General features: G+C 49.2%; 5 protein-coding genes and 2 long non-coding RNA genes across 16 annotated transcripts; 6 read left to right on the top strand and 1 right to left on the bottom strand.

Annotated features, from left to right (window-relative positions):
- Positions 1-7922: 7922 nt before the first annotated feature.
- Positions 7923-79136, top strand: KIAA1671 (KIAA1671 ortholog). Of its 7 annotated transcripts, XM_051785538.1 has the most exons (14): positions 7923-8277; positions 9133-9206; positions 29700-29822; positions 30521-32168; positions 32970-33063; positions 34120-37320; positions 37950-38072; positions 69213-69331; positions 73285-73540; positions 75100-75274; positions 75461-75588; positions 75779-75912; positions 76057-76139; positions 76638-79136. In XM_051785538.1, the coding sequence occupies exons 4-13, from the start codon at positions 30574-30576 to the stop codon at positions 76133-76135; spliced, it is 5904 nt and encodes a 1967-aa protein (XP_051641498.1). In that variant the 5' UTR covers positions 7923-8277; positions 9133-9206; positions 29700-29822; positions 30521-30573; the 3' UTR covers positions 76136-76139; positions 76638-79136. The 7 variants fall into 7 exon arrangements, with proteins under 7 accessions (XP_051641498.1, XP_051641496.1, XP_051641497.1 ...); XM_051785536.1 differs by lacking the exon at positions 9133-9206; XM_051785537.1 differs by lacking the exons at positions 7923-8277; positions 9133-9206 and adding an exon at positions 9255-9434.
- Positions 79137-79287: 151 nt separating this feature from the next.
- On the top strand, positions 79288-84609 carry CRYBB3 (crystallin beta B3). 2 transcript variants are annotated; one of them, XM_051785582.1, is made up of 6 exons: positions 79288-81047; positions 81782-81861; positions 83202-83320; positions 83405-83537; positions 83657-83799; positions 84344-84524. In XM_051785582.1, the coding sequence occupies exons 1-6, from the start codon at positions 80927-80929 to the stop codon at positions 84507-84509; spliced, it is 762 nt and encodes a 253-aa protein (XP_051641542.1). In that variant the 5' UTR covers positions 79288-80926; the 3' UTR covers positions 84510-84524. The 2 variants fall into 2 exon arrangements, with proteins under 2 accessions (XP_051641542.1, XP_051641541.1); XM_051785581.1 differs by having other exon boundaries at positions 79288-81861; positions 84344-84609.
- Positions 84610-87698: 3089 nt separating this feature from the next.
- On the top strand, positions 87699-90643 carry CRYBB2 (crystallin beta B2). 2 transcript variants are annotated; one of them, XM_051785585.1, is made up of 5 exons: positions 87699-87941; positions 88645-88763; positions 89586-89718; positions 90140-90282; positions 90399-90643. In XM_051785585.1, the coding sequence occupies exons 1-5, from the start codon at positions 87885-87887 to the stop codon at positions 90565-90567; spliced, it is 621 nt and encodes a 206-aa protein (XP_051641545.1). In that variant the 5' UTR covers positions 87699-87884; the 3' UTR covers positions 90568-90643. The 2 variants fall into 2 exon arrangements, with proteins under 2 accessions (XP_051641545.1, XP_051641544.1); XM_051785584.1 differs by having other exon boundaries at positions 89586-89760.
- A 5421-nt stretch (positions 90644-96064) lies between these two features.
- Positions 96065-99718, top strand: LOC127470279 (uncharacterized). Its single transcript, XR_007904254.1, has 4 exons — positions 96065-96166; positions 96277-96443; positions 97154-97285; positions 98495-99718. It is a non-coding gene; the product is annotated as an uncharacterized LOC127470279 (long non-coding RNA).
- Positions 99719-104342: 4624 nt separating this feature from the next.
- Positions 104343-105409, bottom strand: LOC127470281 (uncharacterized). The gene is made up of 2 exons (XR_007904256.1): positions 105304-105409; positions 104343-104494 (listed from the first exon to the last, which is right to left on the bottom strand). It is a non-coding gene; the product is annotated as an uncharacterized LOC127470281 (long non-coding RNA).
- GRK3 (G protein-coupled receptor kinase 3) lies at positions 105052-170848 on the top strand. The gene is made up of 21 exons (XM_051785564.1): positions 105052-105377; positions 122313-122389; positions 136254-136327; positions 139569-139670; positions 140540-140614; positions 141585-141646; positions 142745-142796; positions 143411-143502; positions 146325-146424; positions 151791-151869; positions 152299-152429; positions 153198-153292; positions 154137-154244; positions 156917-156983; positions 157172-157272; positions 158450-158516; positions 158966-159061; positions 161124-161286; positions 162060-162196; positions 163120-163233; positions 163757-170848. The coding sequence occupies exons 1-21, from the start codon at positions 105265-105267 to the stop codon at positions 163916-163918; spliced, it is 2067 nt and encodes a 688-aa protein (XP_051641524.1). The 5' UTR covers positions 105052-105264; the 3' UTR covers positions 163919-170848.
- Positions 170849-172069: 1221 nt separating this feature from the next.
- Positions 172070-228092, top strand: MYO18B (myosin XVIIIB). 2 transcript variants are annotated; one of them, XM_051785531.1, is made up of 44 exons: positions 172070-172175; positions 173300-173361; positions 174100-174255; positions 174929-175969; positions 176209-176275; positions 176495-176607; positions 176800-176976; positions 177556-177754; positions 178428-178570; positions 179472-179572; positions 180112-180175; positions 181412-181556; positions 185198-185368; positions 185781-185871; positions 186179-186371; positions 187724-187804; positions 188225-188372; positions 188490-188649; positions 189417-189600; positions 190379-190571; positions 190985-191094; positions 193668-193733; positions 195085-195213; positions 195468-195611; positions 196243-196332; positions 197641-197760; positions 197876-197984; positions 198612-198736; positions 199827-199981; positions 200318-200441; positions 201123-201323; positions 201448-201558; positions 202267-202371; positions 204684-204830; positions 207903-208016; positions 208454-208570; positions 209234-209317; positions 210396-210533; positions 210791-210976; positions 218910-219043; positions 220100-220141; positions 220435-220596; positions 225406-226706; positions 227500-228092. In XM_051785531.1, exons 2-43 carry the CDS (start codon positions 173323-173325, stop codon positions 226703-226705), a joined length of 7479 nt encoding a protein of 2492 aa, XP_051641491.1. In that variant the 5' UTR covers positions 172070-172175; positions 173300-173322; the 3' UTR covers position 226706; positions 227500-228092. The 2 variants fall into 2 exon arrangements, with proteins under 2 accessions (XP_051641491.1, XP_051641490.1); XM_051785530.1 differs by having other exon boundaries at positions 188222-188372.
- The last annotated feature ends 5201 nt before the right edge of the window (positions 228093-233293 follow it).

Raw genomic sequence — 233293 nt, 5'->3', positions numbered from 1 at the left:
CAGAGGTATGACCAATGCTGGAAAAACAGCCCTCCACATCCCTTCATATCCCAGCATATCCCCCACTGCCCTGATCTCACTGGGAGTGGCCCTTTCCTGTGACTGCCCTTTCTCAAGTTCAGACCCTGAAGCAGCTCTACACATCCTGAGCCCATTCCAGAGCCAGCTCTCTGCTCTACAGAAGGTGAAGAACAGCTCCACTGTGTCCCAGAATCCCAGAGGGCCCTGGCACAAGGACAGCCTGGAGCTGGGACACAGTGGTGATGGTTTACAGCTGTGTGTGATCCTCCACTGCCAGTGGGGGATGTGGAAGGCAAGGAAGTGCTCTCTGAACAGGACCTAAAAATGACCTTGGACCTGATCTCATTCACTTGCCTTGGTATTTCCTGGATCGATCTCCAGACCTTTAAACTGGCACTGATAGGACTGTCTGTGGAGCCTGTGGAGCAGACAACAGGAGGGATAAGCTTTTCATTAAAAAACATGATGATGAGAGGAGAGAAGGAGGATGAGCCATCCCCGGGTCCCTGCCACTGCTCAGGGCTGGCACTTGTCACCCCTGTGGACTCCAGAAAGTCTTTGGGTGCTTGCAGGGCTTCCAGCTCTCCCCAGGGTGGGTGTCATATGTGGGAACAGGGAACATTCTTAACCCTGGGAATGCCCTCAGCCACCTTTCATCAGCGCTGTGCTGTCTGTTCCTGCACTGGGGAGTCAGGAGGGATGTACAGCACCCCAATGTCAGGTTTAAACAGCACCAAGTTTAACTGCATTTCTAAAAATGGATGCTCATTCCAGATTCCTGCCTCTACATACTTATGAGAAGAGGCTTAGTTAAATAAAGCCTGGTATTTAATTAATCCTTAATATGTTTGCTTCTTGGGGCATGTTTGCTCTAATGGCCCAGCCCCAGTTTCCAGTGCAGGCTGAGGGTTTGCAGGGAGCTCACAGCTCAGAACTTCAAAAGCTGATGAAGACACTCCCCAAACATGCAGCATTTGCAAAATGTCAGAGTGGGATTCAGCCATCCATTGTGAACGTGTTAATCACTGATATTAACTGGCAATCTAATCACCAGAGGCCAGGTCCCCAAGGTGCCAAAGCAGGAATGCTCTGCATTCCCTGTGGGGAGAGGCTGGCAAAAATCCTGCTGTTCAGATGGAGGAAAGTAAATGATCCTAAAAGTGAATTTCATTAATTTTTAACTGGGGATACTTTCTCACAAAAGCAGATATCCTGAGGTAGTGCTTTGAAGTGCACGGAAATTTCCACTGGAGTTGCCACCTCCATGCAGCAGAGGAGACAGCAGCCGGAGCAGCTCTGGAGAGGCTGCAGCTCTTTGTGCGGTGCAGGAAGGAAAACAATTCCAATCCCTTGCAAACGAGGGCTCTTCAGGAGATGTCCACCATCAACGGAGTCAGAGGATGGGAGCTCCTCCAAGGGGTGGTGGCAGCCCCAAGACTTTCCATAGACAATTTTGATCCTCTCCACTGTGAGCCGGAGCCTTCGGTTGCCCACGCGACCGTCGTGGATGAACCAGTTCACTGTGACATGTGCCAGGGCAGCCCAGCGGTGGCTGGGTGGGATGGGGGGCACTGGGAGCTGCGCTGATGACCCCAGCTGTGAGTGCTCGTCCTCACACACCCTCCTGCCAGGCTCGGGCGCCGGCAGCTGGGGAGGACTCGGAGTATTTATAGCCTGTTGTTAACATGCATGAATGGACATGCTGAATCCTGGCACACACTGAGGACTTGGAGGCTGAACATCTGCTCAGGTGTCCTGGCAACACCCCTCGTACCTCTGCCTTCTTAAGGTGTTCCAGTATTTCAGAGAGGCCTTTTCCAAAGGAAAATAAAACCAAAAATACAAAGGTCAACCTGTAGCTGGGGGTACCAATACCTGGGTTGATCCTGAAGAGAGTCCCAGTTTGCACAGACACCACTACCTGACCCTGCCACAGCCTTGGGTCCCTACCCAGCCCAGCAGCATTGGGAGCTGGAGGACTGTACAACTGGAATGGGCTTTGCCAGCCTGGGCTTGGGAGTCTCATGGTATCAGAGTGGTTTGGGCTTGGGAGTCTCGTGGTATCAGAGTGGTTTGGGCTTTAAGGAAGGGACTGTAAAGCTCATCTCTATGCCCTGCCATGGGCAGGGACACCTTCCACTAGCCCAGGTTGCTCCAAGCCCCTTCCAGCCTGGCCTTGGACGCTTCCAGGGATGGGGCAGCCACAGCTTCTCTGGACAACCTATGCCAGGGCCTCACCTCACAGGGAAGAATTTCTTCCTGAAATCAAATCTAAACCTCCTCTTTATCAGCTTAAGTTCTCCTTTTGCTCAATTTGAGTGCTGTGCCTGAGGTGGAGCACTCTGTGCTCCAGCATTTTCAATGAGCTTTTGGTGTACCTCACAGCCATGAAAAACAAGCTCAGATCCAAGAGACAACAGAGCTGGGATGTGTTAAGCCAGTCCTTAAGCACAAGGAAGTAGCGTGCTTTTTCCTGGAACGTTTCTCGGGAAGAGAAAACATTTCTGCAAGGCCTTTAGCAGCTGTGCTGGAATGACATGTGAGCACTCTGAAGTTATCAGAGAGCTCTTAGATGTGATAGTTCATGCACTGAGATCATCCGTGCTGGTTCCATGGATTTGCTGAGCAGATTCCAGAAGTTCAGCAAGGCTGTTCCTCGGAAGATGCTGCTGTCACTGCGTGGGGCTCAGGGTTCAGGGCACGGTCTCTGCTTTAGTGACTGACCTGGCCCTTGGGTGGATGAGTTTGAGCTTTTTTTAGTTCAGCAAATGGAACACGGATCCTCGGCTTTATCACTGTGACTAAGGACGTGTTGTTGTTGGCGGAGTTACAGGAGTGCGCTGAAATCTGAGTCACTCTTCTGCTTGGGAAAACAAAAGCAGACTCCCAGGGAATCTGCATCCCTTTGTTCTCCCCACAGGCCCCCACGCCTGACCGTGTCCCTGATAGTGCTGGGACCGGGATGGGGCCGTGTCCTCACCCAAACCAGCACAGGCAAAACCACCAGAGACTGTATAATTGGCCAAAATCCCACACCCACTGGTTTTTATCTCTGATGCAATAAAACCTCTGCGACAGTGCAATCTAACAACCCCTTCCTACTGGAGAACATTATACATACAAATTTGATGCTCAATTATCCTTGTTTTTTTGTCAAGGATTTCTTGGCTCTGGCTGCTTTCAGCAGCTGACGTTTGACAGGCTCTGCCTTCCCAAATTTCTCCTGTCTAGAGGAAGAAGTATTTTGTGGACACTGTGGAATAATCCTACAGGCTCTGTCGGAGCAATGATGCTCCTTCTAGGGCCTAGCAGAGCTCAGCCTTCACAAGGGCACAACAGATGCTCCAAGACATTGGATTGTGTGTTTTACAGACTCTTCCCTTTAAACCAGGACGCTCTCTCCTGTGTTCCTTCTCCCAGTCCTGCTCCTGAGTTAAACTTGGGGGTGGGAGAGTCAGCAATGGGAGCCCTGTGGCCAGTGAGGTTTTATTGGGAAGGCAGTGCCAGGGCTGTACCCTCCCTGTGCTCTGAGCCAGGATGCTCTCTGTAGCTCTGCACTGATTTCCATGGTGGATGAAGAGGAAGAGGTGGGAAAGAAGCTTTTAAGGTCTGCTGCCGTGGTGGTGATGGGGAGTGGGAGGATTTCCTGCTTTCCTTTTTGTGGATTATCTATAGTGGGCATGAAGCACCTTCCTACAGTGCTCAGTGCCTGAAGAGTGTGGAGAGCTCCTGGCTGGTTCCTCCTGTGGCTTATCCTGAGTTGTCATGGATAGTTTTGGCTCTGGTGGGAGCAGTTCTCTGGTGCAGCATTGCAAGGCAGGACACTGAGGTGCTTCCTACTGAGAGCCAGAGCATTTCAACCCCACGTAGGCCTGGGAAGAGCAGTTCCCCTGATCCAAACAGAGTGTTTTTGAATACACCTCCACCTCTTCAATAACAGGAGCAACTGGCTCAGCAGGAAGAGATGGTTTGTGGCTGGAACAAAGGAGGGAATCCTGTCATTGCAGCCACTGTGGTCGGGCAGAGGTGGGACAGGAACAGCTGTTCACCCCCATGGCAGCAGAGCAGGGGTTGTGGGGTTTGCCTGTGACGTCCCCACCCGTGTTTGCACCTGCCCTCAGGTTTGCAGGTGTGTGACGGATGTTTGGCAGTGGCTCCATGTGCCATATGCAATTAACCCATTTCTCCACTGCAGGGCACTGACAGACTGTGCAAGAGGAACCGGATCATGGAGCAGCCCTGCTGGTGCACGGAATGTTCACTGTCATTCACTGTTTTATGTTTTATGCAATTCTTAGCTTGGTTCTGAAGAGATCCCCGCCCGAGAGTTAATTGTATGGTGGAGAGGAGAAACAGGGGCATTACTCATCTGAGAAGTGGAGCCTTTTGTTTGAAAACTTCTCATAGATAAGGGGCCTGTCATTTTTTCCAAGTGTGTATTGCTGCATATCATCACACCAGCGGCTCTGGTGGAGTCATAAATCGAAGGGTCAAAGCTCAAATGTCTGTGAGGTGGGTCTGGCAGTGTCAGTTCACTATTGCCATCCACACTGCAGAGTGCAATTACAGCCCTAATTTGCATATGTGGGGTAGGGTCTGGAGCACCAGGAGCAGCTGAGGGAGCTGTGGGGGCTCAGCCTGGAGAAAAGGAGGCTCAGGGGGGACCTTCTTGCTCTCTTCAACTTGCTGACAGGAGGGTGGAGCCAGGTGGGGGTCGGACTCTGCTCCCAGGGACAAGGGACAGGATAAGAGGGAACAGTCTCAAACTGTGCCAGGGGAGGTTTAGATTGGATATTAGGGAAAATTGCTTCCCCAAGATGGTTGTCCAGCCATGGAATAATGGGCTGCCCAAGGCAGTGATGGAGTCACCATCCCTGGAGGGATTTAACAGACGTGTTGATGTGGCACCTGGGGACATGGGTTAGTGGTGGCCTTGGTAGTGCTGGGGGAACAGTTGGATTTGATGGTCTTAGAGGGCTTTTCCAACCCATAATTCCATGATTCTAAAAGAGCCAAAGTGGTGGATGGCAGTGGGGTGGCAGTTCTGCCCTGTTCTGGAGCTTGGGTACAAGGGATGATTGTGACAGCCAGGGGGGTTCCTGTCATTGCAGCACTGCAGGTCCCACGGTTCCCGCTCTGTGCTGGCCCCTTTCCCGCGTGTTTGGGATGTCCCCGGGTCAATAAGAGCTGGGTGAGGGTGAGGATACGGCCCCTCTGGCTCTGAACTGGAGGCTGGTGGAGCCCAGGCCTGCTTGGAGCTGCTGCCTCTGCCCCTGAGCCCTGCCATCCCGCCGGAGCAGCTCCTGCCCCAGGCCTGCCAGGGCTTGAACCATCCACAGTTTCTGTGGCCACTTGGAAGCTCCCAGGTCTCATCTCCCCAGGCATTTGCAAAGGCACAGCAGAGGCTCCTCCTCAGACAGTGGGAAATGAGGCAGCGGCTTCTTGGGAACACGGCTGCTCTTCTTGAAGTCTCCATTTGAATGGAGCTTCCTAGGGGCTGTGGAGCCTCTGGAGCCTGGCTTGGCCAGTTCTTTGCCTCTGTTGCTGCGTGTAGGTGTTTTTGTTTGCCATTAAGTGGCTCCTGAATAACTGATCAGATGGTTTCATTGCTCTCCAATACTTGCTGAAAGCCCTGTTTGCTGGAGCAGGGGTTCCCAGCCATGGGTGGAACAAGAACCACTTCAAAGAGGTGTAAGAGGCAGTAACACCCTCTTTGCAGAAGCACTGATCCGAGCCACGGATCGCTCTCATCCGTAAAGGAGGTGCCAACTGCCAGCCACAGCCTGAGCTGCAGGGAGGGTGCCGAGGGGGAAAGGTGCATGGTGGGTTGGGTTATGGCTTGGCTTCTAGAAAAGAGAAAGGCAAATGAGTCATGGAATTGGGATCCTTTTGTGTGGTGAAGATAAAAGGATTGTTAAGGTGGGGAAAACACCTATATTATCCTGATTTTGGAGCAAGGGGGGTCTGTGGGAAAGGGATCTTAATTTAAATGGGATGTGGGTGTATACAACAAGGGAGGGGACAGAGGAGATGAGGCGAGCTCTGTATTTCTGAAGCTGTTGTAGGACTGGGTGCTTTTGCTGCTGAAACCTTTCCGCTGGCTCCCATCCATGCACCTGCTCAGAGGCAGGTCCCATGCACCCGTACGGCTCTCTTGGAATGGGGCACAGAGAGATCCATCAGCTTCATCGGCTCAGGACCCCAGTGCCCACAACTGACGGGAGATTTGGGCTGATGGGGGAGTTCCCCATGGAGGGCAGGGATGTAGAACCTGCTGCCTGATCTTTCCAGGTCCTGCCAAGAGCTGGGATGAGGTCATGGAGCTGCTTCTCCCTGTGCCATGGCATGATCCCAACCCGCCGCCGCCATGCTCACCGTCAGCCGGGCTCTCCTGCCTCCTGACATGAGTCACGGCCTCACCGCCCTCGGAGACGACCTTGGACTCCTCTGTCAGGGAACCACACCTTTGGTAACGACAAAAAGCAGCATTTGGAGCGTTTGAATTGCCACAGCCATGGCACAGAGGAGGTGCCCGCGGGCAGATCCAGTGGCTTGGGTGCCGTTTTCAGGGGGGGACTGGCTGAGGAGAAACGTTTCCTGTTCTAAGAAACATTCCCTGATCTGAGTCGCAATTGTTCACTGGTCTGAGTAGCAAATGTTCCCTGTCTGAGGAGGTTCTCCGTGGTCTGAGGAGTTATGCTCTCTGCACTGGGCTCCTACAGCTCCCAGGCTACAATGGCTGTGCTGCCCTGAGGGGTGACAGAAGAACAGTGGTGGGCTGAGGGGATTATTGTCCACAAAACCAGATTTGTTACCCTGTGTGCAACAAGCCAACAATGACACACTTGAGAGAGACACTGATTATTTATTTCAGAGTTGTGCAGCCTGTGTGCTCGATGGTATTCCACAAATCCAGCACACCCCACTGGACTCTCCCTGCTGTTATTTATACACAGAAATTCAGTAACTTTCCAAGTACAGGCCCTCTATTAGGATTGGTCAGTAATTTCCATACAAGTTATGAAACCCCAGTTAAATTCTATGTATGATCAGGGAAAGGGTCTTCACTTGGGCAAGGTCTTTTTGACCTGGAGGTGTGAATTTTGTATTATAACGAACATAGTCCAACTATAGGATATATGGACCTTGAGTATTTTGCCAAAGTAGCAATGTATGCACAGACATACATCCACATTTTGATTTACATACTTAAAGCTTGTTAGTTCCAGGATGCCATTGACTAAGAGATGCAGCTGCTGCCTATTTCACTGATTAGAATCACAGAATTGTTAGGGCTGGAAACACATGGGTTGGAAACAGATGGGTATCTGGAGATTATCCAATCCAACCCCCTACCAAGGCAGAGTCACCTGGAGCAGGTGACACAGGAACCTGTCCAGGTGGTTTTGGAATATCTCCAGAGAAGGAGACTCCACATCCTCCTTGGGCAGCTGTTCCAGGGCTCTGCCACCCTCCATGGAAAGAAGTTCTTCCTCTTGTTGCGTTTTAGTTTGTGGCCGTTTTCTTGTTCTGTTGCTGGCACCACTGAACAGGGTCTGGTACCATTCTCTGACAGCCCGTGGAGATATTTGTATAGATTGATGGGATCCCCTCTCAGTCTCCTCCAGAGTAATCAAGCCCAGCTCCCCCAGCCTCTCCTCGTGAGGGAGATGCTCCAGACCCTTCATCATTTTTGTGGCCTCTGCTGGACCCTCTCCAGTAGTGTTTCTTGTAGTGAGGAGCCCAGAACCGGACACAGTAAAATAATCTTGTCGCATCCCATTTTACACCACCTTCCCTCCTCCAGCCGCTCGCCCTCAGGACGCGGGACCGGGACTCGAACCCGCGTCCCCCGCACGGAGCAGGTGGAGCGGGGCGGGGCCAATCGGGCCGCGCTGTGCGGGGGGGGCCCCGCCCCGCGCCCGGACCGCGCGGTCGCCATGGCAACAGCGGCGCTTCCCGCGGGGCCCCGCGGCCGCCGGGGCGAAGGGGCCGGACCGGCACCGGGGCGGGACATTCCCGCCTCCCTCCACCGCCTCCCGCCGCCTCGCAGCCCCTCACCCGGGGGAACGCGGAGGGCCGGACCCCGCCCCGCCTCGCTCCGCCCCCGGCCGTGCCCGGCCGCCGCTCGCCGCCGCCGCCGCCGCGGGGGAAAGGCCGCTGCGCTCCCAACTTCACGCAACTTCCCCGGTGCGGCGGAGCCGGCGCAGCCCCGCGCCCGGTTCTTCCTGCGGGAGCTGCCGGTGGCTTGGCTGGGTAAGTGGCGGTGGGGAGCCCGCGGTGAGAGGGGTAGGACAAAGGCGGCCGGTGCTCGCTCGCCCTTGGGGCCGACGCGGGACCACCGTCCGTGTGCCCGGGGCTGGCGGGCGGCGCGGGGCGGGCCCCCGGGGCGCTCCCGGGCCGGCGGGTGCCCGCGCTGCTCCCGCATGGCCCCGCGCCCAGGTGTCGGACCCCTCGCTGCTGCTTTCTCACTGCGTCAGAGCCAGGGCTCGTGTCCCTGTGTGCTAAAAAGAGGTAAAAAGCCTTCCCCCTTCGGTGCTTTTAATTCAGTGGCTGGAGGTGAGGATGGGGTTGTAGGTGGTTTTGGTGGCTGGCGGGGATGATGCGCTGGTGGTTCTGGGGATTTAGAGCGTTATTTTGTAATCCAGGAGGGCTGCAATTATCTGTTCCTCGCTGGATTAGGGATGATAATGTGCTTGGAGGTCTTAAATGGACAAATAAAGATGTTATCCCCCCTTCTCCCTCCCTGGTTTACAGCCGTGTGGCTGCTCCTTGGGCAGAACAGGAGGGATTCAGGCATTCCCGAGAATGGTATGTGACTCCTTTATGCCTTGGGTTTCAGGAAATATGTTACCTGCTCTTTAAAACTACTTCTAAGTGCCGGTTTGAGGTCATCACACTGGTTCTTTTTAATTGGGGATGCGCATAGCTTTTATTGTTGGCATTGTATGTATAGAATCGTAGAATCCTAGCATGGTTTGGTCTGGAAAGGATCCTAAATCTCATCTCATTCCACACCCCCTGCCATGGGCATGTAGGGTGGACAGATTTGTGTTGTTCTCATGTTACTCAGCTCATTTGTCCGTTTTTCCTCCTAACTCCAAATCCAAGTGATTTACCTGTGCACAGAGGGATGTGGAGTTCTGCTTCTGGGTGGAATTACTGATCCAAAAGATCACGTGGAGGTCAGTTCCGAATTCCCTGAATTTACACGGAGTTCTGCTCTCGGATTTGGGAGGGAACAGCGCCGGGATTCTGAATGGGAGAAGCTAATCTGTGAAATCCCAGAATTTCCTGTGTGGTGCTGCGTGGAGTCGGGTGGAAAGCTTTGCCTTCCTGAGCCTGCCTGCAGCATTGTTGCTGTTCTTGCCTTTCTCCCGTCTTGAGGTGGGAGATTAATCCCGTGGATTCAGGTATTGACTTGACTTCTATTTCTGTGGCGTAATCCGTGTGACTCTGATTTGTGGGGGGGGAATGGGATTAAGGGAAATCACAGTTGGCAGATGGCGGAGCTCCTCTGTGCCATTAGGAGAAATCGTAACCTTTGATTATACCTACAGATCTGATTCTCTGGAGTTTGGCAGTAGAATTGCATTCCAGATCAAATATTGCTCGTGATAAAATACCGGGATCGCGTTAAAGGAGCTGCAGCAGTTGGTGTTTTGTCCAAACTGGTGCTTTACTCCAGGGTGGTAATTGCAGGCAATTTTCCCGGTCGGCTGAGAGGTAAACTCTGTTTCCAGGGTAACTGGGAAGTTGTTCAGCTGCTTCTGAGGTACTTTTAGCCAGAACTGAAGGTTGTTGGTATTTTCTTTTCCTTGTCTCTCCTCCGCAAACCAGAAGGATTTGCATCTTTCTAACAACCAAATGAAAACGGGAGTTTTCTTTGTTTCCCTGTGACGTTGGCAGGGTGTGGTAGGGAAGCAGACAGTGTGTGGCAGAAATGCTAATAAAGTTGCCTGGCAGCTTAATCCAGGTAAAGATTTTCTCAAAAAAAAAAAAAAATCTTTCAAGAATTTATAAACTTTTTTCCCCCTTCTTTTGGGTTTTTTGTTAGGCTTTTCTTCACTGCATGCTATGCCCTTTCCTGTAAAAAATGTCAAGGATTTTTATTAGCAAGTAAAGCTATAAAGCCTTTATACTTTAGAATAGTTAAAGAGGTAGTAATCCTATTTAACCAGAAGTTGTAGCGTGTAATTTCGTTTTGATAGGTGTTTAGTTTATTGAAAATAGATATGTAAACTTTAGTCTGTTTCAGACGATGCCCTGAGCTAATTCCAATGTAAATGTTTTCTTTCCAATATATAGAAGACTTAGAATAGAGTGGCTCTGGAGTGTCACAGTATGAAAAGTCCCTAAAAGAAGGCAAATTCTAGGACTGTGTCCAATTCAAAGACGCTCGTTTGTCATTTTTTGCTGTCTCATTTTATATGTGGCAGTAAAGGACATGCACGGCCCCAGCCCCAGGGTTGTGCTCACGCTGCAGTTCTGGAGCTGCTGGTCTTGTGGCAGGAGAAAGGGCAGAGTACCCATCTGTGCTCCTCCTCACCTGGATCTGGACTGATGAGATACCCATGGATTCGGAAAATTTCCGTGTCTGATGACGAAGCAGTTTTTCCCTCTGCCGTGCTGGGGCTTTGTGTAGCTGCAGTTTGTTTTTTGGGCTTTTTAAATTCTGTTTTCAGCCACGTGCAGCTCTGTCACCTTGGAGGCTGATTGAGCCCTTGTGTGTGCAGACTCCCCCAACAGTGGCAATATGGTTCCTGAATGCCTCATTTCTCCCAAAAGGAAAAAAAAAAAGCCAGTTACGACTTGGAAATAGGTTTTATTGAAAGAAGGAATTCCTGACTTTGTGTTTGAGGGGTTTACCGGTCCTTCCTGCCCAGTGGGCTCGAGGTGACGTTCAGACCACACGTAAAAGAAGCAAGTCCTGACCAGCAGGTCCCAGGTGGAAGGTGGACGGAGAGCTCTGGTATTCCTACACCTGGGATTCTTTGCACAGCTCTGTGATTTTGCTTGGGTGTTGTCCTGGACTCTGCTCCATTCAGCAGTTCTGTTTCTCTGGCTACTAGATAATTTTGAAACCAGTCCTGTCACCTCCCTTCTCTTTCACACGTGCTTGGTTACTGCAGAGTGCAAAAGGAGCTCTCTCCTTGGTGAGGAATGTGTTGCTGTTCATTGCCTGGTCCCTTCTTGGGATTAGTCTGTGTTTGATTGTTGGTCATGGAGCTTCCTCCTTTCTGGTAGGTTTTCCAAGTATCATCAGAATGAAACTGATAAAGCTCCTAGTGATTTTTCTGTCACTGAGTTTGTAAACAGAGGTCAGAAAACTTCCCATAGTCTTGAAAATTCAGTGTAGTGGTCCTTTTGGGGAGTGCTGTGCAGATCAGGGGCACAGGGCTGGGGATCACGTTGGAGAGGATTACTCCGAGTGTGTCAGTTAGGGACACGGTACTGTTTTGACTCTCTCCCATACCTTTGCCTGCTCATGTGTTCAAAACCTGCACTGCTTTCTTATCGAGATGTCTCATGGATCAAGGTATTTCTCTAAGACTTGGCATGTTTTCTCAAATTGATATTCCACAGATGCTGATAACTCGGCATTGCTCACTATCCAGTGTGCTGGGTAGTCAGTGAAAAATTTGACTAGTAAAAGGGTGTGTCTAAATGCAGATTTGGAATGTCTGCATCAAGTTATGTCTAATGTCACTGTTCTTTTCTTATTTTCAAGCTGTTTCTTATAGGATATTTTCCTACATGAGGTTGGAAGTAATTCCCTTTCCTAGCTGGGTGAATGTACATGATGCTGTTGGTTGTAGGGAGGTGTGCAGTGTCTTAGGAAAGAAATTATTAACATAAATGAGCAGAAAGACCAAGGTGGGTGCAGCTTTTGGGGCTCCTTGTTCAATTCTCAAGTAGCAGCATTTGGGAGGAAAGGACCATTTCAGTGAATCCTTTCCAGAGCCATTCACGGAGCAGGAGATCCTGCTGTGAGCCGTGAGCTGCTTGGAAAAGCGAGACTGAAATGCTTAATCCTGCAAGCCCAGGCATGAGGCTTGTGGTGATGCTGTGAGCCCAGTCTGTATCACTGGTTTGTGTCTGATGCACAGGGGTGACTGGAACCTGGGAATGTTGCAATATTTTAGGTGTGTTTTTGGTTTGTATGTAGGGATCGCCCGAAGACATCATAAGGCAAAAGCCACAGACTTTCTGCTTTTGCTTCAGAAATCTGTTTAAATGAAGAGTCCCTGGTTGTGGCAGTAGCCTTTGCAGTGTAAACCACTGCGTGTTTGCCTTGAGCTTGCAGCCAAAGGGACTGGAATAATAGTGTTGGGAGAGCTGTGGAATTCCCTGTGCAGCAGAGTAGTCTTGAATCCTAATCACGGCCCTCTGAGTGACCACAGGCCTGGTAGTTTTAACAGCTTAACTGGAAGACATTATGCTTGACATGCTCTAGATGCACCTGCCCCACACAGCTGAATATACAGACTGTTCCTAGCCACGTTCAGGAATTGGCTGTGGATGTGCTGCCAGTGAGATGGGACTGTTAGGCTCTGATTCCGAGGAGATGCTCCACTTGCTAGATTGGAAGAGGTGGAGGAACCTGACTGCTCTCGTCCTTCATTGCCTCTCAGTGACCTTGAAGGACATACATGAACTTCTTTCTGAACTCTCAGGCCTTTCTTTTTCAAGCTGTGTTCTAGGAATAATTAAGAAAATAACGAGCAACAAATGAAAACCAGAGCAAGTCAATTACTGTTTGCCTCAAGTGGGCTTCAGTGGGTGAAGAGGACTTTCCATGTCTTGGCTTCTGTTAACTGGCAGGAAAAGAAAAACCTAGATATTAAATGTTATCAAAACACATTAAATGTAGTGTGGTGACTGTTCTATCTTTTTGCACCTTTTGGTTAAAAAATATTACTAATGCTTCCCTTGTTTGTCTCCTGACTGGTATGACCTGAATGTCTGATCACAAAGGGATATTTAAGTCTACGGGGTGATAATTTTCCTTAGGCCTAGGCTTAAATAATCCAGACTCTTAAAATTAAACTGTTGATGGAAGCATACTTAATCTTTAGATTTTCTCAAATCAAGGAGGCTTATTTTCTTGCTTCTCCCTGTCTTTGGTTTGCCCTGGGAATATGTAATGCTGGAACTTCTGCAGACAAGGAAGCTTTCAGGTAGTTTGGGGGTATTTTCCAGTGCATCTATATAAATAGATCATTAATACATATTTTCACAGTTCCTGAATGCCTTACAATTACGTTGAAACAATGAGAGTTGAATTTTCTGTTTATGCTCTTCGTCTCTACAAAACACACTTGAGGAGAGGAAATGAATTTTTTCTGAGGGTTGTGTGATTGCAGTGATGCAATTTGAGCAGTCCAGGACACAGAGGGTTATTATCCCAAACATTGCTTGTTTGTGGTTGAGTCACCTCCTATGAGCACACACTTAAACGCTGGGGGTTGGGGGGATCTGGGCTCCTCTAAAGCCACTTACAGGGCTGTTCATTACAAGTTCTTATCAGAATTAAGTGCCAAAACTTCCAGTTTTGGGCTAGAGTAAAGCTGCCGCTTGCCTGAAAGGAGATAGTGCTGGTCTTGCAGCAGTGTGAGAACTGAAAGCTTCTTACTCTTGTAGTAATTACGAGTCAGGATGGTCATTAGCCTGCTGTAATGAGCAGGAAAAGATAACAATCCAATTGCTGGAGGTTTGGTGTCTCCACAGCGTTCACTTGGAGGGAAGAAGTGTGTTCCTCCAAAGGGCGATGCCGCAGTGTGGGCATGGCTCGGGCTTTGTAAGTCTTGTCTTATTGCACAGAATTAGTGTGATCTCTAATGTGGGGTGGGAGGAGGTCTGAGCCTTGTTTCCAGGTCAAAACAGCCCTTTCATTTGGCTGGGGGCTGGGAATCACCATGAGCCGAGTGGGCTGTTAACTCCAACTCTGGGCTTGACCCAGTTACGGCGCGGCCGGCGGAGCTCCGGCGCGTTGGGAAGCGCCAGCCCAGGAATGGGGACTCCAGCTTTGCTGCAGGAGCAGCACTCGGATGTGCAGAGAAGATGGATGGCAAAAACAGAAGAAAAAGGAGTTAACTGCGTGGTGTTGTTCAAATCTAAACTACAGGGGTTTGGTGCACTGGGAAGAGGTGAAGAAGTGAACGTGTGAATGCTTTTTATTTCATTGTTTTTTTTTTTTTAATTCTGGTAGCTACAAACAGTTTTACCCTTTGTAGTTTCTAAGGGTAAAAAGCTGCCAGTGTTCTAGTGAAGTGCGTGAAAATAGGAGGCTTTGTGTTTGCTTTTACTGATGCAAACAACATTGTTGCCATACAAATCAGCCTCTTCTGTTTATATTTTCATAGTAACTGTTTTTTGTAGTCTCAGTATTGGTTAAATATGAGCTTTCTGTGCCTTTCAACAAGTGATGTTACTAAGCGTTAAGTTCTAAAACTGGTTATTCCTGCTGTCCTAAAACGAGGCTGATCTTTATTTTACAGAATTGATGAGACTTTGAAAGACACAAACAGGAATAGAATTTTTGTCTTTATTCTGCTCTTTTAATGAGCTCAGCTTTCAGTCTGTGTTAGGCCTGGCTGCTGTCTCAGTGAAGCCGTAGTACCGACGACTCCTCCAGGGAGGGAATTGTGCCAACATTTAAGAGGGATGTTTATCTGCTGCGAGGATGTTCAACCATACAAGGCTTTCAGTGGACAAAACTGCCTCATCCGTAACGAAAGCGCTCAGCCCGGCAAAGTCGGGATGTGTTTTAAACAGAGTTGGAATTTCTGGCCACTGGAATTGTTTGATATTTCATGAGAACAGTGGGAATTCTTCACTGAACCAAACGAGCACAGATGCCTTTTACAACGGGCCTTTCTGCTTGAGCTGAGCAGCTCGTCTGGCTTGCTCCTTTACTGAGGGACCTTGCAGAAATGTCCCTTTTATTATTGTTGTCAAACACTGTCTTACTGTATTGGCACTATTAAATGTCAAATATTAGCGTAGTCTGCCCTTAGAATGTTTTTAGCTACATGATGGTTGCAGAGTTGTCTAAATATCACCTATTTTTGCTGTACACTTGTACAAATGATGCAGGCTGGGCGTTTTGCATGTTCGAGCCTGCAGTAACAGTTATGTCCGAGAGAAGCTGTGGCTGCCTCATCTCTGGAAGTGTCCAGGGCCAGGTTGGACAGGGCTTGGAGCAACCTGGTCTAGTGGAAGGTGTCCCTGCCCATGGCTGGGGAGTTGAACTGGATGAGATTTAAGGTCCCTTCCATCCCAAACCAATCTGTGATTCCATAATAGATATATCGATTTATCCAAGTAATATTAAGCATTTCTAAAGCATGTTTGAATTTATGTATCATAATTCTTACAAGTCATTATAATGTTCAGTTTACGTTCTTCGCAGAATGAATATTGAAAAAAATAATGAAATCACTGCAGCTCTGTGGTTGCTGCCTGCAAAGGAGAGATTAAATGAATTGATCTGATTACAGCAATTTCCAGTAGGACTTCAGGTCTTTGTTACTCTCCTGAGTACATTTTAACTCGTAGGAAAGAGATGCTTGCTGTTGCTGCACCACTGTGTGGCTGCCAGAGAGGTTTCCACGTGTGTGACCTGCTCTCCTGAAACTTGACAGGGCAGGGGATGTTTCCTTGACTTCTTCCTCAATAGGGTCGAGTCTCAGAGCACATCGGAAACGCTCATCAATAGTTAGAGGTCAGCATTTCAAGAAGGTCAGGGAGGCTGTTTCTGCCTGGTGAGCATTATGCTAATTCAGTTGTTAAACATATTGGAATTGCGCTTCCTTTTGCTTCTGCAGTGCTTGCAGATTCCATCGGAGCCTTTGCTCTGCGCTCAGAGTACAGAGGGTTGGTTTTGGATGGGGAGAGGCTTTTCTTGTGTGCTGTTGTTACTCACGTGCAAGAAACTGGTGTGCAGATCTCAGTTTGAATCAAGTTCTTTGCATGAAATATTTGCTCAAATGACATCACTGTCATGTTGGTGCATATGCACAAGGAGCAAATTTAAGGAGATGATACCACAATGGAGAGGCTGAAGCCTTGTTGAAGCCTTGTTTAAGATGAAATATACATTTTCCTCTTCCAAAGACACTTTATTGAAGCACATGTGTAACTCAGGCCCTGGTACTGACACCTCTTACAAACAATATTGAGTGTTTTCTCTCATACTTGGTCTTGAATACTGGGAATGTCTGTTAGTATTGTTTCCTAACCAGTATGTGTAGTATCTTCAGAGATTATTTGTGATGTGTAAAGTAACGATCACACAGAGTGTTGTTTTTGTTGATATGGACTGTTGCATGCAATGTAGAAAGTAGTTAATTTGGAATCCAGTTTTTTTGCACTGTAGATTTATGACTGGCTAAGGTGGTGTTTGCACAAGCTTGGCTCTGTAAGGAGCTGCTTAGTATATTTTTTAGATTGTCTCCAAAATTCTTGTTTCAGTTCCAATGGGTTATTTTATTTATTTTTTTTTTAAATATAACAGCTTTAATTCCAGATTTGTACCCTTTGAAAATGCAGGAAATGGTTACTTAGAAGTTAAAGCTCTTGCCATCTTCTCTATTCAGCTTGGCTCCAGGAATGATTGTGCTCTCGTGTCTGTCACATCCTGTCTAATAACCATGGGAAGCTGGACTGGAACTGGGAGCATCATTACACCTCGAGACAGGTGGAGCCTTCCCACGAGTTCTTGGGGCAGGATGACTCCTGCTTCCCTGCCCACCTCCTGCCCAGGGCTAGTCTGGGTTTTTCTTAATGCTTTAAAACCCTTATAAACCGTGGCCTGCTCCATGCTCTGCTTGTGTCGGCTCAGTTGGACGCTGCGAGGCAGCTCTGCCCTGGAGATCTTGTGTCCCATTAGTGACACTGCTTCCACCAGGACTCAGTTGCTGATGGGAGCACGGAAAAAGCCTGTGAATATGGGAGAGGCCCCCAAACCCAGTACTTTGAGAACGTCTTGAGGAGCGTGGAGAAGGAGGTAATGAGGCAGGTGAGCATGTGGGAGCTTCAGAACTGCTCAGAGCACGTGGAAGGTGAAGGATACCATTTGGAGACTGGGCTCTCTGGGGGTTTCCTGCTCTGCTGCTCCTGCCAAGGGGCTGTTCCAAGTCCCTGGCATTGCTTTGAGTGCAGGTGCCATGGCCAGCATGGGATGGGCTCTGGTGTGGGGCTGTCTGAGCTCCTGAAGGCTGGGTTGTAGCTGCTAATTGCTTCAGAGAGAGAGAGTCAGCACCAGAACTTGTCTGCAAACAGTGACCAGAGTGTGCTGTTGGCTGATCCAACGGCCCTGCTCCTGCTTACATCTGGGGAGGAGGCTGGAGTGGAAAACTTGTTAAGGCATGAGTGTATATCTTAAACTATATAATTAACAGGAGGTTGTTTGTAACTGTTTAACCAATATTGGCTTTAAACCAACGTGCAGGACAGTATTTGGAATAGGTTGGTCTGGCTTTTATTAGGCATCGAAGTCTGTGGCTTTTATCATTTTGCTGCAGAGCAAACAGGCCACACACTCTGCCTGAGCACTGGGCAGGTTTGGTCAGGCAGAGCTCTCCCATCCTGTCTGTCTGCTTTTGTTTCACCCTGATTTTTGAACACTTTGGCTCTTGAACCTGATGAGTCCAGGAAGGGGAACTCAGGCTGATCGGGGCAATTCCTGGGCAGAGTTTGTGCCCGGTGTTTCACATGGACGTTTGTCCATAGTTTGCTGGTTGGCTCATACGGGATGAAACAAAATGAAAAAAGACCCAATTTTCTTCACTAAATGGGTATCTCCTGTTGGCTTATCAAGTCTCAAAGCTGCACATTACTGGAAAATCAAAAGAAATTATATTTTGTGCCTAAATCCTTTCTGAAGTGTTCTCCACTGGCTGCTGTCTCATGAAAGGTGTTGGGACGTGTGGATCTTTGATTTCCCTTGCCAACTTTGCAGCACTTTCCCAGCACACTTCATATTCAACTCCTTGGATTGGATTGGCTCTTGTTCTGTAAATGATTTGACTCAGGTGGGATTCCTCCTGCAGAAATCTTGGATGCAGTGCCAGTTGTTTTCATGACTGCTTTGTGCCACTGTTTGAATTTGCAGATTTGTAACAAAAAGGCCAGCAAGGGAGTTGGCTCAGCAGATTTCTCAGTAGCTGCCAGACTTACTGTGCCTCTTGAGGTCGGTGGACATGTTTTGTGCCTTCCAGAGGTATCCAAGAGTGTTACTGGTGAAGCTAAACCCGGGATCAGTTGGTCGTGCTTTGCTGAGTGGCTTTGTGGGGGTAACGCGGACAGAGGTGGGGAGCTGGGAGAAGTCAGTGTATCCTGGTTTTGTTTAGGGTCAGATTTCAGTCAAAGGAACCTTCTTTGTAGTAACTTCAGAAAGGTGTTTCTAAATTCACTGTGAGTTCATTCTCAGGTTACTAAATCCCTTCCTTGGATATGCCCTGAGAAATTCAGATCAGGTGCCAGGGCAGCTGTAATTGTGGTGTGAGTGTGGCTGGGTGGGGGTGATTTGAGGGAAGCTTCTTGGTCTGGGTGCTCATGGACAAGTGAGTACTTTTGCCAAGGTGTTCAGGTCTGGATGAATTGGTGAGAACATTCCTGTGATCTTTCATTCCTCCTAATTTTTGTTGAGCTCCAAAATATGCCTGTGTCACCTATTCATTATTATCTTGCCTTAAAATATAGGTAATCTCTGCACTTTACCATGCATTTGAAGTGCATTTATGCATATTATCTTCTATCCTCATTTTGATGTGTTAGAGTGCTTCTGTGGCCTCTGTGCTTAAGAAAGTTAAAAAATCCCTACTGATCACTTGTGGTTAAAAATGCCCTTCTGTGCCAAAGCTGTGATTGTGGTTTGAGCAGCCCTTGGGGTTCCCTGGGCCTCCCTGTCCATGTGCTGGACATGGGGATGTTCCACACGAGTTCTTGTGCACATCCAGACACTCCCAGGTTCCCAGTGCCACCGTTTGGATTTCAGAGCTGGTTTTTTATACTTCAGATATTCTTTTTTTCTTTCACCCCCCTCAATAAATATGTTAATGTTTGTAGTGCCTGAACTGTTGTCTTTCAATTAATAGGCAATTTTTCTCTTTCTGTGCTTTCTCAAGCATGTAGGGAGATGGAGGGGATTGTTTAGTAGTCATAAAGCTTCTAGATAATGTGTTATCAATAATTCATTACAGGCCTTGATTTTGCTGAGTAATGTTGTGTTTCTTAAGAACAAGCTAGTGTATGATGCATGTGCAGGCTTGTTGCTGTCAGAGTTCTTGGCTTAAAACATCCTTTTGTTCAGAAAGGGGAGAAATGCAGTGTCACTGCTCTGATTCCTCATAGTCACACACAACCCTCTGAGCTTTGTTCCATTCATGTCACTTTGGGGGGAGGGGAAGCTCCTTTGTGGATTGCTGATAACGAGAACCGGCTCCCAGGTAACAAAAGGAACACATTTACAAGTTGGTAAGACCAGTCAGTGGTTCTGAGGTGGGCATTTGCATTAATGGGGGAAACAACTATTTCCTGCATAAGTGAAAAGCCAGATGTGCCCACCGAAGGAAAAAGAGCCTTATCATCAAGGCGGCAGCAGCAGCTCCTCTGGCACGTTGTTGACAGAGCAGGATTTTTATGGTGTGCAGCTCAGGACCGTTTATTGATGCCTGACAGGAGGTAGCACCCTGCTGCAGCACCGGATCCTCCCCGTGCTGAGTACACACAGAAGAGATTAAAGAGCTGTCGGAACATTGGCAACAACCTGAGAGGCAAAAAAATTCATGTCTCAGTATGTCATTTGTTGTAGAGCAGAGGGTGACATAAGGGATTTTGTCCCAGGAGCGATAAATGCCGTGAAGTATTTGGCTTTTATACCAACATTTTATTTGACTCAGAATAGATCAACCCCCCTTGCTAGTCCAATTGTTTTTCAATATTTATGGGACGTGAGTGGAAATTGTAAATCTGAGGGTCATGTGCATTTGAATCCGAATAAGTTTTAATGGCCCCATCTGTATCCTGAAAGGCATGACTGGAGTAAAATTATTCCAGTTTAAGATTGTTAATAATGGGCTTGTTCAAAGTTGGGTCATCTTTTATGTAAAGCTTTTGAATTGCTGCTGTAGGAGCAGGAGCTGGGGCAGAGGAAGGTTTTTATCAGATAACTCACCTGCACTGTGCCTGGTGCTGGGTAAACCAGCGTTGTCCGTGCTGTGAGGTCTTGGCCAACTGGACCTGGGACTGAGGTTGGATTTTCAGTGTGGTCCGGCTGTTGATGAGGGCACTGGGAAGTTTCCCCCGGAGTTGATGCCAGTGACATGTAAGCCCTAGTCCAATTTCAGTTCTACTATTCCTCTCATTTTGCCTCAAATATTTTTGGATTATGGGGATGACATGTTAAAAATAGCCCATCATAAAATCTTGTCTGTGTTCACACATCCGAGAGAGCAATGTTGGGATCCACTTCTGCTGGCACACAAAGGAAGCCTGTGGGGAGCTGGGTTTGCCTTGACAGTGCCCGTCAGCCCTGTGCCTGCAGACCCGGGCTCAGGATGAAGGTCCTGCGTGGGGGATGCAGTTGTGTTGTTTACTAATGCCAGGTCTGCCAGTCTGTTGTCACAGTGCTTCTCTTCTCCACCAGCAACAGTGAGATATCATTATCTCCTCAGTCGTACTGCTGGGGTGCAGCTTCAAGCAGGCTTCATCTTTAGCACAGAGTTTGCTATGCCTTAGAGGAGTAGGCTTTGAAATTGTTGATTTGTTCATGGAACAGAATAATCTGTTCCTGGGAATCACCTCATCCAACCCTCTGTTTATCAGTGTCTTTCTCCCATGATGCTGCAGTTCATTTCTAGAGTAGTGCCTGGTACAAGTATTTTGGGCTTGAGTGTAGTTGCTTGTTGACCGAGCTTGTCTACATGTTTCTGCTATGACTAATCAATTATCTGAAAGGTAGACATGGGTGGACTGAATGGAGAAAATATTGTGAGACAATATTGTCTGTATTGACAGAAAACGTGTCATTAGCAGCCAAATCCAAAGCTGTTGAACACAGAGCTTTCTGCATATGATTTTTTTAAAATAGCAAGTGGAAAATCAGCCATCAGAGAAGACATATGATGGTAGATCTGTGAGAGCTGATGCAGAACATAAATGTTCGTATTGAGAATATGCAATGACAGTTTTCCCAGAGAGGCTGTGGAGTCTCCCTCACTGGAGTTATTCCAAAACCGTGCCATGTGCTGTGGGATGACCCTGCTGGAGCAGGGAGGTGGGACCAGATGACCCACTGTGGTCCCTTCCAACCTGAGCCAGTCAGTGATCTGTGATTTCTTTCTATCCAGGTGAAAGCCCAGGAGCACTGTAATCTATGGCAGCATCTCTGCTCGGAGTGTTTTATCTGTAGGTGGCACGTGCTCTTTGTGAATGAGTCTTTCACTGGCAACTGTGCAGCTTCCAAATCTGTCTGTCAAGACAAGTCAGGTATAAAACTAATGCACTGCAAATCTGCTTTCTTTTTTGCAGAAGCAAATGAATCTTAAAGCTTAGACCTCACATACAGATGTCAGTTGCTAGTTATATATACACACATCATTTTTAATCTGTTATGATTCTGGTCTTCTGTCACTCTGTTTCCTTTGTCCTCCACTTTTATGAGTTTGGTTTTTCTCCAGATGGTTAAACTGTTGAAGTGATCTCTCACTGTGTTCAGGGTAGTGCTGCAAGGCCAGTAGCCTCAGGTTTTCTTAAAATCTGGATGAAACTGCTTTGTTTTTCTCTCTGTATGTCAATACCTTAATTCCTTTTTTATCATTCAGATGAATGTATAAAGGCTCAGCATTTATAAATTAGTCTTGGCAACTCCACATCAATCACAGACCAGCTTGAGCTCGTACTTTCTGAAGCTGGTTTACTGTACCAAGCCACAAATGTGTTTTCCAGTGCTGGAAATCCTGTTAGAATTTGAGGAGGCAGATCAGAGGATTACGGGCTTTGTCCTTCTGACACAAAAGCACCTGCTGGGCATGAAGGCAAGCAGGAAATGCCATCTCACCTCATGCTATTTCTGTGGTACAGTGACCTTCAGAGGCTTGGTTTATATGAGACGATTCCTTCCCCCGATTCCTGCCCGGGGGCAGAGGGCCATGGCTAAGGTTTATTTCTGAAGCTTCACAGTGCTGTGAAGGCACTTGCCTATTTTTGTAATGAGTAGGTGGATTTTTTTTTTAATAAACCGAAGCCCACGGATCTGCTTCACTCGATCCTTTGACTTGCATTCCATGTCGGGTCAGCCAAGCCCCATCTCCCGTGGGAGTGCTGCACCTCCTCCTGTTCTCGTGGGCTTTGCCTGGTTCCACACTGGCTGCCAGGCTCAGCAAGGGCTTTCACTGCAGGGTGTTCTGATGGGCATTTTAGCTTCACCTTTGCTCCATGAAGTAGTTCTGATGTCAGTGTCCATGTAGTTTTCACCAGTGTTTGAGGAGGAAGCTGTCCCAGTCGTATCATTGCTGCTTTTAAAGCATTTGCAGCAGCTGGTAGCTCTGAAGGCAACGAGTACAGTGGGTGAAACAGAAAATCCAGTGGTGATATCTATGTTCTGTCAGCCCCAAGATTGGAGACAGTTTTCCTTAGTCTTCCCTTGCTGCCAAGAGGACGGGAAATATGCACAGTTACAGTCAATATTTCCAGGTGTGGGTGGTCTCTAAGCTCCCTTTACTGCTGAAACATGGTACCAAGCATGGTATTGTGTAGGGGAGTATCAAAGAGAAGAATACCAGAGTTGTTTTTCAATCCCATATTTCTGTCTGTGCTGCAGCTGGCTCATCTATCTCCTTGCTCTCCTTCAGCTGTGTCCATGGTGTCCTGCCAAATGAGAGTATTCCCACCCAAAGGTGGAGCCTCTGGAGAAACACAGCCCTGCCTCAACTCTGGGGGCTTTGGGAAAGCACCACTTTCCCAAGGTCAGAGGGATCAGTAGCTCCTGATGTATTTCTCAAACAATAATGAGCCAAACTTCACCTTTCTAAAGCAAGGTCATGGAGACCGTACACTCAAAGGAGATATAAATAAAATAGTGTGTGATTAATGCCATTGTATTCAGGATATGCAGCATAAGAATATGAAAAAGACACAGCCAGGGATTTAACCCAGTTCCTTCAGAATCTGTGCAGAAAAACTTACTCTAATCAAAATTTATTTTACATACAGTTAAAAGTGAAGTTCAGCTTCCTGCAACAAGAAGACCACGTTAAAATTAACCAGGAGAAGGTTTTATGATGATTCTGAAAAGGTTTTAGGAGAAATTTGTCAGGTTGCAAATTGAAGTCTCCACCCTGCGATGTGTCCAGGACATGACCCTGTTGACCTTTGGGAGCTGCAGATAGAATAAAGTTCTCCTTGAAACGACCAAACATCTTCCTGGAAGAGCCTTAATTTGACTTCTTTATCTTTTTTCAGTTTTTCTTGCTTGTAGCCAAACCTGGTCATTAATATTTCATCTGGCACGCAATGCAGTTGTTTCTGGAATGTCTTTTTTTCCTCTTGAACTGCATGGGGAGGTTATTTGCAGGTCTTGTTTGTGGGTGAAATGCATTTACAAGGATAAAACGTAAAAGAACATTAGCAGGACTTGCAGCTGACCACAAAAGCAAAGGTTTGATGACTGGAGCAAACAAAACAGCACTCAGAGGCCTGCTGGGAATACCGACCTTCCGCACAAACCCACTTTTAGCCTCACTTTAGCCTTATCCCATAATTCATCTTGTCCTGCAGAATGTCATCCTCTGCTGGCAGAAATCAAGATTTTGCTTTTATTCCCTATTTCAACTGCCAGAAGAATTGGACTTTCTGAAAATACCCACCCACTAATGAGCCGGGTGGAATCCCTCATGTGGAATGCTGGCTGGAAGTAAGAGATGATTCACGTGGGAGGGTGAGGATATGCAGCTTCTGGTACCAAAAAATGGTGATTCACCAACATTTCAAAGCATTTTTCCTTTGGTTGGGGTTTGTTCTAGCTCGGACTCAGGAGATTTTCAAACAAATTAAACCCTCTGTAAAACTGGGAAAGCAAAAGAGTTTCCTGTGAAACTGTCAATGAGAGGGTTGTAGAGAAGGAGATTATGGAGGAATGGGATGTAATGAGGCAGTTGTGCAGGTTGAAGGAAATGCCAAGTGTGCTGTTATTCCCTGTGCTCTTGGGGGAGTCTCTATTGAGGAGAACATGGTGTACAAAGAGGAAATCTTCAGCCAAGAGTCAGGCTTGCGTGAAGTGGATCTCAGCAGAGAATTAGTTGCCCTGAGTTTTCTATAGAATGGTGGTCATTGCCCCCAAAACTTAGAGTGCAGAAATTTTTGGATCTTAAAACCCAAAAAAGGGTAATCAATAATAAATCTGTGGTCGCGAAGTGGACCTTTTTAAAGGCTGACATTCTGAAACTGTTTTCCAGACACAACTGGAGCGATCGGCCCCTTTTGTTGCATTGATCCTGTTTGGTTACGTTTCGTAAGTGACACAGACATTGTTATGAAAATAGCAGTGGCTGACACTGTGGAAGCAGACTATTACATATAATTTTTTTTCCGAAGTCATTCCTTCCAGACTCATCTCTGCCTCACAAATTCAAGGAAATATGGAGGATGACTCCCTGTGCCCCGCAGCCGTCATGGTGTGTTTTGTCTCGATTACACACAGTTGCATTTTGCTGTTGAGTTGTGTTTTATCTTAAATTAATCATAGAATCTCAGACAGGTTTGGGTTGAGAGGGACCTTAAAGGCTATCCCATTCCACCCCCTGCCATGGGCAGGGACGCCTTCCGCTAGACCAGGTTGCTCCAAGCCCCATCCAGTCTGGCCTTGGACACTTCCAGGGATGGGGCAGCCGCAGCTTCTCTGGGCAACCTGTGGTGGTGCCTCATCACCCTCACGGTGTTTTTCCATCTCAGCTCATTGTCCTCCTGCATCAGGAATGTGCTTAGATTCATGTTGACCATTACATGGACAAGCCAGTGTTTTTAATACTGAATTTTTGCTTTAATAAGCAAATGTTGTGGCCCCTGTGGGGCCAGTTTGAATTACTGAAGCTGCAGCTCTATAATTTGTTACCCTTTTTAACTGCTTGACCTTTGCAGCGTGCAGATTAAAATACAAGGTGTAAAGTTCTCACCCTGGTACTGAGATGGCAGCACTTAATGGAAAGCCTTGTTGAAAATATTTTGGTTCTTCAGTGCGGCTGGATCTGGGTGAAGCTCTGGCAGGTGATGATGATTGTTATGCAATTGTACTGGCAGGAGCAATTAGAGGTTTACAAGTGCTTGTAAATGCTGCTATTTATAGGATGGGCACTTCATTTAACCAAACTAATCTTTTCTCAGTGGGAGGAAATGTCAGAGTGGAGAATTTCATCCCTGGGCTGGGATTGGACTGTAATGTCCAAAAGAACAGTGTCTTTTTTTTTTAAAACAAAAGCACTAGAGGCTTCCAAGAGACCTGCACATGGGGAATGGAGAAAGGAGGTTTTAAATTTTGCAGTGCTTTGGAATTTTAATATTAATGGTCTATGGGGCTTTGCAGGTTATATCTGGCTTGCAAGATTTGGGATAGGTAGTTTTAGTTCTCAACCTTCAGGCTTTGATTATTTAGAAGTGAAACTGAGTTTCTTACTGTGAATCTGGGAAAAGATAACTTGAATGCATTTTGGTTTTACTTTGTGAATGAATTTTTCTGGGGATATTTTTAAGAATTAGAGCCAGTATGACAGTATTCTTGTTAATCTTTCTCTTTGAGAGACCTTGAATGTCCTCTTAAATACAACTGATGGATCCCATTGCAGTGAATAATAATGTGAATCAGGCTTAAGCCCAAGAATAGAAAAGGCCTGTTTTTTACTGAATTACTTACATGATCTACTTGGTTATAAAAGTTTCAGAAAAGGCTTTCCCCCCCGTGTTTTATTTTGACTGTGCTGTAGTAAGTCATGCTCTTGTCAGTGCTCACACTCGTGGTCAAGTTATTCTGTTCTTCCTACGTGCCCAGTAAGTGATTGGATTAAATAAGAATTAGCAGAGCAGATCCCATCAGCATCTCTCCAAGTGTAGGAACCAGCAGCAGGAGGATTGCTTTGGAGAACTGACAGGGACTGCTGTGGACTGATCCGAGGGTATGGGCAGTGAGGACAGGAAGGAGAAAAGAGAGAAGGAAACAGCTTTTAAAGACTGAATCATTTACAACAGCGGGGCATCCCTTTTGTAGGAGGGATGAAATAAACCTTGGTTTATGGTCATCTGTTCCCAGTAGCTCCTGTGGCTCATGCCAGGGAAAACCTGTAGGGCAGGGGAATATGGAAGAATCCTGGAATTGCAGAGTAGTTTGAGTTGGAAGGAACATGACAGACCACCCAGTTTCAACCTCCCAACCATAGTCATGGGCAAAACTCTTTTTTCAGGAGCTGTTAATAGCTGTAGTTATACAAATCTCTTCCTGTATTTACACAATAAAGGGAGCAAGTTTTGTACAGTGGAAGCAGATTTGCTGATAAAGTTGTGTCTAAAGAAGAAAAACTTTGTGTTTGCTAATTTTCTATGGAGTAGTCTTAGTGCAAACAACCATGGATATTCACTGCTGGAGCCAGGCTTTCTGCATGGTTTCCATGTAATAAACTGGATTTTTGATGGGGTTTTTTTTTGGTTTTTGTGTGTTTCGGTTTTTTTAATAGCAGAGAGATTTTCTCTGTGCAATTTTTATGCTTTCCATCCTTAGAGAAGACAGATGGACTTGTTTATCTGCTGTGAGGTTCAGGGGCAGATTATAGATGATTTTGCTTTGTGTCATTTAAAATGTTCTTATTTATGAGCAAGGAAGTTGCCAATAATCACGTGATTCACGGTGGAAAAATTATCTGCAGGCTTCTGCTGTTGCCTTAATAGGCTTAAAGGAATTAGAAGTGATGTAAATAATAGTTGTGTGTGGAGGGTGGGCAAGTGCCAGCAACAAGGGTGTGTTTTGAGTAAAGCCCTTCCCGTGTGATTTTTTACAAAAATAACCCTGTGAAGTGAATAATCCATTTTGATTTCTAATTAAGAATGTTAATATCCTTTGTAATGATAGATCTTTTAATTAAAAATACAAACAACACCTCAGGGCATTAAGGTTTGAAGGCTTGGAGGAGCCTGGAGCAGTATTTGACTATGCTTCTCTATAAAACCCTGTGGAGGCTCAGCTTGGCCCAGGAAAAATCCCAGTTGCAGGTGTTTGGAAGCTGAGGAAGAGGAGCAGCAGAGAAGAGCCGTGCCTTGATGTACCAGAGTTTCTTTTAAAACAGGAAGTATTTCAGAAAGAATTTCAGTGCCATTTATAATTTGATTTGTGTACACAGAACATGCCCCAGCACAGCTGAGGGGAGCGAGGGCACAGCTTGGGCAGCACAAAGAGAAACAGTGCCCAGAGCCTGGGACAAGGGGGTTTGGGGGCTCTGGCACACGGGATGGGGACAAGCAGGGGACAGAGGGGCAGCAGGACATGGCAGCAGGGGCAGCTTGGCCCACTGTCCCTGGGCAGAGGAGGTCAGGGAAGGGAACAACAGGTTGTAGCTGACGATGAGGGATTTACAACTGTAGTAGTACGATTGCAGTAGTATTACTAAATATTAATAGCATCTGAAATCCTCCTGCAATTAAGTTTACGGTTGATCTTTTTAAATTGCCCAAAATTTTGTACATTGCCAGCTTAACTAGAGATATTTTGTTAGAGAGAAGTAGGTTTGTCTAAACTGAGATGCTTCAAAAGCACGACACGATGTCCAGTGTATATTATATGTGGCATTGATAATATGATTCCTCTTTATCAAATGTACTTTTTGAATCACAGGAGCCTTTTAGTTTTCAAAGTTGAGTGATTATTTTTTTTTCCCCAAAATATTTTGTTCTTTTTCAAATACTTGTCAGCTTTGGGCCCTGTATCTGTTACAGGGTATCTGAATTTAAAACCTGGCAACTGACTTCGGTAGATTATGTCGGGGAAAAATGAGGTCCTGTAAAGTTGGAGTGTGATGAAACTTAGGAAGGGGTAAATTGTGGGTTAGGAATGTTGGCTGGAGAAGTGTTGCACACTGTTAGCCAGGATTAGTTCTCTCATTGTATATTCACTGCCCCGCGTTCCGTTGAGGATCAAGTTTTAGTCCATTTAAGAAGCTCTGTGCTCCCTTCTTCTGTTCCAAAGAAAAGGAACTACAGAATGATAGGAGGGAACTTATTCTCAGGTACTGCAAGACAGATGCTGTTTCTACAGCTGGATTTTTCCCTTTGCAGTATTGCCTGTGAGCACTGCCCTCTTCCCAGCAACGATTCTGTTCCCTTCAGAGCACCTCCCAAACCTTTGCATCCTTGGAATGCGAGAGCATTTTAATCGGATTTTGGTGGCATTTCTTAGAATAAGGAGTGGGAGAGGGAGGAAGATTCCATGAAGATCTGTGAGACTGTGGAAGGGACAGATTGATGTGGATAAGCTGCTTGGGTTAGTGGCTATTTCAGAATGGCGAGGTCAGGGATGGCATCGGGGATAAGTGGTTGAGACAGAACTCCAAGTGGATTGGAAGATGAAAGGGAACGGGCAAGGTGAGCGGAGTTCATTTGCCTGCCTGAGAGAGGGAGCACAAACAGGGACAAAAATAAATCCCTGCATTTCAGTGCCAGTGTGGGCTAAGTCTGGTCAAGGGAAGCTGAAGGTGAAACAACCATTTCTGCAGACTGCAGACCCAGGAAGGCAAGATCCTGGTTGGGGTCTTTAATAATCACACAGAGGGAGCTCCATGCAGAATCTACAAATAAGTATATTTATATACTTATTCACACCAAAATAGGGCTGGTGAGAAGTGTCCTAAAGTGCCCTTGCAAAGGCTGCCCAAAAGAGACAAAAGGGTAGCAACCTAAAATTGAGCCCCTGCCTACAAAATACTGCATAAATTTCCTAAAAATAAAGAGTATGACATCCTTTAAAGGAAAAAAATCATCTAACCTTACCTAGCCACCTGCATCTGCTACAAATTTAAATATATTTTTCATTAGGAAAATTCAGGTTACTTCTTGTAGCTGAAATTCTAATTACTTCGGGTTTTCCCTCAACTCTGCAGTAAGAATTTAATTAGAGCCAAAGCTCTTCTCCTGTGTTTGCTGGCAGATGTTGGAGAAAATTGCTTTGTCATGGTAAAAGTCCCATTTTGATGGAAAATCAGCCGTTTGCAGGTCAGCTGCTCAGGTAGCACCTCACAGACTGCTGTCCCAGAAAGGAGCTTTGCAATAGAAAGTAAATTACAGTAATTGAGATTATAGTAATGCAGAGCTCTGTTTTAACCAGTGATTGACAGCACTTGGATTTGCAAGCAGTCTCTCTGAAATGTGGTTTTAACTGTGTTCAGATTTAGCATGTCTGCTGTGCAGCCTGAGTTATTGTCCCTTCACCTTTCTGTTACACATTTTAGTGGTATTTTCTTGTTGGTTCTTTAATAACTGTTTGAAAAATAAACATTTTTCTGCTTTATACAGTTCCATCAGGTGACTTTATGCTTGGGAACCAGCTTTTTTTTCTTTAAAATGCTCTGGATTTTTGTCTTCATGGCATTACCTGTATAGGTCTGGGTATGTGCCACACCCTGAACTCTGTTTATTTGCAGGTGAGGTCTGGGCAGTGTCTCTGCAGTGATTGCCTTTCCTGTCCTTAATGTGACAGAGCTCTTGTCACTATGAGAAGGGATTCGGGCTCCATGGGTTGGTTGCAGCAGCAAATGCAAATTATGGTAAGTGGGAGAGTGGGGATTTGTAGGATTATGTTTATTTGCATTGTTTAGTTCTGGGCCTTGGCTATTAGATAACAAATAACACCTGCAGTCACACTAATCCTGATATTTTTGGCAGTTTGAAAGTATACACTCAGTGCACCTGGCCAGCTGTTTCTGTTGTAAAGAAGAGTTGACATTTGTACATCAGTGTGGAATCTTGGAATGATTTGGGCTGGAAGGAACCTTAAAGCTCATACTGTTCAAATCCTGCCATGAGCAGGGACACCTTCCACCTTCCAGGTTGCTCAAAGCTCCATCCAACATGTCCTTAAACACTTTCAGGGATGGGGAAGTCCACAAGTTCTTTTGAGACCTCTGCTTCAAAAAAATAAATTAATTCATTCATTTCGAAGTGTCTCGGCATTTAAAATGTACTCCACCAATGGGACTCAGTGCTGTGCAGAGGCTCTTGCAGAATTTGTGATGCATTTGGTTGTTGGGCCAAATCAGTGAATAATGGTGTTTCTTGCTGTTTTTTAAAGGAAAAGGAACACTATGTCTTTCAGCGTGATACACTCTAGAAACAGCATCTCTGAAAGGCACCTTGATATGAGGTTGCTTCCTCTTGAATTTAAATGAGAATGATGATATTTGATCTTCATGCTGACTCTGCATCAATACTTGCATTTTTCTTTTTTTTTTTTTTTTTTTTTTAGATTCTTTTTCCTTGTTGGAGTTTTACAGTTCTGTTGGATGTGTAATCCCAGCTATGGCAACGAGAGTAGAAATAAGTTCTCCTTTGGCGTCTTTGACGGCGGTCCCTGACCTGACTGAGCTCCGGAGCGAGGACAAGGCGCAGCGTGTGTATGTCAGCGTGCTTTCGGACGCGAGCAACAAGGCCAAGGAGGCTTCTGCATCCCTGACTCTCGAAGAGAACAAGAAGTTTGGGAGTTCCTTGAGATCCGCAACGATGCCGTCGCTGGGATCGAGGCCGAGACTTTTCCCAAAGCCCTTTTCTAAAGAGAAACCTCCAGAGGCTTTTGGAAATGTTAAACCCCCTGTCCCAGCTTTCAGATCCAGCACTCGGATCAGAAAGGCCACTGAGGAGACGTCGTCTGTGAAGGTGTTGAGTGGAAATGTTCCTCCGTTAGTAGATCAGAAGGTGATTGAAACTGAAAATCAGGCTGACAGTGACGTGGTCACAAACATGACTTTCTACACTGGGCCCAGTGCCAACACGGTCATTCTGTTTGAGCCAGCGGGGCCAGAGCAGGCCAAGGTCAGCCTGGCCCAGGAGAAGAGGGCTCAGGACCGCAGAGGATTTGCTGCTCTGCAGACAAAGGACCTTCAGTGCAGTGTGAAGCTGGAGAAACCATCCGAGACATCCAGGAACCCTGAAGGATCTATCCATAGGCAGATGTCGTTTTCCTCCAGTCTCAGACCTGTCTCTTGGAACTCCCTCAAAACTGGGGAAAAAAAAGATGCCCGTGAAGTTCACCCAGGGGAGAAAAACAGTGATGATGCAAATAATCTCAACAATAAAGTTGATTTCTCTATTGATGTCCAGCAAAGGGCAAAACATAGACCAGTGTCTGCTATTTTTCTGGAATCCTTACGAGATCAAAAGCATCACACTGCGGAAGCTTCTGAGGAAAAATCTCCCCCGGAGAAATCTGGGGTTAGAAAACCAAGGCCTTTGTCCATGGACCTGACAGCCAAGTTTGAACATAAAGATCTTTCTTCTTGCAAGAAGACTTGTTCATCCCATGAAAGCAAGGAAAACGTATCCATAATTACTTTTACTGATGTGGGTTGTCATGATCAGTCTGAAATGGGGCCAAAATCGGAAGAAACTGAATTTAATAAAAGCAGTTCTTCTAAAACAAATTTGAAATGCAGTAGTCAGGACGTTGGCATTCTAAACAATGGGAAATACATGTGGGAAACAAAACTTAAATCTAAAAGTGAACAAATTGAGACAAACCCAGAAACAACTACTAACTTGCACAGTTCTGAAAGGAGCCCTGAAACAACCAGCGAAAGCAAAACTAATAAGGGGGTGAAAAGGGCAGATCAGAAGGAAACGTACACGTTTCTAGGCTGTGAAAGCCCTGCAGCTTCCTCGGAAAAAGAGAATAATATCTTAAGAGGAAGTGTCAAAAAACACATCAGTTTGTTTACTTCAGAAAATCCCAGTCCCGCAGTGGATACGGAGCTTCTCCCAGCGAGTGCCGAGAAGGAGAACAGGTGTGTGACCATCCAGCAGAGAATCAAGGAGCTGACAGCAGAAAACACTGACGTTAAGGCGGGGAACCCACGCAGGTCACCGCAGTCACGGCCGCTCTCCGCGGACCTCACAAAGCTGTAAGTTGCAGAGAAGTTCTGTTTAATCCTCTTAACTTCGTGTCGTTCGGTAAAACTTGCTCTCTCAAGTCCAGTAAAATAACTGATCATTTGGCTTCCACTGAATGTAGTTCTTTCTGCTGTTGTTCTTGAGCCCCTTTCCTGGCTTTTCGTACCCGAAAAGAGAGAAAAATTAATGAAGTGTGCTCTGACAACCAAAAGAAATAAATGAATCTGCTGATATTGTGGCCTTTGCATGCAGCTGTAACTGTAGATCCATGATTAACATTTCCTGTATTTTACAATCTTGAGGTGAGCCTGTGGAATGCCAGCTCATGGACTGGGAAGAAAGCAAAAGAATGGTCCTCCTGACAGTGGTATGGGGAGTCAGGATTTCAGGCAGGCAGGAGCCTGATTTCACTGCTGGGATCAAAATAAATAAATTTAACTGAGGCATGAGATTAACATCTCTTTTCACAGAATCATTGAGGTTGGAAAAGACCTCCCAAGATCATCAAGTCCAACCGTTGACTGATCACCACCTTGTCAACAAGAGGTTCATATAGTTCATATAGTTCATTATGTATCTCTGAATTTTCTACTATAACATAGGCTGCATAACTAACAGCTTTTTGGGAAGCAACAATCCTTTGGTCTAGATACAATTAAACCAGCAAATACAGTAACTTTTTATGAAACAGTGATGTTTCTCCTTTAAGAAATTAAATTTGTTGGAGAATTTCTACCAGTCTGCTTTGGTGAGCAGTGAACCTGCTCACTGAGTAACTGGACTAAAGAAGTAATACCTGTTTTTTGCTTTAGGTTTTCAAGTCCAACATCAAGCAGTGAAGCAAAGCCTGAGAAACCTGCTGAAGCCAGAACTGACCCTATCCATGAAATGCAGGAAAATCCAAAAGTAAGGAAGTGGCACAGCGACTGGGCTCCAGCTGGGATTGCACTGGGAGGGCAGTGAGTGCTGTCCTGTTCTGTGTGACTTTTAAATGGGTATTGAGAGTTTTATTGCTGACACAATCCCAGTGGGTTTACTGATGTGAGGCTGTCTTTAGGACACACCAATAAAGTACAGGAGCATCATGTTTGCTGAGCTGGTAAAGTTCATTGTGCACACTGCTAAATGTATGATTGGTATGGAGAGAGAAGGATTTTATGTACTATTCTTAAAGAATTCTAACACGTGAAACCACGCAGTGAATCACCTGTGGCTGTGGTGGGTTTGTGCTGTGATTTTTCTTTATTTTCTCCAAGCAGAGCATTAGGATTGGGCATTCCTACATCCGAGTCACAGCTCCTGATTAATCACGGCCTGGACCTTGCGTGTCAGTCTCCTCAACAACAACAACTTGAGCAGTTTAGACAATAGAGTGTTCCAGGGAAAGTGATGATTTGCTGTGGAAGCTTTAGGCTCTCTTTGTTTCTAAGCAACACCTCGGTGTTTCAAAACAGAACTTCTCTGCTGACACTTCTTAGCAGAGGAGATTTAAAGTAGTTTAAGATTGTTTTGTTGTGAGTTCTCGTGACTGTGCTTTTTTCCTGTCTAAGATAGAATATATGGTAAGGAAACTATGAGCTACAGGTGCAAAGTTTCTGTAGCTTAGTGTTATTTTCAAGAAGAGCAATTTTTTTTTAAAAGGAAATCTTTCATTAATGGAAGACAAGAAAGTAGGACTAAAAAAATTCCCCTGAATTCCTAGAATAATATAGGTCAGACTTAGAAATCTTTATAAATGTCTTCAGTGTTAATTTTCTGACATTCTTCAGCTTTTTTTAAGAGAATCTGGAGTCAACTCCAAGTTTTAAATTTAAAACTTGAAAAGGACATTGAACTCTTTTAAGACCTCCAGTATTCTTTGATTCCCTGTGTTGCACAGACTAGGTGCAAGTAAGTTTTACAATAAACTTTATTGCACATCTTTGAACAAACTCTCTTAACTGTTGGATTTTCTCATTCCAGAGTAAGGAGCTGAAGGTTGCACAAGGCACAGATTTCACAGAAGCACATGTTCCTGGGAGGCCTTGGAAATCCCGGCACATTTCAAAGATAACCAATACACCTGATCAGCTAGAGAGGAAAGGAAGCTTCCTTGGGGATGCTCAGCATTTCTCTCAGCAAAGTGAAAGTTCTGTCTTGTTCACAAGCAGTTTTGAAAAAAAATTAAACCCAGCACTTCTGGAAAAGCCCTTCATTAAAACTGTCCGAGCCACCATGTTTGAGCACAATGTGCAGAGACACAGCGTTGCTGTTGAGCACTCTGGGGCTGATGCTGCTCTGAAAAGGAACCAGGAGCCTGAGGCAAAGCAAGACGTGGTGGTTTTGGGGCCCAGCAGACGATCGTGGATGGGGGAAGGGGAGGAAACTACCACTGCAAAGAAGGAGCATTACAAGCCATCTGATTCATCCAAACACACAGCAGATGTAGAGAAAAGTGGCAAACCAGCTTGTTCAAGTGAAGACAAGAAAATGATTCTCTTAGAAAAATCTTCGGTTGAGAAAAGTGAAAAACCCACTGCTAAAAATGCAGAAGAGTCTCTAATTTACCAACGAATAGAGCCCAGGTATGAAGTCTTTCAGACGTGTGGGGAAAGGGCTCTTAGTGAAGCCATCACAATGGCTCCTGAGAAAAAGGCCATGACACTCAGAGCTAGAAAATCATCTGTGAAAGAGAATAAAACTGATGAGGATGTTGGACACACAGGGCAGTCAGTGAGGGCAAGTAGTCACACTCTCTACTTGAAAGAAGATACTGTTATTTCAGAAGCTAGAGAGGTAAAAGTTCTTACAAGCAAGGCCGTGTTGAGAGAACCTAATGATTTTCTCTCCAGTGAATGCACTTTACCTGAACAGAAAAAGGACTCTGATAAAACAGAACCCGATTCACTGTTAATAGTAACTGAGAAAATACCTTATTCCACAAACAAAAGTAAAGTTTTGGGAATTAATGAGAAAGTAAACAAGCTGCATTCTGAAATTAGAAGTGATAAGAGTGAAGTCTCTTCCATAGATAAACCAGAGAAGTCTAATGTGGTGAAATGCTCTTCTGAGAAAAGGAGTTTTCGGGCAGGTGGGACAGACATTTATGAATTCAGAACTAACCTGGATCGTGAAGTTGTTTCAACAAGTGTGAGTAAACACGGGGCCCATTCTTCCTCAGGGCTTTCAGGTGGACAATTTTTTAAACCTTCCACTAGCCACCATCCTAATGCACAAGTACAAACCATAAATAAAGAGGAATCTGGGGCCTTTGGGTTAAGGAAAAGTCTGGACTTTAATTTCAAAGAGCGAGACTTTAGCTTGGCTAGTGCAGCTCCTGAAAACAGTGAAAAACTCAGAGTAACAGATCCAGAAGAGAAAGTCAGGAGAAGCAGAAGTAGTGTTTCTGACTTGAAGATTTCTGAAAGGTGGAGGAGGAGGACCTTGCCTCAGGAGTCGACCAAGGCAGAAGAAGTTGTGCGGCTCACTCCTGAAAATATCAAGAGGCTGAGTCGGACAGATTTATTGCAGTTGGATGAGGATTCACTTAAAAAGAGAAACAAAAATATCAAAGAAGGGCTGGAAGGGAGTGAGGCAAACCAGGCTGTTCTTGGCAGTTCTGATGATTACTTGAAACATCAGAGTTCTGTCTTCGAGCCAAAGGCAACTTTTTTTGCAGTGACTTATCAGATTCCTGGTATCAAAAAAGAGAAAAGCTTTGTTGGTGCTCCCAGTGCAAGTGAAATTAATACAGTTTCCAGTTCAAGTGGGGGAGCAGCAATTAATCTGGACCCTGTTTTTCCAGGAAGGTCCAAACCTGTATTGCAGCAACCAAATAAAAATGTGATGAGTACAACTTGTAGAGAGGACACCCGGGAAGTACATATTAGCAAGGATTGGGTCAAGGAAGACAATAAAGATACTGTTTTATCAAAAAACGTTGCATTTGGCAATTTTCATATGTCTCGGAAGGATAACCAACAGCATCATGAAAAAGGTCTGGATCATTCTAAAGAGAAAATTATAGATGTTGATGCTTTCCTGTTAAAACAGAACCTGGAAAACACAGTTCAAATTGATCTCAAAAGTAGCAGAAGGAAAGTCTCCTCTTCCCATGAACCCCCATGTTCAGCACAGGTACGTAAAGACACTGAACCAGGCCCCCAGAAAAGGAGTGAAAATAATCCTGATTTACCTGTCAGGAGGGCTGAGGATAGTTACAGATCCCAAATTCTCGATATTGATGCACTTATGGCAGAATATAAAGAAGAGTCAGCCAAGGCCAGTAAAGTTCAAGATAAGCTCTCTGAAGATCTCAGCTCATTGAGTAGGGAGAAATCAAAGAACAAAAGAAATGTGTCTGATAGGACGAGTCTTTCCTACAGCTGGAACGAGTGGAAGAGTAGATCAGATCACTCTTCTGTTAATAACAAACCAGGTGAGTGTGTAGAAGAGCAGCACAGGCCAGAGAAACTAATTCTAAATGAAAAGAGCAAAGAGAAACTGGAATTACGTAGCCCTGACTTTGATAAGCCGAAGTCCAAAGACAAAAAGTTCAGCCCTCCTTACTGGGGAAACCCCAGCATCTTCTTCTCAGAGAAGTTTGTAAATTCACCTCTGGAATTCAGTAGGAAGAAAACTTTCATCGTTGATGAGGACGAGGAAGTGAATTTAACCTCCAGGAATCAGAGTCCAAAATTCGTAATTGAGAAGGTACAGCCTGTAAACGTAGTGGGGACAGACCAGAGGCTGGAAGCCAGTTTTGCTTCCAAGTTGTCCATAAAAGCAGATGATGGGCTTTTACAGAAGAGGTTGGTGACAAAAGAACAGTTCCTGGAGGTGTCTCCAGAGGGTGACTGGAGCAAAAACGTAGTGAGGAGCTCCACAGTGAGGAGCAAAGACAATGCAAATAAGGTGACGTGTGAGGGCGACTCTTCCAGCGTGAAGATTAGAACTGATTGGAGGAGCTACACGTCTGGTTTTGGAACGGCACCCCCGGATTTGAGACGATCCTACTCGGAAAAATGCCGCCAAGGAAGAGACAGTCTGCCACTGATGCAGGAAGTGAGGGGAAGGAAGGATCTACATCAGTCCAGGCAGAGCTTCCCCCTGGAAAGTGTGGATCATGGGTGGAAACACAAGGTGTCAGCTCCGTCAGAACTGTTCTTCCATGAAGACAAAAAGGTATTTCCAAATGGTATCAAAGTGTTTCCTGTAACTGAAACTGAACTTTATTTATTAAAGCCTTTCTTGTGTCTCGTACCACTTTTCAGCACCAGCTGTGACTCTGCAGCAAGGGAGCAGGTTCATACTTTTCACTAGAGTTCATTTCCTTTTGGGTTCTGTTTTCTTGAGCAATGTGTGTTGTATTAAATGACCAGATTTTTGGTGTAAGTCTATAAATATTTATTGATGTTTCCATGGAAAGCTTAAAAAAGCTTTAAAACATGTGTTTATTATATTATTAATGCTATGAACCTGGGATGTTAAATTGTTAACTCTCCAATTTTATATTTACTTGAAAAGAAGTTATTTCATTTATTTTATAAGTTATCAGCAGTGATCTTTTTGGACCTCCCTTTGTTTTTGTTTTTTTTGTCTTTTTCTGAATGAAGCAAATATTATTTTGTCTGTGGAACTCCACTGCTGATAGTGACTTTGGTGAGAGGCAAGAGATTCCCTTATCACAGTGACATGTGAATGCAATCCGAAGGTTGGACATGATGAGCTTTTCCAACCTTAATGATTCTATGGTTAAAGCATAGGATGTTCATGGCTATATATCTAACAGCATTCACAACTGCATTTTACAGGCTTCTAGGAAAGAGTGGACCAAGCAGAGTTCAGACAAAACAGAGGGAACAGACTTTTCCTCAGTGTCTGCTCAGAGGAGCCGCCACAGTTTCTATAAGGAGAGAAGAGTGGATTTCGGGACGGTAGGTGATCTTGGAGGAGGTTTTTGGGAGGGATGAGGGAGGTGCAGCTGTTTTCCTTATTGCAAAGGCCTGTGACAGAAAGTGTGTGTGCCTGGCAGAGATGGACTTGCTGGGGAGTTGAAGTGGCAAGAGGATGCTCCTCCCTGGGATCCCACTGCTCCCTGCCAACCCTTCACACACAAAACATCAGCCATGTAGCTTGTTCATTTTGCTTCCTAAGTGAGGAATTTTCACCCTGAACTCTTAAGAACTCTCTAGAGCATTATGCTTTTTTGTTGGTTTCTCAGATATTGAAAATTACTTGATTTCAGATTTTTATTTCTGGAAAATTGTGCAGACAAACAGAACCGTGTCAGAGCCTGAGAAATGGAGGAGTTTAATTTTCTTTCTGCAGGCAACACACAGAGAAGTGTTTCTGTGAAAGATCGCAGCTGACATTTTGGGTAGTCTGATGTGTCTCTAATACACATACTTTTGGGGTGAATTCCCACTTACGTTGTTGGGTGATACTCTCAGTTTCAGAAGGATGTCCTGACTTTAGCCCAAAGATAAATCTGTGTTGGAAGATAGCACCCTCCATCCAGCTGTTGTCCTGAAATAACAAAACAAAGGTCTGGATGTTCCAAAAGCTACATAAAAAATGAAATACCAACATTTTATGAGGGAAATAAAGGACTTGAAAAGGGGAGACTGAAGGATGTTGCCACTCTGACTGTACCAAGGTCAACCCTCCCCTGTCCTCTCTCTCTGGCAGCATATTGTGTGGTGAGGAGCTGCACTGCCCTCTGCAGAGGCCCTATTCTGTCATTACTCACTCTGTTTGCAGCCCTTTACCAGAGAGCACATGAAAAGATAAAAAAGGAGAGGGATTGAGTTCTCTTTTCTAGTAGAGAAAAAGCAAGGACCCAAACCTATCAGGATTTTATAAAAAACTCTCCTAATAGGGGTTTTGGAAACAGGCTCATTTTGTTCTTCAGTTCTAGTCTTAAAACTTCATGGAAGGTATGCAAAGGCTGATGACCCCTTCTCTTTTCCATTCTTAGCGTGGGCTTCATCTCAGGAGGAGTTTGGGTTATTTACAGAATTGGCAGTTATCATTTAATCCCTAGAAGTTGTTACATGCCATCAGCTTATGGTGCAAATGTGTAAAGGTGTCGTTGGCAAGGTAGGATATGTGGGAGAGAAGTGCTGTCAGAAGGAGTGCTGGGATAACTGAACTGTTCAGGTGCTGTACTGGAATAAATATGACTTATTCTCCAACTTGGTTGTTAATTGGGAGGTTACTCAGAATAATCCTTTAACTTCACCAAATGTAGCCTGAGACAGGAAAGGAAGGTGGGAAAGGAAGACTCAGCCCCAGGAAAATAGAAAATTCTTCCCTGTGTGGCATCCCCTGGAATTCAGTAGGATCTGAGTGCTTTACTCCTCTGTGTTGCTTTGGAAAGCCCCACAGGGTGTGTTTGGTGTGCAGTGCCCTGGGAGCCAAAGGTGAGCTTGGTCCTCCTGTGTGTGAAGTGTAGCGAGAAGGTGCATGGAAGGGGCTTTTACCGGCGTTTGGGAGGTGGAAAACTCACCACACTCGTGTCTTCCTAAGCCCCACACAGATATCACAGCAGATTATGTAAAACCAAACCATTTCTTGTGCACAAAGGTTATGCCTTCGTTGCGTTTGGAGAAAATACAGACTTTGGGCGTGGAGTCGCTGTTTCAGCAGCACGTTCCAACACTCCCCTCTGGTGGAGAGACACATCGCAGTGCATGGGAAGTGAGAGAACACGAGGGGTCAGGAATGAGCCACGGCAGAGTCACAGTTAAATCACGTATTTCCTTGGAATTTGAACACGATCTCTGTTTCCTCTGGTGCACTTGTAAAGGAGGATTAGATGGAAACGTGACATAGTGCTGCTGTTTGGTTTGAGTGGTGTCTGGTCCATGCAGCTGGGAAGTTATTTTTCTTGTGGCATAGTAACGAAAAGTATTCTGCACTGCATATTCTTGGTCACTCAGGATATTGATATTTGTTCGAGTAAGACTGAGAGCTCAAAGTGACAAGTGTTATTGTAGAATGAATGATTCACTTTGATTCACATTCGCCATTGAAGCAGTGTGATGAGCTGATAATGATATTCTTTGGTATTTGACAAATCCAGTTTACATGGATATCCATTTGTTGCATTATTCCCCATTATGCCCCATAATTGCTGTATTTATGATAACAAACAACTGCTTGAATGACATTTGCCAGGACAGCTAATGAACAAGGTTCTTATGGACGAACATGGTTTCGTATGGAAGCAAGGAGCAGTAGTATCATTTTACCTCTGGAGAAGTAATTTCTTTATGATGATATTCCAGGGATTCTACTGTAATTAGGTTGTTTTTCAAAACATTACAAAGGACAGCTTTGAAATCAAACCATTGCAATATATTTGACAATATGGGATTGGTGTTTCAAATTGCAAAGGATGATACTCTTGAGATTTAACACTCATCTAAATTGCGTTTCTTAGCTGCTTTGAGTTAAAAAACAGAGTAATGCTTTTATAAAAATTCCTGTATCGCTGCTAGGCTTACATCATGTCATCATCTGTGGTTTCACTATGGGTGGTACTTGTCTCTCTGCGTTTTAGCCCTTCTGCAGCACAGTGTAGATATAAAAATGAAGTTGTTTTCATGTTTGCTCTAAACAGAGTGGGAGTTTTATCTCACTGAATCAACTCCACATCTCAGACCCTGTAGCAGGCAGAGCTCACCTGCACAGCTTGAAGCCCCAGGCTGTTGTGGAGGTCTTTTCTTTTAGAGCTGGAATGCAGGTGGAGGGATAGATGTGACCACCTGCAGCGTCCAAACCCTCTCTGGTTTTTAGCTGTGGTTGGACATGGGGCTGTTCCTCACTCAGAGGTGCCCAGGAAGGCTCTGTCCCTGCAGAGTGTCAGGGACAAGCCCTGGGATTTCAGGAGGTGTTAACAAGTATTGAATATCCTGAACTGCAGTGATCCCATCACAGCTGACACAGGGCTTTAACCTTCTGACGTTCAGTCACAAACCTCAGTTCCTGATTGAGTCATCAAGGCTGATAGAAGTCTTGGGAACTAAAACCTGAGGAATGTGTGCTGGGACTCATCCTCCAAATACAGTAGCTGTGGTTGTGCTGGGAGGACACCTTCAGCTGGAAACAGAGCAGCTTTAGAGCAGCTGTGGGTTATAACCAAAATTGCTGCTTTGGGGAGCTAGAAAAGAGCACTCTGCTACTAGAACTGTTGTGGGCATGAATTATTTGGAAGTCTCTCCTCATATTATTTATTTATTTTACATTAAACTTTGAGGGGTTTTGTCCTTTGGGGAGGAAAATCTCTCTACTGGTCTCCATAGAAAGAGGCATTTATTTAAGACTGTGATGTGTGGGTGGTGGAGGGTTTGTTGAAGAAAGTCATGAGCTGACTCTTAAAATATTTTGGAAATTAACTCCAAGCGAGAGAAGATAAATATTTTATAAACATATGCAGATGAATTTATAGTTTGGCTGTCACAGTTCACCAGTTGTTTCCAGTTCTGCCCATGACAAGTCTGTCTCCTGCCCACTGAAAACAAACCACCTCTTTTTTGCATTCTGTATAGCCTCTAATATTGCAGCTTTGCCCCTTCCCAGGTGGAAATGGGATGTACTGAAACCCATCATGTGTGAGTTGCTACCCAAAAACCAACTGAGCCTGGAAGAAAATCAACATAATTTGTCAGCTCTGCAGGATCTTATAGGTGGTGATTAGAAAATGAGAAGTATTTTTCTCAAAGTACCAAAATTTCAAGGAAAGCAGGCTGCAGCATCCTGGAATCTGTTTTGTGTCACCTCTACCTTGTCCCTCCCAGGGAAAGGTGAGAGCTGGAGGAGTGCTGTGAGGGGACAGGCAGCTGGGACATGAGTGCTGGGAGGGGACAGGCAGTGGGGCCCTCTGTGATGGGCTCCTGGCACTTACCTTTCTTTTTCCCATCAAAAAAAGGACATAGGTAAAAAAAGCAGTGTTACAGTTCCCATTTCTGCTCTTCACAAACCACCCACAGCTGATGTCCATCAACTCCACCATTTCCTTTTTGTAAACCCAGCCTGAGGAGGTGGTTAAAACTCGCCCGCCTGGGTTTTCTTCCTTTTTTGGCAGTTTTCATTTGCTGGGAACATTCCAGGGGTGTATAAAAAGCCACTTTGTTGTGTCTGTTTCTTCTTGTTCACAAATGACATTTTTATGTTAAAGGAACATAAAAACAGGAGCTTTTCTTGCACGTGTGGGTTTTTCTTGTACATCACCGAAAAACAAGGTCAGCGAGCGGCCCCGATGGCATTAAGAGCGTTTCATAACCAACCCTGCAAACCAAGGGGGTTTAGAGCTTCTCTTTCCTTCTGAAGGGCTTTTTACTGCAAAACCCAAAGTCCTGTCACTAATTCTAGCCTAACCCATTCCGGATTATGGGGATGGGAGCACTGGGAGCGCTCAGATGCTCGATAATAAGTGGGTGAGTCACGTGCTGCCGGTGGCTCAGCGGCTGCTTCTGAGTAGCCCCAGAGTGTGTTAAAGGCGCCGAGCCCGCGGTGACGTGGGGCCCACAGACACACACGGTACATTATTCATGTTGCTTTTAATTGCTCCAGTCTGCTTTTAAGTTGTGCTGGAGGCGGGGAGAGCAGGGAGGCTGCCTGGAGCGGGGATGGCTTCGCGTTAACTCGGCGCTCTGAAAATGGAGTATTATTACTGTCCCCGGCTGCTGAAGTTCCTGCAGTACCTGTGGGTAAGTGTGCTCTTAATGTCACTCTGTTTCCTGAGCTGGGTGTTCCCAGAAATCCTGGGAGTGTTCATATGTAGGGAAGGCTTTACTTGGCAGTTCCTTTCTGAGTAGTAACATGAAACTTGGTATTTATTTGAGTAAGAAGGGCTGTTTTATCTTTAATACTCATTTCAAAATTCAGACTACTCGAATGTGCCTCAGATAACCCTCTTGGGAGTCAGAATTTCTTCCTTGTTAATCCCTATCCATGGGAATTGTAGTTTAGCTTGCTGTGTATTAGGAATGTTCTTCCCTCATTGTGTCAGAGGTCTCTCTGGCCTCCAGGACTGCTACCCTAGGACTGTCCTGCCCTGCTGCTGTCTCCAGCCACTGCCTGCTATTCCAGTAAAAGGACCTGTGCTGTTGGCTTTAGGAGGGTGTGATTGTACAATTCCTTCCTCCTTTTTAATTTGACTGTTCATAGGTTTTGATGTCTCGGTGATCACTTCCTCTTCAAACACTCCTCAGGGCTCTCTGTCATGAAAAGCTCTTTTTAACAGGCTGCTCTGACAGTGCTGCCCTGCCAGCTCTGCACAGTGACTGCTGTGTGTCTGAAATTTTCACATTTATAAAACATAAATTGGATTTGTAAACCCTTTCTGAATAGGTACTATATTGCTTTGAACTAATTACTTAATATTTTAATTTCTCCTCTACTAATCAAAGATCAGTTTTCATTTGTTTGTTGTAGCTTGCGATTAATCTCAACTTTTTCAGCTGTAAATTCGGTGTGTAATCAGGACTGACACTGAACCTTTTCATGTCAGCTGTTTGCTGTTGCATTTTGAAAATCTAGTAAGAGATTCCTTCCCTCACATCGAGTTTTACAGTCCTTGTCTGTATGTGCTTTGATCAGGTGTGAGGTGAGATTGCCTACTGCAAATTTCTTGCTGCTGGGAGAGGATAGTGAAGAACCTCCTGTTGGAGACTGTAGTAGTGTAAAGCATAGAAGTGTTTTTGGACGTTAAGGTTTTTTTTGAGCAGCTAGATTTTAGGAGATGAGCTTTCTTTAAATTGCATACTAAACAATTAGTCATTAGTGTGATGAGGGGGTGGATGTTCATTGTGCTTTGCCAGTGTGAGAAGTCTGAAAGGACTCTCTCCCTGCTCTTGCTTTTACATGTGATTTTCCGTAAGGCCAGGGAAAAAACCCAAATCAACCCAAACTTTGGATCAGTCCAGAAGGTCCCTGGGATGGTGGGATCTAATATTGTGCATTTCTAGTCTGTAACAGAACAGGTATGTTGTATTTTCTGGGTGTATATTCCATTTTAGAGGCCTTGAAGCATTCCTTAGGTGCTTTCATTTGTGCACACTCTCCTGATGCGTTGCAAAAAAATACTGGAAGGGAAGTTGTGGTATTCATGGTATTAAAAAAGAAATTTAAGGGACAAACACAGTTGTGCCTTCTGTCACTTTCTGTGCTGCTGTTGCAGCTGAAGGAGATATTTATCAGTTCTCTCTACTTACAACCGAGAGTAACCAGAGATGCTGGGGTTGGTTGTCAAGTGTTATTTAATCTGTCTTGGGGAGCTAAGATGCTTTATTCATTAGGCAGACGTACCTGGAGAAGCTGTAACTCTTAATTAAAAAATATTTTAATGATAATAATAAATGTTTTTAAAGCTGCTTGAGTTACTGATAGGTTGCATCTTCTCTGCTGTGTATTTGTTTTACTCCTGCAGTGCTGGGGTTGTTGGACATCACTGGATCCACTCAGTGCCAACTCTCTGCTCATTCTTTGCTGATTCCTCTTCTAATCTTGAAACAGGATGTGTCTTATTGTGACAAATAGTATTTCCTGAGCACAGCAGAGTTTGTGGTCTGCCCAAGTCTGTGTGAAATGGTGACTGGCCACCAAGAAGTCTGTGCCCTGGGTCCTCTGGGTGAGTGACAGCTCTTGAGTTTCTGGAAGTGTCTTTGTGTCCAGCAAAATGTTTTGTTCCACGGGTTGTATTAGATGTCCAGTAACTGAACCTTGAGCTCCCTTTTCAGTTTGAGTGTAATAATGAGAAGAGGAGCAAGTTTATCAAACCTGGATCATTTGCATTCCTAACAAGGTGTCCTGCAAAGCCTGGAAATACACTTCCTTCTTGGCTGGTGTTTTCTGTAGCCCAGTGCATCACACTGAAACAGGAATTACTGAGGGTCAGGTTCCTTGGGAAGTCTGAAGACTGGACTTCTGATGGCAGAAGATGGACTGAGGAGAGCTAGTGTTGCTGCAGCTGTGCCAAGTAGCAAAAAGCCAGAACAGTAAGAGATGAAAGCCAGGAGTGCAGGTGGACCTTGGGGATTGCAGCATAAGCTTTTAGGAGCCTCTTAGGAGGGCTCTTTGAGAATCATAGAATCATAATCATAGAATGGTTTGGGTTAGAAGGGACCTTAAAGCCCATCCCATTCCACCTCCGGCCTTGGACAGGGACACCTTCCACTATCCCAGGTTGCTCCAAGCCCCATCCCACCTGGCCTTGAACACTTCCAGGGATGGGACAGCCACAGCTTCTCTGGGCAACCTGTGCCAGGGCCTCCCCACCCTCACAGGGAAGAATTTCTTTCTGCTCCAGGGCCACTCCAGGCCCTTGTCTCTCTCCATCTTCCTTGCAGTCTCCCTTCAGGTACTGGAAGCTCTGTGTTCCACATCATCACTTCCTTCTTTGCTCTACCATGTCCTTCCTGCTACTATCTTTTCATCATTTCTAATTGATTAATTATTGTAATTATATTTCAGCACCAGTCTTGCAGTGACCACGTGTTGTTGTTTATTATATTCAAGTATTTTCCAGGGAGCATGGGGTATCCATCATCTCTTTTTCAGCTGGTGAGGAGCTTTGCTGCAGCTGATACAAGAGATCTTTAGGTCTGGCTTGCACAATAAGTCCTTTAAGTGCAGCTCAATGGTCTTGTCCAGCTGCTTGCATCAGTCACACCATCAGACTGGTTGTGCCAGGTGTGCAGCCACAGCACTGGGGTTTCCTGTTCCGCTGCCCTTTGACCAATAACCAACTCTTTTGGCTTCCTTGTGGACACAGCCACTAGTGGAGTGCTCTTGGTTGATTCTGTTCCTGCCCTTGGCCATCTCAGTTGCCACCAGTTCTTGCTCTGCCCCAGGGCATTTTGTGGGATGGAGACTCCACCCCCTCCCTGGGCAGCCCCTTCTAATGCCTGGCAAATGGACAGTTTCATTAATTCAGCCGAGTGTGACAGGAAAAGCACTTAGGGGAGGTAAGTGGCTGAAGATGCCTTGAGAACACGAAACTGTTATGGTCCAAGAGTGACCTTGGCTCCATTTTAACAAAGTGAAGGTGTGAAAAGCCTGTGGGAGACCAGTTAGGAGCAGAAAAACTGTCCTCAGTCCTGTAAGTCTGTGTTACATGTACATGATCTGTGACACACAGTTGATGTGACAGTGGGCTCTGGATTCATTGCTCAGTTTTGGTCTTCTGGTATGGGCGTGGTGCTGGGTCTCCTCACCGTGCTGGTACCATTCTCGACGAGTTATTTTTTCTCAGTCTGACACTTGTCTTTGTTCAAACAGAAAGAAATGCTGCATCCTGAAAGCACTCAAAGAAAATGGCATGTTTTAAATAAAATGTTACCCTGCAGCACTGCGAGGGTTTAAAAAGACCTTATTCTTTATTGGCAGTCATTAAAGAAAAATTACAAAATCAAAAGAAAATGGTAGTATTTAAGAAAGAGGCAAGATTTCAAATTTGTTTTGACAGGATATTAGTTGCTACCTTTAAAGAGTGGTTTTGATACCTTTCATCAGGTGACTGTGAAGGAAGTGGCAGCTGGTTAATAAACCACTGTTGTGACATGTCACTGTGACAGTTTGGGCGAGCGATGGAAGGAAACCGTAACCATCAGCTTGCAGCCACGGGGAGGGGGTCATCCCTACTCTGAGGAGGGTCATTCCTGCTCTGGGAGGGGACATCCTGCTCTGAGGGGCGTTATCCCACTCTGAAGAAGGGTTATCCCACTCCAAGAGGTGGAAGGTGCTCTGTGCAGGTGTAGCGTGTCTTCCCTCTGTGTGCACTGCCAGGGATTCCTGTGGACAATGCTGTTATTCCCTTGTCGGATTTGCTTTTGCTGGAGGGGCAGTAGTGTTTCAGGGATATGTTTCTTCCAAGGGGTTAAAAATCCCTCACACCCAGGTAGAGTCTGGATGTATCTGCTGTCAGCGGCCAAATCTCCCTTTCAGATAACCTGAGTACCATGTGCCCTGTTGTGGTGAAAAATCTGGAAGGGTATTTCCCCAGTTCCTGGATGCAGCTGTGGAAGAGGAATTGTGACTCCTGTGTCGTTGCTGAGAGCAAGCAGAGGGCCAACCCTGTCTGAGGAGGCCGGTTCCATGCAGGAACACAAGGGAGTGCTGCTGTTCTGCCGTGCAGCACTGCTGGCCAGCGGCCCCGAGCCTGCCCGGGGACACGTGCTCAGTCCGAGGCAGTTTGTTATAATTACGGGGGGTATTAAGTTTAATTTAGCATAAAATGCTTTCATGAAATAGCACATTCTAGGTTAACTTGTCGCATTAAGGTTTTCATTCAGTGAGATGTAACTGTTTTTAGACCTGGTAATTTTTTTGTAATGACTGTGTCGTTCCGGGCTCAGAGCAGCTGGAAGTGGGGCTGTCTGCCCCTGCCCCTCTGCCCTTATTTTAACTATGGAGTAGTGAATATGCTTCTGGAAACACCCTTCCCTGTGAGGGTAGTGAGGCCCTGGCACAGGGTGCCCAGAGCAGCTGTGGCTGCCCCATCCCTGGAAGTGTCCAAGGCCAGGATGGAACAACCTGGTCTAGTGGAAGGTGTCCCTGCCCACGGCAGGGCTGGAAGTAGATGATCTTTAGGGCCCCTTCCAACCCAAATCATTCTGGGATTCTATGACACGAGGCTAAAGTGGATTGTTAAACCTCATTTATACGCACAAAGCAGAGGTAACTTCACTGCCTCCCTGCTAATATTTTGACATAAAGTTGTTTTGACTCAGTTCCTGCCCTTCCCAAGCTGTTGTCCATGTCGCTGATGCTGGGAGACAGCCAAGTTCCCACTATTGTTCCTGTCCTTTCAGCAGTTGTGAGTTGTTCATGCAGCCAGTGCCTGTTTACTGTACTGAAAGGAAACAGCGTTTTAGGGAGCAACTTGATTATGGGGAAAGTAACCCTGTGTGGAGGACTTTCCTCAGGATACAACAGAACTTTGTACTGCAGGGCAAAGCTGCTCTTAAAATGTAACTTCGGGTAAATCTGGAGTCTGAGTGAAGCTTGGAAAAAATGTAATTTTTGGTTTAGTGATTCGTGGTGGAGGCTGATAAACCCCTGGCACCTGAGGGGAGGTGGCATTGTGTGCTCACCACAGGGTGTGTTTGGGAAGGTCTGATTACCAGGATTGGGGACTGCAGGTGTTGGATGAGGCTGGATTTACTTTTGGCTTCATCCCGTAGTTCAGCAGCATGGCACAGTTCAGGGCAGGAAACACATCAAATCTGGTTGAGAGCACAGAAGGAATTTCAGCAAATCAACCCTTTAGCTCCACAAAGCTACGGATAGAGCAGGAAATAATGCACTTAATCTAAAAAATGTGGATAAGGCCACACCTGTGACCATGGCTCTGAGGAGCAGGTTCAGATGTGGCCTCATGCTGAGCACTGTCTGGGCACAGAAGAGTGAAGTGGGTGGGCACAGCTTGGGGCAAATGGGGGTCCCCCAGCTTGGGGTCCCCTCCAGTGCACTAACCATGTCCTGGAGGATGTGGGAGCATGGGGCTGTTGTGGGGCTGTTGTGCTGTGCCTGGGAGGAAGAAGAGGAGGAGAAGGAGGAGGCAGTAAGAGCAGAGAGATGTGGAAGTAAAGGAACCATGTGTGCACTCAGTGTTACACAGCAATGGCAAATAAATATACTACTCTTGTCAAAATGGCACATGGCAAGTTAAAATGGACAAAGGAATTATTGTGTTAACTTACACCTGCTATTTATTCTGCCTCCTGCCATCAAGAAGTGATGATATAAATGAAAGATTCAGGGAACAGTGTTTTGTAGGGAGAAGATGGAAGAGTAGTGTTTTGGACAGGCATTAGGCAGCATGTGATCGTGCTGAGAACAGCTGAAATGGGTTAAGATGAAGTTTTACCCTCCAGCTCCATGTTGCTGCTCTTTGAGGAAGGAAATCCCTTGCACAAAGGAAAAAAGCTCTTCCTTCAGAGTGTTCTGTGAATTTTGTAAGTCAGATCTGAGCCTTCAGTAGCTGGGAGTTTCCCTGAGCACCCTCTGTGAGGAGGAGAAATGCTATGGGATCGCTCCAGGCAGGTGGTGTGGAACAGGAGCAGCGCCTTCTCCTGCTTTTCTTGCACTCCACTCACCCTCTTTGCCCTGTGAGAACAGCGTGGATTTTTATTTGTATCAATTAATAACAGTCTGCAACTGTTCGTCTTTTCCTTGGCTTGATCCTTTAGACATAAACAAATGTAAAGAAAATGGGTTTAGTCCTTTCCAGCCTATTCGTGCTGTAGGAATTTCCTGTTTCTGTTTTTTCAGTTTTTCCTCCTCTGTTGAGCTGGAAGGGAAGTGCTGCTGGTTTATGGACGTGGGCTTGCAAACGACATTGTATATTTTTAGCTGGTTTCCTCAGCTTTAAGGTTGATAGCTTTGTTTTACACTGAAACAATTCAAGGTACAAAAACTGTGCATGTTCAGGATGTTTAACTGGGTCTGGCTAAGGTTCAGGAGAAACATACTTTGAGGGACACAAGAATTAACATTTTCTGAAATACTGTCGGGCTTTAGTTGTTCCAGTTATTACTGGTAATTGTATTTGAATTGTTTTAAAACCTGAAAAGAATATAATTATATATAATATATAAATATATGTAATATATATTTTTAATATGTAATGTATAAAATATATAACATTATATTTCACAGTTACCTTTATTTGGAGATTTTTATTAATTTTGGAATAGTTACATGCTACTGCAAAAGTGCACAGAATCCTGTGCAGAGAAAGGATGGCTGATTTTTTTTTTATTACAAATAAAATGGGAAAGTACAGTTTTTCACTGATCCCGTCAAGGATCACCATGGTAGTAGAATGGCAAAATTATTTTGGCAGGTATAAACAAGTATGTGGAGCATTCAGTCATGAGAACTATTAATGTCTTTTCTTTTGCACTAGAGTAGTTGTGTAAGGCAAACAAGGAATTCAGATTTAATTTTTTTCCTTCATCTTGTCTGGTTTCTCTAATACTGGTTAATTTGGAGGAAAGTGCAGCTTTAAAGTGCATTTGGAACTTAAGACGACTCACTCTGTGCCTCTGCTTTCTCCTGTTCTTGCCCCCTCTGTTATAATTTTTTTGCTTTAAATCCTTAAGAAGTGTAAGTATTGTATTTAAATGTGACTTGTCTTAAAGGAGAACACAAGGTACAGATTTTTTTTCTTCCTGAGTGCTGGTGCTGTGGTTTATTTTTGTTTTGTTGTTACAGCGTGCAGGAGTGTTACATGTCTGTGACACAAACAGTGAGACAGTCTACCCCCACAGAGTGATTAGCTAAAGCACAAATCCCAGAATCCCAGAATAGCTGGGGCTGGAAAGGACCTCTGGAGATCACCCAGTCCAACCTCCGGCCAAAGGGAAGAGGAAAACATGTAGAAGTGGCTCTTTGTGTTTAGAAGTGCTCTGGGTCCGTGCAGAGGGAAGTTAAATCAGCTGTACACACAACCCTGCAACAGCCTTTTGCTTTTTTCCCACTGTTCTGTTGGACCATTCCCATTCTATGCCACAGGGAATGTTTTATCCACTGGAAGGAGACAGGAATCCATGTGCAGGTTGAAGCTTCAGCTTAATAATTACCCACAGGTGGGTATGAGGTGTTCCTGCCACCTTCCTGGAGTTATGGAATGCCAAGGCCCTCTCTCAGCCCCTCTAGTTCCCCCCAGAGCAGGTGATGGAACTGTTACTTCCTGAGCACCACCGGGGCTTTGCTGCTTGTTTTCATGCTCCAAACTCCAAGTCATTGTCACTGCAGTTGGATATGTGGAGGAGAGGGTTGGAATGCCCACAGTCAGGAAAAATGGAGCAAAATAAGATGAAAAAAAATTGCAAATTGCAGCGACAGTTTTATTCCATGGACCTTTTTCAAGTTACGGTGTGTAAGCACCAGGAAATTTCATTTTGCTCTTCAATCTGCAGGAAGAAATGAAAAGTATTGGTCTGCAAAGCACTGGCACTGAATTCCAAATTGTTTCCTACCTTAGGAAATATATAATTTCAAATTTTATATATACGTAAAATTTTAAAATATGTAAAATAGATATAAAATTACATATAATACATAAATAAAAATTAAAAATATAGATATGTAATGATAAAATATAAATGATAATAGAGTTTATAATGCATTAAAATAGAATATATATAATTTATAGATAATTAAATACATATGAAAAACTGTAAGAAATCAGTGTTACTCTGAGGTTATTATCACCTAGGTTTAAAGTAAAGATTTTTAAAACAGCCATGGTACATTGATATTTTATGAAGTGCTTTAGCACCTTTCTTTAAAAGCCTCTCATATCAATGTGTGCTTGTGTAAACTTCACCAGTATTGATCCAGAGCCTGTTGCCTGATTTAAAAGGCCCCTGGGGCTTTTAAAATAATCTAATATAAGTGAAAAGTCTAGAAATGGAATTTCAGCCTCTTGTAGTTGGCTGGGGGGGGGGAGCACCTTTCATGTCAAGTTATCTATGCAAGTTGTCTAAGATTTTGAACAAGCATAAATTAGAGCTATGAATGTGAGCTTAACTTGCTTATTTTCAGTAGGAAACGAAAGTAGGACTCAAAACCAAACATTTAGTGTAAATATTGAGATACCCCCTGGGGTTTCAGGTTACAAAAGATGTTTTGCTGTATGGACACTGTACAAAGTCCCTGTGTTAAAACACTCCATCCATTCCACTCTTTTTTTTTTTTTCTATCTTTTGGGTTTTTTTCCCTTTTTCATTTGACCGTAGACTGCCTGTGGTTACTGGGGAAGGTGAAAACATCTGGGCATCTGAATGAATTGTATTACCATATCACCATGAAAAATTAAACCCAAACCAAAACAGATAAAACCACCAAGGCATTTTATCTTTGGCTGTATTAAGTTTCATGGGAATTCTTGGATTGAAGGGGTGGGCAATCTAGGGATCTGCCATAGAATGATGGAATCATGGGATGGTTTGGGTTGGGAGGGACCTTAAAGCTCATCTTGTTCCACCCCTTGCCACTGGCAAGGACACCTTCCACTAGTCCAGAGAATTTGAAGGTGACATGGCAAAAACCTTCATGATGGGATGTTGCATGTAAGAAATTCAGCCCGTGGTTAGGAATGCTTGTAATCTCTCTTCAGCTGTGACAGTTGAGTTGGCAAAATAGAGAATACAGAAGCAAAAATAATGAGCCTGTAAAACCCTGAGTTGTTTGTAGTGTCTGAGGAACCCAAGAGTAATTGAGTTTGGAGCCATGCAACTAAGCCCAGCCCAGTACTGGGTCTTTAAATAGTCCATAATGTCAAACACAAGAGGTTAAATTAAGTTCTCTTACTAATGAAACGAAAAGAGAGTTGGTGTGGAATGCAGGGCCAGGACAGCCTTACAAGGGCAGGCTCTGCTCCTGGAGGGGCTGAGCACTGGGTGTCACGAGAGGGACAAACTCAGAGCCCCGAGGGGGGACTGGAGCTGCCGTGGTCCTCACGAGGACTCAGTCATGCTGTTTGCACGTGGGGTGATGCCTCCCAGAAAACCATTCAGAAATGCATGAATTATTGCTAATTGCCAGCTGAAGCGGGATGAGATGGAAGAAACTCATCATGAGAGTGAATTTCTGACTCAGGGTCCCACAAGGGAAGAACAGAGATGTTGTTTTCACTGTTAGTCCAAATTAAGATTGCTTATCCTTCTATTCCAGCTCCTTTGCTGATAAAGCGTCATTTAGGGACCCAGATGAGGTGAAAATTAATCCCACGTGTTCTCTTGGTGGGTCTTCAGCTGGATTTCCTTCCCTATTCATGCACGTTGGTGCTGCTGGAAGGGAGGTGGTGATGGGGGGCCTGGTGGGCTGGAAGGACTCACCCCTGTCGTGAGGCTGTGAGTCCCACCTGCCCCTCCTGGGGTGTCTGTTCCATGTGTGCTACGTGCAGTCCTGCCTTAAAATGACCTTCCAATCCTATCTAGTCATTAACATAATTATACCTATTTGAGAGCAGGTACAGCTCAAAAGGAGCTGAAAGAAGCTTTTGGAAAATATTATGTAACCATGGAATTTTGTTTTCTACTGAATGAGGGGGGGGAAATAAGGATTGTTACTTCTTTGTGTTTTTGAGCTGTAGGTGGAATGGCTGTTCATAATGGAAGCATCCAGCGATGTTTGAATAACGAGGTCCCATTTGTACCGAGGTAATTAGTCATGCAGTTTGGGTAGCAGTGTGTGCACTCTGTTTTCTGGAGCTGCAGATCCCTGACAGACCCAGGGTGGCTGCAGGGTGAGATAATCACTAGGATTTGTCAAGGGCAGAAGATTGGTTTGTGCTGTTCTTGTTCAGGAACAAACCCTCACTCAGCCAGGACTGCTGGGCTGAAGGGCTGGGGGACAGTCAGAGAACATCTGTGTGGGGTGAGCGATGTTCCGTAGGCTGATGGGTATGAAAAGATGTGGAATCATCAGAGAAGAACTAAATAGAAACCGTGTGCAACTCACATGCTGTTGTTGAATTAAAATACAGTTTTGAGCTTTTGCCAGCTGGGAAGTTTGCATGGAGCGTTATGGAGTAACAGGACAAGGGAGAATGGTTTTAAACTGAAAGAGAGCAGGTTTAGATGAGATGTTGGGAAGAAATTCCTCCCTGTGAGGGTGGTGAGGTCCTGGCACAGGTTGTCCAGAGAAGCTGTGGCTGCCCCACCCCTGGAAGTGTCCAAGGCCAGGTTGGATGGGGCTTGGAGCAACCTGGGATAGTGGAAGGTGTCCCTGCCCATGGCCCTCACAAGGAAAGGGACCATAAAGCTCATCTTGTTGCACTTCCCTGACATTTCAGCTGAAGTGATGGAAAAATCTCCAACCATTTGAATTTGATGGTGAAGGCACATCTGATATTTTTGCCACGATGTTAATTGAGGTGTAAATCTAAGCAGTAATTTAAGTACTGAGGATACTTCAATACCCAGCAGTGTGTTCACGTGGTGCCAGAAGATCCTAAATTTAGTATTGCAGATAGATTCAAATCAGCAGTATTACAATCTTCTAAGGACAAAAATGGTAAATTTGGTATAACTTCTCTTTTCAGGGGAGATGTAATGAAAAAGTGGAATATATTCTGTAGTGGCTTTTCAGATCCTTCAAGTCACGTGCTGTGTGAGAAGTTCTTGCAGTGAGCTATAGGAACGCTGTGTTCTGTGCATCCTGGGTGGAATCTGACCATGCCTCTCCCTCTGTTTGCCCCAGGCAATATTCCAGAAGGGGCTTAAATTTCGGTTCTGCTCTGCCCATCCTGGTGAGCTGAAGGAGCTGCTGACTAACTCAGATGGCAGCTACAGTCAGAGCCCTCTGGCTGCTGTTTCAGGGGGCTCCCAGATCAGACAGAGCCTGAAATCCTCTGAAATGGCAAAGCCCCCTTCCCTGCACTGCAGCAGGCATGGAGCTGCACTTGCAAAACTCAGATGTTTAAAATATCAGGCTTAAATTAAACAGCATAAAAATGTGCACTAAGTCCTAAATTTCAGCCTTGGCTGCAGGATCCCCATCGTTCATGAAGCGTTATCTGTGACACTGGGAGATAAATTTAATTTTTTTTCTATTTCTTTACAAATCTAAGAAACACCCAGCTCTTGGGGCATCTGATCAAAAGGATCTCTTTTCATTTCCTTACAAAAATAACCCTGCAGCTCTTTAAGGGAAGAGCTGTGTGTGAGGGGACAAAGGTTTTCTCTGTTGGTTGGATTCTCTTTTATCATTAATGAGTTTTATTAGGCTGCAAATTTGAGAATGTTCAAAACAGTTATATTCAGAAATGAGAAGTAAGTTAGAAAATGCTACATTTTGTTACTGAAGTTTTTCTTGGAGGCAAGTTGCAGGTTGGTGAAGTTGAGCTCTTAAAACCAGGGCTCAAAAGGCAGGGCACCCCATTTCCTCAGAGCATCTTGGGCTTGTTCCTGTCTGCAGGGCACATTTCTGATATAACAAAACATTGTGAAAGAACCATTGCATCAAATAATCTCTAGAAATTATCTGTTCCATTAAATCTACCCCTGGACAGTTCAGAGGAGCAGAGGATGATGTAAGACCATGGTACTTTGTATGGCAAATGAAGCAACAGCCACAAAAACCCCTTGAATAAACAAGAGAGGAGCAGCTTCCAACATGCCTGTCTTGCCTCTCTCCTCTCAGCCCTGAACTAGTCACAGCTTGACTTTAGACTTTTAAATCTAAACATATGTCATTGACTGGAATCCATAGCTTTTATTTCTCCAGTCCTCCCAAGTGGGCTGTTCCCAGGAATTCCATGGCTGGTGACACCTGACTGCTTGCTGTTACCTGCTTTTATCCATGGGGTACTCTTATTACCCCCAATCATTTTGGGCTTTGTGGTACTGACCTGGTGGTCTCCCAGCAGCTGAGGAGGGAGCAGAGTTGGGGGATGACATGGAGCCCTTCTTCACAACAGAGAACAGTGTAGGAAAGTGGAAAGAACCTGCTTCCAATGGTCAGACCTGTTCAGCTTTGGTGTGAACCTCTGGCTTAATCATTATCCTGTGCTGATCCTGTGCTGTGTCCTGTTTGAGCCCATGAATGGCACAATAAACCAGGTACAGGTGCTGGCACAGCCCAGGTGCCCATTGAGCAGCAGGAGTGGGGTGTAGGTTTGACCACATCCCAGTGGGAACCTGCTGGTGTTGGTGTGGGACATTCCCTGTCAAAGCTGTGCTCCCCGGGAAGGGTTAAAATCAGGGAGTACACGTGACATATGCAAACTATGAATCATTCCAATAGATCTGTGCAACTCCTGCCTGCTCCGGAGCCAGCAGATGCTGTTCCCTGCGTTGCCATGGTAACCCTGCCTGTACTATAATAAAGCCCAGCCCAGATCCTTTCCTTGGGCAGACCTCTGCGGCTGGTCACCTCCTCATTGTTTCCTCTCCGGAGCAGAGGCGAGGCAGGGACGGAGAGGAGGGGTCGGGCTACCAGAGGCAGCGTCTCCTGCTTGTAACCTCGTGTGCCTTAGTCAGGAGCGCCCGGAGCATGGCAAAACCCTGGGAGGGAGACAGGCTCCAAACAGCTGTGCATCCAGCAGCTCCTTCCCAGAGCCTCTCCAGGGTGTGTAAGGAGAGGAGCCGGCTCTGAGGTGTGGGGACAGTTTGTGCCGGCTGCTGGTCCATCGCTGGCCCTCGGCTGGGATCCCCTGGGAGCAGAGGAGCTGATGTCATCCAGAAGCTCTTTTGGCAGGCTCTGAGCACCAGCGAGTCCCGAGTCCCGTCAGGAAGGCACCAGGCTGGACACGGCTCCCCTTCAGCCTCCTGGGCTTTGCTCTGCATTTCTGGGAGGGAACATCTTGAGAATGGTTCCTGAGACAGGAAGGCTGGTGAGGAGGGGATTCTGCTGCTGCTAACACCTTCCCGCAGAGTTTTTTGGGGAGAAAAGGATTTGGATTTACTGTTCAGAAGATCTAATCGTTTTGCTGCTAAATGGATTGTATAGGAGCACCAGAACTTTGGTCAATATACTGTCACCTGCCGAGCTGCCGAGCCGGGAGAATCAGATTCTTTTTATCCTTCTGATATTTACAGCAAAACAAAAACTTGGCTTAAAAAGGGAGTTGCTTTTCCTGCTCTGAAATGAGACATTAGGAGCCTAATTCTGTGCTTGCAGATGGACTCATTTCAAGTGACTGTGTCAGGATTTAAACCTTGATTTCACTCTTTAACACGGCTGAATTAAACATATTTTGATGGAACTCTGGAAATCTGATTGTAAGTAGGAAAAGTCTTTTTATTTTTTCCTACTTGACAAATACCAATCTCCAACCTCACATATTTAGTTATTTAATTTCAGGAATATGCTGAGGGTGATAGTGCAGTGCTGTTTACCTTAGCCGAAAATATTTTATACGTGGAATCACTCTTTTGCAAAATAAATCAGGGTTGTTAAGGAGAATATATTTTAATTGCTACTGAATATTGATTTCTCATCTCTGCTGGAGAAAAAATGGATTACCTTGGAGACAAACTGACAGTGGCACAAACTCACATGACCCAGTGGATGGGTACAGTGCGGAGATCCTTGCAGGAAGCACTAAATTTAGTCACTACTGCGGTGGCTCATGAGCGGAGTAGCGGGGAAGGTGGCAGCAGGACTCCCTTCAAGAGAACCTCTTCCTTCAGGCACTTTGCGTCCCGGAGCAGAGAGTCCTTCCGAAGGTTTTCAGTGCGGAGTCAGCAGAGGTTTTCCTCTTTGAGGAAGAGGCAGCCCAGTTCAGAGCCACCTGAGCTTGTAAGCGATGCACCTTTTTGAGACCCTCAAGGGAGAGAATACAATGCAAAACCTTGGGTTTGTTGCAGCATTTTATCTCGTAACAAAACCTACCTCTTGTCTGCTTTTCCATCTAAAAATAGCCCCCAAAACACTTCCAGGTAGTGCTGTCTGTCTGTTCCCAGCTGATTTCTTCCTGCAGCGCAGGTAGATATTTTCATTTACCAGGGAATCAAGGTTTGGGGAATGGGGAAAATGTGGTTTATCTTTGAAGCAACACAATAAGGTAGGACAAGTACCAGTGTAAAACTGGGAAGTTAGACTGGTGTCTGGCAGCTCCCCAGCATGGCTTTGGGTGTGCTTTAGTGTTTGTGATTTTCTAGTAAAAACGCCTGAAGCTAAATCAGTTAAAGAGTTAAGTGCTGCCACTCTGCAGTCAAGGTAAATGATCATTTTTCTCTTCTTTTATTGAAAAAGAGGTGTTTTTCTCAGTGTACTTGCTACTTTGTCATGAAATTGAAGTGGTACGATCAGTGGGACTTGTGAAGGCTGTGGTGGGGCAGAGACAGGGTGTAATTCCTGGGAGCAAAGCAAGGATGAAGAGTTCTTGGTTCCCTATGGCCATGTGCCACACTGAGCCCTCTTTAAATTCCTTTCCTAGTCTCCAGGTTATTTTCAGGAAGGATAGTCTGTATTACATAGCATGGCAAGTTGGTGGAGGAGAGGCCACTTGGGAGAGGGAAACCCTTTTCTGGGGCCTGGGCTGGGACTGCCATTACTGACACCCCCAATTGTAGTTCTGGCACATTCTGCAAAGCTGCAGTGGTTTGGGGTTATAGTGGGTAAAAGGGAAATAAATCTGTTTATTCTGTTTTATTTCATGGAGAGGAGCTGAAACTGGTGATTTCAGTTGTACCTGAAACTGGTGATTTAAGCCCAACTCTTGAACTATGGAAACTGGGTGACTATAGCTGAGTTGTGTGGAATGGGGCCCCAAGCCTTGGTGCCAGGGTGTGGTAAATCCTGAACTTTCTGAAGTGACTAAAATGGTTTTGTTTCCTTTTTTTATTATTAAATAAAACAGTTACTCATTGTAAAGTGTAAATATACTGAGTTCTGCTGTGGCCTCCCAGGGTTTGCTCACGGACCGAGTGCAGGTGATGCCGCATTCCTGGGGCAGGTGTGGCGTTTGCATACGGGCTGTTTCCAGTCCTTGTATCAGCTCTGGTTAGAGCATTTCTGTCCCAGCTTGCTATCCATGTCCTGTCTGGCTGGACTGGGTAAGAAAATACTGTCAAGTAAGCACAAAAGAATGAAGAGGAAAATATTTGGTAACCAGTGTAACAGTGTTAACGTGGTGTAGTTCTCTGGACTTTTTTTTTTAAGCTGGTGTTTTAGATTTATTGGATTCATCAGAATGAAAAACTCATTTAAAAGAAGGCTGAAAAATGGGAATGTGAAACCTGCAGAGGACAAACGTCCTGCTGTCTTACACGGGACTGCTTATGGAGCAGAAATCAGGAGGCACGGGGTGACCTTTTCTCTTAAGTCACTGGTGACAGTGCTGGAGCTGCTGTTCCTCTGTTTCAGCAGGAATTTTGCTTATGCTTGGCTTTATGTGTGAATTTGGTTTCACTTGGGCTCAAACTTGAGGTCTCAGATCTCGTGAGTTTGTCTTTGGTGCCGTTGCGTCTGCGGTGAAGGACTGTTGAATATGGACCTTGAGCTCTGTTATCTGATTGGAATGGGGTCCTGGTTGTAGCCCTTGGAACTGCTGACATTTTACTACAACTATGGAGTTAGTATGAAGTGTGTAATTCATCATATCCTGACTTATTTACTGCCCTAGGGTGCACTGTAGAGTAGTTACTCGGTGCTGGTGCTTCAGTGATGGAGTTTTGAAACAAGGAGCTTGTGAGGGCCAGTGGCCTCCAGCTCCTGTCTCTGCTGGCACTGGTGGCTGCTGGTGGAGAACTTGGCATCGTACAAGGCTGAGAAACCTGTCCAAACTCAAGTCAGGGTTTAGATAGTGTGAGTAAACTTCAACTTCAGATCTGGGAACCTGTAGCTGAACTTGCAGAATTTTTTACTTTTCAGTGAGACCTCTCAAATGGAAGTTGATTTTTCTCTCAGACATCTTTATTGAGGCTGTTTTCCATTTTTCATCTCATGTCCTCAGCTCAGTGTCTTCGTTGTAAGAGGAGCAGAGGTACAACCATTAAACATGATCTCTGATTTAATCAGGGTGGCATCAGTCTCAGTTCTATTATAGGTGTGAGATCTGGTTTCACAGCCAGAACTGTTTTAGATCTCAGGGTTTGTTGCCATACAATTAGACCAGGGCAGTTCTTTGATGCCCTTGGTTCCCCTTACACTGCCAAAAAAGTCATGGAAAACCTCAGAGGGGTTTCACATTCTTTGGGAGAAGATTTGGAATTAGAACAGGAGAGATGAATTCTGAGGCTGCTCAGACTGGAAGTGGTTGATGTGTTTTACCTGAGTTGCTCCAATTTGTGCTAAAAATAACACCAAAGTGCATTAAATAGTGATTCCTCTTGGTGTACTGGACGGTTGATGAAAATGGTGTTTTCATTCAAACTTGATCTGGCAGAATCACAGTTATTTGGTTTGGACTCACTTTTTAATATAATTCCAAAATAAAGATGGAAGTGGAGTGGTTTATTCACTACATGTGTTCCAGATGTGCTGGGAGGGCACTTCCCAGGGTTTTTCTTGCATCCTACAGCCCTTTCCCTGTCACCCTCTCTGCTAGAGGCTGAAATTCCCATCCTATTTTTTGTTAATCTTCCCAGGTGTTCCTTTCTAAAGCAGCATAAGCTTGTGAAGGCAGCTTGTTCCTTGGAAAAGCTGGTGAACTATGACTTTTCCCACAGAGTAGGATCCCTCTCTAGTGTGTAGGAGCAGGTGAGTGCCCTGGTTTGACTTACACGCCTACACAGCACCTCTCTTGCTTTTCAGAGAGCTTTGATCTACAGTGCCTGCTCTGATTCTACCCAAGGTCTGTCTGTCCTTTGTGGTGAACATCGTTGAACAAACGATGTGTAAAAACAAATTACTACAGGTTGGCACTTTGAATCTGAACTTGGAATAGGTACAGACCCTACAAAAAGTAGTTGCTGAGTTGTTTTGCCTTAACATTCAACAAAGGCACAATGAATTGTTCTCCAAAATGTTTTTTGGTACCATCAGTGAATGGAATTTTAACTTTAAACTTTATCTTTAAACTCCCAGGGAGCTTTTGGGGTAGGGGGAAGCAAGTTTGCAGCCAGCGGGCTTTAAAAATGAGTTGTTTGTCTTGTTTGGGGGTGGGGGGAGGAGTGAAGCTGTTTGGTTTAATTAATGAAGATACAAGAGCCAGTGCTGAAACAGTTCCTGCTTTTTCATTCTTAATAACTTCTCTTTGGTTTAACAGGCCATGAACGTAGCTGGCGGATAAATCTGGGCCAGAAACCCATAGTGATGGGCATTTGGTGGCTGCCTTTGTTGCTCTCTTGTTATTTTGACAGGAATAATCACTTAAATGATGTTACTCTGTGATTTCACTTAGACTAGCTGCAAGGAGTTGATTTTTACCATGTTCTTAAAGCATAGGAAAATAACATAAATAGATTTACGGCTGGTATTTTGTGCTCATCCATCTTGCTGCTTTGTTTCTTTTAAAGCTCTGATAACTTTAAGGGGGAAATAAATTGTATTACAGAAAAACTTCACTGAACACAAGTCTTAGAATCCCAGAATCCCAGGATGGTTTTAATTGGAAGGGACCTTAAAAATTATCCAGTCCCACCCCCTGCCATGGGCAGGGACACATCCCACTATCTCAGGTTGCTCCAAGCCCCATCCAACCTGGCCTTGGACACTTCCAGGGATGGGGCAGCCACAGCTTCTCTGGGCAACCTGTGCCAGGGCCTCACCACCCTCACAGTCTCCTTATCTGGCAGTCCATTTATATTGAAATTCGGTAAATATTGTGGTAGTTTCAGGAAACACTCCTGGTGTTTCACAGGAGGGAGGGTGACTGTGTGTATTTTGACTGCTGTCTTCTAAAACATCCTCTAAGCTGTGAGAGATGTGTGTTGGAACGAGCAGTGCAGCCTCTAAAGGCTGCACATTTGTTATTCCCTTGTTGTCAGGAAATTCTATCACTTTCTGTACATCTTTAATTCCAGGCTTTAAGCTAAAGAACACTTTTTCCCAGGAATGTTTGTTTGAAGTTTAACTCTTGTCTTATGTGGAGAGATGTTAACTGTGCAGAAGAGCTGTGAGATGCAGCATTTCTAGTGGGAGGTGTTGATTTCAAGTGTGCAGCTTTTCATAAAAAAAGCAAATATATTCCCTCCTTGGCATCCCAGTATGAAACTGCCTTGTTCTGTCCTGTGCCTCCTGCAATGTTGAAGTCGAGGGATCCTGTTCACTGCTCAGTGGCAGCTTTTATTAGCACTGATGGGAGTTGATATGGCCTGGGGAGAGTGTGGATTCCAATGTCTCAGAGGTGGAACAGCACCGTGCTGCTCAGGCTCTTCCTGACGGAGCCTCCAGCTCCATCCTGCTGCCTTGGGTGTCTTGGGGGTTCGTTTCTTATCAGCTTCACTGCCTGAGGCTGAAAAGGAAATTTAATCTGTTGATCTAGGAGGGGTTTTAAAGATGTTCCCAGCTATTTCTTTTGCTCTGCTCTGGTGTTCTGCGTTCCCACCTCTCAGAGGAAGTGCTGTCATGGCTCGCTCAGCCCCAGCAAGGTTTATATTTAGAATTTAGGTCTCGTCTGCATTTTGCACATCGAGTCAACCTCTGCTCTATCTTCAGCCTTGCAGTGAACCACATGACGTGAGCATGGTGAGTGTTCTCAGCGAGGCAGAGCAGCTCTATTTTCAGGGTATAAAAAATTACTAACTCTCAAATGTCTTTGAAATTCTCAATGGAGCGAGGAGGTAACTGCATCACGAGTCACCCCAGGAGCAGGGAGCTGATGCCATTCCATGATGGTAACCAGATCCCTGGCAAAACCAACTTCATTTGCACTAATTCGAATACATTCTTCATTTTAGCTAGAGTCGGTGCCAGGCAGACTTTGAGTCTTCCTTTTGTGCTGCAGCCTGTACCAGGGCCTCACCACCTTCACAAGGAAGAATTTCATCCCAATATCTAATCTAAACCTGCCCTCTGCTAGTTTAAAGCCATTCCCCCCCATGCCCTTGTCCGAAGTCCCTCTCCAGCTCTCTTCGATTCCCTTTAGGCACTGGAAGGGGCTCTAAGGTCTCCCTGGAGTCTTCTCTTCTCCCAGCTGAACACCCCCAGCTCTCCCAGCCTGTCTCCAGAGCAGAGTGGCTCCAGCCCTTGGAGCACCTCTGTGGCCTCCTCTGGACTTGCTCCAGTAGCTCCATGTCCTTGCACTTCCTGGCAGTGATTTCCTGTGACTCTTTTGTCACTGGATGTGCATTGAGTGCTGATGTGGGGAGGAGCGTCCCCATCAGCTCTGCTCTAACCCATGTGTCATATCATTTGTGACACAGTTTGGGTGTTTTGATCAAGATGAAGATATTTTTGCTGTAGCATAAGACACGTGCACATTTCCAAGGGATATATGTGAAACATGTGGATTTTGTTTTGTTTCAATTCAGTGCTGAAGCAAAGGGGTTTGGTTCTCAGATCAAGGCTGGCTCCCTGTCAGCAAGGCCATGGCCCTGGAGATAATAAGGCTGCTGTGGGAGCAGCTGGGGCTTTCCAAAGGAGATAGCTGAGCTAACGGTGTCATGGGATAGAGCAACTTGGGAAGACCTCGGGCCTCTTCCCTCCAGGATGCCGGGGTTCCAGCTGGTCACTCTCACTCCTGGCATTTGCTCCCCAGGTTAGGGCTGAAGGAACGTCGGCATATTCCTGATTTCTGCTGGCATACATCTGCTTTTCTGGGATTTTTGCCGTGCCTTTCCAGGGAGAAGGGGTTGGGATTCAGGCCTGCGCCTCAAACTGGGAAGCAATGAAAAGGTGGAGAATTAAACCAGTCACCCTCTAAAAACAACCCATGTTTCATAAGGGAAATGCTGTCAGCTTTTAGCTGGGATGTAATTGGTGGCTGTGTATCATATCCCTGTGGAAGAGGCAGGGAAAACACATATGGAGAGGCAGCCCTGGGTTGCATAGCAACAGGGAAGATGTCGAGGCTGATGGCATTTCTGAGTTGTTTGGCACTGTGGGACTGGTACTACTCCACTGCCCATGGGAGAGGAGAACATCCATTATTTAAAGGATTTTTGAGCAGAGCAGCGTAGCTCCTTAGGATCTAAGAGTGCTAAATATGTCGTGTGAGTGCTTCCAGACACAGGGAGCATGCCTGTGTTTCCCCAGGTGTGTGCTTATGCATCCGGCAGTGGCACCAGCTCCAGTTCTCCACAATAAACTGGCTTGTCATCCTCAGCCCAGGAGGCACCAGGGCAGTGGGATCATAGAATGGTTTAGGTGGGGAGGGACCTTAAAGCTCATCTTGTTCCACCCCCTGCCATGGGCAGGGACACCTTCCGCTATCCCAGGTTGCTTCAAACCCCATCCAACCTGGCCTTGGACACTTCCAGGGATGGGCAGCCACAGCTTCTCTGGGCAACCTGTGCCAGGGCCTCACCACCCTCACAGGGAAGAATTTCTTCCCAATATCCCATCTAGCCCTGCCTTCTGGCAGTGGGAAGCCATTACCCTTTGTCCTGTCACTCCAGGCCCTTGTCCAAAGTCCCTCTCCAGTCTCTTGGAGCCCATTCAGGTACTGAAAGGCTGCACTAAGGTCACCCCAGAGCCTTCTCTTCCCCAGGCTTAACAACCCCACCTTTCCTCACAGCAGAGGTGCTCCCTCCCTCTGATCATCTTCATGGCCTCCTCTGGACTTGCTCCAACAGGTTGGTGTCCTCCCTTTGCTGGTGACCCCAGAACTGGACACAGTGCAGAGGGATGTTCCTCCTGAGCAGACACCAAGGTTACTCACTGCTGTCTTCTTACCTGGCCACAGTGGCCTGTATTGTAATGGAAAGACCTGGAGGTTCTGAGATTGATTAATTCAGTTAATTTTGTCCCTGTTCTTGGACCTGGGGCATCATCTCTGCTGATGGTGGAGTCCCTTGGTGTGAGGACACTGTGCTGGATGGGGTGTTGGGGCGGGCTGAGGAGTTGTCCCACGTGGCTCTGCCCGCTGTGGAGCCGGCGCTGGAGGTCTTTAACTTTCCTCATCCATGAGGTCAGAGAGAAGCTGTTCAATTCCTGGAACTGTTTATCTGTGGCTGCAGCGTTGGAGGGTGGGGGCAGAAGGTGCTGCCCCAGCCTGGGACATTCCCTGAGGCATTTACTCCTTTCAGCAACTAATTTAAACCTGGAGTTGGTCCATCTCCTCACCTGATTGCCAGGAACTAACGGGAACGTTGGGAGGGAGCCATGACTTACTCCTTGTGGGCAGCGCTCGTTCGCCGGATAGTGAGTATGGATGGAAATTGTGGGATGCTGATTCCATGGAGTCAGACTTTCCCCTTACTGTTTCGGCATTTGGGTACTTCCAAAGAAAAATCTATGGGCTGTGACCCATAGACCCTCTGAGTGTGGTGGGTTTTTGGTGTTGGTTGGTGTCAATATGATGTTATGTCCTGATAATTCTGTTAGTAGTCCAAAATGTATGGTTTACCTTCTATTAATAGTTCTTGGAATAATCCTAGAATAATTCAGATTATAAAGGGTTATGAAGGTCATGGAGCCCAGCATCCTGGTCAAAGCAGAGACAACTGTGAAATAATAAAATACAATATTAATAGAATACAAAATTAATAGAATAGATGGTATTTTGCCATCCTCCTGGCAGTCTGCAGGGGAACAGTTGTGATGGTTTTCTGGATTTGAAAGGACTTGTAAACTGTGCTTAAATGCAGTGTCACACTTAAGGGGCAATTTGACCAAATCTCTGACTTCTTTGATTAAAAAAAGGAGAGAGAAAATGAAAAAAAAAAAAAAAGGCACTTTTCAAGAAATAAGCACAGTTTTTTCTCTGAGTTCTGTATTAACAAGGCAGATGGTCAAAACTTCCTTCCATTGTGCAGTTCCTCCTCATATCCAGTCTATGCCAGTGGATTTTAGCTTTGAACATTCGCACTCAAGCTGTGGGCTGTCACTTCCCCTGGCTGATGTCTCAGGCTCCTTTGCAAACAAAGATATTTTTGAAACTGTCTGTGCAGCTTCTGACTCATGAGATCTCTCCGAGCTGGCGTTCCTCCTATGCCAGGTCTTTATTTCACATTAGTGCGGGAGGGCTTTTCACAAAAACGTCTCCGCTCACTCAGAGCTACGGGTAATTTTTGGGCCGGTAGAACCAATATTGTGTGTGCATCATTTTCAGGAACTGGAAATTGCAGGAGTAATCAGCCCTGGACTATAGCCAAGCCCAGTTTAATTCCAAGGGAGGACTGAAAAAGGCATAATCATAATGTCTCATTTTAGAAGAAGAAGCAGAGGCAAAGCAGGACACAGCTCAGCTGCTTTATTTTATATGAAAATTAAGTCAATTTTTTCCTGCTCCTAGCATAAGAATTGGGAAGTTAAAAGATCAAAGATCAAGGAATTACAGCATTTGAAACTTGGATCGAGTGTGGTATTTATTTGGGGAGATTTTTCTGTCATTATAAATAAGAAAATTCCTAATTTGGGCTTATCTTCTGGCTCTAAAAAGACACTAGATCCCTCTTTTTACTGTCCTTTCCTTTGAAATGTCTGGCTTTACTGTATCCTGAATATTTTGTTTATGGAGGAAATGGCTGTACCTGGCCTGGCTTCATGTGTTGATCGCCTCGAGTTGTTCTGGAGCGTGGTGAAAATGATATAAAAGAGATCTTTGAAAGAAAAGCTAAAACTCATCATTCTTTGCTTGTTAATAATCACCTTCTGGAGAGGATAATTTTTAGGGTTTGTTTTTGCTCAGCACACCCCTCTCCTCCGAGCTTCACAGGCTATAAATTGCTTTCCTCCGTGCCCTCAGCCAACACCTCCTCCACAAGCTGGGGAGAGGATCAGCTCCTCTTCCCACTCCTTATTTCTGTGCTTGGTACCTAAAGAATGGTTATGCTTTCCAATTAATCATTTAAAGTATGTGTTGAAAGGGACTGTCAGGGAAAGACACTGTCATCTTGAAATAAGTAGCTTCCTCCGGAAGCAAAACGCAATAGCAATACCGAATATAACAAAGTCTCTGGAATCTAGAGAATTACAGATCTCTTGGAATTTGGAGGGTTTTATTCCTCATGTTTAGATTTTCTGTTTGTTTCACTGAATTTAATCTCACAATGTCTTCAGAAGTGGTAATGTTAGTTCTTTTTCAGGCTTGTTTTGGGTTTAGCATAGAGAATTAACGCTGTTAATTGTGTCATGTTGGCTGTAAAACGGCATCTCAAAGTTCAAGTATCTATTAACATCAAGTCAAGCGTTGCCTGAAACTGAGGAATATGTGCAGATCAGTTTGTCTGCAGCGTAAGATGTTATTAAGAATTATTGAGCCCTCACACCAGCCATGTATTTGCATCTGCACTTCCCCGTGGCTGCCACGCCGGCATTATCAGGGCTGGCCACGCACCTCCTTCCAACCACCACGACCAGATAACACAGCACTGCGTAAACAAGGCCTCCCCAGTGCTCCCATTCTTGTTTCTAAGCTTTTTAGACTGTTTTCTAGCTAGAAACAACATGATTGCAGTAAAACAGTCTATGCCATGCGTGGAGTAATGGCCCTTAGTCATAGCTGGCGGAAAATACCCTGTACAAATTGATTACAAGAACAGGGTAACTTGTAATGTGAGATTGGGATTGGAAAAAAAAATTCCTAATGAGTTTCAGGTTGGAAAAAAAACCCTGGACAAGCGTGGACAGTGGGGGAAGGGAGTGAGAAGAACGATTGGCATTTGTTAGTGCCTTTCCTAGAAGTGCATCCACTTGCCAAGGGTGCTGTGGCTACCAGGTGAGAGCAGAAGGCCGAGCCCAGGGGTGTTAGTGGAGTCCCTGGAGCAAATCACAGGATCGGGAAGTTACAGAGGGAATTTGTGGAAGCGAAAACCCGAGCCAAGCAGGAAGAAATGCCGTGTGGTTTCTAAGGAGTACCAGACTATTTCTCTTGTTGGAAGCAGCATGTGCCTGGCTTGTGGTTGGAATCTTGTACCTGGCATGGACTGGGAAATGTGAGAACTCAATTTGTCTCTGGGTGTACATGTATTTATTTATCTATCTCTACATATATGATAGGTTTGACTCAATGATCTTAGAAGTCTTTTCCAACCTTAACGGTCCTACGATTCTATAAACTGTTAGAATCACTGCCAGTGAATCCTGGGGCTGCAGGAACATCTGGAATGAAAAGCAGGAAACATCTGTTCTGTATAACTCCCAAACTGAGCCCCAGTTTTGCTTGAGTATCACAAACTGGGAATTTAACTTTGTCCTGTCATGGTGTATGGTGGTAGTTGGAGTAAATGGTGGAGCCTTTTGTGGTTTGTTTCTCTCTGCATTAAAAGAGACACTTTGGCAGCAGCAGAGAGTGCCATAGGGCTGGAGAGTTGCTGTGGCCCCTGGGAAATAAGAACTGGTTATGAGAGGTGGAAGTGTTGAGGGACTTCTTCAGCAGCCAAGTATCAGCATTGGTGAATTATCCTTAATGTTTTTGTAGTCTTAAGGCAGCATTCTTTAGGTGTATAAAGTGAAGAAAACATGCATCTCTTTTTTTCTCAAAAATATGAAGGAATTCTCTATATTAAATATGGGATTTCTTAATATTATTGCTACTTTGTGTGTGCTGCCTGAACATAACTAGATGTGTTGGTAGTTTCCACAAATATGTTCTGCTAGGTGGGTCTGAGGTAGAGGGGTTTACAAAGAGAGAAAAATCCTTGGATTTTCCCAAGGGCAGGTGGAAAAACCATGTAATCTGCTGTCAGATAAAATCTTGATAAGCAAAGCTGATTTGGAGCTGAAAGCCATGTTTGTATTTGTTCAGGGTAATGAAGGTGAAAGGGACCAACAGTTAATTATGTGTTCACAGTGTAGGATTTCATGACTCAAACCTCAGTGTGTAACTCAGCACAACTGCAAAGCAAAGGTGCAGCAGGGCTTTATTGACATTGCTCTGCTGCAAATTTGGGGTGCCAGCACTGACACACTTCTCTCCCCAGAAAGGAAAGGGCCTGGGATCCACTCTTTCCTGCCTATGAAAGCAGAAGATCCATGAAATAAAAACACTCAGGAAGTGAGAGGTCAGAGTAGAACAGAGCAAATCCAGCATGGTCTGTCCTGCGCTGGGTTTGAACGTTGCCTCAGCACACATCAGTTTGTCAAGGGCTTTCTGTGCTATTTATTTATAGGGGCCCTGTGCTTATTTATTTATTTATTCATTTTATTTTGAATGTCTTCCAAAGAAAGCTGGGAAAAAAATGGGTCCTTTTATTAAACCCGAGAAAAGAGCAGTAGAGTTGATGTTTGCCTTGTGTGCTTGCGAGATGAAATGCCGTTCCCAGCAGAATTCCTTGTGCTTGCCTAGGTGCTTTGAGAAATTCTGTGCAATGAGATAAGAGCAATATTAAAGCAGCTTGGAGTTACTGAAACCAGGGAGTCACTTCCAGCCTCTAGAATCCATTATTTGCCCAGGAAAACAATGCTTATTGTATAGAGAATGTCATTCCGAGTTCACAGCTGTTTTCCAAGTCTAAGTTTATTCCCGGTTTTACGTTAACCAAGTCTAACTAGCAGATTCAAACCCACTGTTGCCAATAAAACCTGTTAATCTCTCAGCCAACTGACGAGATGTTTCGTTGCAGGACCAGCTGAGGCAGTGCTTCTCCAGGCAGGCGCCGGGAGCGAAGGACACGGACACGCTGGTGCAGGAGCCCGACAGCCAGTACGGCACCTGGAACGAGCAGCGGCACAGCGGGGACAGGTGAGGGGGACGTGGCCCTCTGCAGGCCTGAGGCTTCTCTTAGCTGAGGAGTGAGAGGAAGTCATAGAATCCCAGAATGGCCTGGGTTGAAAGGACCTTAAAGCTCATCTCATTCCAACCCTCTGCCATGAGACACCTTCCACTAGACCAGGTTGCTCCAAGCCCTGTCCAACCTGGCCTTGGACACTTTTATGTGTTTTATTTGCTTATAAATCTGTTTCTCTCCCACTGGCATTGCCTTAACAGCCATGCTACCAGGTGGGCTAAATGGCAAATCCCTCTGGAACAGGGCTCTGGGTGCTGGGTGTGGTGACATGGGATGCACCTCTCCATGTGCTCTGATACACCTTGAGGGACTGTGGCCACTTCCAGACTCTGAAGTGTTTCATTGTGGTGGAGGATGAAATGGAATATCAGTCGAGTGAAAGATTGTATTGCTGATGCTTTTCTCTTCTTAAAATGATGTAATGAAATAAACCTAGAGCAGCAAAGTGTGAGGTTTTTTATAGTTTACATCTTTTGTGTAAATTATGGCTTGATCTACCCTGAGCCTGTGTCCTGTCTGCTCAGTGTAGTATGAAAATAGCATTTTACATGGTTTTTAATGCTGTGCTCGTTGAGATCTTATAGCTGACAATAATGTCAATTGTTTGGTGTGTTCTGCAGTTGAGAACTGTGTGTTATAAATATTTTATTGCTTATGAAATCAGGGTAGTTTTCAGCTTGAGGTTCAGCGAGCTGAGTGACGTGCCAACAGTGACAGCCAGGCTGCTGTAAAATTAACTCTGATTTCAGGATGGTACAGACATTTTCTGAGATCAGTTTCCTAACAAAGGTGCTTATCTCAGCTCCGAAGCAGACAGCATTGGAGAGTGATTTCAGTCCATCCATGCTGGTATGAACAGCTCCACCTAAACGTTCCAGTGCACTGAAGGATTGAATTCAATCCCCATGTGCGGCAATTTTGTTTCCACCGTAAGGAATGTTTGGGTTTTGCTTTTTTTACAGTGTAATGATGACAGTGTAGAGACTTCTCAGCATTTTGCCACCCCATTGCTCTGCTTTGGCTTGACTTATGGCTCATTGTGGGGGAATTACTCATGTATTAATCAGGCACTCGGAGAGGAATGAGATTAATGTACTTTTAAATAATGGAAATCTTCCTGGAATGTATTGCAAGTGCATTTTGTCTGCAGTGTATTTTTTATGAAGCAGGCAGCCCCTGCCAGGACCAGTGAGATGTTCTCCCCATCCCACCACGGGTGCTATGAGCAGGGCTCTGCCTTCGTTGCCTCCTCCTGGCCTCAGCTTGGGGGCAGGAACTTGCAGGAGACGTTGATAATCCAGCTTTCCTGTTTGGCCTGGCTCACTTCCCTCAGAGTTTATCCCTTCCCAGCTGCACACCCGTAGTGTCGTGTCTCGCACGCACCCGCCCCGACAGCGGGGACCCAACGGTGTCACCACCCTGCTGTGCCTGTGCTGTGCTGGGGGAACCTCTAGGTTTGGGCATTTCCCGGTGTTTGAGCCATGGAGTGATCATTTTAGGAGTGTTTCATTAATGCACCTGTGAATGAACTCATCTTCATGGAAGCACAGAGTCATTAAGGATGGGAAAAGACCTCCAAGGTCATTGAGTCCAACCTTTGCCCAAATCCCACCGTGCCCACATAACCATATGGCCAAGTGCCACGTCTGCTTGGTTCTTGAACACTTCCAGAGACAGTGTATAGACACCTGTATTAGATGGGAACCTGCAGCTACAGAATACAAAAGGGCATATAAAGGGAGGAATTTCTTCCTGGAAAGGGTGGTCAGGCATTGGAAGGGGCTGCCCAGGGAGGTGGTGGAGTCCCCATCCCTGAAGGTGTTCAAGAAACAACTGGACATGGCACTCAGTGCTCTGGGCTGGGTGACAAGGTGGGGATCAGTCACAGGTTGGACTCGATGGTCTTGGAGGGCTTTTCCAACCTAAATTATTCTGGGATTTTTTGAATGGACATTGTTTCCTGTGTGACACACCAGGCAAACAGTGAGAGCTGCCTTTGGATTCTCACTCTTCAGCAGTATAAAAGCAGGATTCCTTTCCTTTCTGACTCCTAATTTCACATGCTGAAGCAACACATTCTTTATGGCCTCTTAACACTGTCTTGCTAAAACTAATTAAATTTAATTGCAAGTGAAAGTGAGGATTGATCTCAGTTTATTGCCCATTGTGATAACCATCCTACTGGTTTTCTGTGCTCCACATGAAGGATGATTTTTCAGAGAAGTAAATGCACCTGTGGAACACTGGGGGCAGTTTATGGATATGCTTATAAACCCTGAAATCTTAATGAAGCAGTAGGAAAAGGTGCATTATACATCTCAGTAATGAGAACTGAAAATGTGTTTTCAATTTCATTTTTTTGAAGGGAATTTCCCCCCTAATTTGCTGTTCAGCTGGAAAGAATCCACTGTGCATGACAGGGTTTCGACTCCAGGCATCCTTCCCACTTTTGGGGATGGGCTTTGCCACAGGAATCTGTGTGTAACGGGGGTGTAATTGTGCAGGAACTCCAAAGGAGAATCCATTGGGAAGATTGGTGAATGAGGAACCACCAACCAGTGTAAATTCAGCTGGATTTCTGTCACATCTTCCTCTCGGATATTTTGGTTTGAAAAACCTTAGGGAGTTGTATCAGCTGCAGCCCTGGGATGTAGCAGGGAAGAGGCTTTTTGGAGATGTGCACATCAGACAGGATCCTTTCAACACACACTTTAATTTCCATGAAATGTCCTAAGCCTGCAGATTGTCTCTCCTCTCCCCATTCTTGCAGTGGGTCTAAAGCCTGACACTGTGGATACCAAATATCATTCGAAGCAAAAATCCTAGACAAAAACTTGTCCTGGAGCTCATTAGTGCCATTCTTAATTATCCTGGGGCCCACTGGTGAAGAAAGGAAGCAGCATTCCCTGTGCTCGTGTGCTGGAAGCCCTCTGTGCAGTGTCTGCTCTGCCAGGCTGGACATTGTACCATGTACTGGTGCTGATGGATGTTGTTATCCAGCAGTAAACTCCTGAGTGTTTTCTTCCCAGGATTGCTGTCACTGTGGGCTGTACCAAATACTAAGGTTTATTGTTTAAAAAACGGGCATATATTGATATGTTCATGTATTTTTGGGTTTAGAACAGTTTTCCTAGATATGTGCTCAAGAAATGGTGCTTAGTTAGAAAAGACTTCCTCCAAGAGGAGGAGAAAAATTAGAATTCCATAAATACTTCTGGTTCTGTTTTTTTTTTTTTTAAACTGGGAATTAGAAGCAATACGGCCTGATTTTTACTGACAGTAGAATATTCCTACTTTATCCTGTTGTTTAAAGGAATATTCCAGCCTGTGTGACCAAGGGAGACACCACTGTAACAGCTTTCAGCCCTGACACTGTAGCTCATTCCTGTTAGTCTAGGCAAAGGGAGGATTTCTGGGAATACCCTGGGAGCATCTCAGCACTGGGGTGCGGGTCCTGGACACTATTGCTCGTTCCTGTCAGTCTAGGCAAAGGAGGGAATCCTAGGAATACACTGGGAGCATCCCAGCACTGGTGTGCAGTTCCTGCCACCCTGTGTGCTCTCCCTGAGCCACCCCTAAAGCTCTGCCTGCAGAGCCCAGCCTTAGGGTGCCACCTGGTGCCCACCTCTCCTTCAGCTCCAGCATTCCTGAAGGGAAAAGCCTCTGGCTGGCTGGAATACACCCTAATCCCCAATATACTGTAAATCCAAGGAGTGAAAGCTGATGGAAGGGATCCACACCCAAATGTTGCTGGTACTTGCTGCCTCCAAAGGTGCCTTGGCTCCTCATAGCTGTAGTTTCAGTTCCACCTTTATTTAAGTTCTCCTGACCACGTGTGATCCAGACTGTCCTTGCAGGGTGTTTGTTTACCCTGAAGTCTCACAGATGCCATTTGCTCCATTTTCAGCTTTGTGCCCGAATCCCCTTCCCTGGAAAATGACGTTGTCTCAACGCGGAAGCAGCCCCCGAACAGCCGCCCGTCCTCGCTGTCCTCGCAGACAGAACAGCCCTCCCTGGCTGAGCACCATGACTTCAACAAAGACCAAAGGAGCACCAGCCTGGACCGTTCCAGCACTGACATGGACTCCACTGATGGGACTGATTTGCCTCCTGCGGGAGACACATTCCCTGATGACAAGACCACTGATTTCTCCTTCATTGATGTAAGTTGCCATCATGGGAAACAGAAATTCTCCTTCTGTGTCACCTGTATTGTTCCCTGTGTTAATCACTGCAAAGCAGTTTCTTCTGGAAAATTTGCACCCAGTTTTCCTCTGCCTTTCCTTTCCCACACTGAATTTTCTCAGCTGCCTTCCTGCCTGAAACGCTTAGGATCAAAGTTCTTCTAGTCTCTGCAATGTTTAGGTTCCGAGAGATTCCATAAAGCTGCTGGTCTCAGATAATTAAACATGGAATCCCAGGCTGACTTGGGTTAGAAGGGACCTTAAAGCTCATCCATTCCCACCCCCTGCCATAGACAGGGACACCTTCCACTAGACCAGGTTGCTGCTAACCCTGTCCAACCTGGTCTTGAACACTTCCAGCTGCTCTGGGCACTGCCAGTGTCTTCCTAGAGTTGCTGTTTCTCTTTGAGCTGTAACAGAAGAATTAAATGGCTTTATGAACACTGGAAACATAATTAAATAACACAATGTGCTGTGAGCCATGCAGATTTAAGGCTATAAAGGCATTCACTAATATTTTTCTTATTTACAATTAGACTCTTTCTGTAATAACTCATAGCTGCATTTTAAAGGATTTTTTCATACTGAAAAATCTTGCACTGGTATAAGACCAGGAATTTCTGGCCATACACAGTTAATGAGGTTAGAGTTCTTTGCAAGAACTTTGGTTAAGTTGGAGAAGTCCTCCAAGACCACTGAATCCAACCATTGCCCCAGCACTGCCAAGGCCACCACTAACCTATGTCCTCAAGTGCCACATCCACACGGTGTTTGAACACTTCCAGAAGATCCTGTATTGTGCTGTCCCTGGGCTGCTAAAGGTGTCTCAGTAAAACATGAGTAGCTCCAAGTACAGCTGGAAAATGCTGTTTATTGAGTAGTTTATTCCTGACCTGAAATCTCTGGAAAAGAAACAAACCCACATCTTCTGAAGAAGAGGAGGCTCAGGAATATCTCCTGGTTGCAGGGAAGTCTCTAACAGCAAATTGCTTTAAGCAAGTAAATAAATTACAGCTCCTAGTTTTGGTTTGTAAATGTTATTGCCTATAGGATGTGTTGGAAGTGACTGATCACAGACGTTTTCTGAATGCTGTGACACTAAATTTGGAGTGTCCTTGTTGCTGGTGAGTGGCTTTGAATGTCTGTGGCTGGCAGGGAAGCTGCAGCACTGCACTGGGAGAGGATTTTGCGTACTTGCTCTTCTTAGATCCCACTCTTCAGATTGGCCTTCAGCTGCTATTAGCTAGGAAGACCTGTATTCATAAAACACTCTAGGAACCAAACTCCTATTTATTGCAGTTATTTTTTGTATTAATTTAGTGCAAATAATTAATGCAGATCAGACATCCACAGCCCAGAGCCACGATGCACCACCCCCTCACCATAAATTCTGTTTAAGTTTTAACTACAAGAATAATAAGCAGGCGAATAGTTTAATAAACTGAATGGGTTAATGCAATGACGGGGGTTGGGAAGTCATTGTGGAGGAGATGGAGTTTATTTCCAGGCTGGTTGAAGGGTGTGGGGTTTTTTTCCAGCACACGGCTGTCCTGGACTCCAGTGCCCTCAAAACTCGGGTGCAGCTCAGCAAAAAGCGGCGCCGCCGGAACCCCACGTCCCACTCGCTGAGGAGGAGCAGAGGACTGGAGTTTGAGAACAGATTTTCCTTGGTGGAAGAACCAGATAATGCCTGGATGTTCAAGGATTCCACAGGTATCCCTCAGCTACCTGAAATAATCAGCTGTGATCAGCTTGGGTGTAAGGCGGGAGTTTCTAAATGACATTTCTAAATCCTGCTCTTCATTTGCACTTGAATGGAAGGAGAGATCTAGAACAAGGGATAGATGAAAAGCTGACTAATGGTCCCCCCACTCTGCTTTTTTTTAAACAATTAATTAGAGGAGAAGAAAACTATGCAACAGGAAGATTCTGAGGAGGAAGAGAAGATCCAGCATACTCCGAGGTCATCTGCGGTACAAGCCCAGAGACTCCCCGTGTTCCCAGGAATGGATCACTCTGTTCTCAAGGTGAGCGCAGGCAGAGCACATCAGGTGAGAGATAAACCAGTTCAGGAGCTGCTGATGCTTTATAAGGAATCCCTGCCCTGATTTTAGGCATGAATTTTTTTTGTTTTTATAAATGAGTGATCTGGTTTGCATTAAAAAAAAAGCCTGAATGCTTGCTTAAAGGGATCCCTTTCTTTGTTTTTGTATTTAGGCCCAGCTACGGAAAAGACAAGAGTCTGAGAGTGCTGGGGACACCGGTTCTGCTCAGCTCTTCAAATCCCCCAAAGCCCAGCTAGGGACTCCCGGGAGCAGAGTGCTGCCCTCCAGTGTGGAGAAGGAGGACAGGTGAGAGAATTCCAACCCCAACGATGCTGATACTGGTTTTGGTGGAAGAAAAAAAAAATAATGCAAGAAATTGGATATTTCTTTTTTTGTTTCTATAATGAGTTTTCATAATGAAGGAATAAAGATTATTTTTTTATATCTTAGGTCAGAAGAAAAGTCTCCTCAGTGGTTGAAGGAGCTGAAATCAAAGAAGAGACAGAGCCATTACGAGAATCAGGTTTGAAAAGGTACCTGGGGCAGGAAGGGGGGCTTTGCTAAGTGTGGGTGTGCAGAGACAAAACCACACTTTCTTTAATAAGCACTGTGTCAGCACTAACTCTGAGACCTTTACCCTGCCACATCCACCAGGACTGTCAGTAGTTGTGTGTTAGGGCAGAGCAGGTGTTGTTTCACTCTCAGGTGAAAGTGTCACTGGTTCTCTGCAGATAATTTAATTGTCACAACCCTTGCTCTGTTGGGGCTGTGATTTCTTGGTGCTTCCAGCAGGCAAGAACAAGTCTGGTGCTGGATAACCGAGGCTTGCACACAGTTTGAAAACCTTGTGTTGTTCCAGCAGAATTTCTGGCAGCTTTTGAGCTTTTAATATGTTAAATAGGACAATACCAAGGTGACACTACAACAGAAATACACATTTTGGGGGGTTTCCTATCGTGGTCCCTGGGAGGGGCTGACTGTCTGACCGTGTCACACCATTACTTCAATTCCTTCTGTTTTTTTCCTTCCAGACAGTGATTCTAACTAGAAGAAGATAAAGAAGTTTAACAGAAGCCTTAACTCATCTGAACCTAAACCCCCATGTCATGTTGCTGCTGTTTGCTTCCTGCCTCAACTGCTCTGTGCATGGTGCCTTCCTGTTTTGTGGAGAAAGCTGCTTCAATTCATAGTCAAATACAAAGCTGTGTCTGTCAGGTCAGGGGGATGGTGTCACTTCAGACCTGCCTGCCAGGAGGACCCATGGTTCCTGGTTAGCACTTCAGAAAGTCTTGGAAAATGAAGATAATTGGGAGTGCTGTGATGCAGGGAACTCCCCTCGCTGTCGAACTGTGTAGGTGTTCAGCACTCAGAGCTGTGACCTCTGGTAGATGTGTCTGGCTGGGCTTTGTGTTTGTTTATGAAAATAACAATTTTAATCAAATTTATCTTTTTTTTTTTTTTGTGAACAAATAGTAAGCTCCTATTTAGAATGAAGTTTGTGGAAGGTGAGAGTGGAAGAACAAATCATGTTTACTGCCATATTGAAAAAGGAAACTTGATTATTTTTTGTAAAATGTATTTTTGATTGGCTTATATTTACATGTGATCTGCTGACCTGGCAGATGGAGATAATTTTTAGATGAACAAAATGTTAACTTTTGTCACTCTTGAAGTGGTATATTCTGTGTTTTGTCAGCATGTGGAATAATTGCTTCATTGGAATGTCTTTCCTAAAAAGGATCAAGCAATAATGTCAACCAGTTCTCTTTAAAAAAAAAAAGTAAAAATATGTAAATACTGTTTTTATAACAAAAAAGGAAGGGAAGAGGGAGGATGTTACACTCATATCAGGGTTCCAGTTAATTGTTGAATGTCACTTTAATAGCAGTTTGGATAGTCCCACTTCTTATTTTTATTTGTTAATCTGTAAATACCAGGTTTAAGTTTTTATTTTTATGCTGATTTTGTGAGATAACCTAAATGTGATCTTCAGTTTCTCAGATGATTTCCTGTCCTTCCTTTGGCAAGACCGATGTGCTGATAGCGGAGTAGGGCTCTCATGGACCACGCGGGTGTTTGGGAATCACTCATCCCCAGACATGTCTGTATCTTTGATTCTGAAATACCAACACCATGGCCATGTAAGACATAACTGATTCTTGTCCCAGATAAGTGCTCTTTCAGTGAACCTTTAAAAATGAAGCCCAAGGAGGGAGGTGATTTGTCCTGTCAGATTCCTCAGGCTTGACCAGGAAAGCATGAAGAGGGAACAGAGAGTGGAGTGTTCTCCTCACCTGCCAGAGCTGGGGCTGCTCCTTGGGTTGCACTTCCTATGTCCTGCTGAGGGGCTCCTCTAGATTCTAACCATAAAGCACCAGCAATTCCCCTCATTTTCCTTTCTCTTTTTTCCGATCAGTGTTCTGGGAGCTCGATTCCCGTGGGGTTACCACAGCGGTGGCCTGCCTGCTCTGCTGTCTGTCAGGCTTGTAGCTGCCAAAACCATGTGCCAATTCTTCTCATGAAGGAGTCACAGAGGAGGTGATTTGCAGTCCCAGTCTGCTCTAGGAAATAGCAGCAGGATGTCAGGAGACAAGTCCCATATGCCCATTTCTCGCTCCCAGATTTAGCTCTGATGGCAGCTCCCGGTGTGGAGATGAAACGAAGACATTTATCTTATGTAAAAGTCTTTCCTTGCTGCTCTGCCCTATTTGTCATGGGAGCTGTTGCCACTGTTAGTTTTGCAGCCCCTCTACTCCCCATGGAGCAGGGATCCCCCAGGATCTTTGGCTCTGAGAGTTGGGAGGTGGGCCCTGTCGAGCTCAGCCACCACCATCAACCAGCTCTTCTCAGCTCATTTTAAAACGTTGCACAGATTTTTCTTCTCTCTCCTTTAGATGATGGTGGAAAAGGCAACTCTTTTTCTTTCGGGATACATTTTTTTTGGCAGCACCCAAGGGTTCCATCGCTGTGTCCCAGGTGTGACACACACCTGGGCCAGCCCGAGCAGCCTGTGCAGGTGTGAGTAGGGTGGCGATGGCTCTGCTCACTCAGATGATGTGGGGCCTGTTTTAACCCCACTAATCAGGTAATTCCCTGCTTACAGGAACATTTACACAGGCTGGATTTTCCACTGGAGCAGGTGACAGTGTTGTGTTCCCAACAGTTGGAGGATTTACTGGCTCTTGGTCTCATAACTGAAGGCCAGAAATTCTGTAACTGTTTGCTGTGTGTTGAGGAAACTGAGGGGATTAACACGAGGTTTCCACGAAGCCCTTGAATGTGTTTGCATTTCCACATCTGCTTGGACAATGCACTGAAACTTACTGTATTGAGTAGTTTAACCTACTACTGAGAAATGTTTAATGCTTAAATGTCTAATTAAAAAGCATCTTTAGAATGTTGTTGAATGGGACAGTGTTTTTTCTGCTCTATTATTTCTTTATATTGTACATGGATTAAATATCTACTTCCTTCTCTCCGGGCTATCACTCTGTAATAAAAGATATATAAATATGTTATTACTTCTTAAATGATAGAACAGACTGTAATACAGTTTATATAATTCTATTTTAATTCCAGATAATGTTTGTTGGAATTTTTTACACTTTAACTTTTGTTACCACGTGTTTTTTTCTGCTGTTTGATGGAGATGGAAGACATCCAAGACTTTCTCTGAAGTGGCCTGACAGGAATTACCCCCCCACACACCACCCCCTTTTCTCTTGCACAAAAGTTCGTTTCACCCTGGAATTTGTTTATTGACAAACTAAAACGCACCATGGTGCAGATTTGGGAATGCAAAGTGGTGCCTGTGAAAGGTTTGTTACCTCAGCCCTTGTGCAGACACCGGAATGTGCCGCCTGTCTCAGGTGTTGCACCCAGGATATGGTTGGATGTGCAGGTGGCCCAGGGAGAACTGGAGCACAGAATGACTTAGAGGGGATCAGGGCGCTTCCAAGGCAAATGTCAGGTAAATAATTCATATCCTTTGATTTAACCATCCCTGCCCCAGTAACAGGCACTTCAGTCTCGGCTCCTTTTCCCCTTGTGATGGAAAAAGCTGGTGCTGGTGCTGCAGAGTTGGTGCCCTTTAACTGACCCTGTGGAGCTGGAGGAGCTGCCTGCCCATAACTCCATGGTCCAGCCCCGGTACACTCCAGGAGTGGTCAGTGCATCCTGGAGGGAGCAGGATTGCCAGCACAGACTGGGCTGGGGCTGCTCTGTGGAAAATGAAGTCAGTGGGATGTGGTGGTGTGGGAGGTGTTGGTGTGTCCCACACGGGCTGTGGTGCTGGGGGTTCATTTTCACAGCAGATACCTGACTTGGAACAGTAAATGGCTGATTTCTGCAGGGATGGAATGTTTTGTGGGGAAATGGGAAGTTCCAGGATGCTACTGAAGGATGGGATGGGGATGAAGGGCCTTGCCATGAGCAGCTCTAATGCTCAACACGACGGGACAGGTTTCCATTCCAGTTCAAATGCCTGGCCCAGGGCATTTGCTTTTGTGACAATTTCAGTAAAGGTTTCTCGTGTAGTTCTGGATTTCAGGATGAGCCGTGATCGGAGCAGGTAGGAAACCCTGCAAGAGCTGTAAATGGTGCTGTGTGCTGCATGCAGCTGAACTCAGCATTCCTTGGGGAGTCATAGGATGGTTTGGGTTGGAAAGGACTTTTAAAGTTGAAGAGGAAATCAGCTGAGTGAAACACTCCCAGCTTGGTGCCTGGTGTGGAAGGGCTGTGCTCCCCCCAGTTACATTGTCCTGTACCTGTAGAGGTGGATGAACCCCTGTACAAGGCACTTGGCTCCCAAAACCACCTGTTACACACCCCAAGATGTGCCTCAAACCCTGCTGTGTGCCAACATGCTCCTGGGAAATGGGCCGGGGAGGGAGCGGGACTGGGAGCCAAAGAACGAACAGGCTCAGTGGAGAGAACCATCCTGGTAAGGGCCAAAGCTGAAGCAAGAACCCTGACCTGGAGATCCTGAGGTCCTTTCCTGCCCTGGAACCAGCTGCCCCAGCTTCCCTCCAGGCTCCCAGAGCCAACTCCGACCCCACTCCATCTTGTGTCGGAGCCCAAACAAACGGTCAATATTTTGCCCAGTTTTTGCTTTGCGCTGCGCTCGGTTTCCAGGCTAAACCCTCCCGTGAAATGCTGATGGGAGAGTTTTCCAGAGAACCTGGCAAGAAGCAGCGTGAACGTGCTGATGTGAATTTCGACGTTAATCTTCTGTAAATCGAGTGGCCCATTTCCGAGGGACGGCCGGGAGAAATCTGAATGACGTTTCCATAGCCCGCGCTATTGAGATGAAATCTCATGGATGGAATTCCGTGGACGCAGCTGCTGTATCAGCGCTCGGATAATGTGCTGTTCTGTTCAGAAGCAACCCATAAATAGCGGGGCCGGCCGTGCCGCCGGCAGAGCGGAACCACACCGGAGAGGTACCAGCAGCACTGCTTGGACTGGAAGGGGCTTTAAAACAGAACTAGAGTGTCTGAGTCGAGGTGTCACCGAGTGAAGGGTTGGCTCGTGCGTGGCGAGAAGTGATGCTGCAGGGTTTGATTAAGGACATTGATCGAACTCTTTTATTCGTCTTTTAACCCCTCGCCGACCCTTGTGTAGCGAGGCCGGGGAAGCGTTTTCCAACGGGTTTCCTATTTGAACAGGAGCTTTGTGGATGTTCCTGGAGAGCGAGGAGGGGGCTCTCGCCACCGTCCCCCCAGCCAAGGCAGCAACAGCAGCTCCAGCTGCCGCGTCCGGTGCCCCCTGGGATACTGGAGCAAGGGAGAGGTGTCAGGTTTATGTTAGTGGGAAAAGATGTCAGCAGCTGGAAGCTGAAATCTGGCAAATTCCTGCTGGAAACAAAGGCCAAGCTGTGAGACAGGAGTTTAGTGACAACTGGGTGAGCTGCCCAAGGCAGAGGGATCCGTGTCCCTTGGGAGATGGCTCAGGTCGGTCCTGCAGATGAACTGGGTGAGGATGTGGGGCCCATGTGCAGGAGGGGGAGGAGGATGGATCACAGAGCTTCCTCCTAGCCCAGACATCCGTGGGGATTTACAGCTGCTGCACTCGGGATCTGTGTTAGCTGTTCTGCCTGTTCCTAGGCCAGCTTCATCCTTTGTGTTTTATGAAGGACTTCAGAGCCCGTTAACCTCCTGCAATTTGGGTTTTCCAGGCATAATGACTGAGCAGCAAAGTCCCCCCGAGCAGATGGCGACTGGGGAGGGAGCTGGCGAGCGAGGTGGCATCTACAAGGTATACTGGGGGCAACTGGTTCCAGACGGACGTTGGGGGATGCTGTGGGTCCCCGTGGGATGCATGTGTGTGAGCCAGGCTGGAACCAGTACCAGCACTGCAGGCTGTACTGGGGACATGAGCGGCCTCCAGCTCTCCTGCAGCAGCGCGTGGGTGTCACCGCTCGGGTGCTGAGTGGAGCCACAGGCTGGGGAGGGAGACCGGGGCCGAGGATTTGCTGCTGCCTGGCAGGAGGGATGCTGTCCCTGCCTGTGTGGCTGCCAGGGGCGTTCTCCCGCCAGTCTGGTGTGCAGCTGCCCAGTGATTTAATCCAGGAGACAAAGCATCCCGTCACAGTGGGACCAGCTGTGGGTCTGGGCAGTGAAACTCTCTGGCTGTGTGTTTAGGTTTGAATTAAGCTCGTAGGTTGGTTGGAGGTAAATCAACTGTGGGGGTGCGGTGGCTGCAGCCCTTCCCGCAGCTCAGGACACCAGGCAAAGCTGTTCCTGGCTGGGAAGGCTGGAGGTGGGAGCAGATCCTGCAAGTGGGGTAAAGAAGTGCTGGGATCTTGGGCTGCTTATTGCTTTGGAGTGCGCAGAAGTTCCTGAGGAACACGGGTGTCACCTCTGCCCTTTGAACCCTCAATACGTGGTGTCTGCAGGAGGCTCTGCCCTTGTCCCGGGCTCAGGGGTTGCAGCTGGGACCCCTTTGGGGCAGGGCCCAGGGGGTGTGCCCCTGGACCTTCCTGGTCCCTGGACTGTGCTGGGCACCCTGGGCCCTGCTCCCTGCTGTGCTCCTGCTCCCAGCACTGCCTCCAACCCATCCTGCAGCTCAGCCTCAAGGCTCTGCCAGGAGCAGGAGGACCAGGGAGGTGTTGGGGTCTCTGTACCTGACAGGTTTAGAAGGAAACACTAAATAATGAGCTTGGTCCAGGCCAGGCCAGAGGAATGGTTGGGTTTGGAGGAGCAGAGATAAGAAAAGGATGGGCCATGAGCAGGCTGGGGGCAGGAGACACCATCCCACAGCTCTGGGGGTCTCAGCCCAAACCCTCTGTGTTTCCAGTGCTGTGTTTGAGCTGGTCACTTGTTTTCAGCTTGTCATGGAGGAAATTCAAGCAAACACCCTCAGCCAGAGTATGGCCTCAGAGTGAGGCCCAGAGCCATGTCAGGGCAGAGGCACTTGGCAGGACCTGTCTCTGCTGTGGGCGAGGAGTGACATTGGCCTAGGGCAGCCGGGACAGAAGGACATGACCACTTTGCTTCCCTGCTGCTCCCATTTCCAGGGGATCCCTGCAGTGGGGCAGGGTGTTCCCTCCACAGCATGGCTGTGGCAGTGGCTGACAGTGTCTCTCCCCACCTTAGATCACGATCTACGAGCTGGAGAATTTCCAGGGGAAGAAGTGTGAGCTGACAGAGGAGCTCCCCAACATCACTGAGAAAGAGATGGAGAAGGTGGGCTCCATCCAGGTGGAGTCTGGCCCGTAAGTCCAGGGTGGGGAGGATGGATCAGCCTCGGGGGAGGTGGGGCAGGGAGAGCATCCCCCCCTCACGCTGGGGTCCCACAGGTGGCTGGGCTTCGAGCGACAAGGCTACGCTGGGGAGCAGTTCGTGCTGGAGAAGGGCGACTACCCACGCTGGGACTCCTGGTCCAACAGCCACCTCAGCGACAGCCTGATGTCCCTCCGCCCCATCCAGATCGTGAGTGGGGCTGTCTTGGGGTGGCTGTGCCCCCTAGGGATGGCCACAGCGCTGGGGACCACCAGGCTGGGAGGGTCCCGGGGGGCTGGGGGCAGCCCCTGACCACTGTTTTCCCCCAGGACAGCGCCGACCACAAGATCCACCTCTTTGAGAATGCAGGCTACACCGGGAGGAAGATGGAGATCGTGGATGACGACGTTCCCAGCCTTTGGGCCCACGGCTTCCAGGACCGCGTGGCCAGTGTCAAGGCCCTGAATGGAACGTAAGGACAGGGGGCACTGGGTGCACATGAGGACACCCCAACAGGGTACTGTCCAGTGGCACCATGGTTGGTCCTCCCAGGGTGGTGGCAGGGAGGCCTGGCACTGCCACTGCCCTTCCCATGGTGCTGCTTGTGTCCATCATGTCCCTTGTTCCCTCCCCCCCCCACCTTTTCCCTGGCCCACAGGAAGTAATGGGGGCCGGGGTGGTGTCCCTGGGGCTGTGTGATGGCTCCTTGCCCTAACCCACTGCCAGAACAATGGAGCTATGGCTCCTTCTCCACCCTGGACTCTCCATCCACTCCCAGCACATGGCATTTCCCACCCGGGCTCTGTGGCTGCAGCCTGTGCGGTGACATTTGGTGACAGGGCAGTGGCCCTGGGCAGCATCCCCTGGCTGTGGCAGGCAGAGGCACCAGCACTGCCTCGGCCTCTGGGGTGGGGTGGGGACAGGGACACTGCCCCCTGTTCCGAGGGGATGTACCTGCTGGGCAGGGGGTGCAGCAGGGCGGGGGGCCCAGCTGAGCACTGCCTCCGTCCCTGCAGGTGGGTGGGCTACGAGTACCCCGGGTACCGGGGCCGCCAGCACGTCTTTGAGAAGGGCGAGTACCGGCACTGGAACGAGTGGGACGCCAACCAGCCCCTCATCCAGTCCGTGCGGCGCGTGCGGGACCAGCAGTGGCACCAGCGGGGCTCCTTCGAGAACAGCTGAGGGCCCCTGTGCCCCCGCCGGGGCCGGCTCACGGGGTGCCCCGGCTGATGCCGTGACCGTGGTGTTTTTCGTGCAAAAACCTCAATAAAACTCTGAGCTGGAGGCTGCTGGGGCCTGCCTGGTCCTGGGTGGGGCGGGGGGGATGGAGCGGGATGATGGGGCGGGGGGGTGGGATGGGGAGGGGGCCATGGCTGTGCCCCAACACCCCCCGGGCAGAGCAGAGGGGGGAGTGTGTTTGCAGTGTTACATAAAGGCTGCAGCTTTCCAAAAATAACCCCCGGTGGTGCCGCGTCAGGGTTTTTCCAGTGCCTCTGTCCCTTTCCACAGCATCTCCTGCCTGCTCCCAGGGCAGGCAGCCAGTCCCCGTGGCAGGGAGGGGGCTGGGGGGGCAGGGGGGATGTAGGTAGCAGGGGGATGTGCAGAACAGCCACCCCCGGGCAGAGCCAGGCCTATGCACCCCAAAGGGCACTCACCCTAAGTGGGGGTGGCTGTGCCCAGCCCTAGAGTCCTGCAGGGTCCCCAGCCTGTCCCCAAGGAAGGTTCTCACAGCACCAGGGGTTGCTTCTCTGGGGGGATGAACTCTGACATGGGGGCTCAGCTGTTCTGGTGGTGAAGGTGGGGGGCTGGGGGGTGCCCCAAGGTGTTGGTGAGGTGCTGGGCAGCCCAGCCCTGAGCTGCCTTGGCCACCCAGGCAGAGCCCTCCCGTGGGGGCAATGCGACCATGCTCAGGAGCCCCAGGGCTGGGGGCAGAAAGGGGAGATGGGCTCGAGGCCACCTGAGCTCTTCATGCTGGTCCCTGAGCAGCTGCTCCAGAGCCTTTCTCTTTAGTTTCGGGTTGGCAGCTGTGGAAGGCGAGTGTGTGGCCCTGAGAGGCAAAAGCTGCTTCCAGAACAGTCTGTGGGGCTGGGCCCAGGGGGCTGCGGCATCGCCACTGCCCGGGGCTGGGATGAGCTAAACTGTCCTGGCAGAGCCAAGGGAGGGAATCTCTGCCTGGAGTCACAGGAGCCGTGCTGAGCACCGTGTCAGCCCCCCGCTGGGGTGATGAGGGGCCGGGATGTGCCGATGGTGGCTGGGGGGCAAACATGCCCTGCGCTGGGACCTGAGGCAGGCTCACAGGGGTCCTGGCTGGGGACCCCAATGGATTAGCCCAGAAGAGGAGGAGGGCAGTGCTGGGTGCCTCTGTGGTGCCACAGTGGGAGGCACAGGGAAGGGAGAAGGACTTGGCAGGGCTGGAAGTGCTGGAGGCTCTTGCTCACCCCCCCCAACCTGCCCAGACCTCTCCATGGTGTGGTGGGTTTCTTGCAGAGCCACGCGGTCACCTGTGACCCCACATCCCACTGAGACCCCATCGCGCACAGCTGGGACCGACCCCCCCACATGTCACTGCAGGCTCTGGTGACAACACCCTGCAGGGTGACCCTGTGTGCAGCCATCCTGGGGGCAGGGGAGGGGGCAGGGATGATCCCGAAGGGATCCTGCAGGGACCAAGTGTGGAGGAGGGAATGGGTCCAGAATCTGTTAACGCTGTGTGACACTTGCTGGGTTGACACGGGGGGATCTAACTCCTCTGGGGGATGAGAGGAGGCTGTGGGTGCTGCACAGCACCCAGGGAGTCTGACAGCTGGGGTATCCCCCGTACAGTGAAACCCCTTTGCTGCAGCCACCGGCAGCCCCCAGTGCCTCCTGGGTCGGCCGGTGTCGAGACGCCAGAGGAGGGGCTTCGCTGCTGCCCTCGACCCCTCAGCTCAGCCCCGGCTCTGCCACCCACCCTGGGCACAGCCTGGGCGTAGGGATGTGTCCCAGGCTGAGCCCCTCGCTGACCTTGGCTTTGTTCTGATGTGAGAGAGGGGCCCCCGTGCTGCTGCTCCCACTGCCCCGTGGGGCTGGGGTGTTTCCCAGGGACCCCAAGAGGGTGGGAGATAAGAGAGGAGGAGTCCCCACACTCGGGCTGAGGGTGCTGTCTGGGCATCGTGCCACCAGGGCCAGCTCCTGCCCTGCCCGCCCCCGAAGGGTCGGTGTCGGGAAGGGGCTCCCGCGGTGCCCCCAGCCCCACCGGCTCCCTCTGCGCTGGCACCGGCGCTGGCACGGCCGCTCCCCTCCCGGGGCCGCAGACGGGCAAAGCCAGACGTTCACCAGGGCTTTGGGGCGCGTTTTATCGCGCATGGAAAGAGCCGAGCTCAGCAGGTTGAGCGGCCCCGGCGGCGGGGCGGCTGTCGGGGGATCAAGTCTCTGGCCCCGGAGCGCCTGGAGCGGGGCTGGCGGGCGCTTTGTTGGCCAGGGCCGCCCCGGCTCTTGGCACGCGTTCGGCTGATGCATGCAAACTCCAAATCTCCTCGCCACCAACCCGACAAAGCGGGTGACTCGAATGTGACAGGTAATGAAATAACTCGGGCTTGGTGCTCGGGCAGACAAAGGCTGCGGCGGATCAGCTGACCCTGGTTTTCATTGGGGTTTAATCCAGCATTCTCGCTTTGAATCAGGCTTTAACTATTTTGTAAATAGTTTTGGCACCACTCTGCTGCAGCTCGGTATAAATTCCACCTCCCGGCCCCAGCCCGTCACTGGCTCAAGCGGGTACTGGTATAACTGGTAAGACTTTGCTATTTATTGTCCTCTCTTTTGCCGTGGCCTCCTCCCGACCCCCGGGGCCGGGGTCCCTTCCCGGTGCCCGCGGGGTGCGGGCACACAGGGGCTGAGCCGGGGCACAGTCCCGTCCCTGCAGCCCAAAGCAGGATATCAGGATGTAACCACCCAGCTGCGGCTCCGTTTCTTTTTGTCGGGAGTGAGCGGTTTTCACCAGTTTTGGAGCTGCTCAGATCCTGAGTGACCCGTTGGGCTTGAGGACAAGGGTCCTTCTAAGGGATGACAGTGCCAGGCAGAGCCAGGAGGGCTCAGCAAAGGGTCCTGCAGGCCTGGGCCAGGTTTGGTGTAGGGAGCCCCAGTGCTTGTCCCCGTCACCCCTTCAGGCACCCGTGTGGGACAGGGACTCTCAGCTGGTCACTGGGCAGGGACAGTGGGAAAAGCCTCGACTGCAGGAGCTGGACTCTTCTGGGAATGAATGACTTGGGAATGCCCTGGGCTCACAGTTTCCTGCACTCCTCTGGGCTGGAGACCTTGGGCAACTCCCAAGGACTGGTGCCTGAGCTCTGCCACGAGCCTGGGGAGGTTTGGGGTGCTGAGCATCCCTGAGCAGGGACTGTCCCTGGCAACCCCAGCCTGAGCCCATCCTGCCATGAGCCCTGGCCCCAACACCCTTCCTCCCGGGGCAAACTGCACGGCACAGACATGGGGCTCTGAGCATAGTTCCTGGTGCCTCCTCAGTGACAGATTTTAACCTGCAGAGTTTCCCTCCCAAGGCAGCAGATAACCCAGCTGATGATGGCTTCCGAGCACCAAATGCCAGCCTCCAAGCAGCAGCAAGCCAGCTCCAAGGTCAGTGTGAGACTTCCCAGCCCCCTCACTGGGGGCCCAAACCATCCCCTGGAACATCCCTGGAAGCAGCTGAGCAGCCACGATGTGCCCCTAGCCAGCACCCCCAGCATTCCTGGCTGGTGCCAAGTGTGTCTGGCTGAGGTGCTGAGCTGTTTGCAGCGGGACTAGGGGATGGGGAATGGGATTTTTCTGGCATCTCACAGCCCCAGTGCAGGTGGAGTGGGTGAGAATGGATCAACTGTTGATCCCCCCCCTACTCTGCAGATGCAGCAGATCTGCCCCCCTGCCCACTGACCCCTGAGATCCGTGCTGAGCTGGCGGCGCTGGGGCTGCCCTTGAGCCATCCCAGTGTGTTCCAGGTGTCTGGCTCGCTCTGTCTCGCCAGTAGCTGTGGTGCTCCAGCCACAGCCTGGATCCCTCAGTGTGACCACAGGCATCCCTCTGCCCATGGCACCGGGGCACTGGGATGGTGCCAGCAGGGACTCATGGACATCCAGGAGTGAGAGCTGCATCCTCAGAAGGATGGGAGCGTGTGCTTGTGCTTGCAGGCTCCTTAAAAGCCTCTGGAATGCAGTTTGGGGGGGCAGTGCGACGTCTGGGCTGCAGCAGACATGCTGACCTGGTGGCCCGAGAAAGCGTATGCCCCCTGCAGCGGTGGCAGGGGTGGGGGTGACCCCTGCTCTGAGGTGCTGCTTTCTTCCAGATTGCCATCTTCGAGCAGGAGAACTTCCAGGGCCGCTGCCATGAGCTCAGCGGGGCCTGCCCCAACCTGAAGGAAGCCGGCGTGGACAAAGTGGGCTCCATCCTGGTGCACTCCGGACCGTACGTGTGGGGGGCTGGGGACCACGGGGGGATGTGGGAGGGAGGCAGGGGCTTGGGAAGGAGGGGTCTCCCTGCTGCTGGCACTTGCATCGTACCCAGGGTTTCGTGTGGCAAACATCACTGAGCTGCTCACCCAGCTCACCTCAGTGGGATCCCAGTGCCAGTAGGTGAGCAGGGGGTGACAGTGGGTGACAGAGTCCCCTGGACAGGCTGGTATCCTCCAACCCTGTTCAGTGGCAGGGAGACCAGACAAGTGTGGGCATGGGCAGAGATCGTGGTGTTACCCCCAGTTTGGTTTCCTTCCCTTTGGGTACAGGGACAGGTGAGACTGGCACACCCTCGGTGCCCTCTCCCCACCTGCATGAGCTCCTCAGGCCATGGGCTCCGGGCAAGGGGCAGCCCCTGGAAAGCACCTGGGGGGTTCCCTGCCTGTGCCCTGCAGCCAGCAGCACTGCTCCCAGGTACAACAGGGCAGCTGCAGAGCACCCTGGTAGGAGCCCAGCCCCATCTGGAACACGTGGGTGATCCCGTTCTTCTGTGGGTCCCCAGGGACCATGGATGGGTGGCCACCACATCGGAGCATCCACTCTGGAAAGTCCTGTAGTGCCGCTGCCAGCAGAGACATGCGGGATGGCTGGAGACATCATAGCCCTGCCCGCTCCCCCCGGCACCTCCCGGGCACCGCGGTGCTCCTTTCCATTTCCAGCAGGGATCAGGGGACGTGGCTGGGGGCTCAGCCCCGGGGCGCTCGCCGGGGTCGGTGCCAGGTGCCGGTCCCCGCCCCGCTGCCCCGTCTGAAGCGCGTCCCCTGCTCTCTTCCAGCTGGGTGGGCTACGAGCAGGCAAGCTGCAAAGGGGAGCAGTTTGTGTTTGAGAAGGGGGAGTACCCCCGCTGGGACTCCTGGACCAACAGCCGGAGAAGCGACAGCATCACTTCCCTGAGACCCATCAAAGTGGTGAGAGCACCCAGACAGCCACTACCCACCCGCCAGACCAAGGTCTGCAGCCAGAAGTCTTCCCCAGCCTTCCCCCGCCCTCCCCAGCCCCGCGGGCGGAGGGGCACCCCCTCCTGCGCACCCTCGCCCCAGCCCTCGGGGCCCGGGGAGCCGTGGGGGGGTCGGAGGGGGCGCGGGGACGGGGGCACTGGCAGGTGACCCCAGAGCGGAGGACGTCTGCTGGTAAGTCTGGCAGTGCCCGCGCAGGCGCCGGCTCTCTGAGCTGGATGGAGGGATGCGGAGCACCCCCGGCATCGGTGGGAGCGGCGGCACATGGTGCCGGCCCTGGCCTCGGTTTCCCCATAGCCCTGGGCTCTGCCCCCCCTGCCCAGTCCCGGGGGCCGGCAGCCGCTGACCCCCGTCTCTGCTCTCCCGGCTGCAGGACAGCCAGGAGCACAAGATCGTGCTGTACGAAAACCCCAGCTTCACGGGCAAGAAGATCGAAATCATAGACGACGATGTGCCCAGCTTCCACGCACACGGCTACCAGGAGAAGGTCTCATCCGTGCGGGTGCAGAGCGGCACGTGAGTACCGGGGCCGGGGCGGGGGGGTCCCGGGCGATGCCAGGGCTGGACAGCCCCGGCCGTGCCGTGCCGGGCGATGTTCGGTGTGTGTGTGACCCCCCTGCTTGCCTTGGCAGGTGGGTGGGATACCAGTACCCTGGCTACCGGGGCTACCAGTACCTGTTTGAAAAGGGGGACTACAAGGACAGCTCAGATTTCGGCGCTCAGCACCCCCAGATCCAGTCGGTCAGGCGCATCCGGGACATGCAGTGGCACCAGCGTGGCGCTTACCACCCCACCAACTAGAGCCCCCGGCCCGTGCCGGGGCGCGGGGAGCGGACCAAGCGTTCCCCCGGCCGCCGCTGTGCCCCCGCGGCCTCGCCTCCCGCCTCCCCCCGTGTGATGCACGCGCTGCCGAAGCAACTCAATAAAGCTTGGAATTTCAAAGTCCCAGCTCTGCCCCTTCATTCCCGGGGCTGCAGAGGGACCCCGGTGTTGCGGTGCCTTTCCTGACCCCGTGCTCCTGGGTGGGGAGGGGGGCCCGTCGCCGCATTCTCGGTGCTCTCAGTGCCACCGGCGCTGCCGGCGCACCAAAGTGCCCGGGGAGAGGGAGGTGACCTGGGGCTCAGCGGGAGGGACGGGAGCTGCTCGCCCCTTGCAGACCTGGGGGTCTGGCCCCCGTGCGGGGGCTCCGGGACTCAGCCCTGTCCCGGGGTGCACGGCCAGGGCTGGGGGTCACATCCTGCTGCGGCCGGCAAAGGTGTCCAAGGAGCACCGCGGTGACTGGGAGGATGCCACGACGGCTGCGAGGGGGAGCGTTTGCCCTCTCGGTCAGAGCACCTCCGAGCCAAATAATTGCTTTAGTTATTAGGCACTGGAAGCTTTAATTAGGAATAATGCTTTAATTTAGGAGTCACGGAGCTAAAGGATGATTTAATTATCGTATCTTAACTCGAGCAAAGGAAGTGGAGGAAGGCAGGCGCACTTGCTTGGCCGGGGACTCCGTGGGGTGGCAGGGGCAGAGGCGGTGTCGCAGGTGGTGGCGGAGGTGGCCGGGCTCGGTCCCTCCGGCAGCAGGATGTGGCCGTGGCAGCCGCTGTGTGTCACTGCAGCTGTGTGTGGGCAAGAGGGGGCCGGGGCTGCACAGGTGATGGAAACCTGACCGGGGCACCCCGGGCACCCCGTGGCTCCTGCCGCTCTCCTCTCTCGTGCACCGCAGCGCCTGGTTCCGCTGCTTTGGTGTGAAAACCAGCAAAACTGGAAACCCCAGGGAGTCACGGATTCACAACATCGCCCTCAACAGCTCCCATGCCCAGCCGCCCCGGCGGAGGGGGGGGGTTTACTCCCTAAATCCTCCGCATTCCAGAGGCTTTTCCCTGTGCTCCGGATGAGCGAGCCCGCGGGCGACCAGCCCAGTTCACCACTCGCCAAACGCTGCTGTGAAATGTCAGCTCCTCGGCGAGGCGGGCTTTGGCAGCCGCCGCGCCGCTTCCCTGCCGAAAGCTGTGCCTTTCCTTCCACAGGGGGAATTCAGGATCATCGCAGACGTGAACATTTATCCTGAAAAACGGGATTTTAGCGGCAGCAGCCGCAGACTCCCCGCGGTGCTGCTGAGGGGAGAGCTCTGCCTGAGGCTGCGTGTTGGTGGGAGACGGCGGCTTCTGGGGGAGCAAACTGCGGAAACCAGCAGCGAGGTGGGGAGCAGGGACCCCCCCCCAGGCATGGAATCACAGATTCCCAGACATGGAATTCCAGATGGGTTTGGGTTGGAGGGGACTTTAAAGCTCGTCTCGTTCCACCGCCTGCCATGGGCAGGGCCATCTCCCACTAGTCCAGGTTGCCCCAAGCCCCTGGGGCAAGACCCTGTCCAACCTGGCAACTGGGGACCAGGTCAGTCTCTGCGGGAACACGGAGCCCGGCTGCGAGCAGGGTGGGGGGTCCTGGGGGAAAAGTACTGAAAGCAGAAGTGGAAAATGTGAATAAGCCCATAAGACCAGCTCATACGGGACCTGTCGGGGGGGGGAAATTCCTCATTTGGTGGCTGGGTGCACCCAGGTGGGCGCCCTCGGGTCACCTCGAGGCAGCTTTAGCTCTGCCGAGGAGGGTTTTTCCGTCCCTGGCTCTGGGGAAAATATGCTGGAAGATTTTTTTATTTTTTTTTTAATTTTATTCAAAAGCAGAAGATCGCCTCCATCCCACGCACGCTGCAGAGCTGCCATCTGGCTCGCTGCTACCCCGCCTCAGCAGCTCGGAGCCCCCGGCCCCCCCAGCCGGTGTCCCTGTCCCCTCCCTCCCCCTGCCCATCGCCCCTCGCTGCCGGCGCCGGGGCTGTGATATTTCGGCGGTCTCACGGCGCTGTGGCGGGTGGGTGGTTTTGCCGCCGTGCCAGTAGTCGGCAGAGCTAAAGCTGTTCTCCAGGCTAGTGAAAGGATTTTTTCACCCAGCAAACAGGATGGGGAGGCTCAGACCTCATCGCCACTGGCCGTGCTGGTTCCAGCCTCCCGGATGGCTGGTTCCTCCGGTACCCACGGTGGCTGGGTCGGGCAGTGGGACCCCCGGGACCCACGGCAGGTGAATCCCCAGCAGAGCGAGGGCCTGCCTGCAGGGGAAGAGCAGAGATTTGCCATGGAGTAATTAATGTGAGGGTAAAAATAATGCCAACCCTGGCTAAATCACATCCGAGATTGAAGTGCCTTTTCCTTCCTGTTTTCTTATCCAACTTCAGCATCACCCGTTGTCTGTCCTCAGTGGGGACCGTGGCTGAGGTGGGGTGGGCTGGCTGGCAAGGAGGAGGCAAAGGCAACAAAGAGATGATGTGCCAGTGGGCTTCCACTGGCTTTGCTTTGCTTTTGCCGGCACCAGCCCAGGAAATCCCGCCTAGAGACACCCCAGGTTGGGGAATCACGGGCTAAAAATCAACAGTTGTAAAAAATATGAAATGCTTATTCTTAGGCACAGTGGGAGTAACTCGATCTCACCTGCAGCCTGGTTACTTTGTGTACTGAATGTGCCCTGCCAGCTGTGAGGGCTTTACTGCGAGTTTCATGGATTTTTATGTGAAAATTATTGTTATGTTTAATCCTCCAGCTTCTGGAGCCACGTGATTACATGAGATTCTTAGCTTCAATTTTTTTCTTCTTTACATTAAATTGAGCCTCCAGCCTCCTGTTTGTGCCTTCACGCACAGACACAGCCACAAACACTAAAGGCTTAAGGAAGGAAGGAAAACCAAGCAGGAACCCAGCATGTATTATTAAAGCCTTGTGGTTTTCAGGGCAGAATTGTGATTTATCGATGCTCAGCTTTGGCATGTTGAAAACTAATCTCTGCTCTGATTAATGCAAGAGCTGAGGCAGGAGTGAAATATCCGGGGAGAGAGGAGCTTCAGCGGGGGACGCCGAGCTCCGGCTGCCCCCGGGAATAGGCAGGAGCAGGGCCGAGCAGGATGCTGAGCTCCTCATTGCTGCTGCACCTCGTTTCCCTCTTTTCTGATTAGAGAAAACATCTGGGGAGAAAAAGCAGGCGCTGCAAGCGAGGGGCTCTGGTGGGCGGGGAGGACCTGCTGGGCAGTGGGTCTCTGCCGGTGGCTGGGGGAGGATGGAGGGGCTGGGGGGGGGCACCAGGAACTGGCACCGTGCCATGAGCAGAACCTCTGCTTATAGCCACCAGTTTTAATACTCAGATGTGAATGGGGAGTGGGGGGGTCAAGAAATTTTTCCATTTCAGGCTGCGAATGCTGCAGCCAAACCCCAGGATTAGCACTGAAAAGGGAATCAGCCGGGACTGGTGGCTGCTGGGCGCTGGCACAGGACCCTCTGGTATCGCTGGGCCAGTGCCAGCCCAGAGTGCGGCTTTGCCCGCCTCATAGGGGCCGTGCAGGGCAGCGGGGGAGAGCTCTGGGTTATGGGCAGAGGCAGCGCCAACCCTGTCCAGCAACTGGTAAGACAAATGATCCCCTCGTGGTCCCTGGGCTCTGCGACCGGGGCTGATGGATGCTCTCTTCCGGAATGCCAGGCTCCCATTTGCTTTCTGCGCTTTGTTTTTGTTCCTAACATCAGTGCAACGAGGGAGAAAAAAGAAGGAATGAAAGCTCTACAGCTCCTTTCAGACAGTAAAAGAAATCCCGTCCAGTTGAAAAGCTAATTAAGAAACATCACTTCTTCAAAGGCCAGAATTGGAAACAGCCGCGTGGAGACATAATGGGATTAACGTGGATCAGGGGATTACAGGCGGCCAGGACAGCGACGCTGCGGCCCCACACATCACCACTGGCCCTCGATGGTGGAACAGGACAAAACCAAAACACTCCAGTAAGATGAAAAGCCAAAGGGATGCGCTGGGAACAACGAGTCGGCCGTGGTGAGGGTGAGGAGCTGGGCAGCCCTCGGCCCCCGGCACAGCGGCTGCAGCCGCCCGGGTGCTGTGGGACGGGGCTTCGCATCCGACACCTTTCCCCAAATACATGGAAAAAAGCAAATGCTGCCTTTCCCTCCGGGCGAGCGGCCAGGGCAGCCCTGATTGCTTCCTCGTCCCGCCGCAGCCGGCAATTAACCCTCAGCAATGGCCAGCGGTGCCGGCGTGACCCCTCCACCGAGCCCACGCACCCGGCCGGGGTCACCGCCGGTGCCACGGGATGGAGAACAGCAGCTCGAGGTGGGGCAGTGGAACAGGAGCAGCCGTGAAATCCTTTGAGGCTGTAAAGCCAGCAGCAGGGACTCGCCGTCAGTGTCAAAGGAATATTGTCCCTGCTGGAAACCCCTGGGCAGCACAAGTGCCAATTAGGAAACATCTGTTCCTCCTGGTCCAGGCGGGCTGTGAGCGAGAGCATGGCAACGTAATGGGATTAAAATATATCACCGGATTAGGGCAGTGCTGCGCAGATCAGCGGCCATGGATGTTCTTAGGAAATCAGGGAAAAAAGGAAAAGCAAATTTGTCTCTTCAACATGGACATGTTTCTTTTTTACTTGTACCTTATGTACTGGTGCCAGACCTTCTCTCTGCACTGTTCAGTTCAACTAAAAAGACAGCCTGAGCTGAGTTTAAGCAATTTTAGATGAAATGGCTACGTGAGCAGCTGGTCCCTCTGGTCCTCACTGCTGCCACTGTGGCTGTGGCTGCAGGACAGGAAAAGTGGCCTTACCTGGGTTCCTGGTGCCTGTCACCTCTGTACGGGTTGGAAGGTGTGTAATGAGCTGGATTTGGTCCCTTTGGCAGAGCTTTGGGGTCCAGTGGTGGGGGGTGGCTGCAGGAGCGGGGCTGTGTCTGGAGCATCCCTTCGAGCAGCAGCCCAAGATTCTTCCCCTCAGGCCGTGTCCTCTGCTCATAACACGTGGCCTGCACAAAAACCCTGAGCAAAGCATCAAGAAAGATGCTCAAGGTAGGGAGAGAAAAATGATCAGAGCAAGAGAGAGACCTGCATCATACCCCACGGCCCCTGCTCGCAGTGGGCAGCCCACCTGCCCCCTTCTGCGCATGGGGCCACCCCAGGCTCCCCCATCGCTCGCATCCTGGGCACAGCTCGGCTGGTTTGGGGGTTCCCATCTCTCCTGCCACCCCACCCAAGAGTTCTACCAGCCATGGGGCACCGCAGCCCTGCAGACAATAGGAACATTCTTCAGGAAACCAAACCAACAACGCGGAGAGCCGCCCGCTATTTTGGGACTTCATATGCTCTAAGGCAAATGTCATTGGTGTGTAACATCCATTTAGGGAGCCGCGTAATGAAGTCGTGCATCATGAGGAGGGACCTGCTCGCTTAGCAACCTTCTCCGTGTGTGACGTCTTCCCCTGCAGGACGGGATTGCTCCTTCGCCAGCCCGAGCACAAAATGCCGCTCACAGCTGCCGTAAGAGGCGCTTTGAACTCAAAGACTCTGCAGCCCCCACCAACACCGAATTCCTGAGGTGGGCTTGTGCCCCCGGTCAGAGCCCAGGCAGCCTCTGTGCTGTGAGGGGTTTGGGTGCTGTGAGCCCCTGACCTACACCCGTATCTGTGTGCGTTGCCTTCCCAACAGAGCCCTCGGCTCTCTCAGGGATGGAAGAAGCTGGGGTACTGTGAGAGGGACAGAGCCTTTTCATTTTGAAGGCTGAACAGGACAGCTGCCACCTCAGTTCCCATCGAGAGCTTCCTCACTGCTGTTCATGCCGCTGCAGATTTTGGATGTGTCTCACGGGGAGGCGAGTGGGTGCAGGGGTTCACTGGGTGTACTGGGCATACTGGGTGTTCTGATGTTCCATGTGCATTGGGTGTTCTGGTGTGCTGGATGTACTGGGTGCTCTGGGGAGTCTGGGTTTGCTGGACACTCTAGGTTTTCTGAGTGCTCTGGGCACAGGCCGGCAGCAGGATGAGGACAGGGAGGGAGAGGACGGCTGTATGGCACAGAGGGAATGTCTGTCCTGGCTCTCTCCAGGTTTCCGGATGATAAGCAATTATGGGAGAGATTTACAGCAGATTAAGTCAGAAAGCAAAGTCCATTATCTGCCCAGATGAGCTCCAAAGGTAGAGGCCGTGTGGAATGAGAAATGGGGCACTTTAACCGTTACCATCCCTCTGGGCACCGACCTGGGCTCCGAAGGACAATGGCTCTGCTCCTGCAGGGATGGTGGCTGCTGCAGATCCACACGCTGCCATTCCCTTCCCACAGTAACGGCATTTTGGTGCCTGAATTTGCTCTGATTCCCTTATGGAATGCATGTTGCTTCTAGGGGATCTGCTACTCCCTTCCACTGGAGGTGCCTCTTCCAAGCCCCCAGGGTCAAGCTGAGCTGCAGATGCTAAATCCATGGGAATGCATTTTAGCAGAAAGATGCTTTTGAGGTCACTGAGGGTTTATTCACTGTGCTTTTTGATGGGTAAATCTCTCTGTGCATTGTCCCTGTTCCCCCATGCAGGCTGTCCTGCGGGACCTGCAGCCACCGGGTGGATGTGCCCACTGACCCACCCATGGACAGCCCCGTGGCCACTCCCACGTGCCTTGGGCAGTGGCCTCACTGGAACCACGTTCCCTCAGCTGTGAAATGAAGGTAATTTACTGGTGTGCTTTACAAGGGCGCTGAGAGAGAAGATTAATTGTTTGGCATATGGGACTGCAGATAGGATGGGTTATGATCCTGCAGATCCTTCTGTTTTGCTGTTGGCATGTGCAGCAGGAGCACAGCTCTGCTCCACAGGGACCACAGGCTCCTTTCCCCCATGACCTTTCCCACAGCCTCACTCCAGACCAGACAGCCATGGATTTGGGTGCTGGCACAAGGGCAGAACCAGAACCCTAGGGATGGCACAACTGGTGGCCCTGGTGACCTCAAGCCCGACATGCAAAGGGCAGCTCAGTCCCAGCATCTGCGTGTGGGGTGATGATGCAGCTAGAGGCACCGGCTGCCACATGACCCTTTGGTGTTGGGATTAAACTTGACACTTAGAGCCTGAAAATCTGCTTAAGGGAAAGCTGGCATAAATCTGAGTGTCGCCAGGACGTGCGTTGCGGTCTGGGGTCAGACCCCTCCCTACACCCTGGATAATGCCAGGCTGGTGCCTGTGGCCGGTGTCCCCACGGGCTCTACCCACAGTTGGCACAGTGGGACACCCCTCTGCACATCCCACAGTCCCCGAGAGAAAACTCCTGGTGTGGGAGGATGCCAGGGGCCTGCAGATGGGCAGCAGCTATCCCTGCCATGGCCAGGCCCTGGCCCTTCCCTGTGGGAGGGGGGTCCCTGGTGGCTTTGCCCCCTCAGTCCCTGGGGATGCAGGACTGGAGCCCCACCACACTCCTGCTCCCTGCTGGCTCCTTCCTGATGCAGATGCTTTCCTGAGAATCACCTTGCCCTGTCACCAGCTCCCGTCCCTTGGAATCTCTGCAGGAGCTGTGTCCCAGCTTTGCTGGCCCATCACCTTTCTGGGGTGCTCCTTCCACTCCCTCTGTGACAGTCCTGGGGGTGTTAGCTGCAGCATCAGGAATTCTGGGGGAGAGGCAGTACCCTTGCCTGTGCTGGTGGCTCTCGGGTGCAGCACAGCTCCTCTGGGACCTTGGGACAGCAAAATGAGTTGTCACTGTCATCTCCCACCGAACTCGAGCAGGCAGTAATGAAGGCTGCTGAGCACACACTTCTTCCTAAATTACCTTATTTATTCAGGGAATCAGATGCCGCAGTCTTTCATGGCTTCTTGTGAGGCTCGGATCTTGTGGGATGCGAGGCTATTAATAGGAGCCAATCTTTCCCCTTCTTCTTCTCCAGGCTAAAGGCAGAAGAATTCAAACAAGGGCCCTTTTGATGTGACAGAAGTCCAAATAAACTCCATGCCATTTTCATCTCAAGCTGGCAGCACATTCCCATGTTTCTGGTGGGGTTTCCCTGGGTGAGGGCTGCACCCGCAGCACCTGGGTGCCCTGGAACCGGGTGCCTGAGGTGGAGGAGCAGTCTGTGGTGCCCCTTCCAGTGACACTGCCCTCGTCTGTGGTGACATCAGGTGCCCAGAGCCAGCACAGAGACCAGACGGGTGAGATTGGATCCGGGTGAATGATCAGCCAGGGCAGCAAATGCCAATTTGCGTGTAAACAGACTGAGCACAAAAAGCCAGGGAAGAGAAATAACTAGAAAGCATTTACCACATAACAGACTTGTTTCCAAGGAGCAGATTTTGAAGGTTTCCCACAGGCAGCCTCGCTGGCGCTCCGGGGGAATTTCAGTCCCACACCCTCCAGCTTCTGACCCGCTCCCACCACGGTGGGCTTGGCACCTCCCCTGCCAGAACGAGCCCTGCACTATCCCAGAGCTGACCATGTCCTGATCCACTTCTGTGATGGGCAGTGAAAATCCTGGGAGAGCAGGGCTCTCGTTTTCAGCACTGCACGATTTACCTTCCGTGGACGCTGTGACAGAATCTGAATTACCTTCTGCCATTTCAGTATCTGCACAGTTGTTGGTTTTTCTGCTTCTGTCCATCAAAATTTATAGCTAAATTAGGCAATTATTGATTTTTCCCCCTTTATTGAGTTACATTCAAGCCAGCCTGTGGAACAGCAAATGCTCAATGGGTCCCTCTTGACATCTGTTTGTCTGATCAACCTGTGCAGGGAAAATGCTCCTTCAGTGCCCACTGACATCCCCACAGTGATGAACGGGAACACTTTGATTTTTTTTTTAGGGCTTTGAGACATTTGCTGTTCCAGTTCTTTTCGGGTTTATTTGTTTTAATCTGTAACAACACACTCTGTTGTTTTTGTTTGTGGAGTTCTTGAAGATGTGTCAGTCCTGAGCTGGGGGATGCAAGGAAGGGGCCCTGTGACCCAGGAGGGTGGTCTGTGAAGGGTCACTGCCCAATTTACCTGGCTCTCATCAGGCACCTCTAACCCTGTGGACAGGGCTGTAACAAGCCCCTCCACCAAGGTCTGATGCCATGTCCATATCATGACAGAGCTCTGAGGACAACCACAGGTGGAGATTTAGGTGTGAAAATGGCTCAAACTTCTCCTTGGGCCCTCCTGCCCCATGACAATTCCTGCAGAGCAGCCCAGGTGGGTTCAGTGGAGATGCACCAGGTGATGCTGCTTAAGGAGCAGAACCAGGGCTGGGTATTAATGCAGGTCCCTGGCTCTGCCCTCCTTCTGGAGGGTGTTTCATACCTCCAGTATTGTCCCTGTGCCTCCATGGGTCACCCTGGCTGAGATGGTTTTGGCATTGCTGGCTCTGTGACCTGGCTCATCCACATGCTGCTCCTGTGCTTTTGAAGCTTGCACTAGCCAGGTGAGAGGGTGATGCTTCTTTATTTAGTTGTGTGCATGGTGGGAGGGGAAAGTGTTTCATCACCACATTCAGTTTTAGTAACATCCCTGTGTGTGCTTTGAAGGGGTCACAGCTGAGACTTCCAGGCTGCAGCTGGCAAGGCATGGACTGAGGAGGGAGGCAGCACCAGGACATGGCTATGTGGCATGTCAGGGTAAGAAAACGTGCAGAGGAGAATGTCAGAAAGATATTTTTATTACAATAGTGTGATGCAATTGCAAGTGGGGGCCCAAGACCTCTCGTGCCTGTGTTTTCTCATGCAAGACTTTATAGACGTTACATGACTTTCAACTCTGCTCTTATCTCTGCCCCCAGAGGACATTATTACTGCTAGTCTGACTATGCCAGTATGAACGTTTGATGGTGAATAATATTTTTGAGAATTGAATTACCACTTGTTTCCTAATTAAAACCCAACCTCCTCATCATGTCAGCTATTTGCAAAAAGGAACGTGATGATGATAAGCTACACCGAGGCTTTACCTTTCTGAGGTGGCTGAAGTACCTTTGTTAAGAGTATTCAGGAGAAAGCTGGAGGAATCTGTGGAGATGCAGAGGACCCACCATGTTTCTCCAGGAGGCTAAAGCTGCGGAACTCCCCTCCTCTGGAGAGTTAGGGCGCCTAATGCGAGGGCACTGCGAGGGCAGAGGCTTCTTCTGTAAAACTGCTCCTTCTGGAATAGACAGTGACTAAAAGCAGCAGCAGAAATGGCCATTAATTACTCTATTTGTTTTCCACATTGCCTCTCACTGCTTATTAGTGCAGCATTAGGGAGATGGGATGCAACCCCAGCCTGGGTGCGGATGCTGCAGAGGAATGCCTGTGGGATTGGCATGGACTGTGGGAGGAGAGGGGCCAAAGCCCCCCCGGGGCATGGCAAAGCAGAGAATTTGATAGGCAAAGGGGGTAGAATGAGGCTGTTTCCTTGGGATGTGGGGCTAACACCGTCCCTCTCCACTGCGTCCACTCGGCTGAGCGCAGTGGGGGTGAGGCTGACTTTGCTGCAGGGAGGGACGGGGGGAGCGTGGGGGCCTGAGGAGGGATGGCATTGCCCCACTTTTCCCAGGAATAGTTTGTATTTACTCCTCTCCTACTGAGAAGTGCCTCTGGGCACTTCACCGTTGCTGCCTAACGAATCCTCACACAACCTCGTTAAGCAGGAGCTGCTTCCCCTCCAGGTAACCCTGCACTCAGGAGCTGATTTGGAACACTGGGGAGTGTGGTGAAAGGGGTTCTGCCCTCTTCCCTTCATTCAGGCACCCCAGACAATACTGCCAGAAGTGGAGGAAACATCAAAACATAACCTTTCTGCTTGGCTATAAACAACCCACAGAGTCTGGTCCAATTGGGATCCATCACTGATAAACTGTCTTCCCCCAGTGCTGCCAGGGAAGAGCAAGGAACTTGCTCTCTCTGTAGACAGCAGTATCCCATGGAGGGAACTGAGATAAACACTCCTTAATGCTCTTAATCTCAACCTATGAGCATTTTGGGTAACACATGATAAATATTAGTAAAAATAGTATTAAAAAGTAGGATTTAATAATCTTCTGTGTGTACGTTCCCCTCGAGGTATGTTATTGGCATTAGCCATGCGTAGAGCAGGGATCTTATTTGACATGGGATTGGCCACAGGGAGGGCAGCAGGATGGATGTGCCTCTGTCCTGGTGTAACACGTTGCACCATTATCTGGATGGGATGGTGTTAATGCAGGACGCACCAATAAACGTATGATAACCTCATTACTGTCTGTAACATCATCTGTCATCCTGTGAAGCAGAGCAGGGCATAATTAAACATTTAAATCTTATACAGACGATAGGAGGAACTTGCTCCTTGGAAGGAAGGAGCAGCAAGGGGAGGTTGGTTTCTTGGCTCTGAAGTGGTTGCACATGAACCCCGGCACTCCAGCCCAGCCAGGCCTCAAGACAGGCTTAAACTGATTGAGCAGTATCAATCACCATCCACAGAAATGTCAGGAGATACTTAAATGCATTCAGAGTGTACCGTATTCTGACCTCTGCTAACCCTGGCATCGATTAACTCTGGGTTTCCTTTACCTGGGGGAATCCCAAGGCAGGCATAAAGCACTGTTTATAAACACATGCAAACACCAAAACCAACACACACGGCATAAAACAACACAAAAGAACAGCACAAACACGGCCTGGGATACAACACAGGCTAAAGAAAACTGCAGTCTTGCACTTGGGGAGTTGAACTTCCCTGCAAAGGAGGAGGCTGGCACTGCCTGTTCTACTTGTTTTGGCTTCCACTTGATTCCACTCTGTAATTAAAAAATGCTCATCCCAGTGACCTTGAAAATACTGGAATATATCACTAAAAAAATATGTATTTTACACACTAGAGGTGTTTACACATTAGAGGTGTTTACATGCTAGAGGTGAGCATGAATAGCCAGAGCTGTGCTGCCTCCCCAGCCAGTGCCCAGGGTGGCTGCGGGGATATTCCACTACCTCCAACTGCACTGCAATCACACTTGGGAAATAAATGGTGCAGAGAACACCTTTTCTTATCACCCACCTCCACTCTGGTGCCAGCTGCTGCTGCCACATCAGCACTGATGGAAACCCAGAAGCAGAAAAAAGAAAACAAGTTCCTTAACTTGGTTGGCTGTCTTCCTGACTTCCTAGAAACTGTCAGCAGGAATGTCTTTGATGTGTACACAACAATAATATCCAGACAAAAAGGTGAAAATGTAGCACAGGAATAAATAGGAGAGCATTGGGAATCCCAAGTGGCATTTTGGTAACTTCTATTGCTGTCACCAGCACAGTAAAGCTATTTAAATATCTCAGCAAACCTGGGCCCTCCTCCTTTGGGCAGAGACGGTTTGTTTGCCTGTGCTTGGGGTGTTTGGCAACACCGTCAGGTGAGCACTGAGATCCTCCTTGTGGAGCTGTTGCTTCTGCAGGGTCACGTTTCAGGAAATGAAACCCAGCTCTTTCTGTGGAAATATCAGTGAGTGATGGGCAGAGGGGCTGCAGGAGCCAAACCCTGGGAGTCCCCTCGGAAGAGCTGGCAAAAGGCACGTGTCTGCTCATGTAATCAGGCTAAGGATGTGGTGAGGGTGGCAAATAGTTACTCATGGCTAAACAGAATATTCCTTAGAACAGCAGAGCCAAACACTTTTGGACCTGTCACTAGACAATGCCAGCCTTTCTCATCAACACAAACATTTTAAAGCTCTAAAATGATCCCACGGATGAGGCACAGACCGTGGGTTTTGCCTTGGTGGATTACGTTAGAGCAAAGGCCATCATGTGTACTGATGTATTTACATGTATTCTGATGTACTTATTTAATTAGACAGTAATTCTGCAGGTGTTAATGAGGATGTGCAGCTGTAGGAGCCTGGATGGCTTCACAGCCACCATGGGACCTCTCAGGAGTGGAGGGTTGAGCAGGACTGCTCTGCCAGGCTCGGGGAGAGGCACCACGGAAAGGACCTGGAAAGGACCTGAAATCATCATGTCTGGGGGCAATATCTCTCCCACCACATGCCTGCAAGGGAAGAGCCCATGCAGAGGCACTGGAATAAACTTTGCAGTGGGAGCTGTGAGTCTGAGCTGAGCCTGAGGAGTCACAGGAACCGTGTCACGGCCCACAGCCAGCCCCAGCGTTCACTGCCAGCCCAGAGGATTTCAAGAGATAAAAATACCCCTTTCCATCTCAGCTCGGCTCAGTGAAACCTTTAAACAGGGCTGGTGGGAGACTTCACCCCGAGCAACCAGGAGGGACAAGCTCCAGGTCCTTCCCTGTTTCCTTTCACTCATTTGGACACCCTGAGCCTCAGCTCTGCTCTGTGGCCCCTGGAGGAGAAGAAACCTTCCCCAGTGGATCTGTTCAGGTGAAAAATGTTGGCCTAAATTAACATTTTTAACAAAAAACAGGTTCTCAGACGGTTCATAATGAGCCACATGGTGAAATCCTCCCAGCTGTATACTCTACCTTGCTTTAATCAGATCATTAACTTTCATAAAGATGTAGGCAGGAGGAGTGGCGGCACTTGAAAAGAGCTCAAAACATGCTGAGTTTCAAACTTCAGACTTGTCATTGACTTAGCCTTTCATTGAGCCAATTATTTATGACATATTTGACGAAATTCAGAAAAGAAGGCAGTTGAAATCTGCATATCTGCTTGGCTGCAGTGGAGCTACTACTACATTAAGGAGGAATACGAGCTGGGAGCTCTGCTGGAGCAGAGGACACCTGGGTGCCTTGCTTTGCATGATTATTTGCCTGCAAGTGGTTCAATGGGGCGTCACAGAGATGAATTTGTTTGTATCCTGTTTTTATTACGAATATGTTTTAATAAACTATGAGGAAATTAATTCTAAAGAGACGCGTTTGACTGGGTGCTGATGTTTGCAGGCAGCCATCGCACTCCTCGCCCCATGTGCCCGGTGTTGGCTCTGGTGTTCCCCTTCTGCAGAACCAAAGAATCACAGAGTGCTTTGGGTTGGAAGGGGGCCTTCAAGATCATTTAGTCAACCCCCCTGCCATATGCAGAGACACCTTCCACTAGCCCAGGTTGCTCCAAGCCCTGTCCAACCTGGCCCTGGACACTTTCTGGGATGGGGCAGCCACAGCTGCTCTGGGCAACCCGTGCCAGGGCCTCCCCACCCTCACAGGATGGAATCCCCCACCGTGTCCGAGACCCCGAACCCCGGGACCCTCGCGCTGCCCTCGGGGCCGGGACCGTCTCCTCTCGGTGCGGGGTCACCCCGGGCCGCGGCCGCCCCGTCCCCGGGATCCCGGCGGGCGCTGCCCCGCTCGGGCCCCCCCCGCCCGCTCCATGGCCGGATTTCCCCGGTAGCGCCGGGCAGCCCCGGCCCGCCCATGGCCGCCGAGCGCGCCCCGAGCCGCCCGCGCGGGGCCGCGGCGGCTGCGAGCGGCGGGGGCGGACCGGCCGCCGCCATGGGCCCGGCGGGGGCGGGCGGGCGCTGAGGGGGCGCGGCGGGGGTTCCCTCCTTCCCTCCCTCTCTCCCTCCCTCCCTCCGTCCCTCCTGCCGCCCGCCCGGGGCGCAGGGCGGGAGGCGGGAGCGGCCCCCGCGCTCCGCACACGCGCACCGGGAGCCGCTCGGCCGCACCGGCGGAGCCGCCGCCGCCGCCCGCCGCCGCCCGCCGCCAACCCCCGCCCCGGGGGCGGCTGCCCCGGCGGAGCCTCCATCTGCAGCCCGGCGGCGGAGCGGGAACATGGCGGACCTGGAGGCGGTGCTGGCCGATGTCAGCTACCTGATGGCGATGGAGAAGAGCAAGAGCACCCCGGCGGCCAGGGCCAGCAAGAAGATCACCCTGCCCGAGCCCAGGTACCGCCCGCCCCGCCGCGGCCCCGGCTGCGCGGCCGCCCCGGCCCGGCCCCCCGGCCCCCTCCCCGGGGCCGCACATAACGGTCCGGCCGTGCCCGGGCACCGCGGCCTCCGAGGCACCGGGTCCGGCCGGGGCGGGCGCGGGGCCGGGCTGGATGTGCTCCGTGTGTGTGCTGGATGTGCTGGGTGTTTTGGATGTGCTGGATGTGTGTGTTTATTTGGCACAACTTCTGCGGGCGTCCCTCGGGCGGCTTAGCGGGGCATACCCCGCTCTCCGGGGATGAATCCCCCGAGCTCGGGGCTTTGTGGATCCCGAACCCGGTGCTCCGTCCAGCGGGTGAGAAATTCTGTCTAAATCAACCGGTAGCACCAAACCGAGCCGCTCTGGCCGTGTTGCTCTGCAGAGCGATTTTTTTTGGTGATGCTTCCTGAGGTTTGACAGGGGCTGCGGGAGGAGGACGGAGCCGAGGTCTCCCTTAGCAGGCAGCTCACGGAGCAGAGGTGCTGGGGCAGGTCTGGACTCCCTCGCCCCGACCTTCCCCGATCTCACCGCGGGAGCAGACGGGTGCCTTGGCACAGCTGAGGTTGTTTGCTTAGCGCTTGGTGCTAAAAGCAGCTTTTCGTCTGAAAAAACAGCTTTTTTCCCCCCGGTTATGCTTGTGTTATAAAATCACCTGAGCGTCGCTTGTTTATCGTTGAAATTAAAACTGAGCTTTCCCTCTCTTTCATGGCTCTGGATGTGTATATGTATATTAAAAATGAGGATTTAGCCAGCAAACGAAATACTGCAACAGGAAGAATCTAAACCGAATTTTACTGCAGAATGTGTAGGCAGTTTGGAAGCCTGCTGGTGGCCTAGCCGAGCTGTCTGCCGTGAGCCAGGCATCGCTGAAGCCCTCTTCCCACTTCTACACTCATTTTCCTGCCTTTCTGCTGGAATGCTGGGTAGGACAGGGAGGCTGTGGATCAGGGGAAGGTGAAGGGTGCCTAGCCCACGTTCATCCCCCTTGCAGGGGCACTGAGATGTCAGGTAAAGAAGTTTTGCTGTTGAGTTTAAGGTCTGGTTGAGGATGGTGTTACTGGACAGACGAAGGTGCCCATTTTTCTTCCTGGTATGTGTTTACACTTTCAAAAATAATACAACATCCATCAATTTTTGCCTACCCTGTTAGGCTGAGGTACAGCTTTGCTGGGGGTGCTGGTGGCTTCACATTTATCAGTGCTTTGGTGATGTCAGTTCTGCCGTCAGTGATGTGCAGCAGTGCTGTTCCCTGCTCCCAGCAGGGACATGACCCCTCTGGGCAGGTGAAGGGTGGGATGTGGAGGGTGTGCAGGGGAGGAATAGTCCTTCCAGTGCCATGAGAAATAAGGACACCATTGGCGCTTGTGGGGAGGCTGGAAAGCTGTTGCTTGGACTGACATCCGTCGTGCCCAGCGCGGGGAAGCCTTGTAGCACAGCACGAGGCCCGAGGAACCTGCTGTGCTCTACTCTCCTGCTCCAGTTTTTGCCTTGTCTCAGTGGTTGTTTTCCTGAGCTTGGAGAGATGGTTCACCTGCATTTGGCTCGGCAGGGTGGGAAATGCAGCCACATGCCAGAGGAAATTTTGTGGAGCAGGAGGAAAGGTGAAGGTGAAATGCCTCGCTCCTAGAGCTGCCTGTGGAAGAACCTGTTTGCATGAGATAGTGAAGGAAAAGGATGGTTTGCCATCCCCCTGGGCTGTGGTGCTCTGCAGAAGGTGAGAAGCCATCTGTGAGTCCATGGTGCTGTGGGATGGGGACATTTCAGTCACTCAGCACCGGAGTGGGAGGAGACATAACCGAGAACAGAGACTTGCCTCAGCCCGGGACCACAAACGGCTGTATGATGCTCAAAATGACTGAACTTCTGAGCTACTAACTGAAACCAGGGATTTCCTCATACAGTAGGAAATTGTGACCGTTATTCTGGTGTCAGATACCTTCGTGCTGCTTTCTGGCTGGTTTTTTTTGATCCCTCTCATTAGAGCAGACATGGTGTGTTGGGTTTACTGAAATATTCTGTGTTGCTGGTGAAGTGATTCATTTAAAATGACATAAATCGGCTGGTTAAAGGCAGGTTGATATAGTAACAGCAAAAAAAATACAACACACACGAGTCCTCTCTTACATGAGTTTGAAATCAAACAGTTTTTCCAGATACTCATTATTTCTGTGTGTGTGAGCAGCTCCTCGGAGGAGCATAAGCTCGTCTCTGTCACGTCTGGCTGCGCAGCCATCCTCGCCTTGGTCCTGGCTGTCACTGGGACAGACAGCAGGAAGGTCACTGGAATATCACATCCACGCTTGAAAATAAATGTCCCTGCCTTATTGCAGCTCTCTGCTCGCAGGAATGTGTTGGTTTGTCTCCTGCAGGCAACCACAGCCCAGGGACGGGTCCTGTGCCGCTGACGTTGTCGCCTCAGAAAATATTAAAGGTTTCACCCCTGTTTTCAGTCTTGGCTCCTTGCTGGAGCCCATACACCTGTCGGCAGGCTTTTATCTTTCCCAGATAAGGCTGAGGCTAAATGAAGCAAATGAGTTTACTGTAATGCAAATTTGAGGGGGCTTCCTGTTTACAAGGAAATAGCTATAGTGCCGGCAGAATAAATTCCAAGGCTGCAGGCCAAGACTTAGCAGCAAATGAACTACGAGGGTGAAGAGTTTATTGGCCGTGGGGCTGATTATTGCTGAGTTTACGTGAATTATCCTCAGACTGGTTTTGTCCCGAAATCGTTAAATATCAGTTTGGGAAAGAAGGACAGAAAACACTAATGGGCCCTGAGTGCTTAAGGAAGAGGCTTAGTGTGTTTTTATTTTTTTTAAACACCAAAACAAAACAACCCTTTTTCCATCCTCTGTCATCTGCTTTTCCTTCCCTTCTGCGTTTCCTCCTTTCGTTCCTAAGAGCCTTGCCAAGAGCTGGGAGAGCTGTGGTATCTTTTTGTTGTACATTGTTTCCTAAAAGCCTGTTTTGGGGAGATTTGCATTGGTGAGCAGAAAGTATGTCAAGAGGCAGAATATCCTGCAGAAATCAGGCCTGGAATGGAAGGAAGATGTCCATGTGGAAATATGAGCAAATATGAAACCTTAAATTTTTTCTGCCGAATTGCTGTCAAAAATTGTAAGTGTCGGATGGAAAGGAGTAAATTAACTGCACTCTGAATTTTTTAGGCTATTTATCAGACTGCTGAGGTTTTTCACTTTTCCATGTAAATGTTACATTTCCCTTATTTTGGTCAAAGGGAGCAGAAGAGCACTGTAGAACAGCTCTTTTTATTTACCAGCAGCTTGTTCTGATTTGAGTAAAGGATTTGCATAATGTGAAGCTGAGAAAAATGGTCCAAGAAATCAGGTAACAAATGAGAGAGGGTTCAGGGCTTGCAGAAGCCTCGAGTACATGCTGCTGTCCTCGCCAGGAAAGTTGACATTAAAGCTTTCTTACTATAAACATCACGTAAGCTTCGGGTGCTTTCGGTGTACAAATACCACGGGCATGGTAACAAAACACAGCATCCATCTGTCCAGGCTTCTCTCCCCACGGCTGTAGATGTTTCTCCTCTCATATCTCTTTTTCTAACGTGCTTCCAGTAATTACCTCTGTTTCAAGTCAATTTTAATTTTGATTTTTCTCTCAACCTTTTTTCCTTGGTCTCCTGCGTTCCTCTGAATCCTGCCCTTCTAGGGGAAAAAAGGAGCGTGTTGCAGTTACTTCCTTCTTGAGAATCGTGCTTATAATATGACATTTTTTTCGGGTATCATCCCATCCTCGCTTCACCTGCAGAGGTGAAGACTGACCCCTGGCACCCAACTGCTTCTTGCTGGGGCAGTTGATGTGCCCTTTGCTTTCTTACCCAGTATTCAGACTAACTTGTTTAAAACTCTGATTGAGGTTTGTTGAACACGCAGAGGTTGATTTTCCTTTCCAGTTTTATTCTGAGCTGTTTGTGATTTCTTTTCTTCCTCTTATGGTGCTGAATGTTGTTGAAACGCAAGTGACGTTTCCCGCTCGGGGTTAAGCATCATTGCTCTGTCCTCTTTTGCTTCTGGTTTTACAGTTCTGATCTTTTGGCCTTCCTCTGCTCTTTCTTTGAATTTCACTTCTTTCTTTGAAGTGTCCTTCAGTGAATTCTTGTACCTCTTGAAACTTCTGTAAATCTCCGAGTTCCAGGCTTACACTCCCCTGTCTCTGCTGTCAGTCTGGGTGACTTTCGTGGTGTTTTCTCTGGCGTTGTTTAACGCCTCTGTTGTGTTTATTCATTTACAGCGCTGTCTCTGGGAAAATCTTCCTGACAATTGCTTGTGTAATTTTCATCTTTGTTGCTATTACGCCCATGTCAGCCCTCTCAATCTTTCTAGGTGCTTCTTTGTGTCGCTGCAAGAAAACCGTTCAGTTTTGGGCTTCTGCAGGTGGCATTTAACTCCCTGAATGGCTCTAGCTCAGTGTCATGGCATTAAAAAGTCCCGTGTCTGCCTGATGCTGTGGCTGTCCGTCCTTCCCGCCTGCTTTGGTCCGTGCTGGTCGTGTCCATCAGGTCTGCAAAACTCCTCCCCTGAGGCCCTCATTAAAACACTCTTTTGTCATGAAGCTGATGAAGTTTGGCTGTGATTAATCTGCCGTGCTGTGTGTGCTGGTGCAGTGTTTGTGTGTTTACAGGCGATGTTTCCTGCCTGTCTCCCTCTATCCCTCTGTGTTCCCTTGTCTCTACCCGGACCGCCCATCTGTGCCATCAGTCCGTGGGCAGCACAGTGGGGTCCAACAGGGTCTCATCAGTGGCATTTGTACCAAACCCCCCTCTTTATATGCAGGTTGTTTAGGGAATGGAATGGCTTCAGGAAGCCTTGTAAGATCCCATCTGGAGTACTGCCTCCAGCTCTGGGATCCCATCACAGGAAGGATATGGACCTGTTGGAGCGAGTCCAGAGCAGGCCGCCAAGATGATCAGAGGACTGGGGCAGCTTTGCTGTGAGAAAAGGCTGAGGGAATTGGGATTATTCAGCCTGGAGAAGAGAAGCTTTGGGGTGACCTAACTGTGGCCTTACAGTACCTGAAGGGCTGCAAGAAACCTGGAGAGCGACTATTTCCAAGGGCCTGGAGTGCCAGGACAAGGGGGAATGGCTTCACACTGCCAGAAGGCAGCATTAGATGGGATATTGGGAAGAAATTCTTTTCTGTGAGGGTGGTGAGGCCCTGGCACAGGCTGCCCAGAGAAGCTGTGTCCACTCAATCCCTGAAAGTGTCCAGCGCCAGGTTGGAGGGGGCTTGGAGCAACCTGGTCTAGTGGAAGGTGTCCTTGCCTGTGGCAGGGAGTGGAATAAGATGAGCTTTAAGGCCCCTTCCAACCCAAACCATTCTGTGATTCCATGATTCTGTGATGTTATGCTCCTTCCTCCCTATCTGGTTGCAAATGGTAGAAATCATCAAAAGAACTGTTTTTCTGTTTTCAGAAAAAGATAAGGAGGCCCAGATTCTGCAAAGGCTTCCACATTTGCTGGGCTTTGCACAGAAATGGTACCAATGAAGGCAGAATTAAACCAGAGATGATACAGAAGATTAAGGATCTGCTGATTAATTCAGCCCAATTTTATGTCACGGTGCCATTAGCTCAGTGAGGTGTTGGTATCTCATTGAACCTCATTCCATCTGCTTGTAGCGATCAAGACTGCAAATTATTTTAGTAGAACTTAGAGCTTGGCTGTCTAAAATTGCAAAACAGTTTAGGTTTTTGTTTGACATTTACAATGTTGGGGGTTTTTTTGGTGTCAAGCACGATTGTTTCTTGATATTTTTACACCACTTCCAGGACTTACTAAAAATGGAATTGAAAAATTTGCAGTAAGACATTGAAACCAGCATTGCAGGACACTCAGACTGTTCCAAATGGTTCCATTGATGTGTAACTTGTGAAAAATACAGAAGGAAAAAGGATTCTAAATGCAATGGGTTTATAAATTAATCTGTTATTTTGCAGCTTTACTGAGCATCTCACTGAGTTGAGCATTTAAGCAAAGAATAAAGGAAGTAAAGTGGGGTGAGAGTGAAAGATGGGTGGTTATGTGTTGTAGACCAGACAATTATTAAGAGAAGAAGGGTAAGTGCTGCAGGTGAACCTAGAGTAGGTGTGTAGAAGCCAGCAGTGTGGGTTTGTGCTTCTCAAGGTCAGAGTACCCTGCTGAATGAAGCTCTGGTGTTTCGCCAGGAGTATCCACTCAAAGGGGTGCCCTCAGTGTCACTGCACTTCCTACAGCATTGTTGTCCGGAGATGCAAGTGCTGTTTGAGATGGTGAATGTCTTCTCATTGCAGTGAGGCTCCAGGGCATCTGCCTCTTTTCCAAGTGCTGGAAATACCTACGAGAGTGCTTTTGAGACACTCGAGTGTGCCTTTTGTCCCCTTGCCTTGGATGATTGTGCTGTTCAGAGGGATATCAGAGAACCGGTGTGAGTGCACTCACTTGCTCATCATTCTTGTCTCCTGTCCTGGACTATCCCTCTCTTTTTTTTTTTTTATTTCCTCAAGGTATTATTATTGACTACTATGGTCAAAAAAATCCATTGTTCATTTAGTTTAGTACAATTCATAGTAATGTATCTGTTTCAAAGGTTAGTTCAGGTGTTCAGGAATGAAGAAGTGTGTAGAATCACAGAACCACTAAGGTTGGAAAAGACCTCCAAGATCACTGAGTCCAATCTGTGACCGATCCCCACCTTGTCAACCAGACCAGAGCACTCAGTGCCACCTCCGGTCATTCCTTGAACACCTCTAGGGATGGGGACTCCACCACCTCCCTGGGCAGCCCCTTCCAATGCCTGACCAGCCCTTCTGTGAAGAAATTCTTCCTCATGTCCAAAATCTGAAGCTTAAATCAGTAGACTGAAGCTTATCTTACTATTTAGAATTGCTTGGGTGACAAGGCACATGTGGGGGTTCATGTGGGAGCTGCTTGAGGAGGGGGAAAGACTTGTTTTTTCTGAACTACCATTATAATAAAAGCTGAATATTTGTGGGTTTATGGTGGACTAGTTCAGGGTAAACATACATGACAGAGTAGTGGAATTTTTGCTGGAAATCCAGCCTCCCAGCTTTGATGTCAGCAGGATTTGTGGTTGTGAAGGTAGTAAGAAACAGCATTCCCAAAATAATTAATTTGGTGTGCATATAGGATGCTGGGGCCGCTGACAAGATGTACTTGCTTTTTATCTCAAATTAGCTTTGTACTACAGCACTTTCTTGAGAAGAATGCATGCTTAGGGATGGATATGGACTGCCAGTGTAGGAGGCTGTATGGGAGGGCTCCTGCTTGCTGTGGATGCTGCTTTCAGCTCCAGTTGGGTGTTCTCTGTCGTGGGAGTTCAGTTGTTTTTTGTTGTACCTGCAGTGTCCCAAGCCTTAATAACAGACAGGAGAGCATGGGAGGGTGAAGATCCCGTTGCAAAGCTTTAATAGACAAGGAATGAGAGTCTGGAGGAAGGGCACTGATTGTTGTTACCTGTATTTTACAGATCAGGAGCCAGTTAGAAAATACCTGATGTACCTTTGTTCACATGTAGGATGTTTGGCAGGTGCAGGAGTTGAAGTTGGATTTTCTGAGCTTCAGTGGAGGCCCTTGACTGTCTGAGCTCCTGAGCATCCTGTGCTTGAAGCACCTCTGGGCACAGGAAGGAGAGATCCAACCCTCAGAAAGATGCTCCAATTACTTCTCCTGTGGGAATGCTGTGATATTGGAGCTTGTATTTTGAAACACAGACCTTCCCTCGGGCGTCATTACCTTAATTAAGGAAAAAAGTAAATGAGAGTGATCTGTGAGGAGATCAGTGTGCTCTGTTCTGTGCTAAAAACAGAGGGATGTTTCTAGGTGTGTTTTCGATGAAAGCTTCCAAAATGTGATGTTCCTTTACAGGTTTGATACACCTGCGTGATCCAGTGCAGGTGCTGCTGGGACTTTATAGCTCTTACTCCTTTTATAGCTATGATGGCTTTTCAGTGCCTGGACCTTCCCATGTGAAATGGTTTCAGCCAACACTGGAACTATAATATCAGGACACGAGTGTATGCAGCTCTTGGTTTCTGTTCTGGTGAAATCATGTGGAATGGCCTGGTTTAATCTTCTTATCAATAATAGCTTTATTTTTTTTGGTAATTAATAGAATTACTAAAAAGCCTATCAGGAGCCGTCAGGTCCAGGTGCATAAACCAAATAACATAATTTAATTGAACTAAATTGATGTAAAAACAGCAGTTTCTAGCTTAGAAAATACAGCTGTTTTCCACAGAAGGAGCTTCACCCCATGCTTATCTAAAAAAAAAGAAATCATTCCAGTACTGAGTAAACACCTATATAAATATACCTTTCATAAATAAATAACAATTTTTGAGAGTTTTTGAAGGAACTGCTTCCACACAGAACCCCCCCAGTCCCCTTGCAGTGTGCCAGGAATTTGTCCTGTCAGCATGTGTCATGTCCTATTGAGAAAGGAACCGGGGAAAGGGCGGATTTCTCGGGATCTGGTGGAGCTGCTCAGATCAAAGCCATCATTAAACGCCGCAGAGATTCAGTCCAGCATGTGCAGCAGACGGGCACCAGCTGCACAACGACCTCCTGCAGCCCCGGGGCCTCTGGGGAACAGAGCTGGGAATGGGGTTGGAGCAGGAGCTGGGAACGGATGGGTGCGTGTCACCCGCGGGGAGCTGCTACCTCTGCTCAAGGTGCACGAGAGAAAAGAGCTCCCACAGCTTCTGCATCCTCCTGGAAAATTAAAAAGCTCTGGGGATTCCAGTAAAATCCTCAGTGCTTCAGACCTTGGGGGAAAGACACCCCTGTCCCAAGGGGCTGAGTGCAGAATGAGCCTCCATGTGACGGCTCCGTGGATGTGACTTGGCTGCTGTTGTTTGTTGTGTTTCTACCTCAGTTTCAGCAGGAAAAATGAGCTCTGGGAAACAGGAGTCTGGGTTAAACTGAGCTTTAAATGGAAAAGAGTGATGGTGGGTCCAGCGAGCGGTGGTGAATGGAGTTAGATCCAGTTGGTGCCCAGAGGAAATGGCTTCAAGTTGTGTCGGGGGTGTTTAAATTGGATATTGGGAAAATTCCTTCCTTTAAAGGGTTGTCCAGCCCTGGTGCAGGCTGTCCAGGGCAGTGGTGGAGTCTCCATTCCTTGGAGGGATTTAAAAGCTGTGCAGATGCGGCACCTGGGGACAGGGGTTAGTGGTGGCCCTTGCAGTGCTGGGGAATGGTTGGACTTCATGGTCTCAGAGGGCTTTTTCAACCTGAACAATCCCATAATTCAATTAAAAGAAGATAAAACATGGGCGAATGTTTTACTCTTGAGGTTTCAAGTGTCTGGTGAAAGAAGCCTGGCTGTGCCATGGGCAGGGCATGGTTGTGTTTTGGGAGGATCACTGCCATGGAGTTGGGACGTGGGGCTCTGGAGGGACGTGTGGCCTTTCAGAAGGGCTGGTTTTCTCTGGGGGAGAAAAAATACAGGAGCATTCCTGTAGTTTTAACTTGTTGTTTAAAAGAGCTTTGAAAGATCTGATTCTTGGGCCAAATGTTTCATCCCAGTTTTCCCTTTTGGTCAGTCTTGCATTGCTAAGCCTTTTAAATGCACTTGTACAAACAGAAAAAAACAACCTACTTTTGGCTGTAATGGCTGTGGGCCATTCTGCCAGTGCTTGTTGACCCTGTCATGCTTTCGGTTCAAAGGCCTTTGGGGCAGGATCTTTGGTCCAATTTTAGCAACTTTACGATGGATTTGGATAGTGCAAATAAACTTTTAAAGTCTCTGTAAAATTTCATCCTGAGCCTATAAATGAATAAATAAATCAGAGGTGATTGTCAGCGTTGGCCGTAGTTCTTGGTCTCTCAGTCAACGTTTATACTTGCACGCTACTTTTAAAGAAAGTTCTAAACATTTGAGATCGGAAGAGATTAAAAAAATTGGCACGTCTTCAGTAATTTTGTATTTGTTTAAAAAAAAAAAAGTGATTTATGATTGGTGAATGACTTAATTGCAGTCGGAGCGAGGAGATGTGATTTTGCTCTGATTTCTCTTTCTTGTAATTTCTCAGCAGCAGCAATCTGGTGGAAGGGCAAGTCCTTGACACTGCAATTTGGTGTAATTACTCCTGGAAAATTCATGTACTTAGAAGCTTTTATATTAGTTTCAGATTTCAGCACTGATAATGCCAGTGATCCTCAAGGAACATGAGGCTGGTGAGTGTTGTGAAGTTGTAGCTACGCAGCTACTGCTTTTGGCTCCCTCCTTGTAAACTTCTCCATTAATATAATTTGCATAAGTGAAGCTGCTTCGTCTCCTGACGCAGGGACCAGAGGGGGGTGTGGACAGGTGTTGCTGAGCTTTAATCCCTTCCATCACACAGGGCTCTGGGGTGAAATTTGTTGTTAATCATCCACGTCAGTTCTAAGAGCATTAGTTCATTGCAATGAAATGAGTTGGCAGGGGGCTTGGTGTGAACTTCAGGGGGGTATGAGGGCAGAAAATGGGGCAGAAAGGGGTGAACTTGGGACAGAAAATGGCAGAGCCCTATTCTGTCCCGTGGAAGGGGTGGTATGCACATGGTGTGCCATGTTTATGGAGAGAAATCAGAGTTTGGGTTCACTCATTACTGCTTTGTCAGCTGGTGAGAATGAGAGTAGAATGAGCATTTGAACTAATTAATCACAGAATCACAGAAAGATTTAGGTTGGGAAAGACTTCCAAGACTGAGTGTGATTCTGTGATTTTACAAGTAATAGATAAATATATCAGGTTAAATGGTCTGATGGTCCTTTCTGATTTTCTGTGCTGGGAATTTGCCTGATGAACTGCCAGAACCAAAGTGACAACATGTAAAATAGCTTTTACAGCATCTGAGAACCAAGCCGTTTTGGAGAAGTATTGACTTCTGCTGAACTTTGAGCTGGGTGCAATCTGAGAGGAAGCAGAATGAAATGGGTTCAATGTTTTGTGAGTGCTCACTGTTTATTACCTCTGACACAGGAATAAGTGAAGGTGACTGGGTGATGTGGAGAAGGGATGCTGGGAGTGCAGAGGGCAGGCACTGCGAAAGCTTGGCAGACACAGCAGTGGCCGTGGGATTGCTGAATATCTGGCATTTTCCTGAAATAATTATTAGCGTTTGAGTAGTTTTTGGACATGCCAGGAGCCATCAGGAGCTTAGTGTGCCGTTGGATACAGGAGCCACACGTGGCAGAGGGATGGTACCTGCTCTGACGACAAAGGAGGGAGAAAATAAATCCAGCTTTATTTTACAGACTGGGGATCTGAGCAGATAAAGTTTATGACCTGCCTGCAACGATACAGGAAATGTTGATAGAGTTAATTTCTGAACTCTGCTCCCCTCAGTCTCTGTAAAGCTGCTGTTTCATTCTTGTTTTGTATTTCCGTTCTCTTGTTTCTGTTTCAGCCTATACATGAATGTATTAGTGGCTGTAACTGCTCATTCTTAATGCAGCTCTGGTTCTTCAATGCTGGCAACAAGACCAGACATTCCTTTCTCAAGCTGTGGTGTGTATATGTGCACCTGTACAACAGATAACATCCCACAAATCTGAACTCTTATTGATTTGTAAGAAAAAATCATGTGCTTTGCTGATAAATAATTAAAAACTCCTTTAAGATCCAGTAGTAAGTAGCTTCTTGACTTAGTTCCAATACTAGGAGTATGTATATGGATACATCTTGTCACCTCATTCTTTGCCCTTTCCCCTTCCAAGGTGTGAGGTACTTTCAGAAGAATTCCTGTAACAAACCTTCAGGGACAGGATCCATGTAAAATGAATAGCAGAACTTTTATAGAGTTGTAGACTGGTTTGGGCTGAAAGGGACCTTAAAGGTCATCTCATTCCAAATCCCTGCTGTGGGCAGGGACATCTTCCACTAGAACAGGTTGCTCCAAACCCTGTCCAGCCTGGCCTTGAACACTTCCAGGAATGGGGCAGCCACAGCTTCTTTGGGTAGCCTGTGCCAGGGCCTTACCCCCCTCACAGGGAAGAATTTTTTTCTGATATATAATTTAAATGTACTCTCAGTTTGAAGCCATTCCCCTTGTCCTGTCACTATGTGGAAAAAGTCCCTCCCTATCTGTCTTGGAAATACCAAAACAAGTGCTGTTTGTTTTCTTCTCCTCTGTAACTCCTATTTTCTCCATATTCTCACATCCATTCTGGTCATGCTCCTGCTGCCCGTGTGAACTGGGGCTGCCCAGTGGGCTGTTCCTCAGGCTCTGGTTGCCATCCAGTGGGTTCTGGTGTGGCAGACACACTTGTACTCTCAGCAGAAGTTTAATTTCTCTTGAGTGCCATGCTTATCCTTGGAGCCACAGACTATTCCTGATCTGTTACAGGGCAACAACAAGAGTGATTGTTGTTGGCACTGGCTCTGGTTGCAGCCAAGGACAAGTCCTGGCTCTGGGTGAGCTCCTTTCCAAGGGACCTCCTGGTTTGCTGCTGCTGCTGTAGCTCATCTGAGAGGATTGCAGATGCTCTTGCTGTGCACGTGTCCTTTTCTGTGTTGGATAGAACGTAATGTGTTTTCTTCTTAGTTTTTCAGACATGTCTTGGAGTAGACATTTTCCGCCTGTACCGACCTTGGCACTGCGGCTGCTGCCTGTGCCCTGCCAGGCTGTCACAGGCAGCAAGAGCTGTTTAATTACAGGATGGATTTTAACCTTGAAGGTTGCTTTTCAGCGGCGTTCTTTGATCAAGTCTGAAAGACCAGGATGCTGGCTGGAGTATCTAGAGCTTCAAGATGGAACCTGAAGCTCCTTTTAACAGACTTTTCAGCTCGTGCTTGACATAAATCCCTTTTCTGGGGAGGCGGAGGAGCTGACCAGGTTGGAGTGACCTGTACTGCTTGCAGAGTTCATGGTTTGATGGTGATGCAGATAGTCATCCTCCTGCCTGCTCTGGGCAGGCAGCGTGCTCTGACCTGCTCCGCAAGCCCTGGGGCGTTTGTTCAGCTCAATCTCTGAGGGCAGCTTCACCCAGGGGCTGTGAGAGATGCAGGAGCACTCAGCTGCCCACACTCCTGGCACCAGTGCTACGTGGGGACTGTTGGCATTGCTAAGGATCAAGATACTTGTCTCATTTGCAAAAAATCCCCTCTCCCAAAACCTCTTTACTGTGTCACAGCTACGAGAGTTGTCTCTGACCAGCTGTGGGGTGGGCACTGCTGGGCATCTGGCCCTGGGGCTTTGCTGTGCTCCAGGTACCTGCTTAATGTGGGCCCAGTTAAATCAGCAAGTCATGGAATGGCAGAATCATTGAGGTTGGAAAAGACCTCCGAGATCATCGAGTCCAACCTGTGCTGATCCCCACCTTGTCACCCAGCCCAGAGCACTGAGTGCCACGTCCAGTCGTCCTTGAACACCTCCAGGGATGGGGACTCCACCACCTCCCTGGGCAGCCCCTTCCAATGCCTGACCACCCCTTCCATGAAAGAAAAGGTACCCAGGAAGAGGTACCCAGAGTCCAAGTTGCATTTCTAACAACATTTTAAGCCTGATGCTTGATTTTCCCTAAATATGCTTTTCCTAGTATTTCAGTTGACTCAGGGCCCGTGGACCGCAAACGGAACGTCTGAATTTTTTGCCGTTTCGTATTTTTTCAAGAGGCTTTGCTGCAGTCCAGTCGGATATACTTTTGTTTCTGAAGTCTCCCTGGATTTCATTTTTAGCCAACTTTTCTTTCTGCCCATTTTGAGTGCTGCTATTAAGGTAGATCATGCTGTGAACCGAGATGAACTCGTGTGAAAGCGGCCACTTCTCGCATTAGTGCATGGTTTGCGCTGACGGCATCTCTGGCCGGGGAAGGCTTTTCAGAAATGGCTGTGTTTCTGTGAAATGCAGCTTTTAGTCCCAGATTGTTTATGTGTAGGGCAACTAATGAGTCGATAGACAAAAGCAGAGAGGGAACCTTCCTGTTTGTGGAATGTACTAAGGTCCATTTTAAAATATTCCATCCTTGTGAAGGATACACAGACTCTGCTTCGTTTCTTTGAACTCAATGGGATTTTTACCTTTTAACTTCCATGTGAGAATTAGGAGGTGATTATTCTGGGTAGTCATAATCCACTCCATGTAATTTATTCCTATTTATTCATATGGATAAGGAGAAATGATTTTAAAGGGATGAGAGTGTTGTTGAGGAGCTGGAATGCAGTGTGGACTCCTGTAGCCTGTGATCATTTTACAGATTTGTTCAGATTCTGTAGCTGCAAAAAACATTTTGTTCCTTTGACACGTTATCCATCAGACCAGAAGTGCGAGATGTCGGGAGAGGAGGAGAGGTGCTGGAGAGATTTGCTCGTTACACAATCAGTGTTTTCCTGGACACTTCAGTCACACGTTAAATTTTCATTGTCTTCTCCCATTGTCTAGATCTGTTGATGTAATTTCTTGCAGTGCACTTGTTGGAGCAGAGGAAAGCTTTCTTGATGTCGTTATTATGAAAAAGGCTTATTCTGTTACTAATGGTCTGGTGGTCAGTGGGAACAGGACAGTGCTGGTTGTGATGGCAGTGCTGATGGCTCAGGGCAGCCAGGAGGATGAGGAGGGGGAACCTGGGGGCCTTTGGTGACTCAGACCAAGCTTGTTTATCTACAAGAGGGTCCTTCTGTAAGCAGGACAGTGGGAAGCTATGGTTGGAAAAAGACTTAGATTAGATATTAGGGAAAAATTCCTGCCTTTGTGGGTGGAGAGGCCCTGGCACAATTGCTCAGAGAAGCTGTGACTGCCCCATCCCTGTAAGTGTTCAAGGCCGGGTTGGATGGGGCTTGGAGCAACCTGTTCCAGTGGAAGGTGTCCTTGCCCCAGCAGCGGATGGAATGAGATGAGCTTTAAGGTCCCTTCCAACCTGAATCAGCCTGGGATTCTGTGATCTCTATTTACTGCTCCCTCTTCGTTTGAAATCAGTATTTTGTTTAGGTTGTTAAAATACACAGAGAGCAGACCCAGTTCTTAAAGAACAAATAAACAGCAAGTTCGTCACTGAATAATTTATCATCTCAAACCTGATTAACAGTGTTTAGCCCTCCCAGTTCTTGTCTAACTTGATGTGGTGGTTGGCCTCCAGAGTTCTCGCTTTGGATCACAGTGTTCATAGATCCGTGTTCCATGTGGGCCTTGGAGATATACAGTAAAACTATTAATAGGATAGTTTCCTGGATGGGGGTTTAGGGCCTTCCAGCAAAGTTCTTGGCTTTTATTATAGACTTTTTTCTGTTCAAGTAATTCCTCGTGCCTCCGGCCCTCATTTGAGAAGGAGTGTGGATACTTTCCTCCTTCAATGGATGAGATATTTGTTAATAATTGTGAGGTTTCTCAGAGGCTCAGGTGATGGGGTCTGTGTGAGCACAAGAGAGGGGATGGTCTCTGAGATCAGCAGGGCTCTGCTGCTCACCATGACTGCACGATTATTTGTTAAAGAAGAGGCCTTAGAAAAAAAATGGATGAGAAATAACCACAGAAATTCAGTTGCTCTTCTGAAAATGTTAAAATTTGTCTGCAAGAACCGACCTGTTCATTTTTATCCCACATGAAATAGTTCAGAGTCTGCATTTTACAAGGATTAGGTGCTCAGTCTTGCTACTACAGAAATAGGAGTGATATTTAATGGTTTAGAGCATCAGTATTTTGTACAAGGTTATTTTTATAATAATACATGGTATCTATGAAAATATCAGTTTTAAAATTGGAAACAGAGAAAGTCCAGTGGAATTTTGACTTGATACTGTGACAATAGAGTTGTTTTATCAAGGCCCAGCACGGCCGGCCTGCATTGATTTTTAAAATTTATGTACTTGTATTGTTGCCCATATGAAATTTTTATAGGCATTATATTACAATGAATATTGAGGTTACTCGACAAATAAAGGAAATCTTTGTTAATGTGGTTTAAATGAGAGATTGTGACATTATAAATTAGGCAAAGTAGATGTTAAGTGCACTGCAGCCAAGTGAGGTGCCTAATGGAGCTGCTGTTGGCTCATTTTCTGCTGATCCCTGGCAGCTCCAGTGTTAAAGCCTGAGGCAGCTCGGAATGACTTGTAAGTTTGTTTTATGGGAGCTAAAACCTGATGCAGGAATAAAGAATCAAAGTGGTGACCAGGATGCCCCCTGGGAAGTGCTGTGACCCCAGAGATCATCCCAAGGCCCAGACCTGACATGGTCCCTGTCCTGGGCAGCCTGTACCAAGGCTGGAGAGCCCTTTAGAGGAAGGAATTTTCCCTGATATCCAACCTGAACCTCCTCTGGCACAGCTTGAGGCTGTTTTATCTCATCCTGTCCCTTGTTCCCTGGGAGCAGAGCCTGATCCCCACCTGGCTCCCACCTCCTGTCAGGGAGTTGGAGAGAGCCAGAAGGTCCCCCCTGAGCCTCCTTTTTTCCAGGCTGAACCCCCCCAGCTCCCTCAGCTGCTCCTGGTGCTCCAGACCCTTCCCCAACTCCGTTCCCTTCCCTGGACACACTCCAACCCCTCAGTGTGTTTCTTGTCCTGAGGGGCCCAGAACTGTCCCCAGCACTGGAGGTGCCTCAGCAGTGCCAGCACAGGGATGGGCACTGCCCTGGTCCTGCTACCACACCATGGATGGTACAGGCCAGGTGCCACTGGCCTTTTGCCCACCTGGGCACATCCTCGGGTCCTTTTCTGATGAGCAGCTCTCCAGCCTCTCTGTCCCCAACCTGGAGTGTTGAGTGGGGTTGTTGTGACCCAAGGGCAGGACCCAGCACTTCACCTTGTTGAACCTCATTGCCCTCAGCTCATTCATCCAGCTTGTCCAGTCTTTTACGTGGATATTTCATTTCATTGATCCTTTTCTTCAAAGTATGGTAAAGGTCTGGTTTAAAAAAAGCAATTTCAAGTAACTCTTCTTTTTTTTCCTTTTCTTCTTTTTTTTTCCTTCAGTATCCGCAGTGTTATGCAGAAATACCTCGAGGAAAGGGGTGAATTAACCTTTGACAAGATCTTTCATCAGAAAATTGGTAAGTCCTATTGCAATCAAATGTTACTCGTGAATATTTTAAAGATTGGTTTGGTTTTTACATTTCTCTGTGATGACTGCTGAGAAATCAGTGCTGTAGATGATCTGAAGAACCATGGAACAGGACTTAGTAAAACAAAGGTCTTCAATAAAACACAGTGTTGTGAAAGGGAAGAAGACGAAGCAAGGCAATCTGTCAACTTCAGGTTCTGGAAAACTACAGGGAAAATAATTAAATTATTTGGAAACATCAAAGAGAAAATTATATTACTTGGTATGGGCTTGTCAACAATATAATGTGTCACATCAGTTAAACTTTTTTTCCTCCACAGAGGTAATGGGTCTGTTCATAAGGGAGCAGGAGTAAGAAAGATCCCAGATGTATTGTCTTGACCCTCTGATATCATGTTCTTGCTCACAACAAGGGGAGATGTGGCCTGGGTGAAACCACTTTGTGCTGGGGGTGAAACTTTGGGAAAGTGGACTTGCGGAGCAGTTGATCAGTATTCCATGGAAGGCTGGATCCAGGGAGTTTGCACAGGAACGTCAGAGATCAGTGTTTTAGTTAACTGTGAGTGCAGGGCTCAAGAACCTCTGTGTCCTGCTGACGTGCTGTGACCACACCGAGGACAAGGGCAGAGTTACAAACTCTCCGTAAACCACAGAAGGGGAAAATTGCAGTGCTCCACAGTCAGATCCAGCAGTGCCCTCCCCAGCTGTGCTGGAGCAATCACACAAACACAGGGTGCAGAACCTCGGGGTGGGTGGACGTGTTTCAGTGACTTGGCTGTGACACGAGCCCTGGGTTGTGTTGGCTCAGCTGTATCACACAACTAAATATAAAATCAGTGTTGTAGCCAGTGAGGCATGTGAAATAATCCTCTTCTGGCAGAATGTTCTGTCCATTCTGGCACTGGATTACAAAATATACATGGACCTGCTGGGGAGAATCCAGGAAAGAGCAGTGGGAATGAGCAGACTTTGCTGAGCAGTCTGTTAAATGTGACCTACAGGGAAGTATTGAAATAGGGTGTGATGTGGGTGGCAAAAGGGAGAAGTGAGGTTGAACATTATTCAAACCCAGAGAAGCTGTTGCAGAAATGATGAGGTTAGTCTATTTTCCAGAGGCTTAATGTCTCAAGTAAAAAAAATCTGGATACAAAAAAACCTGTTTTAGTAGCAGGGTGGGTAGTAAAGCAGGGAATGGATCTCATGAGGGGCTTGTGAAATCTTTGTCCAGCAGATCTGCGGAGTGGATTGGCTGGGACAGCACAGCTGCTCCTGTCTTGCAAAATGAGGATTAGGCTGGGAAGACTCAAGGAGGTCAATGGTTTTATTCCTGTCTGAAATGCACTGAGACTGCAGTGAACACAGTGCTGCTGTACCTGGTTTCCTAGGAAAGGTGGTGACACGGGGGCATCTTTGGGCTGATGTGTGGTCTGTTATGTGTGCATGAAACTATGACTTTGTATTGTGGCCAAAAATTTTACCACATAAATGCACAGATACCTCATTTGCTTGCACTGACACCTCAGTGTGTGCTTCAGTTCAGATGCCTGTGCTGAATCATTAATATTTTGCTGTAGCATGGCACTTGCAAAATAAGCGGAATTTTAAGCAACCAAACACAGCCTGGCTTCAACTGAGCATGTTTGGGGACAGTGAAATGAAGAAGTCCTTTTTTTTTCTCTCTAAAGAAAAAAAAGAAGTCCAACAGGCCAACTTCTATGTAATAGATATTTATATTTATGTAATTGAATGCTTTTCATTACCAGTTGGTTCTGAAAAACAGGACTGTTGCAGTTATTTTGATAAGTTACAGCAATTATTATTAGGTAGCTGGAAGTTTGGGAGGACTAGATCTTTCCTTTCTTTCCCTCATGTTTGTAGTAGCCATTGAACCTGGAATTTTAGAGCCTGGAGTTTCATTAACATATTAGTTTCTTGCCCAGATGTTGAGCTGCAGAGCTAGAGCTGTGCAGAGAGGAGGGGTTTTCTCCTCCTCTCCCCTGGTACTGTCAGAGCAGGACTTGTCCTGGATAACCTGGAAAGCAGGAGCAGTTCTGTTACCGCTTTGCTGGAGTTTCAGTTATTTCTGAAACTGAAGTAGGATTTAGAATGGAATTAAAAAAAAGATTAAAGCTAAGCACGACTGTTTTTAACAGCAGACTTGGCATTGCACTGAAAAATATTCTATTTCCTTACTGTGGTTGTTCATTTAAATTTTATTGCATTTTCTAGCCTGTTCTTTGCCATTCAATTAGCTCTGTTTCCAGACATTAGCATAATTGCTTGTGGTAAAGTACCTGCAGTTTTAGGCAAGCATTATGCAAAAGGCTGGTGAAAAGAAATATGGGGAGGTAATTAAAAGTCTAATCACTTTTTTGTTCTGCTTGTTGTCTGTTTGTACAGCGGGGATGTGGCCAGACCACAGGTAGGGCAGGTCCTGGGTGTGCAGGTGTGGGGTGGAGTCTAAATGAACCCGAGTGCAGTGAATCTCTGAGCTGTGATTCTGCTGGTTCATCCCTTCCTGCCAGCTCCTCGGGGCTGTTATTTCCTCAGCTGAGGAGCCATCCAGTATGCACTGCTGTATCCTCTCATACTGACTATAAAACTGCGTCGTGCTACTTGGTTTTAGCTTGGCAAGTGCTGTAGATGAGGACTGTTAAGCTTTTTTTCCCCCCAGACAAATTCTTCCTCACAGCTCCAGGTCAGTTTTTTCTTTGGTTTTCAGTATCCTTTCAAATGTAAACCCAGGCTTTGATCAGCTGTCTGATACAAGGACTCTGATGTCATGCAGAGTGTTCCTGTGGATGTTTCCCTATGGATGTGTCTAATTATGGTCCTGGTCTTATCATCTGCAAGTGTTTATCTTTAATGAGCCCAAAAATCCTTTTAGAGTCAATGCTTTCCAGGTCCCACTGTCAAAGCTTGGCCTAAATTTCCTCCCTGCCACTTCCTTCAGGTGTGCAACTACACAGGCAGCTTGGGCTTGGAAACCAAAACCTTTAGGATCAGATTAAGAGCAGGAAACTCATCAGGGGGGACAATGGCCTGAAGGCTTAATCATATTTGCATAAACAAACATCTGTTCTCTATTTACATCTTTTCCCTCATGAAGGCAAATAAGCTGCCCTCATCTCTTGACGCTGGCACTGCTGTTTGCTGGAGCGATGCTCCAGAATGATCTTGAACTCTCTAAGAATGGCCCGATGAGTCAGAGGACATGAAGCTCGTTGGAGCACCCAGACGAGAGCTCTGGCAGCACTGCCAGCCCAGCACAGCCGGCTGTTCCTGCAGAAGCTGCTTCCTCCACCAGCAGAAGCCTCTTGGGGAAGTACAGCGTGTCTCGAAGCCGAGTGCGTAACCACCTTAGCTGGTTTTCTTCTTACCACATCCTGTTTGCTACAACACCAGATTATCAGTTTCTTTAGAAAAAGAGACGTTTTGAGATAGTTTTGGAAGTGTCCAAGGCCAGGTTGGAGAAGGCTTGGAGCGAGGTGGTCTAGTGGACAGTGTCCTTGCCCATGGCAGGGGGGTGGAATGAGATGAGCTTTAAAGTTCCTTCCAACCCAAACCATTCTGAGATTCTGGTATCCCAATATCCATAATTTATGTGTAGAATGTACTCCATAACTGCATTAAGATTGCACATGGAGTCCTTCTTGTGCTCCCTTGTCCTGCAGGGTGGGCACCCTTAGAGAGCCCCTGCTCTCAGAGGGCAGGTGGGAAATGAGCTGTCAGGAGTGTGGCTGCAGGGCAGATCAGGGTCTGCTGCAGCCAGGGTGACTGGGGGCATTAAAGGGAGTCAGTTAGGTCATAATGTTGCTTCAGAATAGGATTGTTGGTTCTTAAATGCTTTGGAGCAAACTTGCTGCCACTTATAGTTCAGTGACTCTTGTGTCTGACGCTGGGCTTTCAGGCAAACTGCATCTACCTGTGAGGGAATTCCTGAGGGAATAAAGCTGGATTAGAAATCCTGGGATGTGATGCTAAAGCATCCTACAGCTTCATGTCCTGCTTCGGTTCAGCCTTGGCTTCTCTGATGACTGTTTGGTTCCCTCCTGAAGGCAAATAGGCTGCTCTCATCTCTTGAAGCTGGTGAGATATGGTGGTTTGTCTACACCCCTCTCAGTTTCTCATCTCTTTGCAGAACCGTTGGGTTTGGGTCTTGGGAAGGATGAGAACAGGACACCTTTTAGCAGTTTCAGCAGCTGGTCTTGCTGAAGTGTAAGTTTTTCACCTTGCCTAGGAAATAACTTGCATTTTTTTTCCTTCCTGAAGCTGGATCTTTATTTTCATCACTTGTAGAAGAACTAATTAAACCAACTTGTAGGTGTCGTGTAACGAGTTGCAAACATTTTTTTTTCCCTATTTACCATCCACTTTTGCCTAGTGAGGGATGATCTTTCTTGGGTGATTCATTTCACTGTCTTTCATATCCTCCTCAACCAGCAGGCTCCAAGCTGGAGGCCTCCCCAGCCGGGGTGAGCATTTTGCCATCTGCACCACTGCTGCCTCCTACCCACATGTAGCTGGTGAGGGGCTTGGAGGCTCCTGCTCTGCTCCTGTCATCCTGCTCCCCTCAGCACACACCCTGTGGGTCCTGAGCTCTTCAGCTGAGCTTCCAGAGCGTTTGCTCTATTTTGTAGATCCTTCTGCACAGGGACTTTTCTGCCTCAGCTCGAGGGAAACGTGCTCCTGACCCTTCTGGCTGCTGTTTCCTCCAGCTTGGTCAGGGACAATTTTCTGTTTAAAAAAAAAAAAAAAACCAACCCAAAACTAGGGTGTGAGCAGCAACAGAGGTGTTTTTTGGGGCAATGAATCATGCTTTCTGTTGCTTGTTTCTCTAGTTGTGGACTCATTTCATTATTTCAGAGCTTTGGTGCTAATCATTAGAAAGGAGTTAAAATCTGTTGAGAAAAACATTCTTGCTCTTCCTCTTTGTGCTGGCAGTGTGGCAGTGCACTGCACTCCCCGAGCTGCCTAAAAATAACAGGCTGGGAAAAGTACCTCCCTAGAGCATTATTTAAGCTATTGTTTAATTTAAGCAGAAGATCTATGTGCTGTTGGCATTCTGGACTAATTAAATAGTCCTCTGAGGAAATAACAATGAAGGCAATAAAACTTGGTCGGGAGTAAAGAAAAGCACCTGAGTTTTTGGCTGTGAAGAGAGCAGTGATGACTTTTCTTAGCTGTGTCATGAGACTTGTAGCACTGCTATAATTTTGCTTTATTCTGGTACTTTGATGTTAGATAATGTGCAGCCATATAGCAGGGAAAATCGTTACTTGGTGGGTTTTCTGTAAAATCAAGGAGCCAGGTTGTTTGTTCAAGTGGTTTTTCTCTGGGGTTCCGGTTCTGACTTGGCAGCCACCACACAGAAGTAGACACCACCAAAATTAGGAAGTTGCTTTATGAACAAAAAATGACATTTAAAATGCTGTTTAAAGACCAATCTTCTTTCTTGTGTTATTTCTTATTTTCAATACAAGTTGAGACTGGAGCTTGGGTTGTGAACAGTCTGCAGGAGGCTCTCAGGGATCTGTTGAAGCCGTGCTGTCCTTGCACAGTTCTGTGATCAGTGGAAAACAACACAGAACCCAAACCACAAGTAGATGTCGGAAACTGTGTGACTGTAAACCGAAACAGAAACCATTAATGTGAGACATCTCACAGAGGAGCTGCTCCTTACACCATTCTCTCTGCTTGTATCAAACGGGATGGAACAGTGAAAGAGAGAAAATCCACAGTCAGAGCCTTCTAAAACTCTGCCCCTTCTGCTGTTTGCAATGTTTTTCACCAAATTAGTGTTAGATTTATGATCTGTTTTTTATGTCATAATTTCAGTGTTACTGGAAGCTACATTTCTTTCAAAACCCTCTTATTTTGTGGTAAAATAAAGTGGTGCTTGGCATGAATTACATCGGAGATTGTTTAGAGGGATGTTGATGGAACTCCCACTGTAGATTTTATGTGCATTGGAGTTGTCTGTCTTGATGTCAGGGACAAAGAGTATCCAAAGTCACTATCAAAATGCATGTATTCATCTGGGTTTTTCTTCTGATGATAAATAATTGAGCATTTCTTTGTTGGGCTGCAGCCTGATCCCCTGCCTGCCTTTGTGGGGGGTTGAAGATGCTCAGTTATGTGATTTCCCAGGGGAGCTGCAGATTAAATCTAAGCTTTAAAATAGGAAAAATATATATCCTATCATCTGGAACGTCACATAATGGATAATTTACATATGCTGGTATATTTGCATTTATATGCAGTGTAGTTCTTGGAAGATTTAAGGCATGGAGAAAAAGGTCTTTATCTCAGCAGAGCAGTGCAGTTACACAGTTCTGGGGTTAAATTGTCAAGAATTCCAGGCAGACTGGAAATTTTGAACTGAATCAGTATCATAGGAGAGAAGAAGAGAATATTAACAAATATCACTATATAGAGAGAAGAAGTTATAAATTATTTGAATGACATTTCTCTTGGATGTTTCCAGTGAAGCTTCCAGCAAACACACACACACCTCAGGCAGCCCTGCACCACCTGCAGCGGCCCCACTGTGCACATGTCGTAGGTGTGTTTGGTTTGCCCCAGGAAGCTTGAAGGTAAACTCATTCCTTTAGGATCAGATGGGCCCTGGGTGGTTGGTTCAGTCCTCCCACAGCTGCAGAGCCAAGCCCTCGGTCTCCTGCAGTGGTGGCTCTCCAGCCTCTTCTCCCAGCTCCGTTTGCCACGGCTTTAAGCTGTGTCAGGGGAGGGTCAGGTTGGATCTCAGGAAAAGGTTCTTCAACCAGAGGGTGGTCAGGCACTGAACAGGCTCCCCGGGGAATGGTCACGGCCCCAAGGCTGACAGAGCTCCAGGAGCATTTGGACAACGCTCTCAGGAACAGGGTGGGATTGTTGGGGTGTCTGTGCAGGACCAGGAGCTGGACTCAGTGATCCTTGTGGGTCCTTTCCAGTTCAGGAGCTTCTTTGATTAATCCTGTGCCAAAGGTAGTGCTTTCTATCCACTTGTACTCACATGAGCCTTCTTAGTCCCTTTCTGGTGGAATATTCTCCTTGTACACCATCACTGTTCATCCACAATCCTGATTTCCATCTCTTCCCACCCAGCAATTCCTCAGTCAATCTGAAACGGTTGCACTCCCATGGAGATTTTATCAGTGTGTCTTGAAACAGTTCACAGACTAATTAAGCATCTGAACACCACTGTGAAATAGGGAAATATTGGTTTTCCATGTCTGTATCATGGCATAATAACAACTTTAATGAGATTTACCTGCATAGCTCTGTATTACTAATAGAGCAGATTCTCTGGGCCTGCCAGTACTGCTTATTCCTCTCAGTGGGATAACTCATCAGTAACAGGAGAACAGCTCAGGAACCAGCAGCAGAGTCAGTAGAATCTAAATTACTGGAGCTATTAAGTGTTCTCACTTTCAGCAGTGCTTTTAAGGGATGGAGTGGTCAGGCAGGCACAGGGCAGAGGAGCTGGAGACCTCTGGCTGTCAGTTATCCCATGGATTCATTTTCAAATGCTGCTATTGTTCCATACCAATATCTGTCCTATAAAAGAGCATGGATAATACACATGGCAACTCCCCGGGGAATTGGTCTGGGTTTGCAAGGTCTGGCTGGAGAAGAACATCACTTGGTGCACTGTCAGGAGGTGGGGGATGGACACTGTCAGGCCTCTGAATCCCCAGGCTCCAGAGGGGAGCAGAGCAGGACCCTTGGAGGGCAGCTGGTTCCCTCTGTCCTGGCCCCCTTCCCCGACACCGCTGTAATAACCTGCTCTTACAGGTGTCTGTGGAGATTGGATAGGTGGGGTCAGAAGTCTGCACACCAGTTCCTGAATGTTTCTCAATACTTCTGCCCATAATTTCTGTGATTAAAAGGGGAAGGAGTGTGAAGAGCAGCAGAACCATCTGTTTCTGAGCCTCCAGCTCACAGCAGCTTTCTGAGAGTGCCAAAATGAACTAGAGGAAGGCTCAGAAATTCCTGCAGGAAAATCAACTGGACTCTGTCACTGTTGTTTTAGTGGTTTTGCTCCTCTTTACCTAAGTGCTGTGTGTATTTACTAACTGAATACTACTGGCTTTGTGTTTTGATTTTGACCACAGTACAACAGTTCCTTAATGCTCTGGCAGAACAGTTTGGCTCTTTACGTGGTTCAGATACTGAGCAGAACTTCCTAAGGCAAATACTGGCATCAGGGGTTTGAGACCACCTTTCTACTATGGAATTACTCCATGTCTTCATCAAATGATCCCATTGCCTTGCTCCCCACCAAAAGCCACTCATGGATCTGGGCCCTTTCAGAAGAGCAGAACTGCAGCTCCCAGTGTAGTTTGCGTGTGCAGTAATTGGCAACAGTGAAGTTCATAGCTTGGAGCATGTCAGAAGGAAAAGTGTGATTTTTTTCAACAATAAAGGGATATTGGCTTGTGTTATATAAGTAATTTTAAAATGGTGTGTAATGGAAAAATACTGATCAAGAAAATAACAGCTGTCACGTCCTTTGAAGGGTCTGAATATCCTTGTGACGTGGGGAAAGAACAGAGACAACAAATAACAGTCCACCACCATGACGTTTTTAAGCTGCTCCCGCTTGTTAGCTTGCTAATAGCTTGCTGGAGCTGCTAATACTAGTTGCAAAGGGGTGGGAGTTTCTTCTATTTACAAGTGAAGAGAAGAAGGAGAGCTCAAGTGCTGTGTATTCCTTAATTAGCCTTACTGGAGGAATTTATTCATGTGCTTTGCAATAACTGATTGATTGAAATGAAATGCTTCAGTTCTGTCTTTAGTGGTCCTTAAAAGTTAAAATGTTTTTATATACCTGATTTTAGTGCTATTAGACCATCTTTTTCTTATATATAACCCTAATTTTTCTTTCACCTTTGATATGTTGAATGCCTTTGATACTCGACTTTAGTTGACTGGAATCTGCATGTTCAATCAGGCCTTTGAGGTTTGACACAGAATTTGTGCATACTCCTCCACTGTGTCCCAAACATCCATGCTGGAAAAGCGGTTCAGCTCTCCTGCTCCTCTCCCTGCAGGACTTTAAGGCATTCACAGGTCTGGCAATATGGGAAGAGGGCTGCCCAAGCTTGAACAAGTGTTAATGATTTCCTTGGGTGAAAAACTATTGGAAAATATGCCTGAAAATAAGGATTTTCTTTGACAACACTTAAAACCTTTTAGCCAAAGCTTATTTTCATATAATGATTTCTAGACGTCATTAAACAAGCTACCTGGCAACTTGCAGACTAATTTTGAACTCAATTTGATTCTGTTCTGGGGAAATTGTTCTGTGCTCCCTCACCATTGGATGCATATCCTCTCATGAAATACAGTTTGTTCTATCCTGCTTTGTATGCACAGGAATATGTTTCAGTCTGTTATGATGTATTATTTTTAATGTAAAGTGAATGAACATTAGACTCTATTAGCAAAGAATAGATTAGGGAAAGAAAAGTAGTGGAATCTGTGGTGCCTTCTGGGCTGTGAGGATTTTTGTGGCTTTGGTCCTTGCCAAAGCACAATTCCTATGCAGTTTGCCCTGGTAATAGCAAGTCTCTTTGTTCCTGAAGAAGGAAATTGAAGGTTCTCTCTGTTCTGGAGCACTTAGGTGGTGTTAAAAACCCTGTGCTGTGGTAGCTGAGTATGTGTTCAGTACAGGGCAGGATCTGAACTTGATTGGGTGTTCTGTGACAGCTGCAGCCTGGCTGGAATTACAGTTTTCACATGATTTAATAGTAGACCTCTACCCCTAATGTTTGTGTCTATGACCCAGACCTGTTACTGGTACTGACGGGTCTGTTACTTCAGCCCTGTAGGATCAGGAGAGGTCTTTGAGGGACTTGGGTCAGAGACCTTTAAGCGCCCGGAGCAGGGACAAGCCCTGTGTTGCACACTTTGCAGAGCACCAGCCACATTCCTGATTGGCTTGTGCTGAAACTTTTCCTGCCTGGAGCCGGAGCCTTTGGCTGCAGTGCCGGGAAACGAGCCCGTCTCTGGTGCAGATGTCACTACTTCTTTGTTTGTCGTGATTCCGTATTTATACACAGCACGTTTCGTTAGGATTTGGAAACAGCTTGGTATTTTTGTTCTCTAATTTGCTATTTTGCCTACTAGAAAGAGTCTACATCAGCATTTTGGACCACGTTCAGGCCTGCTGTAAATAGATGCAGCTTCCTTTCAATCAGTGACATTGTGAACACTTGTATTGGGGCTAAATGTGGCTATTTTTAGCTCTGCTCTCTCACCTAGTCACTCCTGTTTGCTTTAATAAGATTTTTATTTACTCCTGTTAACAGGTTATGTGAATCAGATACTCATAAAATTCCAGCTCGAACTAGATAAGTCATTTTCTCCAAGTGTTTTATGATGGAGTTCCTCATTATTATTTTATTTTGTTTATTATTCCATGCTCTCAGCTAATTGGTATTCTGGTGGAGATGGAGAGGTGGTGTTGTGGATGCAGGCGACCTTTAGACTGCTGGAGGAGGCAGATGCAGTGCTGGCTCTCCTGGCTGCTGTCCTGGGGGATGTTGGCAGAGCCATTCCCAGCTGACAGGGGCTGCATGCCTGCCCATCCTGCTGACCAGGCAATCCTGCTGCCATGACACTGGGAGCAGGGCAGGAAAATGCCAGGGAACTGTGAATTGAGAAGGTAGCTTTAATCCCAGCCAGTGGCCCTGGTGAGGCCACATCTGCAGTGTTGGATTCAGTTCTGGTCTCCACAGTTTAAGAAAGACAAGGAGCTGCTAGAGAGTGTCCAGTGGAGACCATGAAAATGATTTGGGGTCTGGAGCATCTCCCTTATGAGGAGACTGTGGGAGCTGGGACTGGTTAGTCTGGAGGAGACTGAGAGGGGTTCCCATCAATATCTCCATAGAAATATCTCCAAGGGGTGTGAGGATGGTGCCAGACTCTGTTCAGTGGTGCCAGTGACAGGACAAGGAGCAATGGCCATAAACTAAAACAAGAAATTCCACCCCAACCTGAGGAAGAACTACTGTCCATGGAGGGTGGCAGAGCCCTGGAACAGCTGCCCAGGGAGGCTATGGAGTCTCCTCTCTGGAGACATTCCAAACCCACCTGGACACATTCCTATGTTGCCTGCTCCAGGTGTCCCTGCCTTGGCAGGGGGGTTGGACTGAATGATCTCCAGAGGTCCCTTCCAACTCCAACAATTCTGGGATTCTCTGAAAGGGCAGTGTTTCTTTATTAAAACTGTAAGAATAGGGCTCTACATTGGGGATTTTATTTATTTTTTTAAAAGGCTCTGCTAGCAAACAGGTGGCTTTAAATAAGCTTGTGAAAAAGGACCTCGTCTGGTTGGAGATCAGCTCTGGGAATACTGGGTTACAGGTGAGGTGTCTCACCTGGATCTGCTCTCCTCACTCCCCTCCCTACCTGCTCGTGAGCATCTGCTGAAGACTGAGCTGCAAACCTCAAGAGTGGCCTTTACCCCTCCTTTAAAGACATTTTACCTGGTAATTAGTCTTAGTGCAATTTGTGGCATTTGGCAAATTTAGCCTAAGATTGTCTGTACCAAGATAATGGGAAAAATAGTTGTCCAGAGGCTGGGAAGGAGGAGGCTGGGAGCTGGGTGCTACCTTGCACTGTGTATGTATTATTGATATCATCCATCACTTTGTTACCAGAGAAAGCTTTGAAAAAATATTTTTCTTTTCCCTTAACAACCAGTGATCTGGTTGTTGCAGAAATTATATAGTTATAGCAGAAGGAATCTTTAAAGCCAAAGCTGTCAGCATCTTTATTTCATAAATAATTGCTGGTTCTTTTTAGCTGTTACTTAACGCTATCATTTTATTAATTCCTGCTTTCTGTTCCTGGGCTTATTTTTCTGTGTGTCGTTAACTGTGCTTATTGTGCTCTTCGTCAGTTCTCCCTGAACTTCTTAAAACTCCTGTCACTTACTCAATGCTGCATCTGTCACTTCGTTTTGCCATTATCCGAGAGCTGCAGTTTCTGGCTGATCATTTTTCACTCAATCCAAGAGCAGCAGTAAAGGAGATTTCCTTTGTGCTGCAAGGGAAGTGCGGGATCCGTTGACAGAATGGGAGGTCGAAACAGAAACAATTCCAGTCCGGAGAACATTAAGCTCTAATCGGATTTGTTTGAATCATAGAATGGTTTGGGTGGGAAGGGACCTGAAAGCTCATTTAGCTCAACCCCCTGCCACGGGCAGGGACACCTTCCACTATCCCAGGTTGCTCCAAACCCTGTCCAACCTGGCCTTGGACACTTCCAGGGATGGGGCAGCCACAACTTCTCTGGGCACCCTGTGCCAGGGCCTCAGCACCCTCACAGGGAAGAATTTCTTCCCTGTATCTCACCTAAATTTCCCCCCTTTCAGTCTGAAACCTTGTCCTGTCAGTCCAGTTCCTGATGCAGAGTACCTCTCCCACTTCCTTGTAGGCCCCGTCTGATACTGAAAGGTGCTGTGACATCTCCACACATCCTTCTCTTCTCCAGGCTGAACATTCCCAGTTCTCTCAGCCTATAAATTTTGGGAATATCTGCTTTTTTACATGGCACTGCAGTACCAAAGGGCCCCAGGGAGGAGCAGAGTGTATCCCACAGCAGCATAAGCCTCCAATTGTTCCCCGTGCCCTGGGCTTGGGAACCTTTTCTTTCTCTGCCATAATTAAATTAAAAAAGTTTGGAAAATACTAAGCAGGGCTGGAATGTTTGGCGTGGCATTGTTGGAAATGTGTGTTGGTATATTTTCACACTCCTCCCACAGTTGTCTTTGTGGTTTGTTGTTGTGTTTTTTTGTTGTTTGTGGGTTTTTTTGGTCCCCGGCCAGGAGCTGGGACCACGCCAGGGATTTTTCTTTCAGTGCATTCAGCGCTGTCTGTGCCACTCTTCAGTCTCTTAATTACCCGGCTGCAATCTTCTTTGGTTCATTGTCCAAGGAAAGTTCAGTCCATTCAGCAGGATTCTGCTCCGTGCCGCCGCTGGTTCCATCATGTGTGAAATAAGGAATTTGTTTCAGGTCCCTAAGTGGCACGTTTTGTCCTCAAAACCAGGTCCATGCCACGCAGGCTGGCAAGGAGGGGTGTGCTCAGTGGAGGGGCACGGTCTGGATGGGGAGATGGGCGACTTTGGGTGGGTTTGGTGGGTTTTGGCAGTGATGGGGACGTTTGTGACTTCACCCAGTTCTCAACCCACCCCTGTGACACAGATCCCTGTGTGAAGTACCAGGGTAGCAGGTGCCAGCTCAGAGGCATGGAAAGATGGTGCTTCCATGGGATGAAGGTTGTGACTGCATTAAAATGCTCATAATGGAAGATCCTCATCATCTGGCTGCTGGGGTCAGGCTCTAAATTACTTGCAAAGGAATTGTAAAAACTCTGGTGTAATTTATTGTGCAATAAAACCCCATTAGAGGTAACATGAACCGGTAATTCTGAAATGGGAATGCAAAAGAGGCTGTGTTTTATCAATAAAATTTAGGTAAATCTATTCCAGAAAACCCCAAACATGAATAATGTCTTGTTTTCAGTGGGGGGAAAAAAAAGGAAGAAAATGTGGTCTGTGAAGAGGAATGGGATATTTTGGTGTTATGGAAGTGCCTCATAAAATCCTCAGCACGTAGGAGTGGGAATGGGCTTAATACACCTGTGGGAGGTGAGGGAGGCTTGAGATCCCTTTGTGATGGGAATGAAGAGCTGCCTGGTAATCAACATCCTAAACCTTAGCAAGTGGGGATGCTCACACAGGTATTTACAGCCCATGATGGTACCTGGGTGGTTTTGTGTGCCTTTTTACAAGTCATCATCGTAATGAGACAGTTTTTCTGATCTTTCTGTTTTTCTTTCCAGGATTTTTGCTCTTTAAAGACTATTGCATGAATGAGATTGATGAAGCTGTCCCCCAGCTGAAGTTTTATGAAGAGGTGAGTGGCCAGGGAGGGAGGTTTGGGGCTCTGCAGGGAGCAAGGCTGAGGAAGGCTGTCCTGCTCCTCCTCGGGCAGGGAATGCTGAGAGGGAAGGAGGGGGTCCATGTGTAGCAGTGTGAATATTTAATCAACTTGCTGATTTGGTATAGGGCTCTTAAAAAGTATTTCAAGTAGCATAGATGGGATTTGCCCATTTTTTTTGAGCAACTGCATGGGCTGGTAGGAAAGGAGCTGGGAGAGTTGTCAGAGTTGGGATGACACTCTCAAACCCTTCAGGCCTCTCCCTAACATCCTTTTACCTGTAGAAAAGCCAACAGAGTGCAGCTGGGGTGTCATGGCATGGTGGGAGGGAGATAGGAAGAAAGCTGCTGCTGGAACAGGCTCCTCAGGGAAGTGGTCACAGCACCAAGCCTGACAGAGTTCCAGAAGCGTTTGGATGATACTCTTGGGGATGGTCCTGTGCAGGGCCAGGAGTTGGACTCGATGATCTTTGTGGGTCCCTTCCAACTCAGCATATCCTGTGATTCTGTGAGATGTTTTGGGAGTTGCTGTGGCAGAGCTGCACAGGGGTAAGAGGATCCTCCAACGGGGTTCACAAGAGGTGGCTTTAGATCCATGAGTTGTACTCCCTTGTCATGAGATACTCAGTGAAGGAGCTGACAGGCACCATGCCCAGGGCACATCCCAAAGGACCAGTAATTCCAAGGAACATGCCGTGTCCTTCCCCAGCCACCTCTGCTGCACGGCCTGAGCCCCATCCCTCCATTCATTCATTCCCTGTTCCATTTGTGACACTAAACCCACAGTTAATCCCCTCCCAGGTGCTGGTTTCAGTGCAGACATGCACATGCCTGATTGCTCAGGGTTAATTAGAGCTGCTCCCTGGGATAGCTCTGTCTGCCTTACTCTGAGCTGATCATTTAAATGTTTTTGTGCCAGTGGGCTCCAAGCACAAATGGCTGGGATCAGTTTGCAGATCAGTCCTCAGTGATACACTGTCCCCCACTCAGATCAGATACCTGCTGTCAATAGTGGATCTTTTCCTATCATTTCCATCTTTTTATGCACTGACGATGTCACTGTCATAAGTAATCCAAAAAGGCCTGTTGTACCAGATTGTTTAGCAAGATATTTTTAGCTCCCTCTTTATCTCTGAAACAATTCAAAATTATATTTTTAGGTTATTAGCAAAGTGTTGCCTCAAAAGAATTTCAGTGCTTTGTCATGTACTTCTGGAAAAATCCCATTAAGGATATTTAAAGAGAGGCTCATTGTGTTTTCCTCTGTGACATACCGGATCCAGGAGCTTTTCCTTTTTTTATATATTTGATTTACTTGCTGCATTTATTACACGTAGAATAATTTGAGTGCATTGCTACATTAAAAATTGCTGGATGCAGAAGAGCTCCGTACTCCAGGGATTTCATATCACTGCAGCTGGAGTCACGATCAGGCATTTAACGGGATGAGTGATTCATCCTGATCGGTTTCAAAAGGAAAAGAAAAGGAATTTTAAAAAAAAAGGGGGAAAGGAAACGGGAAAAAAAAGGAGAAGAAAAAAAAAAAGTGCTTCTAGGTGCTTGAAAACAAATGAATTCTGATTCCAGTTTTTGAGGAGATCCTTCGTCAGCTCCTTTTCCAGAGAAGAGCTGCAGGTTGCCAGGGTATCTGATGACATTCCCTTCTCTCCAGATCAGGAGTGGAAGCTGTGCTGGCAGGGACAGGGTGTGTTAGAAGTGGGACACTCTCAGCTCTTCCTGCTGTGGATTTTTTGTAACGTTGTCTTTAATAAACATGTAAAATTTGCTCCTGACGATGTCAGGGGTGTGATCACAGAGAGGTGTCTGATCTCATCACCTGTGTGATGAGCTGTGTCAGGCAGCCTCTGGGGGGACGTTCTCCCAGCCAGGATGGGAGATCACTGGTGAGGACGTTTGTTACCTGCTGTCCCGCTCTCCAAACCTTTACAAAACAAAGGGTTTCTTCATTAAGAATCCCACTGTAAGGGGAGGTGGGAAATGGTGACTGGGTCCAGCATGGCTGGGGGGCTGCCATGAGAGCCCTCAGCACTGGGTGCAGAGTTGAGAGCTTTAACAACCAAATACTGAGGGGCAGGAGCTTGTGTTCAAGGAAGACGATCAGATATAGATCAGGCTTCTTCCTATACTTCTAATTATTTTGTGTCATTGCATTAATTAAAAGTGTTTCTTGAGCAAAGACATTTTGAATCACTTTAATTATAAGTTGGTATCAAGGGGGAAGAAGCACAGATGGCAAATCGGGGTGGAACTGGGGCCTTATCGTATCAGCAAACAAGAGGAGTACGGCCAGGAAGATACTGAGTTTAATTAATGTTCCACCTTCAAAGATAGGTTGGTCCCAGTTTGTCTCTCAGTAACTGTACTTGATGATCTTGGATGTCTTTTCCAACCTAAATGTTTCTGGGATTCTGTGGTGTGGAGCAAATCTGCACAAGGACATTTGTTTGGATCCCAGAACCTCAGATGGCGATGCTGGGAGCGTCCAGCAAGTCAGAGCTGCATCCTGTCCCTAAAGATCTTACATGGTTCTTGTGTTCTGTCAGTCCTGGAAGAACTCTTTCCCTAAATATGCTCCAAAGGGCTCTTGGACTTGGTGAACTTTTTGTTCTGGAACTGGTTGTTAGGTTTTGTTCTGTAAATGAACCATGAGGGATTTCTGTTGTTTCACCTGGAACACACTGATCTCCTACGGCACACCTGAGGAAACTTGATATATTTTGTGAAACTGTGTTTTAGCCACCTTTAGGGTTCAAATTCACCATGTAGCTGAACTATGTGAACATTTTGAAATGTGCCTTATATATTCGTTCTTGGACATTGTACCCACTGTGCTGTGATCATAGAATCAGGGAATTGTTTGGGTTGGAAAAGCCCTCTCAGACCATTGAGTCCAGCTGTTCCCTCAGCACTGCCAAGGCCACCACTGACCATGTCCCCCAAGTGCCACATCCACATATCTGTTAAATCCCTCCAGGGATGGTGACTCCACCATTCCCTGGGCAGCTGTGCCAGGGCTGGAAAATTCCAAGCTAGAAGGGAAGTCTCAGATCAGCTGTAACTGTGGTGTTGCAGGTGGTTTTCCTTTAAGTGTTAATTAAGAAAATAATAAACCAAAATAAAGCTTTTTTTTTTTTTTTTTGCCAAATGACTGAAAAATCATTAGAAGTTGTCTGATGCTCCCTGTCCCCTTTCTGCAGATCAAGGAGTACGAGAAGCTGGACTCAGAGGAGGAGCGGCTGTCCCGCAGCCGGCAGATCTACGACACCTACATCATGAAGGAGCTGCTGTCCTGTTCCCACGTGTGTATCCTCCCAGTTCCCCCTGCCCAGGGTACCCTGACAGCAGGGATCATGCAACAGATCTGCTGTTTCACTCACAGTGTTGCTGAAGGAATCGTTACAAATACTTGCAGAGCTCTGGATTTCTGTTTGAAATCCCAGCTCTGGCTTTGGCTGAGTTCAGCTTGTTGCTTTTGTTTTTTTAATTGCAGTACTGAGGTGTAAAGATTGGCAGGATGAGCCCGTTTTTATTGAACTGTTTATTAGTGGTACACAAAGGAAGTATCAGGAGATTTATCTGATTTATATTTCTTCAAAGGAAATCTCTGTTTTAAAATAAGATTAGATGAGTGCCAGGTGTGTGTGTGCCACGTTGTGGCAGATGCAGCTTGGTTAAAGTCACTGAAAATACGCATTTTCTCCAGCTGAAATTTTGGCCCATTGATGTGTCTTTAACAGTTTCATTTACTCTTATTTGAAAGAAGAATTTACAAGGTGGTGTGTCCTGGTGGATTGGTTCCTTGGGTGAAGGGTTTAAGCATTTTTTTCATCAAAACCACATTATTTTATTAGTAAAAAGTCCATGTCTGCTTCTGGCTCTGGAGCTGTCCCTGTAAATGGGATTTTTTATGGTTTTCTAAAAGGAGCATTATCTCGCCCTCCTCCTCATCTTCCCTTCTCCTGCCTTCCTGCTTTAGAATAATTATATTACTGGATCATTCTGCATGTTTCACACCAATATTCACTGTAATATACCTGGGGGAGGCCGTATTGTTTCATTCTGGGGTCGGTGGTTTTCCATATGAGGAAAAGAACAACAGTGCTGTGACCTGAAATGAAACTCCTGACATCTCCAACTGTTTGAAATCTTTCTTTTTCTCTTCCAAAAGCCTTTCTCAAAACAAGCTGTAGATCATGTGCAAACACATTTAGCCAAGAAACAAGTGCCAGCCAGCCTTTTTCAGGTGAGCTTTCACAGTGTGAATGTTCAGCTTCAGTTCTCTGACAGTGACTTTGTACATATTATTTTAGGAGACAGAATAAATGGGATTGGTATGTATTCTGAGCTGTACTAGTGGGATTGAAATGCTTTTCTAAGTCAAAATTACAAATTACTCTTCTTATCTATAGTATTTTTAAGCACATTTATAAAAGCAAACTATACCTTGGTATAGGAACAGAGGAGTTTTTATAGTTCTGTAATTTTAAGCCATTAAATGATTTAGAGTAAATCACTTTACATCAGGAAGATGCTCATCCTGTCAGGATAGACTAAACTGGAGAAATTGTCTTATCAGTCATGGGGGTGTTTGTAAGCTTAAATGTCTTTTCTCTCAATCTGATGTATTTTCATGTGTTGCAAAAATGTGGAGGTTGCCCCTGCCTGATCTCTCTTGCTGCTTGTGAGCTGCTCTGGCTGTTGCAATGAGGAGAAATGACAAACTGGTACCTGCAGAGCTGGGTGATGTCTCAGCTGGGGGAAAGTAGAGGTCGCTGGGGGCTATCTCACATCCAGGGAAGGGATTTCCCTTGGAAAAGTCACTTGTGAATTGAAGGTACTGGTCTCTTAGCAAGGACAGAGAGGAGAGAAGCACCACAAAGATGAGAGAGCAGCTCTGCGAAGTTCGGTTTCCACAGGGGTGACAGTTTATTGTTTAAATACATTTGAGATGAGAACTTTTGCTCCCCTGCCCCCTCCCAAGGTAAACCTTGAAGGTTTTCCAGCTCATGAAGATATTTTATTTTTGACTTCAGGGCACCTGCTCAGATTCTGGAAGCCAAATAAAGCTTAAATGTTTCGTTGAGGCTTCTTAAGGAAAACACAGAATGGGCTGGAGCTCTGTGGGGCTGTCAAGAGTTCTGTGTAATGGATGGGATTGCAAAAACCATTTATTGTCTGCTTAAATACTAATTGTGTTTCTTCACCCTTTTTAGCCATATATAGAGGAAATTTGTGATAGTCTCCGAGGAAAAATATTTCAAAAATTTATGGAAAGGTATGAACATGACATATTACCTGAACTGTCATTGTATTATGTGACGTAGTGGGAAACCAAATCCCTTCAGTACTGCTGTAAAATCAGGCCAGAGATGTCTAATAATGCCCTGTTAATTAAATGGAGTTTATCAGCAAACTTTGCAAGTAACCAGCCTTGTGTGATATCCTGATTAATGTCAGGATGTATGAGTGGAACAGTTGTAAAGATAATGGATTTCTCAATAACAGCAATAACGTGCTGGAGTTGGGGCTCAAAGGTTTAAAAAAGCAGAACTGGGTTCTTGGGGGGACATTCTATGAGTGACCATTTCTGGTGTGGGATTGGAGGCCCAGTTGTTGTGGTTCATGACTGGGAACCTGAAATTAAGCAGAAAAGGTGTAATAAAGAATTCCAGGCACAGAGCTGGCTCAGTAGAGCAGCCCTTCTAACCTGAACAGAGCTGCTCCTGTGGACAGGGTCTGGAAAGCTCAACTCTCACCCAGCAACACCCAAATCCACTCTATAAACTGGTTTAATGCTATTCTGTGATAATTGTAAGAATGCCTCCATAAAACTGTTATTTCTTACTCTGAAAATAAATACTTAATTATTCATGTAGAAATAAGCAGCTTTTTTTTTTTTCCAAGAGTCTGTGGTATTACTGATGTTTTTCCTATTTTAAGATAAGATGAGTTTAAAATGTTCCTTGGAGTATATGGAGGTTCATTAACATAAATCGAGCTGCTTCTGTTTTCTTATAATTATCTTTCTCTTGATGTAATTTAAATGTTTGTTAGTTCCAAACGTAGTTGTTTAAAAATTAAAAACCATCTGCAAGAGAGATGTGGGGACACACTGAGCACTTACAGGGATAAGGTTATCTGCTCTCTTTCTCTTACAAGGATGTAAAATACAAAATGTGCTCTGCCTAGGAATTGTTTTTCTTGGTGGGGGTAAGATTACAGTTGGTGAAAGGAAGGCTGTCATTTATTAAATACCACCCCACGCCCTAGCTCAGACTAGATTTTAAATATCAGAGTCTTGACATTTCCTGTAATACTTTACACAATAGTCTCAGACAACTTCTAAACTTTTTTTTTTTTTTTTTTTTTACAGTGACAAGTTTACTAGATTTTGTCAATGGAAAAATGTAGAGCTAAATATTCATGTAAGTACTTACAAGTATATTTATCTTGTCAAAGGCTGGTACAGGAAAGAGAATGTTCAGTTTTGAATCCTTCTCTGCAAAGGCCTTATTAAGGAGGGTGGTGGATGTCACTGCTCTGCTATTCTTAGACACAGCCTTGACTATTCCTGTCTGGACATCCCTTCTGCCTGTCCTCACTTAATAGAATTTGGATTTCTCTGATGGCTGAAGGAGCTGAACTGCCAGAATTGCTGCTCTTTAGCAGCTCCAGTCACTCTCCAACTCCACTGCAGTCCTGCCATGGCCTCAGCACCCTTTGGACCCCTTCCCTTGGCCTCTGCCTTTGTCCCTCTGCACTGCTCCATGACAACTTGGGCTGTGAAAATAGCCCTGAATGAGACTGGCAGTTTTTTGGGAACAACAGCCTCATTCCCCTTGTTCCTACTTCACGCTGTAATGCTTGCAAATACATTGAAATATAAACAAAAAGAGGCTCCTTTTCCAACACAATAAATGCTGATGAATTACAGTAGTTGAGTGTCTCAACACATTTAGATGTTTTTACAGTAATGTTTTTAATGCTGAAAAATGAAGGTTTTGTTCTGTTTGTTTTTTTTTTTTTTCCCCACTTGCAGCTGACCATGAATGATTTTAGTGTACATAGAATAATAGGAAGAGGGGGGTTTGGTGAAGTCTACGGCTGCAGAAAAGCAGACACTGGAAAAATGTGAGTACCACACACTGTATTGCAGAGGTAACTCTGAACTATTAAGGAAATCCTTCCAGTCATTTCTTAGGAAATCACTGGAAAGCAGTGTCATGTTACTGTAAAGGTCTTTGTAGTTAAGTTTTATCCCAAGAGGTTCTGATTTCTGACTCATCTTTAGGTTCAGTTTGCTCTTTGGTCCCGTTCTGTGCCATGCAGTGGGTCAGTCTCCCAGAGCTCTTGGGCACATCCTGCACTGAAATGTTCTGTCAAAATCAATGGAAACTGCATGTTACAATTAAGTGTGTGCTTAAAGAATTCCCTGGATCAGAGGCTGGCAGTGCAGAGGGATGTTCCCAGGAATCCCTGGTGGTGGGTCAGGTGTCATCTGCAGAAGGTTCAGCCTGTCACATCCCCGGTGCTGACGTGGGGCTGGAGGGGCTGCAGGGACCTGCTATCAGTGCTGGGAAACCTGAGCTGTGCCAGGGCAGATTCCAAGTGTGCTATTCCAGATTTGGGGAATTGCATCAGTGTCTTCCCTGATCTATGGTGAAAGCAGTGATCCTTGCTGACATTTGGAAGCATATAGTTCCAGTGTTGAATCTGTGTTTCACAGAGCTCTCTGTGGGAACTCCAGGATCAACTCTGGATGGTTTTTCTATTCTTTTTGTGGTCTTACCATTCCCACACTTCTCCTGATCATCAGATTTCAATTTCCAGGCATCCTTGTCCCATTATGTTCTGATTTGAACATCTGGGCATGGATTTAACAAATTGTTCTCAGTATCTATCTATCCATTTATTTATTTACACCACATCCTGCCCCTTTCATCTTGCTTTTCTCCTAACACTTTTAATCCAGGGACCATCCTTAAACATTTCTCTTCCAAGAGAGCATGGCATGTTTGAGGTGCCATGTCTGTGGTTCCAGCTGGCTTCTCTGGCAGTTGTGTGTGCTTGGCACTCCTGATAATAATAAACCTCTGAGCTGTTAGCAAGTGGGAGACATCTTAATGTTGCTGTCATACTCAGTATTTTTGCAGTGCCTTCAAGTATTATATTGATACTCTTACTAACAACACTGGCTTTATTCTTGCCTTGGTGCTTTTTTCTCCATGTACAATTAGTTAATTTGTCCATGTACAAAAATAAACATTTTATTTAGCTTGAGGCACACTAAGCAGGCATCCCCAAAGAGGCAGTTTTCAGAGTCCCAGCTGTCTTCATGCCTGAGTTTGGCTCTGACAGGAGGTTGATAAACCTTGGGAAGTGAAAAGAGCAGGAAGACTGAAGCAAAGGACAGATTTTATCAGATATAAATAGAGGGAAATGTGGGAAAACCAACCTTTTTTTTCAAATTTGAAGTAAAACTTTAGATTAGGTTCAACCTCTGGGTAGAGGTTTGGTTTAGTTCTTTCTTAATCCAAACCTGTTTACCCATCCCTAATCCAGATCCTGTCCAGTGTAGATGCTGCCTCTGCTGCACTTACTGCCTGAAAGGAGCGTGGGAACCACCCCTCCCTCCCAGGTAACACCAGCAGTGTTCCACTAACCACAGACACACCTGAGGCTCCTGTCATGTCACCATCACCCCTGCAAGGATGTCCAAAGAGGCACCAAAAGTAGGATGCAGCCAACATTCCAGGGGGAGGGACAGCAGGACCAGCGAGAGACTTGATTTGGAATAGGTTGCCCAAAGAAGCTGTGGCTGCCCCATCCCTGGAAGTGTCCAAGTCCGGGTTGGATGGGATTGGAGCAACCTGGTCTAGTGGAAGGTGTCCCTGCCCATGGCAAAGAGTGGCACTAGATGGGCTTTAAGGTCCCTGCCAACCCAAACCATTCTGGGATTCCATGATTTCCATCAGCCTTGAGTCACTCTCTGATCAGGGACACCAGAGCAGGGCAGGGCAGCGTGTCAGGGGTTATTTATAGTCACCCTTCACAGCCTCCACAGCAAGAGCACGTGCCATGAATATATTCCCAGGATGGAAACTCACAGTTCCAGTGTGTTCACTCTCACTCCCCTCACTCCCACCATGTGCATGGCAGGAATGATGTGGCTGGTTTAGGGAACTGGGCCCAAGGTGAGGTCCTGGGTCTGGATGGGGCAGGCACAGTGAGGCAGGGACTGAGTGCTGGTGCAATGCTGTAACATGGTGTTTTCCTAAAAATCCATGGGTGCCCACGTCTAGGAATCTTCTGTGCTGGAACACGTGTCCTTCTCACTGTTGTCTATTAGTGGACTCACCCAACATCTTGGAAAAATCTCCAGCCTACATCATATCCTCCTGTGGTTGATGGTTGTTAGGGTAACATTCTTTTTGAGCACAATTTTATTAATTTGTGTAGCACAGATGGTAGAAGATTAAAAAAGCTTTCTTGTGTGTATCTGACCTTTTTCTGAGTAGAAAGAAAACTTAAAAAAATTATATATATAAAACTCAGCGTGTGTTCAAGATATTGCTTTCCTGGTAGAGCTGAAACTGCTGGAATGAAATGGAACCATAACAGAGTCTGTTATTTAATTCCTATGGCAGATCCTTGTTTGTAGGTATTAAAAAATAAATGTACGATATGTAATTCCTATCCCACTGTGGTGGTTCGGACACAGAATTACTTGTTGAAGCACATTTCTCTCTTAGGAGGCTTCTGCTGGAAATGTGTTAATTCTGGGAGAGTTTGGAGATTTTGTGTTTAGCCTGAAATTATTTTTTAGTCTTAGGTTTTAAGTCTTTCATGGAGCTTACTTACAGGATCCTGTAGATGTGCATAGCCTCACTGCTGGTGAATAATACTGATAGAGGAGTTTTGTGGTGCTTTTTCTGAATGGTTGTTATTTTCAGGTATGCAATGAAATGTTTAGATAAGAAGAGAATCAAGATGAAGCAAGGAGAAACATTAGCCTTAAATGAAAGAATTATGCTGTCTCTTGTCAGTACGGGAGTAAGTATCACTGACTTGTTATTCTTTCTTCCATATAATATAAAAGCTGTTACATATAATGCATATTCCATCAATTCAGTTGTGTGACATGCAAAAATTAACCCCCACCTGAGCCTCCCCCTGATTTAACAGTGTGTCTGAAATGAGAAGGAAAAAACAAACTTGCTTGTCAGTTTGGGTGCTGCAGAATGAGCCTCTCGGCTACAGAGGCTTGAGGGGGTGCCCATTTCTTAGGTAATTCATTCTCCCCTCCTCCTGATTTTTTAAAATATTCCTTTTTCAAGTATTTCTATTTGAAACTTTTCCAAAACAAGATTCTGTCTTGTGAAAAAATGCTTTTTTTCCCCTATAGTTTTGTAGTAGTGATGCAGAACCTAAGGTGCTATTGCAGAGACAACTCCAGTTACCTGTTCATCCTCCCTTTCCTGTGACTCTGATATTATCCAAGTTTTCCTTTTGGTTTTTTATGTACTTTAGCTGTGTACCTCTCAAGGTGTACCAAGCCTGGCTGCCCATCTAATCTGTTTAAAAATTGAATTAATTAAAATTAAAGTCTATTTAAAATTGAACTCATCGCTAGTGTGTGTAAAAAGCCACCTGCTCCCTGGCATTGGCTCCCCCAGCCCTGGGACCTGCAGATGCTCCATGGTGGCTATAGTGTGTTGGGCTCAAAGGAATTCTAGGCAGGACTGGAGGTCTTAGAGCCCTTGGAGTGCTCTGCCCTCATTGCACAAACCTGGCAGCTGCTCATGTCACCATGGCTACGGGTGATGCTGCTGGAAAGGTTCCTTTTCCTCATGTCGTGGTGTATGAACTAAACACTCAGTGTGCAGCTCTGTAGAAACACATCCCCATTCCCTGTGGGCACAGAATTGTGTGTTGGTTTGTTCTAGTCTTGTAAAACAGGTGTGCAAAGAGCATAAGTACCTGGAATGTGAGGATTCCTGCTTTGGATTCCAAAATGGCAAATCCTGGGCTTTGTTCTCAGGTCTGTATCTTGCAGAGATAAGAGAATCATAAAAGATGGGAAAGACCTTTAGGATCATTGAGTCCAGCCATTATCCCAGCACTGCCAAGGTCACCACTAACCCAAGGCCCCTTCCAGTGCCTAAAGGCGCTTCAGGAGAGCTGGGAGGGACTTTGGACAAGGGCCTGGAGTGACAGGACAAGGGGGGATGGCTTCCCAGTGACAGAGGGCAGGATTAGGTGGAATATTAGGAAGGAATTCTCCCCTGTGAGAGTGATGAGGCTGTAGCACAGGTTGCCCCAAGAAACTGGGGCTGCCCCATCCATGCAGGTGTTACAGGCCAGGTTGGATAGGGCTTGGAGCATCCTGGGATAGTGGAAGGTGTCCCTGCCCATGGTAGGGGGTGGAATGAGATGATCTTTAAGGTCCCTTCCCACCCAAACCCTTCTGGGATCTATGATTTATCAGTTAGACTTTTAATCAAGTTACCTGTTTTCACCAGAGATAAACTGTGGATTGTCCAGGAGTGTCAGGAGTCCTGAGAGATGGGGGAGAGGGTCTATAGTAGACTGGAAAGAAATTGAGGCAAATGAGTAATAATTGTCCCATTAACTTTAATTTGTGATTTTGTGGCTCCAGCACTGAATGTGAATTTTCATGTCTAATGAGGGAAGAAATTGTTCACAAGCTGCTGCAGGTGAAGGCAGCTTTCTTACAGGCCAGCACACAGGAGGCATTGAGCAGTGGAGCAGCAAGAGGAACCATTGGTTTCTTTCCTTAAGGATTATCAGGTCATTAGAGTGTAGTTTCTTTTAGATTCTCAGAAATTTGGAAGAGTTAGAAATTTTGTACGAAGTGCTGCCCATTCAGGTTGGGTACACCTGGGCAGGAGAGGCTGGAGCACTTGGAATATGCAGGATGAAATAGGTCTGAAAGTGATGGAATAAGAGAATTCCTTTAGTTCCTGAACAGGAGCTGTGAGGTTGGAGTGGCGCATGCCGTGCCCAGGGACAGGAGTTATGTGCTGCCCGGAACAACATGGAACTGGAAAGTTCATCACAGTAAATTAGTCATTTAACTGGGAACCCAGATGTCTCTGCAAAAGGCACAATAACAGCTGTGCCGATTACACATCTGGTTGTGTAATCAGTGCTGTTAATCCACCTAAAATTTTGGCATCCACAACCAGTCCTGAAGTCAGGAGCTCCCATGTTCGAGTCTGTTGTGGCTGTGTGGTGAGAACAGCTTTTCGTGGCCAGTGAACTCACAAGTGCAACAGGCACCTCTGCAGAGCTCCTGAAACTGCCTGGATGGGCCTGATAACCCCAAACTGGGCTCTGTGGAACTCGGGTCTCCGTTGGTGTCTGTGCTTTGTCACTGTGGGTGTAACATGGACAAACTGTCGCTGAGGTTTGCGTTTCCTCTTCTGCAAGACACAGGCCCCATCTTCCCCTCCCACAGAGATGTTCAGGCTGGAAGTATATTGTGAAATCCTTGCTTGGTGGCAGAGTAAGGAAAAAATATTATTTTCTGTTAAAAAAAACCCAAACACTTATTTTCTGTAATAGCCAATATTTGCCTAATTTCTCTTCAAAAAATGGAACATGGAAATCACCAAGACTGTTGCTGCTGATGGACCTTATGAAACCAGCCAGCCCCAAGGTGCTCTTTGAGGAAGGAAGTGGTTATTCCATAAATCCTTTCCTGGAGGTAGGAGAGGATCATTCCAACTGTTTGTTGCAAGACCAGGGGCTATGCAGGGCTGTGGCTCCTCTCTGCTGTGGCTCCCAGTTCTTTCCTTCTAAAAAAATGCGGCAGTTCAGCTGCCTCATCCAGCTCTTGAGATGTCATTTTGTGCTCCAGAGCTGGATGCTTGTCTTTCAAGGAAGGGTCAGAACCAAAGGTTTCCTTCTAGAGCACTTGTTAACGTGCTAATGTCTTTAAAATATCACATTTCTACAGGTTTTTTATAGTTATTGTAATATTTTTTTCCTTCCACGTGATTTATTATCAGAAATTTGACTTAAGCAGTTTTCTGGGCTCAATCCAGGATTGTTTGGATTTAAGGAACTCTTTCCAAACTGATCTTAGTTCACACATTAATGTCATACTGTTACTTATTTTCATCAGAGCAGAAACTTGACTGTAGCAAAGTATTGCTCTCCTGGGAAATTGGATTTATTGCTTTATGTGTCATTTAAAAATATAACTATAGGGGTTTTTTAATTTTTATGCTAGAAAATACTCTTTTGCAGTGGTTTTATATCAGAAAAGTACTGCAGTACAGTTTTTCCTCTCTGTTACAGGGAGAAGGTAGTGATTAAATTAGGAATGCCTGCATAAAAATGAGTTATGCATTGCATTTACACTTCCAGATAACTTTTATTTTTAAAATCCATAAAACCAGAAGCATGTTATGTTCTGGTGTAGTAAAACCCTTTTATTTGTCTATGTATGGTGGTTAAATTCTAGCACTAAATCCTTCTGGGTAATTAGGTTGCTCTGAGATTTTAGGAATCATGCTTGGGGACACTTCTGAACTACTCAGTTGATACAGAAAATTAAGTTAATAACTCTACTAAAGCTGTTGTTGTGAAGTTTAGTGATACCTACAGTATCCCCAGTTCATAACCAGAGGTGGTATCTCGTGTGAGATGCTACTGCCTTGCCTACAGGCTCCTTATTTTTAGGCCCATTTGTGAATCTGGAGTTTTTCGTGGATGTTCTGCAGGTGTTTCACACACATCCCTACCTTCTGCAGGCGTCAGTTCTGCAGAGGGGTTTTAGGGGTTAGTGTTTGAAGAATTAAAATTAACATACAGTTGGGTTTGAGTGTGAGGGCAGGATGTGTCCAGGCACTGTGGTGATCTCTGGGATTGCAGTCGAGCGTATAGAACTCTGTATTTCAACCTCATGGAAGGATGAACCAACTGAACTGTCTGGCTGGTGGGACAGTGCTGCTGTCCCTCCCTTTCCTGCTCCCCAGGCCGGCCCTGAGCCAGGCCCGCGGCCCCCGCGCTGCCCAAGGCCGCCGTGTTTTGCTGTTTCTAAATTGGGAAGGAAACCAGTTCCTGTTAGAGATTCCCAGAGCTTTCACTATCAATACTACTATCATACTTAAACACATTGTTTAAGTCACGTTAGGTCATGCTCGTGCTTCCTGCAGGGTGTCCTGGCTCGTCAGCAGTTCAGCTCATCTTGGATCGTCTTCCTGTTGGCCTCCGTGCCTTAGGGTTGGACGTGGGATGGTGCAGCCCAGCCTGGTCAGGCAGCCTGGCCATTCCTGAAGGGTTCATTGCAGACTCACCAAACAGCCCTTCATACCACGTCCTTCTAGTGGAAGGTGTCCCTGCCCATGGCAGGGGGTTGGAAAAAGATGAGCTTTAAGGTCCCTTCCAACCCAAACCATTCTGGGATTCTGGGATTCTGTTTTTTATGGCTTTGAAGAGGTTGATGAGGTAATAGCCACTGCCTGTTAGTTAGCCAAGAACATCCTGGCTTGTACCAGCAGTAGTGTGGCCAGTAGGACCAGGGCAGTGACCATTCTTCATGGAAAGGGTTGTCCAGCCCTGAAATGGGCTTCCCAGGGCAGTGGTGGGGTCACCATCCCTGAGTGTATTAACAGACATATGGATGTGGCACTTGGGGACATAGTTTAGTGTTGGCCTTGCAGTGCTGGGGGAATGGTTGGACTCGATGATCTTAGAGGCTTCTCCAACCTAAACGGTTCCATATTTCTGTGAATTAGCCACTTGCATCCAGCACAGGCACAACGAAGAGGAAACTCTGCCAGCCTGCTGCCATGGTGGCTTTGAATGCATGTGCAGTATGGAGGTACCAACATGCTGGGTAGACCTTTGGAATAAATAGGTGATTTTCCAGTCATATTTCTATGGCTGCTTGTCTTGAACATCGGGTGAATTGAGGTTAAGGTGCATCAGGAGGTGGGAGTGTCATCCATCCCTGTCCCTGACTATGACCTCCCTCTTCAGTGACCTCCCAAATCTACCCTGACCAACCTTGTGACCTCCCAAATCTGCACCCACTGACCTTGTACTGTGGGCTTTGCACAATCTGAATGTTGCGGTTGCTGCTTCCCGAGCATTGCACATGCTCCAGAGTCCCAGCTTCCTGCCTGGTGTGTTCATGTCCCTTCAGTCCTCTGCTGGAAATGCTGCCGGGGAGCCAAGGGCAGCGGCAGTGGCAGATTGCCTTCACTGTCACCTGGGCAGGGGACCTCAGCCAGGGGTTACCACTGGAGCTGCATTTCCTGTCTGGGTGAGGATAGAACCTCTGAATGTTGGCAAATATCACAGGAAAAATATGACGTGTATTTTTAGCTTCTCCAAGTCACACTTTGCTCATTATCCGTGGTGACCTCTTTGCTTTTCCCTTCCAGGACTGTCCTTTTATAGTCTGTATGACCTATGCCTTCCACACCCCTGACAAACTCTGCTTCATTCTGGACCTCATGAATGGTAAGCAAGACTTAAGCAGATGATGATGATGTTACAGAAATTTTGGCAGGAGGTTTGCTGAGATGCTTGGTCCCTCAAACCTGGGCTGCTCTATGTGCTGATCTATTCAGTTCTCCACAAACCATTGTGTGTTAGTGCCTTTTACTTGCTGTGGAAATCCTTTGCAAAAAGACTTAAGTTGCTGGATTAGTCACCGAGTGCAAATGTATATGAAGTAAATGTATTTTTAAAATGCAGTTTCAGATAGGTCAGATTTATTTATTAACTTTCTCAGCTATTCTGTCACTATAGAACTTGCAGAGGGCAGAACTGGGTCTGTCTGCTCCACAGGTGATAAGAACCTAAAAATGCTGTGCTGTTCCCCCCCGTCTGCCTGCAGGGCAAGATTTTACTGTTTGTTTAATTGCATCTCCATTCTTGTCATTATAGGAGGAGATTTGCACTACCACCTCTCCCAGCATGGAGTGTTTTCTGAAAAAGAAATGAGGTTTTATGCTACTGAAATCATCCTGGGCTTAGAACACATGCACAATCGCTTCGTGGTGTACAGAGACCTGAAGGTAATGGTTAGTGACTGCATCACACAGGCAGCAAATAGTCCAGGCACACTGACAACAATGGATTATCTCACCTGAAACCTTTTCTGGGGAGGATTATTTCTTTTATCTGTCTGATTTTTGTAATAACTTTTCAAAATCTTTCTAATCCATACCATTATCCAGTTTAACCAGGCTGGGAGAGGCTTCCTTGGGATCACAATAAATCCTGTGCAGTGTTACTTATCTCCCCTGTTCGGTTACGGGAATAATTTAGAGAATACACTGTATTTCTGGGAGCCCTGAAAGAGGCCTCTGTGTGTGTAATGGGGGACTAACAGGAGGACAGTTTCAGTGACAGTTGGGAAGTTGAGGACAGTTCCCAGAGAGGTGTCCCTGAGCCAAATGGCAATAAAAGGGGACAAAAGTCTGCACAGAGATTGCAAATAAAAGGTGTAAGAGCCACACACAGACCCAACTGTGAAAGAACCAAAACCAACTAGGACTTGAAGCCAAAATAGATTTATTCATTTATTATGTGCTTTGTGTTTCAAACCGTGCCTGGTTTTTCTCTTCTGTTATTCAGTATTTCACAACCTGTGGAGTTGATGGTAGTGCTCTGTGAGAATGTAGATTTTTACCTAGAAAGTGTCTGGTATATTGATGTTAAATAAAAAAAGGTAATTACCAATTACCAGAGAGTATTGATGTTTGAGTTACTGTGTTCTGAGAATTTGCAGTTCTGTCAGATGGAGGATTCCAAGCAGTCACCTTCCTGTGTCTGATTTCCAGCCTGCAAATATCTTGTTGGACGAACACGGGCACGTGAGGATATCAGACCTTGGACTGGCTTGTGATTTCTCCAAAAAGAAGCCACATGCCAGTGTGTAAGTATTGTGTCTGGGAGCTCTGCTGCATGTACAGGTAGTGCTAAATACGTCCTGAATTTGTCTTTATAATTTAACTTTGCCTGAAGGAATAAAATGACACATGTGTGGCCCAGACTTGCTAAGCTGGAGGCTCTAATGGGGTTTTTTAGTCTCCTCTCCCTGTTTTCCTGCACAGTTGTAGCAGCTGATGTGTAGGCATGGCTGGGAGATGACACATTATTTTGGAATGATTCACTGCTCAGAGAAGAACCTGACTGAGTTAAAGTACCAGATTGTTTTAATTGTCCTAAATGGATAATTAAATATTCCAAAACTGACTAAAAAACAGGACTTATTGTGTCTTTCTGGATCTTTGTGGAACTGGAGGTAGATTTGATTCCATTCTGCCTCTTGGCATTAGGTCTTAACTGGGATCTGACTTCCTGGGGTAGATTCACATCTTACCTGACATGTTTTATTCTTAGGTCCTCATTTGCCCTGATTTAGTCTCATAATTTATGCAAAAAGGAAAGCTCCAGCCTGTCACACCTCAAAAGATTTGCAATTCAGTAGCTTCTTGAAAAAAGTTCTTATGTTTTGATTGTGTCAAGGGTAAAAGCAATACCTGGTGGCTTCTTCTAGTGGTGCCCAGGTGGTGAGTTTGGGAGGAGGGGTCCTGTGGTCACCCAAGCGTAGGTGAAAGGAGACATAGGAAACCCACTGAAAGCAAAATAAACTCATGGTTAAAATGAATTCTTTTTAAATTTGACTGTCTTATTGAGAAAGCACTGATTTTTAATGTTTTGTTTTTTTAATGATGGTGTTGGTTGTAATGAAGCTTTTGCCCCTTTCTGCTCTGCAGAGGTACCCACGGATACATGGCCCCCGAGGTGCTCCAGAAGGGCACAGCGTACGACAGCAGTGCCGACTGGTTCTCCCTGGGCTGCATGTTGTTCAAACTGCTGAGGGGGTGAGTGAAGGCTCTTCTTCTTTCCCTTTTGAGCCTGGGCCTGCTCATCGTCTGTCCCTTCAAATGCTAATACGTGATGTGTTACAGATTACCTGAAATGATACCTGACTTCCCTCTCTGCAGCTTAGAGCACGTCTGCATGTGAGACTAAACCAGGCTTTTCTCTTGCAAACCAAACCAAACCCAACCCTGTGTCCTGTAGCAGGTGCAGGTGTGGGACATGAGGAAGGCAGATGCTCTATCTGCTCTTTGACTGCTACTGACAGCAGTTTACTCATCTCTTGGCAGCTGATAGTATTTTAAATGCTGTGATGTTACTCACTGCTCAAGTGCTCTGAGCAGCCCTGTTAAATTATGGGCTTCATTTTATGCCTAAGACCTGCTGTTGTGGTGAAACTCTTGGCTGTACTGTTCCCTTTTTATGGAATACTCAGCCTTCCCTCCTTCAGAGTTTGGGTCAGGTACAAAGTTTGAATCCTTCCATGTGCTGAATCTGTCCTGTTACCTTATCAGTGTCCAAAGGTACATGATAATTACAGCTTTACTAGCAATTACCTTCTTATTAAACTTATGTGCGTAGAATTGATTAATACCACAGGATTTATCTGAGCAGTGAACAAGCACTGATGGGCAAGTGCTTGTTGGAAATGGCATCTTCAGTGTTAATGGCAAACCAGAAGAAATCTTTTAAGCTTTTCGCAGTACTTCTGTGTAAAGATTGGTCATTAGATCATCCTGTGTCCTCACACATAATTAATTATAGTTCTTATCCCTGTGCAGACACTGTACAAAGGAAGGTCAGTGTGAAACTTGTGAATTGAACTCTTGAGCTGTATGAATTTAACATTAATTGTGCACAAAATAGACTAGAAAAGTGTGCAAATAAATGTGTTTAAATTGCCAAAAACATCTATTTCAAAGTACAGACAGTGTAGCTGGGAGCAGTGCTCTGTTGAATATTAATTGAAGAATTCTGTAGGAAGCAGGACATGGTGGGTTGGGTTTGCTGGGAGGAGGGAGGAGACCATCTGTCACACACAGAATTCCAGAATGGGGTTGGAAAAGTCCTCCAAGATTATCAAGTCCAACCCGTGACCTATCCCCACCTTGTCCCCCAGCCCAGAGCACTGAGTGCCATGTCCAGTTGTTTCTTGCACACTTCCAAGGGTGGGGAGTCCACCACCTCCCTGGCAGCCCCTTCCAAAGCCTGCCCACCTTTCCATGAGAAAATTCCTCCTGATGTCCAACCTGAACCTCCCACGGCACAGCCTGAGATCTTGTCTCTCATCCTGTCCCTTGTTCCCTGGGAGCAGAGCCCGACCTCCTCCCGGCTCCACCCTCCTGTCAGGGAGTTGGAGAGAATCACTGTGGACTCCTCATCCTGTCTTGGAGACCTTTGCTTCAGAGTCAGTTGGGCACAGGATTAGGGCATCCAGCTGACTGTGACATGGCCCTTCCCTCTCAGGATCGAAGCTGTGTGACAAACCCACTGCACAGGGATAAACGATCCCATTTCCCACAGGCACTCGGGCTGGCTCAGGGAGATCTCAGTCTTTTGGGCTGTGGTTCTCCCTGACAGAGATGTGTGGGGTGGTATCGGTGGTCGGCCAGAAGCCAGAGCATTATTCACTGTGAATTATCCTTCCTCATCTGTTCTGAAACCAATTAAAACACATCCCAAAACAAGGGTTGGGCACAGGGTGCCTTTTCTTGGTGTTTAGTAAATTTAGTCTGGCACAAAATCTGCCCATAAGTCCCCAGTGAATCATTTGCTGCCCTGATCTACTCAGAGCCTCACTGTCAGAGTACAGGAGGCTGTGTGGGAGCCATTTATTCTTACCTGTCATGCCTGGAAACAGACAAATGGAAGTCCTGGTTTGTCCATCAGATCCATTCATCAGAACATTTTTGAGGATAAAAGGAAAATAACTCTGGAGTAGCAGGTCTCCAGTTGAAACATGCTAGTACACACTGCCATGTGGCAAGACAAAAGGCTTTAGAATAGCTAATTAATGTAATTGATAAGTTTTGATTTTGAAAAATATCATCCCCTCATAAATCTAATTAAAAAATCTCATGCTACGATGCTGCTTCTTTCTTTCATGCTGTTGATGAAGGACTGTGTGAAAAATCTCTAATGTTTCATGGTCTTCTATAGCTTAAAGGAAAAGTCAAACTCAGACCAGAATTTTAAAGCAGGAAAGGGAAAAAGCTGATAATGTACCAGATAGCATCAAATGTCTTCCCAGTGGCTGATGCTGTGGGATTTGTGATTACCCTCTCCTTCATCTGCTTACTTGAAGGTTTTACTTCATTCTCCCTTGTAGAGGAGTGATGAGTTCAGTTTCCATATATAAATCCGTGTTTTTAAACCCCTTTGTGTGATGACTGCTTGGGGTTTCCTTGTTAGGTGAAACTCTTCAGGTATTTGGAAGACAGACTTACTTGGTGAGGCATTTGAAACACATCTTTAAGGACAGATCACTGAGTTTGAGAATCACCCAACCTCCTTCCCACCTTCCTGTGGAGTAACTGGACAGATTGTCCTACAGGACAGGATTTATGAGGGGGAAGGATGGGGCTAACAGGATGCTGCACGCTTTCCTAGGTTTGCCACAGCTGAAATATTCTGTGACTTGACATTTATTAGTGTGGTTTTTTTGTTTCCACAGGCACAGTCCTTTCAGGCAGCACAAAACCAAAGATAAGCATGAGATCGACCGGATGACGCTCACTGTGGTAAGGCCTGGGCACAGTTACACTCCCCATGTTATTAAACTCTTATTTCCCCTAAAAACTGGAACTACACACCTGTACACGGCTGTATTTGCACATGGGAGAGTTGTTTACAAACACTCTCCAAGAAAAGAAATCAGATCACACGACCTCCATCGAGAAATATCTCTTTGTACTTCCTTTCCTCATAGAATGTGGAGCTCCCAGACTCATTTTCTCCTGAACTGAAGTCCCTTCTGGAAGGGCTCCTGCAGCGGGATGTGAGCAAGAGACTTGGATGCCAAGGAAGAAGGTAGGTGTTGTCTTCTCCTTGGACCACTGCCTTGAAAAATTTCCACTTCTCTGTCAATGAGTGAATTCATTTCAAGTAAAAATCTGCTTCCTGTTGTGAGGATTTTAATTTTGGAAAGAGAACATTAAAAAGTGCTGCTGCATGGAATTACATTTCAGTTTCCTTTGGTTTGGACACGTTTTTTGGACAATTTCTGTCCTTAAAGCCTTCCCCCGAGTTCCCTGCAGTCATACTTACATTGGGTGGTGTTCCTACTTCTCATCCCTGGGTTGTTTTTCTGGTTTTGCCTAATCTGTTTTGGCATGAAATCATATGACTTGACTCAGACAAACTGATAGGAAAATTTATTGCTTACATTTTATCTGTAATGATAGGAGCATATTACACAGAAAAAAAACCCCCAGTCCCAAAGGAAAGAAGCTGTGAATATTGCTGGTGCTACCTGTGTCATTTCATGGTTCTAAGGAAAAGGCTTTTTTTTTTTTTTTTTGTTGGTTTCTTGACTACAAAACACTCCTTGCTCCTGCCAAGCTCACCTCATTGTAGGTGTTCATGAGATTGTTGTTATCAACTGTTTAAGAAGCCAATGTGAGACTGGGAGAGTAAACAAGGAGAGAAGTAAACAACTGTTGAGAAACCTTTGGGGATGTGTGATGACAGGTAACTGATGGCCCTGAGCCTGGGGCTGGCTCCAGTTCCAGTGGGAGATTCAGAGGGTTTTTGTCTTGGAACCTTCTTTGATAATGACCTGAGATTGCTTTTCCTTGGGGCCTATCAAGAGTAGTGGCTCATTTTCCCATAAAATTTGTGTAGTGTGAAATGGTGTGGACTAATCTGGTTACATACAAGTAGTGTTTGGGATGTGACACAGCTCAGTGTATGGGATCTGACACAGGTCAGCGTTTGGGATCTGACAGCAGAGGAATATCCTTTGCTGTTTGAAATGATGGGCTGCCATCAGGAGTGCTTCCCTGCCAGCCCTGCAGCACTATTCTGAGTGTTTCCACATGAAAATCTTTTCTCCTGTTGTTTACTTGAGAATTTTTATTTTTTTCCTTGCAAAAAAGAGCATTTCCCTGATGTTTTCAAGTTATAGAAATGTGACCTTTGAAGGCTTTGTATTTCTTGAATGCATTTGAAAAGCCATTTGTTGACTTCAGTCATTTTTATTTTGCAGCGCACAAGAAGTAAAAGAACATCCTTTCTTCAAAGGCATTGATTGGCAGCAAGTCTATTTACAGAAGGTAAAGGATGAAGACAGTAATTTTAGCTTACTTGATTAACAGTAACAGGAAAATAAGCCCAAACAGGTAATGGACAGAAAACTTCAGGATCCCAATCCCTAGCACATGTGCTCACTGGCACAAATATGTGGAGGGGTGTTGATGAAAGCTGCTGAATATTCATCACTACAGATCTCAGTAGTGAATTATTATTTTTTCAGTGTTAAATGGCTGCATGGTTTCTTCAGCTTAACTGTCTCTAAACTGAAGAGTTTTTTCCCCATATTTTTGAAGGAGCTTCTGTTAAAGAGTGGCAGCAACTTTGGGACAGAAGTTTAATTTCAAGGGACACGCTCTTGCACAGCCATGTATCATTTGTGCAAAAAAATAAAAAGTCTGTGTACAACTTACAGAATAGAGTTAAATAATGTCCATTATGTTGTCTTTAATTATGCTGCTTTCATTTCTAGTACCCTCCTCCACTGATTCCTCCCCGGGGAGAAGTGAATGCAGCAGATGCTTTCGATATCGGGTCGTTTGATGAAGAGGACACTAAAGGCATTAAGGTACTCAGCTTCCAGTGAGAGGTGGAGGGTGGCACTGGGACTGCTGTGCTTGACTTTCCATGTGTGCATGGCATTCCTTTGCTTCGGGGCTGCTGGATGTGCAAGGAATTCCTTCAGGTTGGGAAACTCAGTCCATGCTGGTACCAAAGAGATACCTTGGGCTGGTTCCCTGGGTTGTTGTTTGCCAAGTCCTTAGGTTTTTAAATTGACTGAAATCAACCTTCCTGTCAGAAGTGTCGTAGGATCGTGGAATACCCTTGTGGGAAGGGACCCACAGGGATCATCAAAGTCTAACTCCTGGCCCTGCACAGGACACCCAACAATCCCATGTCCCTGAGAGCGTTGTCCAAATGCTCCCTGAGCTCTGGCAGTTTTTATGACAAACCAAATATTTCAAACGGTCAGAAGACAATTGGAAAAGCCTCATGTTTTCAAGAACACCTGATGGTTTATAGGTTTAAAAATTGTGATTAGTTTCTGATAGCTGGGATAAATTGAACTAAACCTTATTTTAATAGTTTAGTGGTCAGAGAGTGCAGTGGAAAACTCTTAAAAATGACAGACTGTGTATTGATGTTAGCAATGTATTAAGTTAGAAAAGTGCTGAAAGAAACTTTCAGGTTCTGGTATTATCAAAAATCTAATGAAAAAATATAAATGAAGAAAAAAAAGTTGAAACTGCTGGCCCCTTTAGGACTCACATGAGGGTGGTGTGACCCCCCCTGTGAATATCTTCCCTCTCTGGAGCTTCTCTGGGACTTTGGGACAGCAAGTGAGTCAGTGCTTTTCTTGGGTCTGTCCTCTTCATTCTTTTCATCAGACATTTCTACAGTAGATCAGACCTTATTCTTGTTATTACAGAAGTGAGTCAGGAGAGAAACTAATTGCTCTAAACTTTGTAAGCAAAAAGCCACACTGAGTACTCACAGAGCCTGAAAAGGAGCTCGTCTGTCAGTGTCACCTGCTGTGGTGACAGAAGTTGGCACTGAAAATATTTTTTGTGTTTAAAGAGAAATGCAGAGAGCCCAGGAGGTTCTTTATTCCAGAAAACTCCACGTCTTCAGTGTTAGTCTAGCAGGATTCCAGTCTTCTGCAATTCTGGAATGCCAGAATCCAGAGGAATGTTTTGCAAGGAGAAACCAGTTGGTCTTTCTGGTTATTGAGTGGATCAGATATGCTCAATAATATGCATTATTGAGGATTCATGTTACTGGATGTGAATCATATACCCAGGTCACTGCCATAGCACCTCCAGTTTAATCTCAGGATTTAATAGTTCAGTCTGCCTATAGGATAAATTTACTTTTAGGGATGAGTCAGTGAGAGATGTCAGGTCCAGCCTCCCTGGAGTGTCACAGGCCTTTTTAGGGGACTAAGTAATTCCTGCCTCTGAGTCAGTGGAGCCAGAGCTGCCAGTGAGGTGTCAGGAGCCCTCTCTGCCCGAGGACACCAGTTTGAACACCTTGCTGTGCTCCGTGGCCCTTGGGGATTATATTTATCCTGCAGAGCGTCCTGTGACCCCAAGAAGAACACGTGAGCTTTGGGATTACCAGCTGGAGAGCCAACAGTGGGTTCCTGTGGCTTTTCCTCCTTACTTGGGTGCTGTAGGAATTTTGTAGAATAATTATTAAGAATGTAAAACCCAACTGTGGAAGCATGGAAAGCATTGCTGTGGAAAAGGTATCTTTTCATTTATTCATGGAATTCTTGTGCTGAGGAAATTTTTATGCAACAAAGTTAAGAATACTGCTGCTTGTATTTGAGTAATTATTTAAATGTGAAGTCTAGAGAACATCATGGGACAATGTTGAGTGAGGAGCTAGCTAGAGCTATCAAACCAAACAAGTTTTGAGCAGGTGGCCTGTTATCTGCACATAAATTAGTATCTTTGCCTAGATTAGTGTCTGTGCTTCTCTTGCTTGCATCTGTTTGTTTTGTGAAGGTTTGAGCTCAATACAGCTTTTTAAATAATTTTGTTGTATGGATAATTATTAACTGTTGGGGATAAGAATAGTGAAAGTTACTAAAATGTTGGGTTTTTATGTTGTTTTTCTCTTGCAAGTTGCTTGATAGTGACCAGGAGTTATATAAGAACTTCCCTCTGGTAATATCGGAGCGTTGGCAGCAAGAAGTAGCAGAAACTGTTTATGATGCAGTAAATGCAGACACAGATAAAATTGAGGCCAGAAAAAGGGCTAAAAATAAGCAGCTTGGCCACGAGGAAGGTAATCTGTCCTTACACTTCTCTCATCTTTTGCTCCTAGATAGTAATTCCTGTGCTTGGAGTTCCACACCACACACTCCCGTGACTGTCATTCACCGGGAATCGTTAGAATTCGTTTAGTCACTGTCGTGTTGCTTAAGATGTTTGTTAATGTTTTGAAATGCTGACTGATGACATCACACTTTGGAAAGAGTATCATAGAATCATAGATCATGGAATGGTCTGGGTTGGAAGGGACCTTAAAGATCATCTCGTTCCACCCCCTGCCATGGGCAGGGACACCTTCCACTAGACCAGGTTGTATCCAAACCCCATCCAACCTGGCCTTGAACAATTCCAGGGATGAGGCAGCCACAGCTTCTCTGGACAACCTGTGCCAGGGCCTTCCCACCCTCACAGTGTGTGGGGTTTGATTTCATGATCAGAGAAGGAGCTGAGAAGGGCCCTTGGAGGTCCTGTACAGCAAACTGCAGCCTGCGATTTGCATCAACCTCCCCAGGCTTTGGAGAGCAATATCCAGTTCTTTTAACATTCTTTGTTGAGATACTTTTTTAAGAACCAAGTGTGTTCTTGGTTACTCCACTGCAGGTGCATCAGCCCATATAATTAAGGCAGAACTGAGGCTGTGTGTGCACACACAAGCAGCATTTCAACCTGCTGAGTGCACACTGAGTGCCCCGTGCCCAGGACTCCGTCCCTTCTCCACCAAGCTCCCTGCAGAATGCTTTTAGGTTGCACCTTGGTTTGCTTTGCTGATGTTCTCTCTTGTTTTAGATTATGCCCTGGGGAAGGACTGTATAATGCATGGATACATGCTGAAATTGGGGAACCCCTTCCTGACTCAGTGGCAGCGTCGTTACTTTTACCTCTTCCCAAACCGGCTTGAGTGGCGAGGAGAAGGAGAGTCCCGGGTAAGTGAGGCTACACTGGGAGCAGCACTGGAATGCAGGTGGAGGTGCAGGAACATCCGAGGACTCGTGCCCAGGTGTTCCTCCTGTGGAAATGGTTTATCCCAGTAAATACCCTGTGGATTTGAGTAACTTATCTCCAGCATCGCTGTAGTTAATCGGTAGCTACACTGCACGGAGGAGACATAAAGTTGACTTGAGAAACCTGTTTACTCTGTTTTGTTATGTTTTTAAAGGAATTTGGTAGTTGATGGTGTTGTTTTTCATTTAGGACCTCTGGACTGTTTATACAAAAAAACACAAACTGGTAAGGTGTCAATGCTATAGCATTTTGTTTCCAAGAAAATGCTATAGTGACTGTAGTGTAGCCCAGCTGTGCTCATGTGCAGGGCAGATATTTTGTGTATTTAGTTAAAGAAGGGTTTGGAATTTTAAGACATTGTGTCCTCTGCAGTCTGTAGGGAAAGCTTTCCTGCACACTGCTGTGTATGTTCACTTTGGAAGTATTTAGTGCTGAAATATTCCCTTTTAGCTCTTAGAAATAGTAAGATTGGCTTTTATTTTTAGCAGCAGTAATACTTGGAAAATGTATCAAATTATATGCAACTCTGGAGGGAAAATAATGAATATTCTGTTTGCAGACACACCTATTTGTAGATTCTTATTTCATGCTGTCATTACTGGCTTTCAGAGCTGATATTCCGTTGTCTCTGTTGAAGCAACCAAGCCCCTTGTAAATGTCTCTTACCTTATAATCTATCTTTAGTTCGTGACCCAACCTTCAGAAATAAATGTTTGTGTAATGAATCTTAATGTTCATAACTTAATTCATGTGGGGAGTCTAGAAAAATGAGAGAGTGACTTTTATTTGATGGGCAACGGGGTTTTTTTTCAATTAATTCTCTGCTCTTTTGCAAATGCTGCAGCAAAACCTGCTGACAATGGAACAAATAGTATCTGTTGAAGAAACACAAATTAAAGATAAGAAATGCATCTTACTGAGAATTAAAGGAGGAAAACAGTTTGTCCTACAGTGTGAGGTAAGACACTTGTTTTTTTGATAACTTAATCAGAGTGTTCTGCATATGATAAACGACTGACAAGTTTTCAGGTCTTCCTCTTACATGTTAACTAAGGCCCTTTGTGAAGCAGAGCTGAAGTGTTTATCACACTAGAGTTTTGGAAGCAGGAAACCTGCAACTGTGCCAGTTCCTGTCATGGATTTCAATGGTATTTGGGCCAAAACGAGTTCAGTTTATTAAATAGCTAAAAACTTCAAAACTACTCAACCTCCGCGGGCTCCGAGGGCCTTGTTGTCTCATGTGTCACTGCAGGGAGTTGCTGTAGCTCGTGTGTTTGCCAGGGGGAAGTGCAGGAGTCCTCAAAACGTTGTGTCCAGCCTTCAGTGGGGCGATGGAGAAGCCGAGGGCTGCACATGGGCAATACCCAAAGCTGCTTGTTCCTTCAGAAAATTAAAATAACCTCCTTAAGGTGCTGTGTAAGACAGAAGACGCTGTTGGCCGGTTACGATGAAGTGCCAAACTGCTTCTGTGTCTCTTTCAGAGTGACCCCGAATTTGTTCAGTGGAAAAAAGAGCTGACAGAAGCTTTCACTGAGGCCCAGAGGTTGCTGCGCCGGGCTCCAAAGTTTCTCAATAAATCTCGCTCCACGGTTGTAGAGCTCTCGAAGCCACCGCTCAGCCACAGGAACAGCAACGGGCTGTAGGAGACACGAACCACGTTCACACAGGGAGAGCTACTTGGTGAACATGCAGAGTGTCCCAGAACCCTTATGAATGACTTTGTGCAATCCTGGATGCGGGATGTGCTTAGAAGAGGAGGAATTAGATGTTTACAGCGTGGGATCATGTCAGAACTCTGTCTGTGGAGGCTGTGAAGACTGGAAGGGTGGCGGGTGGATTCCTGCTCCTGCAGCGGTGGAAGTCACCAAGCGTAGAGGCTGCTCCTTGCTCCCACGTGTCCCCACTCCCGGCGGGGACCTGGATGTGCTCCGTTACTCTGGAACTACTGATGGAAGGAAGAGGCTGTTTTCCCTGCGATCCCCTCGTTTGGTGGCACCAGGCCTGGGGCTGGCGCAGGTGCTGCTGGCTGGGGTGACACTCCATGGTGACACCGACAGACCCGGAGCTGCCGCCCTGTTGGATGACCCTCACTCTGTCGTGTTGCCATGTCCTTTCCAACCATTACTGCTGACTCTATAATAACCTTTCTCCATACTGCTGATGATCAACAGTGTGACTCTTATGCACTTCAAAGTACTGAATTCTAACTGTCCTGTGGTTTAAATGTTATTGCTACTTCATGGGAGCGTTGAACTCGAATTATTCCCTTGGTTTGTTGTACTCACTAATAGTAGCTACCACCGTTTTGCTTCTTCTACGTATATGCAGTACTATAACTGACACAATAGAGTAATAATTGGTGAAGAGGAATTTATGGTAGCTTCATCTAGTGCTCTGTTGTATAAATTGACTATTTTAGCACAGTTTTTAAAGAGCAGATTCCTTTTGACAAGTTTACAGTGAACATAAAGACAGTTCTTTTCCATTTCAGGTCAACTGCACTTTTTAAAAATTAAAAAGAAACTATTCAAATCCAATGCATTCTAGTGCATGTGCTGGGTTCAAATGTCTGGGTACCTCGGTACGTATTCCGGATCACTCCAGTTCTGGGACTCGTGGATCCTTCTCTGTTGTACACAGGTGTGTTCTCATAGCATAGATATCCCAGTTTTCTCTGTAGCTTGGCCCAGGAGGTTCGTGCACATATCACACAGCTCAGCTTGTGAAAGGATCTTTGATTTTTCTCTGCTAAAGAGTTCAAACTGTCCACATTGTAAACAGTCTGAGAAAACTGAGTGTGGTACTGACAGAAGGAGCTGATCAAATGCCCGGTTTATATTAATTCTACTTGAGGCATCAGTCCTGTGGTGCTGAACTCTTGCTGAAGTCAAGATCTAATCCTGAACTGTCTGACAGCTTCAAGCTCATCAAGTCAGCCTTGCCCTGGGTGTTGTGATTGTTCGTAAGAGAGAGGTCAGGGCTGAATTTAAGCTTTCTTTCTGATTCAGTGAACACCTTTGAGAAGATTTGCTTCCCAGCTATGTAGGTACAACTCTCATAGTCCCTAAAGACAATGGGAATTGTGTCTGGTAAATGAGAGCAGAAATTGCCCTGACAGCTTCCCCCATCTGCCAAGTGTGCAAGTGTGTGTTGCTGTCAGACAACCACAGAGTTCCAGACCTCTTTCCTTGTAGAAAAGTAATAAAGTTGGCTGTATTTGCTTCTAGAAGTGGGGCTGGGTTGTCTGCAGAGCCCATGCAAACTCTCTCTGACCATCAGGGGCTTCATCAAAGGAAAAACGTTCTGGAGAATACCTTCTACGAGTCAGTGATTACTTTCAATGATTTTTTTTTCCCATTTATTTTCCAAATTATTTCGTGTAAAGGGTACCAGCCTCTGTCATTCCTGCTGATAGGTGTCACTGAGCATCTCAGCTCCTCTGTAAGGAGCAGTGTCAAAGGTAGTCCGTCAAAGGTTGGACTCAAAGATCTTGGAGGTCTTTTCCAACCTAAATGATTCTATGACTCTTATGTGTGGTATTTAACAATGTTTGGAATAGGAAATGTCTCATGCCACTGGGTGTTGTTCAGCTCTCCCTACAATATCATGTGATGCTCTTATTTTTCTTCTTGATTTAGAAAAACCCCTCAGATTGTGTTAAACGCTGCTCACGGTTCTTGTGTAACTTGTTTGTACTTTCTTAGTCCACGGTCAGTTCCATTCTTCTCCTTCAGTTATTTTCCATGGCTGGTTTTTACTCTCACTCCTTGTTGGCAGTCTCTGCTCAGCAGATTCCGGGCGCTGGTGTTGGTGAGGAGGGGAGGGACAGGGCAGCAATTGGGAAATCGTGCCTCAAAACCAGGGATTGGGTATGAAACAAAGGCTGTGTGTTGACTTAAGAAATTACCTGTATTTTGGAGTTGGGATGGCCCCAGACTATCCTTCTTATCACAGTCCTTACTGCCTCACCCCAGTCCGCCCTCAGTCAGCTCTCCATCTCCGGTGAGAGTGGGGCAGTAACAGATTTGGTTTTCTTTAGTCAACTGGTTTATTGACAGTTTATAGGAGCTTTACTTGACTTATATGTAACTGCTCTTAGGAGAGAAGGAGAGATTATTGTAGTGACAAACTACACAGTGACTCCCGTTGGGACCCCCATAAGAACTGGGGTTCTGGTGAAAGGGACTGGATCTGCTGGTGCAGAGGGAGAGCTGGAATTCCACCCTTCCAGCCAAAATCCTGGATACTGCCCCAAACTGCTCCTTCCTGGTGTAGGTACCAGAGTCCCTGAAGTTTTTATCTTGGACAAAGGTTCCTGATGGTGTCATTTTACATGAGAGTCTTCATCTCTGTGTGTAAAACCCTCATTGAACATGGAGAGCATCAGGCACGGCCTTGTCTGTTCTGCATTTTGACCATATTTGTAGGAGTTGTATTTTTGTTAATGTTCAGGGAAGTAAAGAAATTAGAGCTTCAGGCATCCACAGCGTTCACTCATCTGAGTGAATGATTAAACAGACTTTTAAACAAATTATCTGAAAGTCCTTTAAAAAAGCATCAGCTGGACTGAAGATTTAAGTGTGCGCAGGAATCGTTTCTGATATTCCAAAATGGAGAATTACACCTGGATAGGGCCATATTAAACACCCCCTGACACATCCATGTGTCTCCAGGGCTGCAGGGATCACATCCTGATTATTCCTTGTAGCTGGCAAATGCAGTAGGGCCAGATCCTGGAAAGCCAGCAGGAGTGATGGGATGGGAGAGAACTGGGCTGGGGGTCCTGGGGCATTTTGAGGAGTTGCACCCCTGCTCCCTGTGCTTTTTTAATATGTGGGAGTTGCTGTAAATTAATGTCTCACTTGAGTAATAGGGATACAGTGAATTCTGGCCAAAATCAGGTTTCTATGAGTAGAAATTTAAGTGCAGGAGAAGCAAAGCCACAGTTATTCCTGCTGCAGGCAGAGCGAGGAGCCACTTGGAGCAGGGATGAGCTTGGCTGGTGTCTCCTGACTGAGTCAGGTGCTCCTTTGGACGCCGGGTCAGATCAGGTGTCTCGTCATTACAGGTATAAATTTTTGTTACTCAGCTTTATTTGGTAACTGTTTTGCAAATTCATTTACCTGTTAAAGGAACATTTATGATTTTTTTTCAGTCCTTCACCCAAGTGTTGGCTGTCCACTTCTCCAAGTGTAAAAGCTTCTTCCTGTCAGTTGTGTTGAGCTTTATGTCTTGTTCTTGTCCCTGGTCCAGCACAGCCTGTAACCACAGGCTCACAGGTTCTTCCCAAACTGTTGCTGTGAGATAAGCTGGAGTAATGCTGGAGTGGAGCCAGCTTGGATTGACATTCCTGGTATGCTCTCCCACCCCCCATTAGGCTTCAAAAAAACTTGGAGCAGGCTAAAAATAGCTGAAAGTGTAGCTGGGAAGCCTGGCAGGTAGGGAGAGCAGCTCCAGGGATAGACCTCAGCTTAGTCACATTCAAATTTTCCTCAAATTCTTGGGGTTATCCTGAGCAGGGCCAGGAGTTGGACTTCGATGATCCTTGAGAGTCCCTTCCAACTCAGGATATTCCATGATTCAGCACCTCCCCTTTAGAAACCCAGTGGAAGTTTTCCTTTTCCCACTTCTGTCAAGGGGGAAAAAATGGAAATTGGATTATGAGGTTGGGTTTGGTTTTGATATAAATCAGGTGTGTGCAGCGCAGTGTGTAGGTGATGGAAACACTGGTTTTTTGTGTTAAAACAGACCTGTTTTGGTTGTGATCCTGTCCAAGTGGACACTGTTGTGCCCAGGAGAGCTGCTCAGGGCTTGATGTTGCCCCCCGAGCAGGACCGAGCCCCGGCACTGTGGTGACTCGGCACTGACATTCCTTGGGTTTACAGTAAATCAGCTCATGAAGAGTGAAATCCCTGGAGCTCTGAGTTGCTCTTTCCCTGGCAGCTGATCAGCTTTAGGACCAGGTTCCTTATTCCCATGTCCCACAGCCGTTGGCACACGGGTGTCTCCGTGCCCCTCTCAGCACGTGGCAGTGACACGGCTCCTTCAGCTCTGAGGTGTTCACACCCAGAATATCCCTGGAGGAAGGACTATTTGAAGTGTACAGTAGACAGTAAATAATTCTAGTTGTGTTGATTAATATAAGGAATGAGTCAGTTCTACAAATTAAAGAAAAAAACCTGAAAAGCGTATTTTGACAAAGCATAGTATTAATTTTAATATTGTAAAAAAAAAAAGGAAAATATCTAAAATATACAGAGAAAAGATGTATATCCAAATGTCTGAGGAGTTTCAAGATAATCTACTTTTGTTTCCTGTTGATTTCTATTCCATGGTGTACATATTGTGTGGATGGAACATTGGCTGTTTTAATACTATTGTTAAATTGTATTTTTATTTTGTGTTAAACTAATCACCACAGACTCAGCTTTATTTTGTTTATGTAAAGGTTGCTATGCTCTGTAGGTATAAACCCGAGAATTCTATTTTAACAGAAAAAGCATTTTATATTATTTATTAAATACATGTTTCTCCAACTTCTGACATTCCACAGAATTTCTGCTCCGTATGCGTATGGAAGTGGCAATTCCTTTCAAGCAGGATCAGCCAGCTTTATTCTGTTTTTCATGATAAAGTGGGAATAGTCTCCCTGAGGATGTGCAGCTCACCCTTGTCTCCCGGCACAGGGACTCTGGGCTCTGTCAGGACTATCTTGAGGTGGCTCATGAATGCAGAAGCACCAGGAAAGCTCCTGCAGATCGACCCCTTGATGTGATATTTCTAAATTTCCCCCTTATCTTTCAGCCTTCCAAGAGCAAGTGTTTATTCATATGAGTCTGTGCTAGGTTAATGAGAATCAGTGACCTAAATTGAGGCAAGGAGTCAGCTTGATGTTTGATACAGCTCAGCCACCAGCTCAGGGAAGTGCACAGCTCTAATTCCAAGGGTAAGGAGTGAGCAGAGGGAGAGCCCAGAGCGGTGCTGGAGCTGGAGAACTTGGCGTGGGGGCCAGTTAAGGTGTAGGGCAGAGATGGGCTGCAGGCAGCCACAGTCACCAAAATTTACGTACTGGAGATGGATTTGGTGTTTGAGGGTATCACTCCATCCTTAAAAACAGGCCAGAGCCTGCTGAGGCAGCAGTGGTGTCTGTCGGGGATCAGGGCCAGGGCAGGACCCTGCTCTGTGTCACATCCCAGGAAGGGAGCAGGCACTCCGAGACCCTGCAGGGACCGTCCCTTGGGTGACCCCCATGCTGGACCCCCTCGCTGTGGGTACCACTCCTGGTGTCACTGTGAGAGTTGCTGCCACTGGGCACATCTGTAGAGAGCCAACCCCGGCACCTCCTTCCCAGGTGAGGTACAGAAATAGCCCCAAATTCAGCAGATCACCCATTTCCTAAAAATAAGTCCAGTTGTGAGCATGGCCTCTGTGGTTTGAGGAATACTCCAGGTATTACAGCACATGCTTTTAATTGCCAGTGTGGTGGAGCTGAAGGTCTGTAGTGGTCAGGGCTGATCCCCATGACATCTCTGGGGTGAAATCTGGCATTTTTCAGCTGCTGAAGCCCTCTCCTTGCTGAGGGGCTGCCTGGAGCCAAGGAGAGATCCCTGCTGTGCTTCTGCCATGGGGAGGGATCCCTGCCTCACCCTGGAGCAGTCCCTGCCTTCTTTCCCATTTCACCCTCTCATGCCTGTCTGATCCCACTGGATTTTGGCATGAGCTGGAGCTGCTCCTGGAGGGAGGTAGAGCCCCATGACGGGTAAGACTGTGCTGGTGCTGGTGCTATTGTGGCTCATTAGTGTCACCCCCCGAAAGGGGACACAGTGGGGACAGCACTGAGCCTGGTGTTGCTGGCCTGAGGTGTGTCCAGGCAGGGCTTTGATAGAAAACCTGGGGACAGGTGCAGGAAGGTGGTTGTTCAGGGTCAGGGTTTGTCCGGGTTTGTTTGGCACAATGTGTTCCAAGACTGGAAAAGGAGATGGACTGGGGTGAGGTACGGGCTGGGAAGAGACTTTCCTGGCTGTAGCAGGGATTTTCTCCTCGGAGGAAGGGAGAGAGCAGGTGAGATGGCACATAAAAATGAGTCTGAAAAACAGAATAAAACAGGAACATCCTTGGAGAGGGGATTTGTGAGCACTTGCAGTGCCTCATTCGGTCCTTCAAAACAAAAAGGAGCAGATTCACACGAACAGCTACTCATGATGAGGGAAATGATCGAAAGAGAACCTGTCCAAAATGTGTAATTAATGGTAAGCGAAGCCAGGATCTGTAAATAACTTTAGATATTGTATCGATGAGATCATTCCTTGTTTTATGTACTTGGCTCTTTCCATATTTATTGTGGGGAGGAGGGTCCCTGTGCCGGGTGAGCTGTGGCACGTCCCTCGGGCTCCTCACGGACTGTCCTCGGAGTTTACAGCCCTCGCCCGTCGTGGCGGATGTGCCACACTCGGTTCTTTCCGCCAGTATTTTTTTAACGGATTATTTTGGCACAGCTAAGCTGCTTCTGTGTGTTGGTCAGTACAACTGCTCTCCTACGACCAGACCCCAATAAAAACCGTCCTTTGCGTGTGTGCTGGTGCCTGGTTCTTTCAGTGTCACCTGCCCCTTCCCGCTGGACTGGGATGGGCTGTGCCAGACTGGGCAGCTGCTCACAGGGCACTGCTGGACTGACCCCTGTGCCCCATCACCCCGGCTGCCCCGCACACAGGTAAGTCCCTTTGCTCACCCCCATTCCTGCACACCGTGTTTATCCTCATTTCCCCTGCCTGGGGACATGCTGGTTGTGTCCTGATGGTGGGACGGTGCTCGCTGTGCCAGGAGGGCCCTGGGGTGATCCTCAGCCCTGTGTCAGGGATCCCTGGCAGGGACTGGGAGGTGGGTGATGGGTGACCAATGGTGGCTTTCCACCAGTGCTGGAGGGACCCTCAGGAGCAGACAGGTTGCCCCATGGCTGCACTGCCATCCGGGACCATGTGACAGACCATTCAAAACCGCGTGTCCTCCTGCCGTTCCTGGGTGTAATTGGGGCTGGTGAGATGCTTGGAGCAACCCTTAGTTTCCTGCCAGGTCAGTCCTGCCAGGTGAGTCCAGACTGACAATCCCATTTCCTTTCTCATTAACAGAGCTTTTCCAGCTGATGCCCTGGGCATGTCTGTGGACCTTTTCAGGTCAGATGTCAAGCATCTGAGGGAGAGTTACACTTCTGCAGCTGGACTTGGCCTGAGCCAGGGCTCTGCACCCTGACTGGGGGTCACACTCTGTCCTGTGTGGTCACCACATGTCCACTCTGCTGACCCCCTCCCACCTGCCTTGTTTGGGTGCTGACCATGCTGGTGTTAGTGCCAGGGGCTATTTTGAGCTCTTCTCTCAGGTCCCTCTCCAGCTCAGCCCCATCTCAGGGTGGGGACTGGTGGGGAGAACTGGGGTGCTCTGGGGAGCCCCGTGCTGGAGCTCTGAGCCATGGTCTTGGGGATCACCATGGGGTCCACTCCTGCAGCAGCAGAGCACCCCGGGTGGGCTCATGCCAAGCCACAGAGGTTCTCCCACTTCTGTGGGTTGCAAAAGTGTGCACCAGGGAAGGCACAAACAGCGTGTCAGGGAGGGCACGGGTGACACGTGTGCCAGGGAAGGCACGGGTGGCACACGTGTGTCCCGGCCGGTGCAGAGGCCAAGGAACGGGGGAGCCCCGCTGTGCCACTGCCTCTCCCCAGTCGCGGCCCCGGTGCCACCGCCGCGGGTATTTTTAGCAGTGACATGTGTCACCTCAGCTGCCACCGCGGCGGGGGCGGGGGAGGCGTGCGCTGACCCTCCGCCGCTCCCCGCACGCCGCTGTCGCTCTCTCGCGGAGCCCGGTGCCGGCGAGGGCCGACAGCCCCCCGCGCCCGCAGCCCCCGCCAGGTACGGGGGCTCTGGGGGGGATCTGGGGATGGGGGTCGGGGTCCGGACGGGCTCTCTGGGTGCGCGGGGCCGTGGGGCCCTCGGCCGGGAGGGTTATTTTTAGTTGGGAATGGATGGCGATAGCGGCAGCCCCGGCTTCGGGGGCGGCTTCCAGGCACGAGGCTGTGCTGGGGAGAGGCTGCGATGGGAGAGGGGTTGGGGACGGGGACGGTGCTCCCTGCCCTGTGCAGGAGGTGGACAGGGATCCCTCAGTGGCCTCGGCTCTTGGCACCTACCGGGATGGCAGTGGGAGCGAGTCCCAAACGGGGACCAGACCCAAATGGCCACGGCCCAACTGGGGCCACATCCTGCACCTGGGTGGGGACAGAAGAGTGGTGGTGATGGTGGTCCCGGCCTTTGTTGGTGCCATGCTCTGTGCTTGGTCCCCTCCGTGCTCGGTTTCCCCACGTACAGGGCAGGACGGAGGGTCCACTCGGGGAGGTGACGGTCCCGGCCACAGCCACCTTCCGGGCTCTGCCGGCGCCGCTCGGGGCCGGTTCTCCCCGGGGCCAAAGAGCCCCGGGTGATGGGGACAGGGTGGGGGGCAGCGCCGGTCGCGGAGGGCACGTGGCCCTGGGGGCTGCCGCCCGGGAACGCAAGCGACATTCCTGAGCCGGCTCCTGGCCGCTCCGGAGCTCCTGCTCTTTTTACTGTACAAGGAGATGCGGGCGCCGGCAGGGCCGGGCGAGCCCCGGCGCTCTCGGGGCGTGAATGATCCCGACAGGTGAAGCCGGGGTCAGCCCGCGGTGGGGCACGGCCGGGCTCCCGCGGCCGCCCGGCCTGAACCGGGGGGTCCCACCACCGACCCTCTGTGCTGCCACCTCCCCACGCTGCCTGGCCCTCGCCGGGGCTGGAGGCGGCTGCTGGTGGCAGTGCACTCTCCAGCACTGCCGCACCACCCATCCCCTTGTGCCCGAGCTGCCACGCTCCAGTCGGTGCTGTGAGCTCTGGTTGGGCAACCCCCAGCAAGGTCACTGTGCTGCCGGCCCGGCATAGCTTGTGGCACAGCCCTGGGGCCAGCAGCAGCCCCAGGCTAACTCTCTCCTCTCTCTCTGCCTGGCGTGTCACCATGTCTCTCCCCACAGCACCGTCCAGCCTCGCTGCCACCATGGCCATCTCCTCGCGCCTGGCGCTCTGGGAGCAGAAGGAAAGTCTCGGTCCGGGCTGGCACCGGTGGTGTTTCGGGGCTGGGTGCTCGTGCCTTCCTGGGAGCTCAGTCCTGGGGGGGGGTTGCACTGCAGCAGCCTCTGGGGTTGCATCCCCACAGCTCCCTGCACACTTTGCTCCTGCTGTGTCCAACTCTGCTGGCTCCAGGCTCCTTCACAGCCTGATTGTTTTGGTTTGGGTGATTTTGCTGCTGTTGGATGCTCAAGGTTGGATGCTGTTGGATGCACAAGGGTCCCTGCCTGTCTGAGCCTGGCTGAGGCCGCAGGGTTTGGTGCTGGTGCTGCTGAGCAGGGCTGTGGCTGGGAAAGCTGTGGGAAGTGGGGCTGGTTTTGGCCTGGGGCCTGGCATGTGGCCGTGGTGACGCTGGAGCTGCTTCTTGACTCACTGCAGCCAGGACAGATCCTCCTGTGGCCGTGCTGGGGCAGAGATGGCAGTGCACGTGGGCTCCTGCTGCACCAGCCCTCGGTGGCTGTGGAAATCCAGGTGCTTCTCTGTGGGCTTTTCTACTCAGTGCTTCTGCTAGCCACAGCATACCCGAACCAGCCTGGTGCCCACGGGCGGCCTGTGGCCTTGCTGGGAACCTGGGCAATGCCTGCAGCCACTGGCAGAGCAGAGCAGAGTGCTGTTCCCAGCTCCATTGCCACTAATGCACCCACGGGGCTGTGCCATGCCCTGTCCCTGTGCCCACCCTGTAACCCACCTCTGCTCCTGTGAACAGATACGGGACGAGGACCGGGGGCCGCCCCCATCCACACCCCCCCTGCTCCTGTCGGTCATCCCCGGGGGGTTCATCAAACAGCTCGTGCGGGAGACCGAGAAGGAGGCCAAGGCAGCGAGACAGAGGAAGGAGAGCAAGGCGAGCGGGAAGGAGGAGGTGAGTGGTGGTGAACTCCACACTGCACCGGGGTGTCCTGCTGGGCCACTGTCCCTGTGTCCCTGGGTGTCCCCAGCTGTCCCCAGCTCAGAGAAGTTCCTTGGGGGCTGAGGGGCTGTGTGGCCCTGTGACACTGGCCAGAGTCAGGAATCTGAGGGTGTTTTGCATGAGCTGGGCTGGACATTGAGGCCCAGGCTTGCAGCGTGGTGGCTGCAGCAAGCTGCAACCCTGCCCAGCTCCCAGCCTCAAGCAATTAATGCTGGAGAGTTCCTTAATGCAACTTGCCATTCTTGACCTGCTTAATTGGAAGGTGAGTAATTAAGCAGAGTGTGAGGCTCTCTGGTTCAGTGAAGAGTGCAGGAAGGGGAGCACGTGGGGCATCTCCAGGAACAGCACCAAGCAATGACCCAGAACGTGGTGGGTGGAGGGTCGGGATGTGGCCAAGGGGGAGGAGGAGGCCACCACTGATTGCCACCCTGCAGCCAGGTCCAAGAAGCCACCCGCAGCCACTGGCTGTGCCCAGAGAGAGCAGGTTGGGGCTAGAGCTCCATACAGGGCTAGGGCTGTACGTGGCATGGTCAAACCACGTGGGGTTGCAGCTCCCAGGGCTGGGCTGAGGTTGGGTTCTTTGCCCTGTCCCTGTCAGATTCAACTCCTCTCCTTTGCTTGGCAGCCCGTGGGGAAGGACGGTGAGGCCCGAGCCAGGGACGGCCCAGCTGCCAGAGGAGGGGGGGCCAGTGAGGAGCCACTGCGGAACGGGCTGAAGGTAGAGGGGCAGGGGGGCAAGGGGGTCACAGCCCCCCCATGCAAGGAGCTGCCCCCTGAAAAAGCTGCACCGGGGACCATCCCCAGAAAAACTCCATCCCCTGCACCCAGCCTGGCAGTGGCTGCCCTCAAACCAGCAGAGACAACCCCAAAACTAGCAGAGATCCCCCGCAAATCAGTGGTGGCATCCTCAAAACCAGCAGAAACATCCCCAAAACCAGCAGAAACGTCCCCAAAACCAGCAGGAACACCCCCAAAACCAGCAGAGACCCCTCGCAAACCAGAGACAGCATCCCCAAAACCAGCAGAGGCTTCGTCCAAACCAACGAAGATCCCTCCCAAACCAGCAGAGACCCCTCGTCTGGAGGTTCCCAAGGTGGCAAAGCTGTTGTGCCCTGAGAAGAGCCCCAAGGACACCCAGCAAGGGGGCAGCCCCCCAGCTCCAGCCCCTGCCCCCAGCCAGGGCCCCCAGCGTGGCAGCAAAGTCCCACCAAAGGAGGGGGACTCATCCAAGGGGACAGACCCCAAGAGCACCAAGAAGGAGAAGGGGACACCCCCAAGGCACGAGGAGACCCTAGCCAAGGTGAGAGCCCAGAGGGAGCTGTTTCCAGCCAAGAAAGAGCTGGAGAAGATGAAGAAAGATGTTGGAGGTAGCAAGAAGGAGCCAAAGGAATTCAAAAAACCTGAAAAAAACACAAACAAGTCAGAGGAGCTCAAGGGGGAGCCGGGAGGAATCCAAGAGAAGTCCAAAGATGTGGGAAAGGAGGTGAGGAAGGTGAAGGAAGAGCTCGGAAAGGGTGAAGAGATGCTGAGAGAGAGCAAAGGGATGGACAAGAGCACTGACAAGGATGAGGCTAAAGAAACACTTGGAAAGAGCAAAGAGATGACCAAGAGCATGATTGAGGACCAGGGCAAAGAGGCATCGGGCGAAAGCACAGACAAGGACCAGGTAACGTGGATGTTACTCAGGGTTTTGGGGCACTGATGTAATTTTCTGGTTTCATGCAGCTCTTCCCATTCCCATGGGCTCAGCCGGGGGCTGGAGGGAAGGCAGACCTGGGGCTGGACGGGCAGGAAGCAGAGGGCCAGGGGGTCTGGCTGGAAGTGTTGCTGTCCAGGGGGCAAAGGCAGTTTGTTCAGCTCAGTTTCCTCCCACTCTTGCCCAATTCCCCTCTGTCCTCCCTGCAGGCTCCGAGGGACGTTTGGTACGAAGCGGAGAAGGTCTGGCTCATCCAGCAGGACGGGTTCACACTCGGTAACTTGCCTTGCTCTGCCCTCGCTCTCCAGCACTGGAGATGAGATGTGTTGGGAGCAGGGTGGGCACTGGGTGCTGTGCTGGTACAGTGCCCATCCGTGCCCCAGTGGAGCCATGGTTGGATTTGACCCCTTGGCATCTCCCCATGCCACAGCGGGCTCTGCCCCGACCTGTCTCAGCTGTGCCAGGCTGGAGAGCCTCATTAGCCTCTCATTGCAGCCACGCAGCTGAAGCCAGATGTGGGGACACCCGAGCTGCCAGCAGGGAGGGTGAGGGTGCGCCGGGACGAGGACGGCACCGTCACCGAGGTGGACGAGGACAGCGTGCAGAGGGTGAGCCCCCTACCCATTTTGGGCTGGTGCAGGAACAGGAGCCCTGGTGCAGGGCAGTGCCTGGGCACGATGATGCTTCTCAGGCCATCACCCCAGGCTGGCTGGGTCCCAGGTGTCGGAGTGCCAGCGCGGTCCGGCACAGCCTGTGCCATGAGAGCAGAGCTCGAGGTGTCTCTGGCTCTCCTCCCACAGACCAACCCACCCAGCCTGGATCAGGCCGAGGATCTGGCCGCGCTGATCAGCCTCAACGAGTGCAGCGTGCTGAACACACTGCGGCAGCGGTTCCGTGCCCGCCTGCCCTGCACCTACGCGGGGCCCAGCCTGGTGGCCATCGCGCCCGGCCCCGCGCCCGCCGGCGGCGCGGGGAAGGTGAGCGGGGGGAACCGTGCGACAGCGGGATGTCCCGTGGGAAGCGTCACCGACCCCCGTGGGGACAGTGGCGGAGGGCGCCGGTGTGGCGGTTGCCGGCAGGTGGCACCGTGGGACCGTCACAGCGCGGGGAGGCTCTGGGGACACTTGGGACCGGGGGTGCTCTGGGGACACTCGGAACCAGGAATGCTCGGGGCGGGGATGCTTTGAGGATGCTCAGGGCTGGGGATGCCCTGAGATCACTCAGGACCAGGAATGCTCGGGGCAAGGATGCTCTGGAGACACTCAAGGCCAGGGGTGCTCTGAGGGATGCACTGAGGACACTCAGGACCAGGGATGCCCGGGGAGGGGGGATGCTCTGAAGATCCTGAGGGCCAGGGATGCTCGGGTCTGGAGGGGCTCTGAGAACATTAACGACTAGAGATGCTTGGGGAAGGGAGTGATCTGAGGACACAGTCTTGGGGGGTTCTTCACTGTGGGGAGAAACCCATCACCCTGAGTGTGAATGTCTTCAGGTTTTTGTCTACAAAAACCTGTTTGGTTTTGGGCTGTGCTCTACCACTCTCTCCCTGCCCGCAGGCTCCCAGGAGGAAGCGGGACAGCCTGCCCCCACACATCTCCTCGCTGGCACACAGAGCCTACAGGAACCTGCTGATGCAGCGTCAGGACCAGGCCATCGTCCCCCTGGGGCGCAGCGGGGCCGGGAGGACCAAGTGCTGCCAGAGTGCCCTGGAGTACCTGGTGGGCACGGCGGGCAGCGTGGACGGCAGAGTCTCAGGTACAGGGCAGGGGGCTGCTGGCAGCCCCCACAGAGACAGTGCTGGGTGCTGGGCAGAGGAAACACATGGAGATTACGCAGGCTGGGGGCACCCAAACACAAAGGTGATGCTGTTTCCGTCTAATGGCCTCGGGTTTCCCCATTCCTGGCCTAATTCATGCTCCTTGGGGTGCCTCCCGAGCGGCCGGTGTGGCTGCAATTGCCACTGTCGCCGGTGTGGCTGTGAGCACCACGGTCCCCATCGCAGACCCAAGGGATTTGCTGTTTTGACAAACACCAGCATGAGCACCAGGAGGGAATTACTCAAATTATTGCCGTGCTTGGGGCAGCACTTTCCCACCTGATCAGGTTACTGGTGACGTGAGAGGAAGTGCTGCTCAGCACTCAGTGGCTTTAGAGGGCAGGGTTGGATTTCGGAGCTCTCTGGGTACACGGTGCTCCTGCAAAGGGCTGACGAATGGCCGGGACCAGGGTGGAGGTGTGGTCAGGACAGCACATCCCCTTCCTATCAGCAAGCACCAGCTCCTCTGGTGTGGGATGCTGACCCCATGCCCAGCCAGCTCCCGAGTGCTGGGACAGACCCCTGGGAGGAGCAGGCAGAGGTGAGCCAGGAGGAGATGCCTCCTCCAGGAATGCAGCAGGACTCAGCGGGGCTCTGGTGCTGGTTTTGCAGTGGAGAAGATCCAGGCAATGTTCACAGTCCTGGCAGCCTTTGGGTCAGTGACCACTGGCCACAACAGCAGCTCCACGCGCTTCTCCATGGTCCTGTCGCTGGATTTCAGTGCCACTGGCCAGATCACCGCTGCTCATCTCCAGGTATCTGTCACCTGGTGAGATGGGAGGGCTGTGGGTGAAACTGGGGGTCCTCGAGGTAGGGACGAACCACTCCTGTGCTGTGCTTCCCGGCCAGGCTGGGTGCAAGGAGTGATGCTCTGCCCCCTGCTCCACTCCCTGCTCCTCCTGGACCACAGGTGCCTAAATGGCACCTGAGCAGGAGCTCTGTCAGCCCGTCCCCCTCCCTGGCAGGGAGCTCGGAGCAGTGCTGGGATGAAATGTTTATGAGGAAATGTATAATTCAGCGTTTCATTAGCAGCACCTCACACGGCCGCCTCAAGCTGACACCTCTGAGGGCTTTTATCACCATCAGGGCTCTTATCAAAGGCTCTTTAATCAGAGCTGCCTATGCCACCGGGCCTCCTCTGAGGGAGGACAGACCTGGAGCACCAGGGTTTCCCACTGCTGCCCCTGCTCTGCCCTGGGCACTGGCAGGGAGCCAGTGGCCTGGCAGGGCTCTCCTTGTGCAGGAGTGGGAATGTGCCACTATTACCATCCTGGGATGTTCATGGGAGGATGGGACAGTTGGCGGGGGACACACACACCCAGCTCTGGGGTCAGCACTGGCACTGAACATTTTGACAAGGCTGGAGCTGATCTGAGCTTGTTTCAAGCCCAGGCAATGACTTATCCAGATCCTGCAGTATCTTTGCCAGGGCCATCACACTGCTCAGACCTCTGGAGGTGTGGTGGGACCTTGAGTGCTGCACTCATGGACTGAAATGTTGCCCCTCTATGCGTGGGGCCCAATTTGCTTGCACAGCCCTAGGCAGAAAGAGCAGCCTCCAAATCCAGCCTTGGCCCTGCAAGGAGAAATCCAACCCCTTCTTGACAGATCCCAGTAGCACCTTACCATCTCCAGTGCCCTCTGTTCCCTCCCCAGACCTTGCTGCTGGAGAGAGCCCGTGTTGCCCAGCAGCCTGATGGAGAGAGCAGCTTCAACGTGTTCCCCCTGATGCTGGCAGGGCTGGATGTGGCAGAGAGGTGGGTGTGAGGCTCCCATGGCACCAGGTGGCTCCGCTCCCCCCCCCCGGCTGCCCAGCTGGTGGGTACCCTCTGCCCAGAGGCTCCCCACTGTATATATGTAAATTCTCCCCATCTAATGGGATTTTTGAGACCCCTCTGATAAGAGATTGTGAAAGCGACTGTGTTAATGACACTGCAGGGGTCTGTATACACTTATATTAGAGATTTTTGATGAAACAGGGGCATTTTTCTGGCGCTTTTTTGCCTCTTCACTAAAGCTGAAATTGAGGTGACAAGTGAGACAGGGCTCCCTTTCCCTCTTGCTCTGGTTCCCCCCAGGCTGTGTGTCCCTGGGTGAAGGCTCCTGGTGTGTCAGGTACCAGCTCGTCCCCCTGCATGGAGCAGTTCTGTGGTGACCTGTCCCACCCAGGTCCCTCAGATGGTGCTGTAAAGGGGCTCTGTGGGTGCCAGAGCTGCTCCCAGGGGGAGGGCAGGGGATTGGTGGTACTGGGGCAGGTGAGGAGGGAGCTTGACTCATTTTTTGTAACTACTCCCAGGACGATGCTGCATCTGCACCAGCTGGCTGAGAGCAATTCCTTTGGGATCAAGCCATTCACGAAGGTAGGGAGAGAGAAATGCTGGAGTCCTGTGTCCACCTGCAGTAAGAGGATATCTTGGGGTCCTTGGGTGCTGAGTGACTCGTGATGATGCCTCTGTACTAGAAGCATGGAGGGAGGGAGTGAATGTCGGGATGTGAGGAAGGGTCTGCCCAAACAGCCCTCAGCACTCCTTTAACAGTCCCAGGGGAGCTGTCGGGACTGGGGCTGCTCTACCTGGAACCTGTGCTTGGGTTTTGGAAATGCCCCAGCCAGGTTGGGAAGAGGTTCTGCTGCTCTGGGGTCCACTGCCCTGATATTCCCCTGCAGCAGCAGCTCTCGGGAGCAAGTGTATCCTTTTGGGAGCCCAGAATGTGATTTTTAGGGGCTAAAAGCTCCTCAGCTGATTCCCAGCTCCAAGCCCTCATTAGCCTGAGCCTTTTGCAGAACCCAAGCGCTGGGATGAATTGCAGCAATTTGCAGTTACATCATCTATCAATGAATCCAATATTTCATCTTCATTAGGGAGCTCCTGTGCCGGTCCAGCAGCCAAGGGAATCAGTTGCTGGAGCAGCAGCTCCAAGGAGGGCACAGTGAGGTCCTCACACTGCTGATACAGCACATTTGGGTTCAGAGATGGGGTTTTACTCTCTTTTCATAGCCCTCCATTTGTGTGGGTTCCCCATCCCAGCATGGAGGGTTTTCCCACTGGTCCTGGCCAAGGTGGGATGCTGCCTGCTGGAGCCTGGAACGCCAGGGCTGCACAGAGCAGCCTCAGCTCAGGGAGCGCAGGAGTGCTGGAGGTGGGACATGGCAGGTCCTGCTGGTGGCTGGGACCTGCACAGCTGTGGGCAGGTGTGTTTGGTGAGAAGTGAGGGGATGTGGTTGGATGGAACCTTGGGCTACCTGGTCTAGTGGAAGATGTCCCTGCCCATGGCAGGGTGTTGGGATCAGCTGAGCTTTAAGGTCCCTTCCAACCCAAACCAGTCTGGGATTCTGTGATATAAAAAATCTCAAGCTGCTGCTCTGTGGACACTCTCGAAGTGGGAATTATGTGTCCTCGTATGACAGGGCAATGTACACCAGGCTCTTGAGGAACCTGTTGGGGACTTCTCCACCTGCCCAAACGTTTGCAAGGGTCCCTTATTGCCTTTTCCTTGCTGGCCTGATGGTTTCCATGCTCCCTTTTGTCGTGTACCACCCATGCCATGATGCTCTAGCAGAGGTGGTGATGTTCCCCCCCATGTCTTCCCTCCTGCAGCCTGAGGAGAAGCAGAGAGCCTCGACAGCCTTTGCCCAGCTCCGGGCTGCCATGGGCACACTGGGCATCACCGCGGAGGAGCAGGCGGCCATCTGGCGCGTCCTGGCCGGCATCTACCACCTGGGAGCCGCCGGCGCCTGCAAAGGTGAGGGGGCTCCTGCAAAGGTGAGGGGGCTCCTGCAAAGGTGAGGGGGCTCCTGCAAAGGTGAGGGGGCTCCTGCCTCTCCATCCCTTACACCTCATCTCAGGGCTGGGGGTTGGAGCAGGGAGGAGACGTGTCCTGGTGGTGTTTGGTGCTGGGGTGTGTGGGACATGGGGAGGTGTGCGGGGGTGATGCTCATCCCGAGGCTGTTCCATTTCTGGTGGCTCCAAGCTCCTTGTCACCCATGGAGGGGCTGGGTGATGTGGGGTGCTGGTCCCCTGTCCCGCTGGGGCTTCTGGAGGGGATCCCCAGCTGCATGTGGATAGGACAGGGCTGCAGGACATCACCTTGTGCCAGCTCCTTGGGAAGGACTAGGGTGGGTGACTTGTTCTTTTGCACGTTGTCCCCAGTGACACTGCAAAGGGACAGCTTCAGGTAGCACTGATTTTATGATCTCTTGAGTGTCTGCCACAGTAACTGAATTATAATAGGCTGAGTCTGGATGAAGATTGTATTTATAAAGACTTTGTTAATACAGGCAAATAGAAATTGCCTTATCCCTTATAAATTATTTTAGGATGTGCTCTAACCCATTTTAGATGCAGCCACATTGATTTACACACTTCAGTTTATGAGGGCTGCATAAAAGCTGCCATAAACTAAGCCATAGACATTTATAAATGTCTCTGCAACATGTCATAACACATCTTATGGTAATCTATGCCATTAATCATTTATTAATTGTTTTAAAAGGATGGATGCTGGCATAACTTAGAGTTCTCTTTCTCCTCTCTGGTGTTCTCTTTCCCCATCTCCATCTCCTAATGCCCTTCCAACTTCTAAAGATGACCCCCTGGTCTCAGGCTGATGTGTGTGAGAAGGCTTTTGCCAAAAAAAAAATTAAGGCCCTTCTGGCCTGCGAGTTTTCAGGAGAGCAAATTTTGGAGGCGCGTCTCATTTGGGGAGTGCTCAGCTCAAGGGCAGGTGGAAGGATGGTCACGGTGGTGGGGAAGCTGAGCTGCTTTGCTCAGACTTCCTGCACATTCTGTCCTGAGCCTCCTGTAAGTCTGGGAGGGAATTGAGCGCTGTATCCAACAAATACTGTGCAATTCTTTCAGCGTGAACAGGAATGGGAACAACGGGTCCAGACAGGGCTATGGCTCCCAGGCACACTCAGGTGTGGGATTAACAACCAGAGCATGTCTCAGTGTCTCTCACTCTGGTATTGATTCCCCCATCGTGTGTCAACAAAAGGGGAGAAATGAAAGGAAATATGGATAAAAAATGGATCAAAGCCAGATGGAGCAGAAGTCTCAGTGGGGGCGACGCGGCTTTTAATGTGGTTAAACCTGTCTCAGGATAGCCATCTCTTCCCTTCCCCTTTCACGCCCTTTGATGTTGTGTATTCAAAATCCTCTCCTTGAAATCTCACCAAAGGGAACGAACCTCAGTGCTGGTTTTTCACGGCATTCAGGAACCATCCCCGTCCCCCGCGGCGATCCCGGCACGTGTTAAATGGGCCCCAGGGTGGGTTAAAGGCACCTTTTCCCCTTCTCTCCTCATACATTCAGTTTGTTCAGGAATAAATCAGGAGGGAACAGCACCACCTCTTCCTGGATGAGAGTGGAAAATGCATTTGCAGCTACAAAAACACCGAGAAGAAAAGGTTGAATTTCAAAAGCCTGCTTTGCTCCATCCCGGTGTCAGCCCTTCCCGCTGCCTTTGAAATGTGTTAGAGCAGCTCTTTCAGTGGGAAAGCAGCCTGGAAGCCGGAGGCCAGCGGGGCATCCTGGGTACCATTCACCTGAGTGCTTCAGTCCCTTTGTGGGCTGCAGGATATCCCCTGTTTTCCTTTATTCGCTGCCTCTTTAAGCGGGAGGGAGGTTTGGGGCACAGCAGGGGTCGGCGTTCAGCTCGCTCTCAAGCTGTCCCTTTTGCTGGCTGATATAAAAATAAAGCCCTGTGGCTTCCTGAGGGCTCCCAGCCCTCACCTGTAATGGAGGTGATGTGATTCCAGCAGCTGCAGGTCACCAAATCCTCCTGGTGCTACCGCAGGTCTGTGCCGTGGTCAGAACAACCCCCCCCCCCCCCCCCAGTCACTGCAGTGAGGCTGCTGCAAACCCAGGGTCCTGAACCCCTGAGAGGGAGGAAACCACACAGGAGGTGGGGTCTGGAACCTGCTGGTCAGGTGGGGAAGGCTCTGAGCTCCCCCAGACCCTGCAGAGGGTGGTGGTACCAGGGGAGCATCATGCCCTGGGAGGCAGGAGAAGGAACATCCCTGTTTCAGATCCAGGAAACCAAGGCATGGAGCAATGCAGAGACAGGCTGTAGCAGGAAAGGCTGAGTTGGGGTCCCTGTGAGCGGGGCAAGGCTGGTGCTGACCCTGTGTTTTCCTCCTGCTCCTCTTAAATATTAAATGGGCCAAAGTAATTCCCTTTATGTGTTAAAGCTGGTGAGTTTTCCATCATCACATTACACCCAAGAGGGTCGTGTGATGCTGCTGCTGGTTATAGTCTATGAAGTGTGAAATGGTGCCTGGGCTCCTCTGGGGCTGAGTGGAGCCTCTCATTTTTCTCGGGGTGCTGGAGTGGCCAGTGTGGAATGCCAGCTCTGGGAGCCTGGCTGGCACAGCAGGCCTGTGCAGCCCTGGCTCCTCAGCCTCTCCGCTCACTGGCAGGCAGAAATCTTTTGTCTGTCAGGAATCAACCTCTGTCCAGCCAGCTCAGATTAGAACAAGTGAAAACAGAATAAATCAAAGCCGAGAGTGTTGAGGCAATTCCTCTGCCTGCTCCAGCACAGCCCTTGATGTTGGAGTCCTTCAGTCAGCATAGAAAATACTGAGAAAGGATCAAAGGGGAAGGGAAAGGGGGGTTGACTCTTGTGGGTGTGCTGTGAAGCAGCACCCAGCCCTCAAGCCTTGCTTTGTGCATCCCCTTGGCTGGGAGTGGGTCCTCCATGGGTTTCCCAGGATGTGCCACCTCTTGCTCTCCATCCCAAAGCCTCTCCCCTGCCACCAGCCACCAGCTGTGTTTTAAGGGTCCATCTTAGCTGTGACCCCCCGGGCTTCTCATCCACCACCCAAAAGTGCTACCCTGAGGTCTCTGGGCAACTTTGCCTGCCTCCTCCTGTTTCTGCTCATTCCCCATGTTCCCGAGCACGTGCTGGCCAGCTGCCTCCACAGCACCTGGATTTGTAAAAGGATTAATCCTGTAGATTACTTCCCTATTGATTTTAATCATTAAGCTGGAGTCCTTATCACTGGATATAAGTACCAAGTGGAGCTCTGCCACTGCTGTGGGGAGAAGTGCTGCTCCTGGGCTGCCGGGACAGCAAACACTGCTGGGGCCAAGAAAGGTGATCCAGGATTTCAAGGGATTGCTTTGTAATCCCATCAGTTCCCATCAGCACATCTGCTGGTTTGCTCCACTGAAACTCTTGAAATACACGGTGTTAGTGATGCCTGGCTGGTGGAAGCCTGGATGGGTCGCAGGGTTCATCTGGTCCCTGGACTTGGCCTTAATAATTTTGATTTTGGAGATGCACATGGGAACAGGCGGGATGTTTGCTGGAGACATTGAGCCTGCACCCAGCTCTGCTGGTGCTGGCCCTGCCTGACTCCCTTGTGCCCCTGTGCCCCTCCCCAGTCGGCAGGAAGCAGTTCATGAAGTTTGAGAGCGCGAGCCGCGCCGCCGAGGTGCTGGGCTGTGACCCGGAGGAGCTCAGCACCGCCGTCTTCAAACACCACCTGAAGCAGATCCTGGCGCAGGTGACGGCTCGGGGCCGGCAGCCACCCCTGGCTGAGGAGAGCCCAGCAGGTACTGGGATGCTGCATCCCTGTTCCCTTTATTCTGGGGGATAGGGAATTGCGGGGTGCTGCACCGGGAGCTGGTGGAGGGTGTGCATGGAGAGGCAATGCACCTCGTTCTTCTCAGGCAGTGAGGCCCATTTAGGTGTGTTAATATTAATTAAATCATTGACTGTACTGCCCTCAGCTTTCCAGCTGCCCTGCCTGTCTTTCCTTAGGGACACACAAAGATCAGGTGAATTTAGATAAGTGATTTGTCTTAAACGCTGTGAGAGCCCTGCCTATAAAAAGGGGAAAATCCCCAAACTGAGAGGGCAGCAGAGTGGGCTGTAATCATGAGTACCATCTCAGCTCTGTGCTGGCTGAACTGGGCTGGAAAGAAATGACGTGTCTGTGCCTGGTCTTCCCTCCACCTGTGCCAGGGCCGAAGATGACGGGTGTGGAGTGTGTGGAGGGAATGGCCTCGGGGCTCTACGAGGAGCTCTTTGCTGCTGTCGTCTCGCTGATCAACAGGTACAGAACTGCCGGGCACTGGGGGGCTGGGGGGTGGCAGCCCCTTCTCCAGGGGCTGCTGAGGAGGGATCTTTGCTGGGGCTCTCCGGAGAGAGGAATGAAGCAAGTGACTGTTGCCTGCTGGAAAAATAGGAAGTTGTGTGAAATCTTTGTCTGGGAGAGCACACTGGCACTTGGGACCTCCCGTGTCCTGCTCTCCTGTGGCACAGGCAGCCTGGCACGGAGACCTGGCACCATGAGTACCTGGTTGGGATCACTTCTGCTGTCTGTGGGTAAATCCCAGTGGTGTGTGTGGCTCTTTTCCCAGGTCCTTCTCCTCCCAGCACCTCTCCATGGCTTCCATCGCCGTGGTGGACACCCCTGGCTTCCAGAACCCGCGGCACCAGCGGGCCGAGCGAGCGGCCACCTTCGAAGAGCTGTGCCACAACTACGTGCAGGAGAGGCTGCAGGGGCTCTTCTATGAGAAAACCTTCCTTCTGGAGATGGAGAGGTACAGAGAGGTGAGGAGCAAGGGCTGGGAGCAGCGTCCTGGGGAGCAACTTCCCAGTGCCTGGGGACGGGGCTGCCTTTGGCCCAGTGGATCCCTGTGCCCTGTCATGGTGTGAGTGAATAACTCAGTAGCTTTAACAGGAGGGGTGTCACAGAAGTGGGGAGTCTGTACAGAACTGTAGGCTTGAGCTGTGTCTCTCTTCTCCTCCTACCCCAGTCCTGGATCCTCTTGGCTGTTTCTGATGTGCCAGAGATGCCAGGCTCTCTTGGTGTCTTTGTGGAACTCCCCATGGCAGGGGCGTTGGAACTAGGTGATTTTTAAGGCATCTTCCAACCCAAATCATTCTGGGATTCTATGATATACTTGCTCCAGCTCAGGAGGCTCTGTGCCCTTCTGTTGGCACAGCTGACTTTTTCCTCAGATGATGAATAATAGAGAATAGAAAAGAAAATGATAAATTGCTGCAGAAATAAGCTGCTGAGAAACCTACAAGCAGAGATGAACTTATTATTAGGCTTGCAGGAGTTACTTTAATGCCTCTAGCCCTGGGAAAATGGTTGAATTCCCGTGGTTTAATACTCACACATCACCTGCGCCGAGTAAGGATAGATGTGCCCTTCACTAGTGATGAATCTGTAATTGCCTGAGCCTGGAATGCTGGAGGGCTCCGCAGGCTCCTCTTGCCTGGGCTTTCCTGCTGGCTAAGGATAGTGCAGGACACATCCCTGTGAGCCCCAGGACTGCTCTGTGAGCCCTGGGATTGCTCACTCCCAGTGCTGGGTCACACATGGGATGACAGTGGCACATGCCTTTGGCAGAGAGAAACTGGGTCTCCCCTGCTGCTTTCTGCTCTGCCTGCAGACCCATATTCCTTGGCAGATCCTCTCCATGTTGCCATGGAGAGACACTGAAGCCATGGCTTTTGCTGAGCATCCCCAGTTCAGGCCATGCTCCCCCTGCCCCTCTGGGGGCCTCCCAGATGTGGTGCTGGGGCTGTTGGGAAGGGGGATGAGCCCTGCAGCCCTCGGCTGAGGGAGGAAAACAACACCTGCAAGCTGCAAATTAAATAATTGATTGCTTTCTTGCTGCTTTCTTGTTAAGAAATCATTATCAGTTGTAATACATCAATTATTATCACAGTCTGACACAGCCAAAGCACCATTCCATGGAGTGAGGGGGTCCCAATAGCCCTGCCCACAGGGACAGGCATGGCCATTCCTCTGTGTCACAGCAGAGGCAGCTCCAGTGGCGGCTCCGCTCCCCTGGATCCCTGCCTTCCTTCACACCCCTGGCAGTGGATCTCCTCTTGGCTTCCAGATGCCAGACCATGACTGAAGCAAGCTTTTAAATGATGTTTTCCAGGAAAATGTTGAGGTGTCTTTTGATCTTCCAGAGCACTCTCCACTGGCCACACTGTCCATCATCGACCTGAGCTGCTCCCAGGTACCCTGTCCCCGTGGGCACCATGGGAGCTCTGCATCCTCCTTCACAGGGCAATGTGGGTTCAGAGGGCATAGAGGGACCCTATGGAATGTCCCAGAGCAGCCTGGAGTGTTGCAGGGAAGGGCACAGCATCCACCAGGAGATTTTTTGGCTTTTTAAAATACAAGCACCCTCCCTGGCCAAGCCCTGCTCCCTGTCACCCCTCCCAGCCTGGCTGCAGAGCCGGGATGATGGCCTCCTCTGGAGCACTGTCACTGGGTAGGGCTCAGGGTGATGAACAGAGATAGATCAGGCTAGGAGGGTCTCATGGCCACAGCTGGACAGTGGGAGCAGGTTGGAGAGAGTGGGCTGGCGTGGCTGTGACTGGAGCCCACAGCCCTCCTACCCCTTCCCAGCACCAAGGGTTGTCTCCCTCAGCAGCCACAGGTGCTGCCAGGCAGCCCCGGGGCTGATCGCCGGGGGCTGCTGTGGATCCTGGATGAGGAGGTGCTGATCCCAGGCTCCGGGGACAGCACTGCCTTCAGCCGCCTCTGCTCCTACTTCGCCACGAAGGGACCCGACCAGGAGGGTAAGTTGGGCTCAGCTCGGCTGCCCAGCCTCTGGCATTGCCATTTGGCTTTGGAAATTTGAGAAATGCAGCCAATTAAACATCTGACCTTTCTCTGGGCTGCTGCCGCTGTTGCAGGGGACGGGCACATGCGCCGGTGTGAGCAGGCGCTGCACTTCGAGATCTCCCACCAGCTGGGCACCAACCCCGTGCGCTACGACCTCACGGGCTGGGTCAGCAAAGCCAAGTTCAACCTCTCAGCCCAGAACGCCATCCAGGTGCTGCAGCATTCCACAGTGTAAGTACCAGGGAGGTTTCGCAGTGCCGGTGGTGAGCCCTGTGCCCGCAGGAGTGGGATGGGGATAACCCTGCCATGAAGGTGGGGCTGGACATTGCAAACCTGCCCTGGCTTTGGTCATGGAGGGGGAGACACAGAATTGTGTCTGTGTCACAGGACAAGGGGGGGGAATTGCTTTCCACTGACGGAGGGCAGGGTTAGATGGGAAGAAATTCTTCCCTGTGAGGGTGGGGAGGCTCTGGCACAGGTTGCCAAAAGAAGCTATGACTGCCCCATCCCTGGAAGTATTCAAGGCCGGGTCGGATGGGGTTTGGAGCAATCTGGTCTAGTGAAAGGTGTCCATGTCCCAGGCCATGGCCTGTTGGGGGTCCAGCACATGTCAGAGCCATGAGACATCACCAGCTCCCTGTGCAGCAACTACCCAGATTTTCCCACTGCTTTTAGGAACTTGTAAAACTAAATTGGAATTGAAAAGGAACCGAGGTGCTGCAGGTGTCTGCACACACAGGGGATTTTAACCTTCTGCTTGCACTCTCCTGGCTTGTTTCATTTTGTGCTTCAACTCAGAGGAGGTTTTACAGCAGTGAACAGCTCAGTGCCCGGACCAGAGAGGAGCAAAGTGGGTGAGGGGCGTCTCAGCACCCTTCTCCACTCCACAGAGCAGCACAAATCTGAATTTGGGGCCCCGGCTGTTGCATCCCTGTAGAAGGGGCTGGGAAGCCAAGGTCTCCCACCCCAGTGCCCCATCCCATGTCTCATCCCCGCAGCCCCGCCGTGAGGGAGCTGGTGCAGCCGCGCGCGCGGGCACCGCTGTCCTGCCGCGCCGTGGCCGGGCTGGAGGGACGATCCCAGGCCGCCCTGCACCGCAACACCTGCCTGAGGAAGACCTTCGCCAGCAGCTTCGCAGCTGTGAGGAAGAGGTCGGTGTGTGCTCAGATCAAGCTGCAGGCGGTGAGTGCTGCTGTCGGGACCCTCGTGGCTGCGGGTTGGGGGGTTTATGGCACGAAGTATCGTGACCCTGCACTGAGACCCTGCCTTGGACACACTCCTTCTTACTGGAGGAGCCCTGCACCCCCCATCAGTCACCCGCTGCCCCAGGAGCTGGGTGACCATTGTGGCTGTGTCTCACCCGGGATGCTGCTCTGACCACGGGTGACCATGAGCTTCCTCAGCGCTGCTGTCGCTCAGGGAGAGCATCACAGGCAAACAGATCATGAGCAGATTACACAGAACCTTGCTGTGCCGCAGTTTAATCCTCTTAAGCACTCAGACAGTAAACTACCCCTTAGTGCTGGGCACATGCCAAGTTCCTGCTGCTCTCAGCTGTAATTAGGTGCCCAAACTCTCTCTCGGAGATGAGGCTCAGGCTCTGCTGACTCCCTGGCCAGCCAATTCTGGGGTCTCTGTCCCTGGCAAGCCCTACACCCTGTGTCCCTCAACCATGATTATCTTTGAGGTCCCTTCCAACCCAAAGCATTCTATGATTCTATGAACCCTGGTAAGTTTTTGCATCTCATCGACTGAAAATATGAGAAGAGTCTTAGGACCTGCACCCCTGTGTTCATCTCTCTGACCAGAGCTGTTCCTAATATGCTTCCTAAGGGCTTGGAGGTGACTCCTTCACCTACCCAGACCCACTGCAGCAGGTGCACAGGGAGCATTTCCCACTGCCAGCATGTGCTGCCCCTTTGTCCCCCTCCATCCCCACTGACCTCTGTTTGCCCTACAGGACGCCCTCACCAACCTTCTCCGACGGTCTCAGCTGCACTTTGTCCACTGCCTCCTCCCGGGAATGGGGTCGGAAGGGCCGGTCCCTCGTCCCCCTGCGCCACCCGATGCAGCCCCACAGCTGGACGTGGTGGCCCTGAGGACCCAGCTGGAGGGGACCCAGCTCCTGGACGCCCTGCGCCTGCACCGTGTCGGTACGTCCGGGCCCCGCCGCTGCCACACGGGCTGTGCCCGTCCCACCCACCACTGCCACCCTGCCCCTGCCTCAGCCCTTCCAGGCTCTGCCCATCGCCCACTTCTTACCAGACCCATTTCAGAAACACCCCGAATTTTTATTGCTGCTTTTTGCAGGGGTTCCCAACCCCTCTCCTGCCTGGGTGGCCGCAGCTCCAATGGGGTTCTCCCGTGCTCCCCTTGGAGCATGGATGCATCCATGCATTGGGCTGGACCTGCATCAACCACAGTCACAGTTAATGTCATGGGGAAAGGGACCTGCACAGGAGGACATGCCACACTTCACAGCCCTGTCCGACCAGATCCCTCCCCAGTGTCCCAGTGGCAGTGCCCCAGGAGTGGTGCAGCCCCCAGCATGTCTGTCTGCCTCCAGGGTACACGGATCGCCTGCTCCTCACCCAGTTCCGAAGGCGCTTCCAAGTCCTGGCTCCGGAGGTGATGAAGAAACACACCTCTGCCTACGAGGTGCCAGATGAGAGCAAGGTGTGTGCCGGGCTGGCTGGGGGACACAGGCTGAGACCCCCACATGGGGCTGTGCTGATGCCAGAGCTATTTCAACCCTCCCCAATGCCATCAGGGCTGTCTTTGTCATGAGGAGCAACTCCTGGAGCTCTTAGATTGGATATTGGGAAAAATTCTGTCGCTGGAAGAGCTGTCAAGACCTGTAATAGGCTGCCCAGGGAAGTGATAGAGTCACCATCCTTGGAGGGGTTTAACAGATGTGTGGATGTGGCATTTGGGGACATGGGTTAGTGACGGCCTTGGCAGTGCTGTGGGAACAGTTGGACTTGATGATCCTATAGAGCTTTTCCAACCAAAATGATTCCATGATTCTAAACACAAGGCTGCCCTCAGGAACTGGGAGAAGGAGAAAACCCCATTCAGCACAGCTCTGGGCAGCACATCAGCATTGGTGATCGGGTCTGGGAGTCTCTGGGCTAGCCCACAGATTGGGCTCTGGTCTCTCAGAGCTCCTTAGCAAGGATCAGGAGTGATCTGTCCATGGGGCTGCATCCTGCAGCACTGGATTTGGGGGATGGCTTTGATTCCTGCTCCTCTTCACCCTCCCCATGGTGCCCAAGCACGGAGGGACATGGATCCTCCAGTAGCCTGGCAGGGCAGCTGAGCTCAGCTCTGCATCCCAGAGTCTCTCCCCTGAGGACTGTTTTTGCCAAGGCAGTAAATTCCTGGAGTGGGCTGTGCTCATGAGCATTATTGCACCATGGAGAGGACTTGGAGAACTCAGTCTGTTATTGTGTCTTTTTAATACTTAAGGGGAAATGACTTTGACAATCCTGTGTGCTGAGGATTCCTGCTTGTCCTGGTTTGAAGGACAGGGCACAAACTGAGGGCAGAATCTCTGCATTGCTGTGGCCCAGCATGACAGCACTCCATCCCTCTTCCTGGATCCCTTAAAGCTGGCTGGCTGAGGACAAGCCAGGCAGCATTCCCAGGAACCCAAGGGAGCAGGGACCGTGGGGTCTCCTGGGGTATTTGGCATCACCTACAGCCCAGGGTGGCTGCTCACCTTGTCCCACAATGCCTGAAAGTCAAAAGAGCTCAGGAAGGAAGGTGGGGATGTACCAGTTTTATTTGTTTCCTAATAAATTTGTAGCAAAACCATGGAAGAACCATCCCAGCCCCTGGAATAAGGCTGTGGGCGAGCTGGGAAGAGCTAAGAGAAGAAGAATTAAAGCTGGGCACGTGCTGTGTTGTGCAAACTGCCTGCCAGCGTGTGCAAAGGCAGTTAAGACCTCGGGATTTAATAAGACAAGTTTGACAGTTGGAAAAGGTCAATATTGCTCTGAAATGCTGTTGAAGGCAGAGGGTGCCTTGTCAGCAGGGTGTAAGCAGGGGATTTGGAAAATCCCATCCTCCCTGGAGCTTGCTGCTGCAAGGTTTTGTTGGCTGGGGACTGCTTCCTGGGAAGAGGCATTAACCTGACCGCTGGAGCAGGGGAGATGCTCATCAGCAGTGAGGTGACAGTGCAGCAACAACTGGCCCTGTGCTTGTGCTGGGATGGGGATGAGATGGAGAGGGGGATGGAGAGGGAGTGGGGATGCAGTGGGATGGGGATCAAATGGGGATGGAGGTGGGGATGGGGTGGTATCGTGCTGCACAGCCCTACACCAGTCCCAGCAGTGCCTCTGGAGCAGGGCACAGCCACAGTGCTGGCACTTCTTTGCCTCCAGCACGGGATTTCATGCCCTGTGGTGGTTCATATCCCCATTCCCTGGTGTACTCCATCCCACCTCTGCAAGGCTGCTGGTGAGACCAGGAGTGAAGTTCTGCTGCACAAGGTATTCCTGGGTCCATGGTGAAATATTCATCCCATGGGTTTGTCCTTTGGGAAGGAGAAGTGTGAGGCTGCCAGAGGATGCTGTCTGGAGTGAAGTATCAGCGGAGGATTTCTGTTACCACCCATTCAGACAGACAGCGTTTGCTGCCCCAGGGGAATGTCTGGTGTTGCTGCCTGTTATGTTCCTGTGTCGGTCCAAAGCTCAGAGTAATTGAGTTCAGGCTTCTCCCCTTGACTAATCTCCTGCTTGAATCCCTGTGAGGGTTCTGTGCTGTGCTGGTGGGCTCGGGGGAAGTTCTGTACTTTTCCACCTGCTTTAGCTTCATGGGACAAGCTGTTGGTGAGGTGAGCAGAAGGGGACCACTGAGTGCAGCTGGTTGTAACTGGGACAGGCTCTCACTGTCCCCTGTGTCACCTCCTCCCAGGGCTGTCCAGGCATTGGGGTCCTTCCAGACCAGGCATGGTAGCAAAAGGGGGAATAACTTTCATGCAGCTGCAGATCTCTGCCCCTCATCCCACCAAAAGCCTCCAGGACAGAAAGTCCTTACACCAGGACTTATGACTGGGAAGGTGGGCTTTGGCATTGGGAAGAGGAAAGGAGAGCAGGGCTGGAAGTACCTTTACAGGGTGCCCATAAGCTGGATGCACCTTACTGGGCACCCGTGAGGACCAGGGATCCCTGTACACCATTTCAGCAGGCTCATGGCAGGGTATAAATGTTTCCTGAGCAATTCCACGATGTGCTCCTTCTCCACAGGCTATAGAGGAGCTGTTCCAGGCGCTGGATCTGGAGAAGAGGAGCATTGCCATAGGACGCAGCCAGGTAGGGTGGCTCCAGTCCCTGCTTCCTCATTGCTCTCGGTGTGGGGGGGCACAGCCTGCCCCGTGCCAGCTGCCCACAGCTTCCCAAATTGGGAAGAAAGCTTCACCTTCGCTGCTGGACATGGCACCAGGTGGGCTGGGAAACTGAGCCTCACCAACAATCAGCACAGAAGGCTCCTAATTCGTATCTGAAAGCAGTACCCTGGATAAAATCTGTACCTGATTAACAAAATCCAGCCCCTCATGGCATTGATGTGTCATAGGAGGGAACGGGGCTTGAACAGTTCATGAGTTCGGTGGACTGGGGTTCACATTGCAAAGCCAGGCAGCTGTCACAGCAACAGTGTTTGAACTCAAATGTAATGGTCTCAAAGAAAAATTAATTTCCTGTGAGTGCTTGCCTTCAGCTCTGCAGTCTGTAAAGAAAGAATTCATGAAACAGCTCTGTGGAGCAAAATAACTTTCTTTTATTCTGCACAGCACAGTTTGCAATTATCTCTTCTCTGGAACCCTTGTTATTAATCAATAGCACGATGGCAGTCCCGGTCACATCTCGTTGTGGAGGAGTTCGCTTTGCCGTTGCTTTGAGCATTGATTTTGTACTGGCTTCGAAGCTTGCTGGGTTGGGGAGTTAATACAGACATTAATGAGGCAATTGAATAGGTGGTGGAGCAATCATGGCATTAGCTCGAGAGAGCGTGTTTCCTTGGGATTGTTCTTTGATTCAATTTGGCATCTTTAAAATGCAGCTCTTTGAGCACCCCCTGGCCTCACACGTGTTCTTCAGGGGTTATTAAAGCTGTGTTATGCAAATGGGCTGCGATAGTTGTGAGCACCTGTATCCCAAGTCCTGGTCCTCTATCCCGAGAGCTTTGCCAGGCAGTGACCCAGAGATACCTTAAACACTCAGAGGTTGATACCAGGCTGAATTCAATGGCATTGGCACATCTCTACCATTTACACGGTGTTTGTGACCAGTTCAGTGAACGAAAACAACGTGGCTCACTATCCTAATGCACTGTTGCTGTTACCTGTTTGTAGCTGGTTTTACTTGTGCACAGCTATGTGTTAGTGTGTGTGTCTGTGTGCTACCTGTGCTTATCTCTATATTGTCTGTGTGTATCTGTGCACTGCCTGTGCATGTCTCTGTGTTACCCGTGCATAGCTGTGTCTGACCTGTCAGAAGCCACTGAGATATCCATCCATCCCTGCACTGGGGGGAATGGGCAGCATCCAAAGGGAAGGGTTTTGAGGAATTGCATGTTGTGACAGTCAATGCTTCTGTTAAACAGGAGGAGGGAGAGGTTTCAGTCCCTGTCCTGGGGGTGTGTAACCTCTGTACTTGCTCTCAGGTGTTCCTGAAGCCGGGGGTCATCTCCAGACTGGAGAAGCAACGTGACAAGCTGATAGCCCAGAAGATGACCCTGCTCCAGGCTGCTTGCAAGGGCTTCCTCAGCCGCCAGAAGTTCAAGAGGTTGAAGGTACCCATCCCGTTGGTTAGGGATACCTGTGCCCACTCGGATCAGCGCTGCTGGGATATGGCCCAGAGCATCCAAATTACAGCTCTTTTGAGCTCCTTTGAAGGGTACCCGCTTTGCCCTGTCCTGTGGGTTGCTTTGAGATGCCACACTGCCATCCCCTGACCTCCTCTGCCACCTCATCCCCCTCCAGCCTGGTGCCCCAGCCTGGTCCTTCCTGGCTGGGTGAGAGTCTCTGCTGCTGTGTCTCCCCGCAGATCCAGCGCCTCGCCATCCGCTGCATCCAGAAGAACCTGGTGGTCTTCCAGGCAGTCAGGCACTGGCCCTGGTGGCAGTTGCTGAGCCACGTGCGGCCCTTGCTCAGTGTTAACCTGGCGGAGGAGCAGCTCCGTGCAAAAGAGGTGTGTACCGAGGGATGGGATGGGGCAGATCAGTGCTAAATTCCTAGTCAATCTTCCCTGGCGTCCTGTTCTCCCTGTTGCCTGAGTGAGGTTTTAACAAGATGTTTTCAGGCTGGTTCAGCTGAAATAAAAGCTGCCTAAACCCACCTGGGATCCATCAGGCCCCATCACCCGTTAACCCCTGTTTTTATCACGACTCTGCACGTTCTGCTTGTGCTCAGTGTTGGACATCAAAGCAGGACAAGGCTGCACGGAGCAGCTCCTGCTGCCTGGAAAGGAATCACAGCCAACACTGTGCCTTTGCACTGCGCTGTGATACCTGCCAGGGCCCTGGGACACTCCCTGGGCACAATACAGGCCTCTGGCTGTTCAACCCAGGCTTTTGAGGTTTGCTGCTTTCTCATAAAATGTGCTCTATGCACACCCAAGCTGACATTGCCTCCGATGGAATTCATGTCAAGAGCTGTAGTCCCAGCAATTTGCAGTGAGCAGCCTTCAAAATTGCCTGGTAAATTTTACTAATAAGGCAGCTATGTCTCTTCCACTTATTTTGAACAGAAAACAAGGTTTTCATAAATAAACCAAGGATGCTGGAACTCTCCATGTGTGTTTTTTTCCCAATCTTCCCTAGGAGGAGCTGGCGGCGCTGAGAAGAAAGCTGGAAAAATCCGAGCAGGCATGCAGTGAGCTCAGGCAGACTGCAGAGAGGCTGGAGAGCAAGGTACAGCCTCAAGAACCTCTGATACAACTCCAAAAACCTCTGGTACAGTCCCCAATGCCTCTGCCACAGCCCTGCTTGGCCAGGTTGGGAATGAAGCTGTATCAGGATGAATAGTAGCACCAGTTCCACCACAGCTGGAGGAGCCGTGGGCAGCAGTGGGGTGGGCAGTGGTGGCTGCCAGCAATGACCTTATCTGGGAGTGGTTCTCTGAGCAGAACCATGATGGGCTGTGGTGCCCAGCTGCAACATTCCAGACTGGCATCACTGCAGGTTTCCCAGAGAAGCTGTGGCTGCCCCATCCCTGGAAGTGTTCAAGGCTGTGTCAGACAGGGCTTGGAGCAACCTGGTCTAGTGGGAGGTGTCCCTGCCCATGGCAGGGGCTGGCACTGGATGTATTTGGGGTACTTTCCAATTCAAATCATTCTGGGATTCCATAATCCCCAGATAGCTGCTGGTCCTTCGTGGGTTCTGCTCTCTGATGCAAGGGCTCTTGTGTGATTGTGCCTGGGATCTTGCCAAGCATCGTGGAGAGAAGGAGCTCCCAAAGTTTCTATAAATACCCTGGGCTTGCCCAGATCATTGGGCTGCAGCGTGGCTGAGCTGGGGTCTAGGCTGCAGCTCTGGTTAAGGGTGCCAACAGCCCCGAGGGCCTGGAATCTCCTTCTCTATGGGAAGGGAGTAAAGATGGTTTAGTTTAAGCTCTCTGTTAAAGGGCTGGGAATGCTGATCAAGTTGAACGCCTCAGGGCAGACCCAAAAAAACATCGACTCCCCAGGGACAGGAAACCTGTGGGGTTTGCGTACTGAGTTAAACTTGTGAGACCCTCTAAGGAGCTGCTGCCTGCAAAATGTGAAGTGCCTTAGAATGCTGTCAGATGCAGAAAAAGAAGCATTGGAATCTTGTGTTTTCCTGTGGCCCTGCTGCCTCTGCAGCCCCTCGCTCGGCCAGCTGAGCAGGATAGACCGTGTGCCCCTCTGCTCTGCGAAAAATGAAATTGATTCTCTGAATTAATAATTCTCCCCTTCATTCACCTGCTTCTGGTTTCAAAGGAAATTTAATGTAATCAAATAGAACAATGGAGAAATCTGATGAGCCCTGGCTGCAGCGCAGTGCAGGCAGTGTGGCACAGGCAGCCTGGCAGAGGCAGCTGGACGCTGCCAAATGGGATCCTGGGCTCCCACTGGTGGTGCTGGTCCCTCCCCAAAGGGCAGGCAGAGTGCACTCAAGACTGTGGGGTTGATGTTGGATGGCTGACCCCACTGATCCGGTGTGCACAGCCATGCCCAGACTGACCCCCCATCCCCCCAGGTCATCGACCTGACAACAGAGCTGTCGGACGAGCGGTACAAGGGCGATGTCATCTGCCAGGCCCTGGATGGGGAGCGGGCAGAGCGGCTCCGGGGTGCCCGTGAGCTGCAGGAGCTGCAGGTACGAGAGCCCTGAGCCCCTGGGCCATGCCAGTGGCAATGCCTTCCTCCTGGCACAGCCTTGCTGGACCCTAGACCCAGGTAGACCTGCTCCCTTCCTCCTTTGGTTTCCGCAGAGCAAACATGACCAAGTGCAGAAGAAACTGGAGTCAGTGGAAAAGCAGCTGGAAGAGGCCCAACAGCTGGTCCAGCTGCGGGAAATGAAGATAAGTGGCTCTGGAGGAGGTAGGAATGTCCCTCTGCAGGTGATGCATGCTCCAGGCATCCAGCCTGATCCGTGGGGTCAGCAGAGCCACAAAGCAGAGGGCAGAGGTTTGGCCACTCCAGTCAGTGCCACTCCCCCCGCCCCTGGCACCCCAGTGTATTTTGGCAGCCCATCATCCCACATGGCTCATCTGGTGGGATCTGGCAGTGACAGCTTGGTCACACGCAGTGCTGTCTCTGGCATGGGGCTGGGGGTGACAGCAGGGATTCTGCCCCAGGGTGCTCCTGGCACTGCCTGGCAGTGCTCAGCACTCCCAGCACCTCAGAGTGTGTCTGAAGTATGCATGGTGGGATGAGGAGGCTGCTAAGGCACAAGTGGGATGGCATGGAACGGGATGGGGTAGGATGGGGTGGGATGTGACAGGATGAGCACACATGCTCTGCCTAAGGCAGGGCACATGTTCCATGTAGCTTGGGGCAGCCCTGGGCACACAAAGCAGCTCTGTGCCCTGTGAGCTCGGTGCTGGTGTTGGTGCTACCCAGGAGCTGTGGTGTCCTTGTGCATCCACCCATCCACCCCTGGCACAGCCACTGGGGCTGGTCAGGCCCAAGCACCCACCAGCCCCCCGGGGTCTCTCTCTGTGGCAGAGGACGAGTGGCAGGTGCGGTTCGACTGCGCACAGACGGAGATCGTGTTCCTGCGGAAGCGGCTGGTGCAGCTGGAGGAGCGGCTGGAGTCCGAGCTGGGCACCAGGACAGGGCTCGAGCAAAAGGCAAGTGCTGCCAGCCCAGGAGGGGACAGGGACCCCCAAGTCACGCCAGGGAGTGGGGCTGTTGCTGGAGCCAGTTGTTCTCTCCCTACTCCTGGGGCAGGCAAAGCTTTGCGGGGCTGAGGCTCAGCTTCACATCTGCTTGTTGCTGCTGCTCCCACTGACCAGGGAACACCACTTGTTTTCTGCTGGCTTTGAGAATAAATGCCCCAAAACTTCCTTCAAGCTTCAAAAATCACTTTTGCACCAGAACATGGCAAAATTCCACCTTGGTCAAGTGTGAGTGTGGGCAGAGGGTGGGAGCTGCGGGGTGGGGAGGCTCGGTGGTGAGTCTTGGTGCTGTTCTGGGTTAGGGAGCTGGACAGGGCTGTGCTCACACCATCTGTCACACAAAGAGCTGCTGATGTAAAGAGCTGGCAGTTCCTGAGCTTTGTCCTGAAAAACCAACGTGCTTCCTGAGCGGTGCCTGGGAGTCAGGTCACTTCCTATATGGGTGAAACAAAGAAATGAAGATTGCTCATGGTACATTAAATAGTAATAAGCAAAGCAGCTGAGTCTTAGGAGCTGGAGTAAAGCAAAGCAGCCCATTTGCTTTTAGTTAGCTTGGAATTACAAGCTTCATTAATGCAAGATTTTGCTTATTTAAAGTCATTCCTTAATGACTCCATTCCCTGACGTGTAATAGCTCTGTGTGTGTGTGTGTCCCAAACACGATGGGAATCCTTGGGGGATTCTTCTCCCTCCATCCAGACACTGCTTTTTGTAGAGAAATGGGATCAGGCATTGCCCCGGGGCAGCTTCGCTGACTCAGCAGGAGGGCTGGGATGCTGCAGGCGCTTGAGGGGGGGCTGCCTGATCCTGAGGGTTCAGAGCACCTCGGTTTGTCCTTATTTAGTGAAAAATCTCGGGGCGGACCATCCCCTGGGACCTAAATGGGGCTGAGCGCCGGGTGGGGATCTTACCCGGGGTTTGTGTGCAGTGGGGTCCCTGGGGGTCCCTCCTCTGCGGGGCGCGTCTGCACCGCGGGGTCCATGGGGTGCCTCCCCTGCGGGATGCGTGTCCCGCGGGGTCTCAGGGCCGTCCCTCCCCGCAGCTCGGCGAGGCGCGGGCGGCGTGCGAGGCGGCCAAGCGGGTGTCCCAGCAGCTGCGGCGGCGGTGCCGGCGCCTGTCCTGCGAGCTGGAGGACGCGCGGGTGCTGGCCGAGAGCCAGCAGAGCCGCAGCCACGAGCTGGAGAAGAGGCAGAAGAAGTAAGGCTGATGGGAGTGCGTGGAGGGCTGGGGAGTGCTGGAGCAGGAGGGACGGGGAAGGGGAATGATTAGGGTGGGTAAGAGGCTCCCGGAAGGGCTGATGTTTTCGTCTGTTTTGACTGCTGGAGGTTGCACCACACCTGGGGGTTAGTTTTACATCCTGTTGCTGTGTGAGTTTATCATGGAATTACAGAGACTGTTTTGGGTTGGAAGGGACCTGAAAGCTCATCTCGTGCCACTCCCTTGCCATGGGAAGGGACACCTTCAACTAGCCCATGTTGCTCCAAGCCCTTTCCAGCCTGACCTAGGGAGAGGTAACTGGTGCTCCCCCTCCAGGTTTGACCTGCAGTTAGCCCAGGCCTTGGGACAGTCTGCCTTTGAGAAGAGCCTCCGTGAAAAGTTGTCCCAGGAGAACACCAGCATCCGCTGGGAGATGGGTAAACTTCAGCAGAGCTTGGAGGTAAGAAGAGTCATCCCACTTTGCTGCATTATACCCCGTTTTGGGAACAGCTTTGGAAGCAAAGCAATTGCAATTAGAGCAGAGGCAATCAGGAAACTTGATTCCAATTTCTTTTAACGCAGTTCTGGGAGGCACCTGATGTGTTTAAATAACTTTCTCCTCTGCTAGAAGAAGGGCTGTTGCTGTGTATAAGTGATCCCCATCCCGTGATTTAGCTAACCAGGCCCACCCCCATTGTCACTGAAGTCACTTGTGCTCTTCCTCACACCCCTACCCCCAATCCCATGTGTCAGTCTGTGTCCCACGGGATGGTGCTGCACCAGGTGCCACTGAGACCCTCAGATCATTGACCTGACAGTGGCAGGGGCATGACTGTGGGGTTGGGTGGAGCCTGCAGGGCTGCTGCCAGCACCTCAGGCAGCAGGGGCTGTGGGGAGCCCACAGTGGGGACACCCACAGGAGTGGGAAGGTGAGCTCAGGATCAAGAAGGAAAGGTGTGCTCGGGGCTCGTGGTGGGGGTAGGGTTCTCAGTGTGGGGAAGGGGCTGCCCACTGCTTGCTGCTGCTCCAGGGGTTTCGGATGATGCTGTTGGGAATGCTGTGGGTTCTAAGAGCAGGGTGTGAGTGCCAGGGCCCCCTACTATGTCTGGGCTCTGACCCCCTGCTCTGTCTGGCCGAGCAGCAGAAGGAGGCAGAGGTGGCCAGCCTGGCACAGCGAGTGGCCGTGCTGGCCAGCCGGGTGCAGGAGCTCAGCACCGCTGGTGCCACGGACACCAGTGCTGTGCCTGCACTCAAGAAGCAGCTCTGGGACCTGGAGGGCAGTGCTGCTGAGCAGAGGAAGGAGCTGGAGCGACAAACGGCTGCTGTCGATCACCTGGAGCAGGTACTGTGGGGCTGGGTGTGCTGGGGGTGTCCATCCCCACTGGGCACATCGAGCCCAGACCAACACCATCCCCACCCCTTTGGGGCTGAGTGTTACCACTGTGCTTCATCTCTGGGTCTTTCAGCTTCACGAGAGGCTGGAGCTGGAGATCGAGCGGATGAAGCAGATCCACCAGAAGGAGCTGGAGGACAAGGACGAGGAGCTGGAGGACGTGCGGCAGTCCTGCCAGAAGAGGGTAAGTCCTCACTGGGTGTGGGGACGATGCTGGGCACTCCTCGGAGCTCCCCATGTGCTCAGTGCAGAGGAGGAGCTATTCCAGGGGTCTGTCCTCCTCAGGAAGTGTCGAGGTGCTGACTTCCCACCACCAACCCAGCATGAGCCTTGGTCACATCCCAGGTGTGCAGGTCAGGGTTTGGGTCAGGCATGAGTCCCTGCCACACTGGGGGGGCTGCTGGGGACAGTGTGCAAGAGCCAAGTCTGATGCAGAACATGGACACACTGCTCCTGGTAACTCCAGTGTCATGCCAAGGGCACCATCTCCAGTGTTTCATGTTTGGGGATAATTTACAGAAAATACCATTTCCACAAGGCCATGAGGTCAGTGGGTGCAAACACAAATTCCAGAACTGCAGCGACAGCCCTTGGCCATGTCTGAGTGTGTCTCACAGGCAGCATGGCTCAAATAGCCATCCTGTCTCCCAAAGTCCTGCAGGCTCCTGGACTAATTCCCCTCTTCTGCACTTGCACTGCTGGGGGGCAGGTGCTCCAGGGGACACAACCCATTCCTGGTTCCCAGTGCTGGGTGGAGTGGGAGACCTCGATGTAACCCCTCTCCTGGGAGGTGCCAGGTCCCCACTGTGGTGGTGGCTGTGCCCTGCTGGGACATGGGGCTTTTGACGGCTGGCTGGGATCTGAGCATGGCTGGGATTTCTCACACACACAGCTCCGGCAGCTGGAGATGCAGCTGGAACAGGAGTATGAGGAGAAGCAGATGGTGCTACACGAGAAGCAGGACCTGGAAGGGCTCATTGGCACCTTGTGTGAGCAGGTAAGAGGACGGTGCCTGTGTCAGGGGCTGCTTCATGGGCCATGTCCTGGCTAAAAACACTGCCCATAAAAATGGGAGTGGGAATGCACAAGTGTAGATGGAGCAATATCCTGGTTGTTGATGCACGTGCAGCTGTCCAGGATGCTCCTGTCCACCACCTCTCCCAAATGCCATCCAACAGAGCAGCAGTGTGTGCTGCAGCAGCATTGGGATCTGGGGGCTTTGGAACTGCAAGGATCACACAGGAGCCATGTGGTCCCACTAAGGACCTGTGGAGGGGAACTGTTCCTTTTTGTATGGGACAATTTCTGAGCAGGGGGAGGCATCTGCTTTTTACTGTTGTTTTCATGAGAGTCAGAGTAGCCACATCTAACACTGGAGTGCATCTAACTGCCTAGAAAAGCAGTTTATCCAATCCTGCTCCTTGCAGAGGAATTCTATCCCAGCCACATTTTTTAAACAAATCCTTTCTCCCTCTCTATGTCTGTGGCAGCGATTGAGGTGCAGGTGATGGGATAGCACACCCAGCTGCTCTGCGTTCAACCAGCAGGTGAGGGGCTGAATGCAGCCTCCTTGAGCAGATTTATTGGCTTGGGCATTCCTTGGCACGGCCCTGAGGCCATCACAGTGCTCTGGTGACTGAGTGAGGTCCCAGCTGGCCCTTTCCTGGGGCCTGGTGGTGCCAGGGCTGAGGATGGCACCAGCCCTGTGTGTTCAGAGTCACCATCTCAGCGGTGCTGCACACCAGGGCTCTCCAGAACTCAGACTGGAGGGCCTATCTGAAGCTTCCTGTCCACCCTCACGCAGCCTTGTCCCAGTGCCACTCACCCTGGCACAGTAATTAAGCACTGTGTCCTCTGGCCATTGGCACAAGCTGGATTTCACCATTTCACTAGCCCTGGCAGTCACATGTGTTCATTAAACGGGATGAATCTGGGAGATTTGCAGCACTGGAATGGTGGGTATATTTCAAGTAGACACAAAGTGGTCTGATGAGGCTTATCCATAACATCCCCCCGGCTCCTGGCTTAGAAGATGTTTTGGGAACTGTCACAATAAATCGTGCTGCATCAAAGCAGGGTATTATTATAACAGTCCAACATGTCTTGCTTATTTGGTGGAGAACTGAGATGGATGAGGAAGCAGCAGGAGCTCACAAGGAAAGGCACCTTCTCCCCCCAGGACTGACCCCAGGTGCTGCCCCGGCATCCCCCAGTCCCCCAAGGGCAGTCACAGTGTGAGGGGAAGGGGAGGTGGAACTGTGCAGCTGGGAATTGCTGTAGTATGTGTGAGATACAACTGCAGCCTTGGCAGAGCTATTAAATGAAATCCTGCCTTTGTCACTTAAAAACCCTGGGCTGCAACGGTGGGAGGGGGCAGCTGCTTCCAGCCACAGCACCAAACACCCTCTGGTTTGCAGAGGACAGTTCATTAAAAAGAGAAAAAAACCAGCCAACCCAGAAAACTAATTAAGAAAATGGAGATGCCAATGATTTCTGGTTCCAGCAAATTCCAGCCAGCTCTAAACTGGGCTACAAGGTCAAATCTATGCAGTTCATTTTAGCTAGTAAATAGAAAATAGGAGAAGGGGTTTGAAGCGAGAGCCGTGGAAAACAGCCTAAATGGAAAATGCTCTTATACTTCAATTAGGCTGAAATCAAGTGCTGAAACCATGTCCCTGTTTGTTTGGTGTTTTTCTAATTCCTTTATCCCTGTAACCATGGTTGCTCTCAGCTCGAGGGGGGGGCATAGAGGGTGGGGGTTTTTATGGTGCTTCCTGCAGTCATGTGGCCAGGCTGCCCCTCTGGCCACAGGGATGGTCACTGGGCAGGGATGTGGCTGGTGGAAACCAGGGCTGGGCAAATGTTTTCAGAGAATGTCTTTTCTGGGGGAGAAAAATGTGGTATTTTGGTGGAATCTGCTAGTTCTAATGTTCACAAAATTTATTTGCTCCCTTTCGTTTAACTATTAAATTATTTTTATTTGAAAGAGGTGATGGAGTCACCATCTCTAGAGGTGTTCGAGAAGTGGATGTGGCAGTCAGCGCTCTGGTCTAGTTGATGAGGTGGTGATGGGTCAAAGGTTGGACTCGATGATCCTGGAGGTCTTTTCCAACCTAAATTATTCCATGATTCTGTGATTCTATGATTCTATGAAAATGGTAATATTTATACATACATATTTAATGTGTTCTGGCATCATGACCTCAGCATTACCAAAACGTTCTTACGTTGTGTGGGGAATGCTCTGGGTTGAGATGAGAGGTTCTGATGAAGGTGAAGGGCTCAGGACACCCTCTGTCCCCTCCCCAGATCGGCCACCGTGACTTCGACGTGGAGAAGCGGCTGCGGCGGGACCTGCGCCGGACCCGCGCCCTCCTCGCCGACGTGCAGCTGCTGGTGGCGGCCCCCACGGAGCCCGGAGCCAGCTCCCAGGAGCTGGAGCTCCTGCGCAAGCAGGTGGGGACCTTTGGCAGAGCAGGGAAGCCACGGGGAATATTTCCAGCTCTCCTGCTTTGAGTCACATGCAGAGCGAGCAGTGACCCCGCGAGCATCGCCCACGCAGGCAGGGTGCAGTGCCTCACACACTTCAAGGGCTCCTCGGAAGGAGCACTTCCCCATAATTAAGTCAACAGTGTTTAAGTGTTTTTCCCTTTTTTCCTGTTAATTACCTTCTGTTTGGAGTTTCTCTCTGTCTCTTACGCGCTGGGTTGGGGCGGTGTTGCCATAGGGATGCTGTGAGCAGGAGTAGGGATTGCACTGGGTTTGCCGTAGTTTGAGCAGAGATACCCCATGTTCAGTGGTGCTGAGGGAGCACCTGCTGAGGAGCTACAGGTGTGTGCCAGCTTGTACCCACCAGAGCTGGGATAACCCCAGAGTGAGCTCAGGGTGCCGCGGAGTGCCCTGCCATGGACAGGGGTCCCTCGGGGCTGCCCACCCCAGGCTGACCATGGACATGCATCCCACAGTGCTGAGCAGGGGCTGAGCTAACGGTGCCAGTCCTCCAGAACAGCTCAGTAATTAATCTGTACTGTACATTTCCCCGGGAAACAAACTAATCGGGAGGCATGAGTGATTCCAGCAACATCCAAATATAATTGGGATGGTAGTTCTGCATAAATAACAGCTGTGAGGAGCAGCTGTTCCCACCTGTGCTGAGGGAGAAGGGGAAGGTGAGCTCAGCCTGATGGAGCCAGCAGTGTATCTGTGTCCATGGCCATGCCCATGTCTATGCCCATGTTCATGTCAATGCTTGTGTCCATTATCTGAATATTCAGGGCAGGGGATGGCCATGGCTGGGACAGGCAGTGGGAATGGTAATTTTTGGCAGTCACGTGTGCTCTCTCTTATTGACCCAATGATGTAATGCTGCACTTCATAAATCCTTCAATGTTTCCCAAATCCCACTTTGGGGCTGGAGAGGTTGCACCACTCCTGTTTTTTCCCAGCCCCTGGTACTCTTAATGGGGGAAGGCCCTGTGCTCAGCTCCCTTCCATATGCTGATCCAAGGGACCAGCAGTGATGCTCTGGGATGCTCGCTCTGCCCAGGGACTGTGGCCATTCCCATGGTGTCCAGCCCCATCTTACTGGGGGAACAATGCATTTGGGCAAAGGAGTTGGTGAAGGATCTAAAGAATAAAGTCCTATGAGGAGCGGCTGACAGAGCTGGGGGGGCTCAGCCTGGAGAAAAAGAGACTCAGGGGGGACCTTCTTGCTCTCTCCAACTCCCTGACAGGAGGATGTGGCTGAGGTGGGTAGGGCTCTGCTCCCAGGGAACAAGGGGCAGGATGAGAGGAACTGGCTTCAAGCTGTACCAGGGGAGGTTCAGATTGGACATCAGGAAGAATTTCTTCATGGAAAGGATGGTCAGGCATTGGAAGGGGCTGCCCAGGGAGGTGGTGGAGTCCCCATCCCCAGAGGGGTTCGAGGAATGACTGGACTGGGCTGGGTGACAAGGTGGGGATCGGGCACAGGTTGGACTTAGGGTTGCCTTGTGTTCAGAGTGAGTGAACAGCCTTAATTTTGGGGATATTGAGTTTTTGCTGTGCCGCCAACACTGAGACTCTGCATGTGTTAAAAATGCCACATGATTATTCTGTCCTTTAAATTTAAACAATTTCTAATGGCATTCATGACGACTTTCTCAAAAGCCAGTGCATCCTACCACCAGCCCACGGACCTCCACAAGGAGAAAAGCTTTGCTAAAATGCTGCACTTCCGTTAATCAAAATCCATATGGCTGGAAGTATAGCATTGTTTCTTAATAAGGCTGAGGCATCCATTTTACGCAGGTATTTAACAGATGGTGTTCACAGCAAACTAATGTTGTTCTGAAGTTCATACATTATGCATTTTGGGGGGGAACTTCAATTTATTCTTCCCAAGTGGGAAAATTCCATTACGCAAAGTGAATTGGAAGCTGGTATTTAATGAGAGGTCTTGAAGATGTGTTTCTCTCTGGTTAAAATATGAGGAATTTTGGTGAGGTCATGGCAGAGGAGAGATCAGTCCCAGGGCTGGTCATGGATGCAGCTGCTTCTAGAGGAGCAGGGGTGGGAAAGCCCTTGGCCATAAAGCCAGGGATCAATCCAACTGGTGTCTTCAACTCATCCCAGCAAAACACAGAGGGTATTTTTCTGCTGGTGCCCTCTCTAGAGGGAGGTCTCAATGACCTCCCACAGTGGAGGGAAATGAGCTAAGGATTGCTCCAGTTATAATCATTTCATGATTTCCCTCTTTTTGAGGGGGAGAGTTTAAAAAACATAAGTAAACCCTGAAAAAACAGCCTAAAATGCTCAAGCCCTCGCCGTGGTGTGCAGTGGCTACTGTTGCTTTCGGGAGCTCCACAGGGAAACCAGGACCAGGTACAGGAAATGAGCAGTGAGCAGAGGGGTTCAGTTTTCTTTTTTGTAAAGAAAAGAAAGAAACCCCAGGGAGCAGGGAAAGGAACTGGATGTTCAGGTCCAACCTACGTAAACTCCTCCGTCCTGGCAGGGGAGAGTTTTCGGGATGACGCTGCAGCTTCCAGGTGTTTGCAGCCCATTGAAGATCATTGTGATCTTAATGGCTGAGCTGTAAAACCCGAGAGCAAATTAGCATTTATAAATGTGATCTTCCATGTGTATTTGCAAATGCAATTTACACCACATGAAAAGCCCATTTGCAAACCCCCGAATCATGAATTGCTCTAATCAGGAATTACATGTAATTCACATAATTTTGCAAATTAATGATCCCAGCTCTACATCCCGGAGGCAGAGGGTGGATGTGCTATGGAGGGCTGTCTGCCATGCTCACCAGGACGGACAGAAGTGTTGGAATCTGTGGTGAGATGTGCTGGGAGCTGTCAAGGAAGCCTTGTTTTCCCTGTCAACCAGGAGCAGACAGGCTGAAGAGCAGCACAGGTTTAGAAGGTCAAGATTCCATGTGTTTTACCGGGGAAAAATGCTCCAGGGAAGTGGGAATAGGCATGGCTGTATGCTGTGGGGCAGCATCATCAGTGATCATTCCCCAACCCTAATTTTTCCCAGCTGGAAGAGAGTGAAGCAAAGTGTGCAGAGGCCCAGAGGAACCAGCAGACAGCGGCCCTGGAGCTGGAGAACTTGCACATGGAGATGGAGACCCTCAGCAGAAGCAAGACCCTGGTGGGTTCCTGGAGATGTGGCCAGGGCAGGGGAGGTAGGAGGGCACAGTCCCCCTTCCTTGGGTTTGGCAGCAATCAGCAGCTGGTTTGCTAAATCAGAAACTACCAGTGTGTTTAGTAAATCACCTCAGCATATTTACTACATCACCAAGTATATTTACTAAATGTCTGAGCATATTTACTAAATCTCTGAGGATATCCACTACATCACCCAGACTGTTTGGAAACAACAGCCCCCAGGTGGTTTAATGGGTGGATAAAATTGCTACAAGGGCCCAGCATCCCACAGTTCTGCTCTGTGGATACCAGGAGCTCCCATTGCTTTTCTGGTGGGTTAGAGGCTGTTGGCAGCATGTCCCAGAGGACACTGCAGCCCGGGTGATGTGGTGGGTTCCCTGTGGGATGTGTGAGCCAGTGGTCCGGTGGATCTTCCTGCAGGTGGATGAGCAGCTGTTCCAGCTGCAGCACGAGAGAGCTGATCTCCTGAAACGTATCGATGAGGACCAGGAAGACCTGAATGAGCTCATGGAAAAGCACAAGGCTCTGATTGCCCAGGTAGGAGCTGGCACAGCATCTCCCTCCCAGGGAGGGCTCTTGGAAAACCCTGAGCCTGGCACAGAGCAGCCTGTGATCCCTGTGGGTGCACAGCAGGGTGGGAACCTCAGGACACCGATGTTGTGATGAGAAAGGGACAGCTCATGGCTCTGGCTCCTCTCAACTGTAGTTTTGAGTCTTTTTTCAAGTCTTGGCTTTAGTTCCAATGTTTGTGGAATCCTACAGCTGTCCCTCTGGATCCTTTTTTTATTCTTTCTTTCACTGCTTTCTCATGCTGGGACTTCCTGTGCTCTATCCAGACCATGTCAGGCTCTCCCAAAGGATTGTACTGGGACCTGAGGGACACCAAGGCTCCCATAGGCACAGGAGCAGGCCAGCCAGACTGACAATTCACAGTCTGGTGCCCATGGCAGTGGTGTTATGGATCCAGGAGTCTGTATCTGAAAGGGCCCTGTGGGCAGAGATGACCTTGACAACACAGTTTCTGTCCTAATCCGTAAATATTTATTTCAAAAATTAGGAAAGCTGCACTGGGTTGGGAGACTGAAGCTCTTGCAGTGCAGTCCAGGTGTAGCTCACTGTGTTGGTGGTAGGAGGTGGCACGAGCCAGGCCCCTGCTCCGAGCCAGGTTCTGCTCCCTCTGCCAAATTTCTCTTTCCACAGTCGGCAACAGACATCGCTCAGATCCGGGAGCTGCAGACACAGGTGGAGGATGTGAAGAAAGAAAAGCAGAGCCTGCAGGAGAAGGTAATTCCTGCCCAGCCTGTGGCACCCAGAGCTGAGGAGTGGGAGCATCCAGGTACCTGATGATGTCTGGGTCCAGCACATCATCTGTGCCAGCTGTGGATACCATGCTCTGGTCTGAAATGAGATCAAATGTCTGTCAGTGTGGCACAAAGCCATTTCTCCTCTGTGATGTGGTCAGGAGCCTCTCCTCCTCCTGATGGGCTGTGAGTGCTCTCGAGAGCAGCATGGGTGCTGCTGGGTACCCACAGCCCTCGGGATGGGATGGGGCCAGGGCAGGCTGTGGGGCTCTGCCAGCAATGGCCTTGAGCTGCAGAAACCTTTCCATGCCAAGGCTCTTGGGATTCAGAGCCCTACTTATCCCTCCTGATCTGCTGGTGCTGTGGCTGGAATGGGGCTGACCCCAGTGCGGGGCTGGCCCTGGGTGGACACCAGTGGGTGCTGCACTCCCTCGCCTCTGCAGCTGTGCCAACCCTCCTGGAGTGATGGATTTAATTTTAAACACATGAGTAATCCCATTAAGTTAAGTGCTTTATTGGAGCGTAGCTAAGCTGCCCAGGAATCAGAAGCAGGACTCGCTCCCTCCGAGGCGGAGCGGGTGGTGCTTTAGAGATAGGCCGGATAAAAGAAGGCAAATTCCTGTAGTTCTAGGTCAAATTCAAAATCTGAACCCAAGTTGTAGCGGGATCACTAAAAGGGCAGTTTCCTTTGGAGATCTCAGCATAACAGTTGAGGATACAGCTTGGCCCAGGCAGCTTTCCACACAGATTGTGAATTTTTACGCCTGCTGTCCTCAAAGAGTGTGTGAGATGAGAAAAGCAAAGGAGACCCAGACACGTGTCACTTGCCAGCAGGTTTTCCATTCAAAAATACATGTTGGTGTCAGGCCTGTACTGTGTGGCTTTAACAGCAGGGAATCCTTTGGGAAGTGAAGGCAACGCTTTGCTGTGGTGCTGTTACCTCAGGCTTACGAGAAGCCCCCGATGCGTGTGGGGGACTGGTGAGGGATCCAGGAGAGGTCTGGGGAGGTGTTTGCATGGCCAGGGGCCGGGAGGTGCTAACACAGCCCATCCTCACCCAGCTGCAGGCAGTGCAGGCGAGAGCGGCGCAGCTGGAGCAGTGCCCGGCCGAGCGCTCCATCGTCAGCCGGCAGGAAGCCCGGATCCGGGACCTGGAGAGCCAGCTGGACTTCCAGGCTGTGCAGATGAAGCGCTTTGAGGTACCCCCTCCTCACCTTTGCTTGTAAATTGGCAGGCACAGCGATGCTGCCACCACCTTGGCTTTGGGGAAGGAAGCACCTGGGAAGGGGTGGGGAGGGCCAGGCGGGAGCTGCAGACAGTCCATATGGTTCGTGGCACTGCTGTTATCTCTGTGTGCTTTGCTGTGGGGTTTATTGACAGTCAACACTGGCTTGATGCTTGTGGAGAGCTTTCTAACACCTCATCTCCACCCCCCTTTCTTCACCTGACACCCCAGGTGCTGGTGCTGCGCTTGCGAGACAGCATCATCAAGATGGGAGAGGAGCTGGAGAACGCGGCCGAGTCGGAGGCGCGGGAGAAGGAGAACACCAGGTACTACCAGAGGAGGATGGAGGAGATGAAAGCTGACATGGATGAGCTGGTGCAGAGGGAGCTGGAGTCCAGCCGCCGGCGTGTGGAGCTGGTAAGGAGGTGCTGCTCCTGGGGGCTTGGGCAGTCCCATGGCCATGGGAGGGGATTGCTGCTGCTGGAGGGTACCCCTTTGTGACCCCAAAGTGGTCTGAGAGCCCCAGAAATGTATTTTCTGTGTGATGCTATGTGTGCTCTAAGTCTGAGGGGATGGAGCTGACCCCTCTGAAGGCACACTGTGGGTCTTGGGCTACTCCAGAGCTTGGAGGAACAGGGAATAACTTTATATCCCTCCACAGCCCCAGACTGTTGAACCAAAGCTGTCCTTGAGGCCCCTCGTGTTCCCTTTCTCCATGGCTAAGTTGGCAGCCTGGGCAGTCCCTCTTCTCCACTTTTTTTTTTTTTTTCTGGGAGGGAGTTGGCTTTGGCTGTTCCACTTGAAGAAATGCAGTTCACGTGTAGATGTGGCATTTAGGGGCATGGTTTAGTGGTGGCCTTGGCAGTGCTGGGGGAATGGTTGAATTTGATGATAATAGAGGTATTTCTAACCTGAATGAATCTGTGATTCTAAGTTGCTCAGGTCATTCCTGCACCTCCTCATGCTGGTTTCCCTCATGTCAGGCAGAACCACAGTGGATGGGAAGTCCTCTGTCCTCCTGCCAGTCCCCAGCATGCCACGTGCTGATCATGGGGCTCGGTGTGCTGGCGCTCAGGGCTCAGTGCCAGCTCCTCACAGCGCTCCTGGCTTTGCCAAACCCACCCCCCTGCGCCGTGGTGGTGGCTCAGATGGTGCCAACCAGCAGCTAAACCCACTCCGAGAGAGCAAAGCCTCAGCTGGGTTTGGAGAGCAGCAAAAATAGATTCACCTTCACTTTACAGCCCTTTACCAGCGTCTCTTTTCATGTTGTTTCTTCCACTAATCCAGGGGAAAGCCTTGCTCCCGAGCGGTAATTGAAAGATATTGCAGTTCTGCTGCCAGCAGGGCCAAATCAGGAGCAGTTATCTTATCAATGATCTTTTATTTAACAATCAAGGAGATTTCAGCATTTATTCCACCCCGAGGCTGCCAGCCTTCCTGAGGGGAATGATGTGAATCATTCCCAATCCCTTGCCTGTGCCAGGGACAGGCTTTGTCCTTGCTCTGCCAGGCTGAGCCCTGTGTGCTGGCACACCACTCCGGCTGCTAGGACACCCTTTCCTGGGCATGGATTGAGGTCAGAGTTGTACAGCCACTGATGCTCTGCAGAGCCAGGAGGTGTTGGAGTGAGAGGCTCTGGGTGCCCCTGGGGTGCTGCAGGCATGCTGGGCTCCTTGGGCCACAGGGTTCCTTGATCCTGCTGCTTTCCCTGCGGGATTGAGGGAGCCCCAGCTGTGTTTGCTGTGTTGACTGGGTGTTTCTTGCAGCTTTGTTGGAAGCACAGTGTTTGGAACACAGATGTGCTGGCTGTTAGGTGAGTTCTTCTCACTGTGTTTTTGGGTTTGTGCCGATATTTGGAGAAGCTTTTTTGATGTTTCATATGGGGATGTGAGTGATGGGTGAAGCAACGTACTTGGACTTCTTAGCACTCTCCTGTTCTCCCAAATGAAGTGTGCAAAGAGGTCTGAAAGGGATTTTAGAGGCACCTCTCAAATAAGACACAAAACTCCATAAACAGCTGAACTTGTATCTGCAGGAGGAAGGAGCCAGCAAGTCCTGCAGTGGGTGGGCTCCCCCAGGCACATCACACCATCCCAGTTTTTCCGTGCTGGCTGATCAGAGTGACTGCTCCATGAGAACAGACTCCGTGTGCACGGCCACACCAGAGCCAAGGGCTGCTGTGACTTTCCCGGCAGCAGAGGCATCCCCCAGACTGTGTGTGTCCTCTTAACAGCACTTAAATAAAACATGGGGCAGAGCTGTGATCGCAGAGCCCGGCCGTGCTTGTCGGGAGCCTGGCGGGGGGAGCATCAATAGTTAATAGAAAGCCACTTATGGCTCTGCTCCTGCTAAATCCCCCATCAATTATAAATCCAGCGTGAATTATTCACTTGACATTACTTAAGTCATGGTCTGCACCTAACAATTTTTTTTTAATTTATTTAAATACCCAGTGGCGAGGTTGTGGACCTACCATGCACTGTTGAGGTTCAAGGGGTGCTTTGAAGGGACAAGTCCATTGCACAGACTGGGTTATAAATCCTGTCTTGTTTCCTGGGGTCCTAAGAGCTGCTGCCTGGATAGGTATATATATGGTATCTATATACCATATACAAAATAGAAGGTATTTTGTTCTCACAGCTTCTATTTATTGACGGTCGAGGCACAGGAAAATCCCATGCCACCATCCCCACACCCCCAGCCAGGATCAGGGAGGCTATTTCCATCTCTCCCTTGTTTTCTACCCAGCTTTGTGCAGTTGGAAGGCAGATTTGTGCCATTCAGCAGGGAATATCCAGGGAGGAGCAGGGAAGGGAGCTGGAGAGCTGTCTGCCAGGCAGAAGGCTTTGCCTTATAAATTTTGTAAGAAGGATGGATTCTGAACACTTTCCAAGTCCGCTGCCATCAGAGCGAGGGAGGCTTGGTTTGTAACAAATGGCACTTGGCCCTGCTTGTCTCTGTCTTTGCTCTGGTTGCACATACTGGGTTTCCTCCCTGGAGCTGTAGCTCCTATTCCCAATAAAATCTGGATCCCAGCCTGCAACAGCTCCTTGTTTCTCAGCTGCTGTGCTGACACCCAGAGCTTGACAGGCCACCTGCTCTCCTTGGGCTGCAGCAGACACTGAGCCACGGTGAGGAGTGAGAGATGGATTTCCAACTTGGAGTTAATCCTGGGGAGCTTAAAACAAGCCCTGATCTCTGGGCTTGTCGTGTGTGCAGATGCGCTCGTGCTTGTCCCCGTACAAGTGTCCCCTTGTGAAGCTGCAGTGCATGGAAGGATGGAGCAGGGGCTGGAAAAGATGAAGCAGAGGCTGGGAAGGATGGAGAAGGGTTAGGACCAGGCGTGGGGTGGGGTGTGGGCGATGAGCTGCTGTCACAGCAGCTGGGACCAGCCACCATCTGGGGTTTCCCTCCTGAGGCTGCTCATAGAACGGGATGGTGCTGACTGTGCTGCTGCTGACTGAACTACCCGTTCAGCTTGGATTTCGTGGGAGAAACCAGTCATCTGGGCTGGGGGTTCTGGGATGGGACTGGGATGAAAACTCTGGAATGTGGTCCAGCCATGGGCAGGCGCCCCTGGAGTCCCTTCTGCCTGGAGAACCAGGTGCTGCCTTGATGGGATGCCCAGGGAAAAGCAGGGTCTGATCCTGCTGGGATGAAGCCCTGGCTGGCTGAGGTACAATCCAGGGAGATTTACTGTATCTCCTCCTGGCCCTCAGTACCCACATACAGCTCCATTAACCCTGGAGCCCCTGGCCCTGGCACACCACGGTGAGGGAGGAGGTTGCAGGTGCTGTCCTTAAATCAGGTTTCTTTATCCTAAAATCATTTTCTTTAATGAAGCTGTGAAGTTCATCAGCATAATAATTAACTAATTTTACAGAAAACTGAAGTACAGGTGTGAAGATATTCTTCACAGGTTTGTTTTTTTCGTAAAAAAAAGGTGAGACCTCAGTGTAAATAACCTTTTTTTCTGGTTCTTTTGCTGGCAAATCTGTGCACTGCAGCCCCACTATGGCCACGCTGTGTAACACAACACAGCCTGAGCTTTAGAGTTATTTTTTTATTCCTTTGCAAACTTTAAAGCGTTCTTTTTAGTGCTTCCAGTGAACTTTAGAAGCAAAGCAAGAGCTGATTGTTCCTCCCGCTAGGAATGCCACAGTCCCACCCAGGCAAACCCTCAGCTCCCAGCAGGGTCCCAGCAAACCCTCTGATGTTTCTTCAGCCCTCAGCCCCCTCCCTGCCTGCTCCTGGGTCTTTCCAGCTGCTCTTTCCTTGAAAAGTTAATGACTTTGACGAAGTGTAACGACAATTATCATCAAAGGCAGCCAGTCCTTAGAGGTGAGGTTGGGTGATGGAGGAGCCAGGAGTGAAAACTCGGCTGTGTATGTGCTAATTAGAGCTGTTGTGATTCTGCTTTGCCTTTAAAGGAGTAAATTCTTTAGGAATCCATCAGCACTGATGGCTGCTCACACACCAATTACGGTGTGTTGTTCGCCCCCCCCCCCCCCACTACTCTTCAACCACGCAAATTTTGTCACTTCAAAATCTCTGAAAACCTGCGAGCTAATGACTTAATTAAAAATAATAATGATGGATGAATACTGCAGGTGTACACTAAATTATTTAAAGAAAAGTGATCCAAATTGGACTAATTAGATTACACTTCACTTGAGGTCGATGGGAGCGTGCAAGGGTTGTGTTGTCACAGCAGAACCACAAGCAAAAACACAAGGTGGTGACAAGGACGCGGCCCTGGATGCTCTGTGGTGCTGGCCTGGGCATCCTTTAGAATCCCACAAATCATTTCCCTGCTGATTTTGGTTATTTGCTTTTAACTTCTCTTCAAATGCTTCTGCGACAAAATTAGTTGGAAAAAAACCTCTTAAGAAAAACAGGGTGTAGAAATCCTTTTCCAGAGAAGCAATGAAAGCAAAGCTGGGATGTGGAGAGGTGGGGGAAGGGGAGGGAGCTGCTGACTGAGATGTCCCCCCTCTCCCTGTGTCCTGTTGAGCTGCCAGTCAGTGCCCCTTGTGCTGCCCTGGCTGCAGAGGGCTTGAGCATCTCCTCCTGGCTGTTGGAAAAGTTGAATTGCAAATGGCAGGAGGAAGCTGCAATGATATTCAGGGAGGTGGTGGAAAGAAGGGTCTCACCTGCCAGCTGTGCAGGGGCAGGGCAGGACTGCAGCCCATCCACATCTCCTCCTGTCCTTGCTGACTGTCCTTGCTGGTGCAGAGCCTGCTCTTGCCTTGACCTCTCCTGCTGTGGCTCTGGGTTTGGTGACAGCCCTGCTGCTGAGCCGTGCCAGGGGCGGGGTGTCACAGTGTTGGGGTGCCAGGGGCTGTGTTCCTTGGCTTTCTCCTGTTTGGATTTCCACAAAGTGTCAGTGATATTTCCCCTTTACAGCAAATCTCTTCCTTTCCCACTGTCCCTGCAGTGAGAGCAGGTGGTGCTGGGAGAGGTCAGGGAGCTGCAAGGGCTTTGACCAGGGTGGGTGCAGAGGGTCCGTATGAACCACAGGGAAAGGCATCCAGCAGGCCAGACCTGCTGCTGAGCACTTGACTGTGTCACTCACAGCAGGAGTTAATGATTTTTGCAGTTTAGCTCATGTTGTCACAGTCCTTCCATCAGGGACGTGCAGCAGCCTCCTCCTGTGAGCCTGCGGGCGGGGTCACGAGTCCGACTGTGAGCAGCAGCTCTGTGTGGGTTTGCTGTGTGCTGACCAAGGCCGAGCAAACTTCTGTGTCCCTTGTCTTGAGAGAGCCTTTAACCCAGGCCCCCTGTCAGTAGGAATCAACCTCAGCCTTCTAAAATATCGGCTTCTGACGTGCCAGTGGGACGGTGCCGCTGGGGTTCAGGAGTCCTGTGCTCTGGGGCGACCTGTCCACCAATTGTGAATGGGAGGATCTGGTTTGGAAATGTATTCGGAACCAGGCAGAACACATATTTTATTTATTGGCTATAAAATATGCATCAGCCGGGGGTTCTGAGCTGGTCAGGTCACTCCTGCTGTTCATGACTGACTGGTTTGGTGGAAGGAGTCAGAGTTACTGTTGCCAACAGGGATTTGACAGCAGAGGATGCTCCTTGCAGGCCCCCAGTCAAGCTGCAGCTCTACTTGCTCAATATTATGAGTTTTCTCAATGAATGTATTTCCTCCTTTATTTGCCCCCATTTCCTGCTCAGAGGAAACAAACAGCCAGCACTGCCCTGCAACTCATCCTGCATGACGAAGTCAGTGCTCAGCCCAGGAACTGCAGGAAGAGGGAAATGCTTCTTGGATTTACATTTAGATTGAAACAGCGTGTGTCAAAGGTGTCTAACAGCTCCCTGAGTGCCAGGGGCCTGATGTTGGGACCAGCTTTGTCAGTTTGTGTTATGAAGATGGTATTTTGCATTTGAAATACAATTATATTGACATAATTATTCCTTTCCTTGACACATTTTAGGGTACAGAGGATAACATAAAGTGCCTCTGTGGATGAGATTTGGGCCAAGTGGGATGTGGCGTTGAGCAGTGTGTGATCTTATTGATAAACAAGTATTTTATTTTCAGGCTCACATTCAAATTGCCACTCATGTGGCCTGTGGGGAGGGCACCCCAGGGTTATCCACAGTCCCCAGTATCACCCCACATCCCCCTCCCAAGGCCACCAGTGTGGGTGCCACAGACTGTGGATGCCCAAGGACATCCCTGGGGGGAACCAGGTTGGAGCCCCAGCTCAGCAGCATCAGCCCCGTGGAGGTCCCTTTTCTCCCATGGCTGTCATGCAGAAGGTAGCGAGGTCGGGGGGTACCCCACCAGCCACCAGGACACACTGTTTGCTGCTCCCACAACCATCCCTGGGGGATTTTGTTTGTCAGTGGCTGGGGAAAGCAGGGTTGGGGTGCTGGGGGAGGGGTGCTGCTGTGTGTCCGGCTGCCTCCCTGCCCATCTCTGTCAGGTTAATAAGAGAAGAACGGAAGAGAGGAATTAAATGCAGCCACTGAACTATATTTAATTTGCACCATATCCTGAAGCCAAAGAGCAGGTTTAACAGAGGCTCTTATCAGCCTGTGGAAGGGCTGAGCTCTTTATCTGGTGGTTATTTCACTGCCTTATCCTGCAGTCCCAAATAGCTGAGCACAGTCACATAGGCACCTGGAGCCTGAGGCTCTGTCCCCTTGGGCTTTTCTCCTCTTGGGGGTTGGTGTTTCACTGCATGCCCCATCCTGAGCCCCTGAGGTCAGCCTTGGTGTGGGAGCATCCCCACTGCCTGGGCCATCCTATGCCGTTTGGAGCAGTTCCCTTGATGAAACGAGTCCTTTCCACTTTCTGCCTGAGCCGGGAGGGAAGCAGAGGGCTCAGAAGCATGCAGTTTCAGAAAGCATTTCTCAGAAACATTCAGGTTTTCACCAATACTGGTGCATCTCCAGAAGCCACTGTGATGCTGTGAGACCCAAACTGGGCTATTTCCTTGCATGTTTTGATGAACTGAGATGCTCTTCCCCTCGGGCCTGTGCGTCCAGTGATTCCAGGACTGCCATTATTTGGTGTGACAGTGTGCCGGCTCCTGCGCCCGGGCCTGTCTCAGCCTTGCTGCAAATCATCCCTCACCTTGTCACTGCCGCGATGGCGATTTCACAGCTGGCAGCTTCAATCATTGTGGATTTGTGGCTCGAACTCCCTCGCCCCCTCCCTCTGCCCTGTGATGGCTTAGAAACAGTAGGAAGAGACCTTTCCTGGCTGGAAGAAGTTGGAATGTGATGAACATAGGGGTGCAGTGCCAAGTTGGCATCCTTGGTGTGCTGCAAGGCCTCCCAGCTGTGGGCGATGCTGGGACCAAGAAGCCACGTGGGTTGTGTAAGATTGTAGAATCCTGGAATGGTTTGGATTGGAAGGGACCTTAAAGATCATCTTGTTCCACCCCCTGACACGGGCAGGGACACCTTCCACTAGACAGGTTGCTCCAAGCCCTGTCCAACCTGACCTTGAACACTTCCAGGGATGGGCAGCCACAGCTTCTCTGGGCAACCTGTGCCGGGGCCTCACCACCCTCACAGGGAACAATTTCTTCCCAATATCCCATCTAACGCTGCCTTCTGTCAGTGTGAAGCCATTTCCCCTTGTCTTGTCACTCTAACCCCTTGTCCAAAACCCCTTTCCAGCTCTCTTGGAACGCATTTAGGCACTGCAAGGAGATGAAATTTATGTTCCACAAGCCATTGCAGGTGCTGCGGGGCGCAGTGTGGGTGACAAACCCTGGCAGGCACAGGGATCACTGGGTGGGGGGAGCTTTAGCAGACTCCCTGCTCGTGGTTTTGGGTGCCGTGTCGGGGAGCAGGCACTAACCCACTGCCACCCGTGCAGGAGCAGCAGCTGGCAGAGCTGGCAGAGGTGCGGCAGGTGCTGCAGGCTGATCTGGGCACCTCCATCCGGCGCATCGCAGACCTGCAGGTGGCCCTGGAGGAGCTGCGGTCCAGCGATGACAGCGATGCTGAGAGGTGAGGAATGAGGGCTTGTGGGAGGGCTGTGGGGGCTGCAGAGGAGCAGGCTCAGCTCCTGTGTGGTGGGGAAGGATGCTGTGCTGGGCAATGCCAGGGCGGCTGTAACTGCATGTCGTTGTCCTCATGTGCTTTTGCTGCAGCAGCACACGTGTATGAACAAAGGACTTGGTGTTAATGAAAGGTTTAATGAAAAGGTTTCACCATTGAAATCAATCTGTGTGGCCCAGCTTAAACTGAGCAAAAAGGGTGGGAAAAGCCCCATTTGCAGTGTGGGTCCCATTCCTGGAAGTGTACCATGCAGTAATGGGTGCCCCAGTGCTGGGTTCATCGAGTGAAAATCCTACTTTTATGAGCTGCAAGAGCTAGAGGAGCCAATGGAACTGGGTGATTGGGTAGAAGATTTCACTAGCAAAAAAATGAGGAAAAAATTCCAGTGCATTTTTCAGGTGTTATTTCTACAGCCCTCCAATTTTCCCCTCTGCTACATGTCTAAAGAAGCATTGTGACAAATGGAGACAAAACAGACAAATGAGTTTAAAAAAATAAAGAGCAGAGGTGTGCTTGTCAGCACGCCGTGAAGGGAGATTTGCTCTGTGTAGTGATTAAACCAGGGAAGGGTGAGATAGAAACCGTGAGCTCAGACACTTGCTCCTTCTCAAAAGAAAAGTGATTTCCAATGCAGCCAATGCACCAGCCAGAGGTGAGAAATGCTTCCCGGTGGGAATGGCAGCTGCTGCAGGAGGAGCCGTGTGTTTGTTATGTGTTGGAGTGTTCTGCCCTCTGCCCTTTGCCCTGGGGTCCTGGCTCAGCCAGGGCCGACCCATGCAGGGAGCAGTGAGGGCTCTCCAGCCGTTCTGGCCATGCCCTGGTCTCTGTGGCACCGCTGCTCTGGCTGTTTTGGGGGTGTTTGCTGGCTCATGCAAACCTCTGCTCTGATCATACCAACTGCCAGAGCAGCAAGTTCTGATTCAGTCAGTTTTTTCCCCTTCTCAGCCTTGTGTGGTGGCTTTGGGGAGGCCCCCTGAGCCATTGTTCTCCTGTTGTCCCTTGCAGTGTTCAGACAGCGCGGGAGTCGCTGTGCTCCAGGAGAGAGACGTGAGTGAACCTGGGGAGCTGCTGCTGACAGGCAGGAGCCTGTGCCTGCTTCTGCCATGGGTTATGGATTACTGACTGCTGCAAGGATGGGTTACAGACCACTGGCTGTTGCAGCCTGCATGAGCAGGGGTCACAGTGACATCCAGATATCTGATGTGTGCCCCATGCCCATTGACCCGCTCCCTTTCCCTTTGAGCTCTGTCTCTTATCCCAGTGGGATGCTCTCACTCCTCTGAGCTGGTGCCTTCCCACCTGTGCCTGTGGCTCTAATGGGGTCTCTCCTCTCTCCACAGGGATGCCTGCTCTAGCATTGGCTCCACACTTGGTCTGGAGCCTGCAGAGAGCGTCAAGTCCTGGCCAAGTTCATCCACGGGCTGGACATCCCTGGCAGGTACCAGCGTGGCCGGGAGCATTTCGGCACAGTCCATTGGCAGCCGCAGCACCCAGAGCCTGAGGTAAGGGACCCGTGTGAACGGGGGATGTTGCAGATGCACTTTCACTGGGCTCCTTCAGGACGTGCAGAACCAGAGCTTGGGGTTGTGGCGGGACCTGTGGAGTTTGAGGTCAAAACACCAAATCAAGGAAGGCAGTCACTGCCACGCCAGGATCAGTGAAACACCAGATGAAAGTCACTACATCAAAAACATGCTTCAAGCAGTATAACATCCCTTGATGTATTCTCTGGAGAAAATTTAAAGAGGCGATGCAGCCTATTTGAGGATTTGTATGCCATATGCTCGCCGTTCCTGGCTGAGGAAGTGGGATGCGTTTCTACAGTTCTAATATCAGATATGTTAATTTTTGATGGTGATGCTCATAGGCTGTGAGGGAGCTGGAGAGGGGCCCAAGCACTCACACAGCCCAACTGCCTCCACTTGGCTCCAGGGGAGACACCTCGGGGTGCCTGGGCTCAGTAGGTGCTCACGTGCCCAGCCTGAATTGGTGCCCATCAGAGGAACACCCCTACCCACACACAAAACCCATTTTACAGCCATCCCCAGCACCACCGAGTCCCAGAGAAACTGGTTCTTTTTGGTTCACGTGTGAAGCAATTGCACAAGTTGAGTTTTGAAAGGCCACGTAAATCAGGGTCTGGGGGTTGTGTCATGGAGGGAGATGGAGGGGATGGAGGAGGGTGTTATCCACTTGGAGGCTTGGGAGGGGAGAGGTGGAGCAGGGATGGAGCTTTGAACCCTGGGGCAGGGAGCAGAGCAGGGCTTGTATGGATCCAGAAAGCATTATCCCTGAGAGTATCACCCCCCTGTAGGGAAGGTGGGAAAGGTACCGACCATATGAATTCAGGGCGGGCAGGGCTGGCAGTGCCCCCCTTTGCAGCCCCTGTAGTGCCCCTGCCTGCAGGTTGGAGCTACTCCTGCCTGCAGCCCCTGGCTCGGGGTCTCTCTGATGCACTGCTTTCCCAGGGGTGGTGTACTGGGACATGCATCACTGTTTTCCCAGTTTTTGCCCCCATAACCAGGGCAGGTGCCAGGCTGAGGCTGGGCACAGCTCACTGCAGCTCCCACCTGCTCCCTGCTCATGTTCAGGTCCGTAGGTCGATTCTCCAAGCTGACAGAGTTTGGTCAGGATTGCAGAGTGCAATTTTGTTAGTATTAATCTCCCTGCTCTGATTCTGGCGAGATCTGTCCCCGCGGCACCCACAGGCCTTGTACAGGGGAATCACTATTGTCAGAATCAATGTTCTGAAGAGCAAGTCCCCCCTGCAGGAAACACCTTGGGTGAGTTGGAGCAGTTTGGAGCGGTACAAGGCAGAGTTTAAGAGCATTTGGGCAGGGCAAGGACCTGCAGGGAGATCACAGAATGATGATCTTGGGAGGTCTTTTCCAACCTGAATGATTCTGGGATTCTGTGGTAGGCTGGGCTGCCTATGGCCATTGTGAAAGGAAAATTGTCCTCAACCCTGGTCACAGTGTGACCATCATCCTCCGTGCTGGGGGTCGTGAAGGGGCACATTGCAAATCCTGGTGTGGGGGCTGTGTTTGTCTTCAGCTAATCTAAGATGGAAATAGGAGCGAGGGTGTATGAAGTGCAAACAAACAGAGGACGAGACTGGTAAGGTAATAAAAATGAGATCAGGGAAATGAGCTCTTCCTTATTAAGATTCCTTTGTCTTACACAAGCACCCAGTAATGAAAAATGAGTCTTGCTCTCGTTGGCTGCTCAGCACTACATCTGGGGTGTTTGCTGAACAAACAGCTGCCAAGAGCCAGAGGAGAGTGTGGAGGCTGCTACCGCCCATGTGGTTACAGGAAGGAGAACTTTGATTAACAGAACCTTTAATTCTCTGCTTTTTAAATGCTTGTACAGAATGCTGACCAGCAGACCTAAGCCTCCATAAATTTGACACGGTGCAGGGTTGGAATAATATAATTTTTTTATTATTAAAAAGCCAATTTAAATCTTTATGTATTTATTCTGCCCCTTTCCAGGCAAGTCAGGGTTGTGCTGCGATAGTGGGGTTATCCGGAGATGCAGGCAGAGAGTGAATCCACAGCCCAGGTCTCTGCTTCTCCACCCATGGCACTGTGGCATCCACAGCCCTGGCATCACCCCAGCATCACCCTGACATAACCCTGGCATCTCTTCCTGTCCTGCTTTAGTTCACAGAACCAGGAATCCTGGTCCCAAGGCTGCTGGGGATCCGACACATTTATTTTTAAGCACGATTGTGTCAAAAGCAAATCATTACATGGGAAAGTGGGAGCTCTTCTGTAGATGATGGTGTGACAAGAAAATCCTTTTCTGACAGAAATTAGGCCAGTGGCTCTTCCCTCTTGAAATGGAGTTGTCTTGGCTTTATTTATGAACTCCTAGGAAAAGCAGCTGAGCCACGCTTTCAGCCCTGGTCATGTGTTGCAAAGCATGTGTGGATTTTATTGTATAAATTATTTCAACTAACATAATTGTAATCATGTTAATTGCTCTGTAATCGTTGCTAATTATTGTTGTATGTCATTTGCTTTGGTGTGAATGGTGTATTGCAGAGCTTGGTTGGCTTACAGGCGCCTCCTGAGTTCGGCATCCGGCCCTGATTTTGCCTTTGCCTGGAAAAATCATCTTCCCTGAGGATGATGGAGGAGCAGGGCTCTGCTCAGGGCTGGAGCAGTCTCATTGTCCTGCAGCATCACCCTCCTCCGGGACTTCCCAGGTCTCCCCAGAGTCATTCCGAGCCCTGGGAATTATTGCTGGCACATCTGCCATTCACCAGGGATTTTATGGATGAGCAGAGGATGCCACAAAATGGGATAGGATTGTTTTGCTCTTGTGCCCTGCTTTGTGAGGAGGATGAGGATGACTAGGCATGATTTTGGCATGATGTTTTTTGGTAGCCATCAGGGCTAAAGAAATGAATCACAGAATGATTTGGGTTCAAAGGGACCTTGAACCCCATCCCATTCTACCCCTCCTTGGACCGTGGGGCCTTGGCAGCCAGGCTCATGCCAGATGTGGAAGCTGAAACAGTCCCACCTCGGCAGCTTTCACTCCATTTCAGGCCCTAAAGATTTTCATAAAAATAGTAACTGTCCATCATGCTGAACAGGACAATAAATAGTGATGTGTAACTGTCCATGTTCACAGCGCATTAGCGCTTCTCTCTTTTATCTCAGCCTTAAAACCCAAATAAAAACACTTATACTGGCGTTTAAATTACGAAAACTGCTCATGCAGCACACAGGTTACAGTATTATTTGGAAACGTGCAGAGTGATTGGAGCAATTTTTGTACAATTTCTCATGGAAGGATTATACCAGCTATTTAACTGCGATGCAATTTAGGATCCCAAATACCCGCATTTTCGAAATGTCTCAAACTATTCATCAGTGGTGCGGGGTGGCCCCGGAAGGTGCAGGGATTCAGGGGGATTAAATCCCTGGTTAATCCATTTTGTGTTTAATAATCAAATGGTTTGGGCGGGTTTAATGAGCAGGGAATGGTGGTGGGTGCCGAGGCAGGTGGGCACCTCGGTGGGCACCAGGAACCTAGAGCTGCTCCATTCCCCCTTCCCTTCTGCCATCACACGTTTCCCAGCCATGGAGTTTGTCTTCAACCCATGTTGGAATGTAAATTATTTCATGGGTCAGCAGAGCCTAGTCCGAGTGCATCCCACGCACTGCCTAGATTATTCGCTCTCCCCCCATTCCCATGGCAACACCAACATTCCCGGGGCAGGATGCTTCATTACCAGCAATGTACAACTTGACCGCTGCTCCCGCACCTCGGAGGCTGCTGGTCTCCCAGAGCTGGGTTTGTTATTTGGGTTCTACTACCTTACTTTGCCTTTTCTCTCTTTTTCCCTCCTCCTTTTTTTCTCAAATTCACATCCCAGCAGACTTCCCACTCAGGCCAGTCCTGGGTTCCCCTTGACTGAGCAATGCTGGGGTACCTGAGTGTGGGGACACGGCACTGCGGTGCTGGCAGTTGCCAGCAAACAAATGTAGGTGCTTGGAGAGTGTCATAAATTGTCCCGTCAGGGGCTTAGTGTCACCAGTGACCCCCAGCCCATGGGTGACTGCAGAACCTCCCCATCTCTGTGCATCAGCTGCATGAGGACAGGGACAGGCTACAGAGAAACTCAAGTGGGGTGACCAGTGTGGCTCCTCAGGGGTGAATGGAGGTGGATCTCACGTGGTTCCTTTATCAGCCCTTGTCTTGGGGTGAGGTCTCAACCCTTGTCTCAGGTTGAGGTCTCACCCCTTGTCACAGGTTGAGGTCCAGCCCTCGTCTCAGGGTGAGGTCCCAGCCCCACACATCATGTTTGGCCATCACCCCTCGCTTGATGTGCAGCCCCTGCCTGGGTGTTACTGGGCTCTTGCAGTTCAGAACTCCTTGAGCAGCAGCCTGGGTGAAACATGCCCCACAATAACATTAAGATGCGTCTGGGGTGCACCACAAGCTCGTTTCATAAAATTTTAGTGAATAATCTTTGGCTTTGACAGAAATAAAATAAATCCTACATATTGCTATAATCTGTCAAGAAAAAGGATATTTGGAGGTAAGTGTTGGCTTGGCAGAGCTGAAGCCAAGCACACCACACACTCTACACCGGGGATTATCCAGGCTGGCTGACCTGGAGTTATTTAAGATAAAATCCTTGAGCGCTGCCCAATGCTGGATGCAGCAGTGAGTTTATTCTGAGACTCCCATGCCAATACTGGCTTTTTGCTGCTCAGCCTTGTCCTTGCTGAATGACATTCCAGTCACTGGGAATCCCACTGACTAAACTAACACCAATTTTTGTTGTTTAGGGTGAGCAGAGACGCCAAGGACCCAGTGCTGAGCCTTCCTGTGTCTTCCTGGAGCACTGCCAGGCCCAGCGATGCTGCGGATCCGGGGAGGATGGCAAGTCCCCTGCTCGGGGCTAGAAGACGGGAATATGGAAAACCTGCAGCAGATGACGAGGAGCAGGAAAGCGCGAAAAAGTCTGTGGATAGGATAGGAGAGACGTCCCCGTCGGTGCTGCAACGGGGGAGCTCCCCTGCCCCGGACGGAAGGTTCCCCAGCGCGCTCTCTCCGACGGCACCCAGGAGGAGGAGGCTCTCCGTGGCATCGGGGCCGGTGCCCAGCTCGTCGGCAGCTCTCTCCGAGTATGTGGAGGAGCTGCGGCGGCAGCGGGGAGCGGAGCGGGAGCCGGGGCACCCGGCCCTGGGGGAAACCTCTCCTCTGCCCATTTACCGCACCACCGGCGCCGCGGCCCTGCGGCGCTGCAGGGCTGTCCCAGCGGCGGAGGATGCCCTGGGCAAGCTAGACGGGAATCAGGCAGGGGAAGGTGAAGGAGCAAGCGCCAGCCTCCCGCGCTCCTCCAGCCTGCGGAGCATGGCCTCGGAGCCGGCCGAGCCCTCACGCTCCCCAGCTCTGAAAAGGGCATCCAAGTTCGGCTCCTACGACTCCCTTCTGCAATCCCTGGACAGCTCCGGCCGCCGGCCGAGCTCTCCAGCTGCCGGGATGGAGGGGCCGGGCACGCTGCGGCCGAGCTCCTGGAGGAGCTGCCTGGAGCCGTCGCTGGAGGATGTGGAGTTGGAAAGGGGCTCTGGGGGAGTTCTGAGCTCATTGTCCAGTGACGGGCTGGGAGAGGGGAAGGGGAGCGACCCCTTCAGCTGGCGAATACCCACCCTCAACTACGAGAGGAGAACCAAGGTCGACTTTGACGACTTCCTCCCGGCCATTCGCAAATCCCGCTCCACGAGCAGCCTGGCCAAGTCCAGGAGGGACAGAAGGGACGGCCACCGGCCCCTCACCGTCCGCTTCGAGGATGAGGCCATAGCGGGAAGTTTGGAGTCCTCTGAGACCAAGGGCACAGCCAAACGCAGCCCGGCCCCTCGGGAAGACCCTGGAGATCCCTCTGACTCCTCCTCATCCTCTGGTTCCCTCCTCTCCTCCCGGAGTGCCGACAGCATCAAACGTCGGCCGCAGCCCCAGAGAGGGGATGGGGAGGGATCCAGTGGTAAAGACATCACCCAGGGCAGCGGGACGAGCCACCGCGCCGAGGCTGAAGGAAAGGAAGATGATGTCAGCAGCATCATGAAGAAGTACCTGGGTAAAGACTAAGGTAACTGTGCTGAGCCACTGCCTGGCACTAGCTCAGGGCAGCGGGGACAGGTTTGGGCTGTTGGCCCCGAGCTGCTGCCCCTCCTCAGTGTCTGCACCAATGTGGGAGAGTGCGTGGACACAGGGTCCCAATGCTGCTCCCAGCATATCAAAGCATCCCAGGCCATGGGAGGCTTCAGCCTCGCTGCCAGGATGTCCCATGGGGTGTGTGGCACTGGGACTGGCCACCCCTTGCCCACTCTTTGGCACCTTCAGAGGTGCAAGGGGGAGGGCAATGGGGATACTGCCAGAGCCAGAGACAGCCTCAAGAGCTGGCCACAACACCACCCCTGAATCCACAGGGGTTTTCCAAAATTAGCATCCCCCAGCTCCCACACCACCCAGACACACCCCCACAAGCCCCACAAGCCCTCACTTCTCTGGGACCCAACCTTGTTTGGATAATTAGAAATCAGGTTGGTCTGGATGCTGCAGGTTCCCTCTCCAGAGGACCGGGCTCATGCCTGGTGCAGACATACTTTCCCCCAGTTATCAACAGCCTCTGACACCCACTTGGATGCCATTTCTCTATTGCAGCTGACACTTGGAGAATTAGGATTTATTGCTGCAATCCAGGTTTGAAAGTGAAGTCCCTAATGAATGCGCCACAACTGTAATTAAGTGTTTAAAATAGATTAGAAAAACATTTTGTAAAACCATTGCCTTTAGACTAACTTATTGGATGTCAAGCTGTGACCAAATTGACTAAGCCAACACACGAAGAGAGCGTGTGTTAATAAAACATTTCTTTCCAGGAAGCTGATTTGCATAATGCAACGTCCCACTTTCTCCAGAATTTGTTTTGATAAAGCGCAGCAGCCGAACCCCAAAGCCGCAGCGACGATGAGCCACGTCGGGCAGATGGCTTCCCTGCTCCTGGTAGGATACACCTCATGTGAGCAGTGACTGCAAAGGGCTCCCTGAAAGTCATGGGATGGTTTTACGAACTTTTTTGGTTTTGGACATACTGTGGTTTCCTTATGCTCCTGCCCCGTTTCCCAGCGCCTCAGCTTTGCTCAGGGCCAGCCGTGGGGACAAGAGACTTTCCTGTTCTCCTGCAGTTGTTCAACTCAGGAGTTGGTGCTTTCATTAAAACCCAGTGGCTGCCACAGATGCTGAGGACGTGCCATGGCCAGGGAAAGGCCACACTGAGAAGAGCTGGAGGAACACCAAACCCCGTCTTTTTAACCCAGAGGTGCAGCTCAGGTGTCTCATTCCACACAGCACTACTCAAAAATCATCCCAATGGCCAAGGGTCATACTGTTCAGTCTTGGTGTGCCACCAGTAAAAGGGGAGCTCTGAAGCTTTTATAATTCCTTTGGTATTTGAAGATGGATCCATATGAGCTTCCATGGTTCCTGCCTGTTTGTGACATCTGGGCACATCCCAGTGACACATGAGGCAGCACTGCAGTGGGTGGGGCAGTGTGAGGCTCTATTTGATGTCTGCTTGGTTTTTACACAATAAAATATTTGCTTCTTTGACACACAGGTCACTTCTTGTCATTCCTTTCCCTGCAGTGGGAGCGGGTCTGTGGAGGTGGTGCAGAGCCAAGCCCGTCTCTCTGCATGTGTGAAAAGCTCATATCTCAGCCTCAGCCTAGAAGAGATCCAAATTTACTCACTGGTCACAGGTTTGGGGCAAAATGATACAGGTCCACGTGCAAACTTCTCCTTTCCATCAGGGATTTCTAAGTCATCTGCTAGATTGTGAAATTTGCACCAGTTTGCACAACCTCGCTGGCCCCTCCGAGGTGGCCACGGGCAGCGGGGGCTTGAAAGGCCAATTGGTCACTATTCAGCATTTTGTTTTTCCTCTCGGGTTCCTCACATTCGTGTCTAATTTAAAGCGAAGCCTTGCAGCAAGCAGCATTTCCCTTGTCAGCGATGGATGCGGAGCCTGGGGCTGAGGGCTCACATCAGCACTTTGCTCGGCCGCCCGTCAGCAATTCCCGGCAATCCCTCTGTCCCAGCGGCTCCGCAGGGCGGGCAGCCTGGAGGGGGGCAGCTCCGCTCAGAGTGACATTCCCTGTGCTTCCAGGTGTCCCTCTTGCTATGTGTGACTCATGCAAGAAGGCAGCAAATGAAGAAATTACCTCTAATTAGTTTAAAATCGGTCTTTCTAATGATTCTGCTATTTCTGGAACCAAAAGGCAAGTGAATCTTGCTCTCCAGAGGGATTTCATAGAACCATAGATTCTTGGAATGGTTTGGGTTGGAAAGAAAGCTTAAAGATCATCTTGTTCCACCCCCTGCTATGGGTTGGGAAACCTTTCTGTAGCCCAGGTTACTCCAAGCCCCATCCAACCTGGCCTGGAACACTTCCAGGGATGAGGCAGCCACAGCTTCTCTGGACAACCCCTGTCAGGGCCTCATCACCCTCATGGGGAAGAATTTCTTCCCAATATCTCATCTAACCCTGTCCTTTATCAGTGGGAAACCATTGTCCCTTGTCCTGTCACCCAGACCCTTGTACAAAGTCCCTCTCCAGCTTCCTTGGAGCCCTTTTAGCCACTGGAAGGGGCTCTAAGGTCTCCCTGGAGCCTTCTCTTCTCCAGGTTGAACATCTCCAGCTCTCCCAGCCTGTCTCCAGAGCAGAGGGGCTCCAGCCTTTGGAGCATCTCTGTCGCCTACTCTGGACTCACTCCAGCAGCTCCCTATCCTTCCTGTGATGGGGATCACAGAGCTGGAAGCAGCACTGCAGGAGGGTCTCACCTGAGCAGAGCAGAGGGGCAGAATTGGACCTGCTGCCCACATGGAGGGGGGTGCAGCCTGATGCAGAAAAAATTTCAGTGAGGTGGGAATGTCAGGATGCTGTGGCCTGGACAGGCTGCTCCTTTGGCATGGGGGGAACAGGGAGGCAGAGAGTGTCTGTGTAATGAGATAGACGTAAAATATGGGATATGGGGCAGTACGATGCCAAGCAGGACATGGATCAGGAGTGAAGGCAGATGGGCTATCAGGAAGAGCATTGGAGCACGGCTTCCTCCTACAGCAAAACAGCTCTGCAACACAAGGTAATGGGATCCCCAGCTCACCCAGAGCCAGCTGGTGGCACCTGAGGGGAGGGACACCAGTGGCACCTGGAGGAGGAACACCCTGAAGGACACCCACTGCCAGGAGCATCGTACCACCTTTGGCCTCTGAAATCCAACCTACAACTCCTTCTGGATGAGGAGTCAGTTTGCAACTCATTTATAATCTAATCTCAAAACACAACATAAATTGCTCATGATTTGTGGCTGTAGCAAAATGATTCCTTTGACACCAAGCCTTTGATTTGGAATTAATACGGCAGCGGGTTTGCTGGAAATTAAGCTGTTCCTACTTCAGCTTGCAGAAGAAAAGCAGATTTCTGTGTAATACGCTGACTTTTTTCTTTTCCTTTTGCTTTGCAGGACACAAAGGAAATTGCTCTGTCACTTGGAATGGCTGTGCACATCCTTTAATGACAAACCCGGACAAAACGATGCTTGGCCTGGAGTGTTTCAGGCTGAGTCCAGAGAATTGTTTGCCCTTGGAGCAGCCAGAGAGCAAAGCTCACGGATGGCAAGACCGAGCCATCCATCAGCGCCGGCCGATGGTAAATACGGAGCGTGCATGGCATGGGGGTCAGAGATCCTGTTCCCTGCTCCCCCCAGAATGTTCAGGAGACACAAAACTGATGGCTGAGTCAGCCGAGTGCAGCACCACGGGGGTTTATAACCTGGAGTGGGAGGACAGGAGTCATTCCCTTTGTCCCTGTGTTTTAGCCACATTCGCTGCCTTTCAGCACAAGAGCTTTGCCCTTTGCTCCTGTGAGGGATGGAGCCCACAGGGAGGGAAGTGTGGAGACTGCATGTGACCCTTGGAGTAGGGCTGGCCCAGAGCCTGCCAGCCAGAATCCTTCACGTGAGTGCACCTCAGAGCTGGGATTAGCCAGGAATGTGAGGATAACACCCCTGCACCCCTGTGCCCACAGCAGCCGGCAACGCCGTCCCTCCCTGAGGAAGGCAGACCCTGGCAAAGAGAAATGTCTCCACGTCAGATGGAAAAGCCCTGAGCAACAAGACTGCCAAGTTTCTAATCAGCGTAATTGAAGTGTGCTCTTTTCTTCCAATGGATGTGCCTGCGGAGAGCCTTCCTCAGAGGAGCAATCTCTGTAAGAGCTCCTTCTCTGCACGATGCTCATCACTCAGGATTGAAAGTGTCTGTCCAGAGCTGTCCTGCAGTGCTTATGGAGCCGGGGTCAGCTGCTTTCCTGCTGGCAGAGCTTCCTTTGGCGCGTCACATCCGTCACTGATGGAGCATTCAGCGGCAGCGCAGGCGAGCTGGGCAGGCTCAGGTGCAATGCCTGGTCCCTGCTGTGGGGAGTACCAGTGCTGGAGACCTCCCAGGCTCCCCATCCCTGAACATAACACCTTTGCAGGAGCTGCACGTCGGGGAGTCATAGAATATCCTGAGTTGGAAAGACCCACAAGGATCATCAGTCTCACTGCCGTTCCTGCACAGGACACACCAAGAATTCCACTGTGTGCCTGAGATGCTCTGTGATCCCCTCTAGTGCTCTCAGGGCAGTCAGGAATCTCCATTCATTACACTTCCAAGGTTATTAGCTGGATCTGTAAGCCTCTTTTCTAACAAATAAGCTGTTTTTCCCAGTGCCTGTATCTGTGAATGCTCAGCTTTGGCTCCTAACTCTGCTCAGTGGGATGGGAAACACTAAGTGTTGCCCATCCTCACCTGGCAGAGCAGCTGGGGCTCTCCTGCAGGCTGGTGGCTCCAGCAGCAGGATGGGGGCGAGGGACCCCCCCAGCCTGCACAGGGTTCAGCTCCCGCCTGCACTGACAGGATTCAATTTCACGGCAGTTGGATGCAGGGAGTTAATTCCCAGTTGCTGCCATGCACGGAGCCTCTCTGCCGCTTAAATGTGTCCCTTCCAAAAGGGGGTTATAATTGAAATTAGTCTTCCTGCAGGCAGCTCAGCAGCCATGGAAGCCTCCTCCTTCTCTCCTCATTGTTTGCTGTTGTGGGTGGGCTCGTGTCCCAGCAGCTCCGACAGCAGCCAAGCCCATACCCAGCACAGTGACCTTCAAATGGGTTGGAATGGAGAATTTGGTCTGTGAAGAGATGAGCCAATTCTTTGGCATGGCATAGTGTGGCATGACAGAAATGTGTAGAAAGTGAAAATTACCCGGATTTGCCAAAGTGGTACAGCCTTGGTCACCCTCCGCCTCCCTGTGTGGGTGGAGAGCAGGGATGGTGCCCCCATGCTGTGCCAGACCACTAAGGATGACCCCAAACCCCATGTCCCCACCAGGATCTGGACCCTACCCCTGCCCAGGGTGTCCTCCCGCTGCCCAGTGCCGTGTCCATCCTGGTGTGGGACTGTCAAGAGGAAGGCAGGACGTGCTCCCTACCCAGCTCCCGCCTTTCTCCCCAGCTCAGGGCTGAGTGACTGTGGATTCAGGGCCATCTGTCAAACTGGGGCTTGGTTTTATCAGGCTGAGCTTTATCCTTACTGAAGTCACACCGGGATTCCTGTCTCAGTGCCAGCCAGCCCTCACTCTCCTGCCGTGCCGGTGACAGGCGCGTGCTGTGCTCCAGTGAGGCTCCTGGCAATCCCAGAGGAGCCCAGAACGCCCCGGATAATCTGCTGAATATTAACTACACCACAAGCACACGTGCCATCACCTCACGCTCACTGAGGGGAAAAATTCCTTGAAGTCAGGACAAGGAGTCAGAGGAAGAGCTGGTGTCTCTGGGCTGAGGCTCTGCTGGGCTCAGCTTAGGCTGGCACTGACCCCACAGCTCCTGGGTCCTGGAAAAGCTGGGATCCAAGTAGCAAGTGAGCAGAGGATGTGGCAGGGCTGCAGAGCAAAAACAAGGAGCCAAAGGTGGGATTCAATGACCCCCGCCCAGAAGACTCTGCTGCAGCAGCAGGGACAGGGCTGGCTCCACTCCAGACACTTTTGGTGTCTCTCTCAACTCAAAAGTGTATGTATTTTATGCATTATATTTTATTTATATCAACTATATTAAATTTATATGTGTGTAATGTTATATATTTTGTATATCTCATAAAGAAACTATTAGATACAAATATAATATGCTAGATACATATTATATATTTAAGCATTTAGATATTATATTGTATATTACAATATATTACATTATGTATTATGTGTTATGTGTTCTGTATTATATATGTTATGTATTCAGTATTATATTTATCTAATCTGTTTATAGAGGAGTGTGCTATGTCATCGAATGACATTGTGCATTAGGGAAAAAACACTATAATTATCATCATTCCATTTTCTCCTTAGACTAAATGTACTTTTGCTTGAACTGTTATAATGGTTAATTTTTGGTTGTTATTTTTGAGTGCAGGCCCACGCAGGCCTTTCCCACCTGTATCCAAGAGATCACTTTTACCACACACCCACTCATGGCCACCCTTGTCATTAAGCAAAATTGCTGCAAAATGAACCCAACACAGTTGGATTTTGCTGGACAGCTAGTGATCCATCCTAGTAATTTGTATTGTGCTAAATAATTTATATAACA

This window comes from Manacus candei, unplaced genomic scaffold, assembly GCF_025592945.1.
Source record: "Manacus candei isolate 608988 ecotype Guabito, Panama unplaced genomic scaffold, ASM2559294v1 h1tg000020l, whole genome shotgun sequence".
NCBI lineage: Eukaryota > Metazoa > Chordata > Aves > Passeriformes > Pipridae > Manacus > Manacus candei.
This window is presented reverse-complemented; position numbering and strand designations above follow the sequence as displayed.

Bases quoted from the DNA above. Each gene is read 5' to 3' on its own strand.
- KIAA1671 (XM_051785536.1), top strand. From the start codon at position 30,574: ATGGCAACGAGAGTAGAAATAAGTTCTCCTTTGGCGTCTTTGACGGCG. The intron at 73,541-75,099 runs GTAAGTTGCCAT...GTTTTTTTCCAG, and splicing joins CTGATTTCTCCTTCATTGAT to CACACGGCTGTCCTGGACTC. The intron at 75,275-75,460 runs GTATCCCTCAGC...ACAATTAATTAG, and splicing joins GATGTTCAAGGATTCCACAG to AGGAGAAGAAAACTATGCAA.
- CRYBB3 (XM_051785581.1), top strand. From the start codon at position 81,571: ATGAACTGGGTGAGGATGTGGGGCCCATGTGCAGGAGGGGGAGGAGGA. The intron at 83,538-83,656 runs GTGAGTGGGGCT...GTTTTCCCCCAG, and splicing joins CCCTCCGCCCCATCCAGATC to GACAGCGCCGACCACAAGAT. The intron at 83,800-84,343 runs GTAAGGACAGGG...CCGTCCCTGCAG, and splicing joins GTCAAGGCCCTGAATGGAAC to GTGGGTGGGCTACGAGTACC.
- GRK3 (XM_051785564.1), top strand. From the start codon at position 105,265: ATGGCGGACCTGGAGGCGGTGCTGGCCGATGTCAGCTACCTGATGGCG. The intron at 122,390-136,253 runs GTAAGTCCTATT...TTTTCTTTCCAG, and splicing joins GATCTTTCATCAGAAAATTG to GATTTTTGCTCTTTAAAGAC. The intron at 157,273-158,449 runs GTAGGTGTTGTC...TTTATTTTGCAG, and splicing joins CTTGGATGCCAAGGAAGAAG to CGCACAAGAAGTAAAAGAAC.
- CRYBB2 (XM_051785584.1), top strand. From the start codon at position 87,885: ATGATGGCTTCCGAGCACCAAATGCCAGCCTCCAAGCAGCAGCAAGCC. The intron at 89,761-90,139 runs GTCTGCAGCCAG...TCCCGGCTGCAG, and splicing joins TACCCACCCGCCAGACCAAG to GACAGCCAGGAGCACAAGAT. The intron at 90,283-90,398 runs GTGAGTACCGGG...TTGCCTTGGCAG, and splicing joins GTGCGGGTGCAGAGCGGCAC to GTGGGTGGGATACCAGTACC.
- MYO18B (XM_051785530.1), top strand. From the start codon at position 173,323: ATGGCCATCTCCTCGCGCCTGGCGCTCTGGGAGCAGAAG. The intron at 198,737-199,826 runs GCAAGTGCTGCC...CCCTCCCCGCAG, and splicing joins GGACAGGGCTCGAGCAAAAG to CTCGGCGAGGCGCGGGCGGC. The intron at 208,571-209,233 runs GTAGGAGCTGGC...CTCTTTCCACAG, and splicing joins ACAAGGCTCTGATTGCCCAG to TCGGCAACAGACATCGCTCA.